This window comes from Rana temporaria, chromosome 5 (assembly GCF_905171775.1).
Source record: "Rana temporaria chromosome 5, aRanTem1.1, whole genome shotgun sequence".
Lineage (NCBI taxonomy): Eukaryota > Metazoa > Chordata > Amphibia > Anura > Ranidae > Rana > Rana temporaria.
This window is the reverse complement of record NC_053493.1, coordinates 267,625,150-267,913,507: the sequence shown is the minus strand read 5'-3', so window position 1 is coordinate 267,913,507 and position 288,358 is coordinate 267,625,150. Positions and strand designations below refer to the sequence as shown.

At 44.3% G+C, this 288,358-nt stretch overlaps 5 protein-coding genes across 14 annotated transcripts in view; 1 reads left to right on the top strand and 4 right to left on the bottom strand.

Annotated features, from left to right (window-relative positions):
- The window catches only part of SLC66A2 (solute carrier family 66 member 2), a 175,518-nt gene extending 123,742 nt beyond the window's left edge, over positions 1-51,776 (bottom strand). For 2 of the 3 annotated variants that reach the window (XM_040353844.1, XM_040353846.1), the window contains exons 1-3: positions 51,625-51,714; positions 37,966-38,303; positions 10,704-10,837 (exon numbers count right to left, since the gene is read on the bottom strand). In XM_040353844.1, coding sequence (XP_040209778.1) covers positions 10,704-10,837; positions 37,966-38,168 — 337 coding nt within the window. In that variant the 5' untranslated portion in view covers positions 38,169-38,303; positions 51,625-51,714. Of the gene's footprint in view, positions 1-10,703; positions 10,838-37,965; positions 38,304-51,624 lie in introns of all 3 variants that reach the window. The other variant, XM_040353845.1, reaches the window with a different exon arrangement.
- A 36,980-nt stretch (positions 51,777-88,756) lies between these two features.
- Positions 88,757-110,104, bottom strand: LOC120940795 (thioredoxin-like protein 4A). The gene is made up of 4 exons (XM_040353843.1): positions 109,998-110,104; positions 106,261-106,434; positions 103,310-103,413; positions 88,757-89,140 (listed from the first exon to the last, which is right to left on the bottom strand). Exons 2-4 carry the CDS (start codon positions 106,411-106,413, stop codon positions 88,969-88,971), a joined length of 429 nt encoding a protein of 142 aa, XP_040209777.1. The 5' UTR covers positions 106,414-106,434; positions 109,998-110,104; the 3' UTR covers positions 88,757-88,968.
- Positions 110,105-125,644: 15,540 nt separating this feature from the next.
- On the bottom strand, positions 125,645-163,299 carry LOC120940793 (thioredoxin-like protein 4A). Of its 2 annotated transcripts, XM_040353841.1 has the most exons (4): positions 163,219-163,299; positions 130,128-130,301; positions 127,532-127,635; positions 125,645-126,024 (listed from the first exon to the last, which is right to left on the bottom strand). In XM_040353841.1, the coding sequence occupies exons 2-4, from the start codon at positions 130,278-130,280 to the stop codon at positions 125,853-125,855; spliced, it is 429 nt and encodes a 142-aa protein (XP_040209775.1). In that variant the 5' UTR covers positions 130,281-130,301; positions 163,219-163,299; the 3' UTR covers positions 125,645-125,852. The 2 variants fall into 2 exon arrangements, with proteins under 2 accessions (XP_040209775.1, XP_040209776.1); XM_040353842.1 differs by lacking the exon at positions 163,219-163,299 and having other exon boundaries at positions 130,128-130,843.
- A 420-nt stretch (positions 163,300-163,719) lies between these two features.
- On the top strand, positions 163,720-208,672 carry LOC120940792 (glyoxylate/hydroxypyruvate reductase B-like). Of its 7 annotated transcripts, XM_040353836.1 has the most exons (7): positions 164,519-164,643; positions 181,886-182,277; positions 184,465-184,639; positions 186,582-186,757; positions 190,561-190,657; positions 198,317-198,493; positions 208,196-208,284. In XM_040353836.1, exons 1-6 carry the CDS (start codon positions 164,609-164,611, stop codon positions 198,471-198,473), a joined length of 1,032 nt encoding a protein of 343 aa, XP_040209770.1. In that variant the 5' UTR covers positions 164,519-164,608; the 3' UTR covers positions 198,474-198,493; positions 208,196-208,284. The 7 variants fall into 7 exon arrangements, with proteins under 7 accessions (XP_040209773.1, XP_040209771.1, XP_040209770.1 ...); XM_040353839.1 differs by lacking the exons at positions 164,519-164,643; positions 198,317-198,493 and adding an exon at positions 163,720-163,796 and having other exon boundaries at positions 208,196-208,672; XM_040353837.1 differs by lacking the exons at positions 164,519-164,643; positions 198,317-198,493 and adding an exon at positions 163,880-164,506 and having other exon boundaries at positions 208,196-208,672.
- A 26,895-nt stretch (positions 208,673-235,567) lies between these two features.
- LOC120940791 (probable 2-ketogluconate reductase) lies at positions 235,568-254,614 on the bottom strand. Its single transcript, XM_040353833.1, has 6 exons — positions 254,514-254,614; positions 245,714-246,094; positions 243,790-243,961; positions 241,621-241,799; positions 237,588-237,684; positions 235,568-236,038 (listed from the first exon to the last, which is right to left on the bottom strand). Exons 2-6 carry the CDS (start codon positions 246,087-246,089, stop codon positions 235,882-235,884), a joined length of 981 nt encoding a protein of 326 aa, XP_040209767.1. The 5' UTR covers positions 246,090-246,094; positions 254,514-254,614; the 3' UTR covers positions 235,568-235,881.
- Positions 254,615-288,358: the final 33,744 nt, after the last annotated feature.

Genomic DNA, 288,358 nt, shown 5'->3' with positions numbered 1-288,358 from the left:
ACTCCAAATAATAATATTGACATAATGTGTATGTATAATATGTAGGTGTATGCACACCTGTCCTTACAAATAAACAGAAGCTCCTAGAGCCCTATTCAGGGCATCCCACCCACTTGCTGAGCTGACCAGGGGTACCCAGGGGACTCAACTCAGGAGGAGACTGCCCAGCGCTGCCGTCCACTCTCAGCACACGGCGTGTTAGAGGAAAAGAACCGTGAGGTAACTGTGCGGCATCTGCAGGGACCTGTGTGCGCCGTAGGATACAGCACTAGGGGTCAGGACAACACAAAGATGGCCGCCGAGCATTCAGAACGTGGCCACAGGAAAATGGCCGAGTGCAATGTAAGCTGCACCATAGCTCGGCTACGACAAAATGGCCACCAATGGGAGTTTTCAATGTAATTGAAAACCTTCCAAAAAATTGCGCCAGCGCCCTCCAAATGGTGTCAAAATGCAGCATTTAAACAGGAAAAGCCTCCTCGGGCTTTTTAACAGTAAAAAAAACCCTCACAGGAAAGCCCCACACAAAAAAGAAAAAATGCAGGCCAGATAACACAGTCCCCTCAGGAAGGCCCCTCCCCCCTGACAGCGGCAATGTTAGCAATGCAGCAAAGGGAAAGGAGCAGGGAAGGGAGGAGAAAAGGATCCCCGAACCCCAGGAATGCCCAGCCGTACCAAACCCACCGAAGCGGGAGGGACTGTACTTAGCGAGTCCTCGCTCGGATGGGTGACGCATTCCTGACAGAACTACAACCGCAATGGAGGTAGCTGTCGGCCTGGTCCACTGTACACCACAGCCCAGTTATATGTGGACCTCGGAGCAAAGCTCACCGGCCACCCCAGGAGTCTTGGGGTATGGCGTGGCAGACCCAGCCTCTTTGCAAAGGTGTGCCAACGCTTGCTGGTCGGACTGAGTAGACTACAAGGATCTATATTATCCAGCCTGTCTCTCAGCCGACAGTTGAAAGAAGATTCTTCAAGAAAAAGTAACATAAAATAAAAAATAAAAATAACATTTCTCCTCAGGGCGCTGGGCCCAAAGGGAGCCATACGTCCTTCTCCTTGCTAGGCAGAACGAAACTGAGGCTGCATACTGCAGGGAGGAGGGTTATTTCTGGAGAGAACGCCCCCTGGGCGGGGCTGTTCAACTCTGTTAATGTAACATGCATTTAATTATCCAACATGTTTTTGCCTAGTCCTCTCCTGTAAACAGGGAACATAACCCACTTGTCAAGATTTAAGGAGCCGTGTCTGTCCATGGACGAGAAGAGAAAAGTAAATTGCAAAAGTTGGATGTTCCCAAAAGTGCTGTATCAAAGCACATTAATAGAAAGTTATGTGGAAGGGAAAAGTGTGGAAGAAAAAAAGGCGCACAAGCAGCAGGGATGACCGCAGCCTGGAGAGGATTGTCAGGAAAAGGCGATTCAAAAGTGTTGGGGACTTTCACAAGGAGTGGACTGAGGCTGGAGTTAAAAATAATCGTTAGTTGCAGCCCTACTTATCAGTACATGTACACAGGGTTGTTTATAGTCCTTTCTAGGCAGTTGTGTTTAGCAGCATTTTTTGGAACACAAAAAAATAAAAATGGGTTCAGGATGGATGTTGAGAGGTACTTGAAGCGCCAAATGCCTGAAACAGCCTGTAAACACTGCAACTCGCGTTTAGCAGCATTTCGTTTACAGATGTTTTTCATTTTAACAAAAAAAAAAAAAAAGCTTCTAGACGCAAGCGCGGCTAAGGCCCCTTTCACACCCGTGCGACTTCAAAGTCGCGTGATTTTACCGCAAATTTGCGGACGTGATTTTAAAAAGACAGTCATACGACTGTGGACCTGACTCTGCCCCACAACTTGAAGTACTACTGCAATAAAGCAGGGACGCGACTTTGATCCCCCAATAATTAGGGGGAACTCCACACCAATTTAAAAAAAACGGCATGGGTTCCCCCTTCATGAGAAAAATCCCCCCCAAAATCCATACCAGACCCTTATCCGAGCACCAGCCCGGCCGGTCAGGAAAGGGGTTGGGGACGAGCGAGCGCCCCCCTCCCGAGCCGTACCAGGCCGCATGCCCTCAACATGAGGGGGGGGGGTCGGTGCTTTGGGGCAGGGGGGCACTGCACCCCCACCCCAAAGCACCTTGCCCCCATGTTGATGAGGACAAGGGCCCCTTCCCGACAACCCTGGCCGTTGGTTGTCGGGGTCTGCGGGCGGGGGGCTTATCAGAATCTGGGAGCCCCCTTTAACAAGGGGGTCCCCAGATCCCGGCTCCCCCACCCTATGTGAATGAGTATGGGGGTACATCGTACCCCTACCCATTCACCTGGAGGAAAAGTGTCAAAAAAATAAACACACTACACAGGTTTTTAAAATCATTAGTCAGCTCTGGGGGTCTTCTTCCGACTTCTCCACGGGTCTTCTGACTTCCGGGGGTCTTCTCCGCTCTCTTTTCTTTGAAGCCAGCCAGTCTGAAATCCATTATTTGGATCTCAAAGTCCGGATTATTACCTCTACTTTTTTTAAAGTGACTGACCGGAACTCGCTCATTCCAATAAGCAGTTGTCATCATGGCTCCTGGCTTAGGGCGGTTCCTAAAAGTCAGTACCTCAGGCTCTGTAGGAATTGCTCTGATCCCCATGAGTTCCTCGAGCAAGCAGGAGTGCCGACGAGTCGGTTCTTGGAAAAAGGATATCAGAGGCTTGGATTTATTGATTAAAGTCTTATATACCTCACGGCTTGAATATCGACACCGATGTAAATGCATTTATAAATAGTGCTTGATGCTATATAATGTATTTGTGACACCTGGTTGTGACATGCAAGGATGGGCGTTTTTTCGATTTTTAGTTTTATATTTTTTGCCTTTTTGTTTTTCACATATGGGACTCAATTATATATTTGTGATATAGAATCATGAATTTATTTTTACATGGTATATACATAATTGATTAAATTTTCACGTATTGGGTGACTAGGGTAGAAATGTGATTTAAATTTTATTTTTCCCCCTCTTCTTAAATTAATATTCTTTTTATAATAATATTTCTTCCCCTTTTCGAGGGGTCTACTTATTTATTTATTCTCATTTTCCCTTAATAATTATCACCTTTAGGGTCATTGGTAATTTGTTACCATTGGCTTAATATACACACTGGTATAATTTCACCATTGTTAGTATTGGCTTTATTAGCTGCACAATATATTGTATGGTCACACATATACCGTTAGTATGGCAGTATAGACACTAAGTTTTAACTAGTGGTTCACGTCTAATGAAATATTTGCTCAGTATTAGGTGAGTAAAATCGTTTTTTCTCACTAGGGGTCGCTAGATAACAGCACGGCATCAGGATACTTTTACCGGTGCTTGGGTTTATTATTATTTTTGGTCGTATAAGGATTAGGGAAGTTTTTTCCTTTGTTAGTAATCCGCTTGTTTTTTTACCTTATTTTTATGCTGATTAACTTCCCTTTGGATGAATGGCGCATAGCTATCTCTGAATAGTGAGTTGTTCCAGAGCCGTTGAGGGCTGGATTAGCCGTCATTCCCATAGTGAAGATGGTGTTTTTTTTCTTGCCATTTCCTTGCACGTCAAAACGAGGCATGGCTATTTATTGCGGTGAGTCAGTGTACTGCCCATCCCCATTGAAAACGTCAACGTATGACGAAACGCGTCTGGGATGGCGTACAGTGACGTCAAAAACGGTAATATGCTATGGTCCGTTTTTTGTCATTTATGATCCACGGACCACATGTGTGAAGGAGTTAGCAATCCTACGTCTGGATGATACATTCCTGGGGCATCTGGATCCTGTGTTGTAACCCACGGACGGAGACCATATCTCTCTAATGTGGTTTATACCTGTCACTTTGGTAAGCGGCTTTCCATGTGGTGGCGGTTCTCACGGATGTCAAAAATTCACTGTGGTGCCATTTGCCTCAATCGTAGACACCAACAAGATTTAATCATATATTGGGACATTATTCATATGATGTGTTTATGTGTCGGTTATTTGGATTGATTCACGCTTATTATCTATCTAGCCTTGATTGCTAGCCAATTACTGCTGGCGCAGGTTTTTTTCTTTATTTATCTTGTTTGTATTTATAATCACTCAACTGCACCCTTCTGGTTTATCATTGCCTTATTGTTTTTTTAGTTAGGTTAGCACAGTTTTGTACTACTACTCTTTTACTAGCGGCAGCCAGTCCCGGTCTTCCTCGTCTCCTTCTCCTTTTCTTCCAAAGTTTACTCGACGCTCCCTCCCGCTGTAATGCCGGGTGTGCGATGCTCCGGGTGGTGACGACATAATTACCCTGCCTCCTTATGTCGTCACCGCCCGGAGCATGCTGGGACTGTGATGTCATAAGAGGCCTATATAAATCGTTGCGCGCCGCACTCTCGGCATTACAGCGGGAGGGAGCGTTGAGTCAACAAAATCCATAATGACATGATAGCATCATGCAGTTGCTGCAGATTTGTTGGCTGCACACCCATGATGCAAAGCTCCTGTTCCACCATATCCCAAAGATGCTCTATTGGATTGCGATCTGGTGACTATGGAGGCCATTGGAGTACAGTGACCTCATTGTCATGTTCAAGAAACCAGTTTGAGATAATCTGAGCTTTGTGACATGGTGCATTATCCTGCTGGAAGTAGCCTTTACAGAAGTTATAAAGGGATGGATGTGGTCAGCAACAAAACTCAGGTAGGATGTTGCATTTAAAAGATGCTCAACTTGTACTAAGGGGCCCAAAGTGTGCCAAGAAAATATCGAAAGAAATATTAAAAGTTGATCGCACTCCAAGGTGTAGAGCAGTGGTTCTCAACCTGGGGGTCGGGACCCCCTTGGAGGTCAAATGAGGATTTGCTAGGGGTCCCCAAAACCTGGGCTGTTCCTGAAGCTTGCGGCCGCCCACTCAGCCTCTTCAGAGCCACCCATTCACAGCATAGCTGGGAGGCAGAGACTAGAGGTCAGCTGACTGGTGAGGAATGTGAAGTTGGAGGGGCTGGATGAGACCCAATCCTCTGATTTCAGCATAGGTGTCACTGCTACGAGAAACCACAAAATCGGAGACACAGTGAGTAACACTACCTGTGATTAGAGTTGCCTTTAAAAGTCCCCACTACAGTTCTCAGATCAGCAGATGACCTTGATCAAGAGCACCTAAGTTGGCTGATCCCAACTCCCCACTAGCACTGCCACTGATCCCAACTCCCCACTAGCACTGCCACTGATCCCAACTCCACGCCAGCATAGCCACTGATCCCATACTCACCACCAGGGAGTAAGAGAAGGAATAAAAATAGAGAATACACGGAAGGGAGAGGAAAAGGAGGGGGAGAAACAAAGAAAAAGGGAGAGAAAGAATAAGAGAAAAAAAAACAAGAAAGACACCTAGAGAGGGATGGGGATAACAAACAAGAAATTAGGATAGAGAGAGGTAAAAGTGAAAGAAAGGGGAACAAAGAGAAAGAGTGGTACATCCTAAAATGTACTATAAGGGGTTTTAATATTGTACGAGTGGAAGGGAGCGCTAAATGTCCGTGGGTTAGGGGCGCAAATTACTTGTCTTGCCTTGGGCGCCAAAAACCCGCGATAGGAATTTAGTTAGGGGTCCCCACAACTTGGGACGTTTTATCAAGGTGTCACAGCACTAGATAGGTTGAGAACCACTGGTGTAGAGGAATAAAAGGCAACTTTATTGTAAATTTAAATCCATGTGGATATCATCAATACAGACACAGTAGAGATTGGCCCCTTTTTACAAAAAAAATTCGCTTAAATCATAATCTGAAAATATCCCCCACACCATTACACCACCACCAGCCTGAACCATTGATACAAAGCAGGATGGATCCATGCTTACACGTGGCCAGCGAGTGTCGATTTACACGTTTCACATTGGGGGGGGGGGGGGGGAGCACAAAAATGTGTTTTTACACCTAATGGCACTTAGTCATAACATATCTATAACTCATTCAGAACATTGAAATACTTTCAACATATATCATTAACAACAACTGAGCATGATGGGCATTGGGCATGAAACACTTCAACAGGTCCAGTCTCTCTAGGTTGCTGTGATGAGGTCTTGATTTTTTCAATTCACAATTAAGAGTTGGCTTTTTATTTCAAACCAGTGTGCGATTATCCTATTCTACTTCACCTTCGTCGACATAAGATTACCAAGATTAGTTTAATTTAGCACTTCTTTTGTTACACTTATGCCTACTCAATATATAATGTCAGCATTTCACCAACAGGCATGTTGTCAGTCTACAACAGTATAATGCTGGATTCACACCTGTGCATTTTGCAGATTTGCACTACAGTCCATTTAACATGGTTTCCTATGGAACATGTTCTGTAGTACAAATCTGCAAAATGAAAAAAGCACAAAAATGCATAGGTGTGAATCCAGCCTAAGGCTACAAAACTTTAAAGGAGTTCTCTGAGCTAAAACTTTTAACCCCCGCTGTGCCCGGGCTGTAAAACTATACAAAATAAACCTTCACTTACCTGCCTACGATCCCCCGTTGTTCCCGATATCGCCGTCCCGTTCTCCGGTCCCGGTCTCTTCCACTTCCTGCGGGTCGGTGACTCACAGTGCGCTCAGCCTATCAGCGGCCGCAGCAATGTCCCGTCGCGGCCGCTGATAGGCTGAGCGCACTGTGAGTCACCGACCCGCAGGAAGTGGAAGAGACCGGGACGGCGATATCGGAACAACGGGGGATCGTAGGCAGGTAAGTGAAAGTTTATTTTGTATAGTTTTACAGCCCGGGCACAGCGGGGGTTAAAAGTTTTAGCTTAGAGAACTCCTTTAATTTTGCTTTGGACAGAGGTTTAACCGGTTTTCAGATGTTTGAATGAGTCTGAAGCGATCAATTTACTACTTAGAAAATAAAAACCATATGATCAACATTCAGCATCTTTTGGAAACCTGCATACATTATGTATGGAGTTACAGAATCCTCTGGAAACCTACACATACATTATTTACATGTATGCAGGAAGTTGTCAGCCCCCACTACTTTTCCTGACAATCCTGGACAAGGAGAAGAAAACCTCAGTATATTACAGTTGTATAGGCAGGAGACTCAGGATAACCCGTCCTGTTCCCTGTACACTTTCTGACCAGCGGGAGCACCTGGAAGCATCCTCTTATTTAAGAATGACTTCTGCACCTCTCTGATATCTGTATGTAATATACAGTTAAGTCCATATAGATTTAAAACATTTTTTTTTTCTTTTATATGTACAATTTTCAGGCATTTACCAAAACACATTGCTGAAAATGCACAATCAGGTTTAATTTAAGGGTATGTACATCCAAATCGGAGGACAGGTTTAGGAATTTCAGCTCATAAGAATAGCCCCCCCTTTTCAAGGGACCAAAAGTAATTGGGCAATTGAATCAAAAGCTGTGTCATGGCCAGGTGTGGGCTACTCCATTATTTCTTCATCAACTAAGCAGAAAAAAGTGTCTGGAGTTGATTCTAAGTGTGGTATTTGCATTTGGAATCTATTACTGTGAATCAACATCACGCATTCAAAAGGAGCTGTCCATGCAAGTGAAACAGTGTAAGGCCTCGTACACACGACGGGACTGTCCGATGAAAACGGTCCGCCGGACCGTTTTCATCGGACATGTCCGCTGGGAGAATTTGGTCTGATGGCTGTACACACCATCAGACCAGATTCAGCGGGGCGACGTGCGCGAACCCGGAAGTTCAATGCTTCCACGCATGCGTCGAATCACTTCGACGCGATGCGCGGGTTCTCGGGCCAGCGGACATGTCCGATGAGTCGTACTGACCATCGGACATGTCCGGCGGACAGGCTTCCAGCGAACATGTTTCTTAGCATGCTAAGAAACATTTGTCCGCTGGAAACCTGTCCGGTCGGCCGGAAAATTGTCCAGTCGGCCCTACACACGAGGCCTAAGGCTTCAAAAAACGACAAAAGAAATTAAATCGGAGAGAGAGCAGCCAAATCAATATTTTGATGCATTCTGAGGAAAGAACGCACTGGTGAGCTCCGCAACATAAAAAGGCCTGGACGTCCATGGAAGACAACAGTGGTGGATGATCACAGGAGTCTCTCTATGGTAAAGAAAAACCCATTCACAACATCCAGACAAGTGAAGAACACTCTCCAGGAGGTGGGTGTATAATTGTCAAAGTCTACGATCAAGAGAAGACTTCACGAGAGCAAATACAGACCACAAGGTGCAAACCATTCATAAGCCTGAAGAATAGAAAAGCCATCTAAAAAGCCAGACCCGTTCTGGAAAAGCATTCTTTGGACAGATCAAACCAAGTTTATTCTGTACCAGAATTATGAAGAAAAAAAAAATGTGTGGAGAAGAATTGGAACAGCTTATGGTCCACCACACACAATCATCTGTAGAACATGGTGGGAGCTTGCAGTGTGAAGGCATGGGCATGCATGGCTTCCGGTAGAACTGGGTCATTGGTGTTTATTGATGTGACAGAACACAGAAGCAGCTGGATGAATTCTGCAGTGTTTAGAGATATACTGTCAGTCCAGATTCAGCCAAATGCAACAAAGTTGTTTAGATGGCGCTTCACAGTACAGATGGACAATGATCCAAAACACACCGCAAAAGCAACCCAGGAGCTTTTGAAGGAAAATAAGTGGAATATTCTGCAATGGCCAATTCAATCACATGATCTTAAACCAATGGAGCATGCATTTCACTTGCTGAAGACAAAACTAAAAAAGGCAGACCCACAAACAACTGAAGACAGCTGCAGTTTGAGCCTGTCCCAGGCAAGGAATGATTATATTATAATACCGTAATTTCCGGCGTATAAGACGACTTTTTGGATGCAAAAAAATGCATCCAAAGTCGGGGGTCGTCTTATACGCCGGTGACAGTCTCTGTGCTGCGAGCTTCCATGATTTAAAAGCCACTCCTTCTCAGCGTGTCCTGTGATAGGCGGAACACAAATCTTCCCAGCAGCGCCTCCGTTCTGTGTTCCTCCTATAACAGATGCCTTCTCATTCTCGGACGAGAGGACGTCCGTGATAGGCACAGAACAGAGGCGCTGCTGGGAAAATGTGTGTTCCGCCTATCACAGGACACGCTGAGAAGAAGGCGCGGCTTTCAAATCATGGACGCTTGCAGCAGACGGAGACTGTCACCGGCCTGGAAACAAATCAGCAAAACATGAGTGATGGCACTGTTGGCACAGTGGGGGGCAAGTGATGGCATGTAATGTAATGGCACAGTGAGATTTGAAAAAAGCCTGTTTCTGTCAGCGGTTCCGGCTACCCCTCAGCTTCCAGAAAGACTAGTAGGAAGGGGGTAGTCTTATATGGCGAGTATATCCCAAAACCAACATTTTTCCTGGAAAATTAGGGGGTCGTCTTATAGGCCCAGTCGTCTTATACGCCGGCAAATATGGTATATATATATATATATATATATATATATATTTTTTTTTTTTGTGTGTGTGTGTCTGTATACCATTTGATACTTATGTGTCCCCCAATAACACAGTAGCTGGTGTGTGGAACTAAAGCGTGTGGCAGAAGATGCAGTCAAAAGGGTCAGAAGATGCTAAAACACTCTGTTGGTTGACTCAGCTCTGCATAGAACAAACCCTGAGGCCTGGGCAACAGGACAGGTTAGTATTAAATACTCATCTTTTGAAGGCTCCCCCCCCCCCTTTTTAATTTCTATATCTGTAACAGATATAAGCTACAGTTTCAGATAGCATACACCGCTACTACGTACTTTTCAATAAAAATCACTAGGGGAGGAGCCTGTGTTACCTTATGAACAATGCAGTTTTTTTTTTAACTTTACTTTTTTTTTTTTTAACAATACAGTTTTAATGAAAAATAATAGGCGCTGAAGCAGCCCGTCTATTCTATATAGTGTATGCAGGACTTATTCCACCTGTTCCTAGGGAAAGTGACCATGCTTGGGCCTGGCAACTGGTCACTCAGCCACTTAGTGTTGCACTTTGAGGAGCCATACCTGGAAGTACCAAGTACATCTCTGGGCTTCAGTTAATCCTCTTATGTAAATACAAATGTTTCCTTGTAAAAGTGACCTACATCTGTAGCGTACACTACATAGTAAAAGCCAGGATATAAAATAGTCAAGTAAATAAAGTTGATAGTCTTTGAAATGTGTACCTACATTGTTGCAACCAGTAATTTGTATAGTTACTGTACAAATTAAACATTATTAATTATCCCATATGTAAGCAGTGTAATGCCTATGATTACCGTCACTACTCAGTTTCTTCTTGACTGGGAAGATCTATAAAAAGTATCCAGATAAACACAGATGGCACTCATCCATGCACAATTATTGCATGCGTTAATAAGTGCCTGGCAAACAATGTTATCTTTTGGCAGCAGGATTATACGTATATCTTTATAACCAACCACTATTTATAATCTAAAACAGACCTTCTGAAAGATTCAAACCTCTCCAAGAGAATTTATAAGAACTCCAACAATACTTTTCTCTTTTTACCTTTACATAAAAAGGTGACCAATTTTCCCGACCATCTAGGAAACTGTATAATGCCAGCTTTCCAGAGAACTAAGGCCCTTTCCCCATGGGGCACACTAACAGATAAATGTCAGCTCTTTTATAAAAAGGGAAAAAATAAAAATAAAATCCCAGGCATACAAGAAGATAGGATGATAACCAACCTGTAAATACACGTCGTTTTGTGCTTATCTCACTTGCAACACGTACTTCTGTGCACAATTTCAGCATCAGTAGCATGGTGGCGATCATAATGATACTCTGCCATAGTAATGGGGATTCAAAATGGCGTCCAAACCTGAGATAGAAATGTTGACAGTCCAAATTAGCATTCCAAGTCATGGTACTCAAACACCAAAATGACTACACTAAAACTCTTTCTGTAAATTCAAGTGAATACATAATCTCATCCAATAATGCACAGGATGTCTTGTATCTTATTTGCAGTGTGTCACATGTGGTATTTGCATGTAGATTGCTCCACTACTAGCTTGTGGGGGTTATTTACTAAAGGAAAATCCACTTGAGAGTGCAGTCGCTGTAGATCTGAGGGTGACATGCAAGGAAAATAAAAAACATTTTAGCATCCACATGATTGGATGATAAAATCAGCAGAACTTCCCCTCATTTCAGATCTTGCCCTCAGATCTACAGCGACTGCACTTGTAGTGCAAAGTGGATTTGCTTTTAGTAAATGACCCCTGTGTCTCATCGCTGAAGAAAAGAGAATTTCCATTAGGGAAGCTAGGTATTGGGGTTGGGGGCCTTAACCACTTCAGCCCCGGACCATTTGGCTGGCCAAAGACCAGGCCACTTTTTGGCACAGCAGCGTTTTAACTGACAATTGCGCGACGTGGCTCCTTTCTTTTGGTGGTATTTGATCATCACCTCTGCAGTTTTTATTTTTTGCGCCATAAACAAAAATCGAGCCACAATTTTGAAAAAAGTATTATATATATATATATTATATATTATATATATATATATATATATATATATATATATATATATATATATATATATATATATATATATATATATATATATATATATATATATATATATATATATAAAAATGTTTATTTTTTTTATATTATATTATATATATATATATATATATATATAAGAGATATATATATACACCCTTTTTTTTTTAAGCGAATTTGTTCTCAGTTTAGGCCAATAGGTATTCTACATATTTTTGGTAATAAATAAAATAATATCGCAATAAGCGTATATTGGATTGGTTTGCACAAAAGTTAGTGTCTACAAAATAGGGGGGTCGTTTTATGGCATTTTTAAAGTGGAGGTTCCCCTAAAAATAAACTTTTAACATTGCATTTCCCACATTAATGACAATTAGAATCGGCTGGTTTGATTTTAAAAAAAAACGTCCGTACGAACCGTTTCCTATATGCCTTCTCACCGCCGCTTCCGGGTATGATGGTGGGGCTGGGCGTTCCTAATTGATGGACAGGCATCCGACCGACGCATACATCGCGTCACGAGATGCCGAAAGAAGCCGAACGTCGGTGCGCATGCGCCGTATAGAGCCGCACCGACGTTCGGCTTCTTTCGGCATTTCGTGACGCGATGTATGCGTCGGTCAGATGCCAGTCCATCAATTAGGAACGCCCAGCCCCACCATCATACCCGGAAGCGGCGGTGAGAAGGCATATAGCAAACGGTACGTACGGACGTTTTTTTTTTTTTTTATAAAACCAACCGATTCTAATTGTCATTAATGTGGGAAATGCAATGTTAAAAGTTTATTTTTAGGGGAACATCCACTTTAATATTCAATTTTTTTCATGACTGCCACATTATGGCAGACACATCGGACACTTTTGACATTATTTTGGGACCATTCACATTTATACAGCAATCAGTGCTATAAAAATGCACCGATTACTGTATAAATGTGACTGGCAGTGAAGGGGTGAACCATCAGGGGGTGGGAAGGGGTTAAGTGTGTCCTAGGAAGTTATTCTGTTAGGGGGCGTGGCTACATGTGACATGTCACTGATCGCTGCTTCCGATGAGAGGAAGCAGACGATCAGTGACATGTCACCAGGCAGAACAGAGAGATGCCTTGTTTACAAAAGACATCCCCCCGTTCTGTGACTCGATCATGGGACACCGGCAGACAGCGAGTCCACAGGCACAGTCACGGAGACCGCGGCAGCCCGCTAGGGGGCAGGATTAAAAGCAATGTGTGTGTGATTATATTATACATATATATATATATACACACACACACACACACACACACACACACGGCTTTGCCTGCCCGTGTCATTCTGCTGACGTATAGCTGCGTTAGGCAGTCGGCAAGCGGTTAAAGGGTATTTCCAGTCAAATTTGAGAAAACCCCCACTATATGTTTGCCATGTGTTTCCCTCCACATAGCATACCAACAACATTTTTTTTTATTTTTTATTATTATTTATTGATTAATTAATTAAATTAATTAATTACACATAGACACACTTCTTACTGCTTACCCTTTAGAGGTTTCTTAGGAGAAGGTGTCATGGCTGATTCTAAAGCCCAGTACCCAGAGCCTATATGGCCATATGTCAGTCTGGTGGTGTGAGCAATATGATGCAAACTGAATTTGCATGCAGACTGCCCTAGGTAATACCCACATGCAACGCTGAGCCTCCATGATTTAAAGAGCTAAAATCCAATTAAAAAAAGGGTGAGCGAGGGACAGTAGGGCTTAAGAGGAAAGGGCAATATGCTGCTAAACTTCCTCCAGCAATCAAATGACGTGGGCTTTGACTTGCTGCAGCTTCTAATGCACACTGAAAAGTTCAGAGTGTGCAGCGAAATCAGGGTAAGCAATTTCAGTATAGGAGAAGAGCATGTAAAACTAAGCAAGACTGAAGATAAGGCTGGCATTCAGCTTTAACTGCGACAGCCAACCTGAAAGACTTCCTTGTCAATCCCATTGCTGCTGGTAACCTATTTTACCTTGAACACCAATTTATCACTCATGTGAAATGACAGGCCATGTATTCTTAATACCATAGCAACTATGGGAAAAGCAGCTCGGACTTGCCCAGCAGTACTTCTGAGCAGGATTAAAAGGTGCAATGTGTCACACAGTGTGTCAGAATATACTGCAATGTCAGTTTCAGGTCATTCGTTATGTAAACCATACCCATAAAAGAAAAAAAAAAGGGGGGGGGCGATTACGCTTACCTTTCTGGCAGCAAATTGTTAAAGCCCTGCCTGTCGCTGCTCCCTGGCCACTGTAAGTATTTGACTATTTAGATGTGTCCAATACCCGTTTCCCCCACTGCACACTGTGCTTCCTCCTGCTGGATCGTATGTCCTATAATGATGCAAGAGCTGCCGGAGAAACCATGCCACGCAGCAGGGAAGCAGGTTTTTTTACACACGTAGAGGAACAGCAAAGAGGTAGCGTTTCAACAAAATGGGCCACCAAAAAGGTCAAGAAGTAGAAAAAATTAAATAAAAAAAGTGTATGACCAAGCCTAAGTTCACGCCAGTGCTGCTGCATAATCATGTTTTTTTTTGTTTAGCAGTTAAGCACCAAGCCTGCCAAAAATGTGTGCACGTTTTTTTTTCTTGCACTCCCATTATACAGTCCATAGAGCCAAAAATAAAGCACCTTTTCAAAAATCACACTGCACCATGTTGCATTTATGTTAACATGCACCATAAAGAATAGTGTGGCGTACATTGCCGTGCCATGACACTAGTGTGAACAGGACCATAAACATGTGAATCTGGTTTTCAGCCCCTGTTGTCACAAGTTAGACCCCATACACACACACACACACACACACACACACCATTAGATTTTATGCCGGTTTTTGTCTTCAGATTTACCAAAACCATATAAAATTAGGTCAAACCTTAGAGTTTCAATTTGTATGCAATCAGACAGGCCCTTGCACTACATGGTTTTGGCAAATCTGAAGACAAAAATCTGCAGAAAATCTAATAGTGTGTATGGGGCCTTAAAGGGGTTGTAAAGGTACAATTTTTTTTCCCTAGTAGCTTCCTTTACCTTAGTGCAGTCCTCCTTCACTTACCTCATCCTTCCATTTTGCTTTTAAATGTCCTTATTTCTTCTGAGAAATCCTCACTTCCTGTTCTTCTGTCTGCAACTCCACACAGTAATGCAGGCTTTCTCCCTGGTGTGGAGTGTCATGCTCGCCCCCTCCCTTGGACTACAGGAGAGTCAGGACACTCTCTATTTTGCAGATAGAGAAAGGAGCTGTGTGTTCGTGGGCGTCCTGACACTCCTGCTCGCCCCCCTCAAGAGGCTTTCTCCACACCAGGGAGAAAGCCTTGCATTACTGTGTGGAGTTACAGACAGAAGAACAGGAAGTGAGGATTTCTCAGAACAAATAAGGACATCTAAAGGGGTGTTCCAGCCAATTTTTATGTTTATTAAAAGTCAGCAGCTACAAAAAGTGTAGCTGCTGGCTTTTAATAAATATACACTTACCTGCTCCAGCGTTCCAGCGACGCGCCGGCCGGGGCTCCGCTCCGCTCCTCTCCCCCCCTCCCTGGCTGGCGTCTTCATTTCAACTGTGGGCACCCGGCCGTGACAGCTTTCGGCTTCACGGCCAGGCACCCACTGCACATGCGCGAGCGGCACTGCGCATGCGCACTCGGCCCGGCGCTGCAACGTCTGATTGGACAGGAGATCACCTAGGACCTGTGACGTGTCCTAGGCGATCGCCTACAGGGAGGGGCTGCTGTAGGGGATTAAGCTTAATCGCCTAACCAGCCTCTCGGCGGAAAGAGGAAGTGGGACAGGAAGTCCCCCTCCTCCTGAAGTCCCCACTCCTCCCCCAAAAAAATTACATGCCAAATGTGGCATGTAAGGGGGTGAGGAGTGGGATAAGCGGAAGTTCCAATTTTGGGTGGAACTCCGCTTTAAAAGCAAAAATCGAAGGATGAGGTAAGTAAAGGAGGACTGCACTAAAGTAAAGGATGCCATTTAGGAAAAAATAAATAAAAAATTGTATCTTTACAACCCCTTTAAACAGTATAATCAGTGTGTATATGCACCATGAAACCTAAAGGGTTAATCCTCTGCATTGTGTAAAAAAGTTGCTTGATCCTGTCTTCTCTGATCTTCCCCGTCTTCCACTGTCCCCAATCTCCTAATCTCTGCACATGCTGGAGTGTATTGCTAGAGTTTATACTTTTTGTTTTTGGAGTGATCAGCACAGGGCCAGTCATCATTATACAGACAGAGGACCAGGGGTCCTGCAGCCTCATAGGACAGTCAGGAGAATGAAAACTCCTCCTACAAGCTTTCACCAGACACCGATAAAAGTCATGAGACTGCTATATACTGCTCATGAGAAAAGGCATTTACAGTGCCTTAAAGTATTCATATCCCTTAAAATTTTCCACATTTTGTCACGTTACAACCAAAAACGTAAATTTATTTTATTGGGATGTTATGTGATAGACCAACATAAAGTGGCACATAATTGTGAAGTGGAAGAAAAATTATAAAATGGTTTTCAATATTTTTTTACAAATAAATATCTGAAAAGTGTGGTGTGCATTTGTATTCAGGCCCCTTTACTCCGATACCCCTAACTTAAATCTAGTGGAACTAATTGTCTTCAGAAATAACCTAATAATTAAATAGAGTCCACCTGTGTGTAATTTAATCTCAGTATAAATATAGCCGTTCTGTGAAGCCCTCAGAGGTTTGTTAGAGAACCTCAGTGAACCAACAGCATCATGAAGGCCAATGAACACACCAGTCAGATCAGGGATAAAGTTGTGGAGAAGTTGGGGGCGTGGCCGAGATGTGAAAGGGAGCAGACGTGCGTTAGCTGAGCTCCGCTCTTACCCTTATCCTGACTAACTTTCAGCGCAGATTCCTGCACCCAGCACCCGTTCCGCAGGCACCCTGGGGCGGAAGAAGACACCCGGTACCCCGAGAGCCCCTCCGCTGTCGCCGGGCAAGCTCCGTTCGTCCTCGACGCCAGGAGCTCGGGCCGCGACGGCCATCTTGCCCACGAGGCTCTCAGCCCTGGAGATGTCTGTTGATTTTCCACCCCTGCCTAATCCGTTGGCATCCCAAGCCGCCTCTCATGCTGAACTCCTGGCAGCGATCAAGGAGGGCCGGGACTCCGTGATGGTGAAGATCGACCATCTAGTGGCGGATGTAAGCCTTATTAGGCATGATATGGACAAATTCAGGGCCCGGTTCGCCGAGGCGGAGGGCCGCATCTCTCAGCTTGAGGATTCTACCAGGGCCGACTCCAGGGATCTCCATGCCCTACAGATACAGGTCAGAGCCCTGCAGGAGAAATCCATCGACACGGAGAATAGGCTCAGGAGGAACAACATCAGGATCCTGGGCCTCCCGGAGCGGGCGGAGGGCCCTAGGCCTGCGGAGTTCACTGAAACCTTTCTCATCTCCCTGCTGGGCCTACCAGCTATGCCACCCACCTTTGTGGTCGAGCGGGCACACAGGGTTCCTCCTAAGCCTCCAATCCCAGGAGCCCCTCCGCGGCCTTTCCTGCTTCGCCTACTCAATTACCGGGACAGGGATCGCATCCTGGCGGCTGCCAGGGAAAAGAGGGATCTGATGTTTGAGGGAGCCAGGATCATGCTGTTCCCAGACTACTCTCCAGAGGTGCAACGCCAGCGCCGCTCCTTCACCGAGGTGCGCAGAAGTCTGCGAGACCAAGGCCTCAAATTCAGCCTGCTTTACCCTAGCAAGTTGCGGGTGATAGATGGGGATCGCACGCGCTTTTTCACAGACCCGGAGGCGGCCATGTCGTGGCTGGAGGCCCGCGGATGACTCATACCTCGTGGCACGTATGGCGGCTAGTTTTCTTCTCTCCCCCGGGCAACCCCTCCCCCCCCCCCAGATGGGGTGAAATTTATTACTGTTTTTTGGGGTAACAGAATGTGATCTCATGGATCTCGGTGGAGATCGTTTTCCTCCCCTCCATCGTCCTGATGAACTGTTGTATGTTCCTCCGGTATTCCACTGTGACACAATCATCCGATGTCTGCTGGATGCTATTGCCCTTGGTCCCTGATCCTGCCGCTGCGGGGAGATGACTGCGTTTGTGCCCCCCATGAGTTTATTCTGGTTTTTCTCTCTCTCTTTACACTGTGGACAGAGATCCAGCTCCCCCTCACTATCCTGTTTTCTCCCTCCATACATTTTATTTTTTTTTATTTTTTTTTCACTTTAAGGTGCTGCCTTGCTCCCTCACCGCGGCCTGTATCTCCGGTGGTCACTACCCCCCCGATTTTTGGCCCCTATACCCTGTCCAGGCCGGGAATCTGCCCATACTACTACATGGAGTTTGGATGCTCAGCGCGCCGACATGAAGGCGCATTACTCAGGACTCCAAGAACTGAGACACGCGAAGCCGCCAACTCCCCCCCCCCCCCACCTGTACTTGTGCTCTGTCCAAGTTTTATTTTTATTTTTGTTTTGAATTTTTCTGTCCTATTTTTTTTTTTTTTTTTTTTTTTGCGCCCGATTTTACTTGGGCTCTGTGTCCATGAACATTGACCGCAGGCCTCTGCTGTGAGAGAGCAGCTTTGCGGATGTCGTGTAGAGCCCCAATTTAAGGGCTCATCTACACCCTATGTTTTTGACTGTTCCTGTTTGGGGAAAAACTATTCCCACCCCTCCGGCAGTTGCTAGAGAGATGGGACATAGTCGGATAGGCACCCGGTGCCTGGGAAGTTTGTTATTTTTTGTGTTCACTGTTTATGTTAAGCTCAATGTCTTTTGCTCTGTAAGGATGGTGCCCTGCACAAGCTTTGCTGACATGATTTGTACTGTACTCGAGGTCCTGCTGCTCCTGGGGTGTCTCGAGATGCTCCTAATGTGGTACCTTGCCCTCCCTCCACCCCCCCTGCCAGATGGCTGACCGCCCGCCTGACTCATTCTCCATCCTCTCTTGGAATGTCAGGGGTCTTAACTCCAAGTTTAAACGGGCCACCCTATTCCAGTACTTAAAGTCCCGCCCTGTACAACTTATCTTACTCCAAGAGACTCACCTCATGGGCAGCAAGATCCTGACCCTTAAAAAACCCTGGGTTCAGCGAGCAATACATGCTACATATTCCACGTATGCTAGGGGGGTGACAATCCTTATCCATAAGAACTTTCCCTGTGTAATTGAAGAAGTCCGTACGGACCCCCTGGGTAAATATGTGGTCCTCGTTTTTACATTATGGTCGCAGAGGTACATTGTTGTCAATTTGTACATTCCCCCCCCCTTCTCCTCAGCCCTATTGTATGATGTTTTAGATAAGATTGCACCGTTCTGCCCGGGGAAGGTCATAATGATGGGAGACTTCAATGCCATCCTGTCCCAAGAACTAGATAGACCCACTCCGCCAAAGTCCCGGTCCTCCGACCTACTGGCCTGGGCTCAGGCAGTGGAAGCACCCGGATGTGCGTGCCTATTCCTGCTACTCTGCTTCCTACAAGACCGCGTCCCGGATAGATCTGGCCTTCTCTAACCCCGCACTGTTAGCGGATGTGTTGGAGGCGGACTATCTTCCCAGCGGTCTGTCGGACCATAGCCCGTTATTAGTAGTGCTACGCTCTCCGGCCTCACGCTGTGCCGCACTCTGGAGGCTGGGCGCCCAATGGGTGAACCATCCAGACATAGCTGAAGCTGTATCCCCCCTGCTGACTGACTTCTGGGAGCGTAATACTGGCACGGCCTCCCCGGACGTAGTTTGGGACACTTTCAAGGCGTATACAAGGGGACAGTACATTTCCTTTGTAGCTAGTGTAAAAAAACAACACTCGGCGCAGTTGGTGGACTTAGAGCAGCGGGTCGCGGACCGCACTGCCACATATAATACTGACCCCTCCTCGGATCGTTTTGATCTGATGATGGCGGCCCAGCGCGACTTACATCTGCACATAGCTGAAGCGACACGTCTGGAAATACATAAGGGCAAACAGAGGGCATTTGAACAGGGTGACCGGAATGGCCGGTTTCTGGCCATGATGGCCCAACACGACCAACCTCTCACAACCATATCTCTCCTCCAGACCCCTGAAGGGGGGACTGTGTCCTCTCCTCCAGACATACTGCAGACCTTTAACGACTTCTACAGGACCCTCTACTCCTCTGGGTTGCCCGCGGGCTTCCGGCCTGAGACGCTTAACGACCTGCTTGACCCCTTAGCGTTGGGTTGGCTCTCTGATCAGGAGAGGGAGACCCTAGTGAAACCATTTACAGCTCTTGAAGTCCAGGCTGCCATCCAGTCCTTCCCACCTGGCAAGGCGCCAGGACCTGATGGACTCCCACTCGATTTCTACAAAGCCCATGTGGGCCTCCTGGCCCCCATATTGGCACAGCTTTACACTACGTGTCTGGCTGAGGGCGGCCTCCCCGCCTCTATGTATCATGCCCACTTGACACTGATATATAAACCTCCCAAGGACCCTGCTTCCTGTGCCTCCTACCGCCCTATTGCACTGTTGAACACCGACTTTAAGGTACTTACCAAGCTACTCGCCCTGCGACTGTACCCCATGTTACCTACTGTAATAGACTCTGACCAGACGGGGTTCATGCCCAGGAGGTCCACTGATGTCAATCTCAGGCGACTCTTTACCAACATTCATACCCGACACGTTAATACCGGAACGAGGACTGTGGCCTCACTAGATGTAGAAAAGGCCTTTGACACGGTCGAGTGGCCTTTCCTATGGGAGACTTTGAGACGAATGGGATTTCCCTTACTATTCATAACATGGCTGCAGGTCATATACAAGGCCCCCACCTCGTCGGTGCGCTTGGGCGGTGCGGTTTCTGTCCCCTTTCGGCTTTCTCGAGGCACTAGGCAGGGCTGCCCCCTTTCCCCGGCCCTCTTTGCCCTCGCCATTGAGCCAGTGGCGGAGGCGCTCCGTACATCTCGTCACGTTAAGGGGCTCAGAGTGGGTCTGCTAGAGGAGAGGGTGGCCCTATACGCCGACGATATGCTGCTTTTTCTGAATGATGCCGGCCCCTCCCTGCAGGGCGCCTTGTCGGTGTTAGACACATTCGCTCCGGTCACTGGACTCAGAGTGAACTGGTCCAAATCTCTCCTGTTCCCGATAGACCAGGCGGCCAAATCTACCTCCCCCCCTGATAGCCCCCTCTGCTGGGTGGATACTTTCAAATATTTGGGGGTGCTTATCTCAACTTCGGCCTCTGACTTTATCCCCCTAAATCTCTCCCCGGTTTTGGCAGACGCCCAATCAAAATTTAAGGCATGGGGCAACCTCCCTCTGTCGGTATGGGGGAGGGTGAATCTTCTCAAAATGAAAATAGTCCCCAAACTCCTCTATCTCTTCCGCCACTCGCCGCAGTGGATACCTAAGTCCTTTTTTGCTAAACTAAATAGACTTTTCTCCTCCTTTATCTGGGGGTGCTCCCCACCGAGGTATAAGCTATCTACCTTAATGAGACCGCGAACGCAGGGTGGGATGGCATTTCCGGACTGCTACAAATACTATCTCGCCGCCCAGCTGGTTACGGCGGCTTGGTGGCTGCGGCCGGACGGTACGAACACCTCCACTGCCCTTGAGGCGTCGGTGGTGGGCTCGTTGGAGGCCCTTCAGTGTCTGCTGTTTCGGGGCCCTCGCGCGCCCTACCCTCTGACCCCCTCTATGCTTACCACTCTGCGGGCGTGGCGAACTGGCCTGACCATTGAAAAATGTAAGCCCACTGAAATCTCGCCAAATGCCCCGATCTGGAATAACCCTACCTTGGATCACATATACAAACTGACGGATCCCCTTGCGTGGACAAAGTGCGGCGTGAAATTAATCTCCCATATTGTTTCGCAAAACGTGCTGAGGCCCTTCACTGAGCTATCGTCCGACTTTAATCTGCCCGCTCACTATTATTTCCGGTACCACCAACTGTCGCATGCCTTTTCGGCGCAGTTTCCTTTGTCCTCCTGTATTGTGGCCTAGTCGGAGCTGGAGAGGACACTCAGATTCCATTGTGATGTGAAGCCCACTTCGCACTTATACTCTTACCTCCTCTTTGTGTCCCTCCCTCCCCTTGACGGGCTGCGGGCCAGGTGGCAAGCTGACATCCCCACACTGGACGCAGACGACTGGGATGACGTATGGGACCTACCCTTCACTACGCTGGTGTCGGTTCGTGACAGACTGGTGCAATACAAAATAGTACACAGGGCATACTTCACCCCCTACAGGCTACACAAAATGAACCCCACACATTCACAGGAGTGCTGGCGTTGTGGCGACTCCCCGGGGGACTTTTCGCACATCTTCTGGCAATGCCCAGAGGTGATACATTACTGGGAGGCGGTCTTAGAACTGACTAACAGAATTGCTGGGACTCACCTGCCCCTAACTATGGAGATATGCCTTTTGGGCATAATAGAAAACCTGGTTCGGACCTCAGCAAAACGCACTTTAGTTAGCCTACTACTCTTCTACGCCCGCAAGAATGTGGCCATGCATTGGAAAAAACCCTCGCCCCCATCCCTGGTGCAGTGGAGACGCCTGGTGAATACCAGCCTTCCCCTATATAAGGACACATACGCCAATCGTGGGTGCCCACAAAAATATGAAAAAATTTGGCGGGTCTGGGTGGAGGAACCAGAAACCGCTGGTTAAAACATGGTCTCGGAGGTGACACCTCCCCATACCTCCCGTTCTCTCCCCCCCACTCTACATGTATATGTTAGCCACCGCAGATCTTAACCAGACCTCGTATTTGCACTGCAGAAGTTGCTATCCTTTGAGGTATCAGCTTTTTCTCCTGAAGTGTTGTAGGACGTTGAGCTGTTTTTGTCTAGTTCTGTCTAACCGTAATATGTACTGTGTTTGAAATATTTCAATAAAAATATTTTTCAAAAAAAAAAAAAGTTGTGGAGAAGTTTAAAGCAGGGTTAGGGTACAAATAAAATATCCCCATCTTTTTACATCTCACGGAGCACTGTTCAATCCATCATCTGAAAATGGAAAGCGTATGGCACAACTACAAACCTACCAAGACATGGCCATCTACCTAAACCGACAGGTTGGGCAAAGAGCATTAATCAGAGAAGCAGCCAAGAGGCCCATGGTAACATTGGAGGAGCTGCAGAGATACACAGCTCAGGTGGGAGAATATGTCCACAGGACAACCATTAGTCGTACACTCCAAAAAATCTGGCCTTTATGGAGGGGCAAGAAAAAGCCATTTTTGAAAGGAAGCCATAAGAAGTCCTATTTGCAGTTTGCAAGAAGCCATTTGGGGGACACAGCAAACATGTGGAAGAAGGTGCTCTGGTCAGATGAACATTTTGACCTAAAAGCAAAAAACACTAAATGTGGCAGAAAACTAACAATGTAAACCAGCCTGAAGACACCATCCCCACTGTGAAACATGGTGGTGGCAGCATCATGTTGCGGGATGCTTTTCTTCAGAAGGGACAGGGAAGCTGGTCAGAGTTGATGGAAAGATGGGTGGAGCCAAATACAAAGCAATCCAAGAAAGAAAACCTGTTAGAGTCTGCAAAAGACTTGAGACTGGGGCGGAGGTTCGCCTTCCAGCAGGACAATGACCCTAAACATACAGCCAGAGCTACAATGAAATGGTTTAGATCAAATCATATTCATGTGTCAGAATGTCCTAGTCAAAATCCAGACCTAGTATGGCGTGCACGTGCATGTGAGAACGTAGCACGCTCGTAGGTGGGGGGAGAGGAGAACGATGGGATTGCCGGGAGACGGACCGCCCTCCTTCACATGCTGACAAGCGCGCGGCTTACCGCCGCACACCAGGGGATCTGAGCCGACACCACCGACACCACCGTGGCTGGAGCGACTGTCAGGCTCCGTTGGCCCCCCCGCATCTGCACCGGAGGACATGAGAGATTGGTCGGTGAGGAGCGGAGACGGACGGAGTAAGGTAGGAGATGGGCTATACAGCGGGCGGATGGAGCTAGGAGTCCAGGCAAGCATAGCCACCCCCCGCATGTATAAACTGCAAAGGTAAACAGCTAGATGGAAAGCCAGCCCAGAGAAATGTACTGCTAGAATTGCAAGCATATAGGAAACGCCGGAGATGTGGAGAGGGGAAGACACTGAGTGAGAGGCTAAGGAGGACAGAGAATGTGGGAAAAAAAAGTGATTTTATTTAATAGTTACCAACTATCTCAGTACGGGAAACCAACAGAAAAGTGAAAATTGAAACAAATGTGAAACAAAGGCACTAAAAGTATGGTGATAATATGGTCTTAAATATCCACTGACATGTGTATGCAGATATATAATGTACCACCAAGACTGCATAAGCTCAAGACTGCATAAGCTCAAGTGATAGCATCTGAAACACATGGTGAGAAGACCTAAAGGATAAAACTTGCACTGCAGTAAAAGGTGCGAAAGGGAAATGACTTTTAGAATCAATCTATTAAATATAAAACTCATCTCCTGATATAAGAACACCAATACAGTTTACTCATAAGCTTACTGAGAACCGTGAATTTTGATTGGGTTAAACGAGCATCTTTGCTCTGGCCCTCACTCTTCCTTTTTCATCTTTTTATTTCTTTCTCTCCTTTTATGTCCATTCCTTTCGGTCTTCTCTCCCTTTTTCCTTTTTCTTTGGTGTTTGTTCTATTTTGTGCTGGGGACCTCAGATATTGGTCAAATAAACCTTCTGAGCAGAGATTAAGATATATTATTTTTTCTCAGGGGGAGTGAATGAGAAAGAAAACCAAAGAAAATTCAAATTTGAAGGGGGATAAGACCCGGTCATACTGGGTAGAGTACCAGACATTGGATTCTTTATTAACCCGTTGGGAATAGGAAGCCAAGCTGGGGAAGAGAATTAGAAGGAAGGAGACTAAGATGAGCAGAATGACGAGTAGATCAACAAGGGGGGGACCCCCAACTACTCCAAGTAATACAACAGCAACAAGCTCAATAAGACCATTTGTGACAAGAGGGGAAAGTCCGCGAGTCCCTGAGGCCCAGGGGGTAACAAAGCAACAACAAGCGAACAAAATCAAAAAAGCTGAAAATAAGAAACCCCAGAGTGATAACTCCAGAGAAACATCTATAGAATCAAGAGAGGAGGGGCCTACAGGAAGCAGACTGGAAAGTAGCAGGATGGATGAACGAAGCGCAGACACTCAGTCCCCCTCAAAGGGAGAAATGGCAGAGATGTTGTTAAGGCTGGAAAACGTGATAAAAGGAGAAATACAGAATCTACGGACAGATTTTGTCCACATGCTCTCTAGAATCGAAACAGCAGAAGAACAAATAGAGAAACAGGAACAGGAATCAAACGCACTAAAAGCCCAGATGGATCAGATTCAATTACAACAGAGGCATATTCTCTACAAATTGGAGGACCAGGAAAATAGAAGTCGGAGACAAAACTTAAGGATAAGATTCATACCAGAGAAGAGGGACGAGGACCTCAGGCCAATAGCGCAGAAGATATTCAATCCAATACTGGAAAGAACAATAGACAACCCAATTGGAATCGAAAGGGTCCATCGAGTGGGAAACCCGAAAAGAGCGACCCCCGAGCGAACAAGAGATGTCATAATAAGGTTCAGATTTTATGAAGATAAAGAAGCAATTTGGAAGAAACTGAGGGGACAACCCCCGATAGTGTTTGAAGGGACGGAGCTGCAGATATTCACGGATGTGGCCCCAGAAACCCTGGCAAGGAGATGGTTGTTAAAACCACTCCTAAAGCAGATGATAGACTCGAACATTAAATATAACTGGGGGTTCCCTGCTTGCCTAATTGGAACAAAGGAAGGGAGATCTGCGACACTAAGATTTCCCGAGGACTTAAGGGAATTTTGTAGGAAATTAGATATCCAGGTTCCTGACCTACCAGGTTGGGGGTAGGGGGGGGGCGGGGACGAGAGGGAGAGGGGGGAGAATGGAAACTCCCGCCCTGTCCACTCTACCCTGTTCTCCCTAGTTGCCCCTTTTCTCTTTTCTTTTCTTTTTTTTTGTGTGCCCTCTTTTTTGCCATTACCTCACATGCTCTTTTCTATCCCTGACTCGGGCTTTCCGCTGACCTCGGGCTGGGGCTTTGTCCCCGCCCCCCCCCCCCCCCCCGGCTGGAAAACCGGGAGAGGGGGGAGGCAATCTCAGACCCCCACCCAGAGCGATCTGGACCAGGGCATAGAAGATGGTCCAGAGGCCTTTAATAGGCCAAATAGGGGGGGGAGGGAGGGAGGGGGGAGGAGATGAGAAGGAGGGAGGGATGGGTTGGAGGGGGAGGGGATGGGAGGGAGGGAGGGAGGGGGGAGGAGATGGGAAGGAGGGAGGGATGGGTTGGAGGGGGAGGGGACGGGAGGGTGGGGGAGGGGACGGGGGGGGCGGGAGGGAGGGGAGGGATGAGATTGAGGGAGGGAAGAAACCCTATCTCACCAAAACAATCAGAAGAGAGCATAATTCGAAGAAAGGAAAACAAGGATGCCAGTGATTAAATGTTTGTCCTATAACGTCAAAGGCCTTAATAGTCCTACTAAGAGACATAAGATAGTAAAGGAGTTGAAAAGGTATAGGACAGACATTGCCTTCTTACAAGAAACCCATCTTACATTGGGGTCAAACATAAAGATATACTCCCCCGACTTTCCCAGATGGTACTATGGAGATACCATCTCAAAAAGAGCTAGAGGGATAGCAATTGGAATAGCGAAGGGGACACGGTTTGTTCTAACAGATAGAATGACAGACCCGGAAGGGAGATTCCTCTTTTTAAGGGGAAAACTGGAGGAGGAGGAATACACTCTTGTAAATATATATGCTCCGAATACCTCCCCGATGAAATACCTGTTGGGAATATTAGAGAAATTAAAAGATTTTAGGAGGGGAAAGTTATTACTGGGAGGGGACTTAAACTTTTGTATGGACCCGAAAGTAGATAAAACCTACCAGACATCAGATACCCAAGACATACTACTAAAAAAGGTTAAGGAAAGTTTGTATAGAAATCAATTAGTGGATACATGGAGGATCTTTAACCCAGGCCAAAGAGATTACACGTTTTTTTCCCCGGTCCATGGTAGTTATTCTCGGATCGACCACATACTGGTGGACCATAGAATGTTGGAAATGGTGGTCGAGACAAGAATAGAAACCATGACGATTTCGGATCATGCCCCCATTAGCATATCCATAAATATCTCAGGGAACCAAAAGCCCTATCAAAACTGGAGACTTAATGAGGAGCTAATAATCAAAGAGAAAAGTTTCCTGAGGGTTAAAAAAGAATTAGAAGAGTACTTTAAAACAAATGAGATAGATGGAATCTCTAAAGCAACACTTTGGGACGCCCATAAGGCGGTGATAAGAGGGGTCCTGATCGCTGAAGGAGCAAGGAAGAAGAAAGAAGAGAGTAGTACAAGGGAAAAACTTATAGAGGAGATCTTTAATCTTGAACAAAAACATAAGAAAATGGGAAAGCAACAAGACTTATATTTAAACTTAGTAAACAAGCGAAATGAGCTTAAAGAACTCTTAGATCAAGATACAAAAAGGGAATTTAACTCAATAGCAAGGGAAAGATACAGGTGGGGAAATAAAACAAGCAAACATCTTGCTCGGATGGTACAAAAAAAGAAATCTAGGAATTATATAGACAAAATTAAAAACGAAAAAGGTAAGGTCTTACATAAAACAAAAGATATTGCAGAAACATTCAGAATATACTATGAAAAACTATATTCAGTAGAACAAAAGAACTGGCAAAAAGGGGAGAAAGAAAACAAGATTACAACATTTTTAAAAGAAGCAGGAATATCAAAAATAGATCAAACGGAGGCAGAAGGGATGGATAGGCCTATCACAGAAAATGAAATTAAACTAGCATTAACAAGTTCAGAAACTGGAAAAAGCCCGGGCCCGGACGGCTTCACAGTGATGTATTATAAAAAATACAAGGAGATCCTTCTACCAAAACTATGCCAGTACTTTAATGGACTTGGAAGAGAGTATAAATTAAGTAAAGAAGCATCAGAGGCAACCATCACCGTTATTCCAAAGGAAGGTAAAGACACAGGAAGCTGTTCAGGGTACCGGCCGATATCTCTGCTGAACACTGATATAAAATTGTACGCAAAGGTATTGGCCGGAAGAGTTAGACAGGAAATGACAAAACTGGTACACCCGGACCAAACGGGCTTTGTTCAGGGTAGAGAGGGTAGAGACAATGGAGTAAAAACACTCTTGTTGCTCCAGAGAATGAAGGCAGTAGGGTCCCCAGGTTTACTTCTGTCGATTGACGCAGAAAAAGCGTTTGACAGAGTAGACTGGGGACTTATGTTGCTGACTCTGAGAGGCATGGGGTTTGGACAGAGAATGATAGACTGGATTGCAGCCCTCTATTTGTCTCCCACTGCCAAAATAAAGATAAATGGCAGTCTATCTCAAACTTTCTCAATGAAAAATGGTACAAGGCAGGGGTGTCCTTTGTCGCCACTCCTGTTTGTGCTCTCTTTGGAGCCGTTGCTGGCCAGGATACGCAACTGCAAAGAAATAAAAGGGGTCAAAATGGGAGAGGAGGAATACAAACTTTCTGCCTTTGCGGACGACATCCTCTTCTATTTGGACAAACCCAAAACATCAATCTCAAACCTATTAAATCTATGTAGAGAATATGGGGAAATTTCGAACTTCAAAATAAACCTCACCAAAACGGAGATTATGAGTATAAATATAAGTAAATTGGAAGAGCAATTCTTAAAAGTGAAGTACCAGTTCGCCTGGGTTAAAGAACTCAAATATCTAGGGATACTGTTAGCAAACTCTATAAAAAAAATGTATAAGATAAATTTCATTCCCCTATTAAATGAAATTAAGACAGAAACAAAAAGAGTGGAAAATAGAGCAATATCATGGATAGGACGAATCAATTATTGCAAAATGGTTATCTTACCTAAAATATTATATAAATTTCAGATGATCCCCATAGCCCTCCCGAGAACACTATTTTCCGCTCTAAAAAAAATAATTATGAATTACATTTGGAGAAATAAGAAACATAGGATATCACTCCAGACCCTAAAACAACCAAAAAAAAAGGGGGGCTTAGCGGTACCGGACGTCAAAGGATATTATGATGCAGTGGTAATGACAAGGGTGGTGGAGTGGGCCAGAGCCAACAAAGAAAAAAGGTGGGTTAGTCTAGAAAATGAGTTAGCACAGACGAGGCTGGACAAGATTATATGGAATCCTCCTCAATTTAGAACACTAGATAAAAACGCACATGAAATAACAAAAAATGCACTTAAAATATGGGATAATGTTTACAAAAAAATTGAGAAGGAATATAATTCACCTTTTATAGCACTGAAAAATAATGATTATTTTGCACCAGGTAAAACACAAGTCGGGGGGAATTGGATCAAACAGGACACGGCACAACTAAGGGACATAATAAGGGAGGGTCACATAATAACACTACCCGAGTTAAAAACTAAAAAGACTTTAATGGAAATTAATGAATGGAGGTACCAGCAGCTTAAACATTTTATCCAGGATCTACCAGGCCCACTGAGAGCGGGAGACCAGTTAACAGACCTAGAAAAAATATGCTTCATGGAAAGAGCAAAAGGAACTACTTCAAAGCTATATAGAATTCTATTGAAGATGGATGAGCAGAAAATACCTCCATTCATTAAAAAATGGGAAAGGGAATTGGGAACACAACGGGATAAGGGCACAATAGATAAAATGTTGGCTCTGACACACTCCTCTGCGGTAGATAGTCGAACGGCGGAGATGTGTTTTAAATGCATATCCGGATGGTACATGACCCCGGATAAGCTAAAAAAATTCAAAGAAGATCAGACAGGAGAGTGTTGGAGGGGATGTGGATCACCAGGAAATATGGCACACCTTTGGTGGGGATGTACCAAGGTTAAGAGGTATTGGGAAAAAATCTTGGCCTGTGTGGAAGAGATCACGGGGAAAAAGATCAAGATGGACCCATGGGTCATCCTATTCCATGGGGGGGAGGAAGGTATAAAAAGTTACAGGAAAACGCTTGTACCGCATCTACTCAATGCCGCTAAGAGACTTATTCCAAGGAGGTGGCAAGAAGTGGAGTGCCCCTCAATTTGGGAGTGGATAGATGCGGTCGAAGAAACTTACAGAATGGAAGAATTAAAAGAGGGCACAGAGGGTAATAACATCTTACAACTCACGAAATGGGATAGATGGAGGACTTTCAAGAAATCGTGGAGTTATGCAGAAAAATTAAGGGTAGATACTTAAAAGAAACACTAGAAGAAAATTTGAAAGAACTAGAGATATAGGAGATTGTTTAGGGTGAGATAGGGGGGATGGGGGGGGGAAGGAGAAGGGGGGGATAAAATAAAAATGTAATCCTTTTGTGCCTCTGAAATATGAGGAGTGACATTTAATAAATAACAATAATATATATTTATATATATAATAATAAAAAAAAAAAAAAAAAAAAAAAAACGAAGAAAAATAAAAAATTTTCACACAAGAAGAAGCGACACTTATGATGCAAAACCAACATAGAGATGCAATGGGCAGGTGCGCCGAACATGAGCATATAATGCACACTCTATGAGGTGGAGTCTGAAGTGGAAAAAAAAAAAAAAAAAAATCCAGACCTAAATCCAATTGAGAATCTGTGGCAAGACTTGAAAATTGCTTTTCACAGATGCTTTCCATCCAATCTGACAGAGCTTGAGCTATTTTGCAAAGAATGGGCAAAAATGTCACTCTAGATGTCCCAAGCTGGTAGAGACATCCCCAAAAAGACTTGCAGATGCAATTGCAGCGAAAGGTGGTTCTACAAAGTATTGACTGAATACAAATGCACGCCACGCTTTTCAAGTATTTGTAAAACACTTTGAAAACCATTTATCATTTTCCTTCCACGTCACAATTATGTGCCACTTTGTGTTGGTCCATCACATAAAAGCCCAATAAAATACATTTTGGGCTAGATTCTTACGGCGGCGCAGCGGATCGTATTTACGATACGCCGCCGCAACTTACAGGAGCAAGTGCAGTTTTCACAAAGCACTTGCTCCGTAAGTTGCGGCGGCGTATCGTAAATGGGGCTGGTGTAAGCGCGCGCAATTCAAATGTGTAAGGGGGGGCGCGTTTTATGTTACCTTTTTGGACTGCAGTTATTTGCAAGCACCCTGTACAAATGCTGTAACAGGAATGTCAGGACCATTTGCTACGTACGGTCCAATTATCAATAACAGACTTTGGGGTTTATTTACTAAAGCTAGGGAGGGCAAAAGTAGTCAGCTTCCAGGTTGTATTGCTAAAGCTCAAAATGTAAAGGTTTGTTTTTTATTTTCTAAATAGGTTCCTTTAACCACTTAAGCCCCAGGACCAAAATGCAGGTAAAGGACCAGGCCCCTTTTTGTGATTCGGGACTGCGTCGCTTTAACTGACAATTGCGCGGTCGTGCGACGTGGCACCCAAACAAAATTAGCGTCCTTTTTTTCCCACAAATAGAGCTTTCTTTTGGTGGTATTTTATCACCTCTGCGGTTTTTATTTTTTGTGCTATAAACAAAAATAGAACGACAATTTAATAAAAAAAAAAAATCAATATTTTTTACTTTTTGCTATAATAAATATACCCCAAAAATATATTAAAAAAAATGTTTTTCCTCAGTTTAGGCCGATACGTATTCTTCTACATATTTTTGGTAAAAAAAAAAAAAATATCGCAATAAGCGTTTATCGGTTGGTTTGCGCAAAATTTATAAAAATAGGGGATAGTTTTATTGCAAAATTTTTTTTACTACTAATGGCGGCGATCAGCGATTTTTTTCATGACTGCGACATTATGGTGGACACTTCGCACAATTTTGACAAATTTTTGGGACCATTGTCATTTTCACAGCAAAAAATGCATTCTTTATTGTGGAAATGACAGTTGCAGTTTGGGAGTTAACCTAGTGTGTGTTTACAACTGTAGGGGGGTGTGGCTGTAGGAGTGAAGTCATCGATCGAGTCTCCCCTATAAAGGGGATCACTCGACCGATACGCCACCACAGTGAAGCACGGGGAAGCTGTGTTTACACACGGCTCTCCCTGTTCTTCAGCTCCGGGGACCGATCGCGGGACTGCAGCGGTGATCGGGTCCGCGGTCCCCGGAGCTTCGGGCCGGGTAGCGGGCGCGTGCCCGCGACCCACGGCTGGGTAGATGTACAGGACGTGCCGGTACGTCCATCTGCCCAGCCGTGCCATTCTGTAGACGTATATCGACAGGCGGCGGTCCTTAAGTGGTTAAGCTTGTGCATTGTTGGTTCACTTACCTTTTCCTTCTGTAGCACTACCCCCGAAGGAGCTGCTGGTTTGTTTTGGGTGGCATGTTACCTCTGTATCTCCGCTGTCTAGGGTACTTGATAAGAGTTGTAGTAAAGGGAATGTCTTTCTGTGCTTTTATTACCCAGCTGGATAAAAAACGGTCAAACAGTGGAAAGGTGAAGGGATAGCAAATAGAAGACAGCAGACCAGGTGTAACTGCATACGGGGAAACCGTCCTGCTTCCAACAATACTATACTTCGCCACTCCAGCCGGAGTGGGTGTAGCGCACCTGGACAGGCCTCTCTCACCAGCCTGGCAGTCAGAGTGTCACTCGAACTTAGGATCAAGTCTCTGCCACAGACCCTCCCAAAAGAATGGAGACAATTATGGTCCAGAATCCTCTCTGTAGATTCAGCACCCAGATCTCCTTCAGGTAGTTCTTCGTAAGTTAGCGTCTGACAGGCGACAAACATCCAGCCTGTCAGATCCCAGGTAGTCCCCGATGAATGGACAGACCCCTCCTGGAACACCAGCCTCGTGCTTGGTATCCTTCGGACAGACTCCTCATCGGTCAGCCTCCTCCAAATGGACGGACAGCTCAGGACCCCTCCAAGTTGGGGACCCAGTCAAACACTGGGCCCGTACAGCAAATCAGTTGTTCCGGGCCAACGTGGTCCAGGAACACTGCTACCCACGCACACCCCGGCCAGGAGGGCCATATGTGGGGGTGTCGTGGAGTGGCTACCCCAATGGTGTGCATCACACGAGGAAGAAGACGAACCTCAAGGCAACGGCGTCTGCCCCTTTTATAACCCTCCCCAGCATGCACAGCGAGACAACCAACTTCTCACTGGCCGCTAAGGAGTGGCACTCAGGAGTACTTGACCCCTCTGCTGCCACCTGCTGTCCGGTGGGTGGCCTAAGTCCCCGGACTTAGGCCACCAAGCTAAAGCAGAGACCCAAATTTAAACAAACAATCAGATGAATTCAGAGCCAACTATTTCTCTGAATTCTCCCCCAAAATTTAACATAGCACCAGCTCTGAAAGTAGCCCGGGGCTACACTTCGATTTCCCTTCTAAATGTTTTTCTTTGTCTGAATTTCTCACTTCCCGTTTCTCCTCAGTAAACCTGCCTCCATCATCCCAGCTGTTCTGGCTGGAGGTTAGTCAGCCAGAACAGCTTACTAATGAGGAACAGGAAGTGAGAAATTCAGACAAAGAAAACAAAGAAAAAAAACATTTAGAAGGGAAATCGAAAGAAAAGGTAAGTGAGCCAACAATGCACTAGCTTAAAGGAACCTATTTAGAAAATAAAAAACAAACCTTTACATCCCCTTTAATTAAACAAGCTGTGGTTAGAAGCCGATTGGTTTCTCTGCAGAACTGTGACTACGTTTGTCCACTCTAGCTTTAGTAAATAAACCCCTTTGTCTTTGAACAACCGACTTACTAAAAACAAAGGGCTAGATTCAGGTAGGGGGACGTAAGTTTGTGCGGGCGTAGCGTATGTTATTTACGCTACGCCGCTGCAATTTAGAGAGGCAAGTGCTGTATTCACAAAGCACTTGCCTCCTAAGTTACGGCGGCGTATCGTAAATGGGCCGGTGTAAGCGCGCCTAATTCAAATGAGGATGAGGGGGGCGTGTTTTATGTAAATGTCTAGTGACCCGACGTGATTGACGTTTTTTTACGAACGGCGCATGCGCCGTCCGTGGACATATCCCAGTGTGCATTGCTCCAAAGTACGCCGTTTCGACGTGAACGTAAACTACGTCAAGCCCGATTCGCGTACGACTTACGCAAACAACTTAAAAAGATAGGCGTGTTCTGACGTCCATACCTTGCATGGGCTGCGCCACCTAGGGAGCAGCTTTATCTTTACGCCGGCGTATCTCTAACGTAAACGGCGTAACTAATTGTGACGGGCGCACGTACGTTCGTGAAGCGGCGTATCTAGTCATTTGCATATTTTACGCCGAACTCAACGGAAGCGCCACCTAGCGGCCAGCGTAAATATGCACCCTAAGATACGACGGCGTAGGAGACTTACGCGGCTCGTATCTTAGCCTAATTTAGGCGTATCTGGTTTCCAGAATATGCTTAAATTTACGACGGCGTAGATTCAGAGTTACGACGGCGTATCTACTGATACGCCGGCGTAACTGTACCTGAATCTAGCCCTAAGACTATGCAACTTCTGTTGAATAAAAATCCATCTGGGCCAATGTTATATGGGTTTTAAAAAAGACCGATATGTTCAAATGCACATTCTTATGGACCTCACGACGTCAGGATTTTGTGGGTACTTTAAGTGCTGCTCATGCATTATACAGGCGGTCCCCTACTTACAAACGTCCGACTTACAAAAATAGGGAGACAACAGGAAGTGAGAGGAAATCTACCCCTAGGAAGGGAAATTCACTTCTGTAATAGTCAATATGGGGAAAAGGTGTCTCCACTGATGCTTTATCACCAGTCCTTGTTTCCCTAATACAGGGGTGTCAACCTGAAGGCCCTCCAGCTGTTCCGAAACTACAAGTCCCATCATGCCTCTGCCTGTGGGAGTCATGCTTGTAACTAACGCCTTGCAATGCCTCATGGGACTTGTAGTTTTGAAACAGCTGGAGGGCCGCCAGTTTGACACCCCTGCCCTAATAACTCAAAATCCAATTGTCATTAGGACAGAAAGTGAGGTGAAATCTTCTGAATAGGGGCACAGACAGCAAAACAAATGTTACAGGGGTGATAACCCTTCCCTATGTTTTCCAAAAAGTTTAAAATAGATTTTTTGTCTGGAGCTACAAAAAAAAAAAAAAATGTACCTGTTCCAACTTACAAAACAGATTCAACTTAAAGCGGGGGTTCACCCTATAAACCCCAAAAATAATTTTTTTTTTCTTCTACCATAAAATCAGGCATTGTAGCGCGAGCTACAGTATGCCTGTCCCGATTTTTTTATCCCCGTACTCACCGTGTACTCGTACATCGAAGATACCGACTCCCCTCGGGGAATGGGCGTGCCTATGGAGACGGAGGATGATTGACGGCCGGCTCTGGCGCGTCACGCTTCTCCGGAAATAGCCGAAATAGGCTTGGCTCTTCACGGCGCCTGCGCATAGCCTGTGCGCAGGCGCCGTGAAGAGCCGAGACCTACTCCGGCTGTCTTCGGGGAGAGTGACGTGCCAGGGCCGGCCGTCAATCATCCTCCCTCTCCATAGGCACGCCCATTCCCCGCGGGAGCCGAAATCTATAATGTACGAGTACACAGCGAGTACGGGGGTAAAAAAAATCGGGACAGGCATACTGTAGCTCGCGCTACAATGCCTGTCTCGATGGTAAAATCGTGTCACTGAGGGTGAACCACCGCTTTAAGAACAAGCCTAGAGTCTGTGTCTTGTTTGTAACCCGGGGACGGCCTGTATATTCATCACTGGGGAGCAGTAGTGGAAATATTCACGTAAACATCCCAAAGTACTTCTATTTTACATGTGCTCATCTCACTATGCCAAATCACTTTCAGTCAAAGCTTGGCAAGAGTGTACAAACTCACAATAAATCAATAAATTTCAGCACTTGGGTCAAGCTGACCCTTTTTCTGTGATTTAAAAGTTGAATGCCAAAGTGCAGGGCAACGGGCCGACTCATTGTTATGAAAATCAGTAACACCCCACAGCAAAAGCTTTACCAGTTCCAGACATTGTTTCAGGACCGCTCCCTATAGTCACCACTAAGGCCCCTTTCACACTGGGGCGGGAGGCGCGGTGGCAGTATAGTGCTGCTAAAAATAGCGGGGCTATACCGTCGGATTTGCCGCGGGATTCGGCCGCTAGCGGCCGATAAAGGGTTAATACCGCCCGCAATGCGCCTCTGCAGAGCGGTATTACCGCAATTTCCCATTGTTTTAAATAGGAAGGAGCGGTATACACGCCGCTCCTCTCACCGCTCCAAAGATGCTGCTGGCAGGAGATTTTTTTCCCTCTCGCCAGCACATCGCCTCAGTGTGAAAGCCCTCCGGCTTTCACATTGAGTATGCAGTGCAGGAGTTTTTCAGGTGGTATAGCAGCGCTATTTTTAGCGCTGTAGCGCCTGAAAAACTCCTCAGTGTGAAAGGGGTCTAACACATGGTGAAAAGCCATTGCAGATATGGAGCATTCATTGATTTATTTATTTTTTTGCATATGCACAGTGCATGCACACTGAAAACAGCAGTTGAACCACAAATGCATACATTATACAATTTTCAAAGGCTTGCCCGATTGCATACAAATTGAAAGTGTTTAGGTTTGACCTCATTGTATTGTTTTGTATTGTTTTGATAAATGTTTTGATAAATATAAAAAGAAAAATAAATAAAATTGTATAATGTATGGCCAGCCTTAGTTCACTTATGTGGTGCTACAGCACTTGTGTCCTCCCAGCACACACCTGCGGCTGTTCCATCTGTGTGATGCTGGTGCGAATACGTGAAAAGAGCAGTTCTAAGTAGCCCTAGTAGTCATGTGCATAAGGTCATGTGCATAAGGGAACAAACTGGACCAATGCAAGCATGTATGCATTTAAGATCATACCGGGAGTTTATCTTTAAGTTGTTACTGGTTGCTATGGGTTACTGTCCATTGGTATAGATCATTACAAACTGTACATTAACTAGTCTATGTCCGCTAACATTTCCCACCCATGATCTGCTGATCGTTGAGAATAATAAGTGATCAGGCTGGAATGCTCAGAGCACCAAGGTCATATAGAAACCTGCCAGACCTTGTGTTTACCTGACAAATCAAAATACTTGTGTTTTAAACTGGGTGAACACATATGCAATGCCAGACATCGCATTGCTGTACACATCACATGCCATATCTGTGCGATGCCAATTCAGCCCTACAGTTTGTAGGGCTGAATTTGCATTGCATTCGGACCAAAACGGTGCAGGACCTTTTTTTTGGCATGCACTGGAATCGGATCACATGGGTTTTCACACCCATGCGATTCGATTTTTACAGTTCGCCCTGCGATCCAATTTGTGGGTGTCATTAACTTTCTCGTGACACCCACAGCATTTTGCAGAGTGCAGTGTGAACTGCCTGCCAGATATATGCGATGCGGGAACCCGGACAGGTTTCCCGCATTGCATATGTGTGAACACAGCCTAATGCCGCATACACGCGATCGGTTTGTCTGATGAAAACGGTCTGATGGACAGTTTACATCAGACTAACCGATCGTGTGTGGGCCGCATCGTTTTTTTATCCATCGGTTAAAAAACGAGGAACTGGTTTTAAAATTATCTGATGGTTAACTAACCGATAGAAAAAAAAAAACGATCGTCAAGTCGACGCATGCTTGGAAGCATTGAACTTCATTATCCTCAGCAGGTCGTTGTGTTTTACGTCACCGCGTTGGACACGATCGTTTTTTTAACTGATGGTGTGTAGGCAAGACTGATGAAAGTTAGCTTCATCGGATATCTGATGAAAAAATCCATCAGTCCGTTTCCTTTGGATGAACCGATCGTGTGTACAGGGCAGTGTAGCGTAGTGTACTTGTAGGAGAGTAGAGTATACTGTAAACACGGGAGCTGCGGTGGCTCAACGCGATTGGCACTGCGCTGACAAGCCATTCACCTCTGCAGCTAGGGGTTCGGATCCCGGTCTCGGCTACATGTGAATTGAGTTTGGTGGTCTCAGCCCGGCTCCCGGTGGGTGTGCTATGCGAGGTAAGCCTGCGCTTAGTACGCCCACCCCCCCCCCCCACAAAAAAACACCACACTTACACACGCACTTGAAATTGGGTTAACATGCACGCACTTTGACCACGCGGTCTCTAAAAAGAGAGGCGAAGGACTAACGGGGCTGGTTGAGCGGGCTAGATCCTCTCACTCCCTTATAGGGAGTCCCTCTGCCCCGTTGGGCTTCAAAGCGGAGCAGGTAGGGCGGGCTGTGTGGGAGGACCCCCTCACACACCCACCATTGCCACCCGGGGCATGGAGAAAGGTGGCAGATTGCCTCTGGGGGAGGCCTGCCTACTCCCAACTCCTACAGTCCGGCTCCTCTCTCAAGTACACGCACAAAATACACTTTAAAAAAAAAAAAGTATACTGTTAAACACATGCAAAAGAGTGGTTACTTACCAAAACAATATTCGCAGTATATTGGCCACAAGTAGCATAAGACATACATAGACTGAGAAGCCCTCTGCATTCTGCGTTCTTCCAATGTCTCTGTACTGGGGTATGTATGGCACTATTCCCCCAAAGATCATAGCAGCTGATGCTCCCCATGATATCAGTTGGTACAAAGACGACAAAAGCCAGTCCGCTCCTTCTTCACTCATCCTGGCTCAGTGTCACCTGGCCTCTCCTTTGGCTTTATCCAGCTTCTCTGTCCCTGGCAGAGTCACTCTATCAGGATTAGTACAGTGGGTCCAAGCTCCAAACATATGCTTGGATATTATATCCCATTATAGTATCTGCAAGAAAAAGGAGGAGACCTGGATAATTAGTTATGCCTTTCAACAAAATTGTTTTAGAAATGATTTGTAGAAAGAGAAAGTTTGTCCTGTAAATCTAGCACTTATATAAAAACATTCCACATACATACATACTTATTCACCCAAGTGCAAAAGTAGCAGTCCATAATGCAGTGACAATTTTTATTGTACTCAACAAGGCTATCTGTATGCCCTCAATGAGTGAAAATAATACAGCCTTTAGGTTTATTATCCTTGAGGATAATAAAACAAATTTTCTGACATACAGACTGTAAAAAGAAGCAGAGTGTCCCAACTGAAATGAGGAACAAAAAAAGCATGTAAAATTTTAAACCATGTGTAATTTATTAAGCTATATTAGGAGATGCACAGAAATGTAGGTGGCAGATACACATCGGCTGACAATTGTGTTTTTTTTGGGCATTTTGCGAATATATATATATATATATATATATATATATATATATATATATGGTTTGACAAATTTGCTTGCAATCTAGGAGCCAGCTAAAAAAGTTAGGAGCCAGAAAACGCACCCCGTCCCGACGTGCTTGCGCGCAGAAGCGAACGCATACGTGAGCAGCGCCCGCATATGTAAACGGTGTTCAAACCACACATGTGAGGTATCACCGCGATTGGTAGAGTGAGAGCAATAATTCTAGCCCTAGACCTCCTCTGTAACTCAAAACATGCAACCTGTAGATTTTTTTTAAACGTTGCCTATGAAGATTTTAAAGGGTAAAAGTTTGTCGGCATTCCACGAGCGGACGCAATTTTGAAGCGTGACATGTTGGGTATGAATTTACTCGGCGTAACATTATCTTTCATAATATTAAAAAAAAAAAGGGGGGATAAATTTACTGTTGTCTTATTTTTTAATTAAAAAAAAGTGTAATTTTTTCCCAAAAAAGTGTGCTTGTAAGCAGGGCTGTGGAGTCGGTAGATAAATGTTCCGACTCCTCAGTTTTATGTACTTCCGACTCCGACTCCCCGACTCAGACTCCTCTGTATTAATATGCGAATGTATTTTATACATTCCTTGAGGGAAAGAAACGCAACCTACCACAGGACTACTGGCTGGGAAGCCAACAGTCTACTGTATTGCACAGTTTAAGCAAAAGACAAACACAATGAAAACAAAGTTTTTTATTCTAAAACATGATTTTCCTAGGAGAATCCCATAGTCATGTTTAAAGTTTAAGCTAACAATCAGAGTTTACAAGTTTTTATAGCCTTAGCTAAATGACAGCAGTTTTTGCAATGGTTTACAGCTTCAGTCTTGAACTATTGGCCCTCCATTCCCTTCACTTATACAAGTGTCTCACTCTCTAGTCCTGCAAAAAACATATTTATTTAATCCCTTATCAGTGAGAGGCTAGGTTACACATGGACGCTGCGTTCCCTGTAAAAGCAGAACACAACACTATGGAAAGTATAAGTATTGCAGCTCCTAATTGTGCGTTGCGTGCCATATAGTGAAGCACATGAAAAGCATGCTTCTTCACGGTCACTTAACGTGTTCGTTTTGCGGTTACGTGAGGCACTGCATGCATTGGTCTTTATTCTTACAGTAGAGAAGTCATTAATTATAACTTTTTGTGAATTGGGACATTTAAACTTGCTTTTTTTTTTTTATTCCAACTAAATTTAGTAGGAGTCGGAGTCGGTGCATTGTTTGCCGACTCCAGGTACCCAAAATTTCCCCCGACTCCTCGACTCCGACTCCACAGCCCTGCTTGTAAGACCGCTGCGCAGATACAGCATGACAGAAAGTATTGCAGCGATCGCCATTTTATTCTCTAGGGTGTTAGGATAAAAAATATATATAATGTTTGGGGGTTCTAATTAGAGGGAAGAAGATGGCAGTGAAAATAGTGAAAAATTACATTAGAATTGCTGTTTAACTTGTAATGCTTAACTTGTAATACCAACGGCCACCACCAGATGACGCCAGCTCACAAAAAAAAATATATATTTTTTTTTTTTGCCCCCCTTCCAAGCCAAGTCGCCAGGACCCTATTTCTAGTCGCCATGGCGACCGGGATTTGTCGAGCCCTGTATAATAAATTTATATATATATATATATATATATATATATATATATATATATATATATATATATATATAAATAAATAAATAAATAAACAAACAAACAAACAAACACACACATAAAGCCAATAATGGCTCAGAAAACACACGCAATTTCACCATGATTTCCCTCTGCTTATGGTGTGTTTTTCATAGATCACGCGATTCAAAAATTGCATCAAAAACTTAACAGGTGCGTTATTGATGAGTTTTCAATGCGTTTCAATGGGGAGGTGTGTTTTTGGCAAGTTTTTTTTCTCATTTTCGATTAAGTGCATCCTGAATTTTTGGTACCAAAATTTCCATTTGGTGCACCTCTAAGGCTCGATCCACACCTATGCATGTTGCTTTTGAGCGTTTTTAATGCTTCTTGAATATTTGCACTACAGAATGAGTTCCATAGGAAACCATGCTAAATAGACTATAGTGCAAATCTGCAAAATGCACTAAAAATGCATAGGTGTGACAGGCCTAAGATATATTCCATTTATTTTTAGGTATGACATTTTCATGCATGGTATATTGGAACATAAACAAAAAGAAAAAAAAAAAAAAACAATACCTAAAAAATCATCTCAGTCTATTTCCCTGTAATAACACAAACAAATAAATATAAAAAAAATGTAACATAAAGCACAATGTTGTTTCACACAAATAAATTCAAACAGCCAGGGATGATGAAAGTGATACTGGGGGTTGGGAGAACACCATCTGCTTCCAGAGTTATACAGCGAGAGGTTACTGACCTACTAAAGTCGATCTTGTTGTAATCATCTGACAGCCACTCCTAGTGACCGACATAGGCGGCCTGAGCAACAAGACAAGGAAACACTGCACCAACCAAGCATATAAACTTTTAAAAGATAAGATAAGATAAGATAAGAGCTCAAAGATGATTAATATAATTGCACTGCAATAAATAGTAGAAAGAACTACACATCTATTAAATAAAGAAATGTGGTCAGTTCCAATGGCAACACGCAGCGGAACCTTTACAATCAGACACGGGATCCCCCAGAATTTTAATAACCAGTCGGGCATAAAGTCAATGAGCTATGGGGGTCACACACAATTTTAGCAATTGGAAACGGGGGTCCCTGGGAATTTTAGCAGACGATCAGATATAAAGTTCTCCAGGTTTTTAGCAGTTAATTAGACACAAGGTTCCTCAGAATTTTAGCAGACAATCAGATATAGGATCCCCAAGTTTTTTTAACAGTCAGTCATACATACATACATAAGGATTTACGAAAACTGGAGAGTGCAAAATCTGGTGCAGCTGTGCATGGTAGCCAATCAGTGTCTAACTTCTGCTTATTCAATTAGACCACTTTCACACTAAGGGCCCTTTCACACGGGGCGGATCAGTAATGATCCGCCTCCGTGTGTCCGTCAGCTCAGCGGGGATCCTCCGTAAAATCCCCGCTGAGCCGTCGGCTGACAGGGCAGTCCCTGCACACAGGGACTACCCTGTCTTTTCTCCGCTCTCCCCTATGGGGGGGGGGGGGAATCGGATGAATACGGACCGTGTGTCCGTGTTCATCTGATCCGATGACGGAAGAAAAAAAATAGGATTTTGTTCCGTCCGCACAATCGGAGCTTTGCGGAGGCGGAGGATTACAGGTGTCAGCGGATGTTCATCCGCTGACACCTGCAATCACATGTCCCGTTTTCATCCGCAAATGGATGGATGAAAATACGGTCCGCACATGTGAAAGGGGCCTATGGTGGTTTTCAGGCATTTTAGTGCTTAAAATAGCCTCTAAATAGCGCCTGACAGCCGCCTTGCATTCATTTCAGTGTGTCTTTTTACACTGGGGCAGTGTGCTTTGTGGGACGTTGCAAACAGCATCTTTCGAGCAGGTTGGAAGTTCTGTATATAGCGCTCTCAAAATGCCCTGCCCACTGAAATGAATGGGCAGCGCTTCCAAGGCATCACAACATGGGCGCTTCTTTGGGGTTAAAAGTGCTCCGCTAGCGGCCAAAAAGCACCACTTAAACAGCCGTAAAACGCTGAAAAAATCAAGTCTGCAGGAAGAAAATAAGCAGGGACTACAACACCCAACATTTACATAGAACACGGACATAAATAATAATTTTTTTTACAAACATCTTATATTGCTCAACACTGTTAGGTATACCGAAAATATGTGTAAATGGGGACCAATTCCTTCTTAAAAAAATAAAAATAATTAACTAATGAAATATCTCTTCAGGACTTTTTCAGCTGTATTTATGTCAGGACAGTTTTGAAAAAAAAATTCAACTGGATTGCAAACAATCTTCGCTTCCCAAAAGAAAGTGGCTGTTTGCGTCTGCTCTGTATAAAGTGATACTAAACAGAGAAGTGCTAAAGCCGGTGTAAACCCTGCTTTGTTATTTTTACCTACAATAAAGCTTACCTGTAGGTAAAATGAATATCTCTTAAACCTGTACGGTTTAGGAGATATTCACCCTGCATGCAGCCGCTGGCACACGCACTCTGAAGGTCCGGCGTACCGTGCCGTAACCGAGAACTCCCACGTGCATCTGCAGGAGTGACATCATCGCGACTCTGGCCACTTACAGCAGCAAAGCCTGCGATCCAAAGAAGAAAGGACGGGAGAAGAGGTCAGCCCTATCATCGGTGACCTGGAGCCGCTGAGAGGGCTTCGTTCTGAGGTGAGGATTTTATAATGTGCTAGTGCAACGCATACTAATCAGTGACCTGGAGCCGCTGAGAGGGCTTTGTTCTGAGGTGAGGATTTTATAATGTGCTAGTGCAACGCATACTAATCAGTGACCTGGAGCCGCTGAGAGGGCTTCGTTCTGAGGCGAGGTTTTTAGAATGTGCTAGTGCAACGCATACCAATCAGTGACCTGGAGCCGCTGAGAGGGCTTCGTTCTGAGGTGAGGTTTTTAGAATGTGCTAGTGCAACGCATACTAATCAGTGACCTGGAGCCGCTGAGAGGGCTTCGTTCTGAGGTGAGGTTTTTAGAATGTGCTAGTGCAACGCATACCAATCAGTGACCTGGAGCCGCTGAGAGGGCTTCGTTCTGAGGTGAGGTTTTTAGAATGTGCTAGTGCAACGCATACTAATCAGTGACCTGGAGCCGCTGAGAGGGCTTCGTTCTGAGGTGAGGTTTTTAGAATGTGCTAGTGCAACGCATACCAATCAGTGACCTGGAGCCGCTGAGAGGGCTTTGTTCTGAGGTGAGGTTTTGATAATGTGCTAGTGCAACGCATACCAATCAGTGACCTGGAGCCGCTGAGAGGGCTTTGTTCTGAGGTGAGGTTTTGATAATGTGCTAGTGCAACGCATACTAATCAGTGACCTGGAGCCGCTGAGAGGGCTTCGTTCTGAGGTGAGGTTTTGATAATGTGCTAGTGCAACGCATACTAGTTCCAGGGAAGATCGGCCAGCCCAGTTAAAGAAGAGCAATTCCAATTAAAGTGTTACTAAATGCAATCTCTATATCTGCTCTCTCACAGTACACAGAACACGGAAATGCACATTTTTAAATAAATATAAACTGCTAAATACTCTCTCAGCAGTATATAGCATCCTAGTGATACTATGGGGGTTCTTTACAAAAGGCAAATCTACTTTGCACTACAAGTGCAAACTACACTTGAAATTGCACTGAAAGTGCAGTCGCAGTAAATCTGAGGGATAGATCTGAAATAAGGGGAAGCTCTGCTGATTTTATCATCCAATCATGTGAAGCTAAAATGCTGTTTTTTTATTTTCCTTGCATGTCCCCCTCAGATCTACAGCGACTGCACTTTCAAGTGCATTTTGCACTTGTAGTGCGACGTGGATTTGCCTATCGCAAATAACCCCCTATGTGTGTCTGGCTGAGCACTGGTTAACCAATTGTCGACCGCCTCCTGTACATTTACGTCGGCAGAATGGCACGGCTGCGCAAAGCAACGTACCTGTCACTTGCGGCGAGCTCCAAGACCTTGCCCACGGCACCCGCAGAACAGGGAGATTCCCATGTAAACAAGGCATTTCCCTGTTCTGCCTAGTGACAGGACAATGATCTACTGCTCCCTGTCATCGGGAGCAGTAATCACTGTTGTGTCACTCATAGCCTACCCCCCCCCAGTTAGAATCACTCCCTAGGACACACTTAACCTCTTCCTCACTCCCTAGCGGTAACCCCTTCCCTGACAGTGTCATCACACAGTAATCAGTGCATTTTTATAGCACTGATCGTTGCATAGATGACAATGGTCCCAAAATAGCGTCAAAAGTGTCTGATGTGTCCGCCATAATGTTGCAGTCACAAAAAAAAAACAAAAAAACAGATTGCCGTCATTACTAGTAAAAAAAATAAAAAAAATAATGTTTTTAATAAAAATGCCATAAATCCATCCCCTATTTTGTAGACGCTATAACTTTTGCGTAAACCAATCAATATACGCTTTTCATTATTTTTTTTAATCAAAAATATGTAGAGGAATACTTATCTACCTAAACTAAGAAAGAAATAATTTTATTAATTTATATATAATATATATATATATATATATATATATATATATATATATATATATATATATATGATTTATTATAAAAAAAAAAAGTTGCTTTTTTTCAAAATTGTTGCTCTTTTTTTTTTGTTTATAGCGCAAAAAAACAAAAAACAAAAAAAAACACAGGTGGTGATCAAATACCACCAAAAGAAAGCTCTATTTGTGGGGAAAAAAAATATGCAAATTTTGTTTGGGTGCAACGTCGCACGACCTTGCAATTGTCAGTTAAGGCGACGCAGTGCCGAATCACAAAAATGGCCCGGTCATTGTGAAACCAAACCCTCCGGGGCTGAAGTGGTTAAAGCTTGTAGGAGGAGTTTTCGTTCTCATCTGACTGTCCTATGATTCATGACTCCTGATCCTCCGTTTGGCAATACACACCAAATTGAGCATGTGATGAGTGCCCCCAAGGCTCTGTACTATCAGCAGATGAATTGGGGACTGTGGAAGGAGGAGAGGATCAGAGAACACAGGATCAAACAACCTTTTAAAAACAGTGCAGAGGCTTAACCCCTTAGGTGCCACAATGAGTACAACAAGCTTGTTTTATGGCATATATTTTACTGTTGTGGGTTTAGTAACACTTCAAATTATAAATATCAAAAACTGTTTTATAGTTCCCAATGAATAAATATTTATTGTATCAGATGTGTTTATTTTGTGCATTAACCACTTAAGACCCGGACCTTTAGGCAGCTAAAGGACCCGGCCAGTTTTTGCGATTCGGCACTGCGTTGCTTTAACTGACAATTGCGCGGTCATGCGACGTCGCTCCCAAACAAAATTGTCGTCCTTTTTTTCCCCACAAATAGAGCTTTCTTTTGGTGGTATTTGATCACCTCTGCGGTTTTTATTTTTTGCGCTATAAACAAAAATAGAGCGACAATTTTGATATATTTTTGATATATTTATGCTATATATTTTATCTATTTTTGCTATAATAAATATCCCCCAAAAATATATATAGAAAATTATTTTTTTTCTCAGTTTAGGCCGATTCATATTCTACCTATTTTTTGGTATAAAAAAAAAAAAAAAAAAAAAAAAAAAAAAATAAATCGGAATATGAGTTTATCGATTGGTTTACGCAAAATGTATAGCGTTTACAAAATAGGGGATAGTTTTATTGCATTTTTATTCTTTTTTTTTTTTATGGCGGCGAACAGCGATTTTTTTCATGATTGCGACATTATGGCGGACACTTCGGAAAATGTTGATACATTTTTGGGACCATTGTCATTTTCACAGCAAAAAATGCATTGTTTACTGTGAAAATGACAATTGCAGTTTGGGAGTTAACCACAAGGGGGCGCTGAAGGGGTTATGTATGACCTCATCTGTGTTTCTAACTGTAGGGGGGTGTGGCTGTAGGTCTGACATCATCGATTGTGTTTCCATATATAAGGGAACACACAATCAATGACGGCGCCACAGTGAAGAACGGGGAAGCTGTGTTTACACACAGCTCTCCCCGTTCTTCAGCTCGGGGGACCGATCGCGGGACTCCAGCGGCGATCGGGGCTTTGGACCAGGTCGCGTGCACGCGCGACCCCACGGCTGGGCTTAAAGGGCCACGTACAGGTACGTGGATGTGCCCAGCCGTGCCATTCTGCCGACGTATATCGGCGTGAAGGGGTCCTTAAGTGGTTAATACGGTGTAGGCAGAGTCAATGATTGACACTAACTTTCATTTTGTTCAGACGGCATCTGCATTCAAGGCTCTTTTTTACTTTAGCAATTACATTCGGTATAGTTATTACGGATATGTAATAAAATTAAGCTTTTTTGAGAGGCTCTTAGTGAATGTAATCAATCAACATGCTATAACCTGCACCCATATTGTTTTGCAATAGGAGAACATGGAGGAAGAGAGACATGTCATTTACCACTGTGTATATGCCCGCATATGTGACTCTATAGTCATGTGGGCTGCACAGATAAAAAAAAAAAAAAAAAAGGAAATTAAGAGATTCGAAGGGAACTGACATTTGTGCATGCTCAGTAGAGGACACCAGCTGGTCTACATAATCTCAGCTTATTTGCCGTTGCTTCAGTCAGTGTGCCGTTACCAGCGGCTCCCGCATGCATGTGCTGGAGTGACGTCATCGCGGCTCCGGACAATCATAGCGCCAGAGCTGCGATACCCGGAAGAAACCCCCCGGGAGTGATGTCGCCGGCTGGTGCTGTGTACAGGCAACGCAGCGAGGACTTTGATCTCAAGCGAGTATGGCTATGCTATGCATACTAGCTCATTATGCCTTTGTCTTGCAGTTATGAGTTGTTTTTTTCAAAGTGGGTTTACAACCACTTTAATTGCTTTGAGACTATGAACACTGTTATATAGCAATAAGAGTTTTTCATAGTCTGGGTTTAAAGCAGTGTTTCGCCCAACAACAACAAAAAAATAATTAAAAGCCAGCGGCCACACATACTGCAGCTGCTGGGTTTTAATAATTGGACCTGTCCTGGAGTCCAGCGATGTCGTCACCCGCAGCTGAGGTTTCCTTCAGCTGTCAGGTGCTGCAGCCGCCATTGCAGGTAAGGGAACCCGGCAGTGTAGCCTTTTGGCTTCACACCGGGAAACCTAATGCATGAGGCCCCGCGCTCCTCTCTCCTACTGGCCTGGCAGCCAGGGGAGGAGGAGGGAGTCTCAGCTGTGACGTCAATACCTGCTGCTGAGGCTCCCAGAAGTGGGAAAGAATACCTGTCCACCCTCCCCCCACTCGAAAGGTGCCAATTGTGGCACAGGGGGGGGGGGGGGGAGGACAGATGAGCGGAACCCACTTTAGGGTGTAATTACGCTTTAATGGCATGTTAAAGCCTGAAACACACTAGAAGTTTTTTATTTTGTTCAACCCTTTGTGTTCCGACAGGGGGACTCCTTCCCAACCAGAACATAATGATCAGATGCTGGTTTTTGGACAAGTCCCTTTGACCAGGGCTCGACAAATATCGGTCGCCAGGGCGACTAGAAATAGCCTCCTGGCGACTTGGCTTGGAAGGTGGGCAGCTCTTCCTTGTGTGAGCTGGCGCCATCTGGTGGTGGCCGTTGGTATTACAAGTTAAACAGCAATTCTAATGTAATTTTTCACTATTTTCACTGCCATCTTCTTCCCTCTAATAAGAACACCCAAACATTATATATATATTTTTTATCCTAACACCCTAAAGAATAAAATGGCGATCGTTGCAATACTTTGTCACGCCGTATTTGCGCAGCAGTCTTACAAGTGCACTTTTTTGGGGAAAAAAATACACTTTTTTTAATTAAAAAGTAAGACAACAGTAAAGTTATCCCCTTTTTTTTTTTATATTATGAAAGATAATGTTACACCGAGTAAATTCATACCCAACATGTCACGCTTCAAAATTGCGTCCGCTCGTGGAATGCCGACAAACTTTTACCCCTTAAAATCTTCATAGGCAACGTTTAAAAAAATCTACAGGTTGTAGATTATTTTAATCTTGATGTGCTTTGTGCATTTCTTCCAGATGTGTGCATTACCCCAATGTGAAAATGTTTTCTATGGGAGCTTCCTGTAATAAAGACCGGTCACTGCTGTTCTCTCATTATGCAGGATGACTGGTCTTGTCTCCGCCCCCCTCTGGTAGTGAGCGGGGTCTGTTGGGTCCCTCCCACAGCTCTGCTCAGGCTACGTACATCACAGTGATGAGGTCATCGATACGTTATACAAAGTAATATCTGTGTTTGTAATGGCATTTGGTGCAAAGTAGATTTATATCCTTTGTGGCTATTGAAAAACCATTTAAACTAAAAGAGCTTGTACTCAGAGTTCAGCTTTAAAGGAAATCTATTATAATTTTCGATTTATAGCATCAGCACTGTAATAGCAATACCAACAATAATTGTTTTTGACAATCCAATATAATCTTAAAGTCTTTTCATGTTCTGCCTCTCTGCTGGCCATCTCTTCCCACAAGTTCCTGGATTCCCTGCACGTTTTGAAATTTCTCCTCTGCTGTTTACTTTCAATTTCTAATGACTACATATCCCATGGTACCTTGCTACCTGCAATCAGTGCCATCTGAAACTCCTCCTCTCAGCATCTCTGTAGTTCGGAAGGCATGTGAAATGTGACACAGCCATGCCTACTCACAAGGTATAGTGAATATATGTCACAGAATTTAGGGAGGTAAAATGTGTGGGATCTTCACAAAATAAGTTTACAAACTTCAAGATTGATCAGTTTAGTAGGATGGAAAATTCAAATACAATGTAGAAATCAATATACAGTTTTACATATGTACCATAAATGTGCTTTAAAAAGAACCAGTCGCTGCCAAGTTAACTCGGCAGTCCCATGAAACACCCATTGTAGCTAAGCGGTTAGCATTTTCTAATCCCAACTACGGCACTACCTGCCTGGAGTTTGCATGTTCTCCCTGTGCCCACGTGGGTTTCCTCCAAGTACTCTGCAGAGACAAGATAGCCAGAAATGAGACAGCCAGAGGCAGTCAAAGACGAGACAGCCAGAGACAGTCAAAGACGAGACAGCCAGAGACAGTCAAAGACGAGAAAGCCAGAGACAAAGACGAGACAGCCAGAGACAGTCAAAGACGAGACAGCCAGAGACAAAGACGAGACAGCCAGAGACAAAGACGAGACAGCCAGAGACAAAGACGAGACAGCCAGAGACAAAGACGAGACAGCCAGAGACAAAGACGAGACAGCCAGAGACAAAGACGAGACAGCCAGAGACAAAGACGAGACAGCCAGAGACAAAGACGAGACAGCCAGAGACAAAGACGAGACGCACAAAGACGAGACGCACAGAGACAGTCAAAGACGAGACGCACAGAGACAGTCAAAGACGAGACGCACAGAGACAGTCAAAGACGAGACGCACAGAGACAGTCAAAGACGAGACGCACAGAGACAGTCAAAGACGAGACAGCCAGAGACAAAGACGAGACAGCCAGAGACAAAGACGAGACAGCCAGAGACAAAGACGAGACAGCCAGAGACAAAGACGAGACAGCCAGAGACAAAGACGAGACAGCCAGAGACAAAGACGAGACAGCCAGAGACAGTCAAAGACGAGACAGCCAGAGACAGTCAAAGACGAGACAGCCAGAGACAGTCAAAGACGAGACAGCCAGAGACAGTCAAAGACGAGACAGCCAGAGACAGTCAAAGACGAGACAGCCAGAGACAGTCAAAGACGAGACAGCCAGAGACAGTCAAAGACGAGACAGCCAGAGACAGTCAAAGACGAGACAGCCAGAGACGAGACAGGAGACTGCAGACTAAGGATGAGCTCCGGCGTGTTGGCAAAGCCCACCAGGAATTTGACAATGCACAGCGCTAATCACAGGCAGCGAGACATTTCCCGATCTCTGCAGCGACGCATCGGGACAATGTCTCACTGCCTGTGATTAGCGCTGTGCAGTGCCGACTTCCTGGCGGGCTATACACGTGGGCTTTGCGAACACGCCGGAGCTCCTCCTCAGAGGCTGCAGACGCCATACAGGAGGCGGTCAGAGGCTGCAGACGCCATACAGGAGGCGGTCAGAGGCTGCAGACGCCATACAGGAGGCGGTCAGAGGCCGCAGACGCCATACAGGAGGCGGTCAGAGGCCGCAGACGCCATACAGGAGGCGGTCAGAGGCCGCAGATGCCATACAGGAGGCGGTCAGAGGCTGCAGACACCATACAGGAGGCGGTCAGAGGCCGCAGATGCCATACAGGAGGCGGTCAGAGGCTGCAGACGCCATACAGGAGGCGGTCAGAGGCTGCAGACGCCATACAGGAGGCGGTCAGAGGCTGCAGACGCCATACAGGAGGCGGTCAGAGGCTGCAGACGCCATACAGGAGGCGGTCAGAGGCTGCAGACGCCATACAGGAGGCGGTCAGAGGCCGCAGACGCCATACAGGAGGCGGTCAGAGGCCGCAGACGCCATACAGGAGGCGGTCAGAGGCTGCAGACACCATACAGGAGGCGGTCAGAGGCTGCAGACACCATACAGGAGGCGGTCAGAGGCTGCAGACACCATACAGGAGGCGGTCAGAGGCTGCAGACACCATACAGGAGGCGGTCAGAGGCTGCAGACGCCATACAGGAGATCAATGCCACCTCATCAGTGCCCAACAATTTAATGATTTCAAAAGACAGATACCTTGACATGACAGGATTGCTAACTGTCATATTTGCTTGTTTCTTCAACCAAACTGTCAAACCCTCAAAGGGCCGGTGTCATAACTGATCACATGTGCAGCACCATGGCAGTTGCAGATCAAACAGAAGCTAAGGCAGCTTCCTTGGCTAAAAAGGATAGGAGGGTTTAGTTTCATTTTTACTTCACACAGAAGGGGAGGCTGTGTAGGACTTCCAGCAAGTAAAAAGGGCAGCAGGAAAACTGCTAACAAATATAACATTGGTGTAAGAATGGACAGACACTTTAAGCCAAGATATATCAGCAGACATCTCTTATACTGGGATGTGTCCGGGGAGCCCCATACATCGGACATTAACCATCTATGTAATCCACACAGGCTGTGATCACCATCAGCAACTCATATTGTATCCATCACAAAGACAGCAATGAGCGGAGCCCGGCAGTCGTGCGCATGTCACAGATCGCTGACCGGGGACTCCTCCCCCTCCAGGTGACAGTGCCAGCAGGGCACATCTAACCCCCATGACCATACCCCGTGTCCTGTCACCTTACCTGCTGTCAGCTGTCAAACTGCAGGCTACCTCCGCACATCCCGCAACCGAAATACCCGGCACTACGAACCTTTCCTTCTCACATCCTGGTCCTCCTCTATCGCACATCTGATTGGAGCCCCGGGCATGAAGGCGTGACCATGGGGACACGTCACACTAAGCGCCGGCTGATCATAGAGGAAGTGGATTGTGCAGGTGTGTGTGAGGGGGAGGAGCGCTGGACGGCACACGTGGCTGTAGAGGCCAGTCAGTGACACACCTGTCCGGGACAGCAGTGCTTCATGGTGATTGGAGGGTCATTTATACAGGAGGGCGTGTGAGGGAAGACAGTTCTTATTTATGACAACTACTAACATTAGAGTGTTAGCGGGGGGGACTCTGCTTATCCACCTTCACGTCCTTACTAAGGACTGTCACCAAAGAAAACCCTGGAAGAAGGGCTACAGGGGCTCATCTACACCAAAGCCCTAGAATTCTACATTTGTTTGCAGCATTATTTTTATCGTCTCCATTTACATGCATTTGTAGCGCAAAATGCTTAAGGGTGAATTCACACCGACTTTTGCTAAAATGCACATACACTCACCGGACGCTTTATTAGGTACACCTTGCTATTACAAAAGCAAAAAATATTATTAAGGGGCGGTTCACACTGCTGCGGCGCAGGAACCCTGCGAATCCACTGCGGATTGCCGCATCGCATGTTTTCCCGCGGCAGTTTACATTGCCCTATGCAAACTGCTGGAAGTGTCAGTTAAAAGTTAACGACACCCCCAAATCAGTTTGCAGATCGCAGTGCGTGAAAATCCCAGTACCTCAGCAGTTTTTTAAATACGCAGTCTGGCACCAACAACCATGCCATGTTTAAAGTCACTTAAATCCCCTTTCTTCCCCAATTTGATGCTCAGTTTGAATTTCAGCAAGTCGTCTTCACCACGTCCAGATGCCTTAATGCAGTGGTCATCAACCCTGCCCTACAGGGCCCACTAACAGGCCAGGTTTTATGTATTACCATGGGGAGATGTAGTCTAGAATACTGCAATCACTGAGCAGCAAATGATATCACCTGTGATGTATTTCAGTTATCTTGCAAACCTGGCCTGTTAGTGGGCCCTGTAGGGCAGGGTTGATGACCACTGCCTTAATGCACTGAGTTGCTGCCATGTGTTTGGCTGACTAGCAATTTGTGTTACCAAGCAATTGAACAGGTGTACCTAATAATTTGTCTGGTGAATGTACATTTCCATGCATTTTAGTTGCATTTCAATGCACATTTTAGCTCTCTGCTTTTTTTTTTTTTTTTTTTTGGAATTTCCTTTCCATCACATCCTGCAGGTAGAGGAGTGTCAGGGAAGGCATTTATTTATTTTTAAAAAATTGTGTAGGTTTTTCTAAGGCACAACAGCCCTAATCATAATGGCACTAGCTTTACTGAGGAAAAGGAGGAAGAGCAGAAATGGGGCAAACAAGAAGACTCTATTGGGTACATCTATTACTGTCACAGTGTGAAAGCAAAGGGCAGTTTTGGACCATATACTGTACCAGGGTTTATGAAGTCACCCTGAATGTTCTTTTTTTGCCTATACTCAGATGTCCTTTGCTAGGTAAGTATGTAATATATTTGTTGCTAGTAGGGCTGTCCCGATACCACTTTTTTGAGACCGATACTTTTTTTCAAGTACTCGCTGATACCGATTACCGATACTTTTTTTTTTTTTAATGTCATGTGACAGTGGCAGTATTTATTTATTTATTTTTACAATTATTTTTTTACTAATTTTTTTTTTTTATAGTAATTTTTTTTTTTTTTTTTAGGGGGGGGGTGGATTGTCAGTGTGTGTGTGTTTTTTATTTATTTTTTTATTTACATTTTTATTTTTATTTTTATTTTAAATATTTATTGCAATTTTTTTTTTTTTTAATCAGCCCTGTTGGGGGTCTTTGGAGAGATATCAGGGGTCTTAACAGACCTCTGACATCTCCCATTTAAGACAGAGAAAGGGACTAAGGACGCATATTCCCCAGTCCCTTTCTCAGCAGCCTCAGCTGAAATGAATGGAGAGAAGCTCCTCCATTCATAAACTGAAGCATCGTAAACACAGGAGGTTACGATATTCAGTTATATGAATGGACAGAGTCGGTGATCACCGACTCTGTTCATTCGGAAAAGGTAGGAGCCGGGCTTAGACAGATTGAGGGGGGAGAGCGGCACGGACGGGGGGGGAGAGAGAACTGCACGGACGGACAGGGGGAGGAGAGAGAACTGCACAGACGGACGGGGGGGGGGGTTGGAGAGAGAACTGCACGGACGGACAGGGGGAGGAGAGAGAACTGCACAGACGGGGGGGGGGTTGGAGAGAGAACTGCACGGTGGGGGGGGGGTTGGAGAGAGAACTGCACGGACGGGGGGGGTTGGAGAGAGAACTGCAGGGGGGGGGGGGGAGAGAACTGCAGGGGGGGGGGGAGAGAACGGCACGGACGGGGGAAGGGGAGGCGAGAGGACGGGGGAAGGGGAGGAGAGAGAACGGCACGGACGGGGGGGGAGAGAGAACTGCACGGACGGGGGGGGGGGGGTTAGAGAGCTGCACAGACGGGGAAAAACAGCACGGGGGGGAAGACAACAGCACGTGGGGGGAAGACAGCACTGAGCACGGGGGAGAGAAGACTTGCAACTCCCCTGCCTGCCCAGGTAACGGGTGAGGCATCGGAGCATTTCCCCCGAGTACAAGTACTCGGGGAAATGCTCGGTATCGGTACCGATACTAGTATCGGTACATCCCTAGTTGCTAGGGTTAGAGGGTTAAAAGGATTCTAACTTTACAGGGTTTTTTTTCTTTAAAAATAACAAACATATTATACTTGCCTGCTCTGTTGCAATGGTTTTGCACATAGCAACCCAGATCCTCCTCTTCCCTTGTCCCTCACCGGTGCTCCTGTCCCCTCCCTCCTGCTGAGTGCCCCCACAGCAAGCAGCTTGCTTAGGTGGCACCCGAGCCAAGCTCTGTGTGTCCATTCAGACACGGAGCCTGTCAGATTTGGCATGCGATTATTGCCAGCGGCTATAGTCGTTAGCAAAAATCACTCTGTTCTCCTGGTCGGGATGGCTCCCCCCACTGGGGGAACACAATAGCTCTGCAGGAGGGATTTCCTCATCAACGTTGACTGCGTTTTTATACATAATTTGGTTATCACAAGTGCCTTAAAAGTCCAGTTAGGGGTTCTAGTTCTCCTTTTGTTTTTGACTGCGTTGATGGGAGAATCAAGCGATTATTCTTTCCTGCAATCCATGGTTGCAAGAAAGAAAATCGCTCTGTCTATGGCCAGGTTTAGAGTTATGTTCAGGGTTAAAGGGGTTGTAAAGGAAAACTTTTTTTTTTTCATAATAAGCATCCTTTACCTGCAGACATTCCTCTTTTCACTTCCTCATTGTTCGTTTTTGCTCAGAAGTTGCTCTATTTCTTCTCTGTTCTGTTCACTTTCTGCTTGTCTGATTGTTACTGACCACCGTGACGGGAGGGTTTACTGCGGTGGTCAGTAACGTGCTCACCCCCTCCTGGGAACTACATCTGTGCTGCAGGACGCTCTCTAGGTGTTAGAGACTTCAAGGAGGTGTGAATTACTGGGCGTGCCGCAATGCATACTGGGAAATGTAGTTCTTACATGAACGAGCGCCGCAAACCAGGAAGTGAATGAGAGAACAGAAACTAGAACGGCGGAGGTGATATAGAGGAAGGAATTTAATAGGTATTTACTTGTTTTTTAACAGAATCATTACACTATTCTGTCTGTCTACCTTGCAGACATTAATTTTAGGCAAAACATTTTTTCCTTTAGTGACCCTTTAAGTTGGTTATGTTTGAGTCGGGGTTAGTTAGAGTTAGACTCCTTTTTTCTTTACGTTACGTTAAAATGCATACATGTTGCAATTTAAACCAACGCACCTGTAAATTAAAAGAAACAAACATACATATTTTTGCAGGAATAAAATGTGTATTAATTTTTATTTTATTTTTTTCCTGTAGGATCCTGGAAACTATTTCAGCTGTGATCAGTGGATCATGGGTACAATGTCAGTCTTCTGCAGACAAGCCCACCAGCTTTCAGCTCCTACCTCCGATACGGGATGACTGTTTACAAACTGCAGGATTTGTGAATGAACTATCAGCGCCCTCGCAGTTCCTTTAGAACTACAAGCCGTCAGCCATGGTGGCTGACGGTAATTGTAGTCTTTCTAATCACAGGAAATTGTTACATGTTCCATCGTAATGTGAACTTACATACATACACTTAACTCTATTATGTATTTCTGCACTTCATAACCTGCTTATTGAATGAATGAATGAATGACTTGTATAGCGCTACACATGCAAACTGAATCGACTCTAGGCGCTTTTTGCAGCCAGTGTCTTCCTGACTGGTGCAGTAATTTACCATGTAGGATCTTGACACGCTTGGGACACACAGTCGTACACACATATATACATATACTGGGCCAATTTGGACAGGATCCAATTAACCTACCAGCATGTCTTTGGATCTTATTATCCCGTATCCTATGGGATATGTCAATTCTCAGACAATGATGGCTCCACATACGCTAAATACATCAACATTCTGGGGCAGGGGTTCCATTATGTGTGGGAGACCTGTTGCGATTTCCGTTTTTTGCCACACCTCTAATTCATTGCTTGGTGACATCCCAAGGTCTATGAATACTATGCCTGTGTCCTGTAATGTACAATTACGATAAGAGGAATTTTCACTTGCCTGTAAATTCCATATCTTGGAGTAAACTACAGGATACAAAACACACTTCCCCCCCTATTTCTTAACCCATTTTCTTTAACCCATTCACGCAGTAACGCAAATATACGGCCTACGGCTAGAAGGGTTTGTCCTGGGGTGATGCCTTCAGCTGCACAATAGCACAGTGGGAACAATTCCCCCATATACATTGAATGTTTGGATGAGGCAAGTGGGTAATTTGTTTCCGTTCAATACACTAGTTGAACATGAAAAAATAAATCAATGTATGGCCAGCCTAAGACCATCCAGAAATTCTTATTCCGCATACACACGGTTGGAATTTCCAATGGAAAAAGTCAGATGGGAGCTTTCCATCGGATAGTCCGACCGTGTGTATGCTTTTTTCCCTCGGAATTTCAGACGGACTTAGAGAGCAGGTTCTCTATTTTTCTGTCGGAAATTCAGATGGAGTTTTGCCCAGTCAAAAGTCTGACCGTGTGTACCCGGCATTAGAATCGGCCATGACACCTTCTCATTAGAAACATCTAAAGCATGGGTGCTCAACCTGTGGCCCTCCAGCTGTTGCAAAACTACAAGTCCCATGAGGCATTGCAAGCTGCTGGCAGTTACAAGCACGACTCCCAAACGCAGAGGCATGATGGGACTTGTAGTTCTGCAACAGCTGGAGGGCCGCAGGTTGAGCACCCATGATCTAAAGGGTAAGAAAAAATAATAGGTATGCTGTGTGAATGGGAACGCTTAACAAACATTTAGTGGGGTTTCCCCAAATTTGTCTGCAAAAGTGGAAATACCCTTTAACCACTTCAGCACCGGAAGATTTGGCTGCTCAATGACTGGGTAATTTTTTGCGATACGGCACTGCATCGCTTTAACTGACAATTGCGCTGTCTTGCAATGTTATACCTAATCAAAATTGACATCCCCCCCCCCCCCCCAAATAGAGCTTTCTTTTGGTGGTATTTGATCACCTCTGTGGTTTTTATTTTTTGCGCTATAAACAAAAAAAGCGACAATTTTGAAAACAAACACAATATCTTTTACTTTTTGCTATAGTAAATATCCCATTTTTTTTTCTCAGTTTAGGCCGATATGTATTCTTCTACACATTTTTGGTAAAAAAAAAATCGCAAAAAACGTATATTCATTGTAGACGCTATAACTTTTGGGCAAACCAAACTATGGGAAAGTATTATGGCATTTAAGTGGCATTTTTATAAAAAAAAAAATTACTAGTAATCTGCGATTTTTTTATTTTTATTTTTTTTTCTGGGCACTTTTAACAATTTTTTTGGACCATTTACATTTACAGAGCTAACGGTGCTATAAATATGCACTGATTACTATGTACATGTCAGTGGCAGGGAAGGGGTTAACACTAGGGGGCGATAAAGGAGTTCCCTATTGTGTGTTCTAACTGTGGGGGGAAGGGGACTCGCTATAGGAGATGACAGATCGTGGTTTCTAATTTGTAGAAACACACACTGTCTTCTCTCCTCTGATAGCACAGGGATTTGTTTGTGTCTGGTGGCTCTCCTGGGTGAAGCTGTATATGTACAGGATTTCGCCCAGGAGAGCCACTCTGCCGCAGTATATTTGCGTGAGCCGGTCGGGAACCGGTTAAGAATACAAAGGCAGATCTAGTACATCACAAATAGAATCCTATTTATACAGTACTATAATTAACAAGGTTGAGTAGTGTGTCACTGAAATAACCTATTTAATGGACCCAACAGAATCAGGTTTTTCTTGCTTTACTTAGGTGTGTTTAAATATAAATGTCAGACATGGTGGAGTTGGGTATCTTACTATACTATAGACAGAGAAGGGTGTATTACCCTCTCACACTCTTACAGGAGTACAGACAAGAGATATTAAAGGGACATTAATGGAGGCTGACATTACTGAACTCTCCCTGTAGAATGCTAGCTCCCTGGCTGTCATGCTGATGCTTTAACATCAGTGTTCTCTGATTTGCTGACTGGTAGTAAATATAAATAAAAAAAAACATACACAAGAGGGCGCAAACGCCTAGTGCATTACCACCATAACCATTTATTAATAACTTGCAACAATATTATATTCACAAAAAAGGAAAAAAATCAATCTTTCCGAATACACAGAGTCAGCAGGTGAGATGGATATTTACATCTGATGCTACACATTGGAGAAGCTTGCATGTTTCGGGGGACAGACCCCTTTCCTCAGAGCCAACAGAGATAAGTAGTTCTGACACTTACATAGAGCATACTTCATCAGGGACTGTGCATAAAGTTGTCCATACACAGAGCAAATTTCAGCTAGTTTATCTGGAAGTTAAAGCCATAAATCGATCTGAAAATCAAAGAAGCTGGATAGAAAATTGTCAGCCGTGCAGAGGCTACAGTCCAATCAGATGCAGCCACTGTTTGGGCATTCTGACAGCCATGGATGCCAGCTGTCAGAATACAGTATTTGACAGGGGAAGTTCCTTCATTTGCAGTTAGGGAAAAAAGTATTTGATTTTGTACACTTGCCCACTGACAAAGAAATGATCAGTCAATAATTTTAGGGTAGGTTTATTTTGATAGTGAGAGAATAACAACAAGAAAAACGCATTTAAAAAAAGTTTTAAATTGATTTACATTTTAATGAGTCAAATAAGCATTTGACCCCTTCGCAAAACATGACTTGGTATTTGGTGGCAAAACCCTTGTTGGCAATCACAGAGGTCAGTCGTTTCTTATAGTTGGCTACCAGGTTTGCACACATCTCAGGAGGAATTTTGTCCCACTCCTCTTTGCAGATTCTCTCCAAGTCATCAAGGTTTTGAGGCTGACGTTTGGTAATTCGAACCTGCAGTACCTAAAAAAAAAACTTTTCATCAGCAGCTTCCCTTTTAATATAAAAAAAAAATCTACCTTATAAATAGCTGTTACTAGGCAGATTTCCTAATCTGCCTAGTTCCTATTCCGCGGTGGATGAACTTCTGTTCTTAACCCCTCATGGCCTCCTGGGAAATCATGATACTCATTTCCCAGGAGACTCTGGGTATTACTGTTCTGAAAGATCACGTTATTTCTATACAGGAAATGCCACGATTAAGGTTGTCATGACAACGGGGCAGGACGTTCCTCCTTCGCCGTCCGTTGTCATGGCAACAATCCAAACTAACGGCGCTACGAGCACCGTTATACTGCGCGAGAACGAGAGGTACATGCTGGTTACCCAGCATGCACCACTTGGAAAATACAGGAAGACACATGAACTGGGCTTCATAATGCCCACAGCTAAAATGGAAACTGCCACAAGATCCCTGACAAGATATGAGGTAAGTGTTTGCAACTATTCATGTACCGATCGCGCATTAATAATATGTTTTAATTAATATTTATAGTAAAGTATTTGAGATTACAAAAAAAAAAATTATGTCCGGAACCCCGCTTTAACCACTTCAGCCCCGAGCCTTATTTTGAGATTTGGTGTTTACAAGTTAAAAACCCACCTATGGGATCAATGGATTGTGATCTTTCTGGCCAGTGATTCCATTGCCTAACCATACACCGGGACTACACATCCCAGGGATCCTTGCTCCAGTCGAGGAGACTTCTGGGAAAGCCTATAAAGGAGACCAGAGATCTGCCCCGCGCTCTCTTCTTCCTGGGGCTTGCGTAATGCACACCTCTCTGTGACAGCGAGAGAGAGGTTGCGGCCTACCAGGCAGTGTTCAAGTGATTCCAACCTGGCCTTGGAAGGCCCAACTCTGCTTGCTGTTCGTCAGACATCGACCCGGCACCGACTCGGCAGCTCAACATCACATCCATCCACATTCATGGGTCATCGCTGCCGGTTCCGTCAACGGACGTCTATTCCCAAGTCCCTGTCTGCAGGGCATCTAGTTGGGTTCAGTCGGTGAGACCCAGCTTCTGCCATCTTTCCCTGGATACTTTATTTGAACACTGTGTACAGACACCTTTACCTTAGGAACACTTTACTGCATTTCTATTTGAACACTGTACATAGACACCTTTACCTACAACCATTTCAAGGAGTACCATTAGCCTGTTTAAACCAGGCAGTCTGTTAATGCACCAGTGTGCCTTATTGGATATAATCTAATGAGTTCCAACTGCCTGTAAAGACTATCAGGCCTACACCTCGGACATTGCCGTTGTTACTATTTAAAGGGCCCTACACTATCCTTATTCTGTCTGATCGCTCATTAAGATTCAAAGGTTGAATAGGCAGGCCCAGGGTTCCCCTTTAGGGTGTAAACCACTGCATGAAACATTTAACCCTTTATTGTTCTACAGGTCATGTTTCAGGTGATATCTCATTGTACATACGTGTGTATTGTACTCTCCCACTGTTAAACTTTTCTTAAGCCGTCTTCGGGGGAATTCCTCTACCGAGTCTGGGCTGTTATCCAGAACTCAGTTGATCTATTGCCTTTCCCTTTTGGAAATGAATACTACTTTGCTTACTTCAGTAAAAGCTGTGATAATACAAATATATTGACTTGTGTGACGTGTTATTTAAAGGAACTTGTGAAAGATGTTTTAACCCAGAGTGTCAGGTGGGTTGGAAGGTTCAAAGGGTCACGGTGATGCAGGTAAATCCAAGCAGTCCTCAAGGGGACCGTGCTTTAGATGTTTTTATGGTCACATGATGATTTAATGGTTCTTACTCGTGCTGTACCTGTAAAATAAAAGAAACTGCATGTTGTTCCTGTCAGTTGGCACTGGACTTCATCAAAAACAGGACTACTGCCCACCCCTTGATTAAAGGGGTTGTAAACCCTTAAGATTGTTCACCTTAATGCATTCTATGCAATAAGGTGAAAAACCTTCTGTGTTACAGAGCCCCCCTTTTTCTTACCTGAACCCAATTGTTTTAGCGATGAGGATTAGCACAGCAGCTCCAGCTGCTGTCTCGGGTCCTCATTGGATAGATTGATAGCAGCGGGAGCCATTGGTTCCCGCTGGTGTCAATCAAATCCAGTGACGGGAGTTGGGGGCGGGGCCGAGTCCTGCTGTCTGTGTCAATAGACTCAGCAGCAGGACTCGGGAGTGCGCCTGCACAAGTGACCCCATGGATTGCGGCTCTCTGTTGGGGCACTCGATGCGGGGAGGAGCCAGGAACGCCGACGGGGGACCCCAGATTAGGAGGATCGGGGCCACTCTGTGCAAAACGCACCCTTATGTGATAATATTTAACAAAGTGTTTTATAATTTATGGTTTGGTATTAAACTTTACACCAGTAATAAAGGGCTGCGGCCATTTAGAGACAATGATTTGTTTTGCGTGAGTTGTTTATTTAACCACTTCCGGCCCAAAATATGTCATATGGCATCATGGATCAGTGGGGATATCTGAATGATTTCATGCAGCTACAGGCATCATCAAGATATCATCTTTTTCAGCCGGCGATTCTGTGCACAGTAAGAACAATCAAAGTGGCAGTTCAACTGCTTGATAATTCTAACAGGCCCCCGAGGGGACACCCCCATCCCGCTACCCTCCAGTGCTTCTCTGGGCTTGCCTATATGATTGGCTGACCAGAGAACGTATCGGTCGCCGCTGGAAGTTTACCATAGAGATTTCTGGTGACCATATGGTCCCCAGTCATCTCTATGACCCTTGGAGGCCTGGCCGGCACGATCGTTCCCCGCAGTGACAGAACGGGGATCTGCCTGTGTAAACAAGGCAGGTCTCCGTTCTGACAGGGGAGAGCTAAGCAGGAAGATGGGTCAGTTTGTTTGCCCAGTCACACAGTCCCCCATACAGTTAGAAAACACAAACAGGGAACACATTTAACCCTTTGATCGCCCCTGATATTAACTCTTTCTCTGCCAGTGTCATTAGTACAATAATAGTGCATATTTTTAGCACTGATTACTGTAATAATGTCACTGGTTCCCAAAAAAGTGTAAAAAAATTTCAGGCGTCCGATCTGTCCACCGCAATGTCACAGTCCCACTAAAATAATCACTGATCGCCGCCATTAGTCGTAAAAATAATAATAATAAAAATGCCATAAATCTATCCCCTATTTTGTAGATGCGATAACTTTTGTGCAAACCAATCAATATATGCTTATTGCGATATTTTTGGTAAAAAAAAAATGTAGTAGAATACATATCGGCCTAAACTGATGAATTTTTTTTCAATTTATTTTTTTGGAAATGTTTTATAGCAGAAAGTAAAAAATCCTGGGTATTTTTTCAAAATTGTTGCATTTTTTGTTTATAGCGCAAAAAATAAAAACCATAGAGGCGATCAAATACCACCAAAAGAAAGCTCTATTTGTAGGGGAAAAAAATGACATAAATTTTGTTTGGGTACAGCGAGGACCACGCAATTTTCAGTTGAAACTACGCAGTGCTGCGTCACAAAAAATTGCCTGGTTGGGAAGTGGGTAAATCCTTCTGGGGCTGAAGTGGTTAAAAGGAAGTTCTGCATAAGATCCCATTGATAAGCTGCAATATGTTACATTTTGTTTTTGTTTTCAATATAACTTTTATTCAAATCTTTTAAATCAATAAACGTTTAACAAATATTACATTGCTAAAAGTAACCATAGATCACTGCTGGATTTTCTTGATGTATCAGTAGAACTGTATACTCCTGTCAACTTAGACGTTGCCTAGGCAGCCATGGACACAATGTAGCACTAAGAAATGTCACATTCCACAGTGGATCATTTTATAATAGAGCTGAAGTGAGCCCTTAGTGGGGTGTGGCTGCCTCTGGCAGGTTGTAGTTGTCTCCTTGGCCCTCACCTGATTGGTGGAGTAGTTTCCAGGACAGTTGGAGACTCTTTTGTGTATTGTGTTTACAGACTCTGCCCTTCCTAGTGCTGCAGATAAGGAAGAGTTGCTGCTGTTTTGGCAGTTAGTGTCACTGCTAGCCTGAGCCAGGAAACAACCATGACAGACAACGATCCCAAGACTCCCCAGGACCTGTCTGATTTCGTAAGTATCAATCGTCTTATGTAGGATGTCATGGGGTCACTTTTTTAGAAGGTTTTCCTGTGTTTGCGTGGAATAGGTAACTAAATTCTCTTGTTTTATTGTAACCTGATTAGTTTAGTTGTTCATGGCAGTTCTAAAAACAATTGAAGAGTTATGTCACATGTTCTGTATAACGTGTAGCATTTTATTTTATTTATTTTTTTACATCTTTTTATTGTAGGTTTCACTGATACATAGAGTAAGATTTACTAAAACTTGAGTGTGTAAAATCTGGTGCATTTCTGCATAGTAACCAATCAGCTTCCAGGTTTTTCTGTCAAGGTTTAATTTAACAAGCTGAAGTTTGAGACCCAGTTCACACTGGGGCGACTCGTCAGGCGACACAGCCGCCTGACAAGTCGCGTCCCATTGTAGTCAATAGAACCGTTCTAATAGGAGCGACGCAAGTCGCTCCGACTTAGAAAAAGGTTCTTGTACGACTTCGGGGGCGACTCGGGGCGATTTGCATTGACTTCTATACAGAAGTCATTTTGCAAGTCGCCTTAGAAGTTGTCTTCAGGTCGCCTGGCCGAGTCGCCCCCGAAGTCGTGCCGCCCCAATGTGAACCGGCTCTAAAGCTCATTGGCTGCCATATACAGCTGTACCAGACTCTGAGTAGGGATGAGCTCCGGTGTGTTCGCACACTCCACGTGCAGAGCCCGCAAGGAAGTCGGCACTACGCTGCGCTAATCACAGGCAGGGAGACATTGTCCCGATGCGTGGCTGCAGCGATCGGGAAAAGTCTCACTGCCTGTGATTAACGTTGCGCAGTGCCGACTTCCTGGCGGGCTCTGCACGTGGAGTGTACGAACATACCAGAGCTCATTTCTAACTATGAGTGCTCCAGTTGTAGTAAATAAGGATGAGATCTCTGCAGCCACGGATCGGGAAAAATGTCTCACTGCCTGCGATTAGCGACTTCCTGGCCGGCTCTGCACATGCGGGTAGCGAACACACCTGAGTTCACCCATAGTAGTAAATAACCCCCATAGTCATACAGTGTAAGGACCAGTTCACACCTGAATGCTGTTCCCATGCAGTGCGATTTTACAGCCCATTCGCTTGCAATCTTGTGCCTGCAAACGCACTGAATTTGTGATCTGTGTTTTTGGGTTCCGTTAACCAAGTATTGGCACCCGCAGCCGATCGCAAGAGCAGTGGGTTTAGAGCATGGTGCAGGAAAAATGCACAGAATGTGTCTTTCTCACACTGTGTTCTGGTGTGAACCCTTAAACATATTTCTGAGTATACATTATTGGTGTAGGCAAGCTGTGTGACCAAAAATAACATAAAAAAGGAAATTAGTCGCTTACATAACTGCTGACTACTATAAAGGAAGACACTAATAGCTGAGGAATCCCATTTTTTTTTTATATTTATTTATTACACGTATTTACAGCATATAGCAACAACAATTTACACAGTACTTTACGTTAGTCCCTGCCCTTAACCACTTCAGCTCCGGAAGGTTTTACCCTCTTCCTGACGAGGCCATTTTTTTGCGATACGGCACTGCGTCGCTTTAACTGACAATTGCGCGGTTTTCCATTTTTTTCCACAAATAGAATTTTCTTTTTGATCGCCTCTGCACTTTTTATTTTTTGCGCTATAAACAAAACAGAAAAAATAAACCAAAAAAGACCTACAATTTTGAAAAAAATATATATTTTTTACTTTCTGCTATAATACATATCTAACAAAAAATAATAATTTTGTAAAAAAAAAAGTCGTTATCAATTTAGGCCAATATGTATTCTTCTACATATGTTTGGTAAAAAAAAAACAATAAGCATATATTGATTGGTTTGCACAAAAGTTATAGCGTCTACACACTACGGGATAGATTTAGGAACTTTTATTTTTTTACTGGTAATGGCGGCGATCTGCGATTTTTAGCGGGATTGAGGCTGACAATTCTGACCCCAAGTGACACTTTTTGGTGACTAGTGACACCAATACAGTGATCAGTGTTATAAAAATGCATTGATTACTATATAAATGGCATTGTCAGGGAAGGGGTTAACACCAGGGGCGATCAAAGGGTTAAATGTTCCCTAGGGAGATGCTTACTAACTGTGTAACCAAACTGATAAGAGGGATGGAGGAGCTCAGCTATGAGGAAAGATTAGAGGAACTGAATTTATTCACTCTGGAGAAGAGGAGAATAAGGGGGGATATGATCCACATGTACAAATATATAAGCGGTCCATATAGTGAACTTGGTGTTGAGTTATTCACTTTACGGTCAACACTGAGGACAAGGGGGCACTCTTTACGTCTAGAGGAAAAGAGATTTCATCTCCAATTACGGAAAGGTTTCTTCAAAGTAAGAGCTGTGAAAATGTGGAACAGACTCCCTCCAGAGGTGGTTCTGGGCAGCTCAGTAGATTGCTTTAAAGTGGAGTTCCACCCATAAATATAACATTACATCAGTAGTTTTAAAAAAATGTCATTAGTCCTTTAAGAATTTTTTTTTTTTTAGATGCCTTCAAAGTGTTGTTGCTAGGCAGAATAGTTAATCTTCCCTCTTCCTGCACCTAGGTGCTAACCTACACCGCACAGACTCCTGGGAATGTAGTGGGTGTAACTTTCCAGGAGTCTGTGCACTCCCCAGTCTCGAAGAATCATGTGACTTGGACAGTACAGGTGCTGAAACCTGATCTGAAACCTATTACACTGCTTGTGCAGCACTGAGCATGTGCGAGATCTGCAAGGCTGAAATCCAGGAAGTCATACAGTCTGGCTTCATGATGCCCACACTTAAGATGGCCCCAGTCAATTTCTACTTTATAAAGTGTCTAAATGCTGTAACAACCTAACAAAACGGACCTTAGTTTACAGACTAACTTTACTAGAATACATTAAGCTTGTGTATTACAGGGGTATTTATATTTAAAAAGTGAAATTGTGGCCAGAACTCCGCTTTAAGAAAGGCCTGGATACTTTCCTAAATGTTCATAATATAACTGAGTACTGAGATTTGTAGGTAAAGTTGATCTGGGGAAAATCTGATTGCCTCTCGGGGGATCAGGAAGGTTTTTTTTTCCCCTGCTGTAGCAAATTGGATCATGCTCTGCTGGGGTTTTTTTCATCCGTCATCGGATGAACGCGGATAGACGGTCCGTGTTCATCCGATTCCCCCCATAGGGGAGAGCGGAGATCTGATAGGGGCGGTCCCTGCACAGTGTGCGGGGACCGCCCTGTCATCCGCCGGCTCAAAGGAGATCAGCGGAGCGATCCCCGCTGAGCAAGCGGAGGTTTACGGGGCGGATCATCACGGATCCATCCCGTGTGAAAGGGCCCTTAAGGCGCGTACACGTGATACGGAAATCGGAAGTATAATTTCGCCCGACGAACGATCTGCTGATTTTCGGTTTGTTAGTATGGTGCTTTCAACAGCCGATTACGGTTTTTCGTCCAACAAAAGCTGTGCAGAATATAACATTTTTGTCGTATGTGAACTCAACGTCCAATTTTTGTTTAATTAGTATGGTTTTCGTCTGAAACAAATTGTAAGAGCAAGACTACGCATGCTCGGAAACAAAAGAATACATACAAAACTATTCAACACATTGAGGGTTATTTTCGAAAGGCAAATCCACTTTGCACTGGAAGTGCAGTCGCTCTAAATCTGAGGGGTAGATCTGAAATGTAGGGAAGATCTGCTGATTTTATCATCCAATCATGTGCAAGCTAATGTGCATGTCCCCCTTGGATCTACAGCGACTGCACTTCCAAATGCACTTGCAGTGCACTTGTAGTGCAAAGTGGATTTGCCTTTAGTAAATAACCCCCATTATGTCACTTCTGAAGTTGAATTTGTCATACAAGAATGTTCGTATGGTGAGTAACCTCTTCACTTTCGACATGAGACTAGCATGCAACAAAAAACTGACAACTGGTCGTCCGAAAATCTGATCGTGTGTACGAAGCTTTAGACAGGAGATGCCTACCAGCATGTTTTTGGAGTGGGGGAGGAAGCCCACACAAACACAGGGAGATCATGCAAACTCCATGCAGATAGTGCCCTGGCCAGGATTCAAACCTGGTACTAACCACTAAGCAACTGTGCCTCCTTGACTTAATAAAACCATAGTACAGTGCCTTGAAAAAGTATTGATACCCCTTGAAATTTAGTCATGTTGCAACCAAAAACATAATGTATTTTATTGGGATTTTATGTAATAGACCAACACAAAGTGGCACATAAATGTGAAGTGGAAGAAAAATGATAAATGGTTTTCAAAATTGTATACAAATTAATATCTGAAAAGTGTGGCATGCATTTGTTTTCAGCCCCCTTTACTCTGATACCCCTAACTAAAATATACAGTCCACATGTGTGTAATTTAATCTGTGTAAGTACAGCTGTTCTGTGAAGCCCTCAGAGGTTTGTTAGAGAACCTGAGTGAACAAACAGCATCATGAAAGCCAAGGGACACACCAGACAGGTCAGGGATAAAGTTGTGGAGAAGTTTACAGCAGGGTTAGGTTATAAAAAAAATATCCCAAGCTTTGAACATCTCACAGAGCACTGTTCAATCCATCATCTCAAAAAATGGAAAGAACATGGCACAACTGCAAACCTACCAAGACATGGCCACCCACCTAAACTGACAGGCGGGGAAAGGAGAGCAACAATCAGGGAAGCTTTTGCAGATAATACTGTTCTATGCTAAGAAATCAATAACCTTCCATTGAAAGTCTCAATCCTTGCCCACCATAGCCTTTTGGCTTACTACCGTTAATCATGCTGTACATGTTATACAAGCTGACATATGAGGCTAGAGGGTGTCCGAAAAAATTCTCAAAGGTTTGGGGCCCTTGGGTTAGCTACAAGAGCCCCATACCACCTGCTCCTTGAAATCTGCCTAAATCCCCTGCCCCTTGGTCTCAATTGGGCAAAATGACATAGACTTTTTGGGTTGCTGTGCATATCTGAAATGTTTACCAGCTAACAGTTCTTTGTAACGAAATGGGCGATGTTCACTCCATGTATGTGTTTGTTTGTTTGTTTTGTTGTATATTGTGTACTGAAAATAAATAAAATTTACCTTTAAAAAAAAAAAACAATCAGGGAAGCAGCCAAGAGGCCCATGGTAACTCTGGAGGAGCTGCAGAGATCCACAGCTCAGGTGGGAGAATCTGTCCACAGGACAACTATTAGTCGTGCACTCCACAAATCTGGGCTTAAGGCCCCTTTCACACTGGGGCGGGAGGCGTGGTGGCAGTATAGCGTCGCTAAAAATAGAGGCGCTATACCGTCGGAATTGCAGCGGGATTCGGCCGCTAGCGTTACGGTATTAACCCCCGCTAGCGGACGATAAAGGGTTAATACCGCCCGCAATGCGACTCTGCAGAGGCGCATTTGGGGGCGGTATTACTGCGGTTTCCCATCGTTTTGAATGGGAAGATGCTGCTTGCAGAAGATTTTTTTCTCTCCTGCCAGCGCATCGCCTCAGTGTGAAAGCCCTCTGGCTTTCACATTGAGAAGGCTGGGCAGGAGTTTTTCAGGCGGTATTTAGGCACTATTTTTAGCGCTGTACTGCCTGAAAACTCCTCAGTGTGAAAGGGGCCTTATGGAGTGGCAAGAAGAAAGCCACAAGAAGTCCTGTTTGCAGTTTGTGAGAAGCCATGTGGGGGACACAGCAAACATGTGGAAGAAGATGCTCTGGTTGGATGAGACCAAAATTGAACTTTTTGGCCTAAAAGCTAAACGCTATGTGTGGCGGAAAACTAACACTGCACATCACCCTGAACACACCATCCCCACTGTGAAACATGGTGGTGGCAGCAGCATCATGTTGTGGGGATGGTTTTCTTCAGCAGGGACGAGGAAGCTGGTCAGAGTTGATGGGAAGATGGATGGAGCCAAATACAGGGCAATCTTAGGAGAAAACCTGTTAGAGACTTGAGACTGGGGCAGAGGTTCACCTTCCAGCAGGACAACGACCCTAAACATACAGCCAGAGCTACAATGGAATGGTTTAGATCAGGGGTCGGCAACCCACGGGCCGCATACAGCCTCCCCCTGCTAAATCTCCGGCCCAGGGATTAATTTGGTGCGTTGATTAATTCACCGACAAGTGCTTGTCTGTTTCATAATGTAATTTGCAAATGTGTCCGTGTTTTATAATAAAATTGCAATTTTATACCTCATTAAGAACGGTGCTCTGCGCTCAGCTGACTCGCCGCCTCTCTCCTCTTCTCCTGACTGACGTCATTCTCGTGCCCCCTGTCCACAGCCACCACTGTACCCCCCCCCCCCACAGTCCACAGCCACTTCTGTTTCCCCCCCCCATCCACAGCCACCACTGTACCCCCCCAGTTCACAGCAACCTCTCTATTCCCCCCTTCCACATCCATAGGCACCTCTGTATCCACCCCTGTACCCCCAGTCTAGAGCCAGTAAACTGGCTTTGTATAAACAAAGCACCTTTAAAGTGAGGTAAACCTATAATGTGTTATTATTACTATGTTAGGATTATTATTATTATTATCTTCATTTATTAGCAGGTGAATGCGGCCCTCCATGCATTCACATACATTGAATCCGGCCCAAAAGTGGAAAGTGACCCCTGGTTTAGATCAAAGCATATTCATGTGTTAAGCCTCGTACATACGACCAGTTTTCCCATTGGGAAAACTGCCATCAGAGCTTTTGGCTGGGAAAACCGGCCGTGTGTATGCTCCTTCACAGTTTTTCCGACAGGAAAACTGCCGTAAAAAAAAGAGAACCAGCTCACTTTTTTTCCTGCCGGGATTCCCGGGGGTTTTAACCTGGCAGTTTTCCTATGGGAAACACTGAGATAGAGCATACACACGGCCCGGGATTCCCAACCAAAGCTCTCATGGCAGTTTTCCTGTAGGAAAACCTGGTCTTGTGTAGGGGGAAAAAGTTACCGAGCAGGTTCTCGGTTTTCACGGCTGACTTTTTACCGCCCGGAATCTCGTACGTGTGTACGAGGCTTTAGAATAGCCCAGTCAAAGTCCAGACCTAAATCCAATTGAGAATCTGTGGCAAGACTTGAAAACTGCTGTTCACAGTCACTCTCCATCCAATCTGACAGGGCTTGAGCCATTTTGCAAAGAAGAATGGGCAAAGCTAGTAGAGACATCCCCAAAAAGACTTCCAGCTACAAAAGCAGAGAACGGTGGTTCTACAAAGTATTGGCTCAGGGGGGCTGAATACAAATGCACGCCACACTTTTCACATATTTATTTGTAAAATATTAAAAAAATTATTTATCATTTTTCTTCCACTTAACAGTTATGTGACACTTTGTGTTGGTCTATCACATAAAATCCCAATAAAATACATTTATGTTTTTGGTAGTAACATGACAAAATGAAAAACAATTTGTTCTATTCACACTATACAAGTGTGTTGGAATTCGCCCGGTGGGTAAGTGGTTAAAGAATTTGGGAGTTTGAGTGCTTGTTTAGCATCTACCCAGTAAATGTACTAGTTATATATACTGTATACCATGCAGTGTACCTGTAAATGTGTATGCTATAGGGCAGCCATACACACAAGGATACGATCATTTGATATAATGACCATATTGATAAAAGAAAGTAGTGGTCAAATTAAATATGGGGACAGAGATGGACATGACTCTTCTGAGCAAAGAAAAGGTATACCTATTACCTAATATATATTACTAGGGATGTACCGATACTAGTATCAGTACTGATACCGAGCATTTCCCCGGGTACTTGTACTCGGGGAAATGCTCCGATGCTTCACCCGATACCTGGGCAGTCAAGGGGATCGGTGCAGCAGGGGAGTTGCAAGCACTGATCTGCCCCCTTTTCAGCTGCTTTAGTTAAAGTTATACAGTGGTGATCAATGCTTGTAACTCCCCCCAAAGCCGCACTGATCACCACTGACTGTCCCTGTATCCTCCTCCATGCTGCTCTCCCTCTCAGGGTTAGTGTCCCCCTCTGTGCTGTGTGTCCCCCTCCGGGTCCTTGTCACCCTCCTTGCTGCAGTCCAAGCTCCGTGTCCCCCTCCGTGCTGTCCCCCTCCGTGCTCCGTGCTGTCCCCCTCCGTGCTGCTCTCCCCCCTCAATGTCTTCCTCCACCCCCTCGATCTGTCAGGATGGAGAGCAGAGGTAGGAGCCGCTAAATCCGGCTCCTACCTTTTCCGAATGAACAGGGTCTGAGCATCGTAACCTGTGTTTACGATGCTTCAGTTTATGAATGGAGAGGAGCTTCTCTCCACTCATTTTAGCTGAGGCTGCAGAGAAAGGGACTGGGGAATCTGTGTCCTTAGTCCCTTTCTCTGTCTCAAAGGGGAGATGTCAGGGGTCTGTTAAGACCCCTGATATCTCACCAAAGACCCCCCAACAGGGCTGATAAAAAAAATGAATTTAAAATATAATAAAAATGTAAATAAAAAAACACACTGACAATCCACTCCCCCCCCCCCCCCCCCCACCCCTAAAAAAAAAATTGAAAAAAAATACTGCCACTGTCACATGACATCAAAAAAAAGTATCGGTACTAGGTCTCAAAAAAGTGGTATCGGGACAACCCTATATAGTACAGAAGGTTTAACAGTCAATTGCAGATATAGTAAGCTTTATGTTTAATAATCTAATGAGGTTTGTTTCCTTTGCAGGCTGAAGGTCTTTTGAGAAACCTCCAAGAGAAATTCCAGACTATGTCAGATCAGTTAACACAGAGGAATATCCTTTTTACATAGGCTGTGAATTGGTGAAACATATATTACTAATAGATGACATTTTATTATACATAGTGTCTCTAATGTATCGCTGTAATAGGAAAAAATATGTATGCCCTTTTATACATTATATATTTTTTGCATTACACACGTTTATGCACTTCAAAACTCTCCCTAGCTCAAGGCTTTGTTATGGGGGAACCATAGCAATAAAGAAAAATCCAGCAAGAAGGCATTTGAGTTGCGCTTTTGCCTCCTCCCTTCCTCCTTAGCCCTGATCAACGTGGTCAAAGTGCATCCCTCCGTCATACGCTGCCCTGTTCTGCTATCACCCCCCCTTCCTACCTGTCAGCGCCCTCCCTGTCTGTCTCCAAACCCCCCCCCCGCCGCTATTATTGAAAATACAAAAACTAAATTTGTCTCTGCCAGCCTCTCTCTATTGGAGGCTGGCATACAACACTGTGTAAATCCTTTCTAAAAACTAGCAGTGTAAATAGCTATTTAGAGCTGTCTTCAGGCCGGTCACATGACTCACGGATGCTTTACAGGCCCGCGACAGGGCTTCTGCGGGAGGAGCCGAGCTGCCATGTGATCTCCCCAACTGACATCAGAGGGATATCATGGTCCCTCTTGCAGTATCCGTGTATCAGAGCTGAAAAGCGGCTATGAGTCACATGACCGACCATTACACTGCTCATTTTTAGAAAAGATTTACACAATGTTGTATGCCGGCCCATATAAGAGCGGCAGGCAGTTTAAAAAAGAAAGTCCTAACAGACACTTTAACCACTTAAGCCCCGGACCATTATGCAGCTTAAAGACCAGGCCACTTTTTGTGATTTGGCACTGCGGATGGTTAGTATGGTAAATTTTCGACAGCCAATTCTGTTTTTTCGTTAGACAGAAGCTGGATGTGCAGATCATAAAATGTTTGTCATACATGAACTCAACTTTCGATTTTCGTTAAATTAGTACAGTTTTCGTCTGAAAAAAAAACGTAAGAGCAAGACTACGCATTCTCAGAAACGAAAGAACACGTACAAAACTAGTCAACACATTACGTCACTTCTGAAGTTGTATTGTCATACGATTTTCGTATGGTGAGTAACATGCCTGTGCAAGGGTCTAGTTTGCCTGCACAGGGATGCAAAGTAACTCACTTTCGAGCTTAGCATGCAACAAAAAACGGACGAACGGTCGTTCGAAAATCTGATCGTGTGTACGAGGCTTTAGCCTTACTGTGCAATCCTACAAAAAAATATAAATGTTAAATGTACAATTAAAATAACAGGGAATGTTGACCTTGATATAATTTTACATATACAACTATAGCCTTAAAGTGGTTGTAAACCCGCAGAGAGAACTTACACCTACAGGTAAGCCTAGATTAAGGCTTACCTGTAGGTGCTTGCAATATCTCAGAGACTGTTGCAATTTCCCCGAGGAACGCCTTCAACGGCGCATGCACCATTTTGAGAGGGCACGCTGTGCTGTTTCAAGTCAGGGTCATGCCTTTAAAGGCGGCTCCCACGCGGGAGTGACGTCACGCGACTGCGGCCAGTCACAGAGCCGGAGTTCGCGGCCCCTGGAAAAAGAGGGATGAAGAATGGATGCTCGCTGCCATGAAGGAAGACGGTCACATCGCGGGCTTCTCTTGCAGGTAAATGTCACATAATGGGCTACTATGCGATGCATAGTAGCCCATTATGCTTTACCTTAGCACGGAGACGTAGAGGAAGTAAATCCCATCAGGGTTTACTTCCTCTTTAAAGATCTGTTATTACTTTATGTGACATTATTATGAATTAACTGGTTTAATGCAGTAATTTGGCAAAAAATGTGATCTGATCCTCATCTAAGTTGCAACAATAGACAAACACTTTGCGCTTACGCTGATAACACAAACAATTCTAATTTCTCATGTCTTTATTGAACACACCCATTTAACAAAAGGAAAAAGTAAGTAAACCCTTGGCATTAATAGCTGGTCGAACATTCTTTGTTCATAATAGGATAATATGGTAAACTTGAGAACTCGATGATGTTAGGTGGTCCAGGCCCTAAAGGAAGTGAAGCAAGCCCAAATCATGATGTTTCCGCCACCATATTCCACTGTTGGGATGATGTTTTGATGTTGGTAAACTGTGCCCTTTTTGCACCATACAAAGTGCAATACAAAGAGTATTCTTCCCAAACAGTTCAACTTTTGCTTCATCAGTCCACAAATCATTTTCCCAGTAGTGGTGCTCTTTGGCAGACATCAGGCGTTCAGCAATGTTTTTTGTGGCAAGATACGACCGACGTAAATCTCTTACGCCGTTGTATCTTGGGTGCATATTTACGCTGGCTGCTAGGGGCGCTTCCGTTGATTTACGCCTTAAATATGTAAATGAGCTAGATACGCCGATTCACGTAGTTTACTTAAGTCGTACGTGAATGGGGCTGGGCGTAGGTTACGTTCACGTCGCATGAATAGACCCGGCATATCATAGGGAGTAAATTCGACGTGATTTTGAGCATGCCCGCGCCATGCATTTACATGGGGTCACGCTTCATTATTATACAACACGCCCACTGCCTTGCTACTTTGAATTACGCGGGCTTACGCCGGCGTAAATATGGGAGCAAGTGCTTTGTGAATGAGCCGATCTCTCTGAATCCGGGCCATCATTGAGGATTCTGCATTGTTTCTTAGGAGTCATTTTAGCTAGGCAACCACTTCGAGGAGGAGTAGCCACAGTACTAACCTGTCTCCATTTATAGACAATTTGTCTGTCAACTGATAGATGCCTAAACACTTTGAGAGCTTTCCAGCCTTATGCAGATCAACTACTCTTGATCATATGTCTTCAGAGAGCTCCATTTTGTGAGGCATGGTTTACATCAGCTGATGCTTCTTATGAACAGCAATCTTAAAATGTTTGAGTGTCGTATCAATCGAAGTAACTCTAAACCACACCTCCAAACGAATTTCATTAATTGGACTCCAAGTGTGCAAACTACTGACTCCAATTAGCTTTTATTGAAGTATATAGTCTTTGGATCCACTTACTTTTTCCTCCAGCGCTGTGAATGTTTAATGGATGTGTTCAATAAAGACCAGAAATTATGATTGTCTGTGTGTTAGTTCTACACAAAAATGGAACTTCCGCTTTTTCGGACCCCCCCCCCCTCCGGTGTCACATTTGGCACCTTTCAGGGGGGGGGGGTGCAAATACCTGTCTAAGATATTTGCACCCACTTTCGGGCATAGACTCGCCATTCCCCCCCCCCCCCGCTATCTCCTGGGAAACACACTGTTCCCAGGAGAGAGCAGGGACCAGTGAGGGCGTGCCGCCCTACTCGTGCATGTGCAGTAGGGAATCGGGCAGTGAAGCTGCAACGCTTTACTTCCTGATTCCCTCACAGAGGATGGCGGCGGGAGCAGCCGAGAGACGAGTGGTTGCTCAGCTTCGACTGCCGACACATCGCGGGCGTGCTGGACAGGTAAGTGTCCATTTTTTAAAAGTCAGCAGCTGCAGTATTTGTAGCTGCTGGCTTTTAAAAAAAAGAATTGGGTGGACGTTTGCTTTAAGTACACTGGCCCAGATTCACAGCGGAGATACGACGGAGTATCTCAGATACTCCGTCGTATCTCTCAGAGTATCTATGCGACTGATTCATAGAATCAGTTACACATAGATATCCCTAAGATCCGACAGGTGTAATTGTTTTACACTGTCGGATCTTAGGATGCAATACCGCGGCCGCCGCTGGGGGGAGTTTGCGTCGTAAACCAGCGTCGGGTATGCAAATTAGGAGTTACGGCGATCCAAGACGGATTTTCGCGTTCGCTACGTCGACGCTAGTCTAGTTTCCCGTCGCAAAGTTAGTAGTCGTTTTGGGTGCCTTAACTTTACACAGCACACGTATGTGCTGTATAAAGTATGGCCGTCGTTCCCGCGTCGAAATTTAAAAATTAATGTTGTTTGTGTAAGCCGTCCGGGAATACGGAATTACGCTACGCGCGTCGCCGTTCGAAAAAATTACGTCACATCGCGCAAAGCACAGCGGGTAATTCAAAAGGGAGCATGCGCAGTAGGTCCGGCACGGGAGCGCGCCTAATTTAAATGGCACACGCCCCTTTGAATTACGCGGGCTTACGCCGGAGGCCGGCGGCGTAGTTTTCATCGAAAGTGCTTTGTGAATCAGGCACTTGCGATGAAAACTTGCGGCGGTGTAACGTATCTACGATACGTTACGCCGCCGCACTTCTACCTGAATCTTGCCCACTGTGTTTGTCTGTTCTTGTGACTTAATTGAGGATCAGATCACATTTTGCTGCAAATCCTGCAGAAAACTAGTTAATTCCAAGGGGTTCATCTACATTTTCTTGCCACTTTGTTTATATAACACAAATCATTTAAGCAGTGCTGTACCTATTGTAAAATCACACCAGAGACTGCCCTCAAGGAGCTTACAATCGAAAGCCTCGTACACATAATCATGTTTTCTGCAGACAAAGCCTCTGACGTTTGTCCAAAGGGCGTGTGCCTGGATTTTGTCTTGCATACAAACGGCACACAATTGTCGGCCAACAAACACAAACATAGTGACGTACTATGTGGTTTATCAGCTCTTTAGCGCACCCTTTGGGCACCTTCTGCTAATGTTGTGTTTAAGCATTGCTTCCGAGTATGCGTGTTTGCACTTTGGACTTTTGTACACACGCTCGGAAAATCCGTCAGACAGACCGTTGTCCGCGGAAAATTTTAAAGGCTCCCATCCAACATTTGTCCACAGAAAGTTGGCCAACAATTGTCTGATGGAGCGTATAAACGGTCGGATTTTCCGCCAATAGCCTGTCATCGCACAATTTCCGTTGGAAAATCCGATCGTGTGTACAAGGCTCAAGGTTTGCATCTCACATCTAGAGCTAATTTAGATAAGAGACCATTTTCCTATTAGCAAGTTTTTGGAGTATGGCAGGAGAGCAGAATATCTGGAGCAAAGCAAACCCAAGCAAGCACAGTGAGAACATATGAAGATGTAATGCATTACTGATTGGAGCTCTACTACAGTTGAATGTGAATTGTTTGTATCATCTATTCATTACAGTATACTCCTGTCCCCATGCCAAACATTTCATTTTCCTTAATATCTTACTGGAAGAAATCGGTTCCAACATTGATGAGCTCCAAAAAGACATTGGTGACCTGATGACCCAAGCAGGCATAGAAAACAGTGATGATGTTGTGGTAAGGTTCCACTTTTTGTTTAAACTATTGCAAAATAATTTTAAAAACTATTAAATTGTGCAATACGATAGTCTATATAATTTCTGTCACATTAATCCTGTGTGCTTTACTATAAATTGTAGGGCTGTTGCTCTCTGAATCTGCTTACTGTTGACTGACTCGCTATGCCTCCTTGTGTAGCAGGACCCTTCTGCCAGGGACTGTAGTTCCGCCTACTGGCAGCTAGTACTACTGTGTCTACCATGAGATTCTGCTGTTCCCTCACCAGCCTCTATATTAGTAGTAATGAGAATATTAAAAAAGTGGGCACCAGGTGCAATCACAGCATACACTGAGGGGATTCAGGTACCTGACACCCCTGCAAGTCTAGCCATTGTAGCTCTGCAAGCGGGCAAAGATTAGAGCAGTGGGACCAATAAGGCCCTGGACACACCATTAGTTTATGTGTGTTTTAGGTGCAATGTGTTAAAAAACAAACAAAAAAAACACACTATATGGAGTAAGGCTGGGCTCACATATCTACAAAAATATACATACAGTGTGTACATATGTTCACCGCGCTGCTCAGATAAAGAATAAATAGCTAACACCACAAAATAGATCAATTTTGCAAAACCGTTAAACAAAGAAAATATTTGTAGCGCTAAATGGAAAATGAAGAAGGACTATATGAATAAGTCTTTAGAATGGCATAGAAACACCAAAAATGTTCATATGGTCCACAGTGCAACTAATAATAAATAAAGTCTGTGACACAATCCAAATTGGTCAGTAAATTGTGACTTGTATGATCAAAAAGTGATTGATAGAAGATCCGCCACCAAAATAGTGATATTGAGAGGCTTACCAGAGGGATCAGACCCAAGTAAGTGTAAGCTTATAATAATACTAGGATCCAAACGAACTCCAATGCTGGGTAAATCTATGGACCTCCTAAGACATTCTTAAGGATATTACTTGATATGAAGCCAATTCATACAAAACCAATTGAATGATACCGATAGACACTTCCAAATGGTGATGGTATAACATCCAGGTAATTCAAGATGTGTAGAGTAAAGAGAAACAGGGGTGCACATAGCGTAATTCCGTAAAATATTACTTTGCAGTATTTATTTAAAAAGGTTTACACTCACATTTCAGTGAAATATAACAAGCGCTTAAAATAAGTCCAGCAGCGGGGTCAATGTTCTGTCCCGACGCGTTTCGTTCCCATGAACGTCATCTGGGGCCACATATTTGCAGTGCAGTTTGCAATCCGGTGTCCTGTGCGTTTATGTTCACCAGTTCAAGTGCATGTCTGGTGCAAATTTTTTCCTGAATTTGCACCTGAACCGGACCCAAAAACGCACAAGACCCTTTTCAAAACTGCACCGCAGTCGCACCCCAGACATGTGTAAACCGACTTCATTGTAAACCGGTCACTCTCACATGTTATGCAAATTGGATGCGGTTAAAAATGCATCCAATTCACATATATGTGAATCCAGCCTCAGAGATAACAGTAACACACCTTTTGTTCACATGGGCGTTTTAAGCACATGCCTGTGCGAGGGTCTAGTTTGCCTGCACAGGGATGCAAAGGGGTTCCGTGCAGTCTTTTGGGCTCACACATGCAAATTGGATGCAGGTTTCCTCACATCCAATTCGCATGACAGTCAAGTGTGACCAGCTCTCAATGGAGCCAGTTCAGACATGTCCTGGGCTGCCACAGTACGTATTGAAAAAGGGTCCCAGGCACGAACCCGCAGGCACACGTGTGTGAACCCAGTCTAAAGCCTCATACACACGATCGGACTTCCATCTGACTTTTTTGTGGATTTTTGTCCGAAGGGGCGTTGGCCATGAACTTAGAATGCATAGACACGGCAGAGCATTTTCAGCCAACATTCACCAAATCACATGGTTTTTCAGCTCTTTACCGCCACCCTTTGAGCAACTTTCTGAGCATGTGGTGTTTGTACTTTGGATTTTAGTCCGATGGACTTGTGTACACATTTGTTGTCGGAAAGTTTCAGAGCATGCACAGCAAATATTTGTCTGTGGAAATTCCGACAACAATTGTCCGATGGAGCATACAGACGGTCGGATTGTCCCATAAAACACGTCCATCGGACCGTTGTTGTCAGAAAGTCTGATCGAGTATATGGGCCTTTAGTGTTCTATATTGTTGAAATATCATGGCAAGCAATCAGTGTTGTGTTTTTTTTTTGATAATAAAATCAGAAAAGCGCTTTTTCCCATCTTAAGCCCTGGTTCACACTGACAGTGTGAATGAAGATGTGCGAGTTCAGCTGAACTCGCACAATTTCATTCCTGCATGTCAGCCCCGACTTCGGGAGGAGATTTAAGAGACATCTGTGTGGGTTTCTGCACAGATGTCTATGGAAATCACACCCTGAAGTCACCAAAAGTAGTACAGAAACTACTTTTGGGAATCGGTGTGGCGTTACACCGCTTCGGACAGTGCCATTGCCAGCAATAGCCACCGATTTGACATGTCAAAACACTGCAATGTGAACCAGGGCTGAAAGTTACCATAAAGGTAGGCCAAAGCACTGTTGTTTTTTAACATGGTTAATCAAATAACTTTCATGTGTTTTCACTTTAACCAACTCCTATTTTTTTTTTTTTTTTGTCTTTTAGCACTAACTGGACATGTTCAAGGATCTGAAATTAATCTTTTATCTAATGGTGTTTTTCTACGTAAAAAAAATAAAAATAATTCATACATTTGGAAGTGTCAGGCTTCTTTATTTTAAACAAAACACAAACCTACAAGTGAGCTATTGAACTGCTATTGCAATCTAGAAAACAGTAAGGGCCCTTTCACAGTGACGGATCCCGTGAGGATCCGTTCCTTTAATATCCGCTTGCTCAGTGGGGATGAATGAAATACGGACATACGGTCCACACGTGTGAAAGGGCCCTAAGGCTGGACTGTGGTAATTCACTAAAATGCAAGTTATACGAATTGGTGCGCTGTTGCTACCTTAATGAACCTTGCCAATGTACCTGCAATGCACAGTAATGCACTACTGTGCCTTGTGGTGTACTATGTTATCAAAATAGTGCATGCACCTTTTTGGCTGTATTTGGCAGCCTATTCTAATGAATGAGCTACCGGAACAAACATTAAGGCCCCTTTCACACGGGCGGACCTGTCATTTTTTTCAGGCAGACCTGAACGGACGCTCCATGCAGGTCTTTGGAGCAATGGATGTCAGCGGTTACATGTCCGCTGACTTTTTTTTCCGCTGAATCTAAACGGATGGGAACCCTATTTTTCATCCGTCAATCGGATCGGATGAAAAAGCACAGGCGGTCCATTTTCATCCGATTGCCCCATAGAGGAGAGCAGAGCTCTGAATGAATGAGTAACTTGTATATCGCTACAAACGCGTACTAAATCGCCTCAAGGTGCTTTTGCAGCCAGTGTCTGCCTGTGTCTTCAGAAGAGATGGGTCTTAAAGCGGGAGTTCACCCATTTATAAAATTTTTCCCCTTTTCCCCTTAGATTCCTGCTCGTTCGGTCTAGGGGAATCGGCTATTTGTATTAAAATATGATCCGTACTTACCCGTTTTCGAGATGCATCTTCTTCCGTCGCTTCCGGGTATGGGTCTTCGGGAGCGGGCGTTCCTTCTTGATTGACAGTCTTCCGAGAGGCTTCCGACGGTCGCATCCATCGCGTCACTCGTAGCCGAAAGAAGCCGAACGTCGGTGCGGCTCTATACTGCGCCTGCGCACCGACGTTCGGCTTCTTTCGGAAAATCGTGACGCGATGGATGCGACCGTCGGAAGCCTCTCGGAAGACTGTCAATCAAGAAGGAACGCCCATTCCCGCAGCCCATACCCGGAAGCGACGGAGAGGATGCATCTCGTAAACGGGTAAGTAATGCTCATATTTTAAAACAAATAGCCGATTCCCCTAGTAAAAACGAGCAGGAATCTAAGGGGAAAAAGTGCCCTCTAAGGGTGAACCACCGCTTTAAGCTTCTTCCTGAAGGCTAGATGGTTTTCTTCCAAGAAGGTAGAGCATTCCATAGCCGGGGTCCTTGGATGGCGAATCTTCGTTCGTCTTTTGATTTGTAGCAGGTCTTGGGATTGTGGAGGAGGTTCTGGTTAGTTGACCGGAGGGGGTGACTTGGGGTGTAGTGCTTTATTTTTTCGCAGAGGTATTGTGGGGCTTTTCCTTGTGTACATTTGTGAGTGAGGTAAAGGGTCTTAAATGTAACCCGATCCTTTACGGCTAGCCAATGGAGGGTCCTCAGGGACGGGGTGATTGATTCCCAGGTTTTTTTTCCAGTTACCAGTCTGGCTGCTGTGTTCTGGACAACTTGTAGGCATGAAATTTGGTATTTGGCTCCACAGTGAGCAGAGACAGACCTGTCATCCACCGGCTCAAGCGGGGCTCAACGGAGCAATCCCTACTGAGCAAGTGGAGTCAATCAAAAAGGACAGTGCCGTGTGAAAGGGGCCTTAGGCTTAGTTTACATTTCTGCATGTGGCTGCGGGTGCAGAAACCGCATCTGTTTACGCACCCGCAGACAGATTGTGCTGCTTTTAGGAGATGCTCAGGGCTGCCATTCATTCTGAATGGCACCCCTATGCATCTCAGTACACAGCACGATTGCAGGTGTGGGAACCGCAGGAAAATCGCATGGTCAAAAAAGTCATGCATTTTCCCTGAGGCTGCGTTTTCTTAAAAGGTGCGTGTATCCCTTTTATTTTTTGTGGAAACGCAGGCACAGCAGCCTATTTATTTAAGTGGGCTGCAGTGCCCGCACAAAACGTGGATATGTGAACCTAGGGTGAAGCACAGCATAGCACACAGCAACAGTGTAAATTCAGCCTAAGAGACCACCACTGTGAAATAAGTAATTACTATATGAATTCCTTATTTGCAGATAGTTACATGCAGGCTGTCTGTCCAACAACAATTATATTGACAGGAGTTGGGACAAACAATAGTTTAAAAACAACAAACTTTAATAGGTGACAGTTCTAAGCATCTTGTCTGCATGTTAATGTGATGAAAAACATAAAACTATGTGGAATAAAAAATACTATCATCATATGTATTAACTACACACAGTTATGAGCGTACTATATGTTCTGTACAATACTGAACCTTTAATTGCTAAAATCAGAATCACTCGTGTTGCTTACAACCATATACAAATGCATTCACACTGTAGCACTTTTGTGCAACCTCCATCTTGTGTAAAATGCAGTGGGATGAGACAATGGTGGTGTATTCAGTGACAACGCTGCACTGCAATTATGCAGATGAAGATCCTACATTCTATACACATTTTGATGACCATGGAGCCTGTTCCATTTGAAGAATGCTGAGATAACAATTGGAGCCATAGGCTGTATATCCTAAATGGGTTGCAGTGGAAGGTACTAAATGTATTTATTTGATTTGTATGTGTGTTTACAAAGTTAAATGATCTATTTTTTTTAAGAACAGACACAGCTTAATGGTTATACCCTTTGTACAAGATTGTTACAGTTCCATTGCTTGTATAAATAAACATTATTTTGCAAAAAGCAGTACACTTTTCCATTTACTGTATATGTACACAAACAGATTCTAAAGGAAAAGACCCATGTATTCATGGCTGTTAACAGCTAGGTGGCGATGTTGCAGCATGAATAACATGTTCCCTTTTTCTTGGTTAAAAATAAAATTTACTTATATGAGTTTTTCTTTCTATGTGCATTTTTTTTTTATATTATTATTGTTAAGGTATAATAGCAACATCACATATGAACAAACTGAGGGAGAAAATATAAGTCCCACGCATACTGTCCCAAGTGGAAAAATAACAGAGTTGACCACTGATATGACTTTTTAATATAGATGTGCTCCAGCAAATCATGAATTAAACCCTCCTGTTTTTTCACCATAATGCATTAAGGTGAAAAAACACCTGGCTGCGCCCGGCCCCCCAACCCCCCCCCCCCCCCTTACTTACCTGAGCCCCATATTTCTGTCGGTGGTGACGCGCTCTTCCTCTCTCCACGGGGTCCCAGCTTTTGATTGGATAGATTGATGGCAGCGCAGCCACTGCTCTCAATCAAATCCAATGATGTGAGCGCCGGGTGGTGGGGCTGAGTCCGGCATTCATGTCTATAGACGCAAATGCTGGACTTGGAAGCGCGCCCGCAAGGTAACCCCCGGGGAGAGCTTCGGGGAGGCTTCTCCTAGGGGGGGTTATCTGATGTGGGGAGGAGTCCCCAGGGGACCCCAGAAGACAAGGTTCGGGGCCACTCTGTGCAAAACGAGCTGCACAGTGGAGGTAAGTATGATGTGTTTGTTATTTAAATAAAAAAAAGAACGCTTACAATCACTTGAAGTTAAAGAGGAACTGCAGTTTGCTCACATAATTTGTTATAAAAACATCTTTGCTATTCTGAAGCTTCCCTCCAACCACTTTGCATATTATTTCATATATACTGTGAAATTTTGTACTTGCCAAATATGCTGTAGAAATCTCCCTCCACTAAGTCTGGCTGCATCCATTTTCACTGTGGGCAGCTGAAGCTGCCTGTTCACTTACTGGATTTACACAGAGGCACACCTCCAGCTCTGCAGCTTTCATTGGCCCTCTTATGACTCATCCCCCCCTCCCTTCCTGGCAAACTCTCACAAGAGTGAGAGAGAGAGCTGTGTATGATGTCATAAGCCTAGGCCAGTGATGGCGAACCTTGGCACCCCTGATGTTTTGGAACTACATTTGCCATGATGCTCATACACTCTGCAGTGTAGTTGAGCATCATGGGAAATGTAGTTCCAAAACCTCTGTGGTGCCAAGGTTCACCTTCACTGGCCTAGGCTATTTTCCAGACAAGATACAGGAAGTGGGCTGTATAAGGTATTTACTGGCAGAAAAAAAAATGTTTTACTATCCAAAGGTAAAAAAACAAGGGCAGAAGTCCTAATTTACATTAACAGTAATTCCACTTTTAAGGGAAAAAAACACATTCCCCTCTGGGTGATCAATGTGCATTGCAAGAATTTTAACAAGCTTTGTTGCAGATTTCTACCGATGTTTGTTCTAAAGAAATTGCTGTTCGCTCTATTAGGCCCGATTCACACCTATGCATTTTTAGTGCTTTTTGCAGATTTGCACTACAGTCCATTTATCATGATTTCCTATGGAGCACAATCTGTAGTGCAAATCTGCAAAAAATGCATAGGTGTGAATCAGGCCTTAGGCCAGGTTAACATTGGTACGACACGACAGCCGTACGACTGTAAATACGACTTTGCCTTTGCCCTGCGACTTGAAGTCCGACTTCGATGAACGGGGATCCGACTTTGATCCCGATAATGCAGGCACTTTGTGTCTGGTATGAATCTTTAGAGGGAACTCCACACCAAATGAAAAAAAAAAAAAAACGGTATAGGTACCCCCCCCCCCCCCCCCAAGAGGCCCTTCTGTCTGGTATGGATTTTGAGGGGAACCTTCTCGCTCTTTTGCCGGGTCTTCTCCCTCTGTTCTTCTTCCGATGTTGACTCGACATTCTCCCCCACTCTAATGCTGTGTGCGCGGGGTCACACTACTTATATTGACCCCGGGTGACATTATTCGGAGACCCCCACCCCTTATGACATCACCACCCAGGGCATGTGGCTTCATTGGTTTTCTTTTTTCAATTTTTTTTTCCCTTACTGATTTTGCCAGCAACAGGGTGGCAACACTAACTCCCTGTACTAAATCTATGTTGTGTTGTGACTAGAGATGCATCAATACCATTTTTTTTTTTTTACAAGTACCAATAATATAAAAAAAAAAATCGTAACAGCTTACCTGTAAAATCCTTTTCTTGGAGTACATCACAGGACACAGAGCACTATAGTAATTACTATGTGAGTTATACGCCACCTATAGGTGAATAGACACTGGTACGCGCAAGACCGGAAGTCCACCCTATATAACCCCTCCCACACAGGGAATAGCTCCCTTCTCCCCATAGGGGGAGTCTCTTGGTGTAGTCCAGCGGCATGAGCCGCGTGACATCACGGCCAGAGGCGAGGGAGGACTCGGAGTGCGCAGGGAGCTGTGTCGGAGCCTGAGAGTGTAATCACATCACACTGCCTGCCTAGGAGGAACCTAGCAGTGTACTCCACTAAAAAAAAGTAAGCACTATCAGCACAAAACAAACCTGTAAGAAGTTTTAACTGTGTTCAATGTTAAATGGCTAGTTCCGGGTGGGGGGGCGGGGTAAGTGGTTAACTGAGGTGACCAGGTAGTAAAAAAAAATAAAAAATAAATGATATGCCATTTTTTCACAGTGAGGCTGCAATTGATGTGTTTTGGTAGTCAGATAAGGCAAGCATTGCTCAATAACACAAACTTTAAAAAAAAAAAAAAAAAAACGTTTGTGTGTTATTGAGCCATGCTTGCCTTATCTGACTACCAAAAAAAACATTAATTGCAGCCTCACTGTGCCCATCTGGTTGTGAGTGTCACCGGCGCAAAAGAAAATAAATAAATAAATAAATGTGAACTGTGATCTGCTGCAGTACTGTGTGCCCTTAGTGGGGGTCAATAGTGCTCTAAGAAGAAAAATGTTACTGCGCTGATCTAATTATTCAGAGGTATTTAATCTCTGGGAATATGGACATAAGTGAAATATCAGGGCCACAATGTACCCAATCTTAAGTGTGAATAACCTGAATACAAACAATAAAAAATATAAGAAATATATGAGACATACAAATGTGACACAGTGATTTCAAACTTAAATCATATATCTAGATCAGTGTGTCAGCATGCAATCCATATGCCACAGTGCTTCTATGAGAAAAATGGCTGTTGCTGCTACTGACCAACCAAATAGTGAAAACAATACGAAAGATATTACAAAAAAATATATTTATATATATATATATATATATATATATATATATATATATATATATATATATATATATATATATATGTGTGTGTAAAAACCCAATATGCGGTACGCCAACTGCACCGTGAGTTGTCCAATAACCAATATTGGAACAAAATAAAATAAATATCAATAAAAGTGAAATAATTATCAAACAACGGCACTTTCCTGTATACAGCATTACCAACATTGAACCTTGTGTTTGCTGGAACCTATTGTATAAGAGCAAGATTGCCTGTCATTTGGACTATTTTTAAGTGCAGCCAGCACATTGCACATTTGTATGGTTGTTTGATAATTATTTCACTTTTATTGATATTTATTTTATTTTGTTCCAATATTGGTTATTGGACAACTCACGGTGCAGTTGGCGTACCGCATATTGGGTTTTTACACACACATATATATATATATATATATATAATATATTTTTTTGTAATATCTTTCGTATTGTTTTCACTATTTGGTTGGTCAGTAGCAGCAACAGCCATTTTTCTCATAGAAGCACTGTGGCATATGGATTGTATGCTGACACACTGATCTAGATATATGATTTAAGTTTGAAATCACTGTGTCACATTTGTATGTCTCATATATTTCTTATATTTTTTATTGTTTGTATTCAGGTTATTCACACTTAAGATTGGGTACATTGTGGCCCTGATATTTCACTTATGTCCATATTCCCAGAGATTAAATACCTCTGAATAATTAGATCAGCGCAGTAACATTTTTCTTCTTAGATCACTGTGCCCATCACACGCAGCCACTGTGCCCATCATTTATTATTGCCACTGCCAGTTTTCCCCATCAATTGCCGCCGCTGTGCCCATCAAACGCAGCCACTGTGCCATCACATGCAGCCACTGTGGGGGGAAAAACAAAGAAAAGTAATTTTCGGTTTCGGACTGAATTTTTTTGGTTCCGAAAAGCGGAGGTTCCATTTTTATGTGTAATGGGGTTAAAACATAGAAAAACAAATATTTTCTTTCTTTAACTTGACAAAACTGACTTCATCTGCAGATCGAACATCATCCCTTTAATCTATAGATGAAGAAATAGAAAGATACAAAACAATGTTTCTTAGGGTTTCAGTGGCTTAGCAATATTGTTGATAAACGTTGCCCTGCTGCTTTTTCCGTTTTAGGTATCGGAGCATTTGCATGAGTACCGATACTCGTGCAAATGCTTAGTATCGGAACAGATACCAATATCAGTGCATCCCTAGTTGTGACCATAGGATACTACTACAAAACACCTTCCACTTTCCTCTTCCCAGTAACATAGGGAGTAGGTGTTTTGTAGTCCACAGAGAGAGCAAGGAATTATGCTGATAGGTCTATTTAAACTGCAGCAGTAGCAGAGTGCAAAGGTTATCAGCTTTGTATTTTATGTTACTTTGAAAACTACTTGCCGACCTTCCGCCGTCGTTTTACGGCGGCAGGTTGGCTCCCCTGCGCGAGAGCCCGTATCTCTACGCCGGCTCTCTCTCAGGACACTAGGGGCGCGCGTGCTTGCCCCCGAGTCCCGCGATCGCCACCAGGCACACGCGATCGCTCATTACAGAGCGGGGACCGGGAGCTGTGTGTGTAAACACACAGCTCCTGGTCCTGTCAGGGGGGGAAATGCTGATCCTCTGTTCATACAATGTATGAACAGAAGATCAGTGATTTCCCCTAGTGAGGCCACCACCCCCCCCACAGTAAGAACACACCCAGGGAACATACTTAACCCCTTCCCCGCCCCTAGTGTTAACCCCTTCACTGCCAGTGGCATTTTTATAGTAATCCAATGCATTTGTATAGCACTAAATCGCTAAAAAAATGCCAATGGTCCCAAAAATGTGTCCGCCATAATGTCGCAGTACCAAAAAAATCAAAACCTGATCGCCGCCATTACTAGTAAAAAAAAAAAAAAAAAAAAAAATTTATAAAAATGCCATAAAAATACCCCCTATTTTGTAAACGCTATAACTTTTGCGCAAACCAATCAATAAACGCTTATTGCGATTTTATTTTTAAATATGAAGAATACGTATCGGCCTAAACCGAGGGAAAAAAAAAAAAAAAAAAGTTTTATATATTTTGGGGATATTACAGCAAAAAAAAAAAAATTCAAAATTGTCGCTCTATTTTTGTTTATAGCGCAAAAAATAAAAACCGCAGAGGTGATCAAATACCACCAAAAGAAAGCTCTATTTGTGGGATAAAAAGGACACCAATTTTGTTTGGGAGCTACGTCGCACGACCGCGCAATTGTCAGTTAAAGCGACGCAGTCCCGAATCGCAAAAAAGTGCTCTGGTCTTTGGGCAGCAATATGGTCCGGGGGGTTTAAGTGGTTAATGAAGTAATCCTGTATGTGTCCAAAATTTCGCATATCTGTGGGAATACCATTATGTTTTAACAAGGAATTACATTTCTGAAGAGGACATTGTGTTGGCAACATATTTAATAATTATGTCAGACTTTAATATTGTCATACCAAGACTATAAACCAAAAATGTATGATCTGGATGGAGTCCAAAAACAAAATAAAACAAAGTTAAAATGTAATTTATTAAACAGATTACAAGGCTTCAGCCTCTGATTTCCAGATTATGTGTAGTAAAGTTTGACATTTCTGTTGTCAAAATGCATAAACTGTAAAACTGCTTACACTTTATGATCTCATAACACATAGAATGTCATAAGCGATGTTATATATAGTCCAAATAGAATTCCACAGAGGTCTCATTAACAAACAGGTCCATCAATATCTGTACTTTGTTGAGTAGTCCTTCGGAGACACCACCAGACCTCTACCTTTCCTTGCACCACGATAAACAGTTTCCACAATGTCAATCATCTCCTGCTTGTCTTCCATTACCCAGTTTATCTTGTTGTTATTACCTGTCCCCAAGTCAATCATGATGTGCTTGTTCCTGTTATAAGGAAAAACACGATATAACAATAAGGAAAAACACGATATAACATAACGTAAATGTAATGTAAAACCACAGCCAGCATTTACACACTGATATTAAATGGCAAGATAAGGGATGCAATCAATTGATGGTACAATGTCCATTGCTTACACCATATTATGAATACTGAACTGCTATATCTGTCTTCAGCTGCTTAAATTATTAAAGGATTATTTTAATTATCAAACGTGTCATACGTACCTGCACTACTGTGTAGTGATTTAGCACTCAGGAGGGAGAAACCAGGAGTGCCAGCAGGGACCCCTAGAAGAGGAGGATCGGAGCTGCCGAGTGCCCCCATAGCAAGCACTTGGGTGTCCTTTGATGCACAGCTTAGTTCCAACCACTGCTCTCTGCTTACTGGCTATGATTGACGGCAGCACCATTGCTGCCTCTTTGTCCAGTGAGGAGAGAGCTGCTGCTCTTGAGCACAGCGTTGGATCAAGATTGGTCTCAGGTAGATGTTGGGGGAGGGTTGTGGGGGTGAACACAGAACAAAACAAACTACCTTTACAACCAAAAAGTATGAAGTGGTAAAATCATCTTGTGTATCATGGCAATTTTATTACCCATTAACTACTTGGTAACCGCCCTATAGCCGAAATACGGCTACAAGGCGGTTCCCTAACTCTAGGAGGGCGTCAATATACGTCCTCCCAGAGAGTCGGAATTGCGCGCCCGAGCGGGCGCGCACACGCGATCACCGGCGCTCGCTGGGTCCACGGGACCCGCAGCAACACGGATCGCGGTAAGGAGCCAATGGAAGCGGCTCCTTACCACGTGATCGCGCCGTCCAATGACGGCGCGATCACTTGTAAACAAACCGGCGTCAGCCGCCGCACTGTGGGCTGGATCTGTGACAATTGCAGTCACAGATCCAGCCATCCCTGCGCAATACTCTGCAGTAAAAAAAAAAGATAAAGTAAAGTAAAGTGCAATACTCTGCAATACCACCCCCCCATACTCTGCAATACCACCCCCCCATACTCTGCAATACCACCCCCCCATACTCTGCAATACCACCCCCCCATACTCTGCAATACCACCCCCCCATACTCTGCAATACCACCCCCCCATACTCTGCAATACCACCCCCCCATACTCTGCAATACCACCCCCCCCATACTCTGCAATACCACCCCCCCATACTCTGCAATACCACCCCCCCATACTCTGCAATACCACCCCCCCATACTCTGCAATACCACCCCCCCATACTCTGCAATACCACCCCCCATACTCTGCAATACCCTCAATACTCCAATACCTTGCAATACGTCGCCTATGGGGATTTTTAAGTAGCAACGTTTGGCGCAATTTCACGGGCGTGTGCAATTTTGAAGGGTGACATGTTGGGTATCTATTTACTCGGCGTAACTTCATCTTTCATATTATGCAAAAACATTGGGCTAACTTTACTGTTTTTTTTTTTTTAAGCACATAACAGTTTTTTTTTAAAAAACACGCGTTCAAAAAATTCCTGCGAAAATACCGTGCAAGATAAAAAGTTGCAACAACCGCCATTGTATTCTCTAGGGTATTTGAAAAAAAAAACATATATAATGTTTTGGGGTTCTATGTAATTTTTTAGCAAATAAATGATGATTTTTCCATGTAGGAGAGAAATGTCAAAATTGGCCTGGGTGCTCCAGAACGCCTGATGGTGCTCCCTGCATGTTGGGCCTCCGTATGTGGCCACGCTGTGTAAAAGTCTCACATGTGTGGTATCGCCATACTCGGGAGGAATAGCAGAATGTGTTTTGGGGTGTAATTTGTAGTATGCATATGATGTGTGTGAGAAATAACCTGCTAATATGACAGAAACTAGAATTTTTTTTTTATTTTTACAGAATTTTCAGTCTTTTTTCTTTTATAGCGCAAAAAATAAAAAACGCAGAGGTGATCAAATACCACCAAAAGAAAGCTCTATTTGTGTGAAAAAAAGGACAAAAATTTCAGATGGGTACAATGTTGTATGACTGAGTAATTGTCATTCAAATTGTGAGAGCACCGAAAGCTGAAAATTGGTCTGGTGATTAAGGGGGTTTTCGTGCCCAGTGGTCAAGTGGTTAAAGTCGTGAACATACAATGTTAGACACTTTGATACCAATATAACTATGCAGGCACCAGAACTGCTTTTGCTAATTTTCAGAAATCATCCTTCATACCTTTTTAACAAGGTAAAAACATTCTGTCATATGGCCATGCGTTTCTTCTTCCTGATAGTGGGGCTAGATTACAAGACACCGTGTGCCCATATTCCCTAATCTGTTCAGCCCGAGGCAAGATGCAGCCTATGCTTGAGCAAGGAGCACGTTCAAGAGGCAGGCTGTGACTGGGAGGGGGTGTGTGCCAGAGGCAGGCTGTGATTGGGAGGGGGTGTGTGCCAGAGGCAGGCTGTGATTGGGAGGGGGTGTGTGCCAGAGGCAGGCTGTGATTGGTCAGGGGGCATGGTGGCTGAACAAACTACCCAATACAGGCATGCTGTGTGTCCTTCAGTGTCCTGCACCCCTGAATGGCCAGTCAATGGATGAAAACTAACCACAGATCAGCAACATCTGTGCTTTGTGTGTTCAATTAAGAACAAGGAAGAAAGTTGAGTGGCAGGATCAACCAGTAACTTCAGACTGAAGTACATGAAAATAACAGCTTCTATAATTTATAAAATACACATACATAATAATTCAGAGCAACATACAAATTTAAAGACCAGTCATTGCAATTAAACAACCTATTGCTCCAAGTGAATGTACCCAGCACTTTGACCACACTATCACTGACCACTTTGTTGTCTTAAAGCAGAGTTTTATCTACATTATATAACTTTATGCCATCCAGTGCATTGGCATTTTTATCTTTTTGGTCATTTATCTGGTGTCAAATGGGTAATCGCTCCTCTTCACTACGGTACGCAATTTCTGGGCACGCATTGGCACCTGGGAGATGTCACCAGTCCCAGGATTTAATAGAAAATCGCCAGCTGGTAGCATCGCTATGGCAACCTGAACAATGTGTGTGCTGCACTTTGTGCGCATGCACGAGATTGGCTAAAAGCACCTTATTCTAGAAGAAACTAGTGGGCTTCACATGCCCACAAAAAAGAGATTTTTAATACAGCTTACCTGTAAAATCTTTTTCTTGGAGTACATCACGGGACACAGAGCGGCATTCATTACTATATGGGTTATATGGAGTACCTTCAGGTGTAGACACTGGCAATCTCAAACAGGAAATGCCCCTCCCTATATAACCCCCTCCCATAGGAGGAGTACCTCAGTTTTGTAGCAAGCAGTATGCCTCCCAAAATGGTCCTCAAAAAAGAGGGGTGGGAGCTCTGTGTCCCGTGATGTACTCCAAGAAAAAGATTTTACAGGTAAGCTGTATTAAAAATCTCTTTTTCTTTATCGTACATCACGGGACACAGAGCGGCATTCATTACTATATGGGATGTCCCAAAGCAATGCTTACAATGAGGGGAGGGAGAACATCTCCAAGACAAAAGGATTTAATTTAGAGATATACTCAAATCATAATAAATCCAACTTAGTTGAGAAAAATAATTTTAAATTTTAAATTTAACTCAAAAAAGAGGAGCCCCCGGAATCCGAGGGTCTCAAACTGCAGCCTGCAGCACTGCCTGCCCGAAGGCAGTATCAGTATTCCTTCTTACGTCCAACTTGTAGAATTTTGTAAACGTGTGGACAGAAGACCGGGTTGCCGCCTTGCAAACTTGAGCCATAGAGATCTGGTGGTGTGCTGCCCAGGAGGCGCCCATGGCTCTAGTAGAATGAGCCTTTAATGATACTGGAGGAGGCAACCCTTTCAAGCCGTAGGCCTGAGTGATTAATTGCTTAATCCACCTAGAAATGGTGGACTTTGCAGCTGCCTGCCCCTTCTTGGGCCCCTCCGGTAGAATGAACAGCACATCTGTTTTCCGGATCTTCTTTGTAGCTTTAAGATAGGCCTTCATGGCCCTGACAATATCCAAGGTATGCAGCAACCCTTCCTTTCTGGAAGTAGGTTTAGGGAAGAAGGATGGTAATACCAAATCCTGGTTCAAATGAAAACTGGATATGACCTTCGGTAGGAAGGAAGGATGAGGGCGGAGAACGACCCTGTCCTTATGAAAAACAAGATATGGTTCCTTACAGGATAAGGCCGCTAGCTCCGAAACTCCTCTTGCGGAAACTATGGCAACCAAAAATACTAACTTCCTTGTCAGTAGAACCAAAGGAATTTCAGCCAACGGCTCAAACGGTTGTTTCTGTAAACTTGACAGAACAAGATTTAAATCCCACGGACAAAGCGGGGATTTAACTGGAGGTCTAATACGTAAGACCCCTTGAAGGAAGGTCTTAACCAGCGAGTGGGTGGCCAGCGGCCGCTGAAACCACACTGACAGAGCAGAAATCTGTCCTTTGATTGTGCTTAATGCCAATCCTTTATCCACTCCTAGCTGGAGAAAACTTAATACTCTATCGATGGTAAATTTGCGAGAAAAGCCATCGCTTGGACTCACACCAGCCTACATAGGCCTTCCAGACCCTGTAATAAATCACCCTAGAGACCGGTTTCCTGGCTCTGATTAGGGTAGAGACTACTTTCTGAGACAGACCTCTACCCCTGAGAATCAGGGATTCAGCTTCCAGGCCGTCAAATTTAGATGCCGTAAGGCAGGGTGGAGGATCGGACCTTGCGATAGCAGGTCTGGCCGTAGAGGAAGAGTCCAAGGGTCTCCCACTACCATCTTTAGGATGAGTGAGTACCATGCCCTTCTGGGCCATGCTGGAGCTACCAGGATGACTGGTATGTGTTCCACCCGGATCCTGCGCAGCAGGCGGGGTAGTAACTGGAGCGGGGGAAACGCATAAAGAAGTTTGAACTGATGCCAAGGGCAAACCAACGCATCGGTTCCGCAGGCCATCGGATCCCTTGAGCGGGATATGAACCTGTCTAGTTTCTTGTTGAGTCTCGATGCCATGATATCCACGTCCGGCACTCCCCATCTTTGGCAGAGTGCTTGAAAGACTTGTGGATGCAGAGACCATTCCCCCGGCCATAGAGTCTGGCGGCTTAAGAAGTCCGCCTGAAAGTTGTCCACTCCTGGAATGAATATTGCCGATATGCAGGGCACATGCGCCTCTGCCCATAGGAGAATCAAGCTCACCTCTCTCTGAGCGGCTTGACTCCTGGTTCCCCCTTGGTGATTTATGTATGCCACGGCCGTGGCATTGTCTGATTGAATTCTCACCGGGAACCCCTGCAATTTTGACGTCCAAGCCCTGAGGGCTAGTCGAGCAGCTCTGAGCTCCAAGATGTTGATGGGCAACTGCTTCTCTGGCTTTGCCCAAGTACCTTGGCGAGTGCAACCATCCAAAATTGCTCCCCAGCCCGTCAGGCTGGCGTCTGTGGTCACTATCTTCCAAGCCACTGGGCTGAAAGACTTCCCCTTCAGTAGATTCTGAGGGTCTAACCACCAACACAGACTTTGTCGGACTCTTGATAAGAGCGGCAACGGGATATCCAAGGCCTGTGGCCTTCTGCTCCATGCTGACAGGATGGCTGCCTGTAGGATGCGAGTGTGGCTCTGGGCGTATGGTACCGCCTCGAACGTGGCCACCATCTTGCCTAGTAACCTCATACATAGGCGAATAGTCGGTTCTTTCTTGCTTAGAACCAGTAGGATCAATTCCTTGATGGCTTTTACCTTCCTCAGAGGTAGGAACACTCCTTGTTGTTCTGTGTCTAATCTCATGCCGAGATATTCCAACTGCCTTGTGGGCTGGAAAGCTGACTTTTCTCGATTTAGGACCCAGCCGAACCTCTCGAGGTATTGGACCGTGAGGGCCACTGCTCGCTCCAAGCCGGGAGACGAGTGGTCTATGACTAGGAGGTCGTCCAGGTATGCTAGGATCGTGACCCCTTGGATCCTTAGCTTGGCTAGGATCGGAGCTAGGACCTTCGTGAACACCCGGGGGGCCGTAGCCAACCCGAAGGGAAGCGCCACGAATTGGAAGTGACGCGAAGCCACCATGAAGCGTAGATATCTTTGATGTGGCTGATAAATTGGAACATGAAGGTAGGCATCCTTTATGTCTATGGACGCCATGAAGTCGTCCTTCTGGAGTGTGGCAGCTGCTGACCGCACGGATTCCATCCGAAATGAGCGGATCTTTAGATATGCATTTACCATCTTTAGGTCCAAAATTGGCCTGACATCTCCATTGGGGATGATGAATAGGTTGGAGTAGAAACCCAGCCCCTGTTCCAGGACTGGCCGGAATCCGAGGCGGATCGTTTGGAATCCTCGACTCCTGGAAATGAGGAGGAGGAAACCTTAGGAAATCTAATTTGTAGCCTGTGGCCACGGAAGACCGTACCCACTCGTCGGGAATGCTGGCTTCCCAAATCTCTGAAAAGAGTCGCAGCCTTCCCCCCACCTTCGTGGGTGGGGGCGCCCCTTCATAAGGTTGGCTTGGGGGCTGGTTTTGCTGGTTTGCGAAACCACTGCCTTTTGCCTCTAACAGCCTGTCCTTGTGATCTGCTGTTGAAGCCGAAGTTTGCTTTTGCAGGAGGCCGTCGATACTGCTTGGCATTAGAGGGCCCCTGCCCAGGGGAATACTGTCGTTTAAACGCAGGCCCCTGAACCTTCTTCTTAGTTGGCAAGAGAGTACTCTTGCCGTTTGAAATGGTCTGAATGTATTTATCTAGGTCTTCTCCGAAGAGTCGTCCTCCATGGAAGGGGAACCCTACCAGGAGCTTCTTGCATGGGGGCTCAGCCTCCCAGCTTTTTAACCATAAGAGTCTTCTCATATGGATAAGGGATAACGATAAACGTGACGCTTGCTGGATAGAATCCTTGATTGCGTCTACCGTAAAACATATGGCCTTAGGGACATCCGAAAATTCTTCTGCCTGCTGGGCAGGAATAAGTTTAAGCATCTGCTTAAATTGATCCGATAATGCTTGAGCGACCCCAATCGCAGCCACAGCTGGCTGTACTACTGCCCCTGCAGTAGTGAAGGAGTTCTTAAGTAGTGCTTCCAAGCGCTTATCAACTGGATCCTTGAACACCTGTATGTTTTCTACAGGGCATGTTAACGATTTGTTAACACATGAGATGGCTGCGTCCACTGCAGGAGTAGCCCATCTTTTGGAAAATTTTTCTTCCATAGGATATAGGACAGAGAACTTCTTAGGTGGTAAGAAGATCTTATCTGGCTTGTTCCAATCTTGGAACAAAACTCCCTCTAATAGAGGATGGATCGGAAACACAGCATTGCTTTGAGGCGCCCTCAGTGAGCCCAAAGCTGAAACCGTCGATACCTGGAGATCTGGTACTGGCAAGTTGAATGCCCTATGGACCAAGTCCGACAATCCTTGAATCCACCAGCTCTCCCTCAGGGAGACTGCCCCAGACTCCTCTGTATCCGGATCTTCGATCCCTGAACCTACTTGGTCCTTGTCCAAGAGGTCGTCCAATTCCCCTGAGGAAAGGACCTCCTCTTCTGAGGGTCCTCGCTCGGGCGACGGAGATCTATTCCGCTTACTGCCCCGCATAGCTGCGGCTATCATTTTACCCATGCTTTTCTGCATCTCTTTTAAAGAGGTGAGTAATACCTCCTCCGTGACCATCTTAGGGTTGGACTGACCCGCGTCAGCTCCAGCCCCAGATCCCGATGGCCCCAAGGCTCCCTGTGGGGAAAGCAGCGGCATAGCATTGTCCGAGACCTCAGACTCTCTGGGGGAATCCCCACCTCTTGTACCCTTGTTTTTTGATGCCATGGTACAATACCGAGGTACACCTGCTACTTATTGGTACCTGGGACTTATAAATAGTTAAATGCCCAAACACCTGTTTGGGGGATAAAAAATGCTTCCTCTCCCCTAGATGACACTTTTTTTTTTTTTTTTTCAAAAAAAAATCTTTTTTTTTTCAAATCTAGGAAAGAAAAAACATTCTGTCCCCCTGAGTAGTATTGCAAGAAAAACTATGAGATGGAAAAGAAACAGCCTATTCCTAGGCTTGAAAACAGTCTTTCTGAAGACTGCAATATTCTTTCTGGCCACTGTGTGTCCTCGGCGCCCCGTGCTTGCCGTTCTGGTCTTTCCTCCTCAGTTCCAAAGTATTGAATGAGCTATATGGAACAAACAAGGAAGGGCCGCCCCTTCCTTAAGCCACTGACCCGCCCTTCCCCCCCAGCAATCTCAAACAGGAAATGCCCCTCCCGACAGGGGGGGGGTGGGGTTGGGAGGAAGGGACCTCTCTGCTCCAGCAAACTGCAGCCTGCAGCCTGGAACCATGAGGAGGTCGGCGTTTTGCCTGCTTTGCAGGCCGTGAGGAGGAAGACTGAATGGAGCATCGCCTGGAGGCTTGCAGGTAAGCACAGCTCTCTGACACACACATATACTTTTATATCACAGGCCCCACTCAATGCTTTTCCAACACTACAAGGGAGGTCACATCTTATGGGGAATAATACATATAGAGCCATCCTATCTTTATGATATGTGACTAGTTTGCCAGATGCAGTGCATAACTTTAGGCATGTCCCCTGTGACCCCCCAGAAAAAACCTGCTAAGAACCAAGTTCCGCAAGTTTTTCCCCTCACTTACCTGCTCCATGCCGCAGGACTTTGCCAAGCAAGAGGCCCAATCTTCCCCCATCTCGGTGGGGATGTCTAGACCTTCAGGCCCTGGGTTCCTATGAAGGATCCACTGTCCTGGGCCCATATAGCACTCTGGCAACAGAAACATTAGGCACCCAAAGGTTTCTAAGTTCTGGGCCCAGGGTCCAGCTCTCTAAAAAGAAAAGCATTATGGGCTATACCCCAAGGGTTTGGGGTCCGGTTACTGACCACTTTAGCGCTGAGGCTTTTTTGGACAGAACCGGTTAGCTCACCTAATCCCAAGGATGTGGAGGCAAGCTAAACCATGACTAACACCTAAGACACTGGCGGAAAAACTGAGGTACTCCTCCTATGGGAGGGGGTTATATAGGGAGGGGCATTTCCTGTTTGAGATTGCCAGTGTCTACACCTGAAGGTACTCCATATAACCCATATAGTAATGAATGCCGCTCTGTGTCCCGTGATGTACGATAAAGAAAGATAAAAGAGCGCTCGGAAAGGAAGAGAAAGGTTAGCTTAACCACTTAAGGACAGAGCCTCTGAGATTTGTTGTTCAAAAGTTAGGTGGTACTAAAGCTTAGATTATTTAATTTTTTTTAAATGACAAACATATCATGCTTGCCTCCACTGTGCAGTTCATTTTGCACAGAGTGGCCCCAATCGTCCACTTCTGGGGTCCCACGGTGGCTCTCGCAGCTCCTCCCCACAAAAGCTAACCCCCTCTGGGAAGTTCTCCCGAGGGGGTTACCTTGCGGACATGCTCCCGTACCATACAATCAGCATCCATAGCTGCCGATTTTATGACTCTGCCCCGCCCCCTGGCAGCCACGTCTTTGGATTTGATTGATAGCAGCGCAGTCATTGGCTCCCACTGCTGTCAATCTATCCAATGAAGAGCCGATCAGGCATGGGGAGAACGATGCAGGATCACACCCACTGCAAGGTGTTTTTCCAGCTTAATGCATAGGATGCATTTTCTAGCAAAAAAATTAAAAATCTTAGAACCCCAAACATTATACACTTTTTTTCTAGCACCCTGGAGAATAAAAATGGCGGTCGTTGCAATAACAAATGTCACATCGTATTTGCACAGCGATCTTACAAGCGCACTTTTAAAAAAATAAAAAAATAAACACTTGAATTATAAAATAAGATAACAGTATAGGTTAGCCCAATTATTTTTTTTTTTTTTTATATTGTGAAAGATAATGTTACGCCAAGCAAATTTATACACAACCATTCCACGCTTCAAAATTGCACCCACACGGGGAATAGCAACAAACTTTTACCCTTAAAAATCTCTACAGGTTGCATGTTTTGCATTAGAGGACTACAATTATTGCTCTCGCTCTACCGATCGCGGTGATACCTCACATGTGTCGTTTAAACACAGTTTTCATATGCGGGCGCTGCTCATGTATGCGTTCGCTTTGGCACGCGAGGTCGGCAGGACGGGGCGCGTTTACAATTTTTTTTATTATTTTACCTTTTATTTTTTACACTGTTCCTTTACAAAAAAAAAAAAAAAAAAATGGTGTCAGTTTTATTCCTATTACAAGGAATGTAAACATCCCCTGTAATAGAAAAAAACCTACATTAGACTTGCCGGTAACAGTATTTCTACAAATCTTCCAGGACGGCACACCTGAGAGATGAGGGCTCCTCCCCACAGGAAACACAATCAATTGACAGCTTGTTATAAGTCTCCACCCTTCCCCTTGATCCCCAGTATGTAATAAAGTAATCCTGAACTGGTCCACATAGGTACTTACCACCTAGCGTTTAGCTTATCTTTCCCTCCACATAGGGCGGGAAGTAGGCCTGCCGTCCTGGAAGGTTCGTAGAAATACCGTTATCGGCAAGTCTAACGTAGGTTTTCTCCTATCACCTTCCAGGACAGCACACCTGAGAGGATAATAAAGGAACCAACAGGCATACGTTAGGGTGGGACCCCTGCCTGCAAGGCCTTTCTGCTAAATGTCAGATTTTGACTTTTTTTTTACCTCCACTCCCTAGTGTGTGATGAAGGTATCCTAGCTGGATCATGTAACTGACCTGCAGGTCTGCTCCACCTATGCCCCTGCCTTCTCTTCGGATGCAGGATCTAGGTGGCATGGGCTCTTAAAAAGATAAAATCTGAGAGCCTGTGAATTTTTTAAGATAGAAAGATTGACTGTGTCAACATTCTAGCAATTGGGGTCAATGTCTTTTACTACTGCATAGGACCATCAAAAAGACTAATCAGAGATTTGTTCTGTGAAACAAGGAACTACTTTGGTCAACAAAGAACATCTGGTTTTAAACCACTAGTCTGTTCAGGAGAATGGTTTAGAAAAAGGCCTCCTGACAGACAATCCTTGTGGGTCCCCTTTTTGTTTGCCATGGTGAAAAGGAAGGAAACCCACTTAAGAATAAGATTAAGGGAAGCTTATTCCCTGGGCTAAAACTAAAAGGACTGGACAGGTATGTAACCAAGCAGGGTGTTTGGTGTGCGCCTGCACCTTCAAAAGAGGGGTGGCTCCCCTTCAGTCCACCTGTCCCCATCCATCAGAATGCATGTGCCTCCATTGTGGGGACACTCATTGTTCAGTGCCAGGACCACAGATCACAGGGTGCCTTGGCGCAGCTCACGCATGCGCCCGCAAACGCGTGCAGACAAAACCCCTGTCACCAACGCACACTGTTAGACGGGTCAACCGGCTGCCCTACAAGCTGGTCGGCAAGTAGACCCGGTCTCCCCCTGGGCATTCCCCAGGCTCTGTTATGTAACCAAGCATACCCAACTTCTGGTTTTCTTCCCATCTGAATGCTGGCATGTCATATGTGAAAGTGTTCTATATCCCCAGGCTCCTTATAACCTTGCGGGTACATGCATTAAAACTACGCAGAAAGGAGCCTGGTAAGAACAGAGTAACTACTGCATTTATCGGCGTATAACACGCACCCTAACTAAGAGGAAAGTTTCGGGGAAAAAAACTTTCCACAGCCCCCTGCGTATAACACGCAGGCACAGTTTACCCTCTATTTGCAGGGTAAAAAAGTGAGTGTTATACGCCAATAACTACAGTATTTCATAAATAATCCACTTCAAGCACCAATGAGTACCTCTTGGTACCAATGAGTGTTAAGTTAATCAGATCCCTACTACAGGGAATTAATTCTATAGTAGGAGTAAAAGACGAATATTGGTTAGTCACATCCAGTTCGACCAAGGGGGTGACATGGATACATACCGAGCTGTAAACATATCGGATTGGGTGAACAAGTCAGATAAGATCTGATGCTGCATCTTCAAGCAAAAAACTCCTATGAGCATAACCCCTTAGTTCCTACTAAAAAATCATGATAGGTGACTTTATGACCTTCTTCCGGTGTCCTATAACCCTACTGGGTTCAGGTCTAGGGAATGTCTCTGGCATGCCTGAATGTAAAGGACTAAATCTTTTGCAGCCAGAAATCCTGTTCTTCCATGTGCATGGAAAATAAGGTCTGAAATAAAAGTGACAAATATATAATTAACATCACAGATATACAGGTCATAAATCTTGTATTTCTGAAGGGTAGCAAGCTCAAGCTTTATATGGAATACAAAAACAGGAAGACACACCCAGCCTTCACTGTTGTATTTTCTGATATACAGTCACCTGTAGGACAGAGAAGGCACAAACCAAACTTATGTTGTGCATTTCTAATACGTAATAAGATACCATATAACCTAAGCAAAGAGAAAGGACACAAACTTCAAATGTGTGCTTCTGATGCTTAATAGGTTAAGGTCATACATCCAACAGAAAGGACACTAGGCCCCATTCAGAAGAGGCTTTCCTGGGAGGATGTGCCTTCTATGTCAGGACCTTGGGTTACTGACTGCCTGGTGGCTTCACGAAAAGTTTTGACTGTTGCCGGCATTTCCGTCTGCATAGATGAGAGATATCTTATCATTGCAGCAGCCCCCTTCCCTGCTAAATTAATAATGCATTTTTAGCAAAAGGGCTTTGAGTGGGAGTTTATCCTTACAGTACCCACATTTTTATTTTTAGAGGAGCTATGCCCTGTAGCGGCAGGAGGTTGTTTATCTGGGGCCTCCTGGGTTCCGCTGGGGGGATTCTGTAAGACAAGAGATATAACACATATGCATAACATTACTGTCTTCCCCCAAGACTGCAGGTTTGTACTGGGGAGGGGAAATGGTAAGGTGAGAAGTGAAATCCAGTTCCTGTTCTGGCTGGCCCTGGGATCTCAGACCCCTGAAAGCCAGGACCTCTCACTCCCTTTCCAAGGGGGGTTTGTACTCACCGATCCCCGACCTAGATCTGCCTGCAGTCACATTTGCCTTCCCATCCTCTTGTTCCATGAGGAGGTTGGCTGGGTCCTGGGCTGCTGGTACCGCTGGAGGGGCCGGTACAGAAAGCCAACCACTTTCACACCACTCTCCACGCTGTCTCCCGGCGTCCTAACACTTCCGGGTTGCACTGTGTCTGCAGCGCCACCCACTTGATGTGGTCATGTTCAGAAAGAGGCTTGGAGCTCAGTGCTTCCTCCTAGGAAAAACCCGGAAGTGAAGAGAGCAGCTTAATGGCGGTGTTTTTGCATCACAGCGATGGCTCGCCCTCCCTGCGGCCAAAGCGCTGGTGCACTCCTGGGGCGACCTGTGAGAAGGACAAAGCCTACAGGCTAGTTAAGCCCTCCCCAGCCTCCCTAAAACCTGTCTCAATAGGGGTACCATTAGACCCTTCCCCGGTCTTTAGGTCTTTCAAACAAAACAAACATGTCGCTGTGTTCGGGAGAAACACAATCAATACTGGGAATCAAGGGGAAGGGTGGGGACTTATAACAAGCTGTCAATTGATTGTGTTTCCTCTGGGGAGGAGCCCTCGTCTCAGGTGTGCCGTCCTGGAAGGTGATAGGAGAAAGGCAAGACAAGACCTCTTAAACATGATATCAGGGGGAGAGGAGAGGGGGAGTCAAAGACCTCAGATCTCATATTTACAATAAAATGCAATAAAAAAAAAAAAAAAAAAAAAGAGAGAAAAAGAGCCCTTTAAGAGCTATGGGCGGAAAGTGATGTTCCAACGCCGCTTCCGCCCTGCTATAGTAGGGAGATGGGTGGGGGTCATCTTCCGCCTCACTGGTCTCCATACCAAGCAGCAGAGAGGTCCCGATCGCAACCGCCGATAGCTCCAGTAAGCGATGGGAGCCCTCTCCCGCCGCCAATAAAGGGGATCTTGCAGCTTATCCGCCGTAGAGACCACCATTATCGGAAACTGGACTGCCCGCTTAAGAGGCTAGCTGCTGCCATATCAAAGATATCCCTCTTCAAACAGCCGATGTATATCGGCGTGCAGCGGTCCAGAAGTGGTTAAAGAAAAATTAGAATAGACTTTTTATTATTTAGGTACCAACATCATGGTGTTAAAGTTCCAGCTTTTTTTTTTTTTTTTTTAAGTTCCGCTTTAAGTTATTCAGATAATGCAATTAACATTTCAAAATACCTACCTGAAGAAGAACATGAGTGTACATGGATCATACAACTCGTACATCTTGTTAAAATCAGGTACTTCCGTTATATCCACAAGATAATTAACAGCAAAGTTTTTTACCTGGAACAAAAAAAAAAAAAATTAATTATATACAAACAAGGTGAATTTTTACTTCCATTTTGATCATCTCAGGCATCCCACTATGACAACTGTAAATTAAACTACAGACCTCAGATGCAGACTTGGACCCCATTCACAGGTAATCAATTCATGACCCTTTACATGATAGTGACTGTGTATAAAGAGAGAAAAGAGAGAGAGAAAAAAAGAGAGAAAAGAGAGAGAGAAAAAAAGAGAGAGAGAGAGAGAGAAAAAAAGAGAGAGAGAGAGAGAAAAAAAAAGAGAGAGAGAGAGAGAAAAAAAAAGAGAGAGAGAGAGAGAGAGAGAGAGAGAGAGAGAGAGAGAGAGAGAGAGAGAGAGAGAGAAAGAAGGGCTTAGTTCCTGCAGCTGTCCTCACTTTAAAGCGGATGGCCGCTGAAAGAAAAAAAATATATTAAAAGCCAGCAGCTACAGATACTGCAGCTGCTGACTTACTATCATCACACATACCTGCGATCGCTCGTCACTCTACTGCCCCCCCCCCCCGCCGTCCTCGGTGAGGGAACCAGGAAGTGAAGCGCTCCGGTTTCACTGCCCGGTTCCCTACCTACGGCGCATGCGCAAGTCGCGTTGCGCCTGCTGACTGGCTCCCGCCGTTTTCTGGGAGCTGAGTGTTCCCAGAACACAACAGGGGGGGGGCACTGGAGGCGACATCCTGTCCGCAGTCTACCCGCAGACTGTGTGGCCGGAAGTGGGTGAAAATACCTGAGAGGTGTCAAATGTGACACGGGGGGGGGGGGGGGCTGGGTTCCAATCAGCGGGAGTTTCACTTTAGGGTGGAGTTACGCTTTAAAAGGGTTGTAAAGGTTTGTGTTTTTTCACCTTAATGCATCCTATGCTTCCTTTATGCTAGTGCATTGTTGGTTCACTAACCTCTTCCTTCGATTTCCCTTCTAAATGTCCCCCCCCCCCCCCCTTTGCCTGAATTTCTCACTTCCTGTTCCTCCTCAGCAAGCTGTTCTGGCTGACTAACCCCCAACCAGAACAGCTCGGATGATGGGGGCAAGCTTACTGAGGAGAAACAGGAAGTGAGAAATTCAGACAAAGAAAAAAAAAACCAACATCTAGAAGGGAAAGCGAAGGAAAAGGTTAGTGAACCAACAATGCACTAGCATAAAGCACTAGCTATTTAGAAAACAAAACAAAACAAAACAAAACAAAAACCCCTTTACAAACCCCTTTAACCACATCCATCCTGGGCACTTCCGCCCCCTTCCTTCCCAGACCAATTTTCAGCTTTTAGCGCTCTCGCATTTTCAATGACAATTGCGCGGTCAGGCTACGCTGTACCCAAATTAAATTTTTATAATTTTTTTCACACACATGGAGCTTTCTTTTGGTGGTATTCACAACTCGGTTATTTGTTTGCGATATAACCGAAAAAAAATAAAAATAAAAAAAAAATAAAAAAAGAGCGGAAATTTGGAAAAATATTTTCGTCTTTCTATTAAAAAAAAAAAAAAAAAAAAACGAATGTTGTCATAAATTTAAGCCAAAATGTATTCTACTACATGTTTTTGGTAGAAAAAAAAAAAAAAAGTTGGTGAAAAGGGATCAGAGTGTAAAAAGCTGAAAAAAAAAACCAGCTCATACTCACTGATCACCAGCCAGCTGCAGTGATCCACCCTCCCCTCCTCACCGACGACTTCTGTGTGAGGAGAGCCGATCACCTAGCAACCGGCTGTTCGTTTACATCACATGACGGTTATGATTGGACACGGCCGTCATGTGATCAGGAGGGCCAATCACAGAGCCCTCCTGCCGATCTATGATGTGCCGTGTCCAGGTGACACGAGTGCATCGGGGCTGCGCGGGAACGTGCGTGCGATCCCCCCTCCTTTTGAGGGATGTTCCTGAACGCCCACTCGGAAGGAGAGAGTGTCTAAAAGACCCTGCATGTCTCCCCTGTGCTCCACTAAATGGTTTGCAATGCAGAACACATTGCAAAACATTATTTCCTAGCTGAGCTAGCCAGGGACACGGAAAACTTGACCCTGAAGTGACGTCAGAGACATCGCTTTCTGGGTCACAAAAAGGGGAGAAGAGCAGACGTGTGTCTGCCCTTCTCCTTCCCCTCTACCTGCCGGCACCCACGGGAGCAGCGGGGGGGTGGCGCCAGTTGCCAGGGTGTGCGAGAGCAACTGGGCGGCAGCACCTATGCACGAATGCCCTCACCTGACAGGCAGGAGTCTGCCTGTCAGTTTTACACACAATCCCGGTGGCTGGGAATTGTGTGCAATATCCCCCACTGTCAGGTCCGTACAACATACAGACCTGGTGGCGACAGGGTTAAAGTGTTACTAAACCGCAATTGTAAAATCAATATGTATATGCAGTAAAGTATGCTTGTTATGCTCACTGTGGAACCTAAAGAGTCAATCCTGCACATTGAGTAAAAAGGCTGCGTGATCCTGTTTTCTCTGATCCTCCCCTTCTTCCACAGTCCCCAATCCTCCTAGGAGGCACTCTGCATATGCTCAGTTCGGCGTGTATTGCTAGAGAGTTGGCTTTTCTTTTGGGAGTGGGCATGTGATCGGCACAGGGCCAATCAGCACTGTCCAGACAGAGGGTCAGGGGTCATGCAGCCTCATAGGACAGTCAGGAGAATGGAAACTCCCCTACAAGCTTTAACCAGTGCTTGGCCAGACACTGATAGAAATCACAAGACTGCTACATATAATGGCGATGAGTAAAGGTATATAGCAGTTTATATTTACAAAAAATAATTGCATTTCCATGTACTGTGGGAGAGCAGATATAGTGAATGCAGGGTCCTGTGTTTTGTAATACCAATCCCTTAATGCTTACCTTCTCAGCTATGCTATATAAAACTTCATCCATTTTCATACATGTTGGATCCCAGTCATGCCCAAAGCGAATTACTAACACACGATCTTCCTCGGAAAGGATGGCCTGGTCAACCTGCCAGCCATTATGCAAATGAGGTAGCATGTACGACATTTTGGCAGATTATCTTTAGTCCTATAAAGAGAGACATTTGAAATCTTTCAATAAGAAATAGCAGCAAATATGAGACGTATATACACATTTACCATTTATTTTTATTTAGTGGGGTCACTTAGCTGTCACAATCTTCTTTCTGGTCTCACTGGGAAGGGCTGTGGGTGGAGACCTAAGCCATGTCCAGGACACAGCGGTCACAGAGTGCTCTGCCCACGTGCCACAGCAGGCGCAATCATGGGAGAACATCACATGATGCCCTCCCAGAACTGGCCAGCAGCGCTGTAGCCGTTGATCAGCTATAGCGTGATTGGCAAGTTGTTAAGCCGGGCATAGATGGTTGGAATCTTGGCCAGTTCAGGAGAGACCGGCTGAGATTTGTACCATGTATTGGAAGGCTGATCGTACCCAAGTGGATTGATTAACTTGGGTACAACCAGCTTGTTGGATTTCCCATGCAATTATTGCCAGCGGCAATAATCACTGTGTGTTCTCCCGGCTGGGACGGCTCCCTGTGTCCCCCTGCTGGGAGAACATAATAGCTCCATGGGAGCGACTCCCCCATTAACACTGGCTGTGTGGATGAGGGAATCAAGCGATTTTCTTTCCTGCAACCATGGTAGCAGGAAATAAATCGCACAGTCTATGGCTGGCTTTAGAAGAAACGTGAAGACAGCTTACAATTTTTTTTTAGGTGCGCTACCTTGGTATAGTAATAAACCAATCAAACTTCTATTAGTGACTCCTAGTGCAAATAAATTAATACAAAAAATATATTATAATAAATATATATATATATATATATATATATATATATATATATATATATATATATATATATATATATATATATATATATATATATATATATATATATACTCATACATCAAATTATTAACGTGCTCCTATGAAGTTCTTATATAAGTTTATATATTGCATAATTGTAACAGTCCTTCATAGATCTTGGGTGTGTATAAAATTATGCTCTCTCCAGTGCATAACCAATCAACTGGTGATAATGTGTTTTAACACATCTTCCTGTGACACCACCATGCTCACGCTGCTCTAACCTTGGGAGCCTGAGTGACCATGAACCAGAAGTGAAATCCCCCCCCCCCCCCCCCCCCACACACACAGTATTTCGGGGCATTTTATTGAAATGCAACCAGATGTTAAACCATTGTGAGTGCAGTTTCACATAATAAAAGGTCTAGATTTTAATACTACACCATTGGATGCTGTCTCCCCCCCCCCCCCCAATGTGTATCCCCCCAGAAGACGGGGCCCATTCATAAAGTGTTGAGCGACTTGCGCATGTGCAGTAGGAAACTGGCTGTGAAGCCTGAATGCGCCACTGCTGCTGGTTTCCCTTATTTACAATGGCAACGTCTGCACCCAAATCGATGGATGAATCGGCTTCAGGGGGCAGACATCACAGACTCCCTGGACAGGTAAGTGCCCGTATTAAAAGTCAGCAGCTACAGTATTTGTAGCTGCTGACTTTTAAAAAAAAAAAAAAAAACTGGAACTCTGCTTTAATATTAATTTTTGTTTATTGAAGCATGCTGCCGCCGTTTTCACTTTAGTGGCATTTTGTTTGGGGGCGCAGGAGATAAAGTAGTCCAGCCTGAGCTCGTTTAGCTGGGATTCACCTCTGGGTCACAGGAGGGCTATTCGTTTTGCACTCATGTGACCAGGTTTCAGCAGAGAGCGGTCTGAAATCTGCTCTCCGCTGACGTCACTGGAATCAGTCCAGGTACCTGACGCTCCCTCCCCAGCTTAGCACTCCAATGAGCGGGGGAAGAGCGATGCTGATTGACAGGCAGTGCCATCGGATGGCTCATTTCCCAGTGCAGAGGTAGGGGAAGAAAGAAAGGAAAAAAAAAAAAGAAGAAATCCAGCAGCTAAATTACACCAGCCAATAATTGGGCTGCTTTAGAAAGGGGGGGCCACATACACGCAACAGCCCGCCCAGAAACCATGCCATTGGCTGGTGCAATATAGCTGCTGGGTCCCCCCACCCCTGACATCGAGCTGACAGCTGCTCGCTCTCTCTTGCTTGACAGTTTCACACTCGGCGCATGATGCTGCCAGAGCCGCCGAGCATGGAGAAGGGAGGAGGAAAATATAAAATATCGGCATAATTTTGATAATAGGCCGATGCCGATCAAAAATGGACAAATATCGCCTGGCCTATATATCAGTCTACCTCTAGACAGATGCAGCATTGGTCTAATGCTGCATCCACCTAGGTAAGTATGATGGGGAACACACACACACACACACACACACACACACACACCTTTACTTCTCTTAATTCTTTAGCCTACAAAAATGCCTACGCTGCATCAGATGTCTAAGGCCCCGTACACACGTCCGAGAAACTCGACGGGCAAAACACATCGTTTTGCTCGTCGAGTTCCTTGTGAAGCCGCTGAGGATCTGGGCGAGCCAACTTTTCCCATGGACTAACGAGGAAATAGAGAAAATGTTCTCTTTTTGGCCCGACGAGATCCTCGTCGAAAAGTGTACACACGACCGGTTTTCTCGGCAGAATACGGCTCCCATCGAGTTTCTGGCTGAATTCTGCCAAGAAACTCGGTCGTGTGTACGGGGCCTGAGGTCTACATAGCAAATCAAATTTTGACCTGAGAGTGACAGTTCAGCACGCTGTAGCAGTGGTTCTGTTTTGATAATAAAAATGTTTTAAAAGTTACAAATAAAATGTATTTAAACCCAATATATGGGCCGTGGCCTAAAGTTTTCCTACAACTTTTATTGTGCATTTACTTCACTATTCAAATATATTGTCACAGTATGAAGGTGGATAATGGGGGGGGGGGGGTACAATCCCGTATTCTGGTTTTGTAAGACTCCTCGATAAATGATAGTTTTCTTCTCCGAACGGTCTATTCTGATCATCAACAGCCAATTCAATCAAAATCCACGTTCTCATGTGTGGCTTCATGATCAATAGCTGAGATACACAAGCATAAGCTATCAATCACATCTCAGTATCCACAATATCAATTTTACAATCTGATCAAAATACGATCATATTCATGAAGTAGCCAAGTGCTGCCCATTGATGCAAAATAGTAGACAATGTACTGCCCTGGCCGATCAATTCTGATCTAAACCAATAGGAAGGAAGTTCTGGTTATTCGATTGTTTGCCAATTAAATCAGTTTGCTTGCATCACACATTCACCCGATAATATAACTGAAGTATGGCCAACACTAGTCTTATAACATCAGATTATCACAGGAACAACAACAGTAATCTCTATAAGAAGGTTCATTGGACTGGACAAAGAAGAGTATACCGTCAGTGATTACCAGTCTGATGTGCTCTGCCATAAGGCTCATCACTGATCTGTCTACTAAAACACCTCACATGTAAACATGCACTGCTAGTGGGCAAGAGGAGAACCCTGGCCCCTTCTATGGTGTGGGGCACACAGGGTCTGCATGGTATAGAACAAGCTCATACATACGTAAAGTATTATAGACCGCTCTCAGGAGCTTTCACCTTTATATACCCCCCATATAGTACCTCACACACAGCACCATACCATCACCTACCTTCACACCACTCCAAACAACAGCTACTCTACCGGAAATACACCGAACTCAGGCATGCGCACAACGTCGCAAAGAAATCCTCTGGAAAGTTCCGATTCTTAATCCGTCGTCGCCATCTTGAAAAAGGGCAAATACGCCAACCTTATTCATCTTAAAAGAATAGTTTTCTAATTGATCGGCAATAGAATCTTACAGAATACATAACGATGGTCACCAACGCATACTTAAATAAACATTCGTAAGAGCGACATATATTCCTTGCCCACAATTGCCCAAAATAAAGATGGTGTCTAGAGACTTCATTGCGGTGAAGTTGGCTATTTCTTACGGTAGCTAAGGAGTGACGTCGGCCTGTACAACCAATGGCAGGGCGCATAGGTGTTCTGGGGGGGGAGTACGGCAAAACTACGGAGCTACAACCAATAGCGGGGCGCTAAGGTATTCTGAGAGGAGTGCGGTAGCCTATGGGGTGACGTTATCCCGTACAACCAATAGCAGGATGCCAAAGAATTCTGAGAGGAATAAAGTAACATATGGATTGGCCTGGACTGCGCATGCGCAATCGGAGATCTTGGAAATCTGAGCATGGGTCAACTGTAGTTAGAGCATGCGCAGTTAACACGCTGCTCGCTCCCGATGCTTATCCACGCCGCTCGCTGTATCAGATGGGGGACCCATGAAGATAGAACAGCGCTGGTCGAGCTCAACCATAGCAAGGGGAGGATGTTTTTTTTCTAAGGGGCGGGTGTATTATGCTTATCCACGCCGCTCGCTGATAGAACAGCGCTGGCCACGCTCACTCAATACAGCAAGGGGCGGATGGTTTTATCAAAGGGGCGGATATGATTATAAGAGGCCGCGCTCACTGAATACAAGAAATTTATGATGGCCAGCCTCAAAGGGGCGAGCGCTTTTCTGAAATGCTCTGCCAGCGCTGTTCTATCAGTGAGCAGCGTGGATAAGTATAATACACCTGCCCCTTAGAAAAAACATCCGCCCCTTGCTGTATTTGAGCGCGGGCAGCGCTGTTCTATCTTCATGGGTCCCCCATCGGATATCGAGAGCGAGCGGCGTGTTAACTGCGCATGCTCCTAACATGGGCGTCCGCTCCATAGGGCAAGGGGGGTCGTTTGCCCCCCCCTGAAATTACAAGGGAGAGCCAGGAGCAGGGCGGAACTGGCCCTGGGGATGATTTAAGCGGTTACTGCAGTGCTCCCCTCCCCTCTAGTTGTCCCTTATTAAGAGTGCCTGTCCCTCTTCTGGAATCAAATCCATTTGTCCCTCATTCCGAAAGGTTCCTCTTTTAGACCCGAAATAAATATACTGTCAATATAGTGTAGTGTTTCAGTCAAGGGAAAGAGGTGCAGTGTAATGTAAAGGGGTCCAGTGATGCAGGGTTCTGTGTAATGTAAAGGGGTCCAGTGATGCAGGGTGCTGTGTAATGTAAAGGGGTCCAGAGCTGTGGGGTGCTGTGTAATGTAAAGGGGTCCAGAGGTGCAGTTGTGGAGGGGGGATACACAGTAGTGACAAAGAGATATTGAAAGATCCAGGGGACACAGTGGGGTGTTTTTACATTTTAACATGGGGGGTCGCTTTTAACCCCCGCTAGCGGTCGAAGAAAGGGTAAAATGCGACTGTATCGCCGCTGCCGAAGCGCCCCCCTCTGAAAAAATTTCAGCGGATGCCCATGGCTCCTACTACAGCTGATGGAACAGATGTTCCTTCTCGGAGATTTCCGTGATCTCAGATTGCGCAGTCCAGGCCGGCCACTATCTGATAGGGGACCCATAATGATAGGATACCGATAGAACAGCAAAGGGCGGATGTTTTTTTTCAAAAGGACGGGTGTATTATTGAGCACTGGCCATCATAAATTTCTTGTATTCAGTGAGCGCGGCCTCTTATAATCATATCCTCCCTTTTGATAAAACCATCCACCCCCAGATGTTCATTCTCTGAGATTTCCGTGATCTCAGATTGCGCAGTCCAGGCCGGGCACTATCTGATAGGGGACCCATATTGATAGAACACCGGCACACACTGGAGGAGCTCCCGGAGGTTGGTCACCTCAGGGCCAGGGCCGATACTCCCAGAAATTCCCGGGCCAGCCCCCAGCTGGTCACCTAGCAGCAGTAATGCTGTATAACCTTCTCTGTTGACATGCTGATCGGGATGTGATCCAGGTGATGCTCCCAGTCAGATCTAATAAACACAATGGCCCAGATTCAAGAAGCACTTGCGCCCGCGCAACCATAGGTTACGCAGCGCAAGTGCTTACTTGCTCCAGTGTAACGAGTGCTCCTGATTCAGGAACCTCGTTACACCGACTGCAGGCTAAAATCTGCGCGGCATAAGGCTCTTATGCCTCGCAGATTTTAGGCTGCATTCTTGCGGGGGCGCTCCCATTGTGTATGAGCGTGTAGTATGCAAATTGCATACTACCACTGATTCACTGATTCACAAGCTTGCGCAAGCCAGGTACGGAGTTTCCGTACGGCTTCTTTTAGCGCAAGGCTGCCCCTTCTAATAGTAGGGGCAGCCAATGCTAAAGTATAGCCGGCCTTCCCGCGCCGTGAAATTTGAATTTCACAGCGTTTGCGTAAGTGAAACGTGAATGGCGCTGGACGCCATTCACGTTCACTTAGAAGCAAATGACGTCCTTGCGACGTCATTTGCCGCAATGCACGTCGGGAAAGTTTCCCGATGGAGCATGCGCTGTACACTCGGCGCGGGAGCGCGCCTAATTTAAATGATTCCCGCCCCCGGCGGGATCATTTAACTTGCGCGCGCTTACGCCGGGCAAATTTGCCGGCGCGCCCTCCCAATTCACGGAGCTACTGCTCCGTGAATCGAGGGCAGCGCAAAATATTTGCGGGGACGCAGGGCAAAATCGTTGCCCTGCTCCCCCGCAAATATCGTGCAATTCTACTTGAATCTGGGCCAGTATTTATTAGCATCAAGAGTACAACCACATATATATATATATATAATCAACCGTATGTTCAGCAGCCACGTGGGCTCTATGCCTGTAAAGTGGGGTGACCAGACATCCCAGATTTCCAGGGACAGTCCCCAGATTGAGGACACTGTCCCCAGACCAAGTCTGTCCCTGGATTGGATTTGAACAGGAGCTAGGGCAATTTCAAAGACAGTCAGTGCAGAACAAAAAAAAATCGGAATTACACACCCCGCTCCTACTAGCTTAGGGTGTATTTTTTTCCATTATCTGTACCCCTTTCTGATGATCATGTGCTGGTCAGAGCGGAATGAATATTTATTTTCTTCAGTTTTGGGTGCATGCCCATTCTACTCCGCTCGCATGTTCTTCTGCCTTGTCTCAAGTCCCGGCCAGCCGCCTGCCTGCTTATCTCCTTGCCTTGCCTGGTGGAGTGATCTTCCTCCGCTCCCCACCCAGTAGTAGCCGGGGTCCGGAGAGTGAGACTTGACAATCTGTGAGGCGGGCGGTGACGGCGACGGGCAGAGAGATTGACGCCATTACTAGTAAAAAAAAAAAAAATATCCCCGGATTTCATTTAAAAAATCTGGTCACCTTACTGTAAAGTGTGGGCTTTGATCAATAAAATCACTAATATTTAACACTAGGATTTGACTGGGAGCATCACCTGGATTGCATCACGATCAGCATGTCAGAGAAGCTCCACTGCTGCTAAGCAACCTGCAGGGAGCTCAACTGTCTACAACCAATAAAGATGGGCTCGGGTGTGTTTGAAATCCCACATGCCCGATCCCGCCAGGAAGCCGACACTCCACAGTGCTAATCACAGGTAGTGAGACATTTCCTGATCTGTGCAGCTGCAGACCGGGAAATGTCTCACTCCTGTGATTAGCGCTGTGCAGTGCGGGCTTCCTGGCAAACTCTGGCATGTGGAATTTTGAACATGCCCAGCCCATCTTTAACAACAAATTGTGCTGGCCCTCCTGTACATCAGCCCCATAAAGTAACCAGCACTGGGTTCCTATGTGCTGCCGCCGCTGCCATGGAGACAGAGACCAGCGCTGTGAATAGCCGGGACAGGACAGCAACTCTGGTTGTTCCAGCACTGGTCCACACTGGGAGGATTCCCCCATACACCTATAGGGCCATATTCTTAGATATCTCCGGCGGCGTAACGTATGTCCTTTACGTTACTCCGCCGCAAGTTTCACTGGCAAGTGAAAAATAATATTCAGCGCCAAACAACAAAATATAAATAAAAAAAAAAAAAATATTGAAATAAAAGCTGCTCCTCAAAAAACAATCTTGATTGTGATAAATGAAAAAACGTGTAGAGGGCGCTAAAACCACTCAGTGCTAATAAATGGTTAGTGAATGAGAAATAGATTAAATTAAACTATATCTTATTATATATATAATTATAATAATACTAAATTCCAAAAGTGTCTCTGTGTCCAAAGGAATCTGTAAAAAAAGTCCCAATAGGTGTTCAATCAATGCATCACATGTGAATTAAAAGAAAAACAAATCTTCTTTCTTGAGTATTCTTTATGTGCAAAAAAGGAAAGCCGTCACCAACAAATCCAATCTTCTTAATCACCCTCTAATTGGTGTTAAAGCAAACAAATGTGCTTACCAGAATGAGTGGACTATTATAATTAAACAATAGTCAGCTAGACATATGCAGGATTGTGCCTGCATGCACATCGGACAGGAGATCAATAGTAAGCCTCAAAGCCAGGGATTCCAGATGGGATATATAATGAAACAAAAGGCAAATGGAGATGCCAATAGTGTGATACCACTTTAAAATTTATTGTACATAAAACCAGAAAAAACTAAAAAACAAATGGCCCAGATGGCCTCTTACTTCTAAAAGTGCCTACCCGGCACTGGGGCTGCAGGCGTGTCACCGCTACCTTGCGGTGCGGTAATGGACAGGGTCGTCTAGTCCGGTGCTGTCTCCGCAGCACGGCTCGGCGTCCCAGCTGGCAGCTCGTATGGGCAGGGAGGCACGTCTCGTGATCGGGTCCGCCTCCGACGTACGTTTCGTCAGGTACAACGTCTTCAGGGGGGCGTGCCCGATCACTGGTGCATGATGGTAAATGTAGTCTCATGGAGGCTACTGATTGGTCCAAATTCAGAGGGTGAAATGATAAGCAGCCGCGGTGTCGTTTAAGCCATATAACAAGGCGTAACAATCATGTTGTTTGATACATCATTGAATAATAGCTCTACAGCAGCGGATGCTAAATATTTGCTAGACGGACTCAAAAGAACACAAAAAACAAAACACAAAAGGAGTCACAAAAAAATCTAGCAAGTACCAGAAAGCCGGGGGATGTTGAAAAAATACTACATTCGCATCCCTCCGGATGCGCACGCTGAAACTCCATCATGGAAGCAATGTATAATAAAAGGCCATCTCGCAGGCCAGACTAATACATATAAATAACTAGAAAATAAATAAAAATTGATTAAAACAATTAAACAAATTGTGGGCATTAGATGAAAGGTCCACAACATTGATAACATAAATTTGGGTAAATGAATACCTTTGCATCCCTCCGGTCGTGCAAGTCACCCATTTAACCCAAGTATAAAAAATACTAAAAAAGTTAGTACACATGTGCACATCTAAATTACTGAGAAAAGGATTCTTAGTTTGTGTATACAAATGAGAATATACAATATAAAAATATAATATCTATAGAAAAATTAAATATATACAAATGGAGAGGGAATGGTACAAAACAACCAATAATTAGATTGATAAAGACTATAGGGAATGTATTATTAATTGGATGGACTCTGTATGTCAGGGCCCAGACCAATTCAGACAAAAAGTTTAAATTTCATAGGTTGCTGTCAGACCATGATTAGCAATGGAGAAAAGATAATATTAATACCGAAACAACCCAATCCCTAGGTTGGTCATTGTATTAGTCATTAGCTAGAAAGCAATTTAGGTCTAGCTCGATATTAAGACCAGTAGGCTGCATGGTACGAAGCCTATGCACCCACTTCATTTCATTCTGTGAGACGCTCCTGGTCATATGTGTACCCCTCCAGTGCTTACTGATTTTATCTATGCCATAAAAGGTACATAGGCTAGGGTCACTATTGTGGTATTTGGTGAAATGTCTAGAAACACTATGATTAGGGAATTCTTTTGCAATATTAGTTAAATGTTCATTTATTCGTATTTTGAGTTTTCGGGTGGTCCTGCCGACGTACTGAAGGGAGCACGGGCACTCCAGTACATAGGTCACATGATCAGACCCGCAAGTGATCAGGGGTTTGATGGTAAAACCCTCGCCCGTCACATTAGATTTAAAATGTGTAATCTTCTTCTTGTCTCCAGATTTACGTGTGGTTCTACATGCTTTGCATCGAGTGCAATGGTGGAAACCAGATCCATCTAGAAAGGTGACGAGTTTCTTAGGTGGATCGGGTACGTTAGGGGCTATTTTGTTACGTAATCCAGGGGCTTTCCTGTAGATGAATTTAGGTACACCAGAGATGGATGATTTCAGGTCTTTGTCCTTCATTAGAATCGGCCAATGACGTTTAAAAATGGCCTCGACTTGCCGATATTGCCGGTGAAAGCCAGATATAAAAGCGGCTTCGCTTTTAAACTCTTTTTTTGGTTTAGAGGTTAACAAGGTTTTCCTGTCTAAAGCAGAAACTTGGTTAAGCACTTGTTGCAAAGTCTCAGCCGCATAACCCTTCTCTAGGAATCTGTTGGTAAGATGCTTAGCTTGTACACAAAAGTCTTCATCTGTGTCACAATTTCATTTTAGTCGCATGTATTGCCCTTTGGGCACTGCCCCTATCCATAGGGGATGATGGCAACTATTGGTAGGTACAAAGCCATTACGGTCTGTGGCCTTGAAGTAGGTAAGAGTCTGGAATCTTTCTCCTTTCTTTCTTATGGTTAGATCCAGATAGTTGACAGTGGTCATACTGGTTTCTGCTGTAAATGTCAAACCATAATTATTCCTATTCATTTTCTCAAGAAAAAAGTTCAGACTCTCCATTGGAGTGCCTGATTCCCAAACCACTTACCTGTAAACTTGCGGCGGCGTAGCGTAAAGTCCACCCGCGCAAGCACTCCTAATTCAAATGATCCTGGTAGGAGGCGTGGATCATTTAAATTAGGCTCGCTCCCGCGCCAATCGTAATGCGCATGCTCCGTCGGGTAAATTACCCGACGTGCATTGCGCTAAATGACGTCTCACGGACGTCATTTGTTTTCATCCATCGCCATTCACGGACGACTTACACAAACTACGTTAAATTTTCAAATTTCGACGCGGGAACGACGGCCATACTTAACATTGAGTACGCCACCTAGGGGGCATGTTTATCTTTACGCCGCGTATCGCTTACGGAAACGACATAAAATCACTACGACGGGCAAGCGTACGTTAGAGAATCGGCGTGACTAGTCATTTGCATATTCTACGCTGACCGCAAAGGAAACGCCACCTATCGGTCAGCGTAGATATTGCAGCCTAAGATACAACGGCGCAGGCCGTCGTATCTTAGGCATGTTTAAGTGTATCTCAGTTTGAGAATACACTTAAACATAGGACGGCCTTAGAATCGGACTTACGTTGGCGTATCTGCTGATACGCCGGCGTAAATTCTTTAAGAATATGGCCCATAATGTGTAGATGGGGGAATTGGATCATTTCATTTCCATAGACAGTTTAAATCTCAGCTGGTTCAGCAGAAACTGGCTGAGATTTGAACCATTAATGAGCAGATTCTCTTATGATTATCACTATTGGTTGCTAAAGCCACTAGTGATAATCACTGTTTGTCGGGAGAATATAATTGCTGGACAGGAGGGATATTCCCCTGTCAGCACTGTCTGTGTTGATGTGGAATCATGCAAGTTTCTTTCCTGCAATCTGTGGACGCAGGAAAGAAATTTGCACCGTATATTACCTGCCTAACTGAAAGTGAAAGTAAATTGTGAATGTCTTGAAAGAACAGAGGGGGAAGGAGACAGATGGGGGAGAGAAGGGATGGAGATAATGCAGTTCAGTGATTACAGTGTACTGCAGTCTGCAGTGCACACACTTACCCACGGTCCAGGCTAGAATCTCAGGCATCATTCACACACAGCCAGGAATGCTGCTGATTTTCACTGGAAGGAGGAGGAGGAGCTCTATTTCTCCCTGCTCGTATGTGAGGGGGGAGCCTGGACTCGCTAGGCTGTGAAAGAGTGTCATAGACTGACACTCGGCTCAGCTTGCAGTCACCACTCTTGAATTTAGAGGCTGGTTCTCCTGTCCTAAGGATGGGAGAAATCAGTCTGTTTTTTCAGTAACTGAGAAAAAGGCTTGGGCCCCCTTCTCCCCCCCCCCCCCCACACAGTGCTTATGGAGTCCTTCCTGCAACTCGCTCTTCTCCATGCTAATGAGGATGCAGGGGAAGGAGACAATCGGGCGGCTGTGGTTGTATGAGCGCTCGCATTATGCAGTGTCAGTGAGCAGAGGGAGGGGGGAGGAATCCCCCGCAGAAGCTTACTGGGGACACTCTCCCTCTCAGGAGAGACTGTGTTACTCCAGACGCGGCCTAAACAAAATACAAAAAAAAAAAAAAAATGTTTTGGGGTGGGGCACAGCATAATGTTGGGGGGGTCAGGGCCCCCTCTGCCCCCCCCTAGGGACACCATTGCCTAGGAGTAGTCCTGGACTCTGAACTGTCCTTTAAGCCTCACGTTCAATCACCGTCCAAATCTTGCCGCCTCAACCTTCGCAACATCTCAAAAATACGCCCCTTTCTAACCAATGACACCAAAAAACTCTTAATTCACTCCCTGATCATCTCTTGCATTGATTACTGCAACTCCTTCCTCATTGGCTTACCTCTGCATACTCTTAACCCCCCTTCAGTCCATCATGAATGCTGCTGCCAGACTCATCCACCTTACCAACCGCTCTGTCTCTGTTACTCCCCTCTGTCAATCCCTCCACTGTCTTCCGCTCACCCAACAAATTAAATTCAAACTACTAACAATTACCTACAACGCAATCCACAACTCTGCCCTCAGCTACATCAATGACCGAGGGCCATATTCTCAAACAAGTTACGTAGGCGTATCAACAGATACGCCTACGTAAGTCCGTTTCCTATGTTTAAGTGTATTCTCAAACTGAGATACACTTAAACATGCCTAAGATACGACAGCTAGCGCCGTTGTATCTTAGGCTGCAATATTTACGCTGACCGCTAGGTGGCGGTCAGCGTAGAATATGCAAATGACTAGTCACGCCGATTCTCGAACGTACGCTTGCCCGCCGTAGTGTTTTAACGTCGTTTCCGTAAGCGATACGCAGCGTAAAGATAAAGATGCCCCCTAGGTGGCGTACTCAATGTTAAGTATGGCCGTCGATCCCGCGTCGAAATTTCAAAATTAAACGTCGTTTACGTAAGTCGTCCGTGAATGGCGCTGGACGCCATTTACGTTACAGTCAAAACAAATGACGTCCGTGAGACGTCATTTAGCGCAATGCAAGTCAGGTAATTTACCCGACGGAGCATGCGCATTACGATCGGCGCGGGAGCGCGCCTAATTTAAATGATCCACGCCCCCTGCCTGGATCATTTGAATTAGGATGGCTTACGCGGGTGGACTTTACACGATGCCGCCGCAAGTTTACAGGTAAGTGGTTTGGGAATCCGGCACTTGCCACTTAAACTTGCGGCGGCGTAACGTAAAGTACATACGTTCCGCCGCCTGAAATGTATGAGAATATGGCCCCTAGTCTCTAAATACCAACCAAATCATTCTCTTTGTTCTTCTCAAGACCTCCTACTCTCTAGCTCTCTCATCACCTGCTCCCATGCTCCTCTCCAGGACTTTTCCAGAGCCTCTCCAAGCCTATGGGACTCCTTACCCCAATCTATCCTTCTATCTCCTTCTCTATTAGAGGATCCCTGAAAACCCTCCTCTTTAGAGAAGCCTACCCTTCCCACACCTAACAACTGTATTTTCATTTGAGTCCATCTGATCATCCCCCACAGCTAACTACCCTTTGTTCCACTTGACCCTTCCTTCTAGATTGTAAGCTCTAACGAGCAGGGCCCTCTGATCCCTCCTGTATTGATTTGTATTGTGACTGTACTGTGTTCCCTGCTGTAAAGCGCTGCGCAGACTGTTGGCGCTATATAAATCCTGTATAATAATAATATAATTATTTTAATATATATCTCCAAACCTGGTTGGGCTTTCCCAGGCTGGCCTCAGTAGATCTTGTTCTGGACTGATTGTTATACAGTAGTTATATCTAGCCAGTGCTGTGCTGACCAAGCCTTTTCTGACACTACATTTTTTTAGTATTAGTAAATACTTACTAAATTAGTAAATACTTAATTAAATTAAGTAAGTAAATTAGTAAAAACTAAATTAGTAAATACTTAGTAAATTTAGTATTTAGTAAAGTATTTTTTTGCTAGGTAAATTACTTAGAACCCTCATACATTATATATACAGGGCTCAAAATTTCAAGTCCTGAGCTACTAGCCAGGCCTCAAAGGTTACTCGCCACCAGTTGCCCCGCCCCTAAACACGCCCTCATAAATTATCTAATGAAATGCCACTTAAATGTTTTATGCAGAATTAAGTTATAAAAAGGATTAACAACAACTTTACCCCCTTCCCCCCACAGTGCAGAATGCGCTCCCCCCTAGTGCAGCCTGCTCCCCCCCCCCAGTGCAGCCTACGCTCTTTCCCCCCAGTGCAGCCTGCCCGGACCCCCCCAGTGCCGACTGTGCCCCCCCCAGCACAGCCTGTGTCCCCCCCAGTGCCAACTGTGACCCCCCACCCCAGTGCCAACTGTGTTCCCCCATTGCAGACTGTGTCCCCCCCATGCAGCCTGTGTCCCCCAGTGCCAACTGTGACCCCCACCCCAGTGCACACTGTGACCCCCCAGTGCCAACTGTGTTCCCCCATTGCAGACTGTGTCCCCCCCAGTTCAGACTGTGACCCCCCAGTGCCAATTGTGTTCCCCCCAGTGCCGACTGTGACCCCCACAGCCAACTGTTTCCCCCCCAAGTTCACACTGTGACCCCCGTGCAGCCTACCTGTGCAAGTGAAGAGAGAGGGGAGCCGCTGCCGCTGCCTGGTTGATTACAGCGCTGGGGAACATAACAGCTTTAATTTTATTAGCTGTGTTCCTTGCCGCGCGCCATCATCTACAGACCCTCCCCCCCCGCCCGTCTATCAAAGTTCCCTGGACAAAGGGGAGTGGCTGTGTATGACGGCTCGCGGAGAGGAACACAGCTATTAAAATGAAAGCTGTTATGTTCCCCAGCGCTGTAATCAACCAGGCAGCGGCAGCGGCTCCTGCGGTGGCTCTGGCTCTCCTCTCAATTCCCCTAGGTTCCCTTACCATCCAGGCCAATGGCGGCTCTCGCCCCCCCTCACAGGCTCAAAATCCCCTCGCAAAATGCGAGCAGACGAGTGGGATTTTTGAGGGCTGCATATATATATATATATATATATATATATATACACACACACAACACCCACATTTTTTAGCAGAGACCCCAGAGAATAATATGGCGATCATTGCAATTTTTTTTTAACATCACAGTATTTGCTAAGCAGTTTTTCATGTAGCGCCCTCTTACTTTCAGTATGGGCACTACGCTAAAGTGGGGAATGGGAGAGTTACCTTGCTCCCATTCACTATTTGTTTAAATTTTGGGACTTTTGTCATTCCAGAAATGTCCACTGGGTCAGTTGGCGCCAGAGTAAGTTTCTCCAGCAGCCAATCAGAGGAGCTTTTACCTCGCAGGGCGTGCTGGAGAGGAGTATATCTGTGACAGGTGTCATGTGTTCTAAAATCTTCGCGTGGCCCACCTGGCCATAATTGCAGACTGCTTGGAACCTCATCCGGAGGTACAAGGGGACCCCAGTGACTGTCTGGGTTCCCGATTCTATTGAAGGGATCCCAGGCTGGGTGCCGTTCGATATTGGGGAGTCGGTTTGAGGAGGACCCGGAGGCAGGTCGTCCAACAGACCCTGAACAAACCAATTGGGGATCCGGTGACCAGAGTACTGACAGGTATGTTTGCTGTCATCTGGTGACCGATGCAGAAATCTACTGGGAGGATTCGCTCCATCTATCTATCTAGCTCAGTTATTGTAATTGGCCTGTGGCAGAGGCCCGAGCCGGGTCTGTGGGAGAGGCCTGTTCCTCCCAGAAATCCTAAGTGACATCTCGGCTGCCAGGCCTGTAAAAGAGGGTCTGTCCGGGGGCACTTTACCCACTTGGTTGGAGTGGCGACGAGTTACTAATTGGTACTACGCAGAGCAGTACTGACTGCTCTATTTAATATCCAGGCCTGATACTGCAAGGTTCTCCCTCTCTTTCTATTCATCAACTTTGTCCTCCCCAATTGATGTTGATGTTGGCCTGGAAAATAAAGCATTGGAAAAAAACTTTATTCACTGTCTGGACCTTCGCTCACTGTTTGTCTCTACAATTACACCCCTAGACAACGCCAGGGTAACTTGATAGGCCGATCCCCAAATTCAACCAGCGGCTCCTTCGGGGGTAGCGCTACATTCAAATGCAATTTTTTGGGGAAAAAATGTATTTAAATACATTTTATTGCACAACAAACACAATATAATACCTAATTTAAAAAAGATGATGTAGCACTAAGTAAATAGATATTTAAAATGATTCTAAACTTATTTTTTTTACTACAGTGCCTTGCGAAATTATTCGGTCCCCTTGAACTTTGCGACCTTTTGCCACATTTCAGGCTTCAAACATAAAGATATAAAACTGTAATTTTTTTTGAAGAATCTGAACTCGGCTGAACTCTGAAAGGTTTTGCACACCGCTTTGGCTTGAATCCAGCTCGTTTTGCAAGACAACACTCGCAAACCAAGTCACACCCATTTTTCAGCTTCTATTGAAATTTCAAGTTTAGTGAATAACCTGAAATGGTACAAAGGTCAGCCGTAAACTCCTAGAGGTGTAGGTCAGCAAAAACTCAAAAATAATGTACATTTCAGGCTAGGTACAGTCTGATGTGGTGCAAGTTTTGCGATGCGATTTGAAGGAGCAATTGCTGTGCGAGTTGAATCAGTTTTGCGATGCGATTTGAAGGAGCAATTGCTGTGCGAGTTGATGCGGTTCAGATGCAAGTCTAATCAGTTTTTGATGTGGTTTGGATGCAGGTGCGATTTCTGTCCTGATCTCTCTCTCTCTCTCTCTCTCGGGCAGGTCAGGAACACAGCAAAGGCTTCCAGAAAACGTACTGGAATCATGTTACCTTTTTTTATATGCAGTTAGTATTCAAGTCTATGGAGTTAGAAATCGCACCGCTCCAATCTTGCACAAAACCCTTTTTAGAAAACCCTTTTTAAAATATCAAAATCGCACTGCATATATGTGAACTGCCTCCATAGAGAATCATATAATTTCACTTGTCATGCGATTCAATGTGTTCTGGAACGCATCAGTGTGAACTACGGCTCAGAGTTATAAAAAAAAAAAAAATTCAAGGAAGAGGTAATTTAACAACTCACAATTGTTCTGCAGCAATGTACAGTGCCTTGCAAAAGTATTCACCTTCTCGTGCCACTTTTAGTGTTTTGTTGCCTCACAACAACTTTGAAGATGCTTTTTTATTATTATTATTGTGAAGCAAGCAACAAATAGGACAAAATAACAGAAAAAGTCCATGTGCATAACTATTCACCCCACTAAAGTCAATACTTTGTAGAGCCACCTTTTGTGGCTATCACAGCTCCAAGTTGCTTTGGATATGTCTCTATGAGCTTGCCACCGTCCTCCCTCCTCCCGGCTCCTGCGGCCTCCTCCCGACTCACATACAGCCTCTGAGGTGCCTGACCAGTGTAGAGTTATCTGCAGCCTTGCAGTGCGCCGGGGTCTGGGAGCCAGGATGTGTCTTCTTCAGACATCCCACCCACTGCTTCACCATGCAGCGTGACATCCAGCCCAGACTCAGGTAGGAGACACCATTGTAAGGGGAGAGTGGGGAGCCAAAGTGTATGGCAGCCAAGGAGTGAGTGTATGGGAGGGGGTGGAAGGCTGTGCAGTCTCATTGTTTTGTTTCTGGAGGACTGGTGGCAGCCTGTTTTTGCTGGGACTTGTAGTGCGCCGTTTTTGCTGGGACTTGTAGTGCCCCGTTTTTGCTGGGACTTGTAGTGCACTGTGGGGGCTGAAATATGGCAGCCCCGTTTTTGCTAGGACTTGTAGTGCACTGTGGGGGCTGAGATATGGCAGCCCCGTTTTTGCTGGGACTTGTAGTGCACTGTGGGGGCTGAAATGTCAGCCCCGTTTTTACGGGGACTTGTAGCGCACTGTGGGGGCTGAGATATGGCAGCCCCATTTTGCTGGGACTTGTAGTGCACTGTGGGGGCTGAGATATGGCAGCCCTGTTTTGTTGGGACTTGTAGTGCACTGTGGGGGCTGAGATATGGCAGCCTCGTTTTGCTGGGACTTGTAGTGCACTGTGGGGGCTGAGTTATGGCAGCGCCTTTTTGCTGGGACTTGTAGTGCACTGTGGGGGCTGAGATATGGCAGCCCCGTTTTGCTGGGGCTTGTAGTGCACTGGGGGGGCTGAGATATGGCAGCCTTCTATGCTGGGACCTGCAGTGCACTCTGAGGGGGGGGGGCTGACATATGGCAGCCTCCTATGCTGGGACTTGTAGTGCCTTAGACTGTGGGGGGACTGAGGAATCCTCTTTCTGCCACTGAGGGCACTACAAGTCCCAGCAGAGTGGGCTGCCATTCTTCCATCGCCTGTAGTCTAGGGCACTACAAGTCCCAACATAGGAGGCTGCCATATCTCAGCCCCCCAGAGTGCACTACAAGTCCTAAAGAACAGGATAAAGAGCTGGGGGGGGGTGTACTGGGAGGGGAGAGAAGGGGGCACAGGTTTGAGATGAGGGGGGATTTTTTTCTGAACGTGAGGATTTTTGCTAGAAGGGGGAGATGGGGGAGGATTTGTGCCGAGAGATGTAATTTATGCTGGGAGGGGGACATTATGGCGGACACATCGGACACTTTTGACACATTTTTGGCACAATTCACATTTATACTGCGATCAGTGCTATAAATATGCACTAATTACTGTATAAATGTGACTGGCATTGAAGGGGTTAACACTAGGGGGTGAGGAAGGGGTTAAATGTGTACCCTGAATAGTGTTACTAACTGTGGGGGAAGGGGACTGACTGGGGGAGGCGACTGATCTGTGTCCCTATGTATAAGAGACACAGATCGGTCTCCTCTCTCCCTGACAGGACATAGATCTGTGTGTTTACACACACAGATCCATGTCCTTCTCTCTGTCACTGCCGATCGCGGGCGTATAGCGGACTTCGCGGCCGCCAGGCACGCGCATCGGCATCTCAGTGATGCGGCGGGCGTGCGCCCCCCAGTGGCCAGGAGGAGCGGAGGCCGTATAAAGACGGCCACTCAGAGAAGTAGAGCCACCCTGCGGCCAAACAAAGTCGTACGGCCGTCGGGAAGTAGTTAATAAGGAATTACATTTCTGAAGAGGACGTTGTGTTGGCAACATATTTTTTAATTATAATTACTTCAGACTCTTAAATATTGTCATGTCAAGGCTATAAATCAAAATGTATGATCTGGATGGAGTCCAAAAACAAAAAAATGAAACAAAGTTAGAATGTCATATTTATTAAACACATTACAAGTCTTCAGCCTCTCAGATTTCCAGATTATGTATAGTAAAGTTTATGATGTTTCTGTTGTCAAAATGCATAAACTGTAAAACGGTTTACATCTTCTGATCTCATAACACAGAATGTCCTAAGCGGCGTTATAGTCCAAAAAATAAATATTCAGAGGTCTCATTAACAAACGGGTCCTTCAATATCTGTACTTTGTGGAGTAGTCCTTCGGAGACACCACCAGACCTCTACCTTTCCTTGCACCACGATAAACAGTTTCCACAATGTCAATCATCTCCTGCTTGTCTTCCATTACCCAGTTTATCTTGTTGTTATTACCTGTCCCCAAGTCAATCATGATGTGCTTGTTCCTGTTATAAGGAAAAACATGATATAATATAACCATGTAAAACCACAGCCAGCATTTACACACTGATATTAAATGGCAAGATAAGGGATGCAATCAATTGATGGCGGCATCTGCACATTTATGTGACTTTGGTACAATGTCCATTGCTTCCACCATAATATGAATACTGATCTGATATATCTGTCTTCAGCTGCTTAAAGTGGAGTTCCACCCATAAATATAACATTACATCAGTAGTTTTAAAAAAATGTCATTTTTTAGATGCCTTCAAAATGTTGTTGCTAGGCAGAATAGTTAATCTTCCCACTTCCTGCACCTAGGTGCTTAATGCTTCCTAACCTACACCACACAGACTCCTGGGAATGTAGTGGGTGTAACTTTCCAGGAGTCTGTGCACTCCCCAGTCTCAAAGAATTATGTGACTTGGACAGCACAGGTGCTGAAACCTGATCTGACACTGCTTGTGCAGCACTGAGCATGTGCGAGGTCTGCAAGGCTAAAATCCAGGAAGTCATACAGTCTGGCTTCATGATGCCCACACTTAAGATGGCCCCAGTCAATTTCTATTTTATAAAGTGTCTAAATGCTGTAACAACCTAACAAAACGGACCTTAGTTTACAGACTAACTTTACTAGAATACATTAAGCTTGTGTATTACAGGGGTATTTATATTTAAAAAGTGAAATTGTGGCCGGAACTCCGCTTTAAAATGCTAATGAATTTGTATTTATTTTTTTAACAACAAACATGTCATACCTACCTGCATTGTGTAGTGGTTTAGCACTGACCCTCCACTTCTAGGGACCCCTGCTGCCACTCTTTATTGGCCCTTTTACCCATTTATTGCACCTGGTAATCTTACCAGTAACACTTTGTTGTCTTAAAGAAGAGTTTCATCTACATTGTACAACTGTGTGCCATCCAGTGCATTGTTCAGGTTAAATGCGCATTGGTATTTTTTTTTTTTTTTGTCGATTTACCTAGTGTCAAATGGGTAATTGCTCCTCTTCCTTTAATTTCCGGCCGCGCATTGGCTCCTGGGAGATGTGTCATCAGTCCCAGGAGTTAATGGAAATCGTCAACTAGTAGCATCGCTACGGCAACCTGAACAATGCGTGCGCCGCGCTTTGTGGTTTATGCGCATGCACGAAATTGGTAGGTGCATACTGGGTGGCCAGCAGCGCCTTATCCTAGAAGAAGATACTAGTGGGCTTTACATGCCCACAATGAAGATAAGATGGTAGCGCACAGGGAAAGGAAGAAAAAGGTCAGTTTAAAGAAAAAAAAAGCATATAGAAGAATGGCATTGCATAGAATAACCTTTTTTTTATTGATTTAGGTGCTAACATCACAGGGAATTTACCCTTAAAAAAAAAAGAAAAAACATCACGGGTGTGTTAAAAAAAAACAAAAAGCCTGGAACTCCGTTTTAAGTTGTTTTCACTGGAGGAGCTGTTCAAACCATGCAAGTAACATTTCAAAATACAGGCAATTTTGTAATACCTACCTGAAGAAGAACATGACTGTACATGGATCATACAACTCGTACATCTTGTTAAAATCAGGTACTTCCGTTATATCCACAAGATAATTAACAGCAAAGTTTTTTACCTGGAGCAAAAAAAAAAAAAAATATTCCAGTAAGAATGTACAACAAACAAGGTTAACTTTTCTACATTTGTAAAGTGCCTTTACTAAAACTTATACATCCGTTTTGATCATCTCAGGTATCCCACTATGACGACTAAATTAAACTACAGACCTCTGATGCAGACTTAGGGGTAGATCCACGTACCTGGGCGCATTAATACGCTGGGCGCAGCGTATCTAAGATACACTACGCCGGCACAACTTATTATTTTTTTTTAATCCACAAAGAATTTGCGCCGTAAGTTACAGCGGCGTAGTGTATCTCTGGCGGCGTAAGGGCGCGGAATTCAAATGGATGTAATGGGGGCGTGTTTTATGTTAATACGTCGTGACCCGATGTAAACAACGTTTTTTTTAAACTGCGCATGCGCCGTCCGTGGGGGTATCCCAGTGCGCATGCTCGAAATGAACCCGGAACAAGCCAATGCTTACGACGGTGACGTCATTCTACGCAAATCCCTATTCACGAACGACTTACGCAAACAACGTAAAAATTTCTAAATTGTACGCGGGAACGACGGCCATACTTAACATTGAGTACGCCTCATAACAGCACCTTTAACTATACCCCAAAAAAAGGCAAACGAAAACGACGTAAAAAAATGCGCCGGACGGACGTACGTTCGTGGATTGCCGTAAATAGCTAATTTGCATACTCAACGCGGATTTCGACGGAAACGCCACCTAGAGGCCGCCGAAAAATTGCATCTAAGATCCGATACTAAGACGTACGCCTGTCAGATCGATCCCAGATGTCGTCGTATCTCGTTTTGTGGATACAAAACAAAGATACGACGTGGGAAATTTAAAGTTACGCCGGCGTATCAATAGATATGCCGGCGTAATCCTTTTGTGGATCTGCCCCTTAGGGTCAATTCATGCACATCCAGGGGCAATCAATCATTCACAGGTAATCACTTCAAGAGCCTTTACATGCTAGTGGGTGCGTATAGCTGTGAGAGCTGTCAGCCTCCAATTGTCTTTAAAGAGGTTTCCTGTCCGCAACTACTACTCGGGCTCCCTTATCTAATTGCAAACGGTCCCATTCCCAAGTGTTGCCCACTTACGGACCACCCGCCATCATTATACGGCGGCTGTTTGATGTTGAATACTGCGGTTATGGCAGCAGATAGCTGCCACATACCCGGTACCTTTTTGTTTATGCCTTTATTTATAAATGTTCATTTTACACAAACAATACAGACATCTGAATATCTAACATATACCTTACCCATCCATTCCATCTATATTTAAATCTATACCCGATACCTTTTTAAACAGCAGGCAGTCTGCTTTCAGATGAAAGAGGTCTCTGCAGCGGATTCGCCACAAGATCACTTTTAAATCGGCGGCTGGAGAGGTGACCCCCCCTCCCCCTCTCTCCTTCTGTCGCTTACCGTTTTTTCGCCCAATTGTCTTCAAAGTGGGATTTTTTATTGGGGGGGGGTTAAACTACCACAAGATTTTTTTTTTATTACTTTTTTTAATGCTTTTAAGTGTAAATGTGAGATCTGAGTACACAAGTCGCGCCCGCATATGAAAACGGTGTTCAAACCACACATGTGAGATATTGCCACGATCATTAGAACGAGAGCAATAATTCTAGCCCTATTTCTATTTTTAAGGGTCAAAGTTTGTCGCCATTCCACGAGCGGGTGCAATTTTGAAGCAGGACATGTTGGGTATCAATTTACTTAGCGTAACATTATCTTTCACAATATAAAAAAATTGGGCTAACTTTACTGTTGTCTTATTTTTATATAAAAAAGTGTATTTTTTCCCAAAAAATTGCGATTGTAAAACCGCTGCGCAAATACGGGTGTGACATAAAGTACTGCAACAACCGACATTTTATTCTCTAGGGTGTAGGCGCCGGACGTGGCGTAGGTCACTGTGGTGATCTATGCCCGGAAATGGGTGCAAATACCTGGATTACATAGGTATCTGCTCCCTCCTCCCTCTGGAAGGTGCCAAATGTGACACCGGAGGGGGGGGGGAGGGTTCCGAAAAGGAAGTTCCATTTTTTGGGTAGAACTTCGCTCTAAGGCACCAACCCCCAGCCTCTCCTTGCTCGGAAGAAGCTTGGGCTCATTGGCGGGTGAAAAAGGTCAGTGTGACATTATCACCGTTATCAGAGAGCTGCTTGTACCCATGCACCCATGCTGATATTATAGCCGCTGCTGTCAATCAAATCCGGGGGAGCGGGGCCGAGTCCGACATTCATGTCTATGGACGCAAATGCTGGACTCGGGAGCACGCCCGCAAGGTAACCCCCCGGGAGAGTGCTCCTCCTAGAGGGTTATACAATAAGGGGAGGAGCCGCCAAGGGACCCCAGAAGTGGATGTTCGGGGCCACACTGTGCAAAATAAACTGCACAGAGGAGGCAAGTATGACATGTTTGTTATTTTTTTTTTTAAATACTTGAACTTTCAGTATCACTTTTAATGCTTACCTTCTCAGCTATGCTATATAAAACTTCATCCATTTTCATACATGTTGGATCCCAGTCATGCCCAAAGCGAATTACTAACACACGATCTTCCTCGGAAAGGATGGCCTGGTCAACCTGCCAGCCATTATGCAAATGAGGTAACATGTACGACATTTTGACAGATTATCTTTAGTCCTATAAAGAGAGACATTTGAAATCTTTCAATAAGAAATAGCAGCAAATATGAGACGTATCTACACATTTACCATTTCTTTTTATTTAGTGGGGTCACTTAGCTGTCACAATCTTCTTTCTGATCTCACTGGGAAGGGCTGTGGGTGGAGACCTACATCAGTAGGAGGGCGGGGCTAGGCATGACATAAGGTGGGGGGTGGGACCAGCCTCTTCCTTCAGGATAGCAATATTATAACTAAAGATAAAGGCTGCATCATCATGCTGCAAACGTGACAACGCTTTCTAAAGTGTAAAAAGTCTACATACCGTACTGTCACCTTAAAAGAGGAAGTGACTTTTACTGGCAGGATCAATTGGTAATTTTAGAGGTGCATCTAAATTTAGACTGATGAAAATTCTCGTCCAAAAACAGTTTTTTCATTCGGGCGGTTGAAAAAAAAAGCCAATACCGAAAATGGACGTGGTCCGCCCCTTCCTCCTCTTTGCCTTGATCTCTGTTTTACAGAGCTGAATTGCCCAGCCGCAGTGACAGTGTCCTGCCTCCTGTGATAGATGGCACACTGATCTAATGTTGGGGGACATTGAATCAGTGTGATGTGATCACAGGAGGCGGGACATTGTTACTGCAGCCGGGCAATTCAAATCCAGCACTGTGACACCAGGAGATCGCCGCTGATGCGGGCTGCATATGACGGGCACTGATGGGGCTGCAATATATAAAGGGCACTGGTGGGGCTGCAATATATAAAGGGCACTGGTGGGGCTGCAATATATAACTGGCACTGGTGGGGCTGCAATATATAAAGGGCACTGGTGGGGCTGCAATATATAACTGGCACTGGTGGGGCTGCAATATATAACGGGCACTGGTGGGGCTGCAATATATAACGGGCACTGGTGGGGCTGCACTGATCTCCTGTACCATGTCTTCAGTCTCTGATCATCTCCTGTACTATGTCTGCAGCCTCTGATCATCTCCTGTACTATGTCTGCAGCCTCTGATCATCTCCTGTACTATGTCTGCTAGAGGCGCACCAAATGAAATGTTGCTAATACTATTAGCAGTGTGTTTAAAGCGGTGGTTCACCCACAATAACAACATTCTAGCATTAAATTAAGCATAGTAGCGCAAGCTACAGTATGCCTTTATTTTTTGCCCCGTACTCACTGTGCAATCCTATAGTGAAGATTCCGACTCCCCGCGGGGAATGGGCGTTCCTATCCAGAGGGAAGATGATTGACGACCGGCTATGGCACGTCACGCTCCCTGAAGATAGCCAGAGTAGGTCTCGGCTCTTCACGGCGCTATACGGCGCCTGCGGACAGACTATGCGCAGGCGCCGTGAAGAGCCAAGTCCTATTTCGGCTATTTTCGGAGAAGCGTGACGCTCCAGAGCCGACCGTCAATAATCTTCCCTCTGGATAGGAACGCCCATTCCCCGCGGGGAGTCGGAATCTTCACTATAGGATTGCTCAGTGAGTACGGGGCAAAAAAATAAATAAAGGCATACTGTAGCTCGCGCTACTATGCTTAATTTAATGCTAGAAATTTTTTTTTTTTATAGGGTGAACCCCCTCTTTAATTTTAGGCAAGAGATTGCAGACACGATACAGGAGATGGTCAGAGACTGAGGACATGATACTATACAAGAGATGGTTAGAGACTGCAGACTGCATTTTTCTTGACTTTTCTTGCACTAAAGGTGCCAATAATGGCCAACAATATATTCATATTAATTTAAATTTATGACATTAATTAAAAAGTTAAATATAATACAAATATATATAAAAAAAATAAGAATTTTTTAAAAACTGTCATTTTCGGTATCGGTTTCGGTTTCCGGCCTAGTACATCCTTCATTTTCGGTTTCGGCACCAAAATTTCCATTCGGTGCAGCCCTAGTAATTTTGCATTACATATAAGAAGAAAAAAAATAAGGCAATTTAGTTATTAAAATGCTTTCAAGTTCATTATTTTACATATTAATATTAGCCTGGAATATACACTTTATTTTCTAAATGTGTTATAATTTCTGGGAAAAGATTACAGACTTTTAATTTATTTCCTGAAAAACAGGTAAAGCATGCCTAATGGCTTATGAACATCAGCTGATGACTCAAAGGCAAGTCAAATGCAGTATACTCAAAGTGCCCAGACTATGGACATTCAACTATTTATGTATTATTAAGGCCGGGTTCACACTGGTATGACACGACAGTCGTACTACTTTGGATCTGACTTTGCTCTGCGACTTGAAGTCCGACATGTGTTGGACTTCAATGAACAGGAATTCCACTTCGATCCCCGACAATACCAGGCACTGTGTTTGGTATGAATCTTAAGGAAGAACTCTATACCAAAACGGCATGGGTTCCCCCTCTTAGAGCATACCAGGCCCTTCGGTCTGGTATGGATTTTGAGGGGAACCCACTACGCCAAAAAAACAGCCATGGGGGTCCCCCCAAAGTCCAAACCAGACCCTTATCCGAGCACGCAGCCAGGCTAGTCAGGAAAGGGGGTGGTGACGAGCGAGTGCCTCCCCCCTCCTAAACTGTACCAGGCCGCATGCCCTCAACATGGGGGGGTGGGTGCTTTTGGGCAGGGGGCGCACCCCACCCCAAAGCACCTTGTCCCCAGGTCGATGAGGACAAGTGCCTCTTCCCAACAACCCTGGCCGTTGGTTATCGGAATCTGGGAGCCCCCTTTAATGAAGGAGGCACCCAGATCCTGGCCCCCCACCCTATGTGAATGAGTATGGGGTACATTGTCAAAAATAAAAAACACAATACACAGGTTTTTCAGGTAATTTATTAGGCAGCTCCAGGGGGGCTCTTCCGTCTTTTTCTCCCCTCTCCGGTTCCTCTCCCTCTGTCTTCTGCTGGGTCTCCTCCACTATCTTCTGATCTTTTGCCCACTCTTCTCCGTTTTCTTCTTCCTTGTGTTCTTCCGATGTTGACACGACACTCTCTCCCGATCTAATGCCCAGAGTCCCACTACTTATATTTGCATGGGGCGGGGTCACCGTGTGACGTCATCCAGAGGCCCAGTCCCTTATGACGTCACCGACTGGGCAAGATGGTTGGTGATGTCATAAGGGGTGAGCCTCCGGTGACCCCGTCCCATTTCAATATAAGTAGTGGCACACCACGCATTAGAGTGGGAGAGAGCTTTGTGTCAACATCGGAAGAAGAGCAGAGGGAAGAAGACAACAGAAGACCAGACAAGAGCAGGCAAAAGAGCAAAAGATAGCGGAGGAGACCCGGCAGAATACAGAGGGAGAAGAACCGGAGAGAGCGGAGAGGAGCCGGAGAGGGGAGAAGAAGTCGGAAGAGCCCCCCGGAGCTGCCTAATAAATTACTTTAAAAACCTGTGTAGGGTGATTCCTTTTTGACACTATTTTTCCCAGGTGAATTGGTAGGGGTACAATGTACCCCATACTCATTCACATAAGGTGGGGGGCCCGTATCTGGGGCCCCCTTATTAAAGGGGGCTTCCAGATTATTTTTTTTACTTATCTTTTATTTTGTTTTATCAAAAATAGAAAACAGGAAGTTACAACTGACAATATTACTCCTACAAATCAAAATACATATTCAATATAATTCACCATACATCATTTCTTAATCTATACATTCATCATTCCTATTTCATTATTACCTTATACTACTTCCCACCCCTCCCCCAAGAAACCCCCCCCCCCCAAAAAAAAGACCCCCTCCCAATCTCCCCCCCCTCCCCCTCCCTCGAGATGTAGGACTTATGCTCTTAAATTCTCTCCCTATCCGCCTATACTGTATTTCCTCTCCTCTAGGTTTCTCTATCCCCTCTTAGCTCTCCTCAAGAAGCCTCTTCCCTTCATCGGATCTAATAAATAGATTCCATCCTGACCAGGTTTCTCTATACTGTATCCTCCTATTATGAGCCGAGTGGACCAAATCTTCCATTGCTCCTACCTCCTGGATCCTATTGAGCCAGCCTGCAACGGAGGGAGGCCCCGAATCCCTCCATCTCAGGGTAACTCCTGCCCTTGCCGCGTTGATCATATGGCACACTACCGACTTCCTGTACTTCTGCACAGGTATCTGTGAACTATGCAGGGGGGCTTCCAGATTCTGATAAGCCCCCCGGCCGCAGACCCCAACAACCAACGGCCAGGGTTGTCGGGAACATGGGGACAAGGTACTTTGGGGTGGGGGGCGCAGGGCGCCCCCTGCCACAAAGTACCTATCCTCCCATGTTGAGGGCATGCGGCCTGGTACTGTTCAAGAGTGGGGGGCGATCACTTGTCCTCACACCCTTTCCTGACCGGCCGGGCTGCATGCTCAGATAAAGGTCTGGTATAAACTTTGGGGGGACCCCACGCTGTTTTTTCAGACCTTTAGAAGTTAGGAATGCCCCCCTATCGTCCACAAAAAGGATCCACAGCCTGAAAGTTTCAACCACACCCTTCTGCAATAGGGATGAACTCCAGCGTGTTCGTACACTCCACGTGCAGAGCCCGCCAGGAAGTCGGCACTGCACTGCAATGAGCTTGGGACAGCATAAAATAACTAACACTGGAGCAGGCACATCTCATCAGTTGTGCATGTGTATAAAGCACAGGAAATTATGCCACTGGTTATTCCTCTTACCTGCTCATGTTTGGGAGAGGGGCCCGACTGCCTGTGGACTTCGCTTTCAGCATCTTTTAGATTAAATATCTGTTACATCCCACAGAAGTTATGTGTATAATTTTAACGATTTGCCTACTGGGCACTTTTACCCTCTTCCTGCCCAGGCCAATTTATAGCTTTCAGCGCTGTAGCACTTTGAATGACAATTACGCAGTGATGAAACACTGTACCCAAATGAAAGTTTTAAAAAAATACATACAATCAGAGCTTTATTTCGGTGGTATTTAATCACCACTGTTTTTTTTTTTTTTTTTGCTAAATAAAAGAAACAAAAACCAAAAATTTTGAAAAAGAAAACAGAAAAAAGATTTTCATAGTTTGATGTAAAATAACAGATAATTCTTCTCCTTCACTGATGAGGCTGCACTGGTGGGCACTGTTGAGACTGCACTCATAATTAGGACACTGATAATCAGTGCCCTGATTATCAGTGTAGACAATCCCTTTCACACAAGCTGTTTATCGGCTCTCCTCTTCTCACGCTGTCAGTGTGAGGAAAGGAATGCCGAAAACTGGCTTGTGTTTACATTGTGATCAACTGTGATTTGACACAGCTGATCACATGGTATAGATCCACCGATTGGCTCTTTAACCCCTGGACCATATTGCTGGTCAAAGACCAGAGCACTTTTTGCGATTCGGCACTGCGTCGCTTTAACTGACAATTGCGCGGTCGTGCGACGTGGCTCCTAAACAAAATTGGCGTCCTTTTTTCCCCACAAATAGAGCTTTCTTTTGGTGGTATTTGATCACCTCTGCGGTTTTTAGTTTTTTGCGCTATAAACAAAAATAGAGCGTCAATTTTGAAGCAAATGAATATTTTTTACTTTTTGCTATAATAAATATCCCCCAAAAATATATATAAAAAAAATTTTTTTCCTCAGTTTAGGTCGATACGTATTCTTCTACATATTTTTCATCAAAAAAAAAAATCGCAATAAACGTTTATTGATTGGTTTGCGCAAAAGTTATAGCGTTTACAAAATAGGGGGTAGTTTTATGGCATTTTTATTAATATTTTTTTTTTTTTACTAGTAATCAGCGGGTTTTTTTCGGTACTGCGACATTATGGCGGACACTTCAGACACTTTTGACACATTTTTGGGACCATTGGCATTTTTATAGCGATCAGTGCTATAAAAATGCATTGGATTACTATAAAAATGCCACTGGCAGGGAAGGGGTTAACACTAGGGGGCGGGGAAGGGGTTAAGTATGTTCCCTGGGTGTGTTCTAACTGTAGGGGGGGTGGACTCACTAGGGGAAATTACTGATCGCTGTTTATACATTTCTCCCCTTGACAGGACCGGGAGCTGTTTGTTTACATACACAGCTCCCGGTCCTCGCTCTGTAATCGCACCCACCGGGCACGCGCGTCGGGATCAGGGACGAGCGGGGGCACGCGCGCGTGCCCCTAGTGGCCGCTTTGCAAGTTGACGTAGAGCTACGTGCTCTCGCGCAGAGGAGCCGACCTGCCGCCGTATAACTGGTCGGCAATGTAGTTAAGCCCATCTGTGATCAGCTGTGTCCACAGGATGTCATATAATGCCCTCCCAGAACTTGCCAGCCTCGCTGTAGCTGTCATTCAGCTATAGCGTGATTGGAATTGATTAACTTGGGTACAAACAGCCTATTGGATTTTCCATGCAATTATTGCCAGCAGGAATAACCACTGTGTGTTGTCCCGGCTGGGACGGCTCCCTCTGTCCCCCTGCTTGGAGAACACAATAACTCCATGGGAGGGATTCCTCCATTAACACTGACTGTGTTGATGGGGGGGAAGCAAGCGATTTTCATTCCTGCAAACCATGGTAGCAAGAAAGAAAATCGCACCCTCTATGGATGGAAACGTGAAGACAGTTTAAAAAAAGGATTATTAAAGTGGTTGTAAACCCACTATTTGGACTTTTACCTACAGGTAAGCCTATAATAAGCCTTTGTCACTGGTCCCGCACACTCCACCACTCTGCTGGTTAAAATCTTGCCCGTGTACATATAAAGGAATAAACTCTGATAGTATAGTACTGTTTTCAAAAGTTTATTAAGCAAATGAGCCCCCCTTATAAAATATGCGTACCACAATGTAAGATAAAACATGCATGTAAATGTACTGTGCCTGTCTCCTTTAGATGGATTAGAAATGGCGCTCCGGCTCTGTTTCACAGTTCCTGACCTCTGGAGGGTACAGTGTTTGGATCGTCTGATGCTGGCCACGCCCTGACGCGTTTCGTCATTGGCTGACTTCGTCTGAGGGCGTGGCTAACAGCATTCGGCGACCCATTTTATAGCCTGAGGTATCCCACTCATTGATCGCGTCATTGCGTCATTTCCGCGCATGCGCGATGATGTGCATGAGGCATCAGCCCATAGTAGGGCGGAAGTGGGAAAGCGGTGCTATCGCAGCCATAGTATGACAGAGCACCGCCCTCTGGTTCAGCATGCTGGCTTAATTCCCGCGCATGCTCAATGGCATACGGGAGACATCTGCCAGGTCTTGGGCGGAAGTAAGATGTGATCCTGGTCACGCAGCTACATACAAGATTGTTGTCCACAGAAACGTAGGACAACCAATCAGTGATGTTGGGCGTCAGAGGTGCGCGCGCATCTCTGGATAGAGAACTGCAGGCCCGCCCACCTCTGTCTGATTGGACCAAACGGTCCATCGTGCCTCCAGCTGTCAGTGCTCTTATGTAAATCCATCATGATATCCCGCAGATAGCGTAACAACTGCAGGGCAATAATAGGTTACATAATAATGGCATGAATAAAAATCACAGTGCTCTATGTTCAGAAAGATATGGGCATACAAGTTAATTGTATATCTCTGAGAACAGCACAAATAAGTTAGCAATAAGCATAGAGCAACGCTAAATGATTATGAAGTAATAAAAACGGCAAAGATGGTTAATATAGATCTAAAACACTAAAACACTAAAACCAACAACCTGTGTATAGTGTGTACATCTAACATATAAAACCATTCTCAAGATCAATGTAAAAAGATAAAAACAAAGTACCGTTTAAAACCACAAAGTAAAAAATAAATAAATAAAACCATAGAAAAATTAAATGTGGAACTATATATAAATGAATAAATAGGAGAGACTAGGTATAGAAACCATTAGCATATGTATTGAATGAACTTAGTACCAATACCAACAGAGAATGGGCGACTCTTTGGAGACCAAAAACTCCAAATCATATGGATATGAGCCCTCTTCTGATGGAAAAGTATGTGGTTATGCATCGCTTATAAAGCAGTTAATGTCCAATTCAATGTTCATGCCTTTTGGGGCGAGCGATTCGGTCAGAAAAATCCATCTTGTTTCACTTTTTGATAGTTCTCTGACTCTATGGCCTCCTCTCCAGTTTTGCATTATATGTTGGATTCCCCAAAATTGCAACCCAGATGGATCCTGGTTATGCTTTAGTTTAAAATGTAATGAGACGTTGTGATCTTCATAGCCTAACTTGATGTTATTGATGTGTTCCATCACACGTATTCTCATTTTTCTTTTTGTTCTTCCAATATAAATTAGATTGCATGGGCATTTTAATGCATATACAACATGATCGGTGTTGCAAGTAATGAACTGGTCAATATCAAATTCTATCTTATTAACCGGGCATGTGAACTTTTCAATGCCTCTCATGATGTTTGTGACTTCTCGGCATGGTTTGCATTTCCTGCAAGCAAAGAAGCCATTTTGATCCCAGAAGGTCTTAGGTTTAGCAGGCGGATCCAATACCTTCTTGACAATCCGATCCCCATAGTTCGAGGCCTTTTTATAAATGAATTCAGGCTTGGGTGGAAGAGCGGGTCCCAGTTTTTTATCCATCATTAATATATGCCAGTGTTTATTAAAAATTTCTTCCACTTCTTTATACTGGGCATGGAACTGAGATAAAAAGGCCCACTCTTTTGTGTTAATGGCAGGATCACCGTCGGATTTTTTATTCTGTAAACATGTTTCCCTGGGTATCTGTTTTATTTCTTCCACCAATCTTCTCATTTTATCCGGATGATAGCCTCTGGCTTCAAATCTATCGGTTAAAATTTTAGATTGTGTAATAAAATTCTCTGTCTCAGTACAGTTTCGTTTCACCCTCATAATTTGCCCTTTAGGTATGTTTCTAATCCATAGTGGATGATGTCCACTAGTGGTGGGGAGGTAGCTGTTTCTGTCTGTGGGTTTAAAAAATACCCTTGTGGCTAATCCATGTTCATGACGGTATATTGTTACATCCAAAAAATTGATTTCAGAGCTGCTGTGTTCAGAGGTTAGCTTAATGTTTTTATTATTGTTGTTTAAAATACTTAAAAAATCGTTAAGAGAGTCAGTGGAACCAGCCCAAATAAAAAACAGATCGTCGATGTATCGTTTATAAAAAATTAGTTCACTCCGTCTGTCTTTAAAAATCACCTTATCTTCCCATTCGGACATGAACAAATTTGCTATACTTGGTGCAAATTTCGCGCCCATGGCAACTCCTCTTTTCTGAGAATAATACTTGCTGTCGTACCAGAAGAAATTATGGGATAGACAGAAATCCAGAGCATTACCGATAAAAACCTTTTGATTGTGTGGCAGGTCGTCTCTTTGGCATAGAGCCCAATTAAGGGCCAGTAGTGCATCATCATGTTGTATGATGGAGTAGAGAGACGATACATCTGCAGTTACAAGTAGTATTGGTAAGTCTGCTTTTAGTGTGATTTCTTGGAGACTTAGTAGAAGATCCTTAGTGTCCTTCAAATAGGATTTCGTTGTTCTTACACTTTTTTGCAGGAAGGTGTCTAAATATTGTCCCATTCTGGAAGATACGGAATCGATACTGTTGACGATAGGCCTTGCAGGAGGGTTAAGGGGGTCTTTGTGTATTTTTGGGAGAGTATAAATAGTAGGGACTTTGTTACTAGCTGGTGTCAGGTAGTTTTGTTCCTTCACTGTTAATACCCCTAATTTGGAACCTTTTTTGACAAGTACATGTAGCTGCTGTCTATAAGCATGAGACGGATCCTGTTCCAATAGGCTGTATGTGGATTTGTCTGCCAACATATCAGAGATTTGACCATGATAGAAGGCTTTGTTCAGAATCACTACTCCACCTCCTTTGTCTGCCGGTCTTATTATTATGTTTTTCCGTTTCTCCAACATATCAATTCCTTCTTGTATGTGTTTAGCACTGACGTTCTTTTTGGGGTTCAGATGGTCCAGGTCTCTTAGTACCAGACTCTTGAACACCTCCACCTGATGGTTTGGGTTATTCAGGGGATTAAAAAGTGACTTATTTTTTAGTCCACTATTGACTACGGTCTCTGAACTTGTTATATTGTTGCTCATACGAGGTGTACATCCAATAAAATATTTTTTCATATTCAGTTTACGAATGTATTTGTGGATGTCTATGTAAACATTGAATTTATTGACTGGTTTCTTCATTCCACATTTTAGGCCAAGGTTCAAAATATTCAATTCTTTGTGCGTGAGTTCCACTGAAGTCAAGTTAAAAATACCTCCTATTCTTGATGCCTTCTTCTTTTTCTGCGTCCTCCATCCTGCCCTACACCCTCTGGTTCGTCCTTTTTCTGATGTGGGTAATGGTCCTTCTCCCATTGGTTCGTAGCTTGAGTTCCTCTCCATTCTTGTTCTTGGTATTGTCCTGATGGATAAACTGGAGGCAGATACTGGGGTGGGGGATAATATGCAGGTGGATGGTGCGAGGTGGGGTAATCTTGGGGTTTTCCCCTGCGGGGTGGTTGACCCCGACCCCTCTTCTGGGGCCCCCCTCTTCCTCGCCCTAAAAAAGGACGTGGCGGAGGAGCATTATAGTAATTGTCTTGAGAGGTTCTTAATGGTGCAAATTTATTCTGCGTGGGAATTTGGTATTCCCTACTCTGTGAGTTCTGATATTGGTTCTCTCTGGTACCACCCCCTCTACTTCTCCCCCTTCCTCTCGTAACTGGGGTTGAAAAACGTTGAGGTGAATCGATGGTGACTTCTTCATTGCCATTTGTATTAGTACGTTCTGTCAATATTGGCACTGACAGTCGTATTTCTTGCGGTTGGTTTTTTTCTGTTAGGTTAATATTGTCTGGTAATGACTGTTGCCATGCAAATATGGTGTTGGTTTTAAAGTCGCCCATGTCTCTATGGTATTTTTTGACTTTCTTTTTTTGAGTGTCTTTGTCTATTTTCTCTAAGCGTTTATTGATTCTGGTGTTAAAATCAATAATTTCCTGAGAAGTTTTTATTGGGTCAAGTTGCAAATTAAATTCATTAATTTTTGATTCTAAAATGACCATTTTACGTTTTTTCCTTTGTAGAATGAGTTCCTGCAGTTTGAACCCAACTCCAATGAAAAAATCATACCATTCCTGTATGGATCCTGGATCATCTAAGCCATCTTGTGGTACAACATCCCACCTTAGGCTTCTGATGATGATTTTATCTTTAATATACTGCTCAAGTGTGTATATGTCCCACCAGGCCCTTACTTGTTTCTCCAAAACATAGCCTAGTGAGGACATAGCGCTATTGTAATTTACTTGAGTGGTAGTAGGTTCATTATTTACAAATACATTATTAATGTCTAAATTCCTATTGGTCAAAAATCTTAATGCATCCATTGCAGCTGAGAAAGGATCAACAGAACTGTATATGGAGTGTTTATGATGTGCGCCCTTCCTTCAAATAAACACTACTCAGCGCACAGGAATTAACAGTAGAGATATTGATGAACAGGAAAAATAAAACAATAATATATATATAAAATACACAATACAAGCAGCCGCTTAAAATTGCTAAAAATATGTAGAAAACAGTAAACGTGAATGAACATAAGACTAAAAGTCCAGATAATTCGATGTGAACTGTAGCAGCGCTCAATCAAAAACGTGACTTCTGATTAGATACTATGGAGCCATAGATGTGCAATAATGGTGCAAATGAACAAAAGCTGTGAAAAGGTGTCTTCAATATCATGTGTTCCTTATCACCAAGGGAGTTGGATTTTCACCACGTGGGGGGATACTATCCCCTAATGGGAATGCACTCACCAAACCGAGGATAAAAAACCGCATTGGATACACAATCAGCCTTTGTCACTGGTCCCGCACACTCCACCACTCTGCTGGTTAAAATCTTGCCCGTGTACATATAAAGGAATAAACTCTGATAGTATAGTACTGTTTTCAAAAGTTTATTAAGCAAATGAGCCCCCCTTATAAAATATGCGTACCACAATGTAAGATAAAACATGCATGTAAATGTACTGTGCCTGTCTCCTTTAGATGGATTAGAAATGGCGCTCCGGCTCTGTTTCACAGTTCCTGACCTCTGGAGGGTACAGTGTTTGGATCGTCTGATGCTGGCCACGCCCTGACGCGTTTCGTCATTGGCTGACTTCGTCTGAGGGCGTGGCTAACAGCATTCGGCGACCCATTTTATAGCCTGAGGTATCCCACTCATTGATCGCGTCATTGCGTCATTTCCGCGCATGCGCGATGATGTGCATGAGGCATCAGCCCATAGTAGGGCGGAAGTGGGAAAGCGGTGCTATCGCAGCCATAGTATGACAGAGCACCGCCCTCTGGTTCAGCATGCTGGCTTAATTCCCGCGCATGCTCAATGGCATACGGGAGACATCTGCCAGGTCTTGGGCGGAAGTAAGATGTGATCCTGGTCACGCAGCTACATACAAGATTGTTGTCCACAGAAACGTAGGACAACCAATCAGTGATGTTGGGCGTCAGAGGTGCGCGCGCATCTCTGGATAGAGAACTGCAGGCCCGCCCACCTCTGTCTGATTGGACCAAACGGTCCATCGTGCCTCCAGCTGTCAGTGCTCTTATGTAAATCCATCATGATATCCCGCAGATAGCGTAACAACTGCAGGGCAATAATAGGTTACATAATAATGGCATGAATAAAAATCACAGTGCTCTATGTTCAGAAAGATATGGGCATACAAGTTAATTGTATATCTCTGAGAACAGCACAAATAAGTTAGCAATAAGCATAGAGCAACGCTAAATGATTATGAAGTAATAAAAACGGCAAAGATGGTTAATATAGATCTAAAACACTAAAACACTAAAACCAACAACCTGTGTATAGTGTGTACATCTAACATATAAAACCATTCTCAAGATCAATGTAAAAAGATAAAAACAAAGTACCGTTTAAAACCACAAAGTAAAAAATAAATAAATAAAACCATAGAAAAATTAAATGTGGAACTATATATAAATGAATAAATAGGAGAGACTAGGTATAGAAACCATTAGCATATGTATTGAATGAACTTAGTACCAATACCAACAGAGAATGGGCGACTCTTTGGAGACCAAAAACTCCAAATCATATGGATATGAGCCCTCTTCTGATGGAAAAGTATGTGGTTATGCATCGCTTATAAAGCAGTTAATGTCCAATTCAATGTTCATGCCTTTTGGGGCGAGCGATTCGGTCAGAAAAATCCATCTTGTTTCACTTTTTGATAGTTCTCTGACTCTATGGCCTCCTCTCCAGTTTTGCATTATATGTTGGATTCCCCAAAATTGCAACCCAGATGGATCCTGGTTATGCTTTAGTTTAAAATGTAATGAGACGTTGTGATCTTCATAGCCTAACTTGATGTTATTGATGTGTTCCATCACACGTATTCTCATTTTTCTTTTTGTTCTTCCAATATAAATTAGATTGCATGGGCATTTTAATGCATATACAACATGATCGGTGTTGCAAGTAATGAACTGGTCAATATCAAATTCTATCTTATTAACCGGGCATGTGAACTTTTCAATGCCTCTCATGATGTTTGTGACTTCTCGGCATGGTTTGCATTTCCTGCAAGCAAAGAAGCCATTTTGATCCCAGAAGGTCTTAGGTTTAGCAGGCGGATCCAATACCTTCTTGACAATCCGATCCCCATAGTTCGAGGCCTTTTTATAAATGAATTCAGGCTTGGGTGGAAGAGCGGGTCCCAGTTTTTTATCCATCATTAATATATGCCAGTGTTTATTAAAAATTTCTTCCACTTCTTTATACTGGGCATGGAACTGAGATAAAAAGGCCCACTCTTTTGTGTTAATGGCAGGATCACCGTCGGATTTTTTATTCTGTAAACATGTTTCCCTGGGTATCTGTTTTATTTCTTCCACCAATCTTCTCATTTTATCCGGATGATAGCCTCTGGCTTCAAATCTATCGGTTAAAATTTTAGATTGTGTAATAAAATTCTCTGTCTCAGTACAGTTTCGTTTCACCCTCATAATTTGCCCTTTAGGTATGTTTCTAATCCATAGTGGATGATGTCCACTAGTGGTGGGGAGGTAGCTGTTTCTGTCTGTGGGTTTAAAAAATACCCTTGTGGCTAATCCATGTTCATGACGGTATATTGTTACATCCAAAAAATTGATTTCAGAGCTGCTGTGTTCAGAGGTTAGCTTAATGTTTTTATTATTGTTGTTTAAAATACTTAAAAAATCGTTAAGAGAGTCAGTGGAACCAGCCCAAATAAAAAACAGATCGTCGATGTATCGTTTATAAAAAATTAGTTCACTCCGTCTGTCTTTAAAAATCACCTTATCTTCCCATTCGGACATGAACAAATTTGCTATACTTGGTGCAAATTTCGCGCCCATGGCAACTCCTCTTTTCTGAGAATAATACTTGCTGTCGTACCAGAAGAAATTATGGGATAGACAGAAATCCAGAGCATTACCGATAAAAACCTTTTGATTGTGTGGCAGGTCGTCTCTTTGGCATAGAGCCCAATTAAGGGCCAGTAGTGCATCATCATGTTGTATGATGGAGTAGAGAGACGATACATCTGCAGTTACAAGTAGTATTGGTAAGTCTGCTTTTAGTGTGATTTCTTGGAGACTTAGTAGAAGATCCTTAGTGTCCTTCAAATAGGATTTCGTTGTTCTTACACTTTTTTGCAGGAAGGTGTCTAAATATTGTCCCATTCTGGAAGATACGGAATCGATACTGTTGACGATAGGCCTTGCAGGAGGGTTAAGGGGGTCTTTGTGTATTTTTGGGAGAGTATAAATAGTAGGGACTTTGTTACTAGCTGGTGTCAGGTAGTTTTGTTCCTTCACTGTTAATACCCCTAATTTGGAACCTTTTTTGACAAGTACATGTAGCTGCTGTCTATAAGCATGAGACGGATCCTGTTCCAATAGGCTGTATGTGGATTTGTCTGCCAACATATCAGAGATTTGACCATGATAGAAGGCTTTGTTCAGAATCACTACTCCACCTCCTTTGTCTGCCGGTCTTATTATTATGTTTTTCCGTTTCTCCAACATATCAATTCCTTCTTGTATGTGTTTAGCACTGACGTTCTTTTTGGGGTTCAGATGGTCCAGGTCTCTTAGTACCAGACTCTTGAACACCTCCACCTGATGGTTTGGGTTATTCAGGGGATTAAAAAGTGACTTATTTTTTAGTCCACTATTGACTACGGTCTCTGAACTTGTTATATTGTTGCTCATACGAGGTGTACATCCAATAAAATATTTTTTCATATTCAGTTTACGAATGTATTTGTGGATGTCTATGTAAACATTGAATTTATTGACTGGTTTCTTCATTCCACATTTTAGGCCAAGGTTCAAAATATTCAATTCTTTGTGCGTGAGTTCCACTGAAGTCAAGTTAAAAATACCTCCTATTCTTGATGCCTTCTTCTTTTTCTGCGTCCTCCATCCTGCCCTACACCCTCTGGTTCGTCCTTTTTCTGATGTGGGTAATGGTCCTTCTCCCATTGGTTCGTAGCTTGAGTTCCTCTCCATTCTTGTTCTTGGTATTGTCCTGATGGATAAACTGGAGGCAGATACTGGGGTGGGGGATAATATGCAGGTGGATGGTGCGAGGTGGGGTAATCTTGGGGTTTTCCCCTGCGGGGTGGTTGACCCCGACCCCTCTTCTGGGGCCCCCCTCTTCCTCGCCCTAAAAAAGGACGTGGCGGAGGAGCATTATAGTAATTGTCTTGAGAGGTTCTTAATGGTGCAAATTTATTCTGCGTGGGAATTTGGTATTCCCTACTCTGTGAGTTCTGATATTGGTTCTCTCTGGTACCACCCCCTCTACTTCTCCCCCTTCCTCTCGTAACTGGGGTTGAAAAACGTTGAGGTGAATCGATGGTGACTTCTTCATTGCCATTTGTATTAGTACGTTCTGTCAATATTGGCACTGACAGTCGTATTTCTTGCGGTTGGTTTTTTTCTGTTAGGTTAATATTGTCTGGTAATGACTGTTGCCATGCAAATATGGTGTTGGTTTTAAAGTCGCCCATGTCTCTATGGTATTTTTTGACTTTCTTTTTTTGAGTGTCTTTGTCTATTTTCTCTAAGCGTTTATTGATTCTGGTGTTAAAATCAATAATTTCCTGAGAAGTTTTTATTGGGTCAAGTTGCAAATTAAATTCATTAATTTTTGATTCTAAAATGACCATTTTACGTTTTTTCCTTTGTAGAATGAGTTCCTGCAGTTTGAACCCAACTCCAATGAAAAAATCATACCATTCCTGTATGGATCCTGGATCATCTAAGCCATCTTGTGGTACAACATCCCACCTTAGGCTTCTGATGATGATTTTATCTTTAATATACTGCTCAAGTGTGTATATGTCCCACCAGGCCCTTACTTGTTTCTCCAAAACATAGCCTAGTGAGGACATAGCGCTATTGTAATTTACTTGAGTGGTAGTAGGTTCATTATTTACAAATACATTATTAATGTCTAAATTCCTATTGGTCAAAAATCTTAATGCATCCATTGCAGCTGAGAAAGGATCAACAGAACTGTATATGGAGTGTTTATGATGTGCGCCCTTCCTTCAAATAAACACTACTCAGCGCACAGGAATTAACAGTAGAGATATTGATGAACAGGAAAAATAAAACAATAATATATATATAAAATACACAATACAAGCAGCCGCTTAAAATTGCTAAAAATATGTAGAAAACAGTAAACGTGAATGAACATAAGACTAAAAGTCCAGATAATTCGATGTGAACTGTAGCAGCGCTCAATCAAAAACGTGACTTCTGATTAGATACTATGGAGCCATAGATGTGCAATAATGGTGCAAATGAACAAAAGCTGTGAAAAGGTGTCTTCAATATCATGTGTTCCTTATCACCAAGGGAGTTGGATTTTCACCACGTGGGGGGATACTATCCCCTAATGGGAATGCACTCACCAAACCGAGGATAAAAAACCGCATTGGATACACAATCAGCCTTTGTCACTGGTCCCGCACACTCCACCACTCTGCTGGTTAAAATCTTGCCCGTGTACATATAAAGGAATAAACTCTGATAGTATAGTACTGTTTTCAAAAGTTTATTAAGCAAATGAGCCCCCCTTATAAAATATGCGTACCACAATGTAAGATAAAACATGCATGTAAATGTACTGTGCCTGTCTCCTTTAGATGGATTAGAAATGGCGCTCCGGCTCTGTTTCACAGTTCCTGACCTCTGGAGGGTACAGTGTTTGGATCGTCTGATGCTGGCCACGCCCTGACGCGTTTCGTCATTGGCTGACTTCGTCTGAGGGCGTGGCTAACAGCATTCGGCGACCCATTTTATAGCCTGAGGTATCCCACTCATTGATCGCGTCATTGCGTCATTTCCGCGCATGCGCGATGATGTGCATGAGGCATCAGCCCATAGTAGGGCGGAAGTGGGAAAGCGGTGCTATCGCAGCCATAGTATGACAGAGCACCGCCCTCTGGTTCAGCATGCTGGCTTAATTCCCGCGCATGCTCAATGGCATACGGGAGACATCTGCCAGGTCTTGGGCGGAAGTAAGATGTGATCCTGGTCACGCAGCTACATACAAGATTGTTGTCCACAGAAACGTAGGACAACCAATCAGTGATGTTGGGCGTCAGAGGTGCGCGCGCATCTCTGGATAGAGAACTGCAGGCCCGCCCACCTCTGTCTGATTGGACCAAACGGTCCATCGTGCCTCCAGCTGTCAGTGCTCTTATGTAAATCCATCATGATATCCCGCAGATAGCGTAACAACTGCAGGGCAATAATAGGTTACATAATAATGGCATGAATAAAAATCACAGTGCTCTATGTTCAGAAAGATATGGGCATACAAGTTAATTGTATATCTCTGAGAACAGCACAAATAAGTTAGCAATAAGCATAGAGCAACGCTAAATGATTATGAAGTAATAAAAACGGCAAAGATGGTTAATATAGATCTAAAACACTAAAACACTAAAACCAACAACCTGTGTATAGTGTGTACATCTAACATATAAAACCATTCTCAAGATCAATGTAAAAAGATAAAAACAAAGTACCGTTTAAAACCACAAAGTAAAAAATAAATAAATAAAACCATAGAAAAATTAAATGTGGAACTATATATAAATGAATAAATAGGAGAGACTAGGTATAGAAACCATTAGCATATGTATTGAATGAACTTAGTACCAATACCAACAGAGAATGGGCGACTCTTTGGAGACCAAAAACTCCAAATCATATGGATATGAGCCCTCTTCTGATGGAAAAGTATGTGGTTATGCATCGCTTATAAAGCAGTTAATGTCCAATTCAATGTTCATGCCTTTTGGGGCGAGCGATTCGGTCAGAAAAATCCATCTTGTTTCACTTTTTGATAGTTCTCTGACTCTATGGCCTCCTCTCCAGTTTTGCATTATATGTTGGATTCCCCAAAATTGCAACCCAGATGGATCCTGGTTATGCTTTAGTTTAAAATGTAATGAGACGTTGTGATCTTCATAGCCTAACTTGATGTTATTGATGTGTTCCATCACACGTATTCTCATTTTTCTTTTTGTTCTTCCAATATAAATTAGATTGCATGGGCATTTTAATGCATATACAACATGATCGGTGTTGCAAGTAATGAACTGGTCAATATCAAATTCTATCTTATTAACCGGGCATGTGAACTTTTCAATGCCTCTCATGATGTTTGTGACTTCTCGGCATGGTTTGCATTTCCTGCAAGCAAAGAAGCCATTTTGATCCCAGAAGGTCTTAGGTTTAGCAGGCGGATCCAATACCTTCTTGACAATCCGATCCCCATAGTTCGAGGCCTTTTTATAAATGAATTTAGGCTATGAAGATCACAACGTCTCATTACATTTTAAACTAAAGCATAACCAGGATCCATCTGGGTTGCAATTTTGGGGAATCCAACATATAATGCAAAACTGGAGAGGAGGCCATAGAGTCAGAGAACTATCAAAAAGTGAAACAAGATGGATTTTTCTGACCGAATCGCTCGCCCCAAAAGGCATGAACATTGAATTGGACATTAACTGCTTTATAAGCGATGCATAACCACATACTTTTCCATCAGAAGAGGGCTCATATCCATATGATTTGGAGTTTTTGGTCTCCAAAGAGTCGCCCATTCTCTGTTGGTATTGGTACTAAGTTCATTCAATACATATGCTAATGGTTTCTATACCTAGTCTCTCCTATTTATTCATTTATATATAGTTCCACATTTAATTTTTCTATGGTTTTATTTATTTATTTTTTACTTTGTGGTTTTAAACGGTACTTTGTTTTTATCTTTTTACATTGATCTTGAGAATGGTTTTATATGTTAGATGTACACACTATACACAGGTTGTTGGTTTTAGTGTTTTAGTGTTTTAGATCTATATTAACCATCTTTGCCGTTTTTATTACTTCATAATCATTTAGCGTTGCTCTATGCTTATTGCTAACTTATTTGTGCTGTTCTCAGAGATATACAATTAACTTGTATGCCCATATCTTTCTGAACATAGAGCACTGTGATTTTTATTCATGCCATTATTATGTAACCTATTATTGCCCTGCAGTTGTTACGCTATCTGCGGGATATCATGATGGATTTACATAAGAGCACTGACAGCTGGAGGCACGATGGACCGTTTGGTCCAATCAGACAGAGGTGGGCGGGCCTGCAGTTCTCTATCCAGAGATGCGCGCGCACCTCTGACGCCCAACATCACTGATTGGTTGTCCTACGTTTCTGTGGACAACAATCTTGTATGTAGCTGCGTGACCAGGATCACATCTTACTTCCGCCCAAGACCTGGCAGATGTCTCCCGTATGCCATTGAGCATGCGCGGGAATTAAGCCAGCATGCTGAACCAGAGGGCGGTGCTCTGTCATACTATGGCTGCGATAGCACCGCTTTCCCACTTCCGCCCTACTATGGGCTGATGCCTCATGCACATCATCGCGCATGCGCGGAAATGACGCAATGACGCGATCAATGAGTGGGATACCTCAGGCTATAAAATGGGTCGCCGAATGCTGTTAGCCACGCCCTCAGACGAAGTCAGCCAATGACGAAACGCGTCAGGGCGTGGCCAGCATCAGACGATCCAAACACTGTACCCTCCAGAGGTCAGGAACTGTGAAACAGAGCCGGAGCGCCATTTCTAATCCATCTAAAGGAGACAGGCACAGTACATTTACATGCATGTTTTATCTTACATTGTGGTACGCATATTTTATAAGGGGGGCTCATTTGCTTAATAAACTTTTGAAAACAGTACTATACTATCAGAGTTTATTCCTTTATATGTACACGGGCAAGATTTTAACCAGCAGAGTGGTGGAGTGTGCGGGACCAGTGACAAAGGCTGATTGTGTATCCAATGCGGTTTTTTATCCTCGGTTTGGTGAGTGCATTCCCATTAGGGGATAGTATCCCCCCACGTGGTGAAAATCCAACTCCCTTGGTGATAAGGAACACATGATATTGAAGACACCTTTTCACAGCTTTTGTTCATTTGCACCATTATTGCACATCTATGGCTCCATAGTATCTAATCAGAAGTCACGTTTTTGATTGAGCGCTGCTACAGTTCACATCGAATTATCTGGACTTTTAGTCTTATGTTCATTCACGTTTACTGTTTTCTACATATTTTTAGCAATTTTAAGCGGCTGCTTGTATTGTGTATTTTATATATATATTATTGTTTTATTTTTCCTGTTCATCAATATCTCTACTGTTAATTCCTGTGCGCTGAGTAGTGTTTATTTGAAGGAAGGGCGCACATCATAAACACTCCATATACAGTTCTGTTGATCCTTTCTCAGCTGCAATGGATGCATTAAGATTTTTGACCAATAGGAATTTAGACATTAATAATGTATTTGTAAATAATGAACCTACTACCACTCAAGTAAATTACAATAGCGCTATGTCCTCACTAGGCTATGTTTTGGAGAAACAAGTAAGGGCCTGGTGGGACATATACACACTTGAGCAGTATATTAAAGATAAAATCATCATCAGAAGCCTAAGGTGGGATGTTGTACCACAAGATGGCTTAGATGATCCAGGATCCATACAGGAATGGTATGATTTTTTCATTGGAGTTGGGTTCAAACTGCAGGAACTCATTCTACAAAGGAAAAAACGTAAAATGGTCATTTTAGAATCAAAAATTAATGAATTTAATTTGCAACTTGACCCAATAAAAACTTCTCAGGAAATTATTGATTTTAACACCAGAATCAATAAACGCTTAGAGAAAATAGACAAAGACACTCAAAAAAAGAAAGTCAAAAAATACCATAGAGACATGGGCGACTTTAAAACCAACACCATATTTGCATGGCAACAGTCATTACCAGACAATATTAACCTAACAGAAAAAAACCAACCGCAAGAAATACGACTGTCAGTGCCAATATTGACAGAACGTACTAATACAAATGGCAATGAAGAAGTCACCATCGATTCACCTCAACGTTTTTCAACCCCAGTTACGAGAGGAAGGGGGAGAAGTAGAGGGGGTGGTACCAGAGAGAACCAATATCAGAACTCACAGAGTAGGGAATACCAAATTCCCACGCAGAATAAATTTGCACCATTAAGAACCTCTCAAGACAATTACTATAATGCTCCTCCGCCACGTCCTTTTTTAGGGCGAGGAAGAGGGGGGCCCCAGAAGAGGGGTCGGGGTCAACCACCCCGCAGGGGAAAACCCCAAGATTACCCCACCTCGCACCATCCACCTGCATATTATCCCCCACCCCAGTATCTGCCTCCAGTTTATCCATCAGGACAATACCAAGAACAAGAATGGAGAGGAACTCAAGCTACGAACCAATGGGAGAAGGACCATTACCCACATCAGAAAAAGGACGAACCAGAGGGTGTAGGGCAGGATGGAGGACGCAGAAAAAGAAGAAGGCATCAAGAATAGGAGGTATTTTTAACTTGACTTCAGTGGAACTCACGCACAAAGAATTGAATATTTTGAACCTTGGCCTAAAATGTGGAATGAAGAAACCAGTCAATAAATTCAATGTTTACATAGACATCCACAAATACATTCGTAAACTGAATATGAAAAAATATTTTATTGGATGTACACCTCGTATGAGCAACAATATAACAAGTTCAGAGACCGTAGTCAATAGTGGACTAAAAAATAAGTCACTTTTTAATCCCCTGAATAACCCAAACCATCAGGTGGAGGTGTTCAAGAGTCTGGTACTAAGAGACCTGGACCATCTGAACCCCAAAAAGAACGTCAGTGCTAAACACATACAAGAAGGAATTGATATGTTGGAGAAACGGAAAAACATAATAATAAGACCGGCAGACAAAGGAGGTGGAGTAGTGATTCTGAACAAAGCCTTCTATCATGGTCAAATCTCTGATATGTTGGCAGACAAATCCACATACAGCCTATTGGAACAGGATCCGTCTCATGCTTATAGACAGCAGCTACATGTACTTGTCAAAAAAGGTTCCAAATTAGGGGTATTAACAGTGAAGGAACAAAACTACCTGACACCAGCTAGTAACAAAGTCCCTACTATTTATACTCTCCCAAAAATACACAAAGACCCCCTTAACCCTCCTGCAAGGCCTATCGTCAACAGTATCGATTCCGTATCTTCCAGAATGGGACAATATTTAGACACCTTCCTGCAAAAAAGTGTAAGAACAACGAAATCCTATTTGAAGGACACTAAGGATCTTCTACTAAGTCTCCAAGAAATCACACTAAAAGCAGACTTACCAATACTACTTGTAACTGCAGATGTATCGTCTCTCTACTCCATCATACAACATGATGATGCACTACTGGCCCTTAATTGGGCTCTATGCCAAAGAGACGACCTGCCACACAATCAAAAGGTTTTTATCGGTAATGCTCTGGATTTCTGTCTATCCCATAATTTCTTCTGGTACGACAGCAAGTATTATTCTCAGAAAAGAGGAGTTGCCATGGGCGCGAAATTTGCACCAAGTATAGCAAATTTGTTCATGTCCGAATGGGAAGATAAGGTGATTTTTAAAGACAGACGGAGTGAACTAATTTTTTATAAACGATACATCGACGATCTGTTTTTTATTTGGGCTGGTTCCACTGACTCTCTTAACGATTTTTTAAGTATTTTAAACAACAATAATAAAAACATTAAGCTAACCTCTGAACACAGCAGCTCTGAAATCAATTTTTTGGATGTAACAATATACCGTCATGAACATGGATTAGCCACAAGGGTATTTTTTAAACCCACAGACAGAAACAGCTACCTCCCCACCACTAGTGGACATCATCCACTATGGATTAGAAACATACCTAAAGGGCAAATTATGAGGGTGAAACGAAACTGTACTGAGACAGAGAATTTTATTACACAATCTAAAATTTTAACCGATAGATTTGAAGCCAGAGGCTATCATCCGGATAAAATGAGAAGATTGGTGGAAGAAATAAAACAGATACCCAGGGAAACATGTTTACAGAATAAAAAATCCGACGGTGATCCTGCCATTAACACAAAAGAGTGGGCCTTTTTATCTCAGTTCCATGCCCAGTATAAAGAAGTGGAAGAAATTTTTAATAAACACTGGCATATATTAATGATGGATAAAAAACTGGGACCCGCTCTTCCACCCAAGCCTGAATTCATTTATAAAAAGGCCTCGAACTATGGGGATCGGATTGTCAAGAAGGTATTGGATCCGCCTGCTAAACCTAAGACCTTCTGGGATCAAAATGGCTTCTTTGCTTGCAGGAAATGCAAACCATGCCGAGAAGTCACAAACATCATGAGAGGCATTGAAAAGTTCACATGCCCGGTTAATAAGATAGAATTTGATATTGACCAGTTCATTACTTGCAACACCGATCATGTTGTATATGCATTAAAATGCCCATGCAATCTAATTTATATTGGAAGAACAAAAAGAAAAATGAGAATACGTGTGATGGAACACATCAATAACATCAAGTTAGGCTATGAAGATCACAACGTCTCATTACATTTTAAACTAAAGCATAACCAGGATCCATCTGGGTTGCAATTTTGGGGAATCCAACATATAATGCAAAACTGGAGAGGAGGCCATAGAGTCAGAGAACTATCAAAAAGTGAAACAAGATGGATTTTTCTGACCGAATCGCTCGCCCCAAAAGGCATGAACATTGAATTGGACATTAACTGCTTTATAAGCGATGCATAACCACATACTTTTCCATCAGAAGAGGGCTCATATCCATATGATTTGGAGTTTTTGGTCTCCAAAGAGTCGCCCATTCTCTGTTGGTATTGGTACTAAGTTCATTCAATACATATGCTAATGGTTTCTATACCTAGTCTCTCCTATTTATTCATTTATATATAGTTCCACATTTAATTTTTCTATGGTTTTATTTATTTATTTTTTACTTTGTGGTTTTAAACGGTACTTTGTTTTTATCTTTTTACATTGATCTTGAGAATGGTTTTATATGTTAGATGTACACACTATACACAGGTTGTTGGTTTTAGTGTTTTAGTGTTTTAGATCTATATTAACCATCTTTGCCGTTTTTATTACTTCATAATCATTTAGCGTTGCTCTATGCTTATTGCTAACTTATTTGTGCTGTTCTCAGAGATATACAATTAACTTGTATGCCCATATCTTTCTGAACATAGAGCACTGTGATTTTTATTCATGCCATTATTATGTAACCTATTATTGCCCTGCAGTTGTTACGCTATCTGCGGGATATCATGATGGATTTACATAAGAGCACTGACAGCTGGAGGCACGATGGACCGTTTGGTCCAATCAGACAGAGGTGGGCGGGCCTGCAGTTCTCTATCCAGAGATGCGCGCGCACCTCTGACGCCCAACATCACTGATTGGTTGTCCTACGTTTCTGTGGACAACAATCTTGTATGTAGCTGCGTGACCAGGATCACATCTTACTTCCGCCCAAGACCTGGCAGATGTCTCCCGTATGCCATTGAGCATGCGCGGGAATTAAGCCAGCATGCTGAACCAGAGGGCGGTGCTCTGTCATACTATGGCTGCGATAGCACCGCTTTCCCACTTCCGCCCTACTATGGGCTGATGCCTCATGCACATCATCGCGCATGCGCGGAAATGACGCAATGACGCGATCAATGAGTGGGATACCTCAGGCTATAAAATGGGTCGCCGAATGCTGTTAGCCACGCCCTCAGACGAAGTCAGCCAATGACGAAACGCGTCAGGGCGTGGCCAGCATCAGACGATCCAAACACTGTACCCTCCAGAGGTCAGGAACTGTGAAACAGAGCCGGAGCGCCATTTCTAATCCATCTAAAGGAGACAGGCACAGTACATTTACATGCATGTTTTATCTTACATTGTGGTACGCATATTTTATAAGGGGGGCTCATTTGCTTAATAAACTTTTGAAAACAGTACTATACTATCAGAGTTTATTCCTTTATATGTACACGGGCAAGATTTTAACCAGCAGAGTGGTGGAGTGTGCGGGACCAGTGACAAAGGCTGATTGTGTATCCAATGCGGTTTTTTATCCTCGGTTTGGTGAGTGCATTCCCATTAGGGGATAGTATCCCCCCACGTGGTGAAAATCCAACTCCCTTGGTGATAAGGAACACATGATATTGAAGACACCTTTTCACAGCTTTTGTTCATTTGCACCATTATTGCACATCTATGGCTCCATAGTATCTAATCAGAAGTCACGTTTTTGATTGAGCGCTGCTACAGTTCACATCGAATTATCTGGACTTTTAGTCTTATGTTCATTCACGTTTACTGTTTTCTACATATTTTTAGCAATTTTAAGCGGCTGCTTGTATTGTGTATTTTATATATATATTATTGTTTTATTTTTCCTGTTCATCAATATCTCTACTGTTAATTCCTGTGCGCTGAGTAGTGTTTATTTGAAGGAAGGGCGCACATCATAAACACTCCATATACAGTTCTGTTGATCCTTTCTCAGCTGCAATGGATGCATTAAGATTTTTGACCAATAGGAATTTAGACATTAATAATGTATTTGTAAATAATGAACCTACTACCACTCAAGTAAATTACAATAGCGCTATGTCCTCACTAGGCTATGTTTTGGAGAAACAAGTAAGGGCCTGGTGGGACATATACACACTTGAGCAGTATATTAAAGATAAAATCATCATCAGAAGCCTAAGGTGGGATGTTGTACCACAAGATGGCTTAGATGATCCAGGATCCATACAGGAATGGTATGATTTTTTCATTGGAGTTGGGTTCAAACTGCAGGAACTCATTCTACAAAGGAAAAAACGTAAAATGGTCATTTTAGAATCAAAAATTAATGAATTTAATTTGCAACTTGACCCAATAAAAACTTCTCAGGAAATTATTGATTTTAACACCAGAATCAATAAACGCTTAGAGAAAATAGACAAAGACACTCAAAAAAAGAAAGTCAAAAAATACCATAGAGACATGGGCGACTTTAAAACCAACACCATATTTGCATGGCAACAGTCATTACCAGACAATATTAACCTAACAGAAAAAAACCAACCGCAAGAAATACGACTGTCAGTGCCAATATTGACAGAACGTACTAATACAAATGGCAATGAAGAAGTCACCATCGATTCACCTCAACGTTTTTCAACCCCAGTTACGAGAGGAAGGGGGAGAAGTAGAGGGGGTGGTACCAGAGAGAACCAATATCAGAACTCACAGAGTAGGGAATACCAAATTCCCACGCAGAATAAATTTGCACCATTAAGAACCTCTCAAGACAATTACTATAATGCTCCTCCGCCACGTCCTTTTTTAGGGCGAGGAAGAGGGGGGCCCCAGAAGAGGGGTCGGGGTCAACCACCCCGCAGGGGAAAACCCCAAGATTACCCCACCTCGCACCATCCACCTGCATATTATCCCCCACCCCAGTATCTGCCTCCAGTTTATCCATCAGGACAATACCAAGAACAAGAATGGAGAGGAACTCAAGCTACGAACCAATGGGAGAAGGACCATTACCCACATCAGAAAAAGGACGAACCAGAGGGTGTAGGGCAGGATGGAGGACGCAGAAAAAGAAGAAGGCATCAAGAATAGGAGGTATTTTTAACTTGACTTCAGTGGAACTCACGCACAAAGAATTGAATATTTTGAACCTTGGCCTAAAATGTGGAATGAAGAAACCAGTCAATAAATTCAATGTTTACATAGACATCCACAAATACATTCGTAAACTGAATATGAAAAAATATTTTATTGGATGTACACCTCGTATGAGCAACAATATAACAAGTTCAGAGACCGTAGTCAATAGTGGACTAAAAAATAAGTCACTTTTTAATCCCCTGAATAACCCAAACCATCAGGTGGAGGTGTTCAAGAGTCTGGTACTAAGAGACCTGGACCATCTGAACCCCAAAAAGAACGTCAGTGCTAAACACATACAAGAAGGAATTGATATGTTGGAGAAACGGAAAAACATAATAATAAGACCGGCAGACAAAGGAGGTGGAGTAGTGATTCTGAACAAAGCCTTCTATCATGGTCAAATCTCTGATATGTTGGCAGACAAATCCACATACAGCCTATTGGAACAGGATCCGTCTCATGCTTATAGACAGCAGCTACATGTACTTGTCAAAAAAGGTTCCAAATTAGGGGTATTAACAGTGAAGGAACAAAACTACCTGACACCAGCTAGTAACAAAGTCCCTACTATTTATACTCTCCCAAAAATACACAAAGACCCCCTTAACCCTCCTGCAAGGCCTATCGTCAACAGTATCGATTCCGTATCTTCCAGAATGGGACAATATTTAGACACCTTCCTGCAAAAAAGTGTAAGAACAACGAAATCCTATTTGAAGGACACTAAGGCCCCATACTCACGACCAAACATGTCTGCTGAAACTGGCCCGCAGGCCAGTTTCAGCAGACATGTTTGGTCGTGTGTGGGCGCGAGCGGGCCGAATTCCAGCAAACATTTGCCCGCCGGGCCTTTTCCCAGCAGACAAATATTCCTGGACTTGTTTTAAAACAGTCCGCTGGAATTCTGCCCGCTCGGACATGTACGGTCGTCAGTACAGACCTACCGTACATGTCCAGGCGCCCGCCGTCCCTCGCATGCGTCGAATGACTTCGACGCATGCGTGGAAGCATTTTAAAGGCGGGCCGCCCACGTCGCCGCGTCATTGTCGCGGCGACACTGCGTCATCGACGCGGCGACACCGCGGACACGCCCCGCGTATTGTTTACGCGCGGACTTCTGTACGATGGTGTGTACAACCATCGTACAGAAGCCCTCTGGCAGACATGTATGGTGAAAACGGTCCGACGGACCGCTTTCACCATACATGTTTGTCCGTGTGTACCCGGCCTAAGGATCTTCTACTAAGTCTCCAAGAAATCACACTAAAAGCAGACTTACCAATACTACTTGTAACTGCAGATGTATCGTCTCTCTACTCCATCATACAACATGATGATGCACTACTGGCCCTTAATTGGGCTCTATGCCAAAGAGACGACCTGCCACACAATCAAAAGGTTTTTATCGGTAATGCTCTGGATTTCTGTCTATCCCATAATTTCTTCTGGTACGACAGCAAGTATTATTCTCAGAAAAGAGGAGTTGCCATGGGCGCGAAATTTGCACCAAGTATAGCAAATTTGTTCATGTCCGAATGGGAAGATAAGGTGATTTTTAAAGACAGACGGAGTGAACTAATTTTTTATAAACGATACATCGACGATCTGTTTTTTATTTGGGCTGGTTCCACTGACTCTCTTAACGATTTTTTAAGTATTTTAAACAACAATAATAAAAACATTAAGCTAACCTCTGAACACAGCAGCTCTGAAATCAATTTTTTGGATGTAACAATATACCGTCATGAACATGGATTAGCCACAAGGGTATTTTTTAAACCCACAGACAGAAACAGCTACCTCCCCACCACTAGTGGACATCATCCACTATGGATTAGAAACATACCTAAAGGGCAAATTATGAGGGTGAAACGAAACTGTACTGAGACAGAGAATTTTATTACACAATCTAAAATTTTAACCGATAGATTTGAAGCCAGAGGCTATCATCCGGATAAAATGAGAAGATTGGTGGAAGAAATAAAACAGATACCCAGGGAAACATGTTTACAGAATAAAAAATCCGACGGTGATCCTGCCATTAACACAAAAGAGTGGGCCTTTTTATCTCAGTTCCATGCCCAGTATAAAGAAGTGGAAGAAATTTTTAATAAACACTGGCATATATTAATGATGGATAAAAAACTGGGACCCGCTCTTCCACCCAAGCCTGAATTCATTTATAAAAAGGCCTCGAACTATGGGGATCGGATTGTCAAGAAGGTATTGGATCCGCCTGCTAAACCTAAGACCTTCTGGGATCAAAATGGCTTCTTTGCTTGCAGGAAATGCAAACCATGCCGAGAAGTCACAAACATCATGAGAGGCATTGAAAAGTTCACATGCCCGGTTAATAAGATAGAATTTGATATTGACCAGTTCATTACTTGCAACACCGATCATGTTGTATATGCATTAAAATGCCCATGCAATCTAATTTATATTGGAAGAACAAAAAGAAAAATGAGAATACGTGTGATGGAACACATCAATAACATCAAGTTAGGCTATGAAGATCACAACGTCTCATTACATTTTAAACTAAAGCATAACCAGGATCCATCTGGGTTGCAATTTTGGGGAATCCAACATATAATGCAAAACTGGAGAGGAGGCCATAGAGTCAGAGAACTATCAAAAAGTGAAACAAGATGGATTTTTCTGACCGAATCGCTCGCCCCAAAAGGCATGAACATTGAATTGGACATTAACTGCTTTATAAGCGATGCATAACCACATACTTTTCCATCAGAAGAGGGCTCATATCCATATGATTTGGAGTTTTTGGTCTCCAAAGAGTCGCCCATTCTCTGTTGGTATTGGTACTAAGTTCATTCAATACATATGCTAATGGTTTCTATACCTAGTCTCTCCTATTTATTCATTTATATATAGTTCCACATTTAATTTTTCTATGGTTTTATTTATTTATTTTTTACTTTGTGGTTTTAAACGGTACTTTGTTTTTATCTTTTTACATTGATCTTGAGAATGGTTTTATATGTTAGATGTACACACTATACACAGGTTGTTGGTTTTAGTGTTTTAGTGTTTTAGATCTATATTAACCATCTTTGCCGTTTTTATTACTTCATAATCATTTAGCGTTGCTCTATGCTTATTGCTAACTTATTTGTGCTGTTCTCAGAGATATACAATTAACTTGTATGCCCATATCTTTCTGAACATAGAGCACTGTGATTTTTATTCATGCCATTATTATGTAACCTATTATTGCCCTGCAGTTGTTACGCTATCTGCGGGATATCATGATGGATTTACATAAGAGCACTGACAGCTGGAGGCACGATGGACCGTTTGGTCCAATCAGACAGAGGTGGGCGGGCCTGCAGTTCTCTATCCAGAGATGCGCGCGCACCTCTGACGCCCAACATCACTGATTGGTTGTCCTACGTTTCTGTGGACAACAATCTTGTATGTAGCTGCGTGACCAGGATCACATCTTACTTCCGCCCAAGACCTGGCAGATGTCTCCCGTATGCCATTGAGCATGCGCGGGAATTAAGCCAGCATGCTGAACCAGAGGGCGGTGCTCTGTCATACTATGGCTGCGATAGCACCGCTTTCCCACTTCCGCCCTACTATGGGCTGATGCCTCATGCACATCATCGCGCATGCGCGGAAATGACGCAATGACGCGATCAATGAGTGGGATACCTCAGGCTATAAAATGGGTCGCCGAATGCTGTTAGCCACGCCCTCAGACGAAGTCAGCCAATGACGAAACGCGTCAGGGCGTGGCCAGCATCAGACGATCCAAACACTGTACCCTCCAGAGGTCAGGAACTGTGAAACAGAGCCGGAGCGCCATTTCTAATCCATCTAAAGGAGACAGGCACAGTACATTTACATGCATGTTTTATCTTACATTGTGGTACGCATATTTTATAAGGGGGGCTCATTTGCTTAATAAACTTTTGAAAACAGTACTATACTATCAGAGTTTATTCCTTTATATGTACACGGGCAAGATTTTAACCAGCAGAGTGGTGGAGTGTGCGGGACCAGTGACAAAGGCTGATTGTGTATCCAATGCGGTTTTTTATCCTCGGTTTGGTGAGTGCATTCCCATTAGGGGATAGTATCCCCCCACGTGGTGAAAATCCAACTCCCTTGGTGATAAGGAACACATGATATTGAAGACACCTTTTCACAGCTTTTGTTCATTTGCACCATTATTGCACATCTATGGCTCCATAGTATCTAATCAGAAGTCACGTTTTTGATTGAGCGCTGCTACAGTTCACATCGAATTATCTGGACTTTTAGTCTTATGTTCATTCACGTTTACTGTTTTCTACATATTTTTAGCAATTTTAAGCGGCTGCTTGTATTGTGTATTTTATATATATATTATTGTTTTATTTTTCCTGTTCATCAATATCTCTACTGTTAATTCCTGTGCGCTGAGTAGTGTTTATTTGAAGGAAGGGCGCACATCATAAACACTCCATATACAAGCCTATAATAAGGCTTACCTGTAGGTAAGGAGAATATCTCCTAAACCTGCACGGTTTAGGAGATATTCCCCCCGCAATGCGGGCGGCGCATGCGCAGGGGGGAATCCACGGCTGAAGGACCGGCATCCGCCGGACCCTGCCGCTTTTAAATCTCCCGCGCGCACGCGCGGGAGTGACGTCATCGCCGCTCCAGCCAATCACAGCGCTGGAGCGGCGATACCCGGAAGACACGCCGGAGCAAGATGACATCCTGCTCGGCGTGGACCAGGTAAGTGGTACACACCTCGTTCCGAGGTAAGTATTTCATAATAGGCTAGTATGCGGTGCATACTAGCCTATTATGCCTTTTGCATTGCAGGTTTGGGGGAAAAAAAAAAAAGTTTATGCGGTTTACAACCGCTTTAAGTGGGGGGGGGGGGGGGGACAATCACATATTCTAATTGTTTTGTAAGACTCCTTGATAAATGATAGTTTTCTTCTCCAAACGGCCTATTCTGATCATTCAATTCATGATCAATAGCTGAGATACACAAGCATAAGCCATCAATCACATCTCTGTATCCACAACATTAATTTTACAATCTGATAAATCAAAATACGATCATATTCATGAACAAAGTAGCCAAGTGCTGCCCATTGATGCAAAATAGTGGATAATGTACTGCCCTGGCTGATCAATTCTGATTGAATCTGATCTGAACCAATAGGAAGGAAGTTATGATTGTTTGACAATTCAGTTTGCTTGCATCACATAGTCACCCGATAATATAACTGAAGTATGGCCAACACTAGTCTTATAACAACATCAGATTATCACAGGAACAACAACAGTAATCTCTATAAGAAGGTTCATTGGACTGGACAAAGAAGAGTATACAGTCAGTGATTACCAGTCTGATGTGCTCTGCCATAAGGCTCATCACTGATCTGTCTACTAAAACACCTCACATGTAAACATGCACTGCTAGTGGGCAAGAGGAGAACCCTGGCCCCTTCTATGGTGTGGGGCACACAGGGTCTGGCCTAAGGATGAGCTCAGAAGTGTTCGCAACTAGTACGTGCAGAGGCCGCCAGGAAGTCGGCATTGCACAGCGCTAATCACAGGCAGTGAGACATTGTCCCGATGCGCGGCTGCAGAGATGGAGGAATGTCTCACTGTGGCCTGTGATTAGCGCAGCGCAGCGTCGACTTCCTGGCGCCTGAGCTCGTCATCCTTACTGTAGATGTGTACTAACTCATACATAAAGACAAGTATTATAGACCGCTTTATATCTCCCATAATACATCACACACAGCACCATACCATCACCTACCTTCACACCACTCCAAACAGCTACTGTACTGGCTAAACACTCACTGAACTCAGGCAAGCGCACAACATCGCAAATTCCAGAATCCTCTGGAAAGTTCCAATTCGGAATCCTCCGTCGCCATCTTGGAAAAGGGCAAATACGCCAAATTCAACTTCACAAGAATAGCTTTCTAATTGCTCGGCAATAAAATAATACAAAATGCATAACGATCGTCATCAACATATAATAAAATAAACATCAATGAGAGCAACAGATATTCCTTTTCCAGAATTGCCCAAATTAAAGATGGTGTCTATAGACTTCATTGCGTGAACTTGACTATTTCTTACAGTAGCTAAGGAGTGACGTAGAACTGTACAACCAATGACAGGGCGCTTAGGCGTTCTAGGGTGCGTAAGGCAAACTACGGAGCTACAACCAATAGCAGGGTGCTAAGGTTTCTGAGAGGAGTACGGTAGCCTATGGGGTGACGGAATCCTGCACAACCAATAGCAGAATGCCAATGTATTCTGAGAGGAGTACGGTAGCCTAGCCTATGGGGTGACGGATACCTGTACAACCAATAGCGGGGCGCTAAGGTATTCTGAGATGAGTACGACAGCTTATAGGGGGGACGGAATGCCGTACAACCAATAAATAGCACAGCATGCTAAAGTATTCTGACAGGAATACAGTAACCTAGATTGGCGATATACTGTACAATTAGTAGCAGGGCGCTAAAGTATTTCGGAGGAGTACAGTAGCCTATGGAGTGACGTGATCCTGAACAACCAATAGCAGAGCGCCAATGTATTCTGAGGGGAGTACAGAAGCCTATAGAGTGATGTTCCGTACAATTAGGCGTTCTAGGGGGCGTACGGAAACCTATGGAGCTACAACCAATAGCGGGGCGCTAAGGTTTTCTGACTGAGGGGAGCACAGTAGTCCATGGGGTGTGTTATCCCGTACAACCAATAGCAGAGCGCTAATGTATTTTGTAGAGAAGCACAGTAGCCTATGGAGTGAGGTTATCCCGTACAACCAATAGCAGAGCGCTAATGTATTCTGAGAAGAGCGCAGTAGCCTATGGAGTGACGTTATCCTGCACAACCAGTAGCAGAATGCCAATGTAATGTAGGAGGAGTGCGGCGGCGCGTAGCAGATTTAAATGGGAGTTGCTGCGAGCCTGAGGCAACTGAGGGGCGAGCACTGTAGGCCGGTTCGCTGGCTGTCATGGTTTACATTTTCTAAGTCACTAACACATTGCGCTAGAATACAAAGCAGGCGGTTGTGACTTCACCTGCTGCAGGTCAGTGTCATGGGACCGTTGAACTATAGACTAGTTAATACCTAACGTTATTCATCCTGTAGTGTAGAATGGAGGAGGATAACACACGCATCACTGCTATGTATGTGTACCAGATATCAGCGCCGTTCTATGCACAGGTGAGGCTGGCTGCGCGCATGCTCAGTGCGGCCAGGCATAGACATTGCCCAGCTCTATAAACCATCCTGCTAAGAACAGAACCCATTCATAGAGCTAGTCACATATATAAATATATATATATGGGTGGTGGTGCCCCTTGTGCCAGGCTGTGAGAATGTTCTGTGTTGTACAAGTAGAGTAGGACAAGGTGAAGGCGGGCACGGAGCTGTGTGTTGGGCAGAGTCAGGCTGGCAGCAGCCCAGTGTTGTGTCATACCCAGGATCCATGGAATGTGCTGACCTGGTACAATCACAGGCAGTGACAGCACATTCATCCTCTGCTCCCAGACAGGCAGGTACAGTATTTTTTATGACAAACACTTGGGGGGGATTTTATTTTTTGTAAATCAAAAAGAGTTCTGGGCAGCAGATATACCCGTCTCAGTATATGTCAGCTGTATATCTCCGCTGGGTCCTAGCTGCTTCATAATAGATTTTATGAATTACTGTACAATATATGTATGTATATATGAAATGCTGTGTTTATAGAATTCTATGGGTAGGTAATAAATCAAATGTATCGCTCTACCTACACGTCTCGTCGTCTGATAGGAAACTCTGTTGCTGTTAATTAAACCCTCGCTGTGACATGGGATCTATATATAAAATGCTATATATAATACATGACTTCCTATGTGTGCTTTCTGTCTGCAGCCTGTCATTTGTTTCCATTTTCCCTTTTGAAGTTTGTGTCTTCTCCATTTCAATCTTTAGTGTGGTCCCATTTCCTTGCAGGGTCCCATGGAGCCATCCTTGCATGCACAGCCTGCGATGGGACACACAAAGTACCACAAGCTAGGGGTTGGGGGATATAAAAAATTCAAATACAGATGTATGTATGTTGTTACAAATAAGGTAAAATCGTATGGATATATGACTTGAGTTGTTGTTTTGTATTTTTATTGTTCCATATGATCAAATGCACTGACTATATGTAATATGTGAGCAAATGTTGGAATAAAAAAGTTTTAATACAAAAAAAAAAAAAAAAAAAAGACCATTTGGGCCAGTTATCCCAATGGTACTTCTATGAGAATGGACACCGCTAGCTCACAACGTTGTGCTTGCTATGTGCTAAGCTGGAGTATTATGCTGATCTTTATCATTGACAATCTGTAATTAAAGGGATATTTTTCTAACAGCAAGGAAGTCCAGGAATGTCATCTTTTTGAATTGATTTGTTCTGGCCAATAGACCTTGGTGCCCCTTGCAAGTAATATTAATAACAATGTTTAAAGATAGCTTCAGGATAATTACTATTTTATTCTAATAACTGAATGTACAATCAAATAAAGAATGAGGGGGCCCAGGGATTTCCCACAGTTCCCGAGGCTCCCACAGAAAGAAATGGGCGGGGAGGACTATACCGGTACGGTAGAAATTTGGTTGTGAAACAGCCAGGATAAGTCACATTAGTTAAATTGTAAAAAAGGGTTTTATTCACATAAATACATTAAACAGAATAAAAAAACAAAACATTAAAACAACAATACAGACATGTTTGACCACAATCCGGTCACCGATTGTGCAATCCCTTATGAACGGACAAGAGGGGGTCACGGTGAGGCAGTTGGGGTCATGAGACAATAGTCTCTTGGTCTCTACTAGTTTCGCGACCTCAATTTGTCGCTTCGTCAGGAGACAGTCTAGCGGCACATCGTCCTATGGTCCCTACAGGGTCCGAGATAGGTAGTGGGTAATATATGCTCCCAGAAAGCCAAGAAGATTTCTTGGGGCAACCCAAGTGCTTAAACAGGTATACACAGGTGAAGGAGGTGAGGGTCCCAGGACACAAAGGTCCCAGTAGAACAAGGGATTTTGTGTACGGGTTCAACAATAATAGAACCTGAGCAATAAAGATCCAAGTTTGTGCAAAAGAAGCAGTATGAATAGGTTACCAATTTCCTGCTGGTAGCAGCGCTGGTTCTTTTAAGTTGTATATGGTGATATACATGTCCTGGGACCCAACTTCCGGTGCACCGGAGTTGGGTCCCAGGACATGTATATCACCATATACAACTTAAAAGAACCAGCGCTGCTACCAGCAGGAAATTGGTAACCTATTCATACTGCTTCTTTTGCACAAACTTGGATCTTTATTGCTCAGGTTCTATTATTGTTGAACCCGTACACAAAATCCCTTGTTCTACTGGGACCTTTGTGTCCTGGGACCCTCACCTCCTTCACCTGTGTATACCTGTTTAAGCACTTGGGTTGCCCCAAGAAATCTTCTTGGCTTTCTGGGAGCATATATTACCCACTACCTATCTCGGACCCTGTAGGGACCATAGGACGATGTGCCGCTAGACTGTCTCCTGACGAAGCGACAAATTGAGGTCGCGAAACTAGTAGAGACCAAGAGACTATTGTCTCATGACCCCAACTGCCTCACCGTGACCCCCTCTTGTCCGTTCATAAGGGATTGCACAATCGGTGACCGGATTGTGGTCAAACATGTCTGTATTGTTGTTTTAATGTTTTGTTTTTTTATTCTGTTTAATGTATTTATGTGAATAAAACCCTTTTTTTACAATTTAACTAATGTGACTTATCCTGGCTGTTTCACAACCAAATTTCTACCGTACCGGTATAGTCCTCCCCGTCCATTTCTTTCTGTGGGAGCCTCGGGAACTGTGGGAAATCCCTGGGCCCCCTCATTCTTTATTTGAATATTTAGGACGATGGTACACCCTTTATCCAATTATTATTCCAATGATAAAAGGTTAAATCATATTTTGAATGTACAATCAGTATATATTTTTATAGGTAGTATAGTGTAGGGCTGAAAAAAACGAATCCAAATAATAATAATAATAATAATGAAAATCGATGAGTTATTATTAATTATTATTATCGATTAGTTGGTCAGCCGATTAATTGGCTTACGTTTGAAAAGCATTGTTTGAACTAAATAGAGGGAAGATCACTCAATCGGACTTTGAAGGCAAATTGGAGAAACAATATTGATTAAAAAAGCACATATCAGAGATACACGCCGTCGTATCTTGTCTGTGAATCTACCCCAATATATACACTAATAAAAAAGGCATATATACACAATCCGCTGAGAAACGGCCAGTATGTACAGTGGACCGCAGAAATGGCCACATACACCCAGATTGTGCTCAATAGTGCAACATCACAGATGCGTGAGTCCCTGTGCGTCTACGCGTTTCGCTGATCCGCTTCATCAGGACACGCATAAGGGGGGTTATAAAAACAGGTCTCACTGGCCTGGTTGTGTAAACGCTTGCATAAAAAATCTCCCTGGGCGGGCAGCAGAGCAACAAGAATGGCCGAGCAGTTAAGAGTCCAAAGTCTATAGAACAGGGAAGGGGTAGGATAGATCAAGAACCCCCAATAAAGAGCTACGGGTGGACCATGCTGCTTAAAAAGTAGTTCATTTTATTACATAGAAAAATCTATTTTGCACATATATCAAACACTAAACACCCATCACCAACACCTGCTTATTAAAATAGTAAGACAAAGTTGTCTAAACTAAAATACAACAGCTACTACGTCACGACGGCGCATGCGCTATGCAGGGCTCGACACGCCACACGCGGTTTTTTAAGCTAGCAGCTGACATACCGATGTGAGCTGATGGACAGAGGGCTTTGAACAGTCGATCGTTGCTATACACTGACCGGCTGAATCCCCAGCTAGCTTTCTTGGAGAGGTTATACACACAACGCCAGCTGCACTAATCCAACTGCAGTCTGCGACTGCCAGCTTTATATGGGCGGGTATGGAGATGCAGAGGAAACCGTCTTAACTTCATGGCTTCCTCTGTGTACAATGAGACTGGGTGAGCGGACTGGTGGTCCTTGGGTATAAGTCATATGATCGTTATAACTTCATGCTAGCCCTCTGAGGTCAATTACCCTCAGTTGCCCATACTCTGGGACTGTATTCTACTTTGCTTTTGCCTTTGCTTCATTTTGCAATGCTCTGTCCTACTGTGACAGTTTGATTGACCTGCTTTGCCACTTGCATCTGGCCATATGCTATCACTCCCTTTCTACAGGACTGAACTTTGGTCAATTACTAGCATCAAGCAAATCAAGTGATGCCTAATCCTAGGAGCCCTATTTTGCATAGCTACATTCAACCATATCCTCATTTATTCCCCAGGGGGGGGGGGGGGGACTTGTTCAGCCCGTAAGATTGGCTGAGCTATTAGTTTAAAATGCTTTTCACTGAAACTGGGAATTATTCACCAGTTGCCAGTTGATCAGTAATTCCTCAGAAGATTAAATGCATGAATGCACGCACTTTTTGTGACACAGTAGCTGTTGTTTTTTAGTTTAGACAACATTGTCTTACTATTTTAATAATCGGGTGTTGGTGATGGGTGTTCAGTATTTTGATATATGTAATAAAATTTACCACTTTTTTTAAGCAGCTTGGTCCACCCGTAGCAATTTTTTGGGGGTTCTTGATCTATACTACCCCTTCCTTTTTCTGTAGCATATGACTAGCTTATGGAGACCGCACCATATTTGTGAGTCTGCTAGTGGGACGCTGCACCAGATGAATATATACAATGGTGTAGTGTTTACCATTTAATGAGCATCTAACCCTTGTCTCTTACTATAAAGAGTCCCAAGTCATCTGATATAATCAGAGGCTTGCTAGTCTAGGGGAGAAAGCCATTTGTAGAGGACTGCATAGAGAATAAAATGTCAACAGAAAAGCTGCACAAACAGCAGCCAGATCATGGCAAGGTATCCATTGCATGACTTTAAATCAAGGATTACATATAAGATAAATTCCCAGCAGTTCCACCGCACCTATCCCCAGGAGGGCCAGAGCCAACTCCTGCAACCATATGGTGACCCAGGGAGCTACCATGACCGCTTTTTTATTATCTATTGTCAGGGGTCAAGTCCTGGGGAAAAAAGTGTGAGAACTCCCACCCAAGATCCACTCCCCCACCAAAAAAAAATTATACGCTCATATACGTAATTACTAAACCGCATGTTTTTTTGTTTTTTTTAAGCAAGTTCTTTCTAAATCCTGCGATAACTCGCGGCAGACCTCCGCAATGTCTCCTTGGAACAATAACAAAAGCTCCCAGGAGACATTGCGGCATCGAGGAAGTGACGGAATACCCACACACTACCCGATGAATCCATATACAGGAAGCGGCCAGTAACATAAAGGATTACTAAGGTTCGCCTGCCCCTGGCAGTAACTCGAGCTGGGCATCGCCGCTTAGGGAAGGATTGGCTCGGGCGGCTCGGCTGCTCTCGGCTGCTCTATTCCTGCAAAGGGAACTGCGTTCCTGCTGTGAAAAAAGTGCAGGAACTCCGTTCCCACGCGTTCCCGCAGGACTTGAGCCCTGTCTATTGTGTATATGTATGTGTTTTTCTCTATCTTTATGTATAAATAAAAATGAGGTTTTTATTGAATATCGTTGGTTTAATCTGCCTTCAAAGTCCAACTTGGTGGTCGTCCCTCTTTTTAGCTCTAACGGTTTATACTGATGCGATTTAGACCCCTTTCACACTGGGTCGCTTTGCAGGCGCTATAACGCTAAAAATAGCACCTGCAAAGCGACCTAAAACAGCCGCGAGGGCTTTCACACTGGAGCGGTGCGCTAGCAGGATGGTAAAAGTCCTGCTAGCAGCATTTTTGAAGCGGTGTGTATACCGTTTCTCCACCGCTCCTGCTAATTGAAATCAATGGGGCACCACGGCTATACCGCCGGCAAAGTGCCTCTGCAGAGGCGCTTCGCGGTGGTTTTTAACCCTCCCGGCCGCTAGCGGAGGGTAGAAGTGCCCTGCTAGCACTCCGAATAGCGCCGCAAAATAGACAGTAAAGCGGCGCTTTACCGCCGACGCCGCCCCAGTGTGAAGAGGGCCTTTAGAAGTAACAGTTATAATTAAATTGTTTGCATGTCGGTATACACAGTGCAGCACACTATACCGTCCATACGTCTTAATATACACAGTGCAGCACACATACAGCTCACTATACCGTCCATACGTCTCAATATACACAGTGCAGCACACATACAGCTCACTATACCGTCCATGCGTGTCAATATACACAGTGCAGCACACATACAGCTCACTATACCGTCCATGCGTGTCAATATACACAGTGCAGCACACATACAGCTCACTATACCGTCCGTACGTGTCAATATACACAGTGCAGCACACATACAGCTCACTATACCGTCCATGCGTGTCAATATATACAGTGCAGCACACATACAGCTCACTATACCGTCCGTACGTGTCCATATACACAGTGCAGCACACATACAGCTCACTATACCGTCCATATGTCTCAATATACACAGTGCAGCACACATACAGCTCACTATACCGTCCATGCGTGTCAATATACACAGTGCAGCACACATACAGCTCACTATACCATCCATGCGTGTCAATATATTACCAGCGTTTTTTTTATCCAGTGATTTGATTTATTTTTTTTAGCTTGGAGGTTTAAGCCTCATACACACGATCCGATTTTTGGCCAACAATGTCAAACTTTTTTCAAAAGGGCGTGTGCCTGGATTTTGTCTTGCACACTATACTTGCACACAATTGTTGGCCAATATACCTGAACGTACTATGTGGAATTTCAGCTCTTGAGCGCCACCCTTTTGACACCTTCTGCTAATGTCCTGTTTGGTGAGAATTGATTCCGAACTTGCGTGTTTGGACTTTTGTGTGACAAACTTTTGTACAGACAATACAAAAACAGCCCGTTGCCCGCCAAAAATTTACTAGCCTGCCATCCAACATTTGTTGGCGGAAAGTTGGACAAGATTTGTCTGATGGATCGTACTAAGGGTCAGATCTTAGTCCAACAGTCTGTCATCACACAATTTCCTGCCGAAAATCCGATCATGCACACTAGCATTTTTCATGAGCAAAAAAAAAAAAAAAAGTGCTGTATAAAAAATACTGATTTTTTTGCGCCAGCTTCTAGTAGCATTTTATAAGCGTTTTTGCGGTACATGAAGAAAAAATAAACATCAAAAAAATAAAAAAAGCTGTTAGTAGCATTTAGAAACAGAGCCGGTTCACACTGGGGCAACTCGTCAGGCGACTCAGCCGCCTGACAAGTCGCGTCCCATTCTATTCAATAGAACCGTTCTAATAGGAGCGACGCAAGTCGCTCCGACTTAGAAAAAGGTTCTTGTACGACTTCGGGGGCGACTCGAGGCGACTTGCATTGACTTCTATACAGAAGTCATTTTGCAAGTCGCCTCTGAAGTTGTCTTCAGGACGCCTTGCCGAGTCGCCCCTGAAGTCGTGCCTCCCCAGTGTGAACCGGCTCTTAGGAAAAAACCCTACATAAACGATTTTTTTTTTCTGCTCCTAGATGCTGACGCTCAAAACATGCTAATAACCACTAGGGATGAGCCGAACACCCCCGCGTTCGGTTCATACCAGAACGTTCGAACAGACCAAACGTTCGCGCGAACATTTAGAACCCCATTGAAGTCTATGGGACTCGAATGTTCTAATTCAAAAGTGCTAATTTTAAAGCCCAATATTCAAGTTATTGTTGGAAAACGTCTTTGAGAACCCGGGTCTTGCCCCAGGGAACATGTATCAATGGAAAAAAAAGTTTTAAAAACTTTTTTTTCTGGAGCAGCGATTTTTTTTTTTTTTTTTTTTTTTTTTTTTTTTTTTTTTTTTTTTTAATGATGCTTAAAGTGAAAAAGAAAAAATTCCTTTAAATATCATACCTGCTGGGTGTCTATAGTAGTGGCACGTGTTTAGAACTGTCCCTGCACAAAATGAGATTACTCTCAGAAAAAAGAGATTTAATACGTTTAGGTGCAAATGAACAGCACACGTGCAGTAACGGCAACTACGTTTAGGTGCAAATGAACAGCACACGTGCAGTAACAGCAACTACGTTTAGGTGCAAATGAACAGCACACGTGCAGTAACAGCAACTACGTTTAGGTGCAAATAAAAAGGACAAGTGCAGTAACACCGAGTACGTTTAGGTGTAAACTAAACGGCACACAGGCAATACAACACGTTAGAGCACTGCAGCTAGCACAATCTACTGCGTGACAAATAGGAATAGCTGATCTAGCTAAGCTATACAGTGTATAAATTTGTGCGTCAGAATTGCATACAGATGTCAGAATTTCCAAACCTTTTGTTGTCGGAAAAATTGAGAACCAGCTCTCAAACGTTTGTGGTCGGACAATTTCAACCGCAAATGTTCGATGGAGCATACACACTGTCTGATTTTCTGACAACAAGCTCACATCGAACTTTTGTTGTCGGAAATTCCCGACCGTGTGTACATGGCATTAGTGATGGGAAAATTTGTAAAAAAAGTAATGATGATATGTACCAGATTCAACAGTTTCAAAAATATCTCTCTCTCTATCTGGTCAAACATTTTAAAACACGCTCATTTTCCAGTTTCTATTGAAATTTAAACCGTTCAAGTTTAGTGAATAACCTGAAATGGTACAAAGGTAAGCTGTAAACGCCTAGAGGTGGGGAAAAAAAAAGTGTAGGTTAGCAAAAACTGAAAACTAATGTACATTTCAGGCTAGGTACATTGCGATGTAGTGCGAGTTGAATCAGTTTTGCAATGCGATTTAAAGGAGCAATTGCTGTGCAAGTTGATGCGGTTCAGATGCAAGTCTAATCAGTTTTTGATGTGGTTTGGATGCAGGTGCGATTTCTATCCTGGTCTCTCTCTCAGGCAGGTCAGGAACACAGCAAAGGCTTCCAGAAAACTTACTGGAATCATGTTACCTTTTTTTATATGCAGTTAGTATTCAAGTCTATGGAGTTAGAAATCGCACCGCTCCAATCTTGCACAGAACCCTTTTTAGAAAACCCTTTTTAAAATATCATCACAATCGCACTGCATATATGTGAACCGCCTCCATAGAGAATCAACATGTAACTTCACTTTTCATGCGATTCAATGAGTTCTGGAACACATCAGAATTCACATCCGTGTGAACTAGGGCTCAGAGTTATAAAAAAAGGAATTTTTCAAGGAAGAAGTAATTGGTTAACAACTCACAATGTAAGGCCTGGTTCACACCTATGCGAACCTATGTGCATTATACGATTTATCGACACGCTTTTTTGATGCGTTTCCGTTGAAGTCTATGGAACCAAAAATCCAACCTGCTGCAGGAAAAAAGTCCCAAACACTTTCCAGAAAACACAGAGGTGGAAAATGCACAGATGTGAACTTGACCCTTAGGAAACCACGTTAAACGGACTGTAGTGAGTTTTTGCAAAACACATAAAAAAAAAAAGCATAGGTGTGAACCGGGCTTAAAGCGGGGGTTCACCCTGTTAAAAAAAAAAAAAAAAATGTTTTTTTTTATAAGACCATTACATTCGGCATCGTAGCGCGAGCTACGGTATGCCGGTCTTACATTTTTTATCCCCATACTCACTGTGCTATCGATGATTGAAGAATCCGGGGAATGGGCGTTCCTATGGTGAGAGAAGGTGATTGACGGCCGGCCCTGGCACGTCACGCTTCTCCGGAAATAGCCGAAATAGGCTTGGCTATTCACGGCGCCTGCGCATAGCCTGTGCGCAGGCGCCGTGAATAGCCGAGACCTACTCCGGCTGTCTTCGGGGAGCGTGACGTGCCAGAGCCGGCCGTCAATCATCCTCCCTCTCCATAGGCACGCCCATTCCCCGCGGGAGTCAGAATCTTCAATCATCGATAGCACAGTGAGTACGGGGATTAAAAATTTAAGACCGGCATACCGTAGCTCGCGCTACGATGCCGAAAGTAATGGTCTAATGATGCGAAGGAGGGTGAACCACCGCTTTAAGTAAATCCAGTCTTGAAAGTTTTCGGCCAATAATTCCTACAGGTGTCCCAACTTTTGTTAATTATTTGGGTAATCCATAGATGATTTGATGTTCTTTCCTTCCACCACGGGTGAAAGGATAGAAAATCAATTGATTTCCCTCATCCACAAAGTCTGTGTTGATGGGAAAATCCCTCCGCTATTGTGTTCTACCAGCGAGGGGGCGGGGCCCTGGGGAGCCTTCTCCTCCGGCAGAACACAATGATTACTGCTTGTAGCTATAGCTTCCGGCAGTAATTGCATGTTAAAAAATCTGATGGATCGACTTGGGTAACCAGTCCATGCCCATAGATGGATCGAATCTCGTCCGGTTCAGCAGGGACGAGATTCGATCCATCTATGGCCAGCTAACAAGCTCTCTGTCTGTATAAAAGCAGTGTTGAAACCGACTGTTACTACATCCTCTTGAGCAATAGTTGAACAGTATTGTACTGCAGGACATTGCTCCTGGCAAGAAGAAAGGTAATTAAACAAAGACGACAGACAGACTATTATAAACCAATTGTAGGTCTTTCCTTTAGAGAAATTGCAAAGAAAGCCAAGATGTCAGTGTGTTTCAAAAGGCACTGTACAACCTCAAAAGGGACTTGGGAAACTGGAGGAAACTCTGACAGCAGGAGGTCTAGCAGACCCAAAGCCACAACAGAATCAGTAGACAAGTTTCTGAAAAAACGGCTTGCTTGACAGGCAGCTCACAGAACAGCTTCAAGCACAGCAAGTCTCAGTTTCAGGAAGACTTCAAGCTGCAGGTTTGATAGGTCGAGTGGTTGTAAGAAAACCATTACTAATATGACAAAATAAGAAAATTATGCTTGCCCGGACCATGAAGCACCACCAGTGGACTTTTGATGACTTTTGAAGAAGGTCCTGTGGACCGATGAATTAAAATCGGAGTTCTTTGGGTTATCATGCATGGTCTTTGTACTCCATCGAATAGATGAAAGCATGGTTCCTTGGTGTGCGACACCAACTGTCAGGCATGGAGGAGGAATCATGGTGGTCTGAGGCTCTTTTGCTGGATCCACAGTTGGCGACTTGCATAGTGTCACCCTGACCCACAACTTCTACCACAGCATTTTGCATTGCTCTGCAATACTCTCTGCAATACCCCTAGTTCAGGGTTCAAAATTTCAAGTGCTGAGCTACTAGCCAAGCCTTAAAGTGGTTGTTAACCCTTTACAACCACTTTAACCAACAGGTAAGCCTAGATTAAGGCTTACCTGAAGGTGCTTGAAATATCTCCTAAACCTACACAGTTTAGGAGATATTTAAAAAAATCACTTGCACAGTTTCGGAGATATTCACTGTATCCGCATGTGCCGACGGTCATCGGCAAATGCATACTGAAGAAATGGCCCCTTTGTTCCGTTTCCTCAGTAGCCCTGCTGTGACCAGAGGCTCCCGCACGCATGCATGGGAGTGACGTCATCGGGGCTCTGGCCAATCAGTGCCGGAGCCTGCGAACCCGGAAATAACTCTGGGAGACATGTCGCCGGTCAGATCGGTGTGCGAGGATCGCTGCAACAGCTTTGATCGATCTAAGGTAAGTATTTCATAATGAGATAGTATGCAATGCATACTAGCTCATTATGCCTTTGTCTTGTCTTGCAGGGTGTTTTTTTTTGTGAGTTTACAACCACTGAGTGCGGAACTGAGGGATGTGCTGTGGTCTCCAAGTTCTCCCCCAGTACAGAGCTCACCCTCCTCTCCCATTCCAATACAGAGCTCTCTTCTTTACACATTCTCTGAAAGAGTAGGGCTGCTGCAAAAGAGCAGCTACAACTTACCCGCCAGTAGCCTGCATGGATAAGAAGGAGCTTCTGCCATGGAGCTGGCAGGATCCTCTTTTGCTTTTGCTCCCACTCCTTGAAAGGCACCTTTTATGTGGCCGTGCAGTGTTCACCTGGGCTATTTGCTGCCCAAGCTAAGCGGACTGGACTGGACCCAACACTCCCAGTCCCCACCCTGTCTAAACCGAGCAGTCCCGCCCAAGCCGAGCTGGAACACTCGCTGTCGACTTATTTCCACTCGACAAATGCGAGCAGGCGAGTGGAAATATTAGGGCTGCTTTAGTTTATCAGGCCCATGATTACCTACGTTCACTACAGGCTAGGTAAATTTAGGTTTAATGTATGTTCTAAGATCACATTATTTTGCCCGTTTCCTCATGTGTGGATATCTTTTGTAGTATAATTTTCTATAAGACATAATCATTTGCAGCATGCCTTTTTATCTTTCATTGTAGTAAAAATAAAGCATTTATTTTTTATTTTGGAGCAGGCGGGTCCACTCAGCTGGGGAGGCCTCCAAACCGGCAGGTATGCCTCCCTGCCCGAGCTAAGCCGACCAGCCCATTCCCACCTGAGCTGAGCCGGAACACTCGCCCTCAGATTATTTCCACTTGCCAAATGCGAGCAGGCAAGTGAAAAATGTTGTGGGCTGCTCTAGTTGGTAAGGGTTCATCCCACAGCAAGATAATGACCCAAAATATATATTTTTTGTTTGTTTTTCAATTTGTGAATTTGACTGACAGCAGCAGGAGCCAAGAGGGAGAGGTGAGAGAGCACTGCAGCCAGGCACATCACTGGATCAATCATGAGTGTTTAGAGGGGAAAGGGTGGCACAGCAAGTCCCAAAATGTTTTTTTACCCTAATGCCCTGTACACACGAGTGGAATTTCCGCTGGAAAAAAGTTGGATGGTTTTTCAGATGGAATTCCGTTCAAGCTTAGCTTGCATACACGCGGTCACACAAGTTCTGAACTTTTGAGAGTTAAAGGGGTTGCAAAGGTAAAAAATGTTTTTCCTAAATAGCTTCCTATACCTTTAGACAGTCCTCCTTTTACTTACCTCATCCTTCGATTTTTGCTTTTAAATGTCCTTATTTCTTCTGATAAATCCTCACTTCCTGTTCTTTCTGTAACTCCACACAGTAATGCAAGGCTTTCTCCCTGGTGTGGAGTGTCATGCTCGCCCCCTCCCTTGGACTACAGGGGAGTCAGGACGCTCTCTACAGAGAAAGGAGCTGTGTGTTAGTGGGTGTCCTGTATTCCAGGGGAGGGGTCGAGCACGACACTCCGCACCAGGGAGAAAACCTTGCATTACTGTGTGGAGTTACAGACAGAAGAACAGGAAGTGAGGATTTCTCAGAAGAAATAAGGACATTTACAAGCAAAATCGAAGGATGAGGTAAGTGAAGGAGGACTGCACTAGGGTAAAGGAAACTATTTGGGAAAAAAAATAAAGAATTTACCTTTATAACCCCTTTAAGAACGCAGTGACTTACAACACTACAACGAGGCGAGAAAAAGTTCAGTGCTTCCGAGCATTCATCGAATTGTTTCCGAGCATACGTGTTTTTTTTTTCCCCCCGTCGGAATTGCATACAAACGAACGGATTTTAGGATAGGAATTTTTTTCCATGGGAAAAATTCAGAATCTGCTGTCAAACTTTTGCTGGCGGAAATTCTGTCAGCAAAAGTCTGATGCTGCGTTTACATGCTGCGTTTTGCAGCATTGGCATTTACATCTACATGAGGCCTTAGGCCACATGTACAATGCTGCTGCTAAACGGACGTTTAGGAGCAGTTGGACATTAATTTTTTATTTTTTCAACTGCTCCTGAACTCTCCTCTGTGATTATTATACTGCAGTACATGTACACAGGGTCGTAATTTCTAGGCAGTTTAGTTTAGAGGCTTTTTTTTTTTTTTTTTTTTTTTTTCCGTTTTTGGCCATTTTGAAATATGAACTTTGTATTTTTTAGAAATGCTTCTAAAAGCAAAGCGGGTTACTATCTGTCAAGTTAAATCGTTCAGGAGAGGTTGTAAAAAACATCCCATGTACATGAAACGCTCCCCTATCGGTCGGGTGGTGGTAAATCCTCCCTGGGGTACTTTCCTCTCTGCTGTAGTCAGCTTGGAAGAGTTTGTTTTCCCTGGGTGTCCTAATTTTTGGCGGTACCTTGCCTGAATGAGTGGGTGGTATGGGGTCTTAGGTGTACGTGTCCCCTCCTAATCCACTTATGGAGTTCTAGGGTTTTTCAGGGTCCTCTGTCTCCCCTAGACGTGCTGTCGGCGGCCCTAATGTCATTCATCTCCCAGGTGGAGGCAACATTCAGGCGCAAGGAAAGCAAGAAGCGCCCACCCCCACCATCACCTGTGTTTTTGGACATTTGCCGCGATACTGGTGGAGGAGTCCTCTTCCTTCAAAAAAATCTGTAGACCGTTGGGTGGAATCTGTCACCTTCTCTATCTTTACCATACTGTGGTCGGTGTTGTGAGCTGTGTTGGCCATGGCGTCTCAGATGCTTACGGAATAAGCTAAGGTTCTGCAGAAAAGTTTGCCCACTGGACAAGTGAATCGGATGTACATGGATGTGGCAGACCAGTTAATCCAGGGCCTGAAGTATGTTTGCGATGTGTCCTTGAACTGTGCTTTGGCTCAAATGCTTATCTGCTGACCTGACTTCTAAAAAGGCCTTGGTTGATCCACTCCCCCAGGGAAAATGTTTTTACAGTGCTACCTTGAATGACGTCATCATGAGCCTCATGGGAGACTAGAGTACCTTCCTCCCACAGGCCAAGAAAGGGATTGAAACGTGTTGGAAGTCTGGGCCTTCCTTTACTGCCCCAGGAGATTTTTTTGTTCCCCTGCCACTTTTGACAAGGGCTCCAAGCTTTTCAAGATCCATGTGGGTGGTTCCAAGCACTCCTGGACACGCAAATCTACCAAAGTTGCGAACAAGCCCTTTTCCGTATGTCCGTTTAGCTCCACGCAATTCCAGGGTGTGGGATTGTCACAGCTGGTTTTTGGGCCCATAGACCTCCCTCTTTCCAGGCAAGTGGGTCCGTGAACTGTGTCTGGCAACAGGATAGAATTTTTTTTTTTTTTTTTTATCCACCTGAGAAACTCTTTCTCTTCAGTCTTTCCTGTCTGCCATCGCGCCTTTGGGCCTTGTGCAGGATCTGATGCGCCAAGAAGCGATTAATCCCTGTGCCTAAGCCGGAATGGTTCCAGGGGTTTTTCTCCAACCTGTTCACGGTTCCAAGAAAGGACAGGGACTTATATGGCCTTGAATTGCTTTGTGCAGGTGCAAAAGTTCAACATAGTATGCATTCAATTGGTGATGGCTTGTCATCAGGGGGATTTTTTGGCGTCCATAGACATCAAGGATGCATGCCTGCACCATTCCACCTATGAGGGACATCAGCGGTTACTTTGGTTTGCAATGAGGGATGCAAATTATAGTTTTGTGGCGCTCTCCTTCAGGTTGGCCTGCCCCCCCCCCCTTCCTCTTGGTAATCTCCAGGGTGCTGGCTTCAGTTTTTACTGAGACAACTGAGTTTCCCGTGATGGGTTATCTGGACATCCTGCTCCAGCGGGCAGACTACCAGGCTGCACAGACGGACAGCGTGGCGATCACAATGTGCTTTAAGTAGGACTTTAGATGGGTCCTGAACCTCAAGATGTCTACCCTGATCCCGACCAGGAGGCTGGAATGTCTGGGCCCAAGTCTCGGCTTAAAGCAGGGCACAGCACCCACCCCTATTTTTTTGGAGTTTATATACTTCTGACACTGCTTTATGGTTAACTGGCTTGCCAATAGCAGGGAGGGGGTTTATACCAGCTATGACCACCCATAGGCGTCCAGTGTTTTGCCTAGTGTCCTACTTCTGTAGGTGGCGCTATAAACATATGGTCAAGAATTCGAAGAGCTGTTTCAATGAATTCATAGAAAAGGATTTTAGACCCCTTTCACACTGGAGCGTATTGCAGGCGCTATAGCGTTAAAAATAGCACCTGCAATACGCCCTTAAAAATCTGTCTTTATTCACTCCAGTATGAAAGCCTGAGGGGCTGGAGATGCATTGCGGTCGGGTTTAATCCATTCTCGGCCGCTAGCGCAGGGGGGGGTAAATGCACCCCGCTAGCGTCTGAAATGCGCCGCAAATCCACCCATAGCGTCGGCGGTAAAAATAGTGGCATTTACCTATGAGAAATTTAATAAAAACTTGTTATTTGAAAAAAAATAGTGGCATTTTACGGCCAACGCTATGGCACGGTGTGAAAGAGCTCTTACGGTGAGTGACAAAAATCTTCTTTTTTTTTTTTTTTTTTTTTTCATTTCTTCAGTTGCTTTCTGGTTTCACCTCATTTGGGAATGAAAAACTTGAAATCTGTCATACGTTGATTGTTATGTAAACAAGCCAATTTTCTATCTCTTATTATCATACAATATATATTTTTTTTTCTACATGTCTTTTAACCTTAGAATAAATTGATATTTTTTACCTCATGTTTCATTTTGGTGTTTTTGTTTGCCATTAAAATTCCGCTTACTATGGGGGTAAATTTTGTCACTATTATCCAGGGATGTTGGCAGGCAAACACCAGGCTCCATGATAGTGGATTTTTTTTTCTCCTAAAGTTTACAGTACATGACATATCTAGAGCGGAGGTGTCAAACTCAATTTCATTGTGGCCGTATCAGCATTATGGTTGCCGACTTGCCGGTTGTATCTGTAAAACTATATAAATGTATCTACACTTTATCATTTTAAATAATTGTATTTGAATTTGATTATTACTGGTTTTACTGGACCTAATGTCAAGGGAAGGTGCAGACTGGCACAGAGCCCACTCACACTCCTGTAGCAGATGATGCAAGTCTGAAAATTAAGGTTGCACACTGCTAGTATCATCCACAATAAACTTTTATTAGAGACTTCTCAGACAGAATGTTTTTTCCATGGTGTTCTGTCTGAGCAGTCTCCAGTAAAGTCTTGTAGACAGTGTGCGACTCCTTTTTTTTTTTTTGTTTGTTTTTTTTTCCCCTAATAATAATAATTAATTATAAGCAGATGTCCAGAGCACCCGTCCCCCTTATATCCGATGTTAAGATCCCCCTCCCCATCAAAGGTCAAGAGTCCCCCACCCTTCCTTACATCACAGTGCACCCCCCTTACCTTACGCTGCAGTTGAGAAGAAGCTGGAGCAGAGTGTGGAAGCAGAAAGTGCAGGGTCTGGAGGAGGGCTGGAGTCATCAGCCAGTGTCTGCTAAATACTGAGACCAGGGGAGGCGGAGAGGAGGTGGTACTGTGGTTGCACAGAGATACAGGATCTGTAGGAGGAACTCTGTCCTATCTCTTGTTGACTGCTGAGACATGGTGGGGGCAAAGACGAGGGGGTGCCACAGCTGCAGTAGAGGTGTGAGGGTCACGTAAAATAGCCTGGAGGGCCAGATTCAGCACATGGGCCTTGTGTTTGACACATGTACTCTAGAGCATAGTTTACTGTAGATAAATGAGAGATACTTTAATCATTTCTACCTTGGTCATCTTTGTTTCAGTTACAATATGGCGACTGGTAAGGACCTGCCTTGCATACTGGTGCAGGAGATGGGAGGATCTTTTGGCGTTATGGAGGAGCATGTGGACTACTTGGAGGAGCGATTTACTTTAATCACTATGAAAGAGTTAAAGGAGAAGAAAGAACAAGTAGCAGATAAGATAGTATGCATCTTTAATTGGGCAAACAAGCCTGATATTGACCGAGAGCTTCTGGAATGCCTTCCTCGACTGAAAGTGATTGCAAGTGCAGGAGCAGGAGTTGATCACTTAAACCTAAAGATGATATCCAGCTATGGGGTGAAAGTTGCCAACACGCCCAACGCTGTGACCAATGCTACAGCTGACTTGGCCATGACACTGCTGCTCGTGTCTGCCAGGAGCTTTCTGGAAGGTAATATTCAAGGCTTTGATTATCTTCACTTATGTCTCCTACCACCCAAAGATGAAAACCGTAAGAGTGATGACAATGTTTACTATTATATTACTCTGTCTTAGCCAGCCATAGACGATTCAAACCCCCGGCCGGTTCAACAGGAACCAGCCGAGATTCGAACCCTGTGTGGCTGGATGTACCGAGTTGATCGATCAACTTGGGTACAACCAGCCTGCCGGATTAACAAGCGATTATCGCTAGCAATAATCACTGTCTTATTCTGCACTGACAGCTGCTCCCGCCGGGAGCAGACAATTGCTCGGCAGGAGGGATTCACCACTGTCTGCGTTGGGGGAATCATGAGATTTTCTTTCCTGCAACCCGTGGTTGCAAAAAAGAAATTCACACCATCTTTGGCCTGTCTTAGATTAGAATATGTGTGGTTTTATTATATATAATATATATTGTAAAGTTTGGGGGCTATAGCTCAGCAGGATAAAGTGCATAAACCGTTTTTTTGGGGGGGGGGGGGACTTTTATTTACAGACAAACCAAAATAAGGCTTTGCTCAGCACACAGGGAAAACTATAACACAACAGTCCGCTTTAGCTTCAGTATCAAAGTCTGCTTGTCTTCAGCACAAAAATAAGTCAAAGCAAAAGCACATACAGTTTGGTTGTAGATGGGTCTTCGCCCCCCCGAATTTCAAAGGTCCTCAGTGTATTCTTAACTCCCAGCTCATCTTCACAGGTGCAAACCCCATAACTCCCTGTGTGCTGACTCCCAGTGGTCAAGGGTGGAGGCTCTTTCCCACCCAAATAGCACTTTAGAGCCTCCGAAATTCCGGGCCCCAAATGACTCTATCAAGTCCTCTCTGGATTAACTCTTACGCCGGGAATCCCTTACCCATTTTGCGTGACCCCCTGAACACTCTTGCAGCTCTTTAAAGGGACCCTAGCCCATATAGTGGTGCTGTATAGCACCCGTCCAGGACCCAACCCTGGCGTCCTGTACTAATATATAAACAAAAGGGGGAGCCATATTGAAGGAAAAGTAAAGCTATTTTGGCTATGCTTTTTCTATGGATCATATGAGTGCACTCCATTCTGCGCTACTGACCTGTTTTGGGCTAAAGCAGAGGTCTCCAAAGATTTTAAACAAAGGGCCAGTTTACTGTCCTTCAGATTTTAGGGGGGCCGGACTGTGGCCAGTAGGTCAGTGGGAGTAAAAAAAAAAAAAAAATTACATAGTGCCGGTAGTCAGTAGGAGGTGGAATAGTGCTCCATAAAAGGTATTCGTTATAGGAATAATACCCATTGTTGGTGTCAGTGGGAGGAATAATACCCCATCCATGGTGTCAGTGGGAGGAATAATACCCCATCATTGGTGTCAGTGGGAGAGATATTCCATTATTAGTATCAGTGGGAGGAATTGCCCCATCGTCCGTATAAGTGGGAGGAATAGTTCTTTAGATTCTGTAGGAGGAATTCCCAAGGGCTGGATAAAGGCATGCAAAGTGCCGCATTCGGCCATGGGGCCGCAGTTTGGAGACTACTGGGCTAAAGCTTTGGAAAGATCCTGCGTCACCCAGATGCCTGGACCGGCAGCTGGCTCAGCCTCTCAACAAGCCGCTGAGAGCAGGGATGGACTGGCCATTGGGACTACAGGGAGTTTCCCGGTGGGCCGATGGTTCAGTGGGCCGGCTTCAGTGACAGCGGCCTGGGAGTTTCTCACTTCTGCCTAATCTTGTCCCATAAGGGGGGGGGGGGGGCACCAAACTGATTCTTTGCCCCGGGTGAAATAATGTCTAGCTTCCCCACTGGTACTGCCTATAAGAGTACCAGTAGCAGTACTACTCTAATAAAGTAAAATGGCTAGTGGCTAGTGAAGGGGGAGAGGGGGCTTGGGTGGCCAGGGGGGGGGGGGTTGTGCGGGAGTTGTCCGGCCGCTGTGGGAGAGACCTGTCAAAGTGGGCCAGTCTGGATGAAGTCCAGGGCCAAATTTTTGTCCCAGTCCAGCCCTGGCTGAGAGGATGAGTCAGCCACTCCCACCCCCCCCCCCAGGAAGACAAGATCTAAGCGGTTTAAACTTCAGCTTCAATTACCACTTATATCTACCTTTTTAAAGCCAGTCCAGTTAGACAGAAACATTTTTTTTTTTTTTCATAGAAAAAATAAAGTTTTATAATATCTTCCTTTTGAATAGGTCACAAGATTGCAATGTCTCCAGACACTGATCATTTCCATGCTAACTGGGTATCTAGAGGGGATATAACCGGGAATACTGTCGGCATTGTCGGAATGGGAAAGATTGGATATAAAATTGCACAAAGAGCAAAGGCATTTGAAATGAAGATTCTGTATCATAACAGACATCAAAGGTAGGAAGGTTTGAATACTTTTTTAAAGGCTCTTTATCTGGTTTTTATAGAAGAATGTATTGATTTAGCTTTACCTGCTTGCTTTGACACATATTCTTTATCGTATTTAAAGAGGGGCTCCAGGCTCCACCAGAATTTTTTTTTATTTTAAGTCAGCAGGTACAAATACTGTAGTTGCTGACTTTTAAAATTAGGACATTTACCTGTTTACGAATCCAGCGGTGTCTTCTCCCAAGCTGATTTTTCAAAAGGTGCCAAATGTGGCAGTGGAAGGGGGGGGGGGGGGCAAATAAGCAGAGCTTCAAGCCCTTTTGGGTGGAGCTTCACTTTAATATCTGCCACTATCTAAACTATAATCAACATCAGTGGCGTCACTAGGGTTGGTGTCACCTGGTGCGGTAAAATATTTACCCTACTGTTTGCTCTCTGTTCTCCTTTCTTCCCCTTTTCTCTCTCTCCCTATCCATCTTTCTTGTTCGTTCTATCCCTTCTTCTTTCTCTCCATTTTTCTTTGTCCCCTCCCCCCACCTCTCTTTCTCCAGGACCGGAATTTACATCTCAGGAGCCTATAGGCCAGGGGCGTACCTAGAGCATTTGGGCTCCCCCCCCCCCCCCCCCCCCATGTCGGCTAAAAAAAAAAAAACATCTTTTTTTTTTTTTTTTTTAAATCGGGATGGTGTAACCCCTTTAGTGGGTGTCACCCGGGGCGGCCCGCACCCCCCCTAGCAACGCCTCTGATCAACATACTTACTGACAGACCCCCTGAAAGAAAATCACATGCAGGCTAAATTCAATTCCTGCTGAATCAGAAAAAAACTTGAGCCACGGGTGGCCCTGCAAACATCACCTTCAATTCAATTAAAAAAATCAAGCCAGGTGGAAAAAAAAACATTAACATAATTTGATATCATTTGAGATCATTACAGCTACGTATGTTTTACATCTGAGGCAAACAAAAGTCAAATACTGTTAATACTTTGAAGTACGCTGTTGGATGAAAAAAAACATATACTGAGGTCAATATGCCTGAACTTCTCTTGGCACTGACATTGTGGTCATGTACAATTTCTGGCAATCATTAGTCACACTGATCATTAATTAACTGAGGAAGATGCTAAGAATCCTTTAAACCCAACGGCAATAAAATGTAACTTAACCAAGAACATCAGAACGGAAACTGTTCCCAATAATTATTAGTATTAGCAAAGGGTGTACCATGCCGAGTATCAGGCAATTTCCATAGGGGTCTATAGGATTAACTGTTGCCAAATGACATGGATCGTTGGTGCATCAGGCAGGCATTAGCAAGCTATGGTTTATATAATGTACAGTAGGCTTTTTTTCTGAATTCATCTAGATCTAGGACATTCACTTTATTAAAGTTCTGCTCTAATTTAAACTTGTTAAAATCATTTTTCAGATAAACGAACTTCAGAAAGATAAAAAAAAAATACAAAAAATGCAGCTCGGTAATTTTAATACAGCATCAATTTTTATGTTGAAAGCGGAGTTCCACCCAAAAATGGAACTTTCGCACCATGCAGTTTCCAACAACCAAAAATGCGCTGCGGTTTCAGATGCGTGTGTTGCCATTAAGCATAAATGGCAGCCCCCCGCATCTGTAAAGGAGCAGCGTGGTTTATCAGCGGGTGGGTGCGGGAACAGGTACGATTTACATGCTGTCTCACATCTGCAACCACACACGTGTGAAGCTAGCATAAAGTAGTAATTCATACAAAAATCTTCTTGTGATATATTTTTGCAATATGTGTTTTTTTTTTTTTTTTTCATCAAATGGCGGTCTGTTAGACCTCCCAAGATACCCTACCCATCCAGCACCAATGTACTCTCTGCTTCAGTGATGCATGGCAAGATCATAGAGTTGGATGGGCAACTGCCCACTGTTGAAGCAGAGAGCCTCACTTCTTTACATTTCTTGTAGACTGGAAGAAGAAAAGTCAGTTGGGGCCACATACTGCGAAAATCTGACAGATTTGCTCCAGCAGTCAGATTATGTAATACTGGTTGTTAACCTAACTCCACAGACAGAAAAACTGATTGGGAGGAGAGAATTGAAACTAATGAAGCCTTCAGCAACTTTGATTAATGTCAGCAGAGGTTTGTATAAGTCTGCTAGTCCTCGTTTTTGTGTGATAGAAATAACATAAAATAATGCCTTTTCATTGTGTAAATGTATGATTTTTTTTTCTGTTTCTTAAAAGTTTTACAGAAATAAAACTTAAAAAGAACAACTCTGGCACTCATTATACATGAGAGATATGCAGATAATATATTGTTCCTGTTTCTTAATCACAGTTCTCTAAGGCCTGGTTCACACTAGTGCAATTTCAGATGCAACTTACAACGCATGAGAATGGAAACCACATTATTTTCAGTTCACATCAATGCGATTTGGAAAAGGTTCCTACACTACTTTGGTGCAATTTTGGCCCAATAGAATATGCAAACCACATCGAAGTTGTGTCTAAATACCGTCCAAGTAGCACTACATAATTGCACTGAAAGTCGGATCGCAGCAGTGTGAACCTAACCTTAAAGGGATTTGGGAGTTGCATACACAAGCCTAGTAGACACACATCTCCCACAGGACATTGAAGGACCAGTACTGCATACAAATATTATGTAGTAATGTACAGGGTAAATTAGAAAATAGAGTATATTTTGGAATGGTTGGTGTAGCCAAATCGTTCTCTATCAAAGTGATGGAAAATCTTTTCTAAAATTAATTCCATTGTATGTGGTTTTCCTTCAGGAATATTACATTTCAATTTCAAAATCAGTTGATAAAATAAATTTTTTTTAGAGAACTTTCAGGCTGGGTTCGCAGCAGGGGTCTGGTGCATCCCTGTTCCTTGTTTCAGGGGCGAATCGGGGGCAAATTTTGGCCTGAATTCGGCCCTGAAACTGAGCCAAGGCCGTTCTGCAGCCGCAACGGAGATATGTGAACCGGCTCCATAGGGATCCGGTCTCAATCTCCTGTCATGCGAATTGGATGCAATCCAATCCCAGCCTTAAACGACATTCATCAAGTCTCTGTAAGCATTGTACTGGCGAGATTTTTCATATGAACGTTCATACCAAATTCTACCAAGGCCAGCCTAACTCCAGCCAAACCTTTTTTTTTTTTTTTTTTTTTTTTTTTTTTTGCTTGGAGTCAGGACATTTTTCCTAGAGTTGGGATTTAAGGGTTCACATCTGTGCAATCTGTGCGTGCAATAGCAGCAAGTGAGGAAATGTGCATTAATGCAGTGAAAGAGGACAAGTATGTTGGTACAGTGGAGAAGTGTGTTTCGGCGCAGTGGCTGTGAGTAGGGAAGTGAGGGTCGGCGCAGTGGCTGTGAGTAGGGAAGTGAGGGTCGGTGAAGGTGCAGTGGCAGAGAGTGGAGACATGCATAACAGTGCAGCAGCATCAGATGGGAAAGTGTGTGTCAGGGCCAGGAGTAATGGAGTTAAATAGGGGAGAGAATCTTGTCATTCATCAGACTGTCCCCCATTCAAAAAAAGAATTATATGCAGTGTATTCAATGCACAGATTTTTCTTCATGGAGGGAGGCGGGGATGGCCACTATCCATTTTTGTCACTGCAGCTCACAGAAGAATTGGCGCTATTAAGGCCTCTTTCACACGGACGTATAGAATGGTGCTTTTAGCTGTGGATTCTACCGCAGCAAGAAGCACACAATGCTTTCCTATGGCCCCATTCACACACTGCATTTAGCTGCAGTTTCGTTACCCGCAGTTTGGTGCGAATAGAAAAAATAGAATTGAATGCGTCCAGGTGCGAATTGGCGCCGCTATCTGCACATAACCGCAGGTAATCGTAGTGCACTGTGTCAGCTGCTTTTAGTATGAATCTTGAGGGGGAACTCCACGCCAAATTGTAAATAAAAAAACGGCATGGGTTCCCCCTCCAAGAGCATACCAGGCCCTTGGGTCTGGTATGGATTTCAAGGGTAACCCCCATACGCAGGTTTTAAAACAAATTTATTAGGCAGCTCTGGGGGTCTTCTTCCGACTGTGGGGGGGTCTCTTCTTCTGCTCTCAGGTGCCTTCTTCCTTCTGCTGGGCTTTTCCGCTGTCTTCTTGCAGCTCTTTTACGATGTACCCCATACTCATTCACCTACCCCCCCCCCATGTTGAGGGCATGCGGCCTGGTACGGTGCAGGAAGGGGGGGGGCGCTCGCTCGTCCCCAACCCCTTTCCTGACCGACCAGGCTGCGTGCTCGGATAAGGGTCTGGTATGGATTTTGGGGGGACCCCCACGCCGTTTTTTCGGCGTACGGGGTTCCCCTTGAAATCCATACCAGACCCAAGAGCCTGGTATGCCCCTGGAGGGGGAACCCATGCCGTTTTTTTATTTAAAATTTGGTCTGGTTCCCCCTCAAGATTCATACCATACACAGTGCCTGGTATTGGCAGGGATTCAAGTCGGATCCCTGTTCAATATCGTGCCGCGGCTAAACGCAACCGCAGCTAATCGCACTGTACAAATGCAGCTGATCGCTGTGCCTGGAGTCTTGAATTTCAACAGAAAATAAACATACTTTTAACTGCGGCAGAACAGCCGTCTGTGTGAAAGGGGCTTAACTTTGAAAGTTTAGCAGCAGGATAAGAACCTGTCATCGCTGCACAGAAGATTTTTACAGGACATACTTCATTACAGATAAGTGATGGGTAGCTATAGGAGCAAAACTATTCTTTGTCTAAACTTCAGCTTTAATATTTACTGTATGTTAGATAAATTGTTAGTGCATTTTTGTTTTTGGGGAAAAAAAACATTACATTCTCTTATACTATATGGCCTGTAGTTTTAGAACCCCTGTCAGGCTTTTTACTGATATAAAGGGCTATCTTAGGAAGATAACAATGAAGTGAAGGGAGCTCTCCAACAGCAACAGGTATAGAAATAAAGGGCCAGATTCACATAGAAAAGGACAGGCGCAGCGTATCAGAGATACACTACACCGCCGTATCTTACCTGGCTCTAAGTCGAATCCAGAAAGAATTTGCGCCGTAAGTTACAACAGCCTAGTGTATTTCTGGCGGCGGAATTCAAATCGTCAGGTAGGGGGCGTGATTCATTTAAATGAAGTGCGTCCCCACGCCGATTGAACTGCGCATGCTCCGTTTCGAAATTTCCCGCCGTGCTTTGCGCGAAATGACGTCGCAACGACGTCATTTTTTTCAACTTCCACGTCATTTACGTCCATCCCTATTCACGGACGACTTACGCCCCAAAAAAAAAAAATCAAATCTCGACGCGGAAACAACGGCCATACTTTAACATGGCAAGTGTATGTATACGCCGCAAAATACCAGCTTTAACTATACGCTGGAAAAAGCCGACTACAGACGACGTTAGAAAATGCGACGGCCGCACGTACGTTCATGGATCGTCGTAAATCGCTAATTTGCATACCCGACGCGGAAAACAACGCAAACTCCACCCAGCGGGCGCCGAAGTATTGCACCTACGTTCCGAAGGCGTACACCTGTCGGATCGAACCCAGAAGCCGTCGTATCTTGGTTTGAGGATTCAAACTAAAGATACGACACTGGAAATTTGAAAGTACGCCGGTGTATCAGTAGATACGCCGGCGTACTCTCACTGTGAATCTGGCCCAAAATGCTTTGTTACAGATCTTTCCTTACGTCCTGTAGTGTGACATTGTAAGCAGAACATGAAGTACAGGTACATTTCTCTAACTGATCCCTGGATTCCAGTAAAAATCTGGCTGGGTTTCTGATCCTTCCTCATGCAATCCAAAACGAGAAAAAATGTTTTTGCTTGACATACAGTACATGTTTTAAACTTTTTTTTTTTTTTGTTTTAACACCATTTATCTTTAGTCTGTGAACATTTTAGAACTATTTACACTGGCCACGTTCTTTGCAAATAGGTCCAGTCGTTGATCAGGATGCTTTGGTGGAAGCCTTACAAGTGGGAGAAATCAAAGCTGCTGCACTAGATGTTACATATCCAGAACCCTTGCCTAGGTAACCTCTTATGCTTGAAAATTCTATACTTGTATCCTTTATGTTTTTTTAACAAAACCTTAACTAAGGCCTGGTTTACCTTAGTGTGATGTGATCTTGATCCAATTTCCAGTGCGATATTTGTAGTGCTACTGCAGTGCACCTTGGTGGATTTCAGGTGCTTTTTGTTATGTGTTTACTACTGGGACTCATCCCTGCTGTCAGCAGCAGGTTGTTAAGGAGATGGTGTCCTAATAACCATGAGTCATCCCTGCTATCAGGGGGGAATTCCGTGCTGACCATAGAATGTAAATAAAAGAGCCAGAAAAAAACAAGTTTGGGTCCACCCCCAATCTATACCAGACCCACACAAAGAAAAAGAAAAAGTGTGGCGTCCCCCAAAATCTATATCGGGCCCTTTGGTCTGCTATGGATTTCAAGGGGAACCCCACTCCCCAACAAAAAAAAAAAGAAAAAGGAAAAGGTGCGTGGTCTCCCAAAATCCATAACAGAACCTTGTCTAAGTATGCAGCCCGGCAGGTCCTTCCCTTAACCATACCAGGCCACATGCCTTCAACATTTGGGGGGAGGGTAGCTTGCTAGGGAAGGGGGGCAGATCTGTCTGCTGACCAGAGCAGGCAGATGACAGGTTTGTGTCCGCTCAGTTTATGCAGAGCAGGCTGGATCACTGACTCTCCATTCAGAAATGCTTCATCCTGACAAATCCCCCGCAGCAGCCGGCGGGAGAGGGGAGAACCCTGCAGAGCTGTGGGGACGAGGGGAATGGGGGCAGGAAAAGCAACAGGGGGGCTGGAGAGCACACAGGGGGCAGCAGAAAGAAGCTGCATAGGAGGAGCTGTGGGGGTGGCTGCATATAAAGGAACCAATCTCTCAGTGGCTGCAGGAGGAAAATGGAGAGATTGGTTCCTTTTCCTCGCCTCCATTTTCCTCCTGCAGCCACTGAGAAATCGATTCCTTTCTCAAACTTTTTCCAGTCAGGGAACCCTTGAAGTATGGCCCTAGGTGAATGGGGCTGCACTGCAACCACTCCGCAACTGTGTGCATTGCATGCAGTTGCAATATGGTGATAATACATTTAGGGGATTAAAACAGACAGTCAGGAGGCAACATATTGCCTCTTTACTGGCTATCAAATGCCTCCTGAAAAGTGATCTGAGCATGTATCGCTTTTATGGCATTTTCTTGCTGGTATTGTGAACAAGCGGTAAAAAAAAAACAAAAAAAACAGAGGGTCAGGATTAAAAGTGCATGCATACACACATGTACACATATATAAACGCACACACAAAAATATTTATAAAACACACACACATACTGTGTATACATAAATACACACACATATAAACATACACACAAAAATAAACACATACATAGCCTTTTAAAAAACAAAAACAGCACTACTGTACTTCTTCTTGCCGGGTACTGCACTATTGGGGGGGGGGGGGGCAGAGAGCACAGCACACACTGTGTTTTCACTTTAGGTATTAACAGTGTGGCCAGCTCCCGCAGTGCCGATTTTACAGTTTTCTGAGCATCGGGGTGCTTGGACTCAGCCGTCCTTGTTGCTTTTCCTATCCAGACATACAGGGGGCCTGCACGGGGGCCCGGTCGTGATGGCGACTCCTGCGATCCCTGTACGTCCGTTCTATTCCAATTGACACTACTGAAGTCGCTGAGACTTCAAAAAAGGTTCCTGCACTACTTTGATCCGACTTCACGGGTTCATTGCCTGAGAGTGTTTAAAGTCTTATCAAAGGCACTTCAAAGTCTGACTCCAAAGTTGCTCTAAAAATATCACAACTTTGGAATTGGCTAGTGTGAAAGGAGCCTAAGTAGTGGATGTGTCTAGGTTATAGTTGGAGAATATGGATATCATTTAGTGCCACTTCAATGCCAGGAGCATAATAGCAGTCCAGGACGTTGCAGGAACAACACTCTAGCTCAAGGCAGACACACGTAGGAAAGCAGGTACAGGGTCAAGCCATGCACCTTGGTTGTGGTCGTGTGCACTGCTCTTTGCACACTACAACTCCTATAGTCCAGAGTTTACCTCCGAAGCAAGCAAAAGAAGATGGCTATATTCTTACATATAGCAGGGCCATGGAGAACAAACTTGGCTACCCTCTAACAGGAAGTCGCATCACAGCAGCTGAAAGAGGAGGCTGAGAACAATAGAAGATGCAGATCCATACCTGTATTAAACTGGCCATACATGGGTCGAAATTCCTAATGAATTTTCTTTTCGAAAATCGTAACTAAGAGTAATAGTTCAAATTTCCCACCATTTGTGGGCACGATTTCCGTGCCGCCATCAAATTTGAGAGATCAATTATGTTGGAAATTTTTGGAAAAACAAACAAATTTCTAATGAATGATGGCAGAATCGTGTGAGAAATATAATCGAAAAATAAATGCGCATGAGCCCTGACCTGAAAAGAAAAGATTTCCCCACTACGAAAATTATTTTCTGTAGCAAGATCAGGTGAAGTTGAAGGCTTTGTTGGTTGAATTTTGAAATCAATGATGGCACCATCGGATCAGAAAACTGTGCTGATAATGGCTACCATTCACGTGTGATTTTTGCCACAATTTTTATAGGTCATTTGACTCAAAAACCGCATCAAAGACAAACACATGCGTTTTTGCAGCATTTCAGCTTTACATCGCAATGGAAGTGCAACTAATCGGTGTGAAGACATACATAGAATTTAAAGTGATGCATTGTATTTGAGCTTTTCTTGCTCTTCTTTTAAACACAAAATTGATTCAAAAACTACTAATTAAAAAGTCGGATTTAATCCAATTATTTAAAAAAATATATATATATATATATATATATATTTTAAAAACTGTCCATTTTGCATTTTGGTTTTCGACCAAGTACAGCCTGAATTTTTGGTTTCTGTCTAAAAATGTCATTTTGTTGTAACCTCCTTCCTTTTTTTTTTTTCTTTTTTTATATGAAACCAGAGTTTAGTTTTAATTTAGGTCCCTTCTTTATGGGAGTTTCCTTAATGCCTAAATTTGGCCAGCATTCCCGGTTACCAATGGCACTAACATTGTTACTGTAGTTATATTCTACTTTCTTCCAAATGAGGCAAGACATGTACAGTGTGCATGATCTGACCAACCTCAGGCTTTTGCTGTATTGCTGTCAAGGATGACCAGCTCAGTTGGGATACTCTTCTTTTTGTGAATGTGGGGGTTTGAGCAAGTCAGGACCACTAATCTTAAAGAACAATGGCAATTTGGGCAGCTTTTCTAATCACCATTTAACTGTTACTGCAGTCGGTGTCCAGCAGAAATCACACCTCTTGAAGACATGTAGGGAAGCCCCGGTCTGTTTTAGAACAAAAGAGTGCAGCAGTACATTGCTAGTAACCCAATCACTAAAGCCAGCCCTTCAGAACAGATACGCATACAAAATACAAAGCCAGCAGCCAGTCGTAGGCGCCGCTTTCATAAGTGCAGCTGTCGGGCAGGCAATGCCTCTGCCAACTATGACTGACTGTCAGTTCTGGAAGCTTCCCAGTGGGATAGCTTAGACCAGTTTGGCCTTGTGTCCGAACATGCCTGAGCTCATCCCTGGGAGAGACACAAACAGAAGGGAGCAGAGATCTGCACACTACAGACTGAAACTGTGAGATAACTTTCTTTTTACTGTTCCATGATGGAGTGGTGACTTCATATCTCTGCAGCAGAATGGCAGGAGCATTTTCACATTGAGAGAAGACTGCATACAGTGCCTTGAAATTTTCCAAAAAAAAGTAATAGACCAATGGTTAGCAGACGGTCAAGCAGCTTTTCAGCAACTTAAATCCCTATTCACCTCTGCACCCTGATCCGGCCTTATATGCTGGAAAGGGATTCTTCTAAAGTCATTGTGGGGACCATTATTTCACAATTTGCCTAAAATGCTAGTACATCCTGTAGCTTCTTTCCTAGGAAACATACTGTTGCTGAAAAGAACATTGCTTGCATTTCTAGCCTGGTAAACCGTTTTCCACATTTAGGCATCCAGATTGAAGGGAGAAGACTAGAATGGTGTAAGTAAAGTTTTTAAAATGCTTTATTAATCATAAAATAAATACATGTGAAATGACTTAGCTCAGGAAAGGTAGTGTGCAAAGTCGATCAGTTTTCCCAAGCTCCGCCCAATTCATTTTGTTCTGTGTGATGTCATCGGAGGCCAGAGACACTAAATTACAAAACAAACTAAATAGACTTAATTACTGTGGAGCTCCTCCTTTCATCTGGGCTTTTACCACCCACATTTAGGCTGGGTTCACACTACTACACTACTTTCATCCTACTTTGCTCTGCTACATTGGTCCTACATTTATCCTACATTGGTCCTACATCCATCCTACTTTCATGAACAGGATACTACTTTGGTCCGACTTCAATGATATTCAATGGGCCTGAAGTAGGATCAATGTAGGACCAAAAGTAGTACAGGGAGCATTTTCAAAGTCGGACCAACTTGTGTAGGACGCTACAAGACGCTCTCATAGGGAAACATTGAACACAGAGCAAAGTAGGATGAAAGTAGTGTAGTAGTGTGAACCCAGCCTGAACCTGCACGACTATATACGCCAGCAGAATGGCATCAGGAGCAGCGATCAGTGACGTGTCACATGTAGCCCCCCCCTCACAGTTAGAATCACTCCCTAGGACACACTTAACCCCTTCCCCGTCCCCTTCTGGTTAACTCCTTCACTGCCAGTGTCATTTACACAGTAATGTGTTCATTTTTATTACACTGATCGCTGTATAAATTATCCCAAAGTAGCGTCAAAAGTGTCCGATGTGTCCGCCATAATGTTGCAGTCACGATAAAAATCGATGATCGCCGCCATTACTAATAATAAAAAAAATGCCATAAAATATCCCCTATTTTGTAGACGCTATAACTTTTGCTCAAATCAATCAATATATGCTTATTGTGTTTTTGGTAAAAAAAAAAAATATGTAGAAGAATACATATCGGCCTGAGAATTTTTTTTTTTTTTTTTTATCTTTTTTGGGGATATTTATTATAGCAAAAATTTAAAAAATTGCTTTTTTCTCAAAATTGTCGCTTTTTTTTATAGCGCAAAAAAGGTGATCAAATACCATCAAAAGAAAACTCTATTTGTGGGAAAAAAAGGACATCAATTTTGTTTTGAGAGCCACGTTGCACAACCGCGCAATTGTCAGTTAAAGCAACGCAGTGCCGAATCGCAAAAAATGGCCAGGTCAGTGGGCAGCCAAATCCTCCGGGGGTGGTTAAAGTGCTAGTTTTAAAACCAGTTGTGGACACTGCAATGATAACGAATTACATCATAAACAAACTAACATCTGTGGTATAGATCAGGGCTCAAAATGTCAAGTCCTGAGCTAGAAGCCAGACCGTAAGAGTTACTCGCCACCAGTTGCCCCACCCACCTAACCCCTATCCTATTCCGCCCTAAACACGCCCTAGTAAATTATCTCATGAAATGACACTGTTAAATGTTTTATGCAGAGTTAAGTTACAAAAATCAATATTAACAACAACTTTAATATTTAACATAAAGAAGATTTCATTGATCTGACTGCGATAAATAAAATAAAGATAAAATATAATTGGCTACTATAGGCACTGTAAACATCATTACTGCCTTTGTTAAGTAAATATGTGCTGGGTACCGAGTGCAGGGTTGAGAGGTGCACTAAATACCGAGTGCAGGGTTGAGAGGTGCACTAAATACCGAGTGCAGGGTTGAGGGGTGCGCTACATACTGAGTGCAGGGCTGAGGGATGTGCTGTGTACCCCCAAGTTCTTCCCCAGTACAGTGCTCACCCCCTTCCCCCATTCCAGTACAGAGCTCTCTTCCCCACACATGCTCTGAAAGAGTGGGGCTGCTGCAAAAGAGCAGCTACAACAGCAGCCTGCATGGATAAGAAGGAGCTTCTGCCTTCTCCTCCTGCTCCCCCTCTGTGCAAGGCACCTTTATGTGGCCACCACTTAGTGTGTACAGGGCCATCGGCTCGCCTGCCCAAGCTGACCGGACACCTGTTTTGGAAAATGCTGAAAAATGTATGACCGTGTGGCTGATGCGAACAAGGCCTAAATCTGGCGAAATGCTAAGAAGGAAAAGGAAGGTTGGCCAGCACCGTTTCAGGAGATTCATCTTGCTGACTGGAAGACATTCCATTACAAGGCCGAGACCGAAACTACCCTTCTTGTGTTGTATTAACCAGTTGCCGTGTCACGCCGATATACTGCGGCACAATGCCACTGGTGGGCAAAATCCTGTACGGGTACATCCTACCCATTTTTGCCCACCAGAGGGCGCGTGCCGCTGGAGGCACGCCCTCTGAATGGCGGGGGGACCCGATGCCCATGGTCAGCGGGCAGGATCACCGCCGGCCACGCATGAGAACCAGCATGGGCATTTAGGTGTGTGTAAACACGAAGTAGGAAAAATGATAGGGCTTCTCTCCTAGTCGCTCACATCCCCATACAAAACATGCAGAGGGAACACATTTAACCCCTTGATCGCCCCCTAGTGTTAACCCCTTCCCTGCCAGTGACATTTACATGGTAATCAGTGCATTTTTATAGCGCTGATCGCTGCATAAATGCTAATGGTCCCAAAAAAGGGTCAAAAGTCTCCGATCTGTCTGTCGCATTGTCGCAGTACCACTAAAAATCGCAGATCAACGCCATTACTAGTAAAAATAATAAAAATGACAAAAATCTTTCCCATAGTTTGAAAACGCACTGCAATCTGCGAAGTGTGGGGGTGCCATCAAGAATTTATGCTTGGGCATGTGCAAAAGAGCAACGTGTTTTGTATGCGGGAACATGTGTGATGTACACACAGTCCTGCACCCACATAGATGTGAACCTAACCTAAGATCTTCATGTAAGGAGCACAGATAGGCAATACATAATAGCAAACAAGTTAAGATTTTAACAATTCAGTGGAATCTGTGGATAACCACGTTTTCTAATTGCACTATACATTTTAGTCTTTGCTCTGCTACAGTGGTTCTCAATCCTGTCTGCTACCCCCAAAAGGCCATGTTTGCAGGTTTTCCATTATCTTGCACAGGTGCTTTAAATCAGAGTCAATTGCTTGCTATTTTATCTTAGGCTGGGTTCACATCATCGCCGCATCCGTTGCACAGCAGGGGTCTGGTGCGTGCTGGTTTACCGTTTCAGGTCCGAATTTTAGCCCGAGTTTTGGGCTGAATTTGGATCTGCAGAGGCCCATTTCCAGCGGTATAGCCGCGGTGTCCCATTGTTTTCAATGGGAAGGAGCGGTTAAACACACCACTCCTTCACCGCTCCAAAGATGCGGCTAGCAGGACTTTTGGAGCGGTCCTGCTAGCGCACCACCTCAGTGTGAAAGCACTCAGGCTTTCACACTAAGACTGCAGGGCAATAGTTTTTCAGGCGGTATTTAGGTGCTATTTTTACCTGAAAAACTCCTTACTGTGAAAGGGGCCTAAGAGAAATTCCCAAAACATGACCTGTTAGGGGTACTTGAGGACAGGTTGTGAACCACTGCTTTGCTAAATAGAGGCCTATGTTTTTATACTATTTAATCATGTAATCCACGATTTGTGAATAAGTCTTCTTCTTGTATTTTAAAATCTTATTTACTATGAAATTAAAAAATTTTTCAGAGATCACCCATTGCTTAAATTAAGCAATGTTATTATAGCTCCTCACATGGGCACTGCAACACGTGATTCTCTGCGTGCTATGATGGAAGATATGGTACAGAGTATGATGGATGCTGTTAACAGTCATTCGATTTCCTTTGAAGTCACTGACATCTAACTGAAGAGTTCATCATTTTGGTAGTTTATTAAATACCATTTATATACATCAACCCTTATATCATCCTAAAATTGAATGCCCATCTAGCATGAAGCTCTACACGTCTTTTCACTAGGGGTTGCTTCAAATATTTGATCTTGTTATCTGTACAATTGTTTTGTTCAAGCTACATCAGATCATTTGTGGGTTGCAGGCTGGAAAAGATGAAAGACTACATAGTTATAAATCTATAATCTAAATATACAGTATCTGTAGATACAGGATTTTCTTTTACTTCTGCAGATTTAAATAAACATGTTAGTTTTTTTCTGTTTTTTTTACTTGCAGATTTGACCTGTGTTCTTATATTGTATAACACTAGAGTGTAAGAAATAAATATTATTCAAAAATGGTATGAAAAAAGTTTTTAATCCGCTAAGCATAGAAGGCATTCTGATTACAACTGATAAAGTAAAATAATTATCATGCATTTTTTCTATTGATTAGATTACATTGCCAACTATTATATGCTAGTGTTAGTTTATTTTATAATACTTTTCAAAAAGATGTTAAAACAAATGGTTGTCCTCTGAATTCTTGAAATGCCTTGTGGAACATGGATTCGGTTAAGCTGACCATAGATAATTAAATTTTGTTGATTCCTGTTGTATCAGCCGAAATTCGAGCTATAGGTGGCCCTGTCAGTATGATCCAGCTTGACAAAAATCTATTTAAAAATTGACTGAGCCTAATGGAAATATTCATCAGATCAGTGACTGCATCCTATCTAATGCAGTCACTGTTCGGTACTGCTAAGATTGCATCTTTGGGCACTCAAAGGGGAGTAATATTGTGGTGCATCATGGCGAACAGTAGGTATGGCCAAATTGCATTAAAAAAGGGGAAATGCATGGGTAAATAAAACCGCTTCCTAGTACCCATAAGCTATGCTTTAACTGCTGTGTCGCAAACAAGAACCTCAGACATTTATAAACCTCTTAGGCCCCGTACACACGACCGAGTTTCTCGGCAGAATTCAGCCAGAAACTCGATCAGAGCTGTATTCTGCCAAGAAACCCGGTGGTCTGTACACTTTTGGCCGAGGAAACCGACAAGGATCTTGTCGGGCCAAATAGAGAACATGTTCTCTATTTCCTCGTTAGTCAATGAGGAAACTTGGCTCGCCGAGATCCTCGGCGGCTTCACAAGGAACTCGACGAGCAAAACAATGTGTTTTCCCCGTCGAGTTTCTCGGACGTGTGTACGGGGCCTTACACTTTGTCTGAACCTACCTTAAAGCGGAGTTCCACCCAAAAATGGAACTTCCGCTTTAAGGGAAGGTGACCCCCTGACATGCCACATTTGGCATGTCATTTTTTTGGAGGGGAAGCGGAAACCCTCTCTTTAGAGGGTTTCAGCTCCCACTTCCTCACGGGGCACCGTGGTGCCGGAAAGAAGTTCACCTCTCCCCCCTCCCTCTCGGGAATCATCTGGGACATGTCGCAGTATTTGTAGCTGCTGACTTAAAAAACGGAACTTCGGAACTTCGCTTTAAAGTGTTACTAAACCCAGGACCCTGCATTCACTATATCTGGTGTCCCACAGTACACAGAACATGGAAATGCAATTATTTTAGTAAATATAAACGGCTAAATACCTTTTTCTCATCGGCCATACAGTATATAGCAGTCTTGTGACTTCTATCAGTGTCCGGCTGAGCACTGGTTAAAGCTTGCAGGAGGAGTTTTCATTTTTCCTCTGACTGTTTTATGAGGCTGCATAAACCCTGAATTTCTGTCTGGACAGTGCTGATTGGCCCAGTGCTGATCACATGCACCCTTCCAAAAAAAAAAACATTCTAGCAATACACACTAAACTGAGCATGTACAGAGTGTCTCTGTACTATCAGCAGATTGTGTACAGTGGAAGAAGGGGAGGCTCAGAGAAGATGGGATCAAACAACCTTTTTACACAATGCAGAGGATGAACCCCTTAAGTTCCACAATGTGCATAACAAGCATGTTTTACTGCATATACAGGCTGATTTTACTGTTGTGGGTTTAGTAGCACTTTAAATAAATGCTTATTTAACTACTTCCCCCAGACCCCTTTCACACTGAGCCGCCCATAGCGTCGGCGGTTAAACTCCGCTATTTTTGCAGCCGACGCTATGGGCGGATTTACCCCCGCTAGCGACCGAGAAAGGGTTAAAACCGCCCGCAATGCGCTGCTGCAGCAGCCAATTGCCAGCGGTATAGCCGCACTGTCCCATTGATTTCAATGGGCAGGAGTGGTAAACACACCGCTCCTTCACCGCTCAAAAGATGCGGCTAGCAGGACTTTTTTTTACTGTCCTGCTAGCGCAACGCTCCAGTGTGAAAGCCCTCAGGCTTTCACACTGGAGACAATGGAGCAGCTGTTTGAGGGCGGATTACAGGCGCTATTTTTAATGCTAAGGTGCCTGCAATACGCCCTCAGTGTGAAAGAGGTCTTGGGACGTATCCGTACATCTTGGTGTTTCAGTGGTTGTACAGAGGTCATGGCTGCAACTTTTCCTGGTACCCCTTTTTTTTTTTTATTCAGCCTGGCAATGCTGGATAACCTTGTTTTCTTCTGCCAGCTTTCCATGTTCTCCTCTTCCGGAAGTTCCCTGATTATCTCTATGGTCATTGAAACTGGAAGTGGCCAGCATTTTGTCATTGCCTTATTCAGTATGTTTTTTACAAGTCATTACCAGCTTGTAACAGTAACTGATCAAACTGACCTCAGTTTCTGGAGCCCAGAGATGGTGGGATGAAATCTCCAGTCCTGCGTACAAATTTTGTGAACCACCAGCACATTGATTGGTCAGGTGTGTGCTGGGCTATTAGTATTGACCTGACCAGGGTTCTGACCTGCACCCTCCCGAGAAGTCCAGGTGCATGCAAGGAAGAAGACGGAGGGCTGCATGTGTGCACCGGAAAAGGCAGAGACTCAAGCCTGAGGGCCAGAGCAGCAAGGAGCTGCTAGCTATGCAAAGAGTGTTGGCGAGAAAATGGTCTGTGGGAGACAGACAAGGGTCTAAAGTGAAAGGCCACAGCGGCAATGCTGCATGTGTAAGCCAGGAGGCTGAATCCACTATTATTTGGTGTTAAAGGTGAAAACCCCCTGTGAGGGAAACCCTTTAAATTTGTACGAAGTTTCTTTAATAAAAGTGGGCCAACAAGCTCTTAAATAAAAATTTCTGGCGTAGACTGTACTCGCTAGTGGATGCTACACTTGAGCTATACAACCTCAAACTTTACGCTATAAACTTGGGCAACCAGTGGTTAAAATAACCAGCAACTGTTGAAACAAAATGAACACTTTGGTAAGACTTATGTAATTTACAATATTGTGTATAAGTCTGTAACCCACTGAGTACCGTGGTCAGTGCCGAGTTTAGGAGTACATAAGTTAAAGAACGCAGGGGTCTAGAGTGCATAATAAACAGAGTACAGGGTCAGGAGTGCATAAAACAGAGTGCAGTGGTCAGTAGTATATAATGCAGAGTGCAGAGGTTAAAGCGGATGTGCCATGGGAACAAAATATTAAAAGTCAGCAGCTACAAATACTGCAGCTGCTGACTTTTAATAATAGGACAATTACCTGTCCTGGAGTCCAGCGCCGATCGCAGCAGAGCACGAGCGATCGCTCGTCACTCTGCTGCTCCCCCCGCCATCCACGCTGAGGGAACCAGGAAGTGAAGCGCTGCGGCTTCACTGCCCGGTTCCCTACGGCGCATGCGCGAGTCGCGCTGCGCCCGCCGATTGGCTCACACGCTGTGTGCTGGGAGCCGAGTGTTCCCAGCACACAACGGGCGACAGACGGGATGTGACGGAATGCCCGTCTTTCGCCCGTATCGTGTGGCCGGAAGTGGGTGCAAATACCTGTCTTTAGACAGGTGTCTGCACCCCCCTCCCCCCTGAAAGGTGTCAAAAGTGACACCGGAGGGGGGGAGGGTTCCGATCAGCGGGACTCCACTTTAGGGTGGAGGACCGCTTTAAGATAGCATAATGTACAGGGGTTAGAAGCATATAACACACAGGCCAGTGTACACAGTACAACCAAAAATTACTCCCTTCTGCAAGTGCTCCCCCCTCTCCTTCACCTAAATCCCTTCAGTACAGAAATTTCACCCCTCCCCACCCACCAAACAAATGTCCTCTAGGACAGAGAGCTCCTCTGCCTCAAATCCACCCAGTATAGTAATCTACCCCCTCCCTGAAGTCCTGAGCGATCTGCAGCGACAGCTGCAGCTTTTCGTTTTTTTTAAACCTTTTTTTGTTTTTTATTTAAGCATTTTTGGAGTGGCACCATTCATTTGGTCCTCCCTCTGCTCCAAAAATGCTCAAAAAGAGGCTAATTTACCAATTCGCTCGACAATCGTGGCAAAAACTTACTGCGTTTGGGGTGCCATTAAGAAATAATGGCAACGCAAACTATTTCCGCGTTTTGCCGTGATTTTGGAATCGTGGCAATTCCGTAATGCAATCCAAAACACCCAGGTGTAAAATGAAGGGAAGACTTCCACTTGGTTGTACCTTCCCTTGTTCTGCACTGTATAACAGGGGAAGGAGCTGGCAAAGCAGACAGTGGCAACATTCGATCCAGAGAGATGCGGGGCACATGCCCTTGGTGCCCAGATTTAGCAACACTCATGAATATAACAAGCAACATACTGAATACAATAGTCAGAAGTGGACATTCCCCCATCCACACTAAAGTGTGGGCTGAATGAGAGAAATCTAGCCATATATGGCTAGCATTAGTCTTTTTGTTACATTGAGGTATTTAGGAGCTTCAGTTAAAGTGGTTGTATAGTCCATTTATGTACCTTTACCTACAGGTAAGCCTATAATAAGGCTTACCTGTAGGTAAAAAAAATATCTCCACCTTTATGGTTTAGGAGATATTCCCCTCGCAATGAGCCGCTGCAGTGGCGCATGCGCACAAGAGATTCTCGGCATAAGGCCTGGCAGACGCCGGACCTTACCGGAAAAGAAGTCTCCCGCGTGGTCAATCACATAAAATCCCAATAAAATACACTTATTGTTTTTGGTTGGAACGTGACAAAATGTTGAACATTTCAAGGGGTATGAATACTTTTTCAACGCACTGTATGTAGAACTACTCCCAGAAGAACAGTTTTGTCCGCTTTCCTAAGACTCCAGGAAGCCTGTAGCAGTCCAGTCAGTGGCATTTTGGTAGGAAGGCTTCCGTACTGATCATGTCATGGAATCGAAATCCTTTTTTCGTACACAGGGCCTTTTTTATTTAGGGCACAAAAAAAACTACTATCAAAATAAATCTTATTGTCTATAGCAGTCATGTCCAAAGTCCAGCCCGTGGGTCAGTTGCGGACCAGTTTTATACGGCCACCATCTCAGTTGGCATCTTGTCACCCTTGTGGCCCCCGGGCTCCGGACAGGGCAAGGACGAGCTTGGCTTTTAGAAAAAAAAAAACTTCTCTAATCCCCATGTAATCTAAGCACTTACAAGCTGGGCCGAGTTGCTGGGGCTTGTTTAAAATTTCGCAGAGCTGACAGTGCGTGGTGCCAATAGCAGATACTGCCTGTGCCAGTGCATGTGATAGGCGGCGGTGATTGGCTGCGGCTTTATCCCAGAGTGCCTCTTGCTGACAAGCTGGGGTTCCAAACCCCGCCGGGACCACAAAAGTGATAAAGGGCAGATTTCTCAGGAGAGAACATAAACAATTTATAAAAAGGTTGTAAATCCTTACCCTGAGTGGAGCTCTGGGATTTGTTGGAGGCCAAAGAGGAGATGTATATATCCAAACTATATACTCGTTGGGCAGTGTATTAGTGTATTGGACGAACATGCTTAGATCAAAACTTCTGACACTGCGCTCACATGATCCCTTCCCCTTCTGGTCAATTTCTAAAATGGCGACTGTAACAAGAGAAGGAAAGTTGACAGTGAGGGCCGACGCTTCCAGGAAAAGTGAAAAGTGGAATATTTCTTCACTGAAATACGAAATCACTGTGTTTTGTCTGATATGCCAAGAGACTGGCTGTTTATAAGGAATTTAATGTCAAGAGACGCTACCAGTCGCGGCATAGCACATACGACAAGCTAACAGGGCGCGACTGGAGTGAAAAGTTGAAGCAACTTGAAGCTGTTTTAATGTCGCAACAGCGATTTTTCACAAGAGCCTGTGAGTCAAATGAAAATGCAACAAAGGCAAGCTATGAGGTGGCAACGTTGATTGCTAAAAATTGCAAATCTTTTGCTGAGGGTGACTTTATCAAAGAGTGCGTTATGAAAATGGTTGAGAATATCTGTCCCGCGAAGAAGCAAGAGTTTGCCAACATTTGCCTGGCTCCTAACACTGTAGCACGGAGAATTTAAGAAATTTCCTCAGATATTAAGAGACAAAGGAGTGGATTTTGACTTCTTTTCAATAGCCTGTGATGAAAGCACGGACTTATCTGACACGGCTCAGTTGCTGGACGATGAAATGAATGTGACTGAAGAGCTACTTGACCTCCAGAGCCTTACGGACCAAACAAGAGGAAAAGATTTATTTGTTTCTGTTAGTTCTGCCATAGATGACATGAAACTGCCTTGGAACAAACTTGCTGGGATTATTACTGATGGGGCACCGGCCATGGCTGGTGAACGAAGTGGATTGGCAACCCTAATCTGTAACAAGGTGATCGAAGAATGAGGCAAAGCTATTAAACTCCATTGTATCATTCATCAACAAGTTCTCTGTGCTAAACATCTCAAATATGACCATGTTATGAAACTGGTGGTAAAGACTATTAATTTTATTCGCTCTAAAACCCTGTGCCACCGCCAGTTTAAACAGTTTCTACTAGACATCCAGGCTGAATATGAAGATGTTTTATATCACAACGATTTAAGATGGCTCAGTCTAAGGTCTGCACTGCAGCATTTCTACTCTCTCAGAAAGGAAATCGGAGAATTCTTGGAAACAAAGGGACAACCGATGCGAGAACTATCTGGCTGGCTGATTTGGGGTTTCTAGTTGACATTACAAAGCATCTGAATGTACTGAACACGAGTCTTCAAGGGAAAGATGCAGCGGTGACTCAGCTTTATTCACACCTCAAAGCCTTTGGAACAAAGCTGCAATTTTTCATAAGGCAGTTGTCACAAACACAGCCCAATCTCATAAATTTTTTAGCGTTGCAGGAAATAATGAACAGTTTTCCACGCGACAATATCAGTGCGCAAATGAACAGGTATGCAGCAGACATCACATCTCTGGCTGGGGAGTTTAAACAGCGATTTCAGGATTTTGCAGCTATTGAAAAGGAGATGAGCCCTTTCTCCTCTCCATTCTCTGTTGACCCAGATGATGCTCCAGATCAGCTCCAGCTCAAGGTCATTGATCTGCATTGTGACAGCAAGTTACACAGTTGTCACCAACAGCTCTCTCTTGTGAACTTTTTCCGCCAACTGGATAAGAGCCGGTTTCAAGAGATTCGAACATTGAATGTTTGGTTCAACATATATGTCTGAGAAGACATTCTCTGTTATGAACTTTAACAAGAACCGCGTGAGGACAAGATTAAGTGACTCTCACCTGCGTGACATTTTGCGCATTTACTACATTTGACCCAGACCTGGCCTATGTGCTGCAGTCCAGATTTCAGTTTCACCCTTCACATTAGTGCAGACAAGTTTACTTTTTCAATTGACATGACTATATTGTTAAATCTCAGTTGGTCTAAATCAGTTATGAATATATTTGGACACAAGATGTATGTGTTATGTTCCTGTTCATATTTTAAAAGTTGACAGACATCTTCTTTTCTTTTATTTTAGTGTGCTATTAAACCCTTGACGGTATCACACTATTTTGCACTTCCTTTTTTCTCTCTCTGACATGTATGTGAAACTTATTGGATGTCATATCTGGATTACATCTTGAGTGACGGGAACACCTATATCTGATAAGGTTTTTTGTGCCAAAACACGAGAGTGTGAGGCATATCTATCCGGTGAGTGTCCATTTGATGGGGGAGGAGTCACAGAGCACTGTCGGGTGTGGTGAAAGTTTTTGAAAAGTTGAAGATCTTTGGATCCTTAAACACATGAACTTTTTTTGTTGGTCACGTTTTGAACTATTTTTAAAGACTGTTCTTTTGCACTTGTAGTGCGTTCACTTCACGTTCAGTTAATCACGGGTGTTTATTATTACAGTCACAGTTTAGTGTTCATCCCTCAACTGGGTATATTTTGCTAATTATCACTATATATCATTATATATGGGTTGTAATAATTTTTTCTTTCACATTTAGTCAAATATGCACAGATATTTGTTAGCGCTGTTTTAATTTGTTGACACCCCTTAGGGAGTGTGATCATCTTATATATTTTTCTGTTCACTTATTATTTTCTAAACAGCAGCTAGACATCATCTACTCCTCCACAGGCGCAACGGTGGGCGGCTATTAGGGCGCATTCTATAGATCACCCATTGTCTCTGTAACTATTACATGACTATAATTTGAACGTGAACGTTTGTATGTTGACTTATACTTGTAATAAAAAAACATTTTTTAATGGGCATCTGTGTCCCATTGGGGGGAAAAACTGCAAGCAAGAGGAAATCCCTCCAAAGTTAAGAAATTTAGGTGTGTCACAAGAACTAATGACCCCATTGGAAAATGTACCCTCTATGTATTGGTGTTCTGATGTCAACCCAAAATTTGGGATTTTCTTTTACTTTCGATAATGGTAAACAAGACAAATAGAAAGGGTGAGTCTCTCTAGCAGTGGTACAGACCACAATGAAAACTGACAGGTAATCTAATCCCTCTACAGTCTATCCCAAACTTAAAAAATAAATAAAAAAAGTTTATATGTGATCCCGCATTTCTGGGTAGGGAACGCACGCTGCTTCTGCTGTGATTTGTAACAGCAGAAGCTGATCAGTGGGTGCCGGCCAATGGATGTCCCCTGGCACCCACTGATTGTCAGGAAGACACAAAATGGAGCTCTACCTATGTAACCAAGGCAGAGCTCCATGATGACAGGGGGGAAGTGATGAATTTTCTTTCCCTGCAAAGCAGTGTCAGTATAGTGACAGCTTTCTTTCTTTCGTTCTTTCTTTAATTGGTCCCCACAAAGTGTCCGCGTCAGAATGCCCACCGCAATATCGCAGTCCCGCTATAAGTCGCTGATCGCCGCCATTACTAGTATACAAAATAAATATTCTAGTATATATCCCATAGTTTGTAGATGCTTTAACTTTTGCGCAAACCAATGACTATAAGATTGTGATTTTTTTTTTTTAACCAAAAATATGTAGCAGAATACATATTGGCCTAAATTTATGAAGATTTTTTTTAAATTGATTGGATGTTTTATAGCAAAAAAAATCTTTATTTTTTTTCAAGTCTTATTTTGTTTTTGGCGCAAAAAAAAATGTAGTGGCGATCAACTGCTACCAAAAGAAAGTCTATTTATGGGAAAAAAAGGACATACATTTTATTTGGGTACAGCATTGCGTGACTGTGCAATTGTCATTTAAATTAACGCTGTGCTGTATCTCAAAAAATGGCCTGGTCATGAACGTGGGTAAATCTTCCAGAGGTCTAGTGGTTATTGTATACAAGTACAGGTGAGAAAAAGGATATGTAGACTATTTCTAAAGATATATTATGCTAGGGAATACAGTTATTTATGTTCATAATACTACTAAAACTAATTTATTTTACTTGTCTTAGAAATCATCTACTATTAAAACTGAACAATGTCATTTTAACACCACATATGGGAAGCGCAACTCACAGAACCAGACGTATGATGATGGAAGAAATGGTTCAAAGTTTGATCGATGGTGTAAATGGCCTCCCTGTGTCCAATCAAGTTATTGCCAAGTGACATGAACGATCCTTTTGACAATCATATGTATTTTCTTCTGCACTCCACCATGTAAACATGAGTCATCCATTCACCTCTTACATGGCATATTCTGACACCTAAAACTCCAGGTTTGGCAAGCAAAGTTACTGTTTTTCTTTTGTTTTGACTTTACCGTATTATGTGTTTTTTCTTCTAATGGCCTTCCACAAAATCTTGGAAACAATGGAACTCTCAACATGCACTTAGTTGTGTAGCCAATACAGGCTGTGTCTGTCCATTGTTTGTTGCCTGTATAGAAGACACCTGGGAAATCTTGCTGATTGATAGGTGATCAAATACTTATTTCACTCATTAAAATGCAAATTAATTTATAACTTTTGGAAATTGATATTTTTGTTGTTATTCTGTCTCTCACTGTTAAAATAAACATACTATTAAAACAATAGACTGTTTCTTTGTCAGTGGGTAAACGTACAAAATCAGCAGGGGATCAAATACATTTTTACCTCACTGTATATACAGTATCTCACAAAAGTGAGTACACCACTCACATTTTTGTAAATATTTTATTATATCTTTTCATTCGACAGACAACACTGAAGAAATTACACTTTTCTACAATGTAAAGTAGTGAGTGTACAACAGTATAAGTTTGCTGTCCCCTCAAAATAACTCAACACACAGCCATTAATGTCTAAACCACTGGCAACAAAAGTGAGTACACCCCGAAGTCAAAATGTCCAAATTGGGCCCAATTAGCCATTTTCCCTCCCCGGTGTCATGTTACTTGTTAGTGTTACAAGGTCTCAGGTGTGAATGGGGAGCAGGTGTGTTAGATTTGGTGTTATCGCTCTCACTCTCGTACTAGTCCCTGGAATTTTGTTTTGTACCTGTATATGTTGGTTCTCTGAGCGCATCGAGGCCTTCGGGTAATGACTGCGCTCCCAATAAGCATTTTTATAAAGAAATAAATAAGTTCAACATGGCACCTCATGCCAAGGAACTCTCTGAGGATCTGAAAAAAAGAATTGTTGCTCTACATAAAGATGGCCTAGGCTATAAGAAGATTATCTTGACCCTGAAACTGAGCTGCAGCACGGTGGTCAAGACTATACAGCGGTTTAACAGGATGGGTTCCACTCAAAACAGGCCTTGCCATGGTCGACCAAAGAAGTTGAGTGCACGTGCTCAACATCATATCCATAGGTTGTCTTTGGGAAATAGATGTATGAGTGCTGCCAGCATTGCTGCAGAGGTTGAAGGGGTGGGGGGGTCAGCCTATCAGTGCTCAGACCATACGCCACACACTGCATCAAATTGGTCTGCATGGCTGTCATCCCAGAAGGAAGCCTCAAGAAAGCCTGCAAACAGTTTGCTGAAGACGAGCAGACTAAGGACATGGATTACTGTAACCATGTCCTGTGATCTGATGAGACCAAGATAAAAGTATTTGGTTCAGCTGGTGTAAAGCGTGTGTGGCGCCAGGTGAGGTGTACAAAGTCAAACATGGTGGTGGGAGTGTCGTGGTCTGGGGCTGCATGAGTGCTGCCGACATTGGGGAACTACAGTTTATTGAGGGAACCATGATTCCCAATATGTACTGTGACATACTGAAGCAGAACATGATCCCCTCCCTTCGGAGACTGGGCCGCAGGGCAGTATTCCAACATAACGACCCCAAACACACCTCCAAGACGACCACTGCCTTGCTATTGAAGCTGAGGGTAAAGGTGATGAACTGGCCAAGCATGTCTCCAGACCTAAACCCTATTGAGCACCTGTGGGTCATCCTCAAACTGAAGCTCTGTGATGTCGTCATGAAGGAGTGGAAGAAGACTCCAGTGGCAACCTGTGAAACTCTGGTGAACTCCATGCCCAAGAGGGTTAAGGCAGTGCTGGAAAATAATGGTGGCCTCACAAAATATTGGGCCCAATTTGGAAATTTTCACTTAGGAGTGTACTCACTTTTGTTGCCAGCGGTTTAGACATTAATGGCTGTGTGTTGAGTTATTTGAGGGGACAGCAAATGTACACTTTTATACAAGCTGTACACTCACTACTTTACAATGTAGCCAAGTGTAATTTCTATAGTGTTGTCACATGAAAAGTTATAATAAAATATTTACAAAAATGCGAGGGGTGTATTCACTTTTGTAAAATACTGTAGTCTCAATATATGCTTGGGTGGCTACATGGATGCGTTTCAAGCAGCGATCTACTTTGTTCTGAAATGGAAAAAACACTAAATTATCCTTCACTCCACTTAAAAGTAAAAAATTGAAGTTTTCCATAGTGCACTGTGCACCTTTTTAACATGAATTTATGTGTAAAACAAACAAGGTATGATCACATATCATCTTTTTATAATGAATATATATATATATATATATATATATATATATATATATATATATATATATATATATATATATTACTGATTAAAGCCTTTATGATTATTGTTATTTCTAAAAAAAATCTAAAATTGTTCTGACTAGTGGTGGCTAATGCTGTTATGTTTTAACTATTCTATGCTTTGACATTACTGTACAGTATGTTCACATTTTTTCCCAGTAACAAAACGCATGTCTTAAATATATAGAAAATTGTTGTGCACGCACTTTTATTTAATAAGGCGCTAAAAGCTTGGTTGAAAGTTTTACGCTATGTTCACACATGTCTAGTGCAAATTTCTCCACTGTGAATTTCCAAAGCATGTTCAGCTGTTCAACTGCGATTTGGATAATGTTCAAATGTGAATTTAACAATAGCTGGTTGTAAAGGAGCAGGCCGGGGTTCCCGGCCGCCACACTGCCGGCTGTCGGAACTTTTGTGAAAAAATAGGTACGGTATCTTTTATCATTTACATTTTGGAATCATGGACGTTTTAAGACTGAATGAGCCCCTGCGATCCAAGGTTCATTTCAGGTCTCAAGTCACAGAGACATTTTGTGTTTTTTTTCTTTCTTCGCTGGGGGTTTGCAAAGTGTACACAGAGCTGGTTACTAGAACACTGAGTTTGTACTTTACCTACCTGAAGCCTAGAACAAGACTTGTTTAATAATCTTTGAAATTTATAAATGCAAGCCAACCTTCAAAGGCAAGATACACAGAGTGCCAAAACAGAATGTAAATCTAACCCCTGGTCCAACATGCCTATTGGGCCAGGTGAAGGAAAGTCAATATTCTTGTTTAAATAATGATATTTATATATTTATGGGTTTAGTAACAACATTATTGTATGCTTGTTTATTGGTAATCCCATTGTATACTTAGGGTGTTGATTTTATTAGTTTTATTAGAAATATTAAATGCGTGTGCACATTATCATGTTTATATGTCTATAGGTATTTTCTTTATTCTATATGTATAAATTGTATTGATAGTTACAGAATATAGGAAACACACCTCTTTATAATTAAGGTGAGTCTATTTAAAATATTGCTGCACCAGAAATGTGTGCTTATACATTGCCAGTTACCAGATCTTCTAAATATTATATATACAGTATATATGTTGTAAAGCGCTGCACAAACTGTTGCCGCTATATACTGTACAGTGCCTTACGAAAGTATTCGGCCCCCTTGAACTTTGCGACCTTTTGCCACATTTCAGGCTTCAAACATAAAGATATAAAACTGTAATTTGTTTTGAAGAATCAACAACAAGTGGGACACAATCATGAAGTGGAACAAAATTTATTGGATATTTCAAACTTTTTTAACAAATAAACTGAAAAATTGGGCGTGCAAAATGATTCAGCCCCCTTAAGTTAATACTTTGTAGCGCCACATTTTGCTGCGATTACAGCTGTAAGTCACTTGGGGTATGTCTCTATCAGTTTTGCACATCGAGAGACTGACATTTTTGCCCATTCCTCCTTGCAAAACAGCTCAGGCTCAGTGAGGTTGGATGGAGAGCGTTTGTGAACAGCAGTTTTCAGTTCTTTCCACAGATTCTCGATTGGATTCAGGTCTGGACTTTGACTTGGCCATTCTAACACCTGGATATGTTTATTTGTAAACGATTCCATTGTAGATTTTGCTTTATGTTTTGGATCATTGTCTTGTTGGAAGACAAATCTCCACCCCAGTCTCAGGTCTTTTGCAGACTCCATCAGGTTTTCTTCCAGAATGGTCCTGTATTTGGCTCCATCCATCCTCCCATCAATTTTAACCATCTTCCCTGTCCCTGCTGAAGAAAAGCAGGCCCAAACCATCATGCTGCCACCACCATGTTTGACAGTGGGGATGCTGTGTTCAGGGTGATGAGCTGTGTTGCTTTTACGCCAAACATAACGTTTTGCATTGTTGCCAAAAAGTTCGATTTTGGTTTCATCTGACCAGAGCACTTTCTTCCACATGTTTGGTGTGTCTCCCAGGTGGCTTGTGGCAAACTTTAAACAACACTTTTTATGGATATCTTTAAGAAATGGCTTTCTTCTTGCCACTCTTCCATAAAGGGCAGATTTGTGCCGTATACGACTGATTGTTGTCCTATGGACAGAGTCTCCCACCTCAGCTGTAGATCTCTGCAGTTCATCCAGAGTGATCATGGGCCTCTTGGCTGCATCTCTGATCAGTCTTCTCCTTGTATGAGCTGAAAGTTTAGAGGGACGGCCAGATCTTCGTAGATTTGCAGTGGTCTGATACTCCTTACATTTCAATATTATCGCTTGCACAGTGCTCCTTGGGATGTTTAAAGCTTGGGAAATCTTTTTGTATCCAAATCCGGCTTTAAACTTCTCCACAACAGTATCTCGGACCTGCCTGGTGTGTTCCTTGTTCTTCATGATGCTCTCTGCGCTTTAAACAGACCTCTGAGACTATCACATTGCAGGTGCATTTATACGGAGACTTGATTACACACAGGTGGATTCTATTTATCATCATTAGTCATTTAGGTCAACATTGGATCATTCAGAGATCCTCACTGAACTTCTGGAGAGAGTTTGCTGCACTGAAAGTAAAGGGGCTGAATAATTTTGCACGCCCAACTTTTCAGTTTTTTTTTTTTAAAACAAGTTTGAAATATCCAATAAATTCCGTTCCATTTCATGATTGTGTCCCACTTGTTGTTTCTTCAAAAAAAATTACAGTTTTAAATATTTATGTTTGAAGCCTGAAATGTGGCAAAAGGTCGCAAAGTTCAAGGGGGCTGAATACTTTCCAAGGCACTGTAAATAATAAATAAATAATAAATAATAAAAAATATCACATGGTCACACTTGTTATAGTGAGAAATCAAACGTTCCTATAACAGATTATTTAAGAAGAATAATTTAGAATTTCCTTGTCCTAGAGTAATGCCGCGTACACACGACCGTTTTTCGGGTTCTAAAAAATTAAGTTTTTTTTTATTGTCATTAAAAACGATCATGTGTGGGCTTCAGAGCATTTTTCACGATATAAAAAATGGGCATTAAAAATTTCGAACATGCTCTATTTTTTCACAACGTTTTTTTTTTTTTTTTCTCAAATAACTTTTTTATTGAAAATAGTTGCTCACAGCATACAAAAGCATGGGATATAGCATAAAGGAAGATGTACAAAAAGGACAAAAACCAGCATACGTCACAGACCTTCCGGTAATAAGAAGAGTATGGTTTGTCAGTACACTAATAAGCAATAGTAAGCACATATCCAAAGTCAAGTTTGTTAACTGACTGAAAAGCTTGCATTAGGACTTTGCAAAACATTAAACCTGGAATGAGCCACAAGGGTGCTCACAGAGGAAAGGAATAAAGGAAGAAAAAGAAAGGGAAGGGGTGAGGGAAAAAAAAAGAAAGAGAAAAAGGAAAGGGGGGGGGGGGGGTAGGAGGGAAAAAGAAAAAAGGGGGGGGGGAGGGAAAGGTGTCATCGGATCAGCTTGTTCACCTGGTTTATAATGGGTCCTCCCGGAGGTGCCACGGCTCCCAGACAACGTCATGGGCTTCCAGCCTGTCCTGTATCCTAGCGGTCATTCTCTCCATCAGCTCCACGTCTTTAACTCTAGCGTATAAAGCCTCAGGGGTGGGGGAGAACGATTTTTCCAGTTAAGGGCTATGAGACAGCGTGCAGCTGTGAGAACATGACGCGTCAGCTTTTTATATGGCTTGGATATCCTCAGGGGTGACAGGCCCAACAAAAAGAATTTGGGGCATAGGGGGACCTGCGTGTCTAGGAGGCGGCCCAGAAGTTGTTGGACTGCAGTCCAGTAGGGGGAGATCCCCGGGCAGCTCCAATAAATATGAAAGAGGGAGCCCCTATCCGTTTGACATCGCCAACAGCGATCTGAGCTAGAGGGGTATATGGCATGTAGTACGTCGGGGGTCATATACCAGAAGAGAAGTACTTTGTATGTGTTCTCTTTGTACAGTGTACAAAGTGAACTCTTCGCCGCCTGGGACCATATTATCCGCCATTGCTCTATTGGAATTACTTCATTAAGGGCTTTTTCCCATCGGGTCATATAGGAGTGTTTACCCTGGGTTTCCGATCGGTATGTGTTTAGTATCTTGTATATGTCGGAGATAAGGCCTTTCTGGGTCGATCCGGCCAGGATCAAAGTCTCAAAGGGCACTGGGGAGGAGAATTGCAGGTCAGGTGCTATGGATAGGGCGTAATGGCGAATTTGCAGATAGCTGTAGAAAACCTGCCTAGGGAGGTTAAATTTGGTCTGGAGGCTAGACTAGAGAAGGGCAGTAATTTGCGTGAAATGGGATCTACTAGGGTCCCAAAGTGAAACAGGTTCCGAGATGTCCACGGATGGGACATATGGTGTGTGAGGCTGTCTGGCACCTTGGGGTTACACATAAATGAAGTCATGAGCGAACGCTCCGAAGACAAGCCAAGTGGCCTCGACAGCCGACGCCAAAGACGCCTGAGCTGTGTCATAGATCCCAGCAGACATTCAGGGGGAACCTCCGCGTCCGCGCACCAAAGTAAGTAATTAGGATGGGTCGGGGCTAGCCATAATTTTTCGATCTCTGTCCACTTATTATAGGAACGTTGCGTAAACCAAGAAGCTATCGCCCTGAGTTGAGTGGCTTGGTAGTATTTGACAAGATTGGGAAACGCCAGGCCCCCGTCTGAGCGCACCGCCATTAATACTGTCTGGGGTATCCTATGTCTCTTGTGGTTCCAGGTGAATTTAATTAGGTCAGACTGGAGTTTCCTCAGATGTTTGTAGGGGACGGGGATGGGCAACGTTTGGAAAAGGTAGAGGAGCTTTGGGAGTATTGTCATTTTGACTGAGGCGATACGGCCGAGCAGGGAAATATGGTGTTTCTTCCATTGTGTTAGTAGGGATCTTACCGAACGAAACAGGGGAGGGAAATGTTCCTGATACAGAGTGGTGAAGCTTGGGGTAATGTGTATCCCCAAATATTTCAGGGAGGTCGTTTTCCAGTGGTAGGAGAAGTTGGCCTGTAGGTGAGCTATCTCCGTCCCGGCAATATTAATTGGGAGGGCCTCTGATTTAGACGTATTAATTTTATAGCCTGACAGGGCTCCGTACCGGGCCAATTCAGCATGAAGGTTCGGGAGGGAAATTCTGGGTTGAGTCAGGGAAAGGATAATGTCATCCGCAAACAAAGAAATGTTAAATTCCCTGTCCCTGACAGGGATCCCCCGGATAGACGGGTTGTTCCGGATAGTGGCCGCTAGGGGTTCAACACATAAAGCAAATAGCAAGGGTGAAAGTGGACACCCCTGCCGAGTGCCATTAGTGATGGGAAAGGAGGAAGAGAGGGCGAAGGGTGTTTTGACCTGGGTAGAGGGGTTTGAGTAGAGGTGACGAATCGCTGTCATAAATGGGCCCCGGATTCCGACATGGTGCAACGTGGCGAACATGAAGGGCCATCCAAGCCGGTCAAAGGCCTTCTCAGCGTCCAAGCTAAGTAGCAAGGACGCCGTGTTATCTCTGTTCGCCACATCCACCAGGTCTATTACTTTTCGGGTGTTATCGCCTGCCTGCCTAAGTGGCACGAAGCCCACCTGATCCTTGTGAATGAGGGAAGGGAGGACCATGTTCAAACGGATCGAAAGTAGTTTTGTAAAGATTTTTAGGTCTGAGTTCAATAGGGCGATAGGTCTATAATTGGCACAAAGAACAGGGTCCTTGTCCGGCTTAGGAATCAGGGTGATAAAGGAGCGCTGCATGTCTGACGGGACGGGGCTGTCTCGGAGGAATGCATTAAAGAGTTTGCACATATGGGGGAGCAGGAGGGGCAGGAAAGCTTTATAGTATTCATAAGGTAGGCCATCTGGGCCTGGGGACTTACGGGAGGGTAGGGATTTGATGGTCTGCTCAATCTCCTCTTCAGTAATGCGCATATTCAGGGAAGTTAGGTCAGAGGGTTGGAGCCTAGAGACCCCGCTCTGTTCCAGGTACCGTTCCATGCTACGGGCAACGCCCGGGGAGAGAGGATCGCTGGGAATGTCGGGGTTATTGTAGAGATCCATGTAGTAGTCAGCAAACGTGCTGGCCACGTCCCTGGGGTGAGATTGGAGGCAGCCCGAGGCATCCTTAACCTGATGGGGCGTCGTCGCTAGGTGGGTGTCGCGCAGTTTTTTTGCTAAGAGGGAGTGGGCCTTATTGCCCTTGTCATAGTAGATTTGCCGCAACCTAATGAGGGCTTTTTCCACCTGGCCAGGTCCCTCAGGGTCGCTCGAAGGCTAGTAATTTTCTTCAGGAGTGTGATAGAGGGGGACACCTGCAGTTGGCGCTCCAGGGCTTCAAGTTCCCTTTCGGTCCGCTGCTTAGTAGCTAATGCGTCTTTTTTTAGGGCCGCGGATATCGCCATGCATCTACCCCGAAGGACCGCTTTGTGGGCCTCCCAGAGCGTAGAGGTGGAGACGTCGGCGGTGTTGTTTTCTACAAAGTAGAGTTGTAGGGTAGAGGTGAGTTCTGTCTTGGATGGTAGGTGTTGGAGGAGGAAGGTATTTAGTCTCCAATTATAGGGCCTGTGGACGGGGGAGCCTAGGTCTAGCGTGAGCATGATCGGAGCATGGTCCGACCACGATATCGGGAGTATCTGCGCCTCCCGTACCACCCTAAGTGTAGGATTGTTGGTGAAAAATAGTCGATGCGAGAGTGGGCTTTGTGAGGGGCCGAGTAAAAAGTGTACTGCCGATCACCCGGGTGGAGGGCCCGCCAGGTATCAAAGAGGGCATATCTTCTGGAGATTTGGCGGAAGAGCTTTGAGTCCCTAAGGGCTCGAGCTGACAACGCCCGGGGACCCACCACATGGCGATCGGCAGTCGCAGAATGGGTCAAGTTGAAGTCGCCCCCTACCACCAGTAACCCGTGGTCCGATCGAAAGAGGCGAGTAAAGAGCCTAGTTAGAAATCTGTGCTGTTGGACATTCGGGTTCACAACGTTTTTAACGTTGTCGTTTTTAAGTTTATAAAAAATGGTCGTGTGTGGGCTTTAACAACGTGAAAAATCCACGCATGCTCAGAAGCAAGTTATGAGACGCTCGTTGTAGTAAAACTACCGTTCGTAATGGAGTAAGCACATTCATCACGCTGTAACAGACAGAAAATCGCGAATTGTCTTTTACTAACACAAAATCGGCTAAAGCAGCCCAAAGGGTGGCGCCATCTGAATGGAACTTCCCCTTTATAGTGCCGTCGTACGTGTTGTATGTCACCGCACTTTGCTAGAGCATTTTTTTTTTCACGATCGTGTGTAGGCAAGGCCGTTTTAATGATCGGGTTAAAAAAAAAATGTTTTTTCTAGACCCTTAAAAACTTAATTTATTAGAACCCGAAAAACGGTCAAAGATGGTAATGCTTGCGCAAATACAGAGTTGATGGTTAAACAAGTCCACAAATGAAAAGAAGATTCCACCTTCTGGGCTGGTTTAGTAAATTTTTATGAGCGTATTTTCACAACTGAATATAGAACTAGTCAGGTACACAGAAAGGGAGATCCACCCATTATAGACTCCATTGAATATACACCCACCATCACACATCATCTGAATATCAGAAAGGCATCATCTGGCACCTCGGTGACACCAGGAAGCAGCCCCCCACATGGCAGGATGCCATTTTTGGAAGGCAACTACAACCTGTAATTGGTGGCCATCTTAGGAGATTCTGGTAGCGACCATTTTAAGCCAACAGATATTTTTGAAATGGGGTATAATATACTCTGTTTGCCTAGATTGATAAGCTCATTGCTATTTTTCTTTTGGGCAACCTAAATGCTCCCCCCCGATAATTTAAACATCCAAATTTGTTTTATTTTTTTAATTTTTTGTTCCATTTTTTATAAACGTTCTGTTTTTGGGCCATAGTGTACCATTTTGCATGGTTTAATGCTTTTTCCTTCTGCAGGGTAATAACTATTGCATTCCGCAAAACACAGACTATTGTCTGATAATTCTTATATATGGTTATTCTTTCTATGGGGAGAATTTAATGGTGCTAAATTCTATACATAGATATATACAGTAGATATAGAATTGATTGTTATAGAAAATTGTTATGTAAAATTACAGTGTTTATGTCCACCTATTAATCAAATTATTTTATAGTGAATTTTTGACTTATTGAATAAATATAAATTTATCATCAATAGCCTATATTCACATTGATCCTTGTTGTGTTCTTAACGAATTCTGCTTGGCTTAAAATGTACTCTTATTAATCGTTTAGGCATTCCCTGACACAAACGCATAACTCGGCAATAAAAAAGTGACATCATCGACCCAGCATGCACCGGCGGATGACTCCACAAGAGGGCGTTACTGCCCAGTGACATTGCCAGGTGGCCCTACACATTAGCTATTTAAGAACTGGCAGAAGGTGGGAGCCAGCGACGGGTGCAGAGCTTCTTTTTTTTGGGGGCAGTTGCGTCCATCGTGATTGAGGACGGATCTATGCGGGGCACATTGTTTTCTTTTAAAAATAAATTGTCAAAATTGTCTCCCTACTCATTCACATGGGGGGGTCGGGATCTGGGGGCCCTCTTGTTAAAGGGAGCTTACAGATTCCGATAAGCCCCCTGCCTGCAGACCCCCCAGAACCACTGGCCAGGGTTGTGGGGAAGAGGCCCTTGTCCCCATGAACATGAGCACAAGGTGCTTTGGGGTGGGGAGAGGCAGAGCCCCCTGCCCCAAAGCACCCCCCATGGCGCTTACTCATTCCCCCCTTTTCCTGGCCTTCCAGGCTGCATGCTCAGATAAGGGTCTGGTATGGCTCATAGAAAACCGGTTTGGTTCACATGTCATTAGAGGCGGAGGGGCGCTGCCCCCCTAATCTACATGCAGGGTGCCAGACGCATTGATTGCAATGTTTTTTTTTTTTTTAAGCAAGTGATTAGAGCCTCGTCCAAAGTATTGAACACCAGCCACCACTGCATGTCATGCGAATCGGATGCGATTCAAAATGCATCCACTTCACATATATGTGAACAAAGCCTAATAAGAACAGTTTGAACCTAGGCATTTTCCTGGGTGTTTGGACACTTAAACACTAATTCCATCTTTTGCAAAAAGAAGAATAAATTCACTAATTTTGTTTATTAAAAAAATGTGCATTTGTTTTTTTTGGGGGGAATTGGAGCCTGCAGAGCCTCGCACATCCTTACCGAGAAATAGACCTTAAGCTATGAGGTTGAAGGAAGTATACAAGTGCTATGACAACTTTGTATTAAAGCGGTGGTTCACCCTCCTTAACAACAATGCAGCATAAAATCCGGCATAGTAGCGCGAGCTACACTATGCCGGTCTTAATTTTTTTATCCCCGTACTCACGGTTATATCGTAGATAGACGATTCCGTCTGCCGCGGGGAATGGGCGTTCCTAGCAAGAGGGAGGGTGATTGACGGCCGGCTCTGGCACGTCACGCTCCCCGAAGACAGCCGGAGTAGGTCTCGGCTCTTCACGGCGCCTGCGCACAGGCTATGCGCAGGCGCCGTGAAGAGCCAAGCCTATTTCGGCTATTTCCGGAGAAGCGTGACGTGCCACGGCCGGCCGTCAATCACCTTCCCTGTCCATAGGAACGCCCATTCCCCGGAATCTTCTATGTACGCTATAACAGTGAGTACGGGGAAAAAAAAATTAAGACCGGCATAGTGTAGCTCGCGCTACTATGCCGGATTTAATGCTAGAGGGAAAAAATTTTTTTTTTTTTTTTTATATAGGGTGAACCCCCGCTTTAAGCACCATTGAGAATTCTGAGTCTCTCTGTCTGCTGTAGTGGAAGATAGGATTTTGGCTGTCCAGTTGGACTCACACAAGGCTGCTCTGAATTCATATAATGACCAGATGCTGCAGGGAGAAGAACCCCTGGATTCTAGAAGTGTGGTGGTGGCTTCAGATGGTGACCATGTTACACTGTAAATATGGGTGTAACAGTAAACATGGTCAAAAAGGGGGACTTGTCTTTTAGGCAAATGGATGTAAATTACTGGCAAATTAAAATAAAAAAAAAATTAAATTAAAATGTCTTCGCACTGACAAAAATAAGGCAAGTCACAACTTGGTAATTTTCACTTTACTTCAACTAAAATATTTTGCGTGGACAGGTCCCTGAGGATTTCTTTTTTTTTTGCTTTTTTCCTCCATTTATCATCGTAGTCATAAACATGATATTTTTAAAGACTCATTAAAGGGGTTGTAAAGTCCAAAGGTTTTTTATCTTTATGCATTAAGATAAAAAGCTTTCTATATGCAGCAGCCCCCCTAAAAAAAATCCTGAGCCCCATCTCTGTCCAGCGATGTCCACTGATGTCTTGGCCATCCAAGACTCTCCCTCCTGATCGGCTGAGACACAGCAGCGGCGCCATTGGCTCCCGCTGCTGTCAAAGTCAGTTAGCCAATCAGGAGAGAGAGGGAGCGGGGCTGGGCCACGGCTCTGTGTCTCAATATATACACGAAATTGCAGCTCGGCTCAGGTGCCCCCATAGCAAGCTGTTTGCTGTGGGGGCACTCAGCAGGAGGGAGGGGCCAGGAGCACAGAAGAGGGACCCGAGAAGAGGAGGATCTGGGTTGCTTCGTGCAAATGCACTGCACAGAGCAGGCAAGTATGACATGTTTGTTAATTTTATAGAAAAAAAAACAAGACTTTACAATCACTTTAAGTTAATATCTCATAGGTCTCTGCTAAGGTTAATTACAGGTTTGGCCATGCAGGAATAACTGAAAATTGTATACAGGCATACCCCACTTTTAAGTACACAATGGGACCAGAGCATGTATGTAAAACGAAAATGTACTTAAAGTGAAACAATACATTTTTTCACTTCTAGGGTGTAGTGGGGGGTCAGGGACTGTAGTGGGGGTATCAGGAGCTGTAGTTGAGGTCTCAGTGGCTGTAGTGGAGGTGTCAGGGGCACACTGGAACAGGGCGGGCTATGCTCTCTGAGCTTCAGCTCCTTCTACTGCGACTGCAAAATGTCTGTACAGTACTTGTAAGGCACTTTACATACACTCGCAGGTATGTCCTTACTCGCGAGTGTATGTAAAGTGAGTGTACTTAAAGCGGGGTATGCCTGTACTTACCTAACAGTAATTTTCTTTTCCTCTTGCATAAACATGACCGCATACACGTATGGTACAGGCTCTGCCCCTGTGCAATCACAGGACTGGTTATACTACCGGTATATAAATGAGTCACCTCTTCCCAGGTGGCATTATTGCAACTATACTCAATGCAAAGCCCTAGGGAGGGACCTGTATGCTGTCATGCTTATGCATCAGGAAAGGAAAGTATACAATTTTCTGTTTTCCTGACACAATGGAGGGTTAATACTGAAGTATTTATTTTACCTTTATGCATTCAATGCATAAAGGTAAAAAACCTTCTGTGTGCAGCAGCCCCTCCATTCACACGGAGCCATGGCTCCGTGTGAATGGATACAGCGTCTCAGCTCGAGTACCCCCATAGCAAGTCACTTGCTGTGGGGGCATCTGGGGGGGCCAGGAAGCACTGGTGTGGGCCCCGAGAAGAGGAGGATTCAGGCTGCTCTGTGCAAAACCATTGCACAGAGCAGGTAAGTATAACATGTTTTGAATTTTTTCTAATTAAAAAACAATACTTTAATATCGCTTTAACACTACCCTGTCTGGGATCTGACAGCAATAAGGAGGTTTATAGCCTAAGGCCTGAATATCTGACACCCTTCTTCCCGATATTATGGCTGCAAGGAAAACTGCCTTCAACGTTACATTGCATATTAAAGATGAGTGATCACCCAGAAAGGGTTACTGGGAAAACATATCAAGCACCACTTGCAGGTCTCATGGAGGGACAAATGATCTGTTTGAAGGACAAAGTCTGGCGCATGCTCTCAGAAACTGACAAACCAGCTGACATGTAGCCCGTCTTACTCCGGATTACACGGACAAGGCTGAAACTTGTACCCGATTGTGTTTATGTTTAAACCCAATTCTAGGGTGAATTGTGCTTCTGGTGGTGAAAAGTAAACAAGCCCTTGCACATTGGCAAAGGTGGCAAATTTTTCCCATATTTTAGAATAAGTATGATTTGTAGTAGATGCTCTTGTTTTCAATGGAGTTTCAGTGACTAAAGGTAAGCACCCTGCTTCACTTAATCTTTACCTCTTAAATCTTCAATCCACTAGATAGAGCATGGTTGGATCCACATGCACTACCTGCCCTTGCTGGCGTAGGTTCGATACGTTCAGAAACAGGATTGGAGATTCTACTGCCTGAGACTGCAGTAATAGAAACCACAGCCTGCAAGAGCAAAGAGGGATGATCGCCATCACTATCCTGTTGAGTATTCTGATAATCAGAGGTATTGGAGTAAATACATAAGCTAGTTTGCCGACCCATTCGGATCCACACGCCTGTTTTTCCATCGACTAACAGTCCATTGAGGTGTGCACCCCAACCAACTGCTGACGCGTCTGATGTGACCGCCAAGGGTGGATCTGGATTCAGCTGATGGCAGTTGAACTGATTAGACAGCTCCAATCACCAATTGAGAGATTGTCTCATTGCCGGGGACAGCCAAATTTGCTACCGCGTGGAATAGCTCCTCCGCTGCCTCAGGAACTCTACCAGAAAGGACCTAATTTGCCAATGAGCCCACTTTATCATTGTTATTGTGGCTGACAGTGCCCCTAATCGTTTGAGGCACTGGGAGGCTGGACGGTTAGAGAATGTTGACACTCTCCTCAGGTGGGAGATGATACCCGTGGCCTTCTCCAGCAGGAGTTCTACTGTATTTTTGCAGGTATCCAGGATTGCCCCAGGAGTACCATCCTGTTTGTAGGCACTGGCTGGCTCTTTTGCCAATTGATGACCTTAACAGAGTTTGAACTAGGATGTCTAGATGGTCTGACAATACCTGAGGATTTTGAGCTACCAGTAAGGTGTCGTCCAATTATTTGAACACTTGCGAGCTTTGCCTGCACAAAATGACAATGACTGGGATTAGGACCTTGGAGAATGTCCTTGGGGACATGGACAGGCCAGACGGTAAACAGACGATGTGGAAATAGTATCTCATAACCACAGTTAATTTTGGAAGCTTTGCTGGACTAGGACATACAGGTCCTCAAGTCTAGGGACAACATCCATTCCCCTTGTCTGATGGCCTGTGTGACGGACTGTAAGGATTCCATCTGGAAACTCTAAACCCAGATTTTCTTTCTCAGTTCCTTCAGATCCAACACTGGTCTTAGATCAGTTTTTTTCTTTACCAAGAAGAGTGAAGAATATAAACCTTGATACCTCTCTTAAATAGGGAATGGCTGTATGGTTCCTTTGCGCAAAGTAACTGGATGTATTTGAACACTATTTTGAGTTTCTACCGACCCAGAGGAAGCTTTGTGCGTATGAAATGGGGAACAGTAGGGGAAGAAAAGAGTTCCCGATGATGACCCGCTTGGACCACATTCATTTGATATGCTCTGCCCAGACCCATGCAAATTTGCACAGCCTGGCATCCACCGGACACGTCTGGGTGAAGGAACCCTCAAAAGGGCTTCTGCTGTTGAGTAGGGGCTGGCTTTGACTTAGCCAGCCATGCAACGATGTTTGGGGTGACTTCCATCCTCTCCTGTAGTCTTTGCCAGGCCTATAGGATCTGGAATCTCTTGCCCTACCCACAAACTGCCTTCTTTTGGGGTATTGGCATTGTCTGTGTTTAGCATCCTGCTGATTTAATCCTGACCTGCCTACAGTTGCTTTGAATATTGCAGATTATAATTTGCTGCCAAACAAGGCTGTCCCCTCCAAAGGGGATGCAACGCCAGTTTGTCTTGGAAGAGGCATTCGCCATCCAAGGCACTCCTTGCCATGACTGAAGAAAGCATGACTCTGGCAGAGCAACACAGGGAATCAATGGGCCACAAAGTCGCCTGCTTGTTTGATTTCATTCAGTAAATGTTCAACAGAAGAAGCTTGAGGCCTTGTACACACGACCGGACATGTCCGATGAAAACGGTCCTCCGGACCGTTTTCATCGGACATGTCTGCTGGCAGATTTTGGTCTGATGTGTGTACACACCATCAGACCAAAATCCCAGCGGACAGCAAACGCGGTGATGTAGCGGCGACGATGACGTGGCGACGTGCGCGACCCTGGAAGTTCAATGCTTCCAAGCTTTCGAAGTGATTCGACGCATGCGGGGAATTTCGGCCCAGCGGACATGTCCGATGAGTCGTACTAACCATCGGACATGTCCGACAGACAAGCTTCCAGCGGACATGTTTCTTAGCATGCTAAGAAACTTTTGTCCGCTGGAAACCTGTCCGCTAGGCCGGAAAACTGTCCGGTCGGCCCTACACACGGTCGGACATGTCCGCGGAAACTGATCCGCCGGACCAGTTTCAGCGGACATGTTCGGTCGTGTGTACGAGGCCTCAGAATTTCCTCTGACTCTGCACTCTGCCCAAATTCTCAAAGCCTTAGTGCTGAAGTGAGCGCTAATGTTGATCTGCAGGCACTTCCGGCTGATGTATAAACCTTCTTTATCTCTATATCCATTTTCCTTTCCAAGGTATCTGCATCGTCCATCGGGAACGTGGCGTGTCTGGCTGGTCTGATGACTGCAGTATCCACCAATGGAGCTACCTCCAGAGGATGGACCTCCTCCTCTTTAAACAGATACATCTTAGAAATCCTGTTGGATAATGATGGTTTTCTATCCACCTTTTTCCACTCATCATAGATGAGTTCTTTAGCTCTTTCAATTAGGGAAAGGTAACCACCAAATTACTTAGCTGTGGATAATACTTCCTGGACTTTGCTGGCTGTGTGATTTCCTCCTCCCACCTGAGAGCCTTCCTGATTGCTCACACAAGGGGTTGCACTTAGGTGAAATCAAACCCAACCGGAGCTGCGGTGGCTCAACGCGATTGGCACTGCGCTGACAAGCCATTCACCTCTGCAGCTAGAGGTTCGGATCCCGGTCTCAGCTACATGTGAATTGAGTTTGGTGGTCTCAGCCCGGCTCCCGGTGGGTGTGCTATGCGAGGTAAGCTTGCGCTTAGTACGCCCACCCCCCTCCCGCAAAAACCACCACACTTACACGCACTCGAAATTGGGTTAACATGCATGCACTTTGACCACGCGGTCTCTAAAAAGAGAGGCGAAGGACTAACGGGGCTGGTTGAGCGGGCTAGATCACCTCACTCCCTTATAGGGAGTCCCTCTGCCCCGTTGGGCTTCAAAGCAGAGCAGGTAGGGCGGGCTGTGTGGGAGGACCCCCTCACACACCCACCATTGCCACCCGGGGCATGGAGAAAGGTGGCAGATTGCCTCTGGGGGAGGCCTACTCCCGACTCCTCTCTCGGTTACACGCACAAAATACACTTGAGAGATGCATCGAGGTAACCAACTGACTTGACTTAGCGCATGGGTGCGCAACTTTGGGCCCTCCAGCTGTTGTGGAACTACAAGTCCCATGAGACATTGCAAGTTACTGACAGTTACAAGTATGACTCCCAATGGCAGAGGCATGATGGGACTTGTAGTTCCCCAACAGCTGGAGGGCCACAGGTGTTCAACCCATGGCTTAGTGGAAAACACCTGTAAGAAATCCTTCAATGTCTGTCCTAATAATAAGACTTTCCTGTGCCTCTTAAGCTTTCTCTGCCTCTTTATTCATTGCTGCCTCCAACAGGCATAGCACCTTCCCTGGAAGTACTGTTTGGCCATATCCCAAGCACTTGTGATGGACCGCCTGGCACTTTCTGCCATCCAAACCCTTCTAGCAGACAGAGAGCTAATGCTAGCCCTTTACCGCAAGCAATGTATACAGACAAGACGTTGAGGTAAAAACCAAAGGAATGACTCTTTATTAAAACTCAGACACATTCTTTATACCCCCCAGGAGGACACTCCCCTTTTGGAGATATTAGCATGACAATGCAAACTTCAAACATCAATCCAATTAACAGATAACAGCAAACAGTGATCTAATTAACAACTAGTTACCTAGACCAGGGGTCTCCAACCCCTGGTCCACGGCCCACTACCGGGCTGCAGCCTGTTTACTGGCGGGCCGCGAAGCCTGTGGTGCGGCGGTGGCGGGCAAGCGGAGAGATCGCCGCCATCACCGCACTTCCGCCCACACAGCCTTGCCGCTACACTGTGAGGGGTGAAGCAGGCGAGCAGAGAGATGACATCATCTCCCACTGCTCGCCCGCATCACCGCTGTTCCGCCCACACAGCCCGGCCAGCGTACCAAGGGGGGGCGAGGGTGCATTCTGCACTGGATGCCATACATTAGGGGGATGTCAGCCCGGCGCCCCCCCCGCCCTCCGTGAGTGGAGCCAGGCGACAGGCAGTAGTGGCAGCACTCGGCGCTGTGACATCCAGGGCAGGGAGAGCGAGAGGTGAGCTGTGGCAGGGGGGCCAGTATGTGCGGACCGTACCCGGCTGACTGACACTCATCGCCAGCCGCCACTATCACATTACACCGCACAGCAGGGGGGAGAGACAGTGTGCAGTGCTGGAGAGGGTGGGTGGGCATTGTGCAGAAGTCCAGAGCTGGTGGTGGGGGGGAATGTGCAGGGGTCCCAGGCTGGGGGGGGGGGGGGCAATGCGCAGGAACTGTGGCAATCTGCATCTGGTGGCATGTGACAATCTGCATCTGGTAGCATGTGACTGTGGCAATCTGCATCTGGTGGCATGTGACTGTGGCATGTGGCAATCTGCATCTGGTGGCATGTGACTGTGGCATGTGGCAATCTGCATCTGGTGGCATGTGGCAATCTGCATCTGGAGGCATGTGGCAATCTGCATCTGGTGGCATGTGGCAGTCTGGTGACAGGCACTGTGGCAAGCTGCATCTGGTGGCAGATTCAGCATTATGGTGAGTTTAACTATTTAATTTTATATTACAATATAATAAAAATAATGTGCTTTAATCATCCTGACACCATATTAACCATGGTGTTGTGATGATTGAAGTGCTAACACCAGCCATTTCCTGACAAATCGGCCGCAAAAAAAACGAATCGTCAGCCCGCATCATCGGGCCTTGGCACAATTTTCATCCACAATGCCGGTCCCCAGTGCCAAAAAGGTTGGGGACCACTGACCTAGACAAGCATAGGTGACTCAGGTCAGTGCCCACCCAGACAGTTTGGCAACAGTTCCCCAGAAAGAAGACCCAGGGTTGTCCAAATCTCATTAACCAGCTTCACTTATGTAATCTGTCCACTAGACAAGTTATCATAAGACAAAACTCATACAATGTTCAAGCAAGCTGAAAAAGTGAATTTATCTTCATAGAACTTTTTGAAAGAGATTGTTGATAAATATTTCTGTCCCAAGTGGAGAAGCTTCTCCCACCCAGGCTGCAGGAGCACCACCGTATTTCCTCTGACCATTAATTTGTGTAAGATTAATATTACACCTTTCCATTCACTCCAGAAGGGAAGCTTTATTGTCTTTATTCAGAGAATTAATCCTCGTTTTCAATGTCCATCACGTTGTTGTCCATCATTAGAGAATGATCTGCTTTCTCTGTGATCAGAGGCTGAACTGAGCTCTTTTCCATGCTCTAACCAGGAGAAGCAGACAAAATCTACACTCTCTCCTCCATGGGCCATAATCAGTGTGCAGAAGGCTAGCCCCTAGTCCTTTCCAAAAGTCCCTGTCCCAGTTGGGTCTGTCACAGTTCTGTTAAAGTAAAGAAAGGCATCTGTAAACCGCCTAACATACTAACAGCATAGCAAGCATGACAGACCATAACAGCTTCTAATTAAAGGGGAGGTTCACCCTAAAAACGACTTTCTCTTATTACACTGGCCCCCCACATTACAATACAATTATGCCTATTAGTTGTTTTTTGATGCTGTACATACCTTCGTACAGCTAATTCACCTGTGGCTTCCGGGTTGCGAGTCCCGCGGGAGTGGGCGTTCCTAACATGCTGGTGATTGACGTTTTGACAAAAAACGAGCTCCCCTCGTCACGTAAGCCGCGTCACGATTGGCGAAAGGAGCCGAACAGCGATGCGCAGGCGCAGTATAGCGCTGACTCGCTGTTCGCCCGGAGATTTCTGTCTGATGGTTGTTCACACCATCAAACAGAAATCCGCGCGTACACGATACGCGGTGACGTGGCCGCGGCGACGGGCGCGGGCCTGGAAGTTCAATGCTTCCACGCATGCTAAGAAACATTTGTCCGTTGGAAACCTGTCAGCGGACATGTTCGATCGTGTGTACGGGGCCTAACGCACGAGAGAAAGCAGCCTTGCTGCCGCTGTTACAGTTAAGCACCCTCTACGTAGTTTAAAGGGGAGGTTCACCCTAAAAACGACTTTCTAGTATTACAATGGGCCGCCACATTACAATACAATTATGCCTTATATGTTTTTTTTTATGCTGTACATACCTCGGTACAGCTAATTCACCCTGGCTACTATGTGGGGCAATGTTACTGGCTACTATGTGGGGGCAATGTTACTGGCTACCATGTGGGGGCAATGTTACTGGCTACCATGTGGGGGCAATGTTACTGGCTACCATGTGGGGGCAATGTTACTGGCTACCATGTGGGGGCAATGTTACTGGCTACCATGTGGGGGCAATGTTACTGGCTACCATGTGGGGGCAATGTTACTGGCTACCATGTGGGGGCAATGTTACTGGCTACCATGTGGGGGCAATGTTACTGGCTACTATGTGGGGGCGATGTTACTGGCTACTATGTGGGGGCAATGTTACTGGCTACTATGTGGGGGCAATGTTACTGGCTACTATGTGGGGGCAATGTTACTGGCTATTACTAATGTGGGGGTGGTGTGATGGTGATGACGAGTGGGGGGCAAATATTTTACTACAGTATTTGGTTCAGAATCAATTTTTCTAGATTTTCCTCCTTTAAAATTGGGTGCGTCTTATATTCCGGTGCGTCTTATATGGCGAAAAATACAGTAAATTCACCCATTTTGTTTATTTAAAAAATTTGCATTTATTCTTTTTTGCATTGGGGCCTGCAAAACAGATGCAATGCTTTGGCTACTGCACACTATTCCTCCAGTCCGACATCCTTACTGAGAAACAGACCTTCAGTTATTAGCACTACAAGTATGATGACATCTTTGTACTTAAAGTGGAGTTCCACCCATAAATATAACATTACATCAATAGTTTTAAAAAAATGTCATTAGTCCTTTACGATTTTTTTTTTTTTTTTAGATGCCTTCAAAGTGTTGTTGCTAGGCAGAATAGTTAAACTTCCCACTTCCTGCACCTAGGTGCTTAATGCTTCCTAACCTACACCGCACAGACTCCTGGGAATGTAGTGGGTGTAACTTTCCAGGAGTCTGTGCACTCCCCAGTCTCAAAGAATCATGTGACTTGGACAGTACAGGTGCTGAAACCTGATCTGACACTGCTTGTGCAGCACTTAGCATGTGCGAGATCTGCAAGGCTGAAATCCAGGAAGTCATACAGTCTGGCTTCATGATGCCCACACTTAAGATGGCCCCAGTCAATTTCTATTTTATAAAGTGTCTAAATGCTGTAACAACCTAACAAAACAGACCTTAGTTTACAGGCCAACTTTACTAGAATACATTAAGCTTGTGTATTACAGGGGTATTTATATTTAAAAAGTGAAATTGTGGCCGGAACTCCGCTTTAAGCACCATTGAAAACTACGAGTCCCTCTGCTGCAGCAGAAAATGGGATTTTGGCTGTGAACGTGGAGTCACACAGGGCTGCTTTGAATTCATATAATGACTTGATGCTGTAGGGCAGTGGTCTCCAAACTGCGGCCCGAGGGCCGGATGCGGCCCTTTGCTTGCCTTTATCCGGCCCTTGATGCACTATCCCTCCCACTGATATGAGACACTATTCTGCCATCTGACACCGACAATGGAGCACCATTTCTCCAACTAATAGAGCACTATTCCTCCCTATGATACCAGCAATCGGGCACTATTCCTCCCCCTAATACCAGATGTTCACTAACAATGATGCCAGGAAAATTTCTACTCCCGCTGGCCAAAGTCCGGCCCTCCAAGAGTCTGAAGGACAATAAACCGGCCCTTTGTTTAGAATGTTTGGAGACCCCTGCTGTAGGGAGTAGAACCCCTGGATTCTTTAAGTGGGGTGGTGGCTTCAGATGGTGACCATATTTCATGTTGCACCATAAATCCGGGTGTAACAGTAAACATGGTCAAAAAGGTGGACTTGTCTTTTAGGCAAATGGATATAAATTACTGGCGATGTTTGGCAATGAAGCAGTATTGACATGCTTGGTACTTTCAATGGTGCACTCCAACTCCTGAATTCCACAGTTGTGGTGTATTTTCCATAGGTTCATTGATAGTCATTGTGGGAGATTTACTAAAACTGGTGCGCTTAGAATCTGGCTGTGCATGGTAGCCAATCAACTTCTAACTTCAGCTTGTTCAATTAGACTTTGGCAATAAAACCTGGAAGCTGGTTGGTTTCTAAGCTGAGATGCACCAGATATTGCACTCCCCATTTTTAGTAAATAACCCCCCATCCCCTGTTTTAGAATTATGATCACATTAAAAACTTCATACAAGACTTAGCAAAATATAAGAGTTTCTTCACACTGACAAAAATACAGTAAGACAAATTACAACTTGGTAACTTTCACTGTACTTCAACAAAAATATTTTGGGTGGACAGGTCCCTACGGATTTTCTGTTATGTTGCTTTTTTCATTCATATATCATAGTAGTCATAAACATTATATTTTTGAAAAATATTTAAAGCCTTATTAAGTTAATATCTCATATATCGATACATTTTTTTGTATTAAGACCGAGCCACCCTGCTGAGGCTTATTACAGGTTTGACCAAGCAGGTATAGAATAAAGATAGAGGTATAAGTGTAAAGCCAAGGACACAATGTCAGCTTAGGTCAGAGCCGCTGTACTAACAATCCGATTATAGTACAGCAAACTCCCCTGCTGAGCTATTGTGTTCTGACAGAGGAGACGGCCCCCCCGCCAGAACACTCCACCATTGGCTGAGAGTGCTGATCCGGAGCCGGTCGGCTGCTTTTCCAGCATGCTTGTCCAACAGAAGCCAGCCAATCGGTCGGCTTCTGTTGGATCGGCTGCCATACACTGGCCGAATGTCACCCGACATTCAGCTCGTGTGTACTAGGCTTAACTCTAGTTTTGCAGACAAACACAATCCCATCTAGGTTGGCCATATACATTGTAAGCACTTATACTATTTTGTAGACTCGTTGTCTACGAGTGCTTTGAAGCACTAAATTAAACTTCCTGAATGGAAGGGTCTGCCTGCGTTTTAACTACCAATCCCATTGTTCTGATGAAGAAAGCTGCAGTATCTGGATACCTTTTAGAGGGGAACAAACCTTAGGCAGTATCCTCCCAAAAAATACATTTCTATTGCGAGAGGAAGCTTAAAATATGAAATGAGAGAACCAGTATGCCAATCACAAAAGCAGAAAATTACATTTCTGGGGGCATTATGTACACCAGTGGTGTGATAAATGCCTCTAGGCTGCCATATTGGGAGGCAGCGGCATCAGAAAATTGCAGCGTTCGCAGATAAAATTGAAAAGTTCATTTTTAATAACATGGCCTGTTCTAAAATGGGCTATGTAACACTTACAGTATATATGTTATATACATTTTTTTAACAAAAGTGGAGTTTTCCTTTAAATACTTTTTAACGAATATCCACTAATAATCTATACATTTTTTCTACAGTCTATTATGATTTTAAATATTTCGATTTAAAGCTCTGAGTTGGGCCCTCTGTTTATTTTTGTATTGTATTGTAACTGTACTGTCTGCCCCCATGTACAGCGCTGCACAAACTTTTGGCACTAAATCCTGTACAATAATATTAATAATAATACAGAGGTTTGTTTTATGTATTACCAGTATTTCTTGATGTGGTAATGGTTATTTAATTTCATAAGCAGTAGTACCCTCTAAACCTCTCAGAAATACACATACTACTGTCTGAGAACCTGTTAATAAAGTGGACCTGTCATAATAAACACGTTGGGCCGAATTCAGATAGAGATACTACGGCGTATCTCCTGATACGCCGTCGTATCTCTGTGTTCCGTCGGTCGGATCTATGCGCCTGATTCATAGAATCAGGTTCCGCATAGATCTCCCTAAGATCCGACAGGTGTAAGTGACTTACACCGTCGGATCTTAGGCTGCAATTCCAGGCCGGCCGCTAGGTGGCGTTTCGTTTTTTACACGCGACGAATATGCAAATGAGGATTTCCGCCGATTCAGAAACGAACGACCGCCCGGCGCATTTTTTTTGCGTCGCTTGCGTTCAGCTTTTTCCGGCGTATAGTTACCCCTGCTATGTGAGGGGTATCCTATGTTAAGTATGGCCGTCGTTCCCGCGCCGAGTTTTGAATTTTTACGTCGTTTGCATAAGTCGATTCAGAAAAGAGCTGGACGCAAGTTACACTCACACCGAAACCAATGACGTCCTATCGACGTCATTTGGAGCAATGCACGCTGGGAAAAATTGACGGCGCATGCGCTGTTCGATCGGCGCAGGGACGTGCCTGATTTAAATTGTACACGCCCCCTAGCCGCGGAATTTGAATTCCGCCGGGGGATTTACGATACGCCGCCGCAAGTTTTGAGGTAAGTGCTTTCTGAATTAAGCACTTGCCTCGTAAACTTGCGGCGGCGGATCGTAAATCAGATAGGTTACGCGGATCTAAAGATCCGCTGACCTATCTGAATCTGGCCCGATGTTTATTCCTTTGTTGCTTTAATCATCCTTTGGATTTACTAAACAATGAATCATAGACCCAGAATAAACATGCAGGTTGGGATTTTGAACTGTGCTAACTATAGATTTTAGGTCAGTGGCTCACTAGTAAAGCCATAGGATGAGCAGGACAGCCAGGGTCCTATCAACTTACAAATGGCGGTCTGTTCATTAACATGGGCTATCTCAGAATTGTCTTTGATCACAATATTCATCTGCTGAGAAATATAAATATCTGGTTTTGCTTGGTGTACATGGGCAACAAAGAGAGTTCTTGGTACACAATGATAAATTATTCTCAATTTATTAAATTAGGAAGTGTTTTATTGGCTTTCCTTTATTTAATTATTTCTAACAATCAAAAAAAATAAAAAAAATAATCAAAACGCAGATCACTGTATTTTAAATCTTTATTTATGAAGCATTTCAACATTTCAGTTGGGTACAATGACATGAGGAACATTATTGCTTAGAGGCAGCGATGAATACAAAGTTTAAAAGTTAGGAGTATGACAATGGAACACAAGACCCATATTCATCTGTGCAGCATGTAATAAAGGTAGTTTTACTACTATTTACAATGTCATTTGTGATGTCACTGAAATCTCATTGTCATCAACTGCCACTCTGTTCCTGCTAGTATACCAAAGAACCTCAATGCTTCCATGCTGAAAACAAAGTAACTAGGGGTAGGAAAGGTGAAAAGAGAGGGCCAGGGAGCTGCAGCCTGATTGGCATGTTAGGGCTATGTAGGGAGTAATTATGGCACACATTAAAACATTGGGGGAGATTTACTAAAACGGGTGCACACAGAATCTGGTGCAGCTGTGCATAGTAACCAATCAGCTTCTAGGTTTTATTAACAAAGCTTAATTGAACAAGCTGAAGTTAAAATCTGATTTGTTACTATGCACAGCTGCACCAGATTCTGTGTGCACCTTAGTAAATCTTCCCCATTGTTCCTACAGGTAGGAGGTCAAACAGTGTGTCTATGAAGCAAGAGTGCAGAGGAAAGTAATCCACGCAGCATTGAAAACAATGGAGTTGATTTACTAAGGGCAAATGCAATTGAACTAATTGCTCCTTAGTAAACGTGGCAAAGTTTTACTTTTCTAAACTAAACCCAATCAGTTGCAGGGGAAGTAAAAAAAAAGCAGCATATTTGCATGCACATGATTGTGTGATGGAAATTAACAGAGCTTTACCACATTTACTAAGCTCTGGGGAAAACCAGAAAACATTTAGGGCCAGATTCAGAAAGAAGTTACGCTGGCGTATCTATTGATACGCCGCGTAACTTCTAGGATGCTTCGGCGTATCTTTTTTCTGTATTCAGAAAACAAGATACGCCGGAATTTTGCTAAGATCCGACTGGTGTAAGTCTCTTACTCCGTCATATCTAAGTTGCATATTTACGCTGGCCGCTAGGTGGCGCTTCCGTCGATTTACGCAAGGAATATGCAAATTAGGTAGATACGCTGATTCAGAAAAGTACGTCCGCCCGCTGGTAAGAGTACCCTTTTTATTTCCTATACCAACGTGGAGATTGCTACAGACAAGCCATTACCACTGTTTGTTTGAATTTACATCATCTGTGAAGTGCATTCACCTTTCCAGCTGGAAGCAGTTTCATGAACTCTCCCCACAGATCATTGAACTTTGATTGCTTTTTTGCATTCATCCAGTGTTTTCCACTAGCTTGATCGCTAGACACATATACTTTGGCTCTCATGAGCTAACTTCCCATTTACCATTCACTACACAAGTGTTTCTTCAATTGTTTATGTTTATATAACATTTTTTTCACATTAATGTTTTTTAGCGCTGCACTTTTTTGTATTTATTTGCCTGGACTTTGTTTGTTTGTGTGCTGGCTGCTTTTTGGGTCATACCTCTTATCACAAATTTTTCTAGTTAGCGCAATTTTTCCCCCACATATCTGAATACAGAACCTGCCTCACTAAGTTACGGCGGCATAGCGTATCTTAGATACGCTACGCCCGCACAAATTTACGCCAGGCTTTTTGAATCCAGCCCAATGTCTTTTGTTGAAAATTTGTAGTGAGAGAAATATGGAGATGTCATTATTTACCTCCTTCAGGAGACCGAATCATTTCTGTGCCACTGACCTAAAACAAGCAAACAGATAAGTAAAGTCTGAGCTTTTTTTTCCCTGCACACTTGTTCTGGGTTTGTGGCTTAGAAAGTACCAAAGTCGCTGGATCAGTATGACAGCCAAAGAACTAGTATTTTCCAAAGTCCAGTTAGTAGTAGTAACCTCCATCGTTCTCAGTACAGGTTCCCGTTTATGAATTTTACACAACAGTGGAAAGTATTCATAATTTTTTATTTAGGGAAGTTGATTACAAAGCATTAACTATGTCGGTTACAGGCAGACCTTTGAGGATGCCTGCTGCATTTAGTATAACCTTTTCAGCAACTCTCCTTCTTGTCTTATCTGTTGCATTCCCTATATGTGGCGTCAGAGTAAGATTCTTTACTGTCAGCAAAGGATGATCTCTACAGACAAAAAAGTCATAAATAGTAGTAGTAATAATAATAATTTAATAACAACTATAATATTAGCAGTAACAATGGGAGTAACCATTTTATATTAACAGTTGTACTAATAATAGTAGAAGACATAGACAAGTAAATAGTGAGCAACAAAAGAACAAACATTTTTTTGAATGACATTCGCTAAGTCATTGAATCTACTGATAACTTTCATACGAATGTTCATACTAACATTTATTCTAAAATTCACTTGTGTATGGCAAGCCTTGGGCCTCCTGCACGAAGGCACCTGTGCAGTGTCAATTCCAGTATATTTTCCCCACTCAGAAAGCCAAGGTAATTTCTGTGTAATTTATAATGCGCACTCTCAAGTCTAAAATCCAACTTTAGAGGCTTTTTTGTAATCTTTGAGGATCTTTAAAATGAGAAGTTTGGGGTATTTAAAAAACAAAACAACATATAAAGTATACTCATCTTTATACTGCAGCATTGGTCCCCTGTCGGGTCTGAGCCCAAGTACTGAGAGATCACATGACCGCAGATCAGTCATTTCTCAGTCTTCTTGCAGCAGAGAGCAGTCACAGTCAGTCACTGCTCTTCACTCTGCCCCTCCAGTGCGCACTGGAATTCCGGGCAGTAGAGGGGGCAGGCACAACTAGCTTCTGCTCTCAGCTGCTGAGAGGTGGAGCCAGCTGTCACTCAGGCAGCTGAGTGGATCCCAACAATATGGTCGGGATCCTTCCAGAGCCTGCAGCGACTCTGTAACCTCAGCTGATAGTGGGCTATAGCAAACTATAAGCTGACTCTAGGTCACAGGAGGGCAAATATAAGTGCACTCCTGTGACCCAGAAAAGTCTGGAAAAAAAATGTGGTCGTACCTCATTTAAGAATGAATAACTTCACATTATAAGCACCTAATGGAGATCTGAATGGTGCATTGCAAATTGTTTACTGCTTGTATGTAAATATATAAAACTGTACAGTTAAAATAGTTTATTATCCATAATCTGGGCACAGGTGCACTTGAAACCTCGTACACACGACCAAGGAACTCGACGGGCGAAACACATCGTTTTCCTCGTCGAGTTCCTTGTTAGGCTGTCGAGGAACTCGACAAGGCAAGTTTCTCCATTCCCGTCGAGGAAATAGAGAACTTGCTCTCTTTTTGGCTCGTCGAGTTTCTCGGCAGTTTCCTCAACGAAAATGTACACACGACCGGTTTCCTCGGCAAAAAAATATCTCCCAGCAAGTTTCTTGCTGTTTTTTTCCGAGAAACTCGGTTGTGTGTACGAGGCCTTACAAAGCTGGGTTTCACCTATTACAAATGGGCAGCTTACACGTTACTCTTGGCTCTGAATTGGATCAGGAGGACTGAACTGTGGACTTGACAAAGACTTGTATTGTGCACAACTATTTTTTTCTTGATGTTTCTTAATTCCTAAATAATACCATTATTCTCAGCTTATTTGTAGCAGTGGTGAAAATGTGGTAAGATGTAGTCAGAGCCAGTCACCAGTAAAATAGCACAAAGTTAAGAATTCCGGCACCTCACCTTGGTAGGGGTTCTGGATATGTGACATCTAGAGCTGCAGCCTTAATAACTCCATGTTTCAGGGCATCTACCAGTGCATCCTGGTCTATGACTTGGCCTGAAATAAATAGTTGCTTTTTTATCATAAATATTAATAACAATACTTTAAAATGTATTTAAACCCAAATACAAAATGTATAACAGTATACTGTAATTCGCCAATCTCTAATATGTAATAGCTGCATTTTTTTTACTTTTTTCCCCTATTTTTATCTGGTAATCCAGCCAGTAACACACATCCTGTCCTAGGATGGCTCCACTCTATGGCGAAGCAATGGAGACGCGCTTGGATAGCAGTATTGTCAATAAGTAAAGAGGGTAGTGTTAGGTGCACTAGCAGATTTGGATGGACTTGATTAACAAATTAAAACTGAATTAAACTTCACCTAACACTTTTCAAGCAATTCCAGAAATAGTTTTGTTCCTTTGGGTTAAAGGTTTTCCAAATGGTTTGTTTCAACCCTTTGAAACTTGTGTTGAACTGCTTGTTTTGTTAAAGTGTAAGTTCACCTTTACAGAAAATCTGTAGGGTGAACTTACTCTGCACCCCCCTCCTCACCACCCCCAGTCCCGCTATACCTGAGGCCAGCGATCACCTGCTAGGAAACATTGGGTCGCCGCTTCACCGATCTGAAGATTTGAAATCCCGCAGCTTTCTCTCTTCTTCTCCCGCACCGACAGGACAGGCTTGGCGGGTTCTGATTAGTCGGCGCCGACCGTACGAGGTACGTTCAGGAGATTAAGCCGCGGGGATTTCAATTCCCTGGAGCGGTGAAGCGGCGACCCTATGTCTCTTATCGGGTAATCGCTGGCCTCAGGTACAGCAGGACTGGGGGGGGGGGGGGACCAGTGTAAGTTCACTTTGCAGATTTTCCATTTAATGAAAGTTTACTATAAAAAACACAAACACTTCACCAGTCCATGTGCCAAGTCCACCTGGTAATCCTGATTAAGAAGGAGCACATCTTCTGTCATTAAGGGCCAGTGGCGGCTGGTGCTCAAAATTTTTGGGGGGGGCGCAAAGGAAAAAAAAAATTGCAGTCTCACTGTGCCCAAACACAGCCACTGTTACATGCCATCAAATGCAGCCACTGTGCCATCAATTCGCACCACTGTGCCATGCCATTAAACGCAGCCACTGTGCCATACATTGTCACCACTGTGCCATGCCATTAAACGCAGCCACTGTGCCATCCATTGTCACCACTGTGCCATCCATTGTCACCATTGTGCCATGCCATTAAACGCAGCCACTGTGCCATACATTGTCACCACTGTGCCATGCCATTAAACGCAGTCACTGTGCCATCCATTGTCACCACTGTGCCATGCCATTAAACGCAGCCACTGTGCCATACATTGTCACCACTGTGCCATGCCATTAAACACAGCCACTGTGCCATCCATTGTCACCTCTGTGCCATACATTGTCACCACTGTGCCATGCCATTAAACACAGCCACTGTGCCATACATTGTCACCACTGTGCCATGCCATTAAATGCAGCCCCTGTGCCACACATTGTCACCACTGTGCCATGCCATTAAACGCAGCCACTGTGCCATCCATTGTCACCACTGTGCCATCCATTGTCACCACTGTGCCATGCCATTAAACGCAGCCACTGTGCCATACATTGTCACCACTGTGCCATGCCATTAAACGCAGCCACTGTGCCATCCATTGTCACCACTGTGCCATCCATTGTCACCACTGTGCCATGCCATTAAACGCAGCCACTGTGCCCTTTAATGGTCGCCGCTGTGCCAATTGTCCCCACTGTGCCCTGTAAATTGCGTTCTCCCCCCCCCCCCCCGCCCGGCACTTACCTTTACTGGAGTCAGGCATCCACGTCCCACGATGTCTTCTCCCGCCCTCGATGACTGACAGGCGTCTCAGCCAATCAGGTTACAGGTAGCCAGAACTGGCCAACGTGATTGGCTGAGACGCCTGTCATCTTATTCAAGGGGCGTACAGTCTGTGCGCTCCGAGAATAAGCTTCCGGGACCCGAGGGCTGTATTGGGAAAGCCTATCAGAGCCGTTGGCTTTGATAGACATTTCCCTACAGCCAACCAGCTGGCGTTATTCAGATGGCCGGACATTGAGCGCCGACCATCTGAATAACAGCGGCAGCGGCGAAAATAACATAGATTCGTGCAATGCATGAATCTATGTTATTTCACTCAGTGGCGGTGAGAGCCAGAGGGGGCGGCGCTCCAGCGCCCTCTATGGACGAACCGCCACTGCTAAGGGCGCAGCAGCTCCCTGTTAATCCACTGGGTGGTGGAATAGAATCTATGAAAACAAAGAAAGGAAAAGAGCGCAGGGCCGCCCTAGTGTGATACTGTTTATTTTAACAAATGATAAAAACAATCCATAGATTGCACTCAAATTTCCCGGGTACAAATGAAGGCATATAGTACATAAGTACTACTCTCCCAGATGGCCACTGCAGGGGATAAGTGGACGGGGAACATCCAACCTCCACAATGCCAGATGGCCATCTGGGAGAGGAGTACTTATGTACTATTAGGTAGATTCAGAGAGATGGGATTAAATTTAGACGGCGCAGCCTAGCCTGTTTAGGCTAGTAGTGATTCACAATCTACTTACCTGCTAATTTACGGCGGTGTAGCCTCAAACGAGCGGGCGTAAGGGCGCCTAATTCAAATTGGTTGGAGGGGGCGTGTTGTATGGAAATGAGGCTTGACCTCACATTTTTTGACATTTTTTGACACTGCGCATGCGCCGGGCGACTACATTTCCCAGTACGCATTGCGGCTAAGTACGCCGTACGGGCCTATTGATTTCGACGTGGACGTAAATGACGTAAATCCCGATTCGCGGACGAGTTACGCAAACGACTTTAACATTTCGAATTTTGCGGCGGGAACGGCGGCCATACTTAACATTGGCTAGACCACTAGAGCATAGCTATAACTTTAGGTGGCCTATCTCTTACGGAAACGACGTAGTTCGATGGCGTAGGCCTGGCGTACATTCGTGAATCGGCGTATCCCCTCATTTACATAATCTACGCCGGCCGCAATGGAAGCGCCACCTAGCGGTCAGCCAAAACATTGCAATCTAAGATAGGACGGCGCAAGCTGTCCTATCTTAGATATGTTTAAGTGTATCTCTGTTTGAGAATACACTTAAACATAGGTCGGCTTAGATTCAGAGTTAGGTCGGCTTATCTGTAGATAAGCCGGCCTAACTCTTTCTGAATCTACCTATATATGCCTTCATTTGTACCAGGAAATGTGAGCGCAATCTATGGATTGTTTTTATCATTTGGTAAAATAAACAGTATCATACTAGGGCGGCTGTGCGCTCTTTTCCTTTCTTTGTTTGCAAAGGAAGTTGACTTACTGGCAGGATTACTAGGTGAAGAGCATACAAAATGAAAACAAATTCAGTCACCACATTTAAGAATTGGTAAGCTGTAATACATTACATTTTCGCTTTTTGGCTTCTTCAAAGAGCGTCCGCTCCCCCAGCTTCCAATTTTTCCGTCGTGTCTCCTCTTCCGCCAAAGCGCTAGGCATCCAATAGGATCGCCTGACGCTTTGGCCATTTGGGAAACTGGTCTCACAGACCTGCCTCCTAATTGGCAGGGAGGAACTTTAGCGTGATAGTAACAAAAATTAATTTGCTATGGTCACACAACTGGGTGGCCTGGGAGCGCAATGTTCTGCACTCTGAGGCCACCCTTTTTTGAAGCCTATAAAAGCCTCTGGCTTAAATCAAGTGCTTCAAAAAAACACCAAGATCAGGGGGCCGGACGCATGGATAGGGGAGGCGGCGGCCATGTGCCCCCTATGGATGGGCCACCACTGAAGTACACCGCAGTACTTTAAAAATGTACATATGTTCAGGTGCACAAGTGTGAATGCATTCATATGTGCTACACAAATACATGTATTTAAACCTATATTTTCTAAAGGAATTAGTAAAGTCAACGGTCAAATAAATTTAAAAATGTGGATGTACCTCGGCTAATGTTGATAAGAGTTGCTGTGGGCTTCATCAGCTGAAGCTGCTCCCGTCCAATCAAACTGTGGGTTTTTGGAGTCAGGTTGACAACCACCATCACAAAATCACTTTTCTGGAGCAAGTCCGCCATATCACTGCAGTACTCAGCACCCACAGCCAATTCTTCCTCCACAGCCCTGTTTAAGAATAATGTCAGCAAGATTATTATTTGTATGATTACATTGAATAAACTGTAGCATTCAAAATACAGTTATGTTTGTTTTACTCATTTTAAATTACATTTTCTAGCAGCTTGGAACAGACACTTGGGCTGTGAGGTTGACTCCACGGAATAGGCCAAGGCCTTCACTTTTTCACATAAATCCACACTCTCTTGGTATTTCCAGGAGAAAAATTACAAAGTAGTTACTAGATGGTATAGAGGCCCGGTCTCCATCCACTGTATATATCCTCAGATTTCAGATAAATGTTGGGAGATGTGGTCATGCAAGAGGTTCCTATTTACACATTGGGTGGGAATGTAGTAAGAATCAATTCTTTTGGCAGACAATTTTTTGATATACTGTGTATATAATGAAATCTATGATGAGTCATTATCTCCTTCTACCGAAACCGCCCTTTTGTCCATCTTGACAGGCTCACTGCTTAAAGAAAAATCCAGTCTTCTTCATCATTTCCTATCTGCAGGTAGGTAGCTTTATACTGTCTCTTTGGAGATCCCCACACACCCTCCCTTTCAAATTGGGTACACATAATGATATTATGCAGATGAAAGAACTCCTAGCACAAGAACAAGACTCATTAGAAGAATGCTCTTTATGGACTACCTAATTTTCGTATTTCTCATTAGATACTTTCAGGCTGGGTTCACACATATGCAAATTGAATGCGGAAACTTCAATGTATTATAATAATTATACTTCTTGATATATTATCAACAGCTAGGAGAATTGTTGCTGCTATGCCTCTTTCCTTTCTTTTTGGGGAGGCATAGAACGTGGCTTTTTGTAAGGCTTCTGGGCTGAGCTCCTCTCTCAGGGAAGGTGCAGATGGCCGTGTAGTCCGCCGGATTTTAGACTATTGGCTCTGAGGCTGGTCATTCCAGCTCTCAGCTGTAAGTATAGCGATGTTTATGTATATTTAAGGCCTCGTACACACGTCCGAGGAACTCGACGGGCAAAACTCATCGTTTTTCTCGTCGAGTTCTGTGTGAAGCCGCCGAGGATCTCGGCGAGCCAACTTTCCTCATTGAACAACGAGGAAATAGAGAACATGTTCTCTATTTGGCTCGACGAGGACCTCGTCGGCTTCCTCGGACGAAAGTGTACACACACCGGGTTTCTCGGCAGAATTCAGCTCCGATCGAGTTTCTGGCTGAATTCTGCCGAGAAACTCGGTCGTGTGTACGGGGCCTATATTGGTGCATATTGAAAGATGTTCTTTGAAAAAGGAAAATTGATTGCATTTGTTTTAGAGTAAACTATCCCCCAGAAGACGACCATGACCGAACAGGTCGAAACGCGTCTGGGTTTTTGACATGGCAATTATTACCTTGTAATGCTGTATCCTGGTATATGTATTATGCCTTATGACCAAAGCTCATGTGATTCCAATTCATTTAATAAAGTATTTTTATATACTAAATAATTAGTGATATTTTGCTGCTAAAAAATCCTGTGGGGGAACATTCTCATTCATAAGAAAGCTGTTATAGCCTTCCTACGTTGAATTGAGCCCTTATTTATTTATCCACCTTTATGGCAGCTCCAGTCCTATCTGTTCTTCCCCTTTCACGTTTTCTTCTTTGTGGTTCATGCCTTATGTAATAGATGTAATTTATATTGGATTCCAGTATACATAGATGTCACACAACCTTTTTCATGGATGGTGCTCCCTGTGCGCCCCTTTTTGTTCTCCATTCATAGAACGATATCTATAAGTTTATATTAACTTTTTGTGACATATTTCTGTCTCATATCAATATTCTCTCATGTGTTATTTTATACAAAAATTTTTGGACCACTTGTCTTTTAGCACTTATTTTTTAATTTACTGTAAGCTCGCTGTTATGCTTATAACCAATAAAAATATATTCAACTTTAAAACAATATTTGGTCATTTATTTTGATCTTTTTTGATTATTAGCTTTAAGAAAAGACATCTCACCTTCTGTTCCTGTTATGGTAAAGAATTTTCATTCTAAAAGCCTTGGCACGCAGAGCTATGCTGTAGCCAATACTGCCCATTCCAATAATGCCCAGTGTTGCATCTGTGATGTCATCACCCACACAGTTAAAATTAAACTCTTTTGTATCTGGTGAACATGAAATCCTGTGACCTGTAAAATAAAATAGGTATAAAAAAGGATATACACTTTAACAAGCCTGAACACAATATTACAGAACCCACCAGCACTGTGATTAAAAGGGACACACTGTTTTTTACATTATCATTACAATATAAACCCAAATAAATCTCATATTTACCGTTCTAATATAATAAAAAAATGTAAAAATTATTTTAATACTTTACTGAATTTGCAGCTTAAAAAAAATAAAAAAATTCGTACAAATTTCACACCGTCAGCAACAGCCGATTTTCGTGCGGCAATCAAATTTGAGGAAACGTTTTTCTAATCAATGATGGAAGAATCGTGCAAGAAATGTAATAGAAAAATAAAATGTACATGTGAAAGAAAAGAAAATTCACAGAGAAAAAAAGAATATTTCCTGCCACAAAAATTATTTTCTGTAGCAACATGAAGGCTTGGTCGGCCAAACTTCGAAAATCAATGGTGGCATAATCGGATCACAAAAAAAAAAAAAAAACTTTCTGATTTTGAAAAGAAAATTTGTTCGAAATGGCCTGCTTTAACATTTGCTTTAACCACTTAAGGACCGCCTCCTGCACATTTAAGTCAGCAGAATGGCATGGCTGGGCACAGGCACGTACCTGTACGTCCCCTTTAAGTGCCCAGACGAGGGTCGCTCGGTCGTGCGCCCGTGACCCGGTCCGAAGCTCCGCGGGACCTGTGGACCCAATCGCCGCCGGTGTCCCGCGATCGGTCACAGGAGCTGAAGAACACACCTTCCCCGTTCTTCACAGTGGCAATGTCACTGATCGTCTGTTCCTTGAGGGAAAGGCGATCAGTGACGTCACACGTCCGGCCCCGCCCCCTACAGTTAGAAACACATATGAGGTCACACATAACCCCTACAGCACCCCCTAGTGGTTAACTCCTAAACTGCAATTGTCATTTTCACAGTAAACAATGCATTTTTATAGCAATTTTTGCTGTGATAATGACAATGGTCCCAAAAATGTGTCAAAACTGTCCGATGTGTCCGCCATAATGTCCCAGTCATGAAAAAAATCGCTGATCGCCGCCATTAGTAGTAAAAAAAAAAATATTAATAAAAATGCCATAAAACTATCCCCTATTTTGTAAACGCTATAAATTTTGCGCAAACCAATCGTTAAACGCCTATTGCGATTTTTTTTACCAAAAATATATTTATATATTATATTTTATTATTTATTATATATTTTATATCTTTTTTTGGGGGGTATTTATTATACCAAAAAGTAAAAAATATTGTATTTTTTTCAAAATTGTCGCTCTATTTTTGTTTATAGCACAAAAAATAAAAACCGCAGAGGTGATCAAATGCCACCAAAAGAAAGCTCTATTTGTGGGGAAAAAAGGACGGCAATTTCGTTTGGGAGCCACATCGCACGACCGCGCAATTGTCAGTTAAAGCGACGCAGTGCCGAATCGCAAAAACTGGCCAGGTCCTTTACCTGCGTAATGGTCCGGGTCTTAAGTGGTTAAGTATTACTCGTCACTCATTCCTCTACTTTACTATTTATATATTCTTGTTGAAAATAAAATGACTGTACCAGAAAAACTGAAGTACTGATTAGATAGGCTGTGATCCTTGTATGCTTCTCAAGGTCAATTGTGACATGGTGGTGTCTTTAATTATAAAGACATTCAAGGGACAGTTGGATTTGCGAATAGATCACCTTGAAGTACAGAAAAGTGAGAATAGAACGCAAACATGTTCATGGCACAACATAGATATCTTACCTTGTACTATATTTCTGGCAGATGCAAGCATAAGAGCCATTGCCGTATCTGCAGTGGCATCATCTCCCACACCTGGCGTATTGGTGACTTTTATACCATAACTTGAAATCAGCTTCAGATCCAAGTGATCCACGCCTGCTCCGGAACTCGATATCACTTTAAGATTGGGGAGAGAATCTATGAGTTCTTTGGTGACTACAGGCTGGTGCCACCACGACAAGAGAGCCTGTACCTTTGGGGCATATAGCTCTTTGCTGTTGTTGAACTCATCCAGGTATACATTATTGAAGTGCTGTTTTACAATGCTTTCATAATGTTTTGGAAAACCCCGAGATCCACCACTGTGGGATAACAGTGCATAGGGAAGTTCTTCCATTTCTCCTGTCTGAAAAACAATTGATAGCATATGCTTGATATAACATAGAAAACAGAGTGCACATTTTCCTGTAGAGCCCAGACCAGAATGCTGCTATTGTAGTCTATAGGCAAACAACCTTAGAAGTTTCAAAGTTAACCTGCCAGAAATGTTAAACTTTCTAAGTAAAGGTCCAGACTAAAAGCAGGTATTTGTTAGCTTGAAAAGTATGTACTACATGCACCTATGAACCTTATTCATTTTCTTGCAAAGGCTTGATATACACATAGGCCCGGATTGATACGCCGCGTAAGTCCACGGATGCGCCGTCGTATCTATGCACCTTATTCAGCAAATAAGATACGCCTGAATTTTGGCTTCATACGACCGACGTAAGTCTCCTACACCGTTGTATCTTGGGCGCATATTTACGCTGGCCACAAGGGGCGCTTCCATTGATTTACGCGTCAAAGTAAATGACCTAGATACGTCGATTCACGAACGTACTTGCGCCCGTCGCTGTAATCTACGCCGTTTGCGTAAGGCGTACGTCCGGCGTAGCGTTAAGCCTCATAAAGCAGGGGTAAGTCATGTTAAGGTATGGAACAGCCGTTGTATTTTACGTTGCTTACGTAAGTCGTACGTGAATGGGGCTGGGCGTAGGTTACATTCACGTCGTAGGCATTGAGCCAGCGTATCTTAGGGAGTATATGCGACGTGATTCTGAGCATGCGCCGTTCGTTAGGCCCTTCATTTGCATGGGGTCACGGTTAATTTACATGTAGCACGCCCACTACCTCCCTACTTTGAATTAGGCGGGCTTACGCTGACCAATTTCCGTTACGCTGGCGCAAATATGGGAGCGATTATTGAGCCGTTTATTACATGCAGCTCAACGGGTATAGTTTACCTCTTGGAATGTCCATGTGGACAACAATACATATGAAGGACCAAGCGATCCATGCAGGTACGATTAGGGGAGCATATTGCAAACATACGATCTGGTTACCCGAATCATTCTGTGTCACAACACAACATGATCAGCACCATAACCGAAATCCAGAGGGCACCCTCTTCTTGGGTATAGACAAATTTGAATCCCATTGGAGGGGCAGTTCTCTAGTAAGGGAGCTGTCTAGACTCGAAATGTCTTGGATATATCGAGTCCGAACTTATGTCCCCTATGGATTAAATGTTGATACAGATGTTAACGCATTTATAGATAATGGTTCATTTAGAAATTGTGTGTGAACTAGATCTGACATCCTGGTAAACCTGGACTTCAAATTCTATAATGGGGATATTGCTTTTACAACTTTTTATTTTTAAATTTTTAATTTTTTACAGTCATGTGATATTAAGGCCTACACGCTTTTCACATAAGGCTATAATTTGGAGGTATATAGAATATTTACTTGACATATTCGGTCTGCATTACTTACACAAATAGATGTGTGATGTGTCCTCGGTGTAGACTGAATTGTCATATTTAAATTTTAAAATATATTTCCTTACTATTATTATCATTTTATTATGTTATTTTAGATAGCCCTTCATTATTAATTTATATGAGGTTAGCTACATTCTTTGAGAATATGTTTCAATTATTCTTCATTTAAAATGAATTGGAACTGGGATACACTGCCACCTACTGGCAGACAATCAATTTTAAAACACATTCATTTTTAATATAATAATTAAAATGAATTTATTAAAATAACTTTTTAACTTTACATATATATTTGTCACATATACACGTTTAACTTATGCAAATATAAGCTCTGAATCCTCAATGTGGATATGCTGAGATATTATTAAATTCGGAGATTGATGTACTGATTTGGGAGGGTGATTCGAGTTTCCGGTTATTGACATTGCCACCTTTGTTTGTTTAGTCCGTGTAACTCGTATATGAACTCCACCAGAAAATTTACTTAATACACATCTCTCCGCACCCTTATTATGTGATATAACACTAATAAGGGCAAGCGATCCCAATTCAAAGATGGCGGATCGGCACGCCAGGTCACATGATGTCAGAACTGGGCGGACCTAGGGCGTTGCTAACGAATATCAAGTGGCGAGTCAGCGCGCCGCTCGTGCCCCTGGAAGAAGTCCACGATAGGACGAAACGGCGTAGGGAGGAGCGGCGTGCTGACGCCACTATTGTGTGTACCTCATCGCCATCCGGAAGGAGCGAGCGATACGAGAAAGCCGGCCGGCTAGAGACATTAAACGCTTACTGTTATTCTACTAAATGTGAGTGAAACTGACATTTTTTTATTAAACTAGCTTTGTTTGCAATACTGCTCTATGTCGATCCTTTTTTCCTTTTGGATATTATCTGCATGGCGACTTGCTGGAGAGCGGTAATGTGAACATAAGGGGAAAGCTAGATTGCAAACTAAGAAGTGAGGACCTTTTGCTTGTTGGATCGATTGACTGCCATCTGGGCTGTAGAGCCACAAGCGCATTTGATTTCTTATTATAGGGATCCATCCATCCGGTAAGCAGGATATAGATAGGAGGTGGATACTTGGACACTACTTTCAGCACCTTTCTTTCTGGCATTCATGTCCGCACAGAATTTGGAGTTTTGTTGAATTTTCCTTGGGACTTTGTACAATACGGATTGCACTTTAATTGTGTGCACTAAGTCACTTTATTCCTAATATTTGTACTTATATATGGTTATATCTCTATTTTTGTGATCTAATTAGGATATAGACTGAATCCAAGCCATATTACTTGTGCAGCGCAGCTTAATTTTATTTTTTTATTGCACTTGATGTTTATCTAACATTTTTTTGCTGCAGCAGCAATCATATATTTTTATATATTTGTTTATTTACATTGTGGTACTATTTAAATCAATTTAATTTCCACATAATTTTTTAGACCAGCGCAGTATCACTTGAACACATATTTACGCTGGCCACAAGGGGCGCTTCCATTGATTTACGCGTCAAAGTAAATGACCTAGATACGTCGATTCACGAACGTACTTGCGGCCGTCGCTGTAATCTACGCCGTTTGCGTAAGGCGTACGTCCGGCGTAACGTTAAGCCTCATAAAGCAGGGGTAAGTCATGTTAAGGTATGGAACAGCCGTTGTATTTTACGTTGCTTACGTAAGTCGTACGTGAATGGGCTTACGTTCACGTCGTAGGCATTGAGCCGGCGTATCTTAGGGAGTATATGGGACGTGATTCTGAGCATGCGCCGTTCGTTAGGCCCTTCATTAGCATGGGGTCACGGTTAATTTACATGTAGCACGCCCACTACCTCCCTACTTTGAATTAGGCGGGCTTACGCCGGCCAATTTCCGTTACGCTGGCGCAAATATGGGAGCGAGTGCTTTGTGAATACTCAGCTTGCCTCTCAATGTTACGTCGGTGTAGCGCATATGAGATGCAATACGCCGGCACAAAGATGCGCCGATGTATGTGAATCCTGGCCTATATTGCCAAAAGTATTGGGACGCCTGCCTTTACAAGTACATGAACTTTAATGACATCCCAGTCTTAGTCCGTAGGGTTCAATATTGAGTTGGTCCTCCCTTTGCAGATATAACAGCTTCAACTCTTCTGGGAAGGTTGTCCACAAGGTTTAGGAGTGTGTCTATGGGGTGTGATGGAAGTTACTAAAATGAATATTTTGTGTTATGATTAGAACCAGTGAAATGTTGTTTTTCTTTCTCTCTCTCTCTCTCTCTCTCTCTCTCTCTCTCTCTCTCTCTCTCTCTCTCTCTCTCTCTCTCTCTCTCTCTCTCTCTCTCTCTCTCTCTCTCTCTCTCTCTCTCTATATATATATATATATATATATATATATATATATATATATATATATATATATATATATATATATATATATAGAGAGAGTTATAATACATACAGTATGTATGTATTGGTATATGTTACAATGCTGTTACTTTCCTTAAAAGACATTATAGAGTTAAGTCTCGGCCCGGGAAATAAAGAGTAAAAACAGATGTCTTCAAACCCCTCCTAAACAGCTGTTATCCCTCCCTTGTACGCACTCCTAAACTCCCTACTTCCGGCCTACTCCATCGACAGAAGAAAGATGGCCCCCGTGAGTCTGAAGTGTGCCACGATGCCAAGAATAGCCTCACAGGAAGAAACCACCCTTATATAGACTCAGCCAATGAAATGTGCTCATGTGTGTGATGTCATTTTGTCTATAAAGCTATGGAAATAAATGGGTTCGGTCTCTTGTGCGGCTGAACACCGAAAGAAGCAGTCTGTTCCTCAGCTCTCTGCATGCTTTCATGATTTGGGTCAAACGGCAGAATGGGGTTTGCCCTGAAATTGTGTCAGGGGTCTCAATCCTTATCAGGGGATGTTTGACCATTCTTTCAGAAGTGCATTTGTGAGGTCAGGCACTGATGTTGGATGAAAAGGCCTGGCTCGCAGTCTCCGCTCTTATTCATCCCAATGGTGTTCTGTCGAGTTGAGATGAGGACTCTGTGCAGGCCAGTCAAGTTGCTCCACCCCAATCTCGCTCATCCCTGTCTTTATGGACTTTGCTTTGTGCACTGGTGCGCAGTCATGTTGGAGCAGAAAGGGGCCACCCCCAAACTGCTCCCACAAAGTTGGGAGCTTGAAATTGTCCAAAATGTCTTGGTATGCTAAAGCCTTAGGAGCTCCCTTCACTGGAACTAAAGGGCCAAGCCCAAAGCCTAAAAGACAACCCCACACCATAAACCCCACTCCACCAAATGATATGGACCAGTGCACAAAGCAAGGTCCATAAAAGCATGAATGAGCCAGTTTGGAATGGAGGAACTTGGCTAGCCTGCACAGAGTCCTGACCTCAACTCGATAGAAAACCTTTGGGATGAATTAAAGCAGAGACTGTGACCCAGGCCTTCTCGTCGAACATCAGTGCCTGACCTCACAAATGTGCTTCTGGAAGAATGGTCAAAGCTTCCCATAATCATACTTCTAAACCTTGTGGACAGCCTTCCCAGAAGAGTTGAAGCTAACTTATCAGAATCTTGAAGCGCTATTTAAATAAAGGGACCCTTGGATATGTAAATAAGTAAGAGGTACATAATACCCCTGGATAATCATTCACTAAAAAAGTTAAATATTTGAACAAGCATATCACACTATACATATAGGCCTTTATTAAAATAATGTTAAAAATGTCCCATCATGTGCAAAAATGTAAGTGGTTCTAAAGGCTAAATGTATTTTCTGCCATTTAGGTGTAGCTCCCTACCCCAGACTCCGTTACGGGAGTTTCAATGCTGTAATTCACAGCAGGATAGTGTTTGCTTGGACACCAGTTGCCTAGCAACCATTGACGCATCCTTGGCTCCATTTAATGCCAGCCAGGGAATTCCCCGTTTGGCAGGAAAATGTAAAGAAAGGGGTTGGAATGCTAGCTGATGTCATTGGCCAAATTTGGCATCCTCGTCCTCACCAATTACAGCTGAATGGGGCCAGGAATGTGTCATTGGTTACTAGGATGCCACCAGGCACTGACATTCTAGCACCCATAGCCCTGAGTGGAAAGCTGCCATTCATTAGTGGTGGCAGTAATATTTCTGCACAGCTAAAGGTTTGCAGTGGCGGGCAGGTGGGCAAACAACTAGAACTTGGGGCAAACCCTGCATTGTCCAGACTTAAACCTCACCCCCACTCAGCACTTAGCTGTCTCATTCAAGAATTATATATACAGTAAAACCTTGGATTGCGATCATAATTTGTTCCAGAAACATGCTTGTAATCCAAAACACTTGTATATCAAAGCAAATTTCCCCATAGGAAATAATGGAAACTCAAATGATTCGTTTCACAACCATTTATTCATAGGTCCTTCAATTTATAGTCCATATAAAAAGATTATAGCAATGTGACCAGGTTGTGTAACCATAAAACGTCCATCCACAAATGGAAGTCTCCACAAGGGGAATAGAAGCAAAATCCAGCAGGAGCTACAGAGTATAAAAGCGAAGAGAGGCGCCTCTAAGTGTAGCAATAAGTTGCTAAATGTTGTGCCTTCATTAATTGTAACCATATTGCTACACTTAGAGGCCCCTCTCTTCTCTTTTATACGCAGTTGTGACATGACGCTACTCTTATATCAAGACATCCCTTGTATATCAAGTCAAAATTTATTTAAACATTTTGCTTGTCTTGCAAAACACTCTCAACCCAAGTTACTCTCAAACCAAGGTTTTACTGTATAAAGAAAACCGCGCTACTCAATAGTGATAAACAAGCTGCAAGCTCTAGGTAGAATACACACCTCAAATAACAAATTGTAAAAAAGGAGAAGCGCTAATATAATATACACAGGTGAAATAATGAAAAACACTTAGAAAACACATAGTGGCAGATCCACACAGATCTGCACCCGCGTAGCGTATGCGAGATAAGCTACGCCGCCGTAACTTTTCCGGCTTAGGTTCGAACCTTTTGCGCCGTAAGTTACGACGGCGTAGTGTATCTCAAGCGGCGTAACGGCGCGCAATTCAAATCGGCGATTAGGGGGCGTGTTTCATTTAAATGAAGCGTGTCCCCGCGCCGAACGAACTGCGCATGCGCCGTCCCGAAATTTCCCACCGTGTATTGCGCTAAATGACGTCGCAAGGACGTAATTTTTTTAAACATAGACGTGAATTACGTCCATCCCTATTCACGAACGACTTACGCAAAAAAAATAAAAAATTCAAATTAAACGCGGGAACGACAGCCATACTTAACATGGCAAATCTAACTATACGCCACAGAATAGCAGCTTTAACTATACGCCGAAAAAAGCCGACTAGAGACGACGTAAACAAATGCGACGGGCGCTCGTACGTTCGTGGATCGTCGGAAACAGCTAATTTGCATAGTCGACGCGGAAAACGACGTGAACGCCACCCAGCAGACGCCGAAGAATTGCATCTTAGATCCGAAGGCGTACGAAGACGTACTCCTGTCGGATCTTACCCAGATGCCGTCGTATCTTTTTTTGAGGATTCAAAACAAAGATACGACGCGGGTAATTTGAAAGTACGCCGGCGTATCAGTAGATACGCCGGCGTACTTGCTCTGTGGATCTGCCCCATAAACCGTAAACCATCACAATATTGAGCATAATTAGTCCAAAAAGCAGTGTTAATATTCCTTGATAGTTGAAATCAGTGAGAATATCATAAATGACACCACAACAGACGTGTGCACCTCCACCACACAGCGTGCGTGCTTACAAGAAGGCAAGCAGAACACGCTTGCGGCTATCAACCCAGCCAGGGCCTTTATCCTGGAAGTATGGGGAATGTCAGCTTACAGTGGGGTACTTCAATGTTGCAACCAGGATGTGCACCAGGAGCCAGTATACCTCGATCTCTGCAAAGCTCATGAGCGTGCGTCAACTATGTCGGCTGTAATCGAGGAATCACACCAAATGGCTCATTGTGCCAAACTCTGGCCCGGGTTCACAGAGAGTTGGGCGCACATTACGCCGCCGTAACGCAAACGCCGTACGCCACGCCGATGCAGCGCAGAGAGGCAAGCATGGAATTCAGGAAGCCAGTGCTCCCAACGCTGCGTCGGCGTGGCGTAGGTTTCGAAGGCACAGGCCGGCGTAGGTGGAAGTGGGCTTGACCCATACAAACCCATGCAAATGAGGCGTGACCCCATGCAAATGATGGTCCGAGCACCAGACAAGTATGTTTAACGAACTGCGCATGCGCCGTGACGTGGACGCATCCCCCTGCGCATGCTCAAAACCACGTCGGAACAACTGCCTAAGATACGCCGGATCACTGCGTACGCCATGAACGTAACCTACGCCCAGCCAGACACACGTCCAACGTAAAATACGCCGGCTTGGCCGGCTTGTGTTCCCTGGTGCAGACATTTGCATGTCTGCTGCTGGGTTACACCTCCTTTATGGGGCTTAACTTTACGCCGGACGTACAACTTACGCGCACCTCTCGTAGCCTGCGTCGGGCGCACGCAGGTTCGTAAATCGCCGTATTTCTCTCATTTGCATATTTGAATGACTAATCAATGGGAGCGCCACCATGCTCCCAGCCTAAATGTACGCCCACTCTACGCCGGTGTAAGCAAGATACGTCGGCGGGGTGTAGCCTGGTTTTAGGCGCATCTCTGTTTGTGGGTCTTGCGCACAGATACGACAGCGCACATTTGCACTTACGTCGGCGTAACTTGTTATACGTGAGCGTAAGTGCTTTGTGAATCCGGGCCAATGTTGACATCTTACAGAACTTCTGACTGTCACAAACTTCCCTATGATCATCAATGTGTGTCAACTGGAGCCCGGGATTCTGGCAAAAGTCCAGTTGACTCCATTTCTAAACCCAATTGCTTCCAACATTTTGAAAATTTAGTAAATTGCTAAAATATGCAGCTTTAAAGAACTTAGGGAAAAGCATGCTAAAGAGACAAAGTTCAGCGGTACGTACCTCAGCCACAATTCTCTCGTCTGAAACACTAATGCTTTGCTGAAGAGCAAAAAAAAGAGTTAATTAGTTACTTAACCGGTTATATAAGTTTTTCTACAGAGACAATGTGCACACAGGAATATACTTATCATGATATTCACAGTTCAACAAATGTATTAAACTGTAAGCAATTTAATACTTGAGCTGAGAAAGTAAAGGAGATCCAAAGGGACAAACTGATTAGGAGGTTAAAAGAGGTAAAAGTAAACCCTCGTAAAAAAAAAAAAAAAAAAACCTGCAAGACAAAGGCATAATGAGCTAGTATGCATAGCATACTAGCTCATTACGTATTATTACCTCAGTTAGAAGCCCCCACAGCGGTCCTTGTCTCCCCCTCCGGCCGCCGACATGTCGTCCCGGAGATACTTCCGGGTATCGTGTCTTTTTTTATCAGTTAAATATAAGATTATGAAAGACAATCATTTGCACCTAGCTACCTGATTCATCATTTTGAAGTTTATTTTTTTTCTGTGTAGAGGGAAACCATGGTTTGGGAACAACCTAACTGCCATACCAACACTACACTAAACCTACAGTTCTCCCCATCAGTAGGCTCTAAGGCCCCGTACACACGGCCGGATCTATCCGCTGGGATTGATCCGCGGACTACGGCCTAGCGGATATTTATCCGCGGAGATTTCTCGGGGCGATCGATTTCAAGCGGATATAAATTTCTTATTCCCATGCTAAGAAACGTATCCGCTTGAATCGGGTCCAGCGGATTGATCCGGTGGTCTGTACAGACTCACCGGATCAATCCGTCCGCTCCCCTCCCTCGCATGCGTAGTAATGATTCGACGCATGCGTGGAAGTACTTACATTCCAGCGTCGCGCACGTCGCCGCGTCATCATCGCAGCGACGGCGCGACACGTCACCGCGGATGAATTCCGCACGGATTTTGATCCGATGGTGAGTACACGCCATCGGATCCAAATCCGGAGGAGGAATCTCCGCTGGAAACGGTTTCCAGCGGAGATCCGGTGGTGTGTACGAGGCCTAAGAAGTTCCTTTAGATTCAGTGATACTCCCGACCAAACCCTTCTGTTTTATAAAGGAATACGATACTTTTCTTAACAGGAAGGGATTTTTGGCTGCTTTTGGTCTTACTAAAGACTGACTAGATATCACAGTACTGTATTGGTTGTTGCAGTAACCAGGCAATGCTTTTCAAGGGGAAATTCCCCTTTCTTAAGCTTTGAGAAAGGAAGATAAATGCTAAAATGTATTGCCTGGTTAATGCATGTGTAGCGCTACCCACGCAGGAACCGGGTGTAATTGTTGAGTAGAGTAGTGAGCGAATGTCCAGTCAATGAATAAAGGTTTTCAAATGCTTTATTTCCAGGCCTAACATGGCCAACATCAACATGAGGTAGAGCAAGAAGGTTGATGAAGCGAGAGAGAGAGAACCTTGCAGTATCAGGCCTGGATATGAGAAAGCGCAATCCTGCTCTCAGTAGTACAATAGTAGTAGATACAGTTCGTCGCCACTCTAGCCAGAGTGGGTGAAGTGCCTCCGGACAGACCTCTGCCACAAGCCTGGCAGCCAAAGCGTCACTTTAGGTTGCTGGGAGGAACAGGCCTCTGCCACATGGCCTGGCTCTAGGGCAGTGATGGCGAACGCATGGCACGCGTGCCGCTCCCGGCACGGCAAGCCGTTTCGGTGGGCACGCCGTGAGACTGTAGAAATGTCATCTAAAAAAAAAAATGAAATCGTACACCGCACCTACAAACTACATATCCCACACTTCTCTGTGCTAGCGTTGACGTGTCTGAGTGGGCGTGAGCGCTCGGAGGTCACGTGCTAGCTTGCTAACCAATCAAAGCGGCTGATACACACTGCCAGAAAAAAAATATCAGCGCTGGCTGACGTGCTGGATGTGCAGGACGTGAATGGGAGCATGAGGAGAAGCCGTGCGGCGGGAAAGAGCTGCAGCAGCAATCGTGAAGCCATCGTTCTTCTTTACCAGACGAGCATCTTTATTAGTAAGAATACATGTTTTTGGGGAAGTACAATGGCCAAAAAATGTTTTTTATTTATGAAGACTTCACACTAACATTGCTGTTCATGTGCCTCATTAAATATAGGCGTCATTGGGAAACATATTGCCCCCCTCACATGACTAAACATTGTGCCCCATCATCTAATTACGGTATTAGGCCCAATAACAGCAATGATGGGGTGCAATGTTTCCCAATGACACCTATAATGAGGCACATGAACACTAAGGAGGGGGGCAATATGTTTCCCAATGACACCTATAATGAGGCACATGAACACTAAGGAGGGGGGCAATATGTTTCCCAATGACGCCTATATTTAATGAGGCACATGGACAGCAATGTTTCCCAATGACACCTATAATTAGGCCCAATAACAGCAATGATGGGGCGCCTAATCATAGCTGTCATTGGGAAACATTGCACCCCATTGTTGCTGTTATTGGGCCTAATTATAGGTGTCATTGGGAAACATTTTACCCCCCTCATTGGTGTCATTGTGCCTCATTTGGAAACCTTGTGCCCCATCATTGCTGTTATTGGGCCTAATTATAGGTGTCATTGGGAAACATTTTACCCCCCTCATTGGTGTCATTGTGCCTCATTTGGAAACCTTGTGCCCCATCATTGCTGTTATTTGGCCTCATTATTGGTGTCATTGGGAAACATTTTACCCCCCTCATTGGTGTCATTGTGCCTCATTTGGAAACCTTGTGCCCCATCATTGCTGTTATTGGGCCTCATTATTGGTGTCATTGGGAAACATTTTACCCCCCTCATTGGTGTCATTGTGCCTCATTTGGAAACCTTGTGCCCCATCATTGATGTTATTTGGCCTCATTATTAGTGTCTTTGGGAAACATTGTGCCTCATTATTGGTGTCATTGCATGTGTCAGGTAGGTGAGTGCATCTGTCAGGTAGGTGAGTGCATGTGTCAGGTAGGTCAGTGTATGTTGCACAGTGCATTCTGAGGACAATGCATTCCTGAACCCTGCATTCTGAGCGAATCTGGCAGAATCTTACGTTTTTGGTCTCTTAGGGCTTATTCAGAGAGGGATGATCAGTCCCATCCTCTGTACAGAGCCGCTGGAAGGTTTAATTCTGTGTTGGCACTTTGAAAGAAATACGTTGGTTTTGCGTCGCGGTTTGGGCACTCAGGCTCAAAAAGGTTCGCCATCACTGCTCTAGACAAAGTGGAAATCCATTTATGGCAGATTTAGAGCCATGCCATACTGGTGATTATGCCATAGCTGGCATCAGCATAACCAAAATGTAGCTACAGCTTTCCCTTAGCCAAAGTCACACTCTAACAGGCTAAATGCAGAATTTCATGTCGGCAAGGAAGAGACACCTCATTGGCTCTGATAAGGGGGCAGCAATGCCATAGGTGAAGGTAAAAATGAGTCCCCGAGGTTATGGAGTTTTTTTTGCCAGTGACAGAATCGTACTATGACATCACACTTTACAAATCTGCCTTTGTCTACCTTCCAGATTTGATGTGCTTTGATAATGACAGGACAATCATCCCCTTTCGCTATGAGAAAACTGTCTATATATCATGTTAAAGTGCAATTCTGTCTAAATCAGAGCTTGGTCCTGCCATCAAGGACCCGGATGGCCCATCTCTGTCCAGTGCTAAGTTCAGATTTTTTAGCCAAGCTACTATTGTCACTGCCTTGTGTTGGCCATATACCTCTGAGGACTCCAGTAGAACAGTGGTGGTCAACTTCTGAGTTATAGGGAGCCTCAACTGTGGCCCTGACATCACCAAAGGGTTGCACATAATGTTCATTATATGTAACACTTCAGAAGACTTTGAAAATACCACAGGAGATGGTCGGAATCTGTGGACATACTACAGGTGTGGTTGGGGACTGGAGACATTACACTGGTGTGCAGTCATGTTGGTACAGGAAGGTCATCCCCAAACAGATTTTCCCACAAATTTGGGAGCAAGAAACTGCTATGTGAATGCCACTGACAGACAGACATCATAGGTGTCATTTTGTGTTTGGCCCAGAGCTCCACTTTAATTGGTTTCCTATCAGACACACAGGGCCAGATCCACAGCCAGCGGGCTTAACTTAAATGTTCCTATTTAAGTTACACTGCCGCAAAATTTCTACCCAAGTGCCCGATCCACAAAGCACTTACCTAGAAATTTGCAGCTGTGTAACTTAAATCCGTCCGGTGCAAGGCGTGCCCAATCTAATGGGGCGAGTCCCATTTAAATTAGGCGCGCTCCCGTGCCGGACGTACTGCACATGCTCCCGACGTAATTTTCCCGATGTGCTTTGCGCGGATTTACGTTGCATCCTAAGATCCGACAGTGTAAAACTATTACACCGGCCGGATCTTAGGAATATCTATGCGTAACTGATTCTATGAATCAGTCGCATAGATAGAAACAGGGATACGACGGCGTATCAGTAGATACGCCTGCGTATCCCTTTTGTGGATCTGGCCCACAGAGCTCCATGTCTGTACATAGCAGTGTCTGTAAATGTCACAATTCAAACTGAAAACTGTTTGCTGATTGGCTGCTGTGATTTTTTTTTAGGGTTGTCCCGATACCACTTTTTTAAGACTGAGTACAAGTACCGATACTTTTTTCCAAGTACTCGCCGATACCGATTACAGATAATTTTTTTTATGTCATGTGACAGTTTGACAGATGGGGACTGATAGGTGGCACTGATAGGCAGCTCTTATGGGCACTGACTGGGCGCTGATGGGCACTAATAGATGGCACTGACAGGTGGCTGGGACTGATAGATGGCACTGATAGGTGGCACTTGTGGGCACTGATTGCACCGATAGGTGGCACTTATGGGCACTGACAGATGGCACTGATTGCACTGATAGGTGGCACTTATGGGCACTGATAGCACTGATAGGTGGCACTTGTCTCCAATCGTGATAAGAAGCCTATGTCGGAGGCTTCTTACCACCAGGAAGTGCCATTAAACAGCATTCCATGTCAGAGGGGGGTCTGTGCTGATAGTCAGCACATTGATTATCAGCACAGCCCCCTCAGATGTGCCAATCATCTAACAATCAGTGCCCAGCAATGCCCCAATAATAAAGTCTGCAAGTGCCCACCAAAGTACCAATTAGTGCCCACCATAGTGCCAATCATAGCCTACCACAGTGCCAAACAGAGCCCAGCAGTAACGCCTGTCAGTAACACATCATTACCTCATCATCAGTGCTGCCCATAAGTGCCACCTGTCAGTGCCAATCAGTACCACCTGTCAATGCCCATCAGTGCAGCTTGTCAGTGCCGCCTATCATTGCCGCATATCAGTGCTCATCAGTTCTACATATCAGTGCCGCCTCATCAGTGCTGCCACATTAGTGCCCATCAGAGGCGGCTCTCTAATTAGACAAATTAGGCAGTCGCCTAAGGCCTCGCACTCACAGGGGCCTCACGGCCACCTAATTTGTCTGTGATCAATACTAATGTTGTCGTCATCAGATCTCTCTATTACCCCTCTCTCTTTTTCTCACCTCCCCCTCTCTCCCCCCTCTTGCATTGGCTGAATATGTCTGATGGGTGCCCTGGAAGTGGTGCTTATCACCTGTGTGCTAGATCCATGCATTTTCTGCAGCCATATTTTTTGCTTGAATTATTTTTCCCATTATGGGCGTGAGTGGGGCCTCATGTCTAAGTTTTTCCTAAGGCTTTACAAAGCCTAGAGCCGCCTCTGGCCTTAACTTCACATGGTGTCTGTTGTTGTCTGCATCAGGAGTGTATTTGGGGGAGGGGGGTGGGGGCCCAGCATTAAGGCATATCATACCCAGATAGCTTCCTATCTGCCCACACACATAAATTGCCCAGCTATATCCAGCCTAACACACCCCATAAAGAAAGTGGATATACAACTTAAAAATGTATTCATATAACTGAATAAAATGTGCAGCTCTTTACAAGAACTTAGGAAAAAGCATGGTAATAAGACAAAGTTCAGCCGTACATACCTTTCATCTGACACTACTACGTTGCTGAAGAAGAGAGGAGGTAATTAGTTACCTAAGTGGTTATTTAAATTTCCTTACTCATACATTTTACAAATGGAACATTCAGGGCCGGCCTTAGGTGTTCAGGCGCCCTGTGTGAGCTAATCCTGTGGCGCCCCCCCCCCATCTTCACCCCTCGCCCCCTTGTCACCTAAACATACACATAGAGGAAAAAAATGCCACCGCGGGTGTAAAACAATCGCGGAGGGGGGTGCCGGTCTGACACCCCCCCAGTGTGTGGTACCCGGGGGCGGCTCGCCCCCCCTTAGTACGCCTCTGGGTAGCCGCACGGCGCCCCTGTTGCCCATGGAGCCCTGTGCGGCCGCACAGCTCGCACACCCCAAAGGCCGGCCCTGGGAACATTCTTATATCATGATATTCACAGTTCCATGAATATATTAAACTGCATGTATAACGCTGCAGTCATCATCAAAGGGATAATGATTATCTGAGGTGGTTTCCTATTTATTCTTTACATGACAGAAGTAGTGTATTTAGCACATTTGACAAAGTTATGGCCCGTACACACGATCCGAATATCGTACGACAGATCATACAACTTTTTTCGCTTAATAGTCGCAAGTATAAATTGAATAGGGTAATAAAGTCACGAAAATTCTCGTACAACAGAAAAAAAAAACCGAAGTGATGTCATGTGTTGTAATGTATTTGTGTTGTATTTTCGGATGACAACTATACTGACTAAACAAAAATCGTACGATCTGGTATCGTACGAGGAAAATTTTCGTGCTTGTCCGATCAAATAATATCAGATGAACTATCGTGATCGGTTCTCGAAAGTAGTGTACACACGATCCGAAAATCGTACGATTGTTCCTCGGACGACCGTTATCGTCTGATATTCGTATCGCGTGTATGGGCCATAAGTTTTAGTAATAATAACCAAATAAATACGTAATAATTATGGCCATAAAGGTAACAGCATAGTAAAATCTTACAATGATGATGAGTGCAGTACATTTATATTGGTGATTAATTAAGAATATAAGAGGACACCCCTTATATTGGTAGTTAGCAATGAGGTACCACTTTACATTGCTAATAAGTACATTGAGCTCTTGTAAATTAATGGTTGGTTGACTCTCCAATTTACTTTGGTGATCAATGATTGAAACAATGACCCTTGTATTGGTGGTCAGTGGAAAAAATGCTCCATGACATGTTTTTTGTTGAAAGATTACATCCTTGATATTAATTAATACTTTATACTTCCGCATGCATAATCCCTCCTATTCAAGGGGGAAAAAGTTCTCCAGATAGATAGATGCACTTATTTGCTTTATACTTCTGCGTATCGAATCCCCTCTATCCAAGGAAGGAAAACATATTGGGGTAGATTCAAGAAGCAATTGCGCCTGTGTAACCATAGGTTACACAGCGCAATTGCTTACTTGCCCCGGCGTAACGAGTGCTCCTGATTCAGGAACCTCGTTACGCCGACTGCAGCCTAAGATATGCGTGGCATAAGGCTCTTATGCCCGCATATCTTAGGCTGCATTCTTGCGGTGGCCGCTAGGTGGCGTTCCCGTTGTGCTCAGTGTATAGTATGCAAATTGCATACTAACACCGATTCACAACGTTGCGCGAGCCCTGCGTACGCAATTTACGCTGTTTACGTACGGCGGTTTTCGCGCAAGGCTGCCCCTGCTACTAGCAGGGGCAGCCCATGTTACGTATACCCGTCGTTCCTGCGTCGCGAAATTAGAATTTTACGTAGTTTGCGTAAGTGAATCGTGAATGGCGCTGGACGCCATTCACGTTCACTTTGAAGCAAATGACGTCCTTGCCGCAATGCACGTCGGGAAAGTTTCCTGACGGAGCATGCGCTCTACGATCGGCGCGGGAACGCGCCTAATTTAAATGATTCCTGCCCCCTACGGGATCATTTAAATTGCGTGCTCTTGCGCCGGGCATTTTGGCGGCGCGCCCGCGCAATTTACGGAGCTTCTGCTCCGTGAATCAAGGGCAGCGGAGCAAATTTGCGGGGGCGCAGGGCAAAAACGTTGTCCTGCGCCTCCGTAAATAATGCGCAATTCTACCTGAATCCGGGCCACTGTTTTTCAGTGCTGTCTTCTTAAATTCCACAGATCAATAAATGTATATACTTATTCAGAGTTATTGTATTAATTGGTACTTTGTGATTCCTTGTGCATAGTCCCCCCTATCCAAGGAAGGAAAACATTATTGTTCAGTGCTGTCATTTAATATTCCTTGTATATACAATCCCCTTCCCCCCCAAAAAAAGAAGGGAAACCCAAAGAAAAAATGTATACAGAAAATAAATCTATGTGAATCTATGCGATTACATCCTTGACATTAATTAAAGGGGTTGTAAAGGTTCGTTTTTTATTTTCTAAATAGGTTCCTTAAAGCTAGTGCATTGTTGGTTCACTTACCTTTTCCTTCAATTTCCCTTCTAAATGTTTTTTTTTTCTTTGTCTGAAATTCTCACTTCCTGTTCCTCCTCAGTAAGCTGTTCTGGCTGATAACCACCGCTCGGATGATGGTGGCAAGCTTACTGAGGAGAAACAGGAAGTGAGAAATTCAGGCAAAAAAAAAAACATTTAGATGGGAAATCGAAGGAAAAGGTAAGTGAACCATCAATGCACTAGATACTTTATACTTCCGCATACATAATCCCTCCTATCCAAAAAGGAAAAGCATATTTTAAATACTATAATTTCAAAAAATTCTCCAGATAGATAGATGTACTTATTCGGTTCTATTACAGTAATTAATGCTTTATACTTCTGCGTATCTAATTCCCCCTATCCAAGGAAGGAAAACATATTGGCCCAGATTCAAGAAGCACTTGCGCCCGCGCAACCATAGGTTACGCAGCGCAAGTGCTTACTTGCTCCGGTGTAACGAGTGCTCCTGATTCAGGAACCTCGTTACACCGGCTGCAGCCTAAAATCTGCGCGGCATAAGGCTCTTATGCCTCGCAGATTTTAGGCTGCATTCTTGCAGGGGGCCGCTAGGGGGCGCTCCCATTGTGTATCAGCGTGTAGTATGCAAATTGCATACTACCACTGATTCACAAGCTTGCGCGGGCCCCGCGCAAACCAGGTACGGAGTTTCCGTACGGCTACTTTTAGCGCAAGGCTGCCCCTTCTAATAGTAGGGGCAGCCAATGCTAAAGTATAGCCGGCCTTCCCGCGCCGTGAAATTTGAATTTCACGGCGTTTGCGTAAGTGAAACGTGAATGGCGCTGGACGCCATTCACGTTCACTTAGAAGCAAATGACGTCCTTGCGACGTCATTTGCCGCAATGCACGTCGGGAAAGTTTCCCGACGGAGCATGCGCTGTACGCTCGGCGCGGGAGCGCGCCTAATTTAAATGATTCCCGCCCCCGGCGGGATCATTTAACTTGCGCGCGCTTACGCCGGGCAGATTTGCCGGCGCGCCCTCGCAATTCACGGAGCTACTGCTCCGTGAATCGAGGGCAGCGCAAAATATTTGCGGGGGCGCAGGGCAAAATCGTTGCCCTGTTCCCCCACAAATATCGCGCAATTACACTTGAATCTGGGACATTGTTTTTCAGTGCTGTCATCTCAAATTCCACAAAAAAATGTATATACTTATTCAGTGTTATTGTATTAATTGATACTTTGTGATTTCTCTCGCATAGTCCCCCCTATCCAAGGAAGGAAAACATTATTGTTCAGTGCTGTCATTTAAAATTCTATGTATATACAATCCCCCCCCCCCAAAAAAAAAAAAAAACAAGAGGGGAACAAAAATAATCCATCTATTTAGTATCCAACCATTCCATCGCTAGGATTGGTGTCTCAAAAAAGAGGGTGTGTCACATCAATCACTCTTAGTTTACAGGGGGGGGGAAATACTGTACTTTAACCCCTTCTCTCTCAATCTTTTACGTATTTCTGTGTAGCAATTTAGCATTTTCATATAGTATATCTGCCCTTGACCTGGCTGTTGATAAAATTTGATCTCGGTCCCTATAATTCAATAGACGTATCAAAAAAGGACGGGGTGCCCCTGTTTTTGGGGCACGGAAGGAAATCCTATGTGCTCTCTCCATCACAAATGTTGAAGATACTTCTGTTAGATTCAATACTTCTGTCAGTAATTTTCCTGCAAATTTAATTGGGTTGTCTCCCTCCACCCGCTCTGGCAAACTCCATGCATCTCCCATACAATCTCCTATTCCCCATAGCACACTCCATGCATGCCCCATACACGCCTTTACACCATAGCACTCTCCATGCATCTCCCATACACTGTTATATACACCATAGCGCACTCCATGCGTCCCCCATACACTAAGGTGACCAGATTTTTTAAATTAAATCCGGGGACATATTTTTTTTTTATACTAGTAATGGCGGGAATCAGAGAATCTCTGCCCGTCGCTGCTGCCGTCCATCTCACTGCCTGTCAAGTCTTACTCTCCGGGGTCCGGCTACTACTGGGTGGGGAGTGGAGGAAGATCACTCCACCAGGCAAGGCAAGGAGATAAACAGGCAGGCGGCTGGTTGGGACTTGAGCCAAGGCAGAAGAAAATGCGATCGGAGCTGAATGGGCATGCACCCGAAACTGAAGAAATATTCCCTCGGCTCCGACCAGCACATGATCATCAGAAAGTGGCACAGATAATGGAAAAAAATACACTCCCCCTAAGCCAGTAGGAGCGGCGGAGTGGTGGGGGGAGGGATTCAGAATATTTTTTTTTTAATTCTGCACTGACTGTCTTTGAATTTGCCCCAGCCCCTGTTCAGATCCAATCTGGGGACAAAACCAGGGACAGACTTGGTCCGGGGACAGTGTCCTCAATCCAGGGACTGTCCCTGGAAACAGGGGATGTCTGGGCACCCAACCATACACTCTCCTATTCCCCATAGAACACTCCATGTGTCCCCATATAATATTATCACGATTGCCTGATTGTACAGATGTTTTTGATGTCTTTTTGACACATTTTTCAATAAAAATAAGTTTTTGTGCAAAAATCCCATTGAATTTTCTCTATATCGAAGCCGGTGGGAAGGCTTGATTGCTATGTACTACCTGCTGTGATTGACGTGCACCTCACCCTTTGGACTGGCTAGCTTATTTTCATTAGCATATACGAACAATAGAATACAAAATGTTGAAAAATAGCAGATGGTGATGAGAAAGGTAAGTAGATGCCGGGGTGAAGGTGGAGTAAAGCCTTCAGTGTAGAGCCAGAATCCAGAGCGTGGGGGTGCTGAGCTGAGGGATTTTCGGATTCCATCCATCTCAGAGGTCGGGAGACACACAGATGAAGTGGCCAGGCATTTACTTACCTCATGCGTTAGATGATCTCTTATAATCTAGAGACCATCTGGATTTGTTCTTGGTTGTTGGAGGCTCCTTTGGACTCCGTGAATTTTTCACAAATTCGTTACGATGCCCAAAAGCTTAAAAGTAAATTCACCAGTGAGACTCTGATTGAGTATATGGCAGGATACTGATGAGGATTGAGGCCTGATAATCACATCGTTCTGGTGAGTTTAAACCCTAGCGGGGTGTGTGGAGCACAGTTTGGAGGAATTTGGTGAAAGCTGCACTCGTTACAGATTATTTTAGGACCACTAACTGTTTCTACTACGGACCGTTTCTCATCACCATCTGCTATTTTTCAATATTTCGCATTCTATTGTTCGTATATGCTAATGCGCATATGCTAGCCAGCCGTGATTTTTTTGACAGGGGCGCCGATTTGATGAGTATTTACTTCTGTTCAGCAGTTTGAATTATTTGTCTGAGAGATGTGTATATGCAGGTGATACTCGAAAAATTTAAATAGCGTGCAAAAGTTCATTTATTTCACTAATGCAACTTAAAAGGTGAAACTAATATACAAGATAGACTCATTACATGCAAAGCAAGATAGTTCAAGCCGTGATTTGTCATAATTGTGATGATTATGGCTCACAGCTCATGAAAACCCCAAATCCACAATTCCAGAAAATTTGAATATTACATGCAATCAATAAAACAAGGTTGTACATAGAACAATATCGGACCTCTCAAAAGTAGAAGCATGCATATGTACTCAGCACTTGGTTTGGGCCCCTTTTGCAGCAATTACTGCCTCAATGCGGTGTGGCATGGAAGCTATCAGCCTGTGGTACTGCTGAGGTGTTATGGAAGGATGCTTCAATAGTGGCCTTCAGCTCTTCTGCATTGTTTGGTTTCATGTCTCTCATCTTTCTCTTGGCAATGCCCCTTATATTCTCTATAGGGTTCAGGTCAGGCGAGTTTGCTGGCCAATCAAGCACAGTAATCCCACGGTCATTGAACCAGGTTTTGGTGCTTTTGACAGTGAGGGCAGGTGCCAAGTTCTGCTAGAAAATAAAGTCAGCATCCCCATAGAGCTCGTCTGCAGAAGGAAGCATGAAGTGCTCCAAAATCTCCTGGTAGACGGCTGTGTTGACCCTGGACTTAATGAAGCACAGTGGACCAACACCAGCAGATGACATTGATCCCCAAATCAACACAGACTGTGGAAACTTCCCACTGGACTTCAAGCATCTTGCAGTGTGTGCCTCTCCATTCTTCCGCCATACTCTGGGTCCTTGGTTTCCAAATGAGATCATCAGAAAAGAGGACTTTGGACCACTGAGCAACAGACCAGGTCTGTTTTTCTTTAGCCCAGGTAAGACGCTTCTGACGTTGTTTGTTGTTCAGGAGTGGCTTGACAAGAGGAATGTGACATTTGAAGCCCATGTCGAGGATCCGTCTGTGTGTGGTGGTTCTTGATGCACTAACTCCAGCCTCAGTCCACTCCTTGTGAAAGTCCCCAACACTTTTGAATGGCCTTTTTCTGACAATCCTCTCCAGGCTGCGGTTATCCCTGCTGCTTTTGCACATTTTTCTTCCACACTTTTCCCTTCCACATAACTTTCTATTAATGTGCTGATACAGCACTTTGGGAACATCCAACTTCTTTTGCAATTACCTTTTGAGGTAATGGAGTGTGTCCTTGATGGTTTTCTGCATAACTGTCAGGTCAGCAGTCTTTCCCATGATTGTGATTCCTACTGAACCAGACTGAGAGATGATTTAAAGGCTCAGGAACCCTTTGCAGGTGTTATGGCTTAATTATCTGATTAGAGTGGGACACTTTGAGCCCAGAATATTGCACCTTTTCACAATATTCTAATTTTCTGAGTTGTGGATTTGGGGTTTTCATGAGCTGTGAGCCATAATCATCACAATTATGACATATCACAGCTTGAACTATCTTGCTTTGCATGTAATGAGTCTATCTCATATATTAGTTTCACCTTTTAAGTTGCATTAGTGAAATATATTAACTTTTGCACGATATTCAGATTTTTCAAGTATCACCTGTATATGTGTTTGGAGGTTCTAAGTAATTTTCTAGCAAAACCTACTGATTTTAACTTGTAAACAAGTGTCAGAAAAAGGCTTAGCCTTGAAGTGCTTAAATCCATGTATTGTTTTTTGAACACATAAGATCTTTTGCCGCCTGGGCAGTGGTGCTGCTTTGTCCTTTTCCATGATGGGTCATCACACACAGCTTACCCTGCAGACTCTCTACCTGCCAGAGCTGCTGGGCTAGAGAAAAGGAGAAAGAGGACTCTGTGGATGGTGGTCCCACCTAACACTAAGACAGCAGGAAGGCAAGGATTGGCTGCAGAATATCCTGGGGAGAGAAAGCCCAACCAGGGAGCTGCGTAGGGCTGCTGGGAACTGTAGGGATTTGTGGGGCATGTAGTCCCCATCTGGAGACTTTAAACTGAGAGATTTGGTGGTACTACAAGTCCCAGAAGGAAGTTGTGCCAACTGGAGGAAAAAGGAGAAGCTTGGGGGGTCGTGTGGGACACGACGCAAACCAAATCTCTGTAAAGAGCCAATAACATGGCTCTTTAAAACTGTGATTGGTTGTATCCATGACAGACGATCATATGTAAATATGGAAGTGTTGTCGTTTATCGGCCCTCATCGCCTGTGAGGAGAGGAGAGCCAATCAGCAGCATTTCCTTGCAGGGGAGACCTGTGCAAATTATCGGTTGAGCCCCAGCAGTGCCCATCAGTGACACCAATCAGTGCTGCATATCGGTGCCACCTAATCGGTCCCGCTTCATCGGTGTACATGATTATTTTTCTGTCTGCATGTATGTACACTGCACAGTACCACTTCTCTTATCCCCTGTGCTGGGTATTATTCTCAGTATCTGTTATTCTGCATTTATGGAATCAACACAGTAGCACTTCTCTTGTCCTGTATGCTGGGTGTAATTCTTTCTGGACTCTACAAACATTGTTGTGGCACTAACTGCTTTCTTATGCTTTTGGATTTCTTCCAGGACCCTCATGGAAGGAGGATTGCTGTGCCATATGACACCATCCCCTCTGAAGCTAGGTCTCAGATTGCCAGATTGTCCACAGTGACCTCCTGAGTGCCTTGTGAAGTCACCTGAGGAACAGGGTGGGGGCATATCACTGATTACGACAATGAAGCCTCTTGTCCTAACAATAAACCAAACTGATCATCTCTGCTAAAGACCAATTTATTCAGTTGAAATTTCCTCCTAGGATTAACTATACCCCGGAGTTTGACTGAGATAGGCACCTTTTATCACATGGCGTGGAGTTGTCCTTAAAGAGGGGGTTCACCCTATAAAATTATTTTTATTTTTCTAGCATTAAATTAAGCATAGTAGCGTATTATTATGCCTGTATTATTTTTTTTCCCCCGTACTCACTGTGCAATCCTATAGTGAATATAGGCGCCTGCGCATAGTCTGTGCGCAGGCGCCGTATAGCGCCGAGACCTACTCCGGCTATCTTCGGGGAGCGTGACGTGCCATAGCCGGCCGTCAATCATCTTCCCTCTGGATAGGAACACCCATTCCCCGCGGGGAGTCGGAATCTTCACTATAGGATTGCACAGTGAGTACGGGGCAAAAAATACCAGTTACTCACCGGTAGCTGTTTTTCTATGAGTCTTACAGGACGGCACCTTGAGAGTAGACTGGCTTCACCTGACAGGAAACACAATCAAAAAGAGGTTTAAAAACCCCGCCCCTCCCCGTGCACCTCAGTTCGTGATAAAGTAACCACCATAAGAGCACGGGAACCAGTATATGAAAATACAAACCATACAAAGTCATCAGGGTGGGAAATAGGCCTGCCGTCCTGTAAGACTCATAGAAAAAAAGAGATTTTTAATACAGCTTACCTGTAAAATCTTTTTCTTGGAGTACATCACGGGACACAGAGCGGCATATTCATTACTATATGGGTTATATGGAGTACCTTCAGGTGATGGACACTGGCAATCTCAAACAGGAAGTGCCCCTCCCTATATAACCCCCTCCCATAGGAGGAGTACCTCAGTTTTGTAGCAAGCAGTATGCCTCCCAAAATGGTCCCCAAAAGAGGGGTGGGAGCTCTGTGTCCCGTGATGTACTCCAAGAAAAAGATTTTACAGGTAAGCTGTATTAAAAATCTCTTTTTCTTTATCGTACATCACGGGACACAGAGCGGCATATTCATTACTATATGGGATGTCCCAAAGCAATGCTTACAATGAGGGGAGGGAGAACATCTTCCAAAGACAAAAGGATTTAATTTAGAGATATACTCAAATCATAATAAATCCAACCTAGTTGAGAAAAATAATTTTACATTTTAAATTTAACTCAAAAAGGGGAGCCCCCGGAATCCGAGGGTCTCAAACTGCAGCCTGCAGCACTGCCTGCCCAAAGGCTGTATCAGTATTCCTTCTTACGTCCAACTGGTAGAATTTTGTAAACGTGTGGACAGAAGACCAGGTTGCCGCCTTGCAAACTTGAGCCATAGAGATCTGGTGGTGTGCTGCCCAGGAGGCGCCCATGGCCCTAGTAGAATGAGCCTTTAATGATAACGGAGGAGGCAACCCTTTCAAGCCGTAGGCCTGAGTGATTAACTGTTTAATCCACCTTGAGATGGTGGATTTTGCAGCTGCCTGCCCCTTCTTGGGCCCATCCGGTAAAATGAACAACACATCTGTTTTCCGGATCTTCTCTGTAGCTTTAAGATAGGCCTTCATGGCCCTGACAATATCCAAGGTATGCAGCAACCCTTCCTTTCTGGAAGTAGGTTTAGGAAAGAAGGATGGTAATACCAAATCCTGGTTTAGATGAAAACTGGATATAACCTTTGGTAGGAAGGAAGGATGAGGGCGGAGAACGACCTTGTCCTTATGTAAAATAAGATATGGTTCCTTACAGGATAAGGCTGCCAGTTCCGATACTCTTCTGGCGGAAACTATGGCGACCAAAAATACTAACTTCCTTGTCAGTAGAACCAAAGGAATTTCAACCAACGGCTCAAAAGGTTGTTTCTGTAAACTTGACAGAACAAGATTTAAATCCCACGGACAAAGCGGGGATTTAACTGGAGGATTAATACGTAAGACCCCTTGAATGAAGGTCTTAACTAGCGAGTGGGTGGCCAGCGGCCGCTGAAACCACACTGACAAAGCTGAAATCTGTCCCTTGATTGTGCTTAATGCCAGTCCTTTATCCACTCCGAGCTGGAGAAAACTTAATACTCTATCGATGGTAAATTTGCGAGAAAGCCATCGCTTGGACTCACACCAGCCTACATAGGCCTTCCAGACCCTGTAGTAAATCACCCTAGAGACCGGTTTCCTGGCTCTGATTAGGGTAGAGATTACTTTCTGAGACAGACCTCTACCCCTGAGAATCAGGGATTCAGCCTCCAGGCCGTCAAATTTAGATGCCGTAAGGCAGGGTGGAGGATCGGACCTTGCGATAGCAGGTCTGGCCGTAGAGGAAGAGTCCAAGGGTCTCCCACTACCATCTTTAGGATTAGTGAATACCATGCCCTTCTGGGCCATGCTGGAGCTACCAGGATGACTGGTATGTGCTCCACCCTGATCCTGTGCAGCAGGCGGGGTAGTAACTGGAGCGGGGGAAAAGCATAAAGAAGTTTGAACTGATGCCAAGGGCAAACCAGCGCATCGGTTCCGCAGGCCATCGGATCCCTTGAGCGGGATATGAACCTGTCTAGCTTCTTGTTGAGTCTCGATGCCATGACATCCACGTCCGGCACTCCCCATCTTTGGCAGAGTGTCTGAAAGACCTGTGGATGTAGAGACCATTCCCCCAGGAACAGAGTCTGGCGACTTAAGAAGTCCGCCTGAAGGTTGTCCACTCCTGGAATGAATATTGCCGATATGCAGGGCACATGAGCCTCTGCCCATAGGAGAATCAAGCTCACCTCTCTCTGAGCGGCTTGACTCTTGGTTCCCCCTTGGTGATTTATGTATGCCACGGCCGTGGCATTGTCTGATTGAATTCTCACCGGGAACCCCTGCAATTTGGACGTCCAAGCCCTGAGGGCTAGTCGAGCAGCTCTGAGCTCCAAGATGTTGATGGGCAACTGCCTCTCTGGCTTTGCCCAAGTACCCTGGCGAGTGCAACCATCCAAAATTGCTCCCCAGCCCGTCAGGCTGGCGTCTGTGGTTACTATCTTCCAAGCCACTGGGCTGAAAGACTTCCCCTTCACTAGATTCTGAGGGTCTAACCACCAACACAGACTTTGTCGGACTCTTGATGAGAGTGGCAAAGGGATATCCAAGGCCTGTGGCCTCCTGCTCCATGCTGACAGGATGGCTGCCTGCAGGATGCGAGTGTGGCTCTGGGCATACGGTACCGCCTCGAATGTGGCCACCATCTTGCCTAGTAACCGCATACATAGGCGAATAGTCGGTTCCTTTTTGCTTAGAACCAGTAGGATTAATTCCTTGATGGCTTTGACCTTCATCAGAGGTAGAAACACCCTTTGTTGTTCTGTGTCTAACCTCATGCCGAGATATTCCAACTGCCTTGTGGGCTGGAATGCTGACTTTTCTCGATTTAGGACCCAGCCGAACCTCTCGAGGTATTGGACCGTGAGGGCCACTGCTCGTTCCAAGCCAGGAGACGAGTGATCTATGACTAGGAGGTCGTCCAGGTACGCTAGGATCGTGACCCCTTGGATCCTTAGCTTGGCTAGGATTGGGGCTAGGACCTTCGTGAACACCCGGGGGGCCGTAGCCAACCCAAAGGGAAGCGCCACGAACTGGAAATGACGCGAAGCCACCATAAAGCGTAGATATCTTTGATGTGGCTGATAAATTGGAACATGAAGGTAGGCATCCTTTATGTCTATGGAAGCCATGAAGTCGTCCTTTTGGAGTGTGGCAGCTGCTGACCGCACGGATTCCATCCGAAATGAGCGGACCTTTAGGTATGCATTTACCATCTTTAGGTCCAAAATTGGCCTGACATCTCCATTGGACTTTGGGACGATGAATAGGTTGGAGTAGAAACCCAGCCCTTGTTCTAGGACTGGTACCTCTATTATTACTTCCTGGGAGAGTAGATGATTTAATGCCGTCATTAATGCGGCTCCCTTCTCCGGATCGTTTGGAATCCTTGACTCCTGGAAATGAGGAGGAGGAAACCTTAGGAAGTCTAATTTGTAGCCCGTGGCCACGGAAGACCGTACCCACTTGTCGGGAATGCTGGCTTCCCAAACCTCTGAAAAGAGACGCAGCCTTCCCCCCACCTTCGTGGGTGGGGGCGCCCCTTCATAAGGTCGGCTTGGGGGCTGGTTTTGCTGGTTTGCGAAACCACTGCTTCTTGCCTCTAGCAGCCTGTCCCTGCGATCTGCTGTTGAAGTTAAAGTTTGATCTTGCAGGAGGCCGTCGATACTGTTTGGCATTAGAGGGCCCCTGCCCAGGGGAGTGCTGTCGTTTAAACGCAGGCCCCTGAAACTTCTTCCTGGTTGGCAAAAGAGTACTTTTGCCGCTTGAAATGGTCTGAATGTATTTATCCAGGTCTTCTCCGAAGAGTAGTCCTCCATGGAAGGGGAACCCTACCAGGAGCTTCTTGCATGGGGGCTCGGCCTCCCAGCTCTTTAACCATAAGAGTCTTCTCATATGGATAAGGGATAACGATAAACGTGACGCTTGCTGGATAGAATCCTTAATCGCATCTACCGTAAAGCGTATGGCCCTAGGGACATCCGAAAATTCTTCTGCCTGCTGGGCAGGAATAAGTTTAAGCATCTGCTTAGTTTGATCCGATAATGCTTGTGCAACCCCAATCGCAGCCACAGCTGGCTGCACTACTGCCCCTGCAGTAGTGAAGGAGTTTTTAAGAAGTGCTTCCAAGCGTTTATCAACCGGATCCTTGAACACCTGTATGTTTTCTACAGGGCATGTTAAAGATTTGTTAACACATGAGATGGCTGCGTCCACCGCAGGGGTTGCCCATCTCTTGGAAAATGTATCTTCCATAGGATATAAGGCAGAGAATCTTTTAGGTGGTAAAAAGATTCTATCTGGTTTGATCCAATCTTGGAACAAAACTTCCTCTAGCAGAGGATGGATCGGAAAAACTGCGTTGTTTTGAGGCGCCCTTAGTGAGCCCAAAGCTGAAACAGTCGATACTTGGAGATCTGGTACTGGCAAGTTGAAAGCACTATGGACCAAGTCCGTTAAGGCTTGAACCCACCAGCTCTCCCTTTGGGAGACTGCCCCAGACTCCCCTGTATCCGGATCCTCGATCCCCGAACCTGCTTGGTCCTTGTCCAAGAGGTCTTCCAATTCCCCTGCGGAAAGGACCTCCTCCTCAGAGGGTGCACGCTCGGGCGACGGAGATCTATTCCGTTTTCTGCCCCGCAGAGCCATGGCTATCATTTTTTCCATTCTTTTTTCCATCTCCTTTAAAGAGGTGGACAATACCTCGTCCGTGACCACCCTAGGGTTGGACTGACCCGAGCCAGCTCCAGCCCCAGATCCCGATGGCCCCAAGGCTCCCTCTCGGGAAAGCAGCGGCATAACTTTGTCCGAGACCTCAGACTCTCTGGGGGAATCCCCACCTCTTGTACCCTCTGACCCGGATGCCATGGTACAATACCGAGGTACGCCCGCTAACTTATCGGTGTTTGGAACTATAAATAGTTATTGCCCAAAAACCCGTTTGGGGGATAAAAAATGCCTTCTTTCCCCTTAATGGTTCTTTTTTTTTTTTTTTCAAACCCAGGAGAGAAAAAACATTCTGTCCCCCTTAGTAGTATTGCCAAAACTGCTGAGATAGAAAAGAACAGCCTATTCTAGGCTCCAGGACAGTCTTATTGAAGACTGTAATATCTTTTTTGGCCACTGTGTGTCCTCGGCGCCCCGTGCTGCCGCTCTGGTCTCTTCCTCCTCAGTTCCAGCATAAACTGACCTGATGGAACGAATGGAAGGGCCGCCCCTTCCTTAAGGCTACTGACCCGCCCTTCCCCCCTCAGCTAACGGCGCGAAATTGCGCCCATAACACGGGGACGCGCGCGCGCCCGCCGACGGGGGGGGGGGGGGGGGCAAAGGGAGCCCACGAGGAGGCCAGTGTTTGCCTGTCATCCAGGCTAGGAGGAAGAACCTATGCAGCAATCGCCAGGAGGCTTGCAGGTAAACACAGCTCCTTGAACACACACACACAGCCTCTCAATCTTTCAATACTACCAGGGAGGTCACCTCTTATGGGGAAATAACACATAGAGCCATCCTATCTTTAAGATATGTGACTTACTTTTGCCAGATGCAGCGCATAACTTTAGGCATGTCCCCTGTGACCCCCCAGAAAAACCTGCTAAGAACCAAGTTCCGCAAGTTTCCCCTCACTTACCTGCTCCATGCCGCAGGACTTTGCCAAGCAAGAGGCCCAATCTTCCCCCATCTCCGTGGGGCATTGACCTTCAGGCCCTGGGTTCCTATGAAGGATCCACTGTCCTGGGCCCATATAGCACTCTGGCAACAGAAACATTAGGCCCCCAAAGGTTTCTAAGTTCTGGGCCCAGGGTCCAGCTCTCTAAAAAGAAAAGCATTATGGGCTATACCCCTTTGGTTTGGGGTCCGGTTACTGACCACTTTAGCGCTGAGGCCTTTGGACAGAACCGGTTAGTCCACCTAATCCCAAGGATGTGGAGGCGAGCTAAAACATGACCAACACCTAAGACACTGGCGTAAAAACTGAGGTACTCCTCCTATGGGAGGGGGTTATATAGGGAGGGGCACTTCCTGTTTGAGATTGCCAGTGTCCATCACCTGAAGGTACTCCATATAACCCATATAGTAATGAATATGCCGCTCTGTGTCCCGTGATGTACGATAAAGAAACAGCTACCGGTGAGTAACTGGTATTTTCTCGAGTCGTCTTCCAGGACGGCACCTTGAGAGATAAGCAAGTAACCCTCAGGCCTACCTTAGGGCGGGACCACTGCCTGCAGGACTCTTCTGCCAAACGTCAAGTCTTGGGGTGACAGGAGTTCCACTCGGTAGTGTTTTAGAAAGGTGTTCTGGCTTGACCACGTTGCTGATCTACAGATTTGTTCCACTGAAACTCCTGCTCTCTCTGCCCAGGAGGTTGCTATAGATCTCGTGGAATGTGCCTTGACTTTAGGTACTGTTTTGCCAGCCTTACTGTATGCTACTGAAATTGCCTGTCTTATCCATCTAGATATGGAGGCTCTAGATGCTTGGCAACCCTTTTTCTGTCCTGAAAAGTTGATTAGCAAGTGTGATGAGCGTCTGAACTCGCTCACCCTTTCTAAATAAATTAACAAACAGCGTCTTACATCCAAACAATGAAAGGTTCGTTCTCTTTCATTCTGTGGGTTTGCGCAAAAAGAAGGAAGTATAATTTCTTGTGACCTATGGAACTTCGTTGCCACCTTAGGTAGGTACAGGGGATCCTGACTTAGGACTACCCTGTCCTCAAATAAACGAAAATAAGGCTCTTTGATTGAGAGCGCTTGCATGTCTCCTATTCTTTTGGCCGTGGTGATGGCCAAAAGAAAGGAGAATTTAAAAACAGCCTAACCGGAATGCTGTCTATCGGTTCAAACGGAGGTTTGGATAGCTGATCTAACACCAGGGAGAGGTCCCAAGGGGGAACTCTGGATATCTGTATAGGCGACAACCTATCCCTGGCCGTCAGGAACCTCTTAAGAGGATCCAGAGCCAGCCTCTTGTCTAAAAAGTAGGACAAGGCGGCAACCTGTACTCTTAGGGTTCTCGTAGCTAGACCTAGATCTACCCCTTCCTGAAGGAACTCCAAGATAACTGATATTTCGGGTAGTGGAGCTTGTCTTGCCGCGCACCAGCGTGAAAACACTCCCCAGGTCTTGGCATAGATCTTCCTGGTAACTTCCTTACGACTCGCTAAGAGGTTATCTATTACCTTCTCTGAGCAACCCTTCCGCTGCAGGTTCCACCTCTCAAGTACCAGGCCGTCAGACTGAAAAAGCCTGGCTCTGGATGAAAGATCGGCCCCTGCCGCAGAAGGTCCACCCGGAGAGGGAGGGGAGGAAGGACTGACCACTGTTCTAACATTGGAAACCAAGATCTTTTGGGCCACCAGGGAGCGATCAGGATCAGCTTCCCTTGTGAACGACTCAGTTTTTGCAATACCCTCGGGATCAGATTCAGAGGAGGGAAGGCATAGGCTAGGTAAAATGTCCAGGCCTGGGCCAACGCGTCCACACCTTCCGATCCCTGATCCCGGGAGAGGGAGAAGAACCTTTCTATCTTCTTGTTCCTCCTGTGAGCAAAGAGGTCTATTTCTGGGATGCCGAAATGATGACATACCCAATCGAAGACCTCCTGACTTAGTTCCCACTCTCCCTGGAGAATGGGTTGGCGGCTTAGAAAGTCCGCTTCTAGGTTTAGGACTCCCCTGATGTGAACTGCTGACAGGGAGCGGACCCTCTGTTCTGCCCAGCCTAGAATTTCTAGGGACAACCTTAGGAGCGAACGGGACCTGGTGCCTCCCTGATGGTTCAGGAACGCCACCGTGGTCGCGTTGTCGGAGAGAATTTGTATTTCCTGGTTCAGGATTCTCTCCTCGAACGCTTCCAAGGCTCTTCCGACCGCTGATAATTCTCGGAAGTTGGAAGACGACTCCCTTTGGTGTCGATCCCAGGAACCCTGGGCCTGTAGGCCCGCCATGTGGGCTCCCCATCCCCAGGAGCTGGCATCCGTGGTTATCCTGAGGGGGTTTGACTGGTTCCACTGAAGGCCTCTTTCCAAGTTCCGAGGAATGAGCCACCACTCTAGAGTGTTCTTTATCGACTCTGGAATGGAGACCCTGGAGTCTAGGGATGTTTCCTTCCCGTCCCAGGAGGAGAGGAGGAAGGCCTGTAGTGGCCTGTAGTGGAGCTGGGCCCACGGAACTGCTGGGATGCATGAGGTCATAAGTCCCAACAACCTCATGATCTCCCTGAGTGAAATATCTGCTGTTCCCCTGACAGACCGGACCACTGAGATGAGTCTCTGGACCTTGTCTACTGGTAGGAGAAGCTTTTTCTCTAAGGAATCTATTAAGAATCCCAGATAGATCTTTCTCTGTTCTGGGAGGAGAGAAGATTTTTCTGTTTATAATCCATCCTAAGGATTCCAGTGTAGTCAGGACGGTGGTCAGGTCCGTGAGAAGAAGTGCTCGACTGGGATTGAACAGCAGCAGATCGTCGAGGTAGGGAACAAGGGAGATGCCCTTCAGATGTAGAAAGGCGACCACCTCTGCTAGCACCTTCGTGAAAACTCTTGGGCTGGAGGCAAGCCCAAAGGGGAGAGCGGTGAATTGCCAGTGTTGGATCCCCTGAGGGGAAACAATGGCGAATCTCAGGAATCTTTGATGGTCCTGGTAAATGGGGACATGGAGGTAGGCGTCCTTCAGGTCTATGGTTATCATAAATACCCCTTCTAAAAGAAGTCCTTTGAGACTGTAAATGTTCTCCATGCGGAACCTCTTGTAGAGGAGATAAGTGTTCAGGGGTTTTAAGTTGATGATTAGACGGAATTTTCCCGAGGGTTTTGGTACTACGAAGATGTGAGAGTACACCCCCTGACCCTGTTGGTCTACCGGAACTGGGACTATGACCCCCTGTTGTGCTAGGTCTGACACATTCCCTAGAAGGCTTGCCGCTTTGATGGGATTTTGGGGTAAATGAGTGAGGAGGAAAATTGGTGGGGGAAGATGGCGGAATTCCAATCTGTAGCCTTCCTTCACTATCTGCAAAATATGAGGACTCCGCGTTATGCTTTCCCAAGCTGGAAGAAATCGGGAGAGCCTTCCCCCGACTCTCGAGTCACTTGGAGTCTTTCCCAGCGGGTTTAGGATCAGGGAAAAGGATTCCCCCTTTTGGTTTATCCTTTCCTGTGATCCACCTCCTATTAAAGGCCGCTCTTCGGTCTGAAGGTCGATTTTTATTCTGGGGGCCTCGAAAAAATCTCCTCCTATTTTGTTTAGGTTTGGGAGGGAACCGTTTACCCTTTTCTGAGGCCCTAGTTAGAGCCTGGTCTAATCCTGTCCCAAAGAGGAGGGATCCCTCAAAGGGTAGGGCACAGAGACGGGATTTGGAGGCTAAATCTCCTTCCCATGTTTTGAGCCATAGTGCCCTTCTTGAGGCGTTAATAAGAGCGCCCGTCTTAGCAGAGGCTCGAGCGGACTCAATTGATGCGTCTGCTAGATAGGCGACAGCGCTACCTATGACTCTAAGGGAATCTCGGATATCCTTAAACTTTGAAGTCTGCGGGATATGTTCCAACATCCTGGATAGCCAGGTATCCGTATTCCTGGCAATGCAGGATGAGGCCAGGGCGGGCCCAAGGGCTGCCGCATTAGCCTCCCAGGCCCTGCGAAGGGAGGTCTCTGCCCGTCTGTCTAGTGAATCTTTTAGATTCCCAGCATCCTCAAAGGAAAGGTCAGACTGTCTAGACAGTTGAGCTAGGGAAGCGTCTAGTTTAGGGACTTTGAAAAATTAGTTTTCTAGTTCCTCCTTAAAGGGACAGCGCCTTTTCCAGGTTTTGTACCTAAGTAACTTCTTTTCAGGTTCTGCCCACTCTCTTAGAACTAAGTCCTGAAGAGATTGGTGAACTGGGATAACCTTTGGCTGGGGTTTAGCTAAACCCTGGTACATCTTATCCGGTGCCGACACTAGTTCGGTCGGCTGCTGAATCCCCTCAGAGGTATAGATAGCCACCAGTAAACCACCCATGTCATCCGCTGAAAAAATGAATTTGCCTGATCTAGCATCTTCATCCTCCTCATCTGTCTGGCTATCAATGAGACCTTCTTCCTGAGCCTCTGAATCCTCAGAGTCTGACAGAAGAACGTCCCTAGCCCTCAACAATTTTGGAGCCGAGGTGGATAAGCTTTCCTGTGAGGAGGGTCCAGCTGCTAGGGGATCAGGTCCTTTGGGTTTTAAGACTTCTTTAAACTCTTTTAATGTGGAAAGCATCTCTGACTGAACCGTCAGGAATTCTTTCATTATTAGCGAAGTTTCCTTCCCTGTGAGTTTTTGAATGCACTTAGCACACAAAAGCTTGGAATAATCTGTGGCTAGCTTAATGCTACAATCCCCACATCTTTTAGCTTTAGATGTATGTTTAGCAGAAACACTAGAAGCCTCCCCCTGGGCAGTAACCTCTTCCCCTGAAAGTAAAAGACAGAGGCTTTAATACAAAAAGGGAGTAGGGGAAGGGAAGGGGGGTGTGTGGGGAATAAGGACCCAGTCCAAGTGCCCCAATGAGGTTTTTTAGAGGTAGACTCACCCCTGGTGGCTTCCTCTGCAGCAGCGGTTAGTGCCGGGCGGTCCTCACGCTCCATGGCACCGTCGAATCGGGCGCCACTCTCTCCCCTGCTGCGCTCCGTGTGTGTGTGAGCTAACGCCGATGGCGGCCGCCATTTTGGTGAAGACCGGAACCGGAAGTACGTCATCACCATGCGCCGCCATCGACGCAGCGTCGAATGCTGGCTCCACCGAGAAACGAGCCTGGGAGAACAGCAGCCGAGTCCACAGCGCGGAGATGCATCTTTACCCGGCCCAGCAGGTAGGAAGACGCTCGGGAGAGAGGGATTCCAGCCACCTAGGTGTTCTGAGGTAGCCACTATCCCAGATACACCTAGCCGGGGGGGGGGGTTTCCAAACATGGTTTTTCCTTCAGCTCCCCCCCCCCCCCTCAATACAGGGAGACCCTCTGGACAGGCAATAGCCTCACTGAGCTCAAGGCCTCCCAGGACCCATGGCTCACCTTCCAGGAGGGGGACCACCAGCCCCAGGCCTTAGGTCTTTTTGGAAAAAACAAAAAAACGTTTCGCTGGGGGAAACACAATCATGAACTGAGGTGCACGGGGAGGGGCGGGGTTTTTAAACCTCTTTTTGATTGTGTTTCCTGTCAGGTGAAGCCAGTCTACTCTCAAGGTGCCGTCCTGGAAGACGACTCGAGAAAAAATAATACAGGCATACTGTAGCTTGCGCTACTATGCCTCATTTAATGCTAAAATGTTGTTATTGTGGGTGAACCACCGCTTTAAATCCCAAACTGGGGAACAGCAGTGGTCACCTTGATCTACAGGAAGCAGGAGATTCCATTGATCTGCTTCTTACCTTTAGTTCCCCTATGGCTCTTCTTCTGTTTAGCAGAAACCACCTGCAAACATGCTGACTGTAAAGGGTGGGCGCAAGCCGAGTGGCTCACCCATGGGCGGCCTCAACTGAGTCACTCGGCTCGTCATCCGTCCTTTACAGCTCCCATGGACAGGAGGGGCGGGAATGAAGTTTTTAAACTAGACTGGCGCATTGCACCCCTGGGTGAGAACTCCTCATTGCCAATGCTTACTAGCCCACAGCATTGCAGTAAGCAAACGTATCACTCTAATGCAGGCACAATCGCTGACCTTTCTATACAGGGACAGCAATGACAGGGGAGTTCTCCACACTTCTGTCACCACTCACACACATGTACAAAGCACTCCCTCCCATCTCCAAGGAGCTCACCCCAAGGACTCCTGGGGGCTGTAGGATTGTCGCATTAACTTCCCTGAAAAGCCAAGAAAAAATAAAAATAAACATTTATGTGTCAAAATACTTTATTAAAAGAGCTTACACTGGTACAAAATTATTTTATATAACATAATAAATTATAAAATGACTTGACCAGCATTTCAACAAATACACCAAAGAATAAACTGCAAGGAGTATCCCGAACCAGAATAAAATACAAAAATATTTTAACATCCATACCGTAACTTTTTTTTTTTTTTTTTAACAAATTCTAAGACCTAAAGCGGGCCATAAATTAATCACTGTCCCACAATTAGCTGTAAGCACACTGTAAAAAAAAAAAAAAAAAAAAGGAACCACCCTACAAACAAGAAGGTGTAGGGGGTGATATTGTGGCTGGCCGAATGAGGAAGATAAGGTTTTAGAAGGATGAGAATCCACACCCACGTGTGGGCCTGCTTTGCTGAAATATGAAAAAAATATATATATATATATATCACTTACCGTGAATAGACTTGTATAATACAGACTGGATTGGCCATATTTATAATTGAGAATCCCTGTAAAAAAAAAAGTTTATAAAGGAATATCTGCAAAAGAGTACTTACCTACCCACACTCTGAGCCCTCACATCGACATACCACTTTGTTTAAAGGATAAGTTCACCTTTAAGGCCTCTTTCACACTGCCAGCGCCCGAAAAATGCCACTAAAACTAGCGGCGCTTTACCAGCGTTTTTCGAGCGCTAGCGGGGCGCTTTTAACCCACGCTAGTGGTCAAATAAAGGGTTAAAAGCGCCCACAGGCCGCCGCTGCCAAGGCGCTTGGCAGGCGTTTCCCATTGATTTTAATGAGAAGGGGCGCTTTAGGAGCGCTGCAAAGAAGCTGCTTGCAGGACTTTTTTTTGGACTGTACCGTGTCTCTGGGTGGAGAAATCCATCTTGGTAGAGGAGCAGGGCTTTGCTTCCTCATGTCAGAGCTCCTCTCCTGATGACTGGTAATGGGCAAGCAAAAACAGGAAAGATGAAAAAAGCAGAGGGAGACATACAATGCAGGAGATTCTTCCATTGTCCCTCCTCAGGCACAGCTTCCCGTCCAGCACCAAGAATCGTGACCACTACAGATGTGACACCACCAAAAATGTATGATATTAGAGGTGGTGGCTGCATTAGTTTTAATCTTTTAGGCTTTTTCCCCTAGTGATCTGGCCAGTAACACACAGATACATTAACAAATTAAAGCCAAACCCTACCTCACATGAGGCTAGGGGCACAGCAATCTCTAATCACAGAGAAGAGAATCTTTTATTTTATAGGAGGCATTCAGGACAAAGAAGAGATCACTGAGGTACAGTTCACATTCTTCTAGCACTCTTTCCATCCCCCATAGCACACTCCATGCATCCTCATACACTCTCCTATATTCCATAGCGCACTCCATGCGTCCTCATACACCCTCATATACTCCATGCACCCCCATACACTCTCCTGTTCACCATAGCCCACTACATGCATGCCCTATACACTCTCCTATACTCTATAGCACACTCCATGTTCCCTCATACTCTCCTATACACTATAGCGTACTTCACGCATGTCTCAAACACTCTCCTATACACCATAATGCACTCCATGTGTCGCCCACACGCTCTCCTATACACCTTATCGCACTCTATGCATCCTCATACACTTTCCTATACACCACAGCACACTTCATGCATGCCCCATACACTCTCCTATATTCCATAGCGCACTCCATGCGTCCTCATACACTCTCCTATACTCCATGCGTCCCCCATATATTCTCCTGTTTACCATAGCCCACTACATGCATGCCCTATACACTCTCCTATACTGTATAACAAACTCCATGTGTCCTCATACACTATAACGCACTCCTTGTGTCCCTTATACACTCTCCTATACACCATAGCGCACCCCATCCATTTTCCTATACACCATAGTGCACGAAAGTGATCCTTGCCATTGGTACATAGCGCACCCATGAACTTTGAGGTGTACAGATACAACCAGCCCTTTGAGGGCAGTCATAATGGTGATGCGGCCCGCAGTTAAATTGAGTTTGACACCTCTGATCTACATGAACACACACGTTGAACTGGATGAACTATTGTCTTTATTCATCCTTACCAACTATGTAAATTAGAATGGTTCTATTGCACTTAATGGGGCACGACTTGTGCGCTCGGAGTCGGATGGCATGTTGCAGCAGTGTGTTCCGGGCCTTAGCCCAGGTTCACATTGCTGCGGGTTTGAAATCGTGCGAGTTCAGCTGCTCAGTGCAGTCCGACTACGGGGGGCGATTTGACAGACATCTGTGCGGGTTTCTGTACAAAATCGCCCCTGAAGTCGCCAAAAGTTGTACAGGAACTACTTTTGGGAATCGGAGTGGCACCGCATCAATTCGGACGGTGCCATTGCCACCGATTTGGCATGCGATTTGACATGTCAGCTCATATGCCAAATCGTACCAATGTGAACCTAGGCTCGCTGGTACTGATTTCCTCTAATCCTTTTCAGCCACTTCCTGTCTATATGCACGCTCTCAGCTGCACATCATTGCTTTGACTATGCAATTGGGGGGGGGGGGGGGGGTTACTAAGACTGGTGCACTCAATCTAGTGCAGCTGTGCATGCTAGCTCCTAACTTCAGCTTGTTCAATTAAGCATTGATAATAACACATGGAAGCCGATTGATTACTATAAAGAGCTGCACCAGATTTTGCACACTCCAGCCTTAGTAAATAACCCCCAATGTGTAATGGTATGTATGTGACAGGGTGACAACGCAGAAGCACAACTTGCAAACAGTTGTCACTCCATAACAGGTAGTGCCTTAAATACTTTCATGGCAGGATTACCAGGTATCATTTTAATAAAGCCACAGATTTGGAAATATTGAAAATGACTTACCGTGTTATTATAAGATTTTAGTGATTGGATTTACAAATACTTTAATTCTTCAATTTATGTACTACCCTGCTATCCAACTGTTACTCAAGATATTGCAGTGGAACAGAGCGGTCTTTTATAGTTTTGCATTCAGGCTTCATGCACAATGGAGCTCTTCTAAACGCTTTTATTCTAGCAGGAGAAAAGCAGCTGCAAAAACCCTGAATTTTTTCACATGTGTTTAGGAGTGTTTATTCATTTTATTGGCCAGAATAATAATAATTTATATACTGCCCATTGAAATTAAAAAACATTCAAGCTCTAAGGCTGCATTCACACCTCCGCGACAAGCAACGCCGCGTATTTTGCCGCGAATAGTGTATCTTTTTTTTTTTTCAAATCCTTCCCATTGCTGTCAATGGCCGAAGGGCAATGTCGCCTGAAAAAAAGGGTCCGGGACTTTTTTTCAGGCGACAGGCGTACGGCGTCTATGAGATGTGAACCATCTCCATAGACAGCAATGGGAATTCTCCCCTCTAGCGGCACAAGCGTCGGGCGTTTTGTCGCCTAGATGTGAATGGGCTCTAAAGACCCGCTCTGCCAATCCCTCCACTGGCTTCCACTCACCCAACAAATAAAATTCAAAGTACTAACAATAATTTACAAAGCCATCCACAACTCTGCCCCCAGCTACATCACTAACGAGTCCCAAAATATCAACCAAGCCGCTGTCTTCACTACTCCCAAGACCTCCTGCTCTCTAGCTCCCTTGTCATTTCTTCCCATGTTCGCCTCCAGAGCTTCTCCCATCCTTTGGAACTCCCCACCCCAATCTGTCCAGTTGTCCCCTAATCTATCCATATTTAGACGATCCCTGAAAACTCTTCTCTTTAAAGGGGTTGTAAAGGTTATTTTTTTTATTTTCTAAATAGGTTACTTTAAAGCTAGTGCATTGTTGGGTCACTTACCTTTTCCTTCCATTTCCCTTCTAAATGTTTTTTTTCTCACTTCCTGTTCCTCCTCAGTAAGCTGTTATAAATGACTTTCCACCACTTGGATGATGGTGGAAAGCTTACTGAGGAGGAACAGGAAGTGAGAAATTCAAACAAAGAAAAAAAAACATTTAGAAGGGAAATGGAAGGAAAAGGTAAGTGAATCAACAATGCACTAGCTTAAAGGAACCAATTTAGAAAATTAAAGACAAACCTTTACAACCCCTTTAAAGAAGCTTATCCTGCTTCTAACTAACACGGTTTTACTTCCTCCATCAGCTCATCCCCCACAGCTAATACCTTTTGTATCAATTGACCCTCCCTTTATAGATTGTAAGCTCTAATGAGCAGGACCCTCCGATTCCTCTTGTACCAAACTGTAATGCAACTGTAATGTCTGCCCTTATTTTGTTAAGCTCAAACTGTTGGCGCTATATAAAGCCTGTATAATAATAATAATAATAATAATAATAATAAAGATGCCTAGCGTTAAAGGGGTTGTAAAGGTTAATTTTTTGTTTTCTAAATAGGTTCCTTTAAGCTAGTGCATTGTTGGTTCACTTACCCTTTTCTTCGATTTCCCTTCTAAAATGTTTTTTTCTTTGTCTGAATTTCTCACTTCCTGTTCCTCCTCAGTGAGCTGTTCTGGCTGACTAACTCCCAGCCAGAACGGCTCGGATGATAGGGGCAAGCTTACTGAGGAGAGACAGGAAGTAAGAAATTCAGACAAAAAAAAACCCATTTAGAATGGAAATTGAAGTAGAAGGTAAGTGAACCAACAATGCACTAGCTTAAAGGAACCATTTAGAAAAAAAAATAATGAACCTTTTTAATGTGCATTTACCTGTGCCAGGCATTTTTTTTTCTGCCAAAACATTCCTCTCTTGAACGCACAAGTGATTTTTAATCTGCCTCCAAACTTCTGTAAACGTCTATAGTGTGCATGAACACATACTGTAGGTTTACATGGAGGGGAGCTTATAGGCAGAAAAAAAATAAAAATAAAAATCTCAAATGCCTGTACATTTGGGCTCAAGACCCCTTTCACACTGGAAGCATTTTTCAGGCACTTTAGCGCTAAAGATAGTGCCAGAAAAAGGCCTCATTTGCAATCCCAGTGTGAAAGCCCAAGTACTTTCACACTGGGGCGCTGCGCTGGCAGGACATAAAGAAAAAGTCCTGCAAGCAGCTTCTTTGAAGCGCTTTAGGAGTGGTGTATACACCGCTCCTAAAGCGCCCTTCCCATTGAAATCAATGGGCAGTGTCTGCAAAGCGCCTCACAGCAGCAGTGCTTTGTGGGCAATTTTATCCCTTTATTCGCCACTAGCGGGGGGTTAAAAGCACCCCGCTAGCACCTGAAAAACGTCAGTAAAGGGCTGCTAGTTTGAAAGGCCTTTTAGAGCTTACTAATAAGTATGGCTAAAAAGTAGGGCTGCGGAAATTAACGATTAATTGTTCCATTAATCGTTAATTTCTTTGATAGACTAAAATTTTGATCGACGATCCGCAGAGTGAGCTCCGCGGTCTCGCCCATAGGAAAGGCCGCGGCTTCGGCCTAGCTCCGGAGCCGTGGCCATCTTGATCCACCCGGCGGCAGCCAAGTAGCGGCGCCGACGTCGTCATCATCACCCGCCCGCCTGCTTGTTTCCCTTGCGCACGTGTCCATCTGCCATCAGCTACTCTGCGGACGGGTCTGCCTGCCTGATGTAGGTAAGAGAGGACAACCACAACCATCCTGTATATTAAAGCATGGGGGCAGATGTGTATTATAGTAAAGCATGGGGGCAGATGTGTATTATAGTAAAGCATGGGGGCAGATGTGTATTATAGTAAAGCATGGGAGCAGATGTGTATTATAGTAAAGCATGGGGGCAGATGTGTATTATAGTAAAGCATGGGGGCAGATGTGTATTATAGTAAAGCATGGGGGCAGATGCGTATTATAGTAAAGCATGGGGGCAGATGCGGTAATATACACATCTGCCCCCATGCAGTACACAGTGCACAGGCCGAGCTGATGCGGTACCAAGTAGAAGATCCCATTCCAAAAACAGAGGATCCTCTCATGTGGTGGAAACGTAATAACCATCGTTTTCCTCTCCTAAGCAGTTTTGTGCAGACAACACTTTGTGTACCGGCAACATCTGTTCCGTGCGAAAGACTGCTCAGTTCTTCAGGGTATATTGTGAATAAAATGCGATCATGTCTGCTTCCGGAAAATGTTAACACTCTCGTATGTCTGCGTGACTGGCTAAAGTGATGCCTACTATAAAGTGACTGACAGTCAATATATCAGATAAGTTTTATAATTAAAGTTAAACGTACTTTCTACGTTTTTCTTAAAGTTTAATAAAAAAAAAAAAAAAAATTTTACTTACGTCAGTGCTACAGTTTGAATTTGTGTGAACAGTTAAGTCATGGATTGTGGAAACTAACTAGTGTCGGGTGATTGTATATAGTGTATACCACATTTACCACTGACTAATGCAGAGTTGCAATGCAAGGAGATCAGCTAAAAGTAGTTGGATCTGTATGTGCGTTAATTAATCGAAATTAGTCGATTAATCGATTAAAAAAAAAAAAAACGATTAATCGAACACAAAATTTTTAATCAGTAACAGCCCTACTAAAAAGGACTCTTTAAAGTTAAAAAAAAAATATATATATAAAATCGGGGACTTCTATCCAGTTTTTATTTGGAAAATTCTCCCTTGAATGAGGACAATGATCATGCACTCCAGTAGAAAAAAAAAAACAATAATTAAAAAATCACATATTCAGGTAACAGACAGTTTTGTGGTCTGAATTGCGGCAACAATGAAAAAAAGTGTTGTTTCAAGTGCAGCCTGCCAAAGGACCAATCAGGATTCAGCTTTTACTTATCTTACAAATATTAAAGTGGATGCAAACCCAAAAATTTGTATTTATTTTTTTGATTTCACAATGTAGAGTAGAAGATTCCCTATCATCTGTGCCCAGTCTTGCCACACAGAGTTAATCCAGCGCTGAGCAATCCTCTT

Bases quoted from the DNA above. Each gene is read 5' to 3' on its own strand.
- LOC120940793 (XM_040353841.1), bottom strand. From the start codon at position 130,280: ATGTCGTACATGTTACCTCATTTGCATAATGGCTGGCAGGTTGACCAG. The intron at 127,636-130,127 runs GTAAGCATTAAA...TTTTTGCTCCAG, and splicing joins TATATAGCATAGCTGAGAAG to GTAAAAAACTTTGCTGTTAA. The intron at 126,025-127,531 runs GTAGGTATTACA...TCCTTATAACAG, and splicing joins ACAGTCATGTTCTTCTTCAG to GAACAAGCACATCATGATTG.
- LOC120940792 (XM_040353834.1), top strand. From the start codon at position 164,609: ATGTGTACCAGATATCAGCGCCGTTCTATGCACAG. The intron at 164,644-181,885 runs GTGAGGCTGGCT...TCTTTGTTTCAG, and splicing joins CAGCGCCGTTCTATGCACAG to TTACAATATGGCGACTGGTA. The intron at 182,278-184,464 runs GTAATATTCAAG...CCTTTTGAATAG, and splicing joins TGCCAGGAGCTTTCTGGAAG to GTCACAAGATTGCAATGTCT.
- LOC120940791 (XM_040353833.1), bottom strand. From the start codon at position 246,089: ATGGAAGAACTTCCCTATGCACTGTTATCCCACAGTGGTGGATCTCGG. The intron at 237,685-241,620 runs GTACATCCACAT...TATTTATTTCAG, and splicing joins TCTTATCAACATTAGCCGAG to GCCAAGTCATAGACCAGGAT. The intron at 236,039-237,587 runs GTGAGGTGCCGG...TTTTGTCTGTAG, and splicing joins TATCCAGAACCCCTACCAAG to AGATCATCCTTTGCTGACAG.
- LOC120940795 (XM_040353843.1), bottom strand. From the start codon at position 106,413: ATGTCGTACATGCTACCTCATTTGCATAATGGCTGGCAGGTTGACCAG. The intron at 103,414-106,260 runs GTAAGCATTAAG...TTTTTGTTCCAG, and splicing joins TATATAGCATAGCTGAGAAG to GTAAAAAACTTTGCTGTTAA. The intron at 89,141-103,309 runs GTAGGTATTTTG...TCCTTATAACAG, and splicing joins ACACTCATGTTCTTCTTCAG to GAACAAGCACATCATGATTG.